Source organism: Lagopus leucura, unplaced genomic scaffold (genome assembly GCF_019238085.1).
Source record: "Lagopus leucura isolate 7727_CA_CO unplaced genomic scaffold, USGS_WTPT01 Super-Scaffold_702, whole genome shotgun sequence".
Lineage (NCBI taxonomy): Eukaryota > Metazoa > Chordata > Aves > Galliformes > Phasianidae > Lagopus > Lagopus leucura.
Window position 1 is genome coordinate 3640775 of NW_024962254.1, and position 257500 is coordinate 3898274.

General features: G+C 41.4%; 6 protein-coding genes and 2 long non-coding RNA genes across 17 annotated transcripts; 5 read left to right on the forward strand and 3 right to left on the reverse strand.

Moving 5' to 3' along the window:
* The first annotated feature begins 43007 nt into the window (after positions 1-43007).
* Positions 43008-106507, forward strand: PICALM (phosphatidylinositol binding clathrin assembly protein). 3 transcript variants are annotated; one of them, XM_042862468.1, is made up of 21 exons: positions 43009-43246; positions 69352-69494; positions 72042-72117; positions 73290-73392; positions 74925-75018; positions 75531-75642; positions 76878-76984; positions 78008-78049; positions 78743-78828; positions 80034-80157; positions 80490-80626; positions 83613-83713; positions 92874-92981; positions 93835-93966; positions 94052-94082; positions 95049-95148; positions 96494-96517; positions 98615-98674; positions 100610-100714; positions 104043-104145; positions 105077-106507. In XM_042862468.1, exons 1-20 carry the CDS (start codon positions 43117-43119, stop codon positions 104133-104135), a joined length of 1908 nt encoding a protein of 635 aa, XP_042718402.1. In that variant the 5' UTR covers positions 43009-43116; the 3' UTR covers positions 104136-104145; positions 105077-106507. The 3 variants fall into 3 exon arrangements, with proteins under 3 accessions (XP_042718403.1, XP_042718402.1, XP_042718404.1); XM_042862469.1 differs by lacking the exon at positions 96494-96517 and having other exon boundaries at positions 43008-43246; XM_042862470.1 differs by lacking the exon at positions 104043-104145 and having other exon boundaries at positions 43011-43246.
* Positions 106508-110783: 4276 nt separating this feature from the next.
* CCDC83 (coiled-coil domain containing 83) lies at positions 110784-129434 on the reverse strand. 4 transcript variants are annotated; one of them, XM_042862628.1, is made up of 11 exons: positions 129351-129434; positions 124180-124288; positions 122258-122342; positions 120623-120791; positions 119788-119955; positions 117436-117527; positions 116531-116599; positions 114236-114357; positions 113135-113220; positions 112049-112230; positions 110784-111428 (listed from the first exon to the last, which is right to left on the reverse strand). In XM_042862628.1, exons 2-11 carry the CDS (start codon positions 124254-124256, stop codon positions 111243-111245), a joined length of 1236 nt encoding a protein of 411 aa, XP_042718562.1. In that variant the 5' UTR covers positions 124257-124288; positions 129351-129434; the 3' UTR covers positions 110784-111242. The 4 variants fall into 4 exon arrangements, with proteins under 4 accessions (XP_042718562.1, XP_042718561.1, XP_042718559.1 ...); XM_042862627.1 differs by lacking the exon at positions 129351-129434 and adding an exon at positions 128033-128089; XM_042862625.1 differs by lacking the exon at positions 129351-129434 and adding an exon at positions 127993-128052.
* A 1956-nt stretch (positions 129435-131390) lies between these two features.
* On the forward strand, positions 131391-181296 carry SYTL2 (synaptotagmin like 2). Of its 4 annotated transcripts, none has more exons than XM_042862554.1 (20): positions 131391-131462; positions 141707-142151; positions 152444-152592; positions 155530-155668; positions 160660-160732; positions 161320-161419; positions 162361-163248; positions 164027-164098; positions 168417-168518; positions 169474-169527; positions 170729-170776; positions 172076-172170; positions 174766-174885; positions 175813-175982; positions 176353-176455; positions 176801-176971; positions 177500-177578; positions 178573-178672; positions 179383-179588; positions 180431-181296. In XM_042862554.1, the coding sequence occupies exons 2-20, from the start codon at positions 142051-142053 to the stop codon at positions 180574-180576; spliced, it is 2916 nt and encodes a 971-aa protein (XP_042718488.1). In that variant the 5' UTR covers positions 131391-131462; positions 141707-142050; the 3' UTR covers positions 180577-181296. The 4 variants fall into 4 exon arrangements, with proteins under 4 accessions (XP_042718488.1, XP_042718490.1, XP_042718489.1 ...); XM_042862555.1 differs by having other exon boundaries at positions 131398-131428; XM_042862556.1 differs by lacking the exon at positions 164027-164098.
* Positions 139911-162461, reverse strand: LOC122175131. Of its 2 annotated transcripts, XR_006177315.1 has the most exons (5): positions 162382-162461; positions 158081-158189; positions 157648-157731; positions 147893-147940; positions 139911-140081 (listed from the first exon to the last, which is right to left on the reverse strand). It is a non-coding gene; the product is annotated as an uncharacterized LOC122175131 (long non-coding RNA). The 2 variants fall into 2 exon arrangements; XR_006177316.1 differs by lacking the exons at positions 157648-157731; positions 158081-158189; positions 162382-162461 and adding an exon at positions 151620-151948.
* A 2257-nt stretch (positions 181297-183553) lies between the features above and the next one.
* On the forward strand, positions 183554-184771 carry CCDC89 (coiled-coil domain containing 89). Its single transcript, XM_042862560.1, has one exon. It carries the CDS (start codon positions 183633-183635, stop codon positions 184680-184682), a length of 1050 nt encoding a protein of 349 aa, XP_042718494.1. The 5' UTR covers positions 183554-183632; the 3' UTR covers positions 184683-184771.
* A 1758-nt stretch (positions 184772-186529) lies between these two features.
* On the forward strand, positions 186530-187759 carry CREBZF (CREB/ATF bZIP transcription factor). Its single transcript, XM_042862558.1, is given in 2 exon segments — positions 186530-186731; positions 186734-187759. Coding segments are annotated over 2 exon segments (1101 nt in total). The 3' UTR covers positions 187633-187759.
* A 3-nt stretch (positions 187760-187762) lies between these two features.
* Positions 187763-190938, forward strand: LOC122175130. Its single transcript, XR_006177314.1, has 2 exons — positions 187763-188106; positions 189976-190938. It is a non-coding gene; the product is annotated as an uncharacterized LOC122175130 (long non-coding RNA).
* A 2980-nt stretch (positions 190939-193918) lies between these two features.
* On the reverse strand, positions 193919-200821 carry TMEM126A (transmembrane protein 126A). The gene is made up of 5 exons (XM_042862561.1): positions 200742-200821; positions 199368-199492; positions 196102-196295; positions 194764-194878; positions 193919-194211 (listed from the first exon to the last, which is right to left on the reverse strand). Exons 2-5 carry the CDS (start codon positions 199481-199483, stop codon positions 194007-194009), a joined length of 630 nt encoding a protein of 209 aa, XP_042718495.1. The 5' UTR covers positions 199484-199492; positions 200742-200821; the 3' UTR covers positions 193919-194006.
* Positions 200822-257500: the final 56679 nt, after the last annotated feature.

Here is a 257500-nt window from a genome sequence, read left to right on the forward strand (position 1 = left end):
GCCACAGGGATCATTGACTTTCAACCCCCTGCTACATGCAGGGTCACCAACCACCAGAACAGGCTGCCCAGAGTCACATCCAGCCTGGCCTTGAGTGCCTCCAAGGATCATATAGAACAAGCATCCTATGGAACAAACTGCATAAAATACTGTTGCTTTCAAGAACAGTGGGTTAAGCCATGGCCCATATTTCTTTGTGCCACTTTTCCGTGTAAAGACTTCAAAGGTATGGAGATGATGAATTCAGTATGTCTCTGTGCTGGAATAGTACCAGACTCAGGTAATGCTGTCAGAATTGCTTTGTACCATTCCCTGCTCCCGTGATTTATTAGAATGTCAGCACAATCTAGTTGGCCTCTCCTCATTAATCTATTTAAACTTACTTCTAGAATGGAAAACGGGCCCATTCCACATGGAAATGATAGTGGTGGGAAGAGACTGAAAGCACACTGGTACATAGGATTAGAATTCCAAAAGTTCCTTACATATTTCTAAAAGGTTCTGAAAATAGATTTGTAATGGTGACAAATTCAAGATAGCATGCTTAGGCAGAACTATTCAACTGCACGAGAATGAGACAGAGAAGACACAAGTAAGGACCAGATGTCTGGAAGAGCTTGAGGAGATTACAGCAGATTTAAAGTCTTCCATAGCAGCTAAGGTCTCAACTATTTGTCCAGTTTCGGGCACTGCAGTTTCAGAACTGTATGATTCACTTTGAGAGTACCCAGAGAAGAACCAATAGGAACAGCAAGAAGGTTGAAACCATGACCTGCAATGGGGAAGCTGAAGGAATCAGAACTTCTTACCCTAAGCAACAGAAAACTGAGATGTGATAATAGGGCATGAAAGAAATGAAAGACCAATGAAAAGAAGATATATATATATATATATATATATTTTATGGGACAAGAGGCTTTAGCTCTTGTCCCATAAAAAATCAAAGATTTGATTTATATATAGAAAACTTATAAGAATAGCCTAGTGCATAAATAGCATACATGCTAACTGTTCCAAATTATGGTTTCATTCCTGTACTCACACTGCACACAGGTATCTAGGTTTATGCATGTAAAGCAGCTGCACAGCTGCGTGATGAATTTCAAGCTGAGCATGAAGTACTTCTTATCTTATCATCTCCCACCTGACATCATTTATTTGTCAATGTGCTGCACTTTGCTGCACATGTATATGTGTGATCTTGTGAGATACTTGTCTGAGATAGAGACAGCAGGATCACTGTCACAGGCTCCTGCCTAGCTTTGGACAACACATTTTTTCACTTCCATGTTTAAAGCTGAAGGAAATAATAGTGCTCACTTCCTTACTAATGAACTTTGGACTCTACTGAGGAATCTACTGAGGGTCTTTTAAGAGCTGCTTTATTATTTTAATTTTAAAAATAAAAGAAAAAAAAAAGAAAAAAGAAAAAAGAAAAAAGAAAAAAGAAAAAAGGAAAAAGAAAAAGCTCATATTTTTAGAGACTTGGAAAGGTTCTGACATAACGTGCTGAGAAAATTGCAGATCTAAGACTACTTTAAAAGCATGTTACTCAGCCTTCATTCACATTTAGCATCTGTTGTATCTCACTAAATGCTTCTTTCCATTTATCCTTCGCTTGGTACCAATGCATACTTTCTCCTGATTTGTAGTTCTTTTCTTATGTAGTACAATCTGAATTAGACACAAAGAATGCTGGATTGGAGGCCATCGTGTTAAGAAAAGAGAGAGATGGACCTCAAGGGGGGGATCAGCAGCAGTGGACATCAGATCATCTGGAGCTGCAGTATTCCAGCCAAACCATTGCCACAAGATGCTGACAAGGAAAGAGTATGAAAACATACCCAAAACATTTCCATAATGGAACTCAATAGCTGTTTCATTTATACTTTATCAATCTTTAAGACTAAGAGGAGTATCGCATCATTTACCTTGACCTGCTGCTTAACATGCACAAAGACAGCGTTTTTATGAGTTACTGCTAAGCCCAAAATCTCATGTTTATTGAAAGCATTTTCTTCAGAGGCATCCAGACCTGAGCTGAAGACTTGAAGAAATGGAAAACCTATCTGTGGCAGTCTGTTCCACCAGTTAATCACTGTCACAGTTGAACAATTCTGCCTTATTTCTCATGTGAGTTTTGCCTGGCTCCAGCTCTAAGCCATTTCTTGTTATGTCTATCTCTGCTAAGCTAAACTTAAAGAGACTTGTTATTTCTTCCCTATAAGAGTAAATGTTGTCAAGCCACCTAGCAGCCTGTCTCTCTTTTTTTCTTTACTTGTTTTCTTTTTATTTTTTCCTGAAGATGAAACATTCTTTTTCTTGAAGGCTACAAACAACCATGCATACTTTTGAGAAGTTGTGGCCACTGAAGTTCTCGCTGTGTGTACCCGTCACACCTCTTGCCTTGTCCTATCTCTGGAGCTTATTGTCTGCTGGTCTCCCAGCCCATTTCAGTCCCAAACAGTTTGGTTAGCTTCACCTCATTAAGAGTAAGTGTCTGTCATTGAATGGGGCAGCTCTGCTGGAAGATCTTGGCAGCGTTAACCGTTCTGTGATTCTGTCAGCATCACCACTAGGTGGGTGGAGGAGGCTGGGGAGAAGCAGCTAGCACAGCTGTGCACAGGAAAGGATGTCCATACCCAGCCCCTGGGTTCTGATCACAATTCTGTGACAATTTAAGTCAGATTGCCACAGCCTCCATCAGTCCATGACTATATAATCCCACCCTGTTCCTAGTGCCAACTCATACTCATGGCCCTCAATGACACAATCCGTGGCACCAAATCAGCAGAAACTTTTCACTCCCTTTTTTTTTTTTTTTTTCCTAAAGTAGTTTCCTGCCACTTTGATGCCTTGAAGCAAGCCAAGGGACTGGACAAGTTCCAGTGTCAGTGCAATGGAGGACATTGAAATCTGTGTTCATATTATAGATGTCATCCCCTGCAGCCACTTTTAATCTGTTATGAGTCACAGCCCTAAACATCTCTGAGCTCATAGCAAGAAGCCACAGCTGAACACTCTCCTCACAGCTCATCACAGAGCTAACCTCACCTTTAATCTGACCAGGTTACTTATAAAGTCAAGTTTCAGAACAATGTGGAGGCACGAAGGAGGTAGTAATAAGACTGTCCTTATCTTTTTCAGAGGAGTATTTCCTACATCTTGGACTACAAAACAGAGAGGAGAAATGGAGATCAATGTATTTTGGAGGTCCCTAAAGATACCAAGTGGAATGCAGCCACTTTGTTAAAGGCCTGAGCTGGAGGCCAGTTTTCTGGAGGTCCCAGTTAGCAACTTTCGCTCCAACAGCTGCATATTGGGATAAGGTATGAGCTTGCACAGAACAGTGCTGTTTTACTCTTGGCTCAACAATGAGATGATTAAGTCCTGGGAGAGCAGAAAAAGACTAATTTGTTTTGGTTTAAGATTTGAAACAACAGTGATCAGCTGATCTAGCCTTTGTTTTACTTTATGCAGGGAATGGCACTTCATGGTAAAAGAAGATATAAGAACATATAAAAGAGGTTTTCTCCAGCCTTGGTGATTCTGTCATTCTATATAAGTTCTTAGTGATACTCCCATTCACATACAGACTCCCACAGCAGCTAAACAGGCACTGGCTGTCAGGCTGCTGCTCACGATCATCTTCTCCTTATGCATGTTCATGTCATATGCACAGTGTTACTGATTCATAGCAAATTGCAAAGTAATGAATTCCTTACAAAAATCCTGTGACACATCCCACGGAAGGAGTAGTCTTTAAAGCTTTTGAGTAAAGAAGTGAATTGATATATCTCTGTGTTTTTTTTTTAATATAATTCCAGGAATTATTATGGAATTATTCCATATTCATAGAATCATAGAATCATAGAATCACTAAGGTTGGAAAAGACCTAAAAGATCACCCAGTCCAACCGTTCACCTATTCCCAATAGCTCCTACTAAACCATGTCCTTCAACACAACATCCAGTCTTTCCTTGAACACCCCCAGGGTCGGTGATTCCACCACCTCCCTGGGCAGTCCATTCCAGTGCCTGACCACCCTTTCTGAAAAGTAATACTTCCTCATGTCCAGCCTGAATCTCCCCTGCCGTAGCTTGAAACCATTCCCCCTGGTCCTATCACTAACGACACGAGAGAAGAGGCCGACCCCCAGCTCACTACAACCTCCCTTCAGGAAGTTATAGAGAGCAATAAGGTCTCCCCTGAGCCTCCTCTTCTCCAGGCTGAACATTCCCAGCTCCTTCAGCCTCTCCTCATATGGCCTGTGTTCCAGACCCCTCACCAGCTTTGTTGCCCTCCTTTGAACACGTTCCAGGGCCTCAATATCTTTCTTGCAGTGAGGGGCCCAAAACTGGACACAGTACTCGAGGTGCGACCTCACGAGTGCTGAATACAGGGGAACAATCACCTCTCTGCTCCTGCTTGCAACACTGTTTCTGATGCAAGCCAGGATGCCATTGGCCTTCTTGGCCACCTGGGCACACTGTCGGCTCATGTTCAGCCGAGCATCAATCAATACCCCCAGGTCCATTTCCTCTACGCAGTCCTCCAGCCAGAGGAAATGGATATTGTTGGAATAGCTTTAATCTTTAGATAGATACTGAAATATCCCCTCAACCTTTCTTCATAGGAGAGGTGCTCCAACCCTCTGATCATCTTCATTGCCCCTCACTTCAGCAGCTCTTCACCCTTCTTGTGCCAAGAGCCCCAAGCCTGGATGTAGTACTCCAGATGGGTACTCCAGATGCTGTCCAATGGCAGAGCAGAGGGACAATCCTCTCACTCTCCCTGCTGCCACCTTCTGTTGATACAGCCCAGGATTTTGCTGGCTTTCCAGGCTGCAGGCACACACTGCTGGCTCGTATCCAGCTTTTCATCCACCAGGACCCCCAAGTCTTTCTCTTTGGGGCTACTCTCAATGAGATCTTCTCTCAGTCTGTACACATATTTGGGATTTCTCCAACCCAAGTGCCACACCTTGTGCTCATTAGGTTTGCATGGGCCCTCTTTTCAACCTTTTGGATGGCATTCCTTCCTTCTGTTGTATCAGTGGCACCACTCAGTTTGGTGTCATCCACAAAACTGCTGAGAGTGCTCTTGATCCCACTGTCTGCATCACTGATAAATACTGTGAAGAGCACCAGACCCAAGACAGACCCCTGGGGGACACCACTTGTGACCCCATGGACATAGAGCCATTGACCACTGCTCTCTGGCTGTCCACTGGAGCTGTCACTCCATTATAGAAAGCAATCCTTGTTTCTAGATTAAGAATTTAGAGAAGGATTTTCAGTGCTAAAATGTGGTATTTTACAGGTTCACAGCAATTAAAGATATGCCTACCTTGAAACGCATGTACACATACTGTTGTTGGCTAGCAAAGCATTTCTGAAAACTCCCAGCTGTAATTACATATCATAGATGCGTCAAAGTGTTTGACACTATGCTGAATTGGGGCTTGAGTTGAAGATCATGGAGAAAAAAAAGGAAATTGAAAAAAAACCAGCAGTTTTGGCTTTGGAATCCTTTTTTTTTTTTTTTTTTTTTTTTTTTTTGAATTGGGAATGTACAGTTTCAGAGATGTCTGAGGACAGAAGTTTTACTACCCCCACTTTCCCACGTAATACCTACTCACTTGCATGATACACTTCAAGTGTCACTGTAGTGAGGGGGAGGATCTGAAGGGATCTTTTATGAAGAATTTGCAGACATCACATCATGATTAATCAAATCTTGCTGCCTTGTGCTGCTGGCACTAGAAGCCAAACAAGATGATTCGAAATAGATGTCTAAATTTTTCTGGCAACGAGGCATTATCTTTAATCAGGATACCCACCAACATGTTGGTGCTTGCATAGGAATGAGTCTGAATTGTGTTAGTCTGAATTAGTTAAATATTCTGTCCTGGTAATGGCCTGACCCCATAAAGCCAGGTGTATGAATGTTTGTGGTAAGTGGTTTCCTCCTAACTGTATAACTTGCAGTTTGGCTACATTAATGCCATGGAATCTGGGGGTTTATCTCTCTTCTGCACCAAAGTTTGGTCTCTATTCCTTTACGTTTGCATTTTTCACTCAAATTTTTCAGCACAGCTCATGTCTCACCCAGCACCCCATCGATCAGTGGAGGTTGTATAATGTTTATAATGTTTCCTTCCATGCCTTTCATGCTGACTGCTATTCCATTTCAGTGATTGTTTCCTTGTGAAAAGCACATGTATGGGAAGATCCCCGGTGTGCCTCTTCTGAGCATTCATTTTATGAACTTCATCACAGTCTCCCTTCATTGTCCTGTTTCTAAAATTAAGCCTCAGCATTTTTTCTTTAATATTCACACTTTTCCCATTCTTACCTGAGTTTTAATGCCCAACTTTCAAATTGTTTTCCTTCAGCTGCGTTCTGTTTTTGCATGCTGAGCATATTATTCCAGAATAAACCTTCAGAAAATCTCTGCAGTGTTTCCAGGTCTCTCCTTCCTTAAATAATACTGATTATCCTGCAGGTTTTGCCTCCCTGCTTCTCACTTCTTTCCCAGTTTGTGAACATTTATAAATAAATCCATTGACACCCCTGCAAACAAGGAATATAAGTAGCACCCAGGCGGCAGTTGTACAGATAATAATAGAAGTTGTTTTTCTTATTACGCAAGCAAGATTTTAGTTTGGGTAGAAAATGCTTTACTGCCGTCTGTTTTATGACGCTCTTCTTTCAGAGCAGTCATGACACGTAGAAAGAGCATTTGTTCTCTCATTTGATCATTCTCATCAGAAATGATCTTGGAACAGCATTCAAAGGCTCATTCAATTCCAGCTCCCTTGTTACCTGGCCCAGGCTGCCCAGAGGAGCTGTGGATGCCCCATCTCTGGAGGTGTTTGAGGCCAGGTTGGATGAGGCCCTGGGCAGCCTGAGCTAGCGGGATGTGTCCCTGCACATCCAAGGGATTGTAAGTAGAGGAGCTTTTAGGTCCTTTCCAACCTACACCACTCTAAAATTCCATGATTCTAGTCTACATTTCTTCACTTCCTATGTTATTGGTGAATTCAGAGTGCTGTAATACAAGGGTGATGCACAACTTTCCTTTTTAGATGTGAGAGAATCTGCCTTATTTTGATTGCCTTCCTAGTTTAGCTTTCCATTTTTAACAGTAGCCCAGCCAGAATCCCAGGCAGAAAAAACATGGCTTTGCTACTAGCTGCGTACATCAGCTGCCCACGTTCTTTCTGAACAGTAGGCACTTTCAGACTGTGACCTGATACTTCCCTCTGCATCCAGCTGGGACACTGGAAAGTGTTAGCACTCCCTAATGTTTTTTGCTGCCTCTCTTCCATGGATTCCTAACCTCTTGTTTCTGTCAGCTGAGTTTTAAACCCTTCTCAGGCAAAGCAACCTAAATTGTGAATTATTTAAACTCTCAAAGGTAAGTTGAAAATTTTTCATTCATTTGGGTTAGTAGCATTCCCACTGCTTCAGAGGAAGAAATCTATGGAGCTGGCATTTTAAAAGGGTAGAAAACATAGGAACTTAGGAGGTAGGGGGCTCAGGCAGAAGTGGTCACACCTTCCACCAACAGCTGGCTCTGCAGGAAGACATCTGTCTATAGGCTCTGTCTGGTGGATGCGCTGAAGTTAAAAGTAGTCTTACAGGACCTAAGAGCAGTGGCCTTTGGGTTATTATCAGCAACAGTTCAGCTGTGGGCCTTGTGGAAGGGAGGGATTTGGAGAAAATCCTCCGAAATTTCAGGGAAAGAGTTTGGGGGCTTTTAGCTCTTTGATGAGCTTCTCTTTTTGTTCTGAAATGGGAATGATCTAGAGGCTTCCTGCTGCTTTGCTGGTCAGGCACAATGACTCTCAGATCACAACTGAGGGGCTGTAGCTTGGGGAGAACATTCACAACCAAGCAAAAGAAATGCTTTCCAACTTTGCACATTACACAATAGAGCTCTCGTAGCCACAATATATCTCCTTGACCAGTACTTAAAGACGATTTCATGAAGAATTTGACTTGTAGATGCATTTCAAGGTAACCAATACTTAGAACTGGTAAGGCCAAAATAGTTTTCTGGAAAGAAAATGAAATGTTACACTCTGGATTTAAACTTTGCAATGGGCTTACCAATATGACTTTCACATTGAGTGCATTTTCCTCTTCTGAATCTTGTGGAAATGGCTATTGTCAGAAACAGAACAGTGCAAAAGATCAAGAACATCTCTATTGTATGGATTTTCAAGTATGGACCAGCACTTACTATGGGATGTTCTGCATTGTGCTTACCTGCACAATAAGGGAGTATTCAGGAGGATGCTTGACCTTTAATCTACACTTAAGGAAGAAGAAGGGAGTTAAGTGAAGCACCTATTGTTGATGTTCCTTCTTAGAGACCAACACTGAAGAGCCCAAACACAAAATAAGCATGAGTTCCCCTCCTCTTTCAGCACTAAATCACTGAATGATCTTTTACAAGCATGCTCTGTAGCTTTACTGGCATTTCACTGAAACTTACACCCTTTCAAAATTCTGCAGTGAGTATCCCCAGTTTTTAAGATGTTAAAATTTATTTTACAGTGCCATAACTTCCTTCCTTAGTCTTTGCTAATAGCCTCATCTCTTTCCCCCATACTCAGCAGTTTCCTAGCATTCTTTGTGAAGTAAACTGATGCTAAGAAATAGCCTCATTTCTCTGCATTGTCTTCTTTACTGTTTCCCTCATATCCTGACCACACTTTCAACAGGATCACAGGCACTTCTCCGCTGCATTTTCTGTATATCCTATGCAAAACATCATATGTATAGGCTGGAAAGCTAAGCAGATGCCAGGTGAAAGGTTGTCCTAATTCTCTTCTGTGAAATCATTCTGCACCCTGTTCCTGTGGGGCAGAATAGCACACAGCTGTGTAAAGGTGGAATCCTAACGTAGATGCTACAGATGAGCAATTAATATTCTTATTTCTCAGTTATATAATCTAAGATGGACTACAGAGCTGCACTCAAATGCATCTGGGATTCATTTTCCCTGTTGTCCAGTGTCTACAACAGAGGTGACTGTCTCAGCTAATCACCTTGGTGTCTGTGTGCCATCAGTGGAGGAGGCAGCACCATTCATTCCATCCTCTGTGTCTTGCTAAGAATGTAGTAAAGGTAAAGTAGAGTAAAGTAAAGTAATGTAGAAAATGCAATGCAATTCAGGACTGAATTGCTATTAATCTTACAGTAAACAGAACAGGATAACTTAACTCAGGGCTTAATACTACAATCTTCATTTCCTCTCAGACAACATTCATTTCCCATAAGAATAGGCTCTTGTTGAGTGGATCTGACTGAATAAGGTCTGAAATTTTCAAGTACAGTTCAAAAGATTTGCTCTTTGGACCAGTGCTGTATTACATAAGGGCGACTGATTTCAAGATACTGTGCAGACTCTGCATTGTATCAACATAGTGAGAAGGGAAGGAAAGGGACAGTGCCTGGAACTGAAATAAAGTCTTGTGCAGATGTTACCAGAACATTGGGATCAACAGATTTGAAGTAGCAATCACTGCAGTGAAATGACTGCTGTCAGATAAGTTCACTGCCTCTCTGAAAAGTTGCCTGTGTGGGTGGGAAAACACCCAGCTGAGGATAAGGTCCTCCTTTACAGAAGTAACGGTGGGTACAGCACAAGTTGTTGCTGCAGAGCACAAGGGAGGGTCAGAAAATCATCAAAGGATGGCTATTGCCATTCCAACAGCTATTCCCCTCCTTTTGCACGTTAAGAGCTGATATTCATGTATCTGGAGTCCTATTTTTTTATTTATTTTTTTTAATCAGAATAAAACATTCCTGATCACCTGCAAAAGCTTTTGGGAATCATTCCAACATGATCAACAGCAGTTCTCACCATCTAAAGAAGCTGAGCAGAGAGCAGAAAGCAGTTATCCACTGCAATGGGCTGCAGAAGACGAGGTCGAGCTGTGGATGCAGCCTACAAAAGGTTTGGCAGGACTGCTGGCTGCTTTCACCTCACTGAAGGTGGATGTTGCAAGGAATTTCGTTCTTGATGAAGCACCTGCAGTCCTTGCATCCATTTCTGTTCAGCCTCAGCCTACATCTGCCCACACAGATGGCTACCTTCCCCCTAGGAAGATGTTTAGCAGGGCTGTGCCTCTGAGCCACTTTGCTGATCACCTGGCTGCGCCTCTTGACCTTGCTCGTTTTCCATACGTTTGGGAAATACAAGCTTGGCGAATGTTTAGTCCCTGCCTTTCAAATTATTAATTACTGCTTTGTAGTGCTTTGATTCTCCCAGCTATGCTCAGCTAGATTTCGCTGCAGATAAAACAGAAACAAGACACCACACGAAACAAAGACCTGAAGAAACTCTGTAAATGACACCCTAGTTTCAAATGTGAGGAGGGATCTTTGAGGAAAGGATGGGAAGCTTAGAAGGATCTCTTCAAACTGGTATATTTATCTCAGAAGGCTATAATCACAGCTGTGACTGCTCTGCATGGGTTCTGTGCTAGGATGGTATTTGTTCACCACTCTGTAACATGAGTGGAGGTTTTCTTTCTGATCTGAAGTAATGCCCTGTGAGGTATTTAAAGGCCTATGCAATAACTTTATCTGCTTAAGTAGAAAATCATCCTTTCGTAAAAATAATCCTTAGATTCATGACGTAGCCTGACTGTGTTCTTTATAGACTAAATGTTGTCTATGCCAGGGCACAGCTATATGTCACATTTTTTCTGGTGAGTTTTGTTCATTTGGTTTTATTTATTTATTTGGTTTTGTTGTCATCCATATGGCATGAGATATGTTAGACTGTGCATTTTATACATATTCTATTTTTAATGTATTCAGGACATGAAGGCTTGGAAAATGTCTGATTTTTGAAGCTATACCAGTTATTCTAACAAAAGAGATTACCAGTAAACCTTATCTCACCAATACCTGCTTGAAGAGTAACCCATTCTGTCTGAAAAACAGATGGAAGAAACCTCTTACAGCCTGAAAGTTTTCTGCCTCCCTTGGGCACACTCTGAAAGGTGGTGACCTTTCTTTCCTAAAATGTGACCACTCTCTAACAGAAACAGAAAGAATTTTACAGAGAAGAACACGTGTTTGACACAGTCTTTTGGCTTCAGAACTTAACTGAAGTTTTTCAACTTGAAGCATGGAAGAATCAAAACCAGAAGAATGGAGAATGTGTAACAAAGGAGCACAGTGTAAATGTTTATGAAAAAAGACAGTGGGAATTTCTCAGCAAAGGTTTTTTTTTGTAAAAATTACTTATCCCTGAGTTTTCAACATTTGTTTATCTGGTTATTATTATTTACTCATTGTTCTGTGGTGGCTTGGGAGCAGTGCAAATAGCTTTCCACTCTAAATGTGGATCAAAAAGCAACAGGCTTATATGAAGAGTGAAGAAACGATGCAACTGCATTAGTTAGCATGACAGCAAGTATTGCCAAGTATTTGCTAGGCATCAGGGCCAAGACGAGCAAGGAGGAGGAATCTGAAGGAGAACAATGAGCTTGGCAGATAGATATTTAATGGGAACATTTTTTTTCTGAAAACATGGCAAATGGAGTATCAGACAGAAACAAGAACCACTCGCTCATTTTGGATGATAAGAAGAAATGGGAAATAAAAGCTTTGAAAATAAGTGAAGGTTATATATCTGAAATTTTATGACCACAGGAGGGGAAGATCATAAAAAATGAGGTATATGTGGCCAAACATATAATATATGGATTGTACGTGGAGTCATAAACAAGTATCATACTCATAACTGGTTTTCTTGTAGATAATCTCTACAGCTCGCTCATGAAAAAGACTTTAGGCTTGCCCAAAAATTTTGTGTGTGGAGATGCATAGGAAAGGCTTTACTTTATCTTTGAGGAATCTAAACTGTTGAGACAGTCTGCATTTAAATGAAGTCAAAAGAGGTCAAAAAAAGTCAAAACTGATATCCAGCATATGGGTCTGATTGACAGGCAAGATCGTTACACAGGGCAGAGTGACTGTGAAAGTGATGAGCAGGATTTGGTGGCCAAGGCTGAAAAGTCTCCTTTGGTTTGATGAAGTATAAACTCCCCACCCATCCAGAGAAGATGTCAAACAAGGCTGAGGTCAAACTGTATAGAGGGTATAGGATTCAGACATTGCTATTGCATATATGTTTATGTCTGAGTCAGCCACGCAAGATCCTTCATAGACAGTGACGGTCTATTCAGTCGATTTTAGGATGAAATCCATTGAATTCAAGTTAATGTCCAACATATTCCAGTTCTGAACAAAAAGGTCCCTAACTCTGGTCCCTGAAATGCTCGTTTCTCCCCACTGACTTCGAAAGACACGTGAGATGCCTACTTTAGCCATCGACACCTGTGCTATGGATGCCCACCATGAGGTGGGATTATTCCCAACCCTTGAGGCAGACCTGGGGTCAAGTGGAAGTCTGCAAGGTAGAGCTGGTAGAATAATATCCATGTGAGTGTGAGAGTTCCCAGAAATAAAGTGTAAAGAGAATGAAGTCTGTATGTTATGTCTGTATACACACATTGTGTGTGTGCATGTGCTATTCTAAATTGTTACTTTAAGAAAGAACAGAAAAGTCCCTACTCTGAATGGAGGCTTGCACTGCATTTCAAATTAGATGTACGAGCATAAGGAAAGCAACAGTGATTTCCCTGATGATTATAGCTGAACACTGTTCCAAGTACACTGTCTACATATCCAGCAAACTCTCTTGGACATGGACATTTCCTTTGGCTCTAAAGTACTGAAGTGCTAAGGCTACAAAAGTACCATATAAGTGCATGAAATGTTCAGGTTTTTTCCTTTGAAAAGAAAGCTTTCATCATTGTAAAGCTCAGACATTAACGTGTGTTTCTTTTGCTGCTGGTAAGGACAGGTGGCTATTCCGTGCTGATCTGCAAATAGAGCAGATCTGGTATGCAATTTTAAGTTGTCTCTCATTTCCCACTCAAATATCTCACAGCTGTGGGTGAAGGCTATTTGAAGATAAGCATGTTTTTAAAAACAGCAACTTTGATAGAGAAAGTCAAAGCTCAACATTTGTATTTGAATCTCACCAGTACAATAAGCTGAATTGTGCCTGGATTAATCCTCCAAGTGGATAAATAAGATCTGTGTGAATAATTGAAACAACAAATGGTGTGAGGGAAAAAATCTAAAGACTTTGGTTGTGTGGTAAATCACTGTATTGTGCCTATTTGCAGCAAAAGAATGAAAGAACTGTGACTTTCAACCCCTACAAATAAATAGAGTTTCAGGAGAAGGGGAGAAATAAATAAATAAATAAATAAACAGGATTTGTAGCCGCACTAATTCCTGTGGTTAGAAAATATTTGGATAATGATGGGAGATCATTAATAACAACCAGGAAACAGAGTGACAAACAACAAAAAATAGCAAACTCAAAGGCACTCAGCCCAGAGTTTTCCATCAGAGCCAGCTCAGAAAAAATAGGCACATTTCAAATAACCATTGTGGATGAGCTCGCTGCTGTGCTTCCACGGGCCGATGACTTTATGACTGCTTTAATTTCAGGGTGATGGAAACCCAGAGCAGCGCGCTGTTGACACAGACCCATTGTTTCAGAGCAGTGGATGCACAATTGGATTAACGGGACAGGTTCAGACTGATTCAGATCAGAATCTCAGATTGGAGTAAGCCAACTGGAGAAGATTATTTTATCCTAGAGGAGACCTTTAGCCCTGCCTAAGTCACATCCCGTCACAAGTCTCTTGAAATAGAAGAAGCCATGTATGTAAACATGATTTTTTTATATCCTGCTAGAACAGCAGATTCTCTTTTTGCTTATGTTTTAGTACCCACCTACAGATCTGGAAAAATCATAGGAATTTGTCCATACATCAAAAACTACCCAGAAGAGTTTTCTTTCCATGTTCTCACCAGTCATCTCTGCCCTAGTCTGAGGCTTGAAGACGGTTTTCAGTACAACATTATCATTTAATGATGCATTCTCCTGCATCACGGCCATTAGCAGACTGCAGAAGTACCCAAATGAGGTTCATGAACAGTTTGAATTAATCTAATTAATACTTTCAAACTTTATGGTAAACCTGCAGAACGCCAACATCAGAAACAAGAATGCTGATTCCTCCTGTGCATACTGGGGAAGCACTGGTTCCCTTTCAGAAAGGAAATCTAAATTCATCCTGAGCGTCATTTGGACGTCTGACTCAAAGGTTTAGTAGCATGTCTAGCCAAGCCACGGAATGCTTTCACATCTGGATGTGTCCCATTTGCTAAACAGCTTCAGTCTGCGAACAATTCCAAAATACACTGTGCTTTATTATTATAAAAGAATGTAATGTTATATAACCAAACGTGAAAGCACATATTGTGGAATATTTCAGAAAGAACAACATGTTAAAACTGCACTTTTAAAACAAGGTTTGAATTTAATGGAGAAAATGGCCTCAACTGGTCTGCATATGTCAATAGTTTACTTTACGTAATGGGCTGAGGGTAGAGCAGTCTGCCAGCAGAACTGCTTTTAAAATTAAAATCACACCGGTGGGACAGGAGCAGCTTTCTAACCTTCAGAGCAGGGGCGGACCTGAGCCACGGATGTCAGAGTTGGGTTATTCAAAAGTCTGAAGCACCAAGACCCTGGGATATTGCCTCGATAGCTCTCTGAAGCAGATGTAGAAGTTGTCCTCGGGTAACTGGGGCTGTGCCTCTTGCTATGGTGTGCTGCTTCCGTGTCATTTCCTTCTGATTTGAGGGCAGCCGAAATATTGGCCAAGGCCATTGCATACATAACATATACAACATATATAGCTGTTTGTGGAGGTAGAATGCAGTGGAGGCGAGGACTGCTAACTCAGACCTTTCTTAGACCTCTTGGAAAAACTGTTAATTTACCCATGACTCAGATTCTGCCTATAAAGCAGAGAAGCAGCTTTCCATCCTAGAACAGGGTTGTGAGAATTACTGAGAAATACATCTTTACTTGCAAAAGGCCCCACTTAGTACCATGGCATCGTGGTGGAAAAAGCTTTTAAAATTTTTCAAGCAGAAAGTAAAACAGAGAAGTCCCCACCATGCCCACTAACCCGTGCTCCTCAGTGCCACATCTCTGCAGTTTTTCCCTCCTCCAGGATTCCACCACCTCCCTGGGCAGCCTGTGCCAATGCATTACCACTCTTTTTGAGAAGAAATTTTTCCTAATATCCAATCTGAACCTCTCCTGAAATCATGGTTATTTCTGTGCAATTCTAGGCGTGGCTAGTGTTGTTCCTGGGATCACTGGAACTGGCTCTGTTTAATGCTGATGATCTGGACAAGGACATGAGTGTGCATCCTCAGTAAGTCTACAGATGAGACCAAGTTGGGGGAAGTGTCAACCTGCCTGCAGGTAGGAAGTCCCTACAGAGAGACCTATAGAGGTTTCATTGATGGTTTGAGAGTAGCTGGATTAAGTTCAATGAGACCAAGTGCCAGGTGCTGCATTTTGGTCACAATAACCCCAGGCAATGCTACAGGCTTGGGACAGAGTGTTTGGAAAGCTGTGGGGAGGAAAAGAATCTAGGGATGTTGGTTGAGATTTGTCTGAACATGAGCCAGCAGAGTGCCCAGATGGCCTAGAAGGCCAATGGCATCCTGACTGATATGAGAAACAGTGCAGCCAGCAGGAGGAAAGAAGTGATCATCCCCCTGCACTCCACTTTGGTGAGGCTGCACCTCAAGTGCTGTGTTCAGTTTTGGGGCCCTCAGCACGAGAAAGACTTTGAGGCCCTGGAGTGTGTCCAGAGAGAGAAGGGCAGTGAAGGTCTGGAGCACAAGTCTTACGGGGAGTGGCTGAGGGAACTGGGGTGGTTCAGTCTGGAGAAGAGGAGGCTCAGGGAAGACCTTATCTCTCTGTACAACAACCTGAAAGGAGGCTGTGGCGAGGTGGGGTCAGCCTCTTCTCCTGGGGAACAAATGATAGAATGAGAAGGAATGCCCTCAATTTGAGCCAGGGGAGGTTCAGGTTGAATATTAGAATATTAGAAAGAATTTCTTCTCAGAGTGGTGGAGTATTGGAACAGGATGCCCAGGGAGGTGGTGGAATTCCTGGAGGTGTTTAAGGGAAGAGTGTATGTAGTACTTATGGACATGGGTGACTTGGCAATAATTGTGGTAGGTGGACAATTGGACTAGATGATCTTAGAGGTCTTTTCCAACCTCAGTGATATACAATTCTATGACAGAAAGAGCCCTTATTCTCCATATGAAGAACAGACAACTCACAGTCCTTAGGATAACAATGCTCCCCATGTCTGCAACACTATTGATAAGAACACCAGCATGCCTAATATTGTGGGTAATATTAACCCTCCTAGATACACAACCTCTCTTAAATGCATTTATAAGTATGAACGTGATTCTTTTTTTTTGCAGACATCCCTCTCTAGTTGCATTGCAGTAACAGGCAGGATCAGTGGTGGGAAACACAGCAGCCTTTCCCATTTTGTGCTCCCAGGATTACACAAAGGAAGGGAAGTGAGGAATACGTCATCCCCCTCAAACTACACAGCAAATTCAGGAAGAAAGAAAAACATCTGAGTTGGAATGTGGCCATGTCTCAAAGGTTAACACCCTACTTCTGTGAAAAGTGCTATAGTCACAAGGGTAAAAAAAAAAATAAAATGGTTAAGTCTTCATGTTTCATTCAAAGGAACATATTCAGAGCAGCCAGGTCCTTTCTAGGCACACTAAAATGCAACCAGTAGGATACCTTTTTTGGTTAAGTCTTTACGAAAATGTGTGTCAGAATCCAGTGAGGAAATCAATGAATAATTCTTAGCCTATGGCTTAATTGTGAATCATTTGTTTGCATACTTCACTCTCCATTACTCATGTGGTGTGGTTGATTGCTTGGGACTTTGTTTTCACCGCAGAAAAGGTCTAGTCTTGACTTAGAATTTTCCTCCCCAGCTTCATTTTCACTGAGTTTACAGAGATAGGAACTGTCATGCCCTGTCTCCATTAGGATTTATACTGGGATAGCCAGCTGGAGAAAGATAGCTACTTTAATGGAAAAAAACACTGGGCTTGTGTTTGTTTTTTGTTTGCTGTGCAGCAAACAGGTCATTTTTGTCCAAGACATTGTTTCAGCTCCCTGATTGAATGACGGAAATTTTTAAAGGAGAACAATGAAATGCCATTCTTCTGAAAAAAAATCTGGTTGTCATCCAACTATTTGCAAATAATTCTGATCGCAGGAGGCAGAGTAAAGCAAACTCATTAAAGTACTTGTGAGTACATTCAGTGTTTGGTATTTTTTTGGTAGATTCTGCCTGTTGCCACTCCTGGGCATTGCTTTGTGCAGAGAGGGAAGGGCCACTTCCCACCAACATCACCAGTTTGTCACCTATTCCATCCCACCCAGTAAAGAAAGCCATGTGCTGTAGCAGTTCAGCTTTCCTCTATCTTATGCCCTATGAAGCTTTAACTAATTCTGATTAGATATCTAAGGGTAAGTAGGAGGCTCGGCTAAAAAATGTAAGTGCAAATTAAAAGCTCACTTTTTAAATGCCTTTCTTGGTTGTTTTTTTTTTAGGGTCTGCTTGTTAAGTGAGGTAGCATTCAGCACTGAGGTAGATATCAGAATCTCAGCCTTAGTCAGTTCTGCTTAATGCAATAACCTCTTGAATGAAATAGTTTATTTCCTGGAAAAGGGCTCAACAGAGAAATCAGACTGTGCTCTGGCATGGCACTTAAATTGGCTTCCAGAAAGCTCATGGTTATCTTCTGAAGCCTGCTGAGCCAAGAGTCTGTTCTTTATCACTGCTTCTTGGTCTGTTCTCTCCTTCTCATATCAGTTCTGCACAGCATTTTAAGCTGATGATTGGGTCTGCTTGGGAAACTGCTCTAATTTGGTTCAGGACATCACTTCTGTTCTTCTTGTAGCTTCATTTCATTGCCAAAGACAGTGTGGAGCTGCAGAAGCCCAGCTTATCATCTTCTGAAGACAATGTCTCAAGTTTTTAACCAGCTATTAGTAATCTCATGGATTGTTTTTTTCGTTCATCTTTCTCCTTCGATTGGTCCACTGAGTTACTCTTCCAAAATCAAAGAACTGAACTAGTCTTTTTCTAGTATAACTCACAATGAACGCCACGGAAAAATTCGTATTGACTTCAGTGCTCCGGGTTATGGTCCAGGAAGGCATTTTCATGTTGTGATATTCCTTACAGCTTAAGAAATAAACTCTTAGCTGTGGGAATGTAATTCGCAGTGCTGCTTGGTACTTACATTCTCCCTACAGTGAATAGTAGAAGTTTAAAGTAGGCACTTAAAAAAAATTAATTAACTTTTTCAGCTGCTACAAAGGGAGCTGTGTCTCATTGCTAGCAGTTTGCTACCATTATCACTGTTCCAAGACACTGTAGCATCTTAGCAGAGAAGCCAACACTCAGCAATGTAATAAGGAAATTATCTTCTCTCCCTGAGAGGTTGCCTTTCCAGATTAAGATTGGCCATAGGTGATAGAGGGCACATCAGAACTTCCATTGCTGCTGTCCGTGCAGTTCTTGTTTTTAATAGCACCCAAAAAGACACATTGTTCTGTGAATGTGAGTTTATCAGAAGGGCAACCTGGCTCTAAAAAAGAAAACAACTTTCACTATCAGTGTAATAGATCAGTTACAAAGCACTGTGTGGTGATTTTGTCCTGCCCTTGAGACACAGCCTCTCAGGTACACAGGTAAGGAGGCGGGTCATCGCCCTGCCCTTCTGTTTTCAGTTTGTTAGTTTGGAAGGTGCACAGAAAATGTGCAATATGAGATTTGTGACAGATATTCTCAGGCTGGATGTGGCTCTGGGCAGCCTGGTCTGGTGGTTGGCAACCCTGCCCATGGCAGGAGGGTTGAAACTAGATGCTCTTTGAGGTCCTTTTCAACCCAGGCCATTCTATGAGTCTGTGATTCCTATCTATGGAAACGGGACTGCAAACGTGAAACATTTCTTTGGCGTACTTCTGGTTCTCCCTGAACCCATTGCAGCTTGCAGCCTAGGAGGGATTCACAATGAGGTGAAAACTTAAATCGCTTCTTGCTAATCCTTTGGGCTGATCAGGGCCCTTTTCTCTCTTGGGCATGGGTGAAAAAATGTAATTTTCCAGGATGCTTAAAGCATCTCTATCTGAATATTTTCGCACGTACAGTCAAAATATCCAAAAGCATTAAAGCAGCGGCAGAAAATTCCAGAGGAATGTGAGCTATTTTAAATGACAGAATGTTACAGAGATTCCTTCTTGAAATGTCTGCAGCCCAACAGAGAAAAAAACACTTTCCGTGGTTTGATCTATCCTCTGGAGAACTCCACAACAGAAGCAAAAGTCTGTTTAACTCCAGAGTGAACTGAAGTAGGAAGAAGTTCATAGAAACAACTTTTTGTCTACAAAAAAAATAGACATTTTGTTTCTTGCCCAACAACAGGACAGCGAGTTAAGGGAATAAAGCAGCAGTAGTCACTGCCAGCATGGTGCCATCAAGTTGTGCCAGGGAAGATTCAGGTTGGATATTAGGAAATACTTCTCTAAAAGAGTAGCTGGGCACTGGACAGGCTGCCCAGGGAGGAGGTGGAGTCACCATCGTTGGAGGTGTTCCAGAGCCATGGAGATGTGGTACTGAGGGGTCATGGGTTAGTGTGCAATATTGGTGGTAGCTTGACAGTTGGACTAGAGGATCTTAGAGGTCATTCACAGCCTCAGTGATTCTATATTTCTATAACAAATGTGCTCCAACCCCAATCTGAACTGCTGACAGTTCCCAGCATCTTCCCAAGAAGTTTTTTGTGCAGTTGCTCAGCACCAAATCCCAAAACTGAAGCCTATGGAGAGGTCACAGGCACTGAGCAGGGAGCTTGAACTCCTCTCCCTTGCTTGCCAGCCACCAAATTGCTTTAAATGAGAACCTAAAAATACATCAAATGCTTCCTGATAAATATTTTTCCGGGTACACCATTGCTGTACTTGTCAAAGGGCTGTAGTGAGAATGAAATGTTCTACCAGCCTCTGTCCATTAAATGCCCAGCACATCACGGCTGCATCTGAGAGCCCGGGGTTTGAATGTCAGTAGCTGCAAAGCAGAGGAAACCCAGAGGACTTCGTAGCTTCAACAGGGATGTGGAAAAGCTTCCTGGTTTGCAAAAGTAGCAATAATAAAGCCTGTGAAAACTGGTAACTCCAGATTCACGCCTGGTGTTATGTGATCCTTCCTCCCTTTGAGTTACAGAGGATACCTTGTTCCACCTTCGGAAAACATCCGGCGCAGGGGAAGGAGAATGTTTGTTCTGTTCTTCTGAAGAAGTTTGAAGCAGAGCCCAGGCCGGGCCCCTGATGAAAGGCTTCGTGATGCCACACTCCCTTGAGGAGATTTTGAAGGAGTCCAATTTGCTGCAAGATACAAACGAAACTGTTTACTCAAACAGGTTTTTTCCCCTCCGTGTGTAATGCAATCTTCCAAGTCAGTGGATTCCTGCCGTACCGTTCTGCTAAGGCACACACTGCCTCGTTGTGCACATCCAGTTATAACATTATTACAAAAACTATCAAAGGCTCTGACAGCGTTGCAGGGCTGTTTGCAGTTCTGAATGGCCAGAATTGTCCCATGTGTTGGCCAAAGTTCTGGTCCTGAAGCACAGTGTTTCTCAGCTGCCAATCCAGGTCACCTGGATGTTTGTGAGGCTTATGTCATTCTTTGCGATGAATGCAGAAGACGTCAAAAGATGTTTGTCTCTTTGTCTGTCTCACATTTATTCTGGAAAAGAGATTGGAGAACTCACAAAATTCTTCCATAAATAACCAGAAAAAAAGGAGCTTTAATGAGACAAAGTGTTTTGTCCGCTGTTTAAAGCGTGGAACTGACATTTGTTTCTGTTGTTGCTATCCATTAGTTCCAATTTCTGACACGAACTCTGAAGAAAGCTGTATCTGCTTAAGATCCCATGCCTTAGATTTATGTAGCTGAAACTGCTGAAAAACTCGCTGCTAAAACAAAGAGGGGAAAAAGCTGATTTCCAGATTTTTATAAGATAAACATCAAACAAATTCCCGAGCAAATGAATCGCAATGCCTCTAAAAACACGTAAGTGAAACCATCCCAGATGCCTGGTTCTTATGTTGCAAAATCTACTTTCGTACACTGGAAATTTCCTCAAAACTGCACTCTTCATCTACTAACTGGCTGACTGGGGCCATCCTTTCCTAACGTTGTTAACAGTGATTCTTGTGAAGGGACTAAATAAGCAGCTGAAGGCCTAAAATTGCCTACCCAGAAGAAGTAACTCCACAGTTAGAATTGCTTAGTGTTACTGTGGTGTAAATGAGGTCTGAGACTTGCTTGGTATTGTCGTGGGTTGCTGGTTGGAATGGGTGATCTTTTCCAACCTCTGTGATTCTTTGATTCTCAGCCATGACAGTGACAAGGCCAGTGAAGATGGCAGCTTCTGCCCCTAAATTCAGGATGGAAATAAGACAAATGCAGCCTCACAAGGTTCCCTGTTGATCTGTTTTTTTGGCTTGTAGTTCTGGTCCCATTCCTCATCTCTGTACACTCTGTTGTGTTCATTAGATACCAAACCCACTACTTCAAAACAGTCAAAAGTTCTCCATGTTCTGCCATAAAGCCCACTCCTGTAAAGCTACTCTGGAGCAATCTTGCAACTACCACAGAGCTAGAAAGGCTTAGGAGCATTTGTATCAGTCAAGCTTCTTGTTTTGCTGAGAAGCAAATGAAGTGGATCAGATTGTTGCAGCTCCAACTCCAGCGGGTACAGCTGCCATTTGATCTTGGCACGCTCCTCTCCATCCACGCTGTGTGAAAGCGGTGACATCTTTATTTGTTTATTTGCAAAAGCCCTTGTAAACATTTCCACTGCTCCACCTGGGGGGTAATTTGGTGGTGTTCCAACAACTCAGGTTTTAATCCTTCTCTCACTGCCGCGCGTGAAGCTGAGGAAAGCTGTTCTCTCTTGTGGCATCTGGAGCAGGAGCAGCCCACATCTAGGATGCAGTTCTGGTGAAACTCGAGGAATTCCGATGCTCATGGAGCTGTGCAAAGAAATACATGGAGACAAAATCATGTGACCGTGACTGTTACATATTTACTACACATGACAGATTCTGACCCAGAATCCGCTGATTTTTAGACTAACAGGGGCAACACAGGTGTGCTTCCTATAAAACTCTCAGCCCTATCAGCATCTTGAGCCCAACTGGCATCCAGCAGAAAAGGAAGCAGCCTCAGGGAGACGTAAGAGCTGCTGCTTATTGCTCCAGCAGTGGAAATTTCAGTGTTGCGTTGAAAAGATTATTTGTAAAGAGCACAATATTGTCCAAGTGGATGCAAGAGTATCTCAGTAATAGTTCTATGCATTAAATAGGATGAGAGCGACTGAACAGATACCCTACGTAAACATGCTCTTGGCTTTGTGGTTCATCCACTGCGCTACTGAAAAAAGACGATTTGTGAAAATTCACTTCAAACATTTCATTAACCTTCCCAACTCTGACCCAGCAGGATGATACCTGCTGAGAAACTAATACTATACTTTACATAGCAAATATATGTATCTGTCCCAGTCATTTCTGGGCACGGAATAAACATACATGGATTTTCCAGCTGTACCAGCTGAGGAAATTAAAGACCCTCCTCAGTAAGTCACTTAGCATCTTGCTAATTTGCATAGCTCCTAGGGAAAGCTTTACGCAAAACGGTCCCTTCCCTTGACAAGAAGTTAGGGGCAGCAGATACGCATATGGGAAATACTTCTTATTCACCAGCACTAAATGCTTCCTACTCAAACTGGCAGCAGAGCATCTAATTCTATGGTGGTTTATTGAGGAGCTGGAAAGTTAGTGGGAGAGGGAAGATTCTACTTGTGCCTATCTAGGAAAAGAGGCTAAAGCCAGCACGGATAGCTCTCTGGTAGCACTCTCGTGTCTTACATCAAGTGGGTTCTCATACACTTGTTGAAATCCACATCCAAATAAAACAGGCGCCAGAGGAGCATTCAGGATCAACAAGGTTGATTCTCACAATACAAGCCAGTTTGCAGAGCAAATATTAACTTTGCCAAGATTGTCAAAAGGCCTTTGTTCATGATTTTGGTACTACCAGTTTACATCATGACAGCTCAGAAGCACTCATTTTCCCTGCTGAGGAGCGCAGCTTTCCCGAGATCAGGTAACTCTTTCTGAGGTATTTCTGGGAGGTCACTCAATATTAAGATGTTAGCACATTCAAATCATCAGTATTTTTTGAAAAACCTTACCCACAAGGGAATGGCCTTCTTAATAATGTTCCCTGTGGTCTGAGATAACCAGATTGGCTTTATTTCTCTAGCTAGCTCATAACACAGCCTCTTCTGAGAAAAGCAACGAAAACACAGTTCACTTGAACCTCTGCAAGTGGCCACACCGATAGAGAAGCAGAAAAATCATATTTTTCTCACCTCATGCAGCAAACTTCAACAAATAATGCTCAGATCTCATCTTTGAGTGCCCTAGGAAAAGCGACCTCACCATGTTGGCAGCCATCCAGACTGTGAATTTTGTGTCCAAAGCTGGGGGAAAAGGGCCATAGAGGCAAATGATTTTGCAGAAAGTTGGACACTAGAAGCAGTTTGGAGTATTTTTAACAGAAGCAAATATTTCACATAGTTCTCCTTTCAAAGGCCTGGATGTGGCTTTTGTTTAGTTTCTTTTGTACTTGGCTAGATCCCAGTTTATGATTGCAGAATATGATCTGCTTTCCTGTACCCATGGGCTCTTTAGTCAGTCTGTATGGGGCTCTGAGCAACCCGATGGAGCTGTAGCTGTCCTTGTTCACTGCACAGGAGTTGGACTTTCCAGAGTCCATTCCATTTCAATTGATTCTATGATTAGTCAGTAGAGAGGTTTCCAACAGTGATTGAAGGAGAATATAAAATGTAACAGCAGAATTCAGTGATTTTCAGTTGGGGGCTTTTGTTTGAATGGATGTTTAAATGGTGTTAAGTCTCGCCCACCACAAAGATGGGCCTTTGAAAGCCCTCCCTAAGAAATGGAGAAAGGAGAAGGAAAGTAAGAGAGGAGAAAAGGAGAAACTAAATGACTGCAGGCCATCAACTCATCACCACCATACCACTAAACTATGTCACACAATGCAGTATCTCCTCTTTTCCTGAAAACCTACAGTGACAATGACACCAACACCTCCCTGGGCAGCCTGAACCAATACCTCGCCTCTCTTCCTGAGAAGAAGTTTTTCCCAATATCCAACCTGAACCTTCCCTGCTGCAACCTCCAGCAATTACTTCCCATCCTATCTAGTCCTGGCCAAGTTTCCTCCAACTGTTAGCCCAGCCAAGTTCTGAAGGAGGTAAACGAGCAGGACCTGTTGTGGTCAATGTTGTAGGTACTTCATTGGAATGAGTGTGAATAAAAAAGTGAGGGCAAACATGCAGCCTTAGGAAGAGATTCTGGGGGAGCTGATAGAGGGAATACTGCCTGGCAAACTTGGCATCCATGTATGCTAGGCTTCATCTTGCAAAAAAAGCATGTATCAGGAAACAATTCGGATGCCTCTGTGAACATAGCTTTATCCACTACTTGAGGGAGAGCTTTTCCAGTTTATGCTCACAGTGGTCAAAGGGGTTAGATGGAATACACAATAGGGAAGGGGAAGGGAGGGGCCAGGCAAGGCAAGATCTCTGTCTCAGGCCATAGCATCTTGTCAGATTATTCCTCTGGATAGAGGAAGCGGAGGCACTGGGATGCTAGAATGACGACTGGATTCTCTTTGTGTGTGTTTTCTATGGAGAGTGGCACTGTTATCATTAGAGTTTTGGTTGCGCTGAGAAGTCAGTGGTCATGGTCACAAGACTGTCAGTGCTGTATACAACAGTAGGCCTTAGCCCTTGAGCCCACTGTTAATGTGGGAAAGAAGATAAGACAATAAACAGACAGAAAGACCTTGAAAGAAAATGGTAGGTCAAGGAGGGAACACCTATCTATCTTCTCAGAGACGTTTAGAAGACATCAATCACCTTGTTCTCTAAACCCCAAACAAAATTACAGAATGTCCTAGAGTTCAGAAGAATCACATATTTCTCTCTGCTCCCGTGGAATGACAGCTGTAGGTGAACTGAGTCTTAAACACATGATGGATAGAGGTATCTTCTTTCTTTTTTGGAAATCAGAGTCATTACTGAGAGAAACAGCTGGATGGAGGAAGGCTGGTTTGTGACATAAATTTAACTACAAGAACCACAGGTTTTTTGCTATGTGCCAGCTGTTTTGGAGACTCAGCTGAATAATTTTAAGTATTGGAGTTTCTTATCTAACACAGAATTCATAATTCCCTAGAGGAAGCCTATTCAGATCCCACGAGAAATGCCTTGTCCTTGGGGAAAGGGGCAGATACCTATCTATCACTGTGACATTCGCCTGAGAGGGTATATTCTTTCTATTAAGTTAGAGGCCCTGTTTTGGCCTCCTGTACTTAGATTACAGATCTTGTTCCGTGAGAGTCAGCATTCACAAATGCATTCCAAATTCTGCTTGATTTAATCAGCATAATTTTCTCTTTCTTAATGGATTGGCCTTTCCCTCTGGGAGCCAGGAACACTTCAGCTGCAGTGAGAGCAGGGAGGGCTCACAGCAAACCTTCTGTAGATCTGCTGTTCAAGGTGTTTGCTCCCCACTCCTTCACCAGGAGCTCCTCTTCTCAAGGTGCGCTTCAACCCAGTGAAGCTTACAAGAGATCCTCTCCCTTCTTATGGTCACCTCACTGCTTCTGTAAAAAGAGGCTCCTTATAAACTCTGTGTCATTTACTGACTGGCTCCTGTTTCTGCAGTGACCAGCAACAACCTTCACAAAGCAGTGTTATGCACTCAGACTGATGGAAAAATCATACTGTCACAAAACTCTCTCTTGGTTTCTTTCCCTTCCTCCAGGACCTCACAGAGACTTGTCCTCCAAAGGCTGCAGCAGAGCTGCTTCAACACCTGAAGCAACGGAAGGACCTTGTCCCAGATGTTCCCCCACATCCCAATTTCTCTCCCAGTTTGATAAATTTGGCTCATTCACAAGAAGAGAAACAAAGATGAGACTATCACTCTTTATCTCTGTGCCTTGGGTTGCCCACCAATTAAAAAAAAAGGCTAACCACAGGCATTTCACAGAATCATAGAATCATTAAGGTGGGAAAAGATCACTAAGATCATCTAGACAACCATCAGCCCACCCCCCCCATGCCCAATAACCATGTCCCTCAGTGCCATGTCTACACAGTTGTCGTACATCTCCAGGAACAGTGACTCTCCCCACTTCCCTGGGCAGCCTATTCCAATGCTTGACCACTCTTACAGAGAATAAATTGCTTCTAATATCCAACCCAACTTGCATTTGCACGCCTCTGAGGGGCGCTGCGTGAGATTGATTAGTTAATGTGTGTAAAGCATTCTGTAATGGCTTGGAATGTTATAATGGAAAGTTTGAGCAGAATAGGAAAAAGGGATCACCCTCAGAGGGAGTGTGATGCTGAGCCTTAATCTTCTGGTAAGAGCTGTTCTAAGAGCAGCAGGGCTGTGTTCTGAGCTCACTTCTAACACTGATAAAAATGTTATATTGAGGAAAACAGGAAAGTCACCAGCTGTGGAAAGTGCCATTCACATTGGAGTAAGGTTCTTCCTTTCCTCAGAAGGAAAATAAGTAGCTGTGGTGCAAGCAGTGCCTGGCTGACATGACTTTTGGGACGCAGGCAGGGAGCAGGAAACCTGCTATGCTGCTATTACACAGCACAAACAGTGCATCGGGTCTGCAGGCAGCTGTGAGTGAGTCTGTGGGACTATGCAAAGGGCATTAAAAGAGGCACTATCAGTGGCCCAGATCTTAAAACATCATGACTCAGGTTTCATTACCATGAAATTTGCTTAAATGCTCGACATTTCCTACAAGTAGCAGTTGTGGTGAGGGGTTCCCCCTGCCTTCTACCTTCAGGGTCCTGACTCGGTAAGTCCTTTATTTGCAAACCTGAACATTTAAAACCTTCTGAAGAAATACATGACAGTTGGATTTCTCACATAAGTAGCCAATGTCAGAAGCCAGGCTTTAATGCAAAGTACAAAGAATTATAAATATCAGTAGCAGAGCTACCAGTTTGCCAAAGTATCCCCTTTTCCTGGCAAAAGCTTTCTACTTGGGCTTTCTACAAGCCCAAGGGTTTGGGCTCTCTTCTGTCCCCTTCTCACAATGCACAGAAGGGGGCAGTTCAATGAAAGGACATCCCTTATTTGTGAAATCACCTCCACCTAGCAAGGATTAGCTGCTCAGGTCCAGAGCCAGTGCAGACTTGTATTGATCTGCTGAGCAAGAAGCTTCAGAAATAGGCATGGCTTCCATCTGTCCTCACATTTTTGTATCAACACACTGTTGCTCGATTGCTTTCCTGTTACAACAGCAATATTTCCAGCAGCCAGAAATAGACTGAGGATGTGAGGCACCCAATCAGTCTGAAAGCCAAAGAGCTTAATCTGTTCTGTAATTAGGTTTAAAAATACGTGGTCACATCTGGACAGCAAAGCAAGGTGTGTATTTTCCTCTCCTTCCCTCCTTTCCCTTGTGACAGGTATGGCTCTATGATGCACTGTCAGAGGGCTAAGGTCATGTTTGCTTTGATCTGATAACAAATTGTATAATAAGAACTGCTTGACGTTCAAGAGAAAACTTGCTTGCTTTAACCTGTGGTTTATCATCACAGGTGAAAACAAGGATCACCTCAGGAACAAGACAAGTGAAGGACATTTTGCAGGAGCCAAATTCCAGACAACTGGTCCAGTCTGCAGCAACAGCAAAAAGAAAACAAACAAAAACAACAGCTTTCCATATAGCTTCCAGCTACCTCTGGTACAGGACATTGTGAAGGCTGTGAGGTGATGTGGGCTTGAAACCCAGCAAGTCCTAGGGTACATTCTTACTTCTGCTACAGGCTTGCTTTGCAACTGCTTATTCGTTTCTGGAGAGGAAAGGAAGAGTTTGATCTTAGTTAAAATAAATTCCACAACGTATCACCTTAGGCAAGCTTCTGTATAAAGATAATGATGTTTACTCCTTAACTTTACGAGGGTATTGGGGCTGTTACTACAGCTGTAGCACTTTGACCGCGTAAATGCTGTGTTGTCATAATTTTCTCTCCTTCACTCCACTGTGTCTAAAGGAGGACTTTGAGATTTATTATTCTCAGCCATCCTTCATTCCTGGGTGTTGAAGACATCAAGAAATGGTGGTTGAACTAGCTGATCTTAGTGATATTTTCCAACCTTAACGATTCTGTGATTCTGCACTTGTATGAAATCATGCTCACCTGTTCCAAAAGTTTGTGGGTGAATATTAAATAAAATTCAGGCTTTGATGCCCCTTTGGTCCACGTTACTGCAACACTAGAAGAAAAGGCAACCGGGTGAGAGGCTGTGGCTCAAGGATGCATAATCCATTGCCTTTCTCTGGGTATCAGTGGACTCACAGAATCACGTGCTTGGAAAAGCTGCTCCTCTGAGACTGTTGATTTTCTCCATTTCAGGATCAATATTTTCAACAAACCGTGATTTCCTCCTTCAGGGACAGATTTCTACTGCAAATAAATATGGCTCATGTTCTGTCGCCTTTAGAATTGTAACCCACATTTTATTGCTTGGCATTAAAGTGCTATTTTCAACACTACTATCTTAACAAAGTCAGAGCTTGCATTTACTTTGTGAGTCGGATGCAAGTATAGGACTCCTATACATCCCCTTTGAATACTGCCAGAAATTCTGATAGATAAAACAGTCCCCCACTTAAAAGATTGCTTAAGAAGTCCGTGGTTTTTTTTTTTTTAAATGCTTCCACTCTTTCTATTTGAAAACCTCAAGAGTCTCAAATGAAATTCTGGCCTGAGCAGAGGTCCCATTGCCTTGCTTTGTCACACTGCAGAATTGAATTGTCATCATTTTTTAATTATTTTTTAAGAAAGGAGAGAAAAGCAGCGGAGCATTCTGCTTCCCATTTGTTAAATACATAAATGAGACAGTCAGCCACAAGGGATTGGGACGGGAGGAGGGCTGGAAGAGAAATCTCAGTGGAAATTCAGTAATCCCATTTCTCTTTTAAAATAGCCTCGCAATAGTTTCAAAAGATGTTATTTATAGAGCACCACATGTAATAAGAGTTTAGCAAGTAAGGCAGGCGGAAGGCTTCAGTCTCAAAGCATGGCTCACTATTCAGTGAGCAAACTACTGAAGGCTGCCTGCAGCGTTTTAGCATCCCTGAATTCCCACCCTTGCCTGCACGTTCTTACCCTCTCATCACCTCTGTGTTGGCAGATCCGACCGAAAAACTAACCCTGGTGGTATGTTTTGGTGAGATAAGTTCCTCGGTCTGATTCATCACCCAGAAGCACAAGGGCAGTGGCACGAGGCAGGGGTGGCTGTAGTGGGAGCAAGGAATGTCACGGTGTCTGCTTCAACTACTGGCAATGCTGACAGGCTGGTCCCGCTGATTTCTTCATCCCAGGGCAGGCTTCACTTGGACACAGTGAGTCATTCCTTTGCTAAATGGAACTATTCACAGCGAAGGGAGCCTAAGGTTGTCCCCAGTCTTCGTGATTCTTGTGGTAAACATGTTATCCATGAGAGAACCTCAGCATCCTTTTGGAAAGGTCAAGTTAGCTTGAACCCCTCCTTGCTGTGGTGGAAAAAAAGAACGAGAAGCAGATCCTCACAGCTCAGAAAAGCTGAGAGCAAACAGAACCTCTTGCCCATAACAACAACATTACTTCTTAGCCTACTCACTGATAGTTTTTTTCAAATCTGATTCATCAGTCGGGGTCTGGGATGGACAGGGTGCTATCACATATGTCATTAAAGACCCAACTCCCTGGCTCTGATCAAACGGCAAAGAGCTCAGCAGGAGTGGATTTGTGAACATGGCATCACACCAGGGTTCTGATGGGACTGTGTAGGATGGTGGAAGAAGGATGGATAAGATTTGACAAGCAGATAAGAGGACAGGGCTGCTCAGCCCGTGCTATGCCAAATGCATTGCATTATTTTTTTTCTTCTTTTTTTGCAGTCATATTCTTTGCTGTTCATTCAGGGAAAAGCAGCTTTTAGTGGAACTTACCTGAAAAAAAGCATGCATCTCAGGAGGAGAGCAGCAGAGCATAGATCAGGATTAGGAGAACAAGACAACTGAGGGGCAAACAGTTTTAGAAGGAAGGTTTTAGGTTGGAAGGCAAGCAGGGGAGAAGGAGGGAAAAGAAGGGCACAGGAAGCAAGAACGAGATGGAAGGACAGAGACAGACAAGACCTAAGGGCATTTTCACATCATAGTAGCTGGGTTGCCGTAAACAACAATATGAGTATTCTAGCTCAGCAATCCATCTCATTGTTACACCTTACCTGCTTAGCAGGCTGCTCGGTGTGCTCTGTAGGTGTAATTGTGTCGGCCTTGCAAAGTGAAACAAAAGCCTTCAGGATGGTGCAGAAGGTGAGGGAAGAGCAAAGAAATGCATTTAAACCTGATGAGAAGTAAAGAGCTGGCTGAGAGATGGATTTTATGGCTGGTCAACATTTATTATGGAGAACAGGTGAGAGTTTGTATGGCTCAAGACAGAAGCTTTTTTTCTGATTTTTTTAATGTATTGGCCACAAAGAGATCACAGTAAGAAGCTCACATGTTCCAACCAATGGAACATTTTAATTAAACAGAGGCTTGCTTCGGCATGATGCTGTGCAAGCTTCATTTCCAGTCATCAAAGCTTCTTCTGTTCCCGTGCTACAGCAAATGTCCTTGCAGTTTCTTGAGGCTGGGAGAAGTGTCAGCACAGTTCTAAGGCAGAGCATGTGACTCCTGAGACTTGAGTCCTGCATGAGATCAAAGTCGTGTTGAAAGCCCTATACTCATGGGAAATCCTTTTCATAATTAACATTTACATAACGACTCGTTTACTGGCCAAACACATGTTTACATTCTTCCACTCTGTTTCTTTAAGAGACAGTGCTGGCCAGAGGTTTTTCAGAGCACTGGAAATAGATCTGTGTTTTCAGCTACTCTCCATTTACCCATGAGATGTTTACTAAGTCTCTAAGGGGACAAATGCTCCTGCATATCCTTCTGTCTGCCAAAGAACCTGGATGCATTCTGCGTGTGTTGAGAGTATGTACTGGGGAGAGGTGATAGAGAACCTGTGGAGTGACAAGCCATCCTACCTCCTCTCACCAATGGGAGCAGAAAGGAACCTTTGAAGAAAGGTGCCTTGCAAATGTTTGTCACCTAAGGAGGCCGCAGCTCAGCAGGCTGAGTTGCAAACAGCACCAATAGCTCTGCCTTGAGGAAAGGCAGGATTTCTGCTTCCCATCTCACATCTTCAGGGCCTTTCCTGTCTTTGTGCCTCCCACTTCGGTGTTTCTTGTCTACAAAATGGGCTGCAGCAACCTTGACCCACTGAGTCTCAGATACATCTTGAAGACAGTGTCATGTCTATAAACACCCAAGTCTTAAAGTGTGGAAGCTAATACATGAGTATGATGTGGTCTAACTCGTTTCCGACTGCAGGTTCTCCCCAGCCTGGTTCACAGCCACGATCACTCAGGACAGCTACAACCTCATGGAAGATGATTTGGGGAATTATTCCCTAGAAGTGCTCGTGCTTTACTGCAGTTTCTGTCAGAGACAAAGCATCTGTGCAGAGAAAAGTCAGCCCTGTGAAATGATGAGCTGTCCTTTCGAGGAAATGAGATGATCTGGATTAGAGAAGCACTGAAAGATATTTCCCTGTGATGCAATCTGGAGAAGTTCTTCAGGTAACAGCTTCTTCTAAAACTCTGAAATGACACATCTGGGAATGAGGCAAATCTTTACCACTGTATTCTTGAAAAAAAAAGAAAAGAAAAAGTAGTAAGCATTTTCAAAGGCAGAAAAGATCAGTAAATAGTAAACTCCTTAGCTGGCTGTCTGAGCATTTTCCTCCGCTATAGAGGCCCATGTTCCTTCCAAACTGAGTTGAGCTGTCTGTGGAGAAGTGAATGACGAGAGTATCTGCCACGTGCACTAATTTCTTGCATAACCTTCATGACAGGAATTCAGATTGCAAGTTAAAGCTGTGAACCACAGGGAGGGTAACAGTGCTCCCTTCTAAAGGTGAATTTCTCTGTATTCAGACCCTACTGCTTCAGGGATAATCAATTTTACCTTTTTATGCCAGGACTGCTTTGAAGCCAGGATTTTCTTATTGGACTTATTTATTTTCAAGGATGTTCTTATTGGACTCTGGAGAATCCTTCATACATTTTCATGACTCTTGGTTGTATCTCCATTTCTAGACGTCAGTTTGAGAATGACACAAGTTGCAAAAGCTTTGCATCCCTCGGAACTCTACCCTTCAATTTGCAGAAGAAAGCAGTTGTTCAGTAAGACTGCAGTTCCATCATGCAAAGGCAGGGACTACATCTAGGCTAGACATTCTAAGCACTAATAAGTGTTTACTCAGTTGATATTTGTTCCTGTTTAATAAATAGTTTATCCTGTGTTAATATTATAAATCTAACCTCACGGAAACCCATCTGATGCAACTGGGTACACAGAAATTAAAAGCGGTGGTTTTTAAAATCTAAACATTTGTAATTGTTCATTCGAGTTGAAATACTTTGTGATTGCATTCTGCAATAGGAGATGGGATTCCCACAGCAACAGAGCTATTCACAGCAGCTGATGTTACTCTGTGTCAGTAAGAAGGCCCGGATTTGGCAAAAGTTGCTTACTGATCTCAATATATAAGTCATTTTCCTCCAGATTTTCATATCATGAAAATAACCACTTTCTCTTGATCTTGTTTCTTTCAGTAGCCCACAGCTTTGAAACTGTGCTGCTCTGTTCTGTTAAAATATGTGGACTAATCTTTGGTAAACCAACATATTTGATTGAGTCGACTATGTTCTAATAACGTTTTGGGTTAGCACAGTTAGTTCATCTGCCAAGTATTACATTTTTCCTTTCCCCACAAAATCAGGACAAACTGTACGTCTCCTGCTGCATCCGAAGCCGATTTGGCTAACTTTCAGCTATGCTAATTAAAGAATACAGCAGTCCTATTTTTAACTAATTTCAAAATACTACAGATACACTGCTGCCAACTGAACTTGTCTTAATGCAAAACTGGTAAATTGTGCAAAAAGTTTTGCGGTTTGTTTTCTGTCGATTCACTTTCACATCACTCCACGCACTCACACCCGGATTCTTACCATAATGCTAAGAGATGCCAAACAGTTACAAAGACCTATCACATCCAGCTTCAGGATAAGGCTTAAGAATATAGATTTGCATAAATTGCTGTAAACAGAATGCAGTGCAACAGAGGAGAAGGTAAATGAATAGCAACAGCAAAGCTTAAAAACCTTTTCTGGACAAAACAGTACAAGAACGATCTGTTATGATTTTTTTTTCCCTGATATTTCCACTTTATTTAATCATTTTTAAGTAATACTTACTAGAGTTTATTAGCATTGAGCACTACAGCCATCAGGCTTTGAAGTATTCCAGACCTTCAAATATGAGTGGTACAATGCTCCAAGTGTGAAATGGTTTTCTTAATTGGAAAATAAAAGAATCAGGATCCGGCAGGCACTAACTTTGCAGTACCAACTCCTTACCTCTCACCTACACAGTTTATTCTTACACTGCATTGGTATTGCTGGCCATGCTCTTAGCTTACAGGGACAAAACCTATTCTGTTTGAAGTCAGCAGGCATTTTGCCATAGATTCAATAGGAACAGAATCTGGCATCTGAAAACTTGACTGAGTGCGATGAAATAAGGATCTGCAAAGTCTTTGATTTGTGGTTTCACCTGCCTACATTGCTCTGTTTTCTTTACAGCTGTTCTTAGTTAAATGTTCTTTCAGGCATCTGATCTTTCAGGTCAACAAAACGTTGCATAAAACCACTTATTTTTCCCTATTTCCTCCAACTGGGTTATGTAATGCGAATCAGTTCGATGCATCTGATAATCATTTCTGCTCTTTATCTTTCGCTGTTCTTTCGGATTGCAAGGGCTGAAAACCACAGGTGCACAAAGTGCTCATCAGCATTGCTTTTGTAGCTCTTCCCAGGTCTCAGCTGCTGTTGCAATGCCTGAAGTCTTTAACAGTGAACAGGCTCTTGGAGAATGTTAAGAATGAGCACCGACACATGCAGGGTTAGTGTTCAACTTGTGTGTATCCCAGGGCAATCTCAGAGACTATAAGCCTTTCTTTTGGATCATTTATTCCTTCTTTATTCCTACAGTAGCAAGCACTGCCAATATGTCTGGCTTTCCAATGAAAAGGGACACTGTATGAAAAGACAAGGAAGGGCTGAACTGATTACCAGAAAAACACAGAAAAAGTGGTCCAAAGAAAAACTGGATAGATGGATTCATCTATGATGAGTTAAGATCCTCTGCCACTCCTTGCTCCTGCTTTCAGGTAAAAATAACCAGCAAAGATTCCCAAGATTTTGTGATCCACGGGAGCTGACTTTGCTGGCCTGCAGCCCATTGCCAGTGCAGAGATTCATATCACACAATTTCCAACACAGTAGGCATCTTCTGATCTGAAGTCACTTAAGTTTGTTGCCATATTCTCTCTTGGCCTTAAACTGATATGGATTTGCCAGTTGATTACCAAGGGAATTTTAGCCTTACTGGAGCCCCTCTCCCATTTCTGTGCTGTAAAGCTGGCAACTCACTTGTTCCCAGAATACCACCTTCTCTATTTTCTGGTACCTTGGACCCTTCTGCGAGCTGTAATATTAATATAAATAATAATAAATAAATAATATATAAATAAATAATATAAATATGCATATTCTCATATGCACAACATGAAGCAAAGCTATAAGTATGTGTTCCCTCATTTTTTCTTTCTCCATTGTAGCATTCTCCTGAGGCCCATGAGTTGGCAGAAAGGTGTGTGCCTTCATAGGATTGTGAAGGAAGTGCTGTGTCCCCACCATCAGCTGCGAAGGCTGATGGCATCCTGGCCTGCATCAGGTAAAGCGTGTCCCCATGTATGTGGGACTGGTGAGACTGCAGCTTGAGTGTTGTGTTCAGATTTGGGCCCTGCACTACAAAGAGGACGTGGAGTTTCTCAAGTATGTGTAGAGAAGAGCAGTGAAGCTGGTGAAGGAACTAGAAAACAAGAGCCACAAGGAGTGGCTTAGGGAACTTGGGCTGTTCAGTCTGGAGAAGAGAAGGCTGAGGGGACACCTCGTTGCTCTCTACAGCTTCCTGAAAGGAGGTTGCTCTGAAGGTCAGTTGGTCTTTTCTCTCAGATGACAAGGGATCGGATATGAGGAAAGGACCTCAAGTTATACCAGGACAGGTTCAAACTGGACTTCAGGAAGAATTTCTTCATGGAGAGGGTGGTCAGGCATAGTAAGGGGCTGCCCAGGGCAGTGGTGGAGACTTCATCCCTGTAGGTATTTAAGAGACAAGTGGACACAGCTCTAAGGGATACGGTGATGACTTCTCAGTAGGTCTGGTGGATGGTTGGTCTTGGTGAGCTTGAAGATCTTTTCCAACCTAAATGGTTCTATGATTCTATGTTTCTGTTATTCATTCACATCTGCCCTGCATCTGTCCCTGGCCTCAGTGAAGGAAACAAGCAGAACATATAATCCGATTACTTCTAGACAGGGGTCATGGCTGAAGCACGTTATCAAGGCAGACCTGCACTGCTGCTGCTCAGCAAGCATTGCTTTTTGGGACCTGAGAAATAAAACTAGGAAACGTAATATGACACAGAAGGCAAGAACAGTCACTCCTATATTACTTCTAATTCTTTGTTTCTCAGATCATGAAAAAGAAAGCAGTTTAAATACAAAGATATTTCTTCTTTTTTGCATTTCCTCCACTTCTCTGAATGAAAAGCACTTTCATTTATGTACGAATGTGTGCTGGAGTGACTTAGGACAAATCCTCTATTGATTTTATGATTCAGAATAGCTTATACACCATCAGGACATCGGGAGGCATTTAGTTAATGTCCTCCTCAGTACAGCAGTTTGATTTAATCAGCATGATGCCCGTCCACGTGTAAATGCAGTCACTGACCTCTGAAGCACAGAGCCAAACACTGATAGCCTCACTCACTACAGAGCAAGATTCCAATCTCACATCAAGACCAGGCAGTGCAACCTACCTCTGCAAGGCTTGACATCAACTCATTGGCATAAATGGTTTTATTCAGCTGAGGAAGAGAACCATGATTTACTTTTGCTGCACAGGTTTGGACCTGAGAATACATTCACACGTAGGTTTTCCTTTGGGTGAGAAGCCCCATTCAAGTCAGCATTGGCAGGACTGGACCCAGCTATTTACTCTGTATAGTTAGCATTGCCAGCATCAACATTTTTGTTTCAGCTCCACATCAAAATTCATGTGGGTGTAAAGCTTTCCCAGACATAGAGCACAAGCACATGAATCTCAACATTAATGAGGGAATCCATTAAGCTCTGCTGCACGTATATGTGTGCAAGAGTGTGAGCTTAAGTACTAATTATAGCTTGGCAGCAGGTTGAAGTGGCTGTTCAATTCATACCCTGTATTTTCGTCTGCTTATAACTTTTCTTAAAACCGTTCCTTTGGGGCTGAAGTGTGTTATGCTTGCTGTTGGCTCAGAGGTGGCTGAAGAAAATGATAGGAGCTGCTTCCGAGTTACATGAGCCTGAAAGGAATGCAGTTCCTCCTGCACTCACACTGCTGGCTGCATGCTTGTGAACTGTCAGGGGAGTGAAATGAATGACAGTGCCCTCTCTGAAGCTCCCAGAGAAGGATTCTTATCAAATGCTATCTCCTGCCAAGTCTCATGAACGCTGCCAGTCTGGAATGATGATGAGAAGAGCACTTGGCAGTAAGGCTCTAGCTTTCAACACGAAATTACAGGGAAGGGATGTCACTAGCTGGGGCCAGGCCACTTGTTTTTCTTGTATGAAAGACAGCCTCCGTAAATTTTTTGGAAGTGTATCGGTGCACTTATTACCATGTGCAAAACTTGTGCTCCCCTTGGAGCATCTGAGTGAGTTACTGTAAGACTGCCCTGCCAAGAAAGAAAGTGTAAAAAAAAGTCTTCAGAAAACAGCAGCAGGGGTGCATTAGGAATGCTTGCTGATGGGCAATGGGCTGCAGATACAGGGGACAGCATACCTCTCACTTTACAGAGGTGTCAGTGTTTAACAAGTCCACTGGAAAGTGTGAACAAAATGTAGGGCAGCTTGTTTCCTTTCTATCTCACACTCCAAAAGGCATTTGTTACATGCATTTGTCTTGCAGGTAGCAATTCTGGTTTTGCAGACATTTGCTTCTAGCATTAATGACAAGATTGCTTTTGCAGTGTGTTAAGTCTCAAGTCAGGGCAGGGAGACAAAGGTGCTATATAACACATAATGGAATTCACAACTATCATACTTGTTTTCCAGCTCTCTACTTAGATTATATGTCATAGGAGCTCCTACTTAAATAACCTACTCCTGAATGAACACAGTAAAATTACTTCTGATCACTCTTCTGCTATGATACAGCACCGACTGACTTTTCTCCCTTTCCACCTGCTTTTCTCATGTCATAATTATGTTAGCTTCTGGGCAGCTGCTTTATTCCTTAACAAAGTCAGCTTCCTTTGGGGGCATTGAATAGCAGGGTCATTGACTACCGGTTAACTGAAGCTGCGTGGGGAGGTGGCACAAGCCGCAGGGCTCAGAATAGCACTCATGAGGAAGGATGCTGGATATCATTCTTACATGGAGAAGTACAAATAGAGAAATGTGAGAGCAATGAAAGAAATGTTAAAGCTGGCACCATTTCCAGAAAGAGTAAAGTAAAGAGAAATTAAAAAAAAAAAAACAAAAAACCTTTTGCTTGGTGCATAGAGTCATAAAATCATAGAATCATTAAGGTTGGAAATAAAAACTAAGATCATCTGGTCCAGCCATCAACCCATCACTGCTTTACCACTGAGCCATGACGTCCCTAATCTTCAACTATGTACTTGAGGAAGCTGGCTTTGTCTGCAGGGACAAGAGCTCTGAACCAGATGTGAGGACAGTGAGGGCCTAGAAGAAAAGCAGGTGCTGTGGGAGGAACGCAAAGTAATGGGTAATTTCAGCAGGAACATTTTGGATAGGCTCAAGAACAGCGTTTAGGTAGAAGAAAGTGATGTATCTGAAGCAGGAATGAAATGAGCATGGAATAACAACCATTGGAACTGAAAGGAAGGGTCTGAGCACTTACAGTGTGAGGGACCGGAAACAATAAACAATTTCATATGAACTGATTATAAGAGAGGCAAAAATAAAAGCTGGTGGGCCATCACATCATGTGTGGGCAGGAGGAATGTTGAGGGTGTACACAAGCACATTTGGAGTAGTAGAAAGGGGTATCCATTTTGCAATACTCTAGGGGTCATGCTTCTCCCGAATGTAATCTGGCCACTTGGCAAACCCCTGCTGGCTCCACGATCATGTTGGCAGCATGAATGAGTAATGAGAACCACATACCTGGGCTACTCTATTTCATTACACCACTAACAAGTGTCACTTTAACCACAATCTTTCTACGTCACAGCTTCTTAAAAACATGTTTATCTTTCTCTCAGAGGGGTTACAAATGCAAGCTAACTATTGTCCATAAAATTCTTTCATGAGTTGCTATGGTGACACAAATTATATTGAATTTTCGTTATAGTCAGGCTGCAGTATTATTCTAAATGTCTTTCACAGAGAAAATGATGTTAAATAAATCTTTGCCAAACTCTTTGAGAATGGTGTTGAAGTTATTATGCTGCAGTTAAATGAGCAGTACTCTACTAGGTCAGGCAAAACCAGGATATTCAAAAGGGCATCAGTAACCTTAGGCTGTATTAATAAACCACCTCTGTTAGAGAAGGCAATGCGCCATCAGTGAGAGGTCTGCTTCTAGATGTGCAGCTGCTCTGGAGTTGCCCAGAGGTAAACCAGAGATGAACTATGACAGGCATACATCATGGCTAGCTACATTTGGGAAGCCAGAGAGTTGGTGTTTTCTGTTTCCTATTCTTTCCTATATATTCTGACTCAAACAGATGCTAAATTCCTGGACTGACATTCCCCTTTCCTTAAAAGTTGGGGAAGATACTATAATACTTAGCAGCAAATAAATCTACAGTGATCCCTGAAATGGGCCATAGGAAATGTCTTGATCCTGATGTGTTCTCAAACCATTTATAAAACACTGAAACACCATTTCCTATCGCATTCAGCTAGACTCACTGCCTCTGGATTTCCTCTGCATTGCCTCTGCACCCTGTCACTGTCACTCTTAACCACCCCCCTCAGCCTTTCCACCCCATTCTACTGAAATAGCTCCATTTCAATATTTTCTGGCTCCACAATTTTTATTCATCAGCCCTCTACACTTTCCAGATTACAGTTGCTGGTTTCTTTTGTTGCTGTTTCTAGGTACGCCTTTTTAGCCCTAGCAATGAGCCTGCTACACCCTAAAAGCATGTGCACAACTCTGTGCCTTTCCAGTTCTGTACCTCAGAAGGGTTGATTTCTAAGCGATCTGAAATTCAGCCAAAACACCTCCTTTAAACCTGAAGCTATGCCCTGTGAACAATGACTCCAAACCACAGCTTTCCTAATAGTTTGCTGAACATTTGCAAGAGCATGAAGTGTGGAGGAAGGCACGGATGCCAGCAGCACTGTGAGCATTAAAGCACACAGTTGGACTGCAGACATTACGGAGTAGAAGGCATAACACAGAGTAGAAACTGCACTGTTGCAAGAAAGCAATATACATAATAAATTACAGAGGTCACGCTGAGGCAAGATTTTCAGAATTGCAGAGTACACGCAGGGAGAATCAGCCCTGTCAGCTGGCCTGTCCTTTCAGCATAGCTGGATGCCAGTGACCGCTGACACTTTCAGGAGCTTGAGAATGCAAGATGCAGCATTTTTCAGGAGCTGAATCCATACTCTGGAACAACTCTTCACAAGAGAAAAGAATGTTGTTTAGGTTTGCCACTTGACTAAATATAGGACTCATATCTTTGGATTAGCTTCTTTCTTTCTCAAGCACGCCCAGACAAAAAACAAAAACAAATGAGATATAAACTAATCAAACTTGTTTTCTTCAGGTTGGAAAGGAAAAGAGATTAATATTTTGATTTCAATTTCCACATCTTTGGGAGGTGCTCAGATATTATCTAACACAGTGCTTCAAGGTCCTCACTGTAAAGGTACCAAATGTCTCCCAAGTAATTCAAAAGCAACAAACAATTACAAAAATAAGCCCTCCCAACAACTTCTCTCTTGTTTCTACTTAAGAACAAAAATGATGAGTAAAATTTTTAACTGAGTGGGGTTAAACTCTAAGATTTCTGTGTTTACAAAGGGAGATAGAAAAGTTTAACTTATTTTGGGTTTTCGAACCTTTAAAGCCAAGGTCACTTTTTGTCCCTTTAGGAATGAGACGTTTTGTCCAAATCTGGTCTCAGTAACTTGTACAGTCAAAAGCTTTCTCTCTTTGGATAGTTCCACTGTTCTTGGAGAAAGCAATGGGCATAATCAGAGAAGAACCGACGGAGCTTAAATTACACCAGCCAATTCCATGGACCTTTTCCAAATAGCAAGCAAGACTTCTTGAAGAAGGGTGTTGAAAACCTGGTCCTAGAAGAAGTTGGAATAAAAAAATACCAGCAGCATCAAAATAAATTCAGCTTGGAAAGCAAATGGTATCCTGCGCTCCATCAGAAGAAGTGTGGCCAGCAGGGACAGGGAGGTGATTGTCCCTCTCTACTCTGCTCTTGTGAGGCCACATCTGGAATACTGTGCCCAGGTCTGGAGCTCCCAGTACAAGAAAGACAGAGAGCTGTTGGAGAGGGTCCAGAGGGGAGCCACAAAGATGATCAGGGGACTGGAGCACCTCTACAAAGACAGGCTGAGGGAGCTGGGCTTGTTCAGCCTGGAGAAAAGAAGGCTGCGGGGTGACCTCATTGCAGCCTTTCAGTACCTAAAGGGAGCCTACAAACAGGAGGGGAGTCAACTCTTTGAAAGGGTTCATAACTGAAGGACGAGGGGAAATGGTTTGAAGTTGAGGGAAGGAAGATTTAGGTTGGATGTCAGGGGGAAATTCTTTACAGAGAGAGCGGTGAGGTGCTGGAACAGGCTGCTCAGAGAGGCTGTGGATGCCCCGTTCCTGGAGGTGTTCAATTCCAGGTTGGATGGGGCCCTGGGCAGCCTGGTCTGGTATTAAATGTGGGGGTTGGTGGCCCTGCGTGTGGAAGGGAGGTTGGAGATTCATGATCCTTGAGGTCCCTTCCAACCCAGGCCATTCTGTGATTCTGTGAATTTAAATCTCCAGTTTACAATATAATTTGGAAACAGTACAAAAAGGTGGTGTATTCACAGTGATGCTGCTGTATCAACAGCCCACAGCAGTCTTAGTGTTTTTGTGATGCGAAGTTTTATGCTAAAGCTGTCCTATCTCAGAGTCCACTGGCGTGGGTATTTGGAACTCGAAGAGCAGGTCAGGAGGAGCCAACAAATACAAATGTGGCATTATGAAGGAAGCAAGTTCTACATGTGCAAGCACTCCTTCCACAGACACAGCAATTACATTATTTGGGTCCAGCTTTCACCAGTTATCCTTCATCTGACACCGATTTTCAGCAAGCATTATGAAGAGATAATCCTACTCAGATATCCTGTCAGGCAGACCAAGCCGACCGTCGTTCGTATACCACTTCTGTTTAAATTGCCTAATAAATCCTTCAGTGGCTTCACGGATCAGGGACATTTCCAAGAAGAATCATCAGGAGGCACTTCTGGGAGAGGAAGGATATTTGCCTGATGGAATGCTGTGGTTTTGCTGCGTTACTCGTTGCTGTAGGAGCTGGGAAGAGAGGAGTGCCCTGTTGGAAGAAGTAAAGGGTGCTCGGGGTGTCTGTGATTGCAGCAGAACCAAACTCTGGTTGCTGCTCCTCACTGCCTGTCGTTCTCTTCAGGGTCACCCAGGCTGCCAGGTCCTGGGAGGTTCCTGAAGGAACGCTTGACTAACTTTTATGGAACGTGAAGCAACTTTGCACAAAATCCCATAAGTCAAGGGCAGAGCCGCTGGGTAAATCCGAGAGCCCTGAGAAGCATTAGCTGAGGGGTAAAACGGAGGAAGGCCGATCGGGAAAGACCTGAAAAACACACTGTAGTTTATTGACATATATTTATGATGGAAATTTGAGAGCTTTCAAATAAGACCGAGGAGGACGAATGCAGCAACCGCTCAGCTTCCAGCCTTCGGGAAGAGCTCTCCTTCACGTCTCCATTGGCCAAGGTACCACACAAGGAATTTCCAAGGCACTTTCCAAGCCGAGGAACACAAAAATTTCCTCACAACTCCCGAGGTTTTATTTTACAACCCTTTCAAGCGTCACCCTGCTGACCACAGAGCGGGTACCCACGCCGACCCAACCTCTGTTTCCCCAACGATATGACACAGAGCCGGGAGCCGTCCCCGCTTTCCTCCAGCTGCGCGGACCCTCCGGCTGAAAGCAGGCAGCCCTCAACGGCCCCTCAGCGGCCCCCGCCCGCCGCACCCGCGCTGAGGGCAGCCAGGCACCACGTGACCCCGCCCCTTCTCGCACCCGAGGAGCTCCGCACCGGGGCTCGTCCGCTGTAGGGAAGGGCGGGAGGGGAAAGAAGGGGGGGGGCGCGCACGGGGCGTGTCACGTGGGCGTGGCGCCAGGATCACGTGACGCTGGGCGGCCGGAAAGCTCCGAGGAGGAGCCGCGCTGCCGCCATTTTCCTGCGGCGCCCAGCGTGTGTCCCCTGTCCCCGGCCGAGCGGAAGGCGCAGGGGGAGGGGACGGCGGCTGGGGGAGGGGGGTGGGAGGAGGAGGAGGAGGAGGGGTCCCTGCTCGGGTGACAGGTCCGTCCCTGGGGGCGGAGCGGGGGCCGCCTGCGGCGCGGCGGGGCGAGGAATCCGTTCAGCTCCATCCTCCGGCGCAGTCCTCCCGTCCCGGCCCCCGAGGAAGGAGTGGCGCCGCGCTCCCTTCCAGCACCGCCATGTCCGGCCAGAGCCTCACCGACCGCATCACGGCGGCTCAGCACAGCGTGACCGGCTCGGCGGTCTCCAAAACCGTCTGCAAGGCCACGACGCACGAGGTCATGGGGCCCAAGAAGAAACACCTGGACTGTGAGTACACGAGGGGTGACGGCGCCGGGGCTCTGTCTGCGCTCCGAGCCGGGCTGCGGGGCCGCCTCCTCTCCCTCCGGCCTCGCGGGGACGTGGAGCGGCGGGGCTCCGTGCGCTCCGGCATAGGAGGGTGTGGTTGGGGGGTGGGGGTGGGTGGGAGCGGGGACGTGGCGACGGAGAGCTTGGGAGAGGCTGCTCGCCGTGCGTGTGCCCGGCAGGAGAGGCCTTCCCGTGGGTTTCTTCTTTATGCATAGGGCTCTGAGCAGTGTAAGCTTCTGAAGGACGGCGCTTGCCCCGTTCCTCTTCCTCGGAGGACCGAGGGCATTGAGCAGAGGAATGGGATGTTATTTCCTCGCTTATTGGTCTGGTTGGTCTCTTGCTAGAGCACCATTCTTGCATTCTATAGAATTGGAGCCTGTCTCCAAGTTGGTCACTTCTCTTATTTCTCTCCCAGGTAGTCTACTAGGGGAAAAAAAAAACCAACCAATACTTTCCCATCGTTTTGCTCCGTATAGTCTTCTGTGTGAAATGAGTGCTCAAGGGATTAATCTCTCTCTTATCCTTTCTAGTCTCCCTAGCAGGGGGAGATGGGCCTAAGAGGGCTTCTTTAGGTCTTCAGCACCTGAGTTCAGCACCCCATACAGCTTCTATTAAAACTAAATCCAAAGTGGGAAGTCTTGAAAGGTTTTCTCTGAGTTCTGTTCCACCCAGTTGATTACAGTGAGCTCAGAAGTTCATATTAGTGCATGTTCCATTAAGCTGTGAGGTCATAGGGCAAAGGATGCACTTCAGTTGGGTACTTGAGTGTATCACGTCCATTTACTGTAGACCTGTCCTCCTCCATCTGTAAAGAAAGATACTAGAGAGAAACCTGTGGATGTGCCTTCTGTGTAAGTGCTTTGTCCCTTCCTCCCACCCACGTATGTGAGAAGGCTGAGTCTTTGTGTATCTTGAATTTCTGCCTTGACTCCTCACTATGTCTAAATGACAAGACCAGATGATAGTAATAGTATACTGTAGTTACTACTTTTTTCCATCAAAACGTATCTGACTTGAAGCATAAAGAAACTCCTGGTTTATGAGTACCTGAGAGAGATACGGACCATTTTATAGAGTAGCCATGGAAAAGCTGCCTCTGTTTCTTGTTGCTATTCTCTCATCCATTTCATCTTTTGCTTCAAGACTGTGTTATAAATGACTATATGTGATTGGGTTCTTCTGTTCTTAGTTTGTTGTATTTTGTTTTGTGTCAGCTGGGGAGATCTGTGGGCTGTAGTTAACTTCAGTCCCAGGTAGAGAAAGCACCTTGTCGTACGTCAGTATGAAGCCATGATGGTACTGGATTTCTCACAACAGAAAGGGAGGCTTTATGGTAAAACCTTTAAGTTTATCTTGGAGTAGTAGAAAAAACATAGTTCCAGGACCATCCAACTGACCCATCAACTGCTCTTCAGAGTTGTGTGTGTTTATTCAAAGGTGGTGTTCTGAAAATGTTTGCAGGGGGATGTCCTAATCCAGACCTATAGAATACTGTTCTGGAGGGGTGCTTGTTATACTTAGAACACATCGGAAAGCAGTGTCTGGTGATTGCTGGATGAGAGGACTGCTTCCTTATTTCCTGTCTGCTCTGGATTGAGAACTTCCCAGTTCCTGCTTCTTTCTTGGATGATTCTGTTTTTCAGAGCGATGTGAACTTATTTTCGATTAGCTTTACTACTATCACTACTTTTCCAAACAGTAAAAATAGATCCTGAGAAGATCAAGTTTTGTGTTCTGCCTCTAATAAGTTTCTTGGGAATCTCTGGTCCTGCCATCAGGAAATGACACAGTTCCATATTTTGGAAGTCTTCTTTGTTCGTACTGTTTATGGTTGCATGGTTAAAAATAAATGCTTTTTTTTTTTTTTTTTTTTTTCAGAAGCTGTTATTCAAGCCCCACCTCTGGGTCATTTGCACATACTTCTTTAAAAAATAGTTTAATTCTTTTAACTGCTAAATAAATCCGAAATGCTGACCTCTCACTGTGAACAGCAGTATACCAGTCTCCCATGGGCAGCATCCCTCTGGAATATTTAAAAATATCTTAAACTTTCAAAGCTTGATTTGCTGAAGCCCGTCTCCAGACTTTAGACAAGTTAATGAGTTACGTTTTCTGAGACTCTCCTGGAGTTAAGCCTTACTTCTGTAGTGTTTTCTGTGGTTGTTGCATATTCTTCTTGATGTGGTATATGTGTTACTTATGCAGACTTCTAATTCTGTGGCTGTCCTATTTCTGAAACTTTCTTGTTTAAGCTTGAGCTGTCGTGAGCACGTTGAAGTAGCCCAGCCTTGCACTAACCCGTATAACTGGGAAAAATGTAAAACAAATGCCTGTATGTGTGAGCATTCCAACTCTAATTTATCTTGTTCTTGATTGCCTATGGAGTTCCAGAACTGAAGGGCTTCCTTTACTGTATTTCTGTGTTCCCTCAGTGACTGGGCCGTATTGGTCCTTTCCAGTTACAGATTTAGTTGCTTTTTTTTTTTTTTTTTTTTTTTGTTAGAGGGGGAAAGAGATTTTGGATTGACAATTGGACTTGGCCTATGATAGGTAACATCAATCATCTTGTGATCCACTGCTCGCACTCTGGATATGCTGCTGTTCTGGAGGTTCCATCTTGTAACTGGGATAAGAATTCTGTTTTGCCATCCAGGTGCTGCATTTGTAACTACGGATTAGTTGTTCCATAGTAATCAGGCTCAGTAGTCTTGAAACCTCCCAAAGTATAGTTCATTAACTTTATTTTATGGAAAACCTAGTTTAACTAGGACTTCGTCCCAGTTTTCACACCACTCTGATATCTCACAACTAGCTTGTGGGTTTCATTTGTATGCAAGATTTCATACAGCCCTTCCTTTCATGGCTAGTTATTGTCTGCTGTATTCAGTGCTGTACAGAGATAAGAACAAAATTGAGTGTAAATGGTGCTGGAAACCTTGTTGCTGAATTTTGCTTTAATTTTTATGGTTCTAAGGTTGGAGTAGGGGGAGCTGTATATGTATATATTTGTGGTGGGCAGTTAGTGTTAAGAAAGGCACTGGAATGGGCTGCCCAAGGAGGTGTTCAAGGGCTGTTTGAACGTTGTGTTGAGGGACATTGTTGAGTGAGAACTGTTGGTGACAGGTGGATGGTTGGACTGGGTGATCTTGTAGGCCTTTTCCAACCTTGGTGTTTCTGTGATTCTGTGAAAGTCACGAGATAATGCATGTAATAGCAACTAGGGTCCCCAGTGGCACAGAGAAATGTTTGTGTACCTGTGCAAGTTTGTGAGTGCATTAAAAAAGCAAAATGAAACAGCTTTGATGTGAAATATGGTTAGGGCTGGGTTTTTGAGTGTGTGTGGTGTAGTAGCCCTGTCTGCTTGTAGATAATAGTGCTCTTTAAAGGAGAATGTGGATGGATGGGTTGGAAGGAAGTTATGATACTGTAATTATTCTTTCTTAACAGGAAATCTCTCAATAGTTATGCCAGAGTGTAGCTTCCTTTACTTTGTTTTTATCAAATAAAAATATTTATTTATTGTGAAGAAACTCAGTTTTTTGAGGAAGACAGTAAACTGACACTGCCCTCTGTTATGTAGATGTTACTGAGAAACTACATAAGTGAAAGTAAGTTGAATTAAATTTGTTGGGAACTTATTTCCCAAGTCCTTCACTCAGCTGTTTTGGCTTTTCTTGCAGACTAGAACAGCAACAACGTCCAGCTCAAGTCTTGCTTTATGCTTCTGCTCTCAGGTGACAGTCAGCAGAGGGGATCTTGTAGCACTGAAGGAGGACAATAATCGCTGCTTTTTCTCTGTACCTCACTGGAAATCTGCAGTAAAGCTGTGAAAATCAGTGCTTTCAGTGATCACCTGCCTTTGAATACTGAGTGGTGCAGTGTGTTAACTCCTGGGTTGTTAAAACACTGTGGTGTTCTGCAGTAGCAGTAGGTTATCCATGTTCTCTTTATGGCACTTAAAACTTTACCAGAGCTAACTTTTTTTTTTTTTTTTTTTGTTAGGACTTCCTGATGTTTCTCATGGCTTTGCTTCTCATTTTATATCTGACTGAAATTTCTGGAGGCAGTCCATGGCTATTCTTGCTTGGAACGGTTATGTGTAACCATAATTACTCCAAATGCAGATAATTACATCATTACAGCTTTCTTTTGAAGTATTTCTTTCTCTCTAAGTCCTTCTGTGACTCCTTCAGGATTTGTTCCTTAGTGAGCTTTCCCCAGCTTCTTACTAGAATTCCTTTACAGTATTTGTTTATGCCTTTTAGTAGAGCACAAGAACTATCACACTCCTCTGGAGTGCCAGAGGGCTGATTTTTCTACCACAGCTGCTCATTTGCAGAGAGAATAGCCATTTAGTTCTGCAGCTGTTGTTTCACTTTACTTAGCCTGAAGCAGTATTCTACTTCAGATGAAGTAAGAGGCAGGAGCTATGGAGGAGAGGCTGGAGAACACCTGCAGTCAGCTTACTGTGAATCTTCATACTGCCATGGTTTTGCATTGGCTGAAGTTACTCAGGTGTCATGTAAGTTTGGGCTGTTGCTCTAACTATACTTTTTAATGGTGCAGACATCTCTCACATCTTCTAAACAAGATGCTCAAAAAAGACATCCTGCATTTCAGACTGTGACCTAATGATCTATTTCAGTCTTGCTTGTATTCTTAAGATCAGTTTTCAGTCCCTAGATGTGGAAGTTTTAAGCTGTTCTTAGTGGCGAGAAGTTTACAAAGTAACATTACTTTGCATAGTGATACTTTAAAACAAACGAACAAACAAACAAAGAACCATGGAGTACAAGCTTGCTTTTTGTTGGTTTCCTTTTTTTTTCCTGTACACTGCCTGTTGTAAAGCATATGATCACTAAACTACTAAGTAAATGCTGTGAAAGTTAACTTATGAAATGCTAGAGATCTTGCTCTCCCTGAAAAATACCACACCTTTTCCACAACACAGACATGTTTTGCATGGAGAAGTTCAGTATTTTTTAACAGTCTCCTGAAGTTTATCAATATCTTGAAGGTATTTTCACTTTTTAATGCTGAAACATCAGTTACTTTTCCAAAAATAGCCCAGTTGCTGCAGATAGGATGTGTGCACTCTTACTTCTGTAAACCTTGTTGATCCTAAATCATTATAGAAGAAAAGAGGTGAGTGTTGTGAATGACTTGGTTGTAGTCTTGTTGTAAGACAGTCACTAAGCATTCATGTATAAAGCAATAGTCTCGAGTGCGCGTTTGTTCTTCTGTGTCAGCAAACTCTTTTGCTCCAGCAGTGAGAACTTTTCACAAGTTCTTTGACAGAACCTCATCTTGTCTAGAAACCTATTTATGTCCATCAGTATGGGAGTTTAACTTTCTAGGTTTCCTGCAGGTTGATGTATTAACCTCAGAAGTAGCTGTAATGTGGAGCTGAACATTATCTTGCAAAGGTTCCGGTAGGGGAGACTTTGTTGCTGATTGTCTGCACTGGATTAGAAGTTAAACAAGAACTGACCAGCCAAAAACCACTGCTAAACAGAAATGGAAGAAACTGATGTTGATATCAAGTTGTTCTGATATTTTTCTTGCTGTTCAAGAAGTTATGTCCGTTGTGAAAAATGATTCTGACCAGGCAGGGTATGGACTTTTCTTACCTGTTGCACACTTCTTAGCTCAAAGGAGGTAGAAATACGTGTGTTGTGTCTCAGCAATCACCCTTGGCTTCACATTTCAGCTTAATCAGTTAGATGGCAGTTTGTAAACCTCCAAAGGCTGTCTGTATATTCACTATGAACTTTGGGTATTCTTAAGGCTGTTAGTGGCAAATCCAGGTTCTGAGCATTTTGTGACAAATCGGGTATTGAGATTTGAGAAATCAGGGAACTAAGCTGTATTTAACTGTCTGTGAAAATAACTTTGTTAAGTTAAGCGTTTCATAATGACTTAACAAATGGGTCGGATTTTCAGATTGTGGCTAAACATCCCTATGCTGTTTTTCTAAAGGAGCTTTATTAAGGTAATACTTATCTGGATCATTTGAATGTTAAAAATGAGCAAATTAGGCTTTTTTTCCTGTTTTTCTTTGGAACAAATGTAGTAAAATGACAAGATCTACACCAGAAGTTGATGTGGAATGTCAGTTCTTAGCATGAGTCGCATGTAAATGTACTGGAGAGAAGTGGCACAAAGGTCTTGTGGTTTTATTTTAATTCATGTGATGACGTACATGTAGTGTCTGGGCATGTATTGATGTATATATAACATAATAGACAAATATGGCTCTTAGGCTCATTCTCAGCTCTGTAATGTAATTTCTTTGAGATCTGTCAATTTCCTAAGGAGAAGCTCTCCACATGAAGCCCTTTTTCTCCTTCCGCTGATTCTCTTGATAAGGCACTTCTGAAATCTTCGTGTAACGTTCCTTATTACCTCTGAAGCAAGCAGTCCTTCAGTTACTGTGTCTGTGTGCCGTGGCAGCAGTGCCATTCTGGAAGCAGCAGTTCTTCTGCTTATGTAGGAAGTGATACGTTTGTGCTGGTTCCAACCCTGCTCTGCTATTTCACATATTTACTCTAAATATGGTACTTGCAGTAGCATGTAACTTGGCCACTGCAGTTCCCTACTGTATACTGTGCCATCAACAAAGCATCTCTACAGTTTGTAACCTTTGTCACTTTTAATACTTAAGCATTTGTTCTTCAAATTGTTGATATTTGTTCAATTGTTAATAGCTGTTTCCTTCCCAAATTTTTTAATATATATTTTTTTTCAAATTAGTGGCTTTTATAGCTGTATTTAATCCAGTTTGAAGAATGATACATACTTCATTAGCATCCTCACAACGTTTCTGGGTGTCTGTGATCTGATTATTCTGGTACTTTCTGCCAAATCAGAAGATCAGGTGGCTATCAAACAGGGGAAATAGCTGTCTGTGTTCTCTGACATTAAGGGCTGCCTGTGACTTGCTTAGCTCTTGGCAGTGTTTGAATTCTTCTGGGATGGATAATGAGGAGCTGTAATGTGATATGACAGTTTCTGTACCTGTCTCATGCTTTTCAGGTGCGTGCTTTCTGTGTTGGGTTTACTTCTGTTATATAGAGCGCTTCTCCCCCCTGTTTATACTTAAGTTCAGAAATCCCTTCAGCATTTCACTTAAATTTGTTTCTAGTTGTGCTTGGTTTATTTGGCTGATAAATAGGTCGATATTTAATTGGAAATTGGGTCACACATGAGTTTGAATTTGATTCTATCCCCTTTACCTCCTCCCTAGCCTGCACTGCTGTGATAATTGCAGCCTTCACTGCAACCTATTTCAAACTTTGAATTTTTCTGATCCTCGTCTATGTATTCCTGACCTGACCTCATTTTTGATGTAAAATGGTAAAACTTGCTTAGCTATTCTCAGTATGGTGGCTTAAACACTGTGACAGTGGTGTCAGTTGATTGATTGTCCATTTTTCTATTTGCCAGAAACCATTGGTATTAATAATTTAGCAGACAGTGTTATGATAAGCTTAAAAAAATCTTGCTTTAAAAAATGATAAACTATATACTTATGGTACACAGCAACTATATACAGATGTGGTTTTCAAATGAAGCTAACTTTGCATAAAGCAATTCTTGTTTGATCTGGCTTTTCTAAATATTCTTTCTGTGCTCTTTTTCTCTCAACAAGTTTTACTGGTCAGAAATAAAAAGATAGGTGAGGATTCCAGTATGACTTGGAATCAGTTGTGATGGTTCGTGTGGCTTTGCTCTCATTGATACGGAGAAGTTCTGATTAGCAGGTTTAGTCAAATTACAGTGCCTGCATTTGTTGTCCTTCATTACAATTGACTGCCACCAGTCTGTTAAGCTCAGTTGGAGTTATTCTCCTCTAAGTGCATTTCAGTCAGATATTGAAACAGCACTGTAGAACGAAGTCTAGAGCATCAAAAGTATAGGAGGTGGACTTTGATCATAGGAATGAGCCAATGAATGCCAAATATGAACACTTGCATGACTGGGCTGTAGTAATTTCTAACAAGGCAATGAAGTGCGTCGTGAGCTGCTGCCTTTTGGTTAGCTGTCTGATGGAAAAGCTCAAGATACACAAATGCTAGCTGTAAACTGTTTGAAATGCAGGAACTGACACGCTGTGCTATGCTTTGGGGAAAAAATGGTGCTCTGGGGGCAGACTTCTTTTATAAATCTTTGATAGTTAATAGGGAATGAGATGAAACTTCTTTTTGGATGTGTTGAGCTGGAATGCTTTGCCACAGACAGTAGCATCATTAAGCCTATCAAATGTAATCAAGGCTAACGCTGTTTCCTGGCAGATTACTTTGCATTAAAAATATGGAATATGTGAAGTTTATTTCCGTGCTTAATTTGGCATGTAAGCAGATAGAAATCCAGGGAAGCTTTTGCGTTAGTTCTCACATGCCAGGGGACAGCACGGTTAATTGAACGTGTGATGTTGGGAATTGCATTGCTATGAGTTGGAAGCATTGTTTTTAAAAACTTTTTTGCCTACACGGAGTTATTTTACAAGGAGACTTTATTCAGATTAAATTATTTGTAAGAAAAACAGAATACTTTTGTGAAGATGCTTTTGTCCTTCAAAAAAATAAATGTTAACGAGGAGCCTTTGTAGATAGGAATTTGTTCATCCTCTTGGTATGTAGCAGGGTGGACACAAGACATTCTAACACCTAGTTGTACTGTAGCTGCATGTTCTTTTTAGCTCTCTGAGGTTCCAGCTAATGAATGACTTGACTTTGAAACATTGGAATAACTAGCTAGATCTTGCAGTTAGAGCTTTTCTTTAGAAAACAGTTCTGTTTTAAAGATAGAATCAGGCTGAAGCAGTCTTTCCTTTTACTGATGACCACTTTTACTTTGGTTGTGGTTTATTTTAGAGGCTGTTCATGGCAGGGACATGTCTTCGTGCATGTTAAATACAGAAATTTCCGTCTGGAAGCAGTGGGATGAGGGAGAATTTACATTTTACTACTTCTATCACTGGTCTAGTTTCAAACTGAAAAGGTTTTAAGCTCCATGTTTGCTGTAAAACTGTGAAACTTGGTAACTGCATCACTGCTAATGAAGTGCTCATCAGGAAGGTCTCTAAATCTGGGAGTGAGCAGAAGAGCTGCTTTGGATTTATGAAGCCCAAACACAACATTACTGTTACAGGGTGGGAACCCATTTGTAAGGTCCATGGCTTTAGCTGTTGACGATCAGCAGAGCTTCATTTGCAGCACCAGAAAAGCACGACTTCTCTTCCACACTCTGTGCTTGGTGAAGGCTGTTTCTGTTCCACCCTGACTGTAAAGGATAATTCTGATCTGTTAGCAGTTGCTAACAATGCTATTTGAACATGCATTGAAGATGCACTAGGATGAGCCAAGATGAGTTTCGTTTGCTCAGGGAGCTCCAAATACCTCGTGGGAAATATTATTCTAAATTGAAGAAGGAAGTGAAAGCTAAATTAGGCAGACATTTCTAACACTTCTGTGGAAAGTATGGAGGATTTTAGCTGTTGCTGTACTTGGCTGCCTCTTCTTACATGAGCTGAGTACACAAGTTTCAGCTGAAACAGTTTTATGATTACATGTGTGTTTCGACTGGGGGAAGATACAATTTTTTAAATTTTCCTGTTGAGCTCCTGTACTCCATTTATCTGATCTATCCACAGTTCATATCAGAAAGCAGTCTGTATTGTCCAGAAACGAAGGCATGAATGCGCCTGTCAATGAGAAAGCTCATTTAACGAGTTCACCTTTATATGCAAAACAAAGGAAATACTGTGGAACGGGTGGAGCTTGTGTTAAAGTGGCAGCAAGAAATATTCCAGTTTGAAGTATCTTGAATTTTAGTATTTATTAGAATTTAGCACAAGTCACCAAATAGGAGCAGCTTTGCATTTTGTTTTGGTGTCTTTGTCATGTTCGTGTTGAAGATCAGTTCCTTTTGGAGTAGCTATTCAGATGGAACCTCTTGTTTTCCAGCTTGGATCCTTCCTCTTTGCATCCTTCAGATATTCATGGACATTGTAAGACCTGCCTGAGCCTCCTTTTCTCCAGGCTGGGCAGTCCCAGTGCTCTGTCTTCACTGGAGTTGTTCTCCAGGTCCTTGGTGATCTTGGAGGCCCTCCATTCAACTCTGTCCAGTCTGCATGTAGTGGGGAGCCCGGAACTCCAGTTGCAGCCTCATGATTGCTGAGTAAAGCAGAACCATCACCTCTTCTGACCCTGCTGGAGATACTTTGCCTAATGCAGCCAAGAATACCATTAGCTGCCTTCACAGCATGGCTGCACAGCTCTGCTGGCTCGTGTTCAGCTTGGTGTCTTATCAGGACCCAAAGGTTTTTCTTGCAGGCTGGCTTTCCAGCTGGGTTCCCTTAGCATGTGCTGGTGCCTGAGGCTGTTCCTACCCAGGTAAGGAACTCTGTACTTCTTAGTGAGCTTCATGAGATTTTTGCCATCCAGCCTCTCCGTTGTCTTTTGTGGTGCTCTGTTGGGCCAACCACTCCCACCAGTTCTGTTGGTGTGTATTCTAGCTTGGTGTGTAATTTTCAGTGATAATAGATATTTGATTATTAGCAGTTATCCATGTTGAAATAAAATCATTTTTCAGGAATCCTTGTTTGCCTTTAAGAAAAAGGCTAATGTGCTATGATCAGCAAATAATCAAAATGTCTTTGCTCCTCAGCCATTAGCTGAGATTTGGTAACTAAAAGCTCTGCAGCAAGCTTTGAGCAAGTGTTTCTTGTCAGTGAGAGAGAAGTCTTATGGTAAAATACTGAGGGTTATTAGCTTGAATTTGATGAGCTGCTTTTACAGAAATTTCAGGAAAAAAAGATAGATTCCTTAAGAGAACTCCCTTATGAAATACATGCTGTGCTGTATTATTCTTTGTTAGTAGTTTGATTGTCTTGACTTTTCTCCACTTTTTCCCCTCTGTACACTTACATTAGACTGCTTTTTATATGATGTCTTACAAGTGCTTAACTCAGAGCTACAGTTGCCATGAAGAACCCTCAAGCTCTGTTCAGTCAGCTAAAGCAGCAAGCAGCCATCTGATTTTAACCACTTGTAGGTATGTGAGAAGTCATGCTGGTCATAGAGCACAGAACAGGTATGGAACACAGCAGTATTTTTCACATACAGTATGTCGCTGTTTACTTCTTAACAGTTGTCCTGCTAAATGTCAGTATTTCTGCAATGACTTCTCTGAGTAGATCTTCATAAGCCTGTGGCCACATAAAACTCCTTAAAGATACAAACAACTGCTTTTGAAGCTCTCAAGCTTGATTTTTGTAGTGCATACAGAACACCTCGGTATCTGCAGGGTAAGTTCATTTGCCTTTTGTTCTCTCAGTAATATGGGTTAAAAACATGGTTGAACTGATATTCTGCAGGGACAAAAGGACAAAAGTCATGTATGGTGTTAGCAGCGTTGGAATCTTTTGATGGTGCATCTTATTTGGTGCAACAAACTGATATGAACTCTTGACAAATGCAGATGTTTCCACAAAACCATGTCTGAAGGATTTTTTTCTCTTAGTAATTAACTGGGCAACCGTTTATTGCAGGGGAAGCTGTGGAGGGTGGCAAGTGCCAAGACAGACATCCTACTATGCATTTAAATATTTTTACAATTACAATGTACTGCTTTAATTACATTGCTTTTATTTTGCTATGTAATTACTGGTTTGCTGAGGACATCAGTATACTCCTGCTTTGTGTTCTGCAGGCAATGTGCAGCCGGGGAGGTTGCATACTGGAGGATGTGTTCTGGCATGAGTGCTTTTGAGAAACAGGGAAAGCTGGAGGTCTTTGAAATTCGAGAAGGTCATAGTCTGACCAAAATGCTTTGCTCTGTGGGGGTGGATATATGTATGCATCTTTATCTGCAGCTTCAGCACCGATGGAGGTAGGCAAATTCAGGGGTAGGCCTCCTTTTGCTCAAATGTGTTTCCTTACAGCTCTCAAAAGCATTTAGGTGAAGTGTTGTATTCTTGTTCTGAATTAGGTTTGTAGAAAAGGAAATCCTGCTTCCAAAGTCTGTTTTCAAAAATGGGAGGAGACAAGCATATCTTATGCAGCTTTGCAGAAGCCTCAGGTTGGATGGCTTCATTTCTCATCTTGGCTATTGTCTATTAAACTAACTAAAAGATGCAGCTCCTCCTTACAAAAAAGAGAAAAAGGGATCGATGTGTGATTCCTGCTTAAATAATGACTTGGAAGAATTTTGTGGCTTAAAAACTTGTTCAGTGAGACTTGTAAGATGCACTTGCATGTGTACACCGTTTGCTTGGGATAGCTTCCTGCTTTCAGTGGGAGATTAGTGTTGAAGCTGTACAGTTTTCAGAGTAATTACTTTGGAAGAAAATAGCAGCACTCCATCTTGTACAATTAACCATGCTTGCATCCAACCATGATGTGTAACCATCCATACTATTCCTGATATACTGTGTGCTGAAATACTTCAATATCAAATATGATGGCTGTAGTTCACAATCAAAGCTTGCCCATCCCAAAGATCTCTTCAGACTGCAGGCCTAATGTGTTCTCAGCCAGCACCGCTCAGAGCACTAACTGTAGCTGAAGAAGTGGATGCATCCTCAAGTCTTCAAAGTGCTGTGCTCTGGAAATACTTAATGTTGAACAAATAACTGTTTGTGATTTTGATTCATTGAAATGATCACATGTTCAGCGAAAAAGGAGTATTTTCTTCCTCCTTGGTTTTAAATGCTCAGTGCAAATGTTCTGTTTATGCAGCCGCTGTCATGTGAGTTGGCAAATGCAGGCAGTTTTCATCTTGTAATCAAGAATCACCTTTAGAGAATGTTCTGTAGGCTCATTATTAGCATTTTTTAAAGATAAGATCAAGGCTCTGCATTTGGAGATGCTTCCAATGGGGATAATATACCAGTGTTTGGTATGGGAAGCAAACAGTTGTTTTGGACTAATTTGGGGATAAAGTATGTTTTAAAAAGTACAAGATTAATGTGGAGCAGAAGTGTTTTAGCAGGTCTTGGACATTTCTCTGCATGTGGGTTCTCAGGAAGTAGTTGAGCTGTATTTTTTAAAGTGAGAACTTGAGGCTTCATCCTTATAGAGAGTAATGCAGTACTGGTGAGACTTTCAGTGTCTGCAGTGGTAACGAACACTGCAGCAGGAGAAAAACTTGGTTGTCAGAGAAAGCGTTATTGAAGTGTTATTTGGGGGGAGTGGGGCTAAGGGGGGATCTTACCTAAGCAAGCAGATCTTAGACATTCATTTACTTCTTATGAGCTTCATAATTCACACACAAAAATGATACACTAAGAAATCTGCAATTAAAACAAAACAGCAAAAAAAAAAAAACCCTAGTGGAAATGTAGCTTACTCTGTCAAACCAGTTTTTTTTTTTCTTTTTTTTTGTCTTCAGAAAAACGTGGAATGCAAATGGTTTTTCATTTAAACCTTTAACTTTGCTAATATGCTGCATTCACTCCGGAGATCCATATCCAAAGCTGTGTTGGGGGGTACTTTAGTATGCTAGTCGAAATCAGATTGGCAGGAGCTGGTAAACATCTTCTGAAATTAAATTTTTCATTCTGGCTCAAGTAATCTCTTAAATCTTTGGCAGCTCTCCCTGTGAAAATGTGAATACTTAAGGACGGCAGACAAAAATGAATTGTAAGGAGAGGAAAGGACTGGAAAATTAATCGTTAGGAAGCTGACTATCTTGTAGATACTTTTATATTGACTTTCACTTAGATTGCTGGTTCTCCCTCATGACAAAAATTGATCTTGATGGGGGCAGGTTAAAAGAATTTCCTGGCATTTTTTCTGCATGATTATCTCAGAAACAAAATAGTGCAGAGAACTGCTTTGAAATACAGGGTTTTGCCATCAAATTGGAAGATAGCTAGAGTGGAATATGTCCTTCCCAGGTTTGTACTGGTAATTTTTTGTTAATAACTGGTGTGTTGGAACATAGCATGTGCTGGCATTGTTTGAAGCTGCTCTTCAGGGCAAGATTAGAAGACAAAGTTAAATTGACAAACTGGGGCAGTTCTCCATGGAAGAGCTGCTTTCTAAATGGGTAAAGATGATGTTAAAGCTGAGTATGAAATAAGGAATATCTGGCAGTGCAAGAGCACTACAAGAATTTTTGGCTTATTTTCAGTGTAAAACACTGGTGTTAGGCTGCAGTAAAGGTGGGGTATCCTTCTGTATTTATACAGAGGAATGAATGTAGCAGGGGACAGCATCTTCCTTTCTCCTTGGTGCAGGGGAGTTTTTGTTGGTGTGCTGCGTTTGTGGGTGGGGAGGGGAAAGTGGAACTGAGGAGAATCCAGAAGAGATCAGCTGGAAAGATGACTGGAAGAGTGTAGGGAGCACTGAAAGAAAAAGGTTTATTAAGAAAACGGGTGACAGAAAATAGTGTTGGTGGAAGGACTGGTGCCCTTCCCTGTTTCCTCTTATTCTTCTCCCTTTTGCATGCAATCATCTTTTCTGTAGGCACTCCTGGCAATTTTCATCTTCTGTATGCATCTTCTCTTTTTGGAGAGTGAGAAAAAACATGTGGAGTGTTTTTTCCCCTACTCGGGGTAGCTTTTTCTGTTTTTGGAGAAATTAATATCATTCAAAGAGGAGTATGTCGTAGAAAAGAAATTTTTACAATAAAGATAATGAAGCAATGGAACAGTTGCCTGAAGAACTGATGGGTGTCCCATCCCTGGAGCCTTTCAGAGTCAGTCTAGGTGGGGCTCTGAGCAACATGATCAAGCTGTAGGTGTCCCTGTTCATTGCAGGGGACTTGGAGTGGTTGATCTTTAAGGGTCCCTTCCAACTCAAATGATTTTGTGGCAAGTGATGGAATGAGCTCACCCTGTCTCAAGTCAGTGAGCTGCCTCACAAACACATGTCCTAAAAATGAGCATCCATCAAGTTGCATGGGGGGAGATTCAGGTTGGATGTTAAGGAAATTTCCTCTCCTAAGGAGTGGCAGCCAAGGGGGTTGGTGGAGTCACCATTCCTGGTGTTGTTCACAAAACATTTAGATGTTGTACTAAGGGACATGGCTTGGGGAAGTATTGGTGGTAGTTTGGACTGGGTGATCTTGGAGGTCTTTTCCAACCTTGGTGATTCTGTGATCCTGTTTCTGAGGTGAAATGGGGGGGATTGCATGTTAAGTGAGGTTCTTTCTAAACCTTACTCTTTCCTTTGGTTTGATGGGGGTTGAGGATTGAGCCCAGGTTAGGGGTGACTTTTTATAATTAAAAAAAAAAAGGGGGGTGTGTGAAATATTACAGGGAGGGAGTCATAGAGGTAGTGTCATTTAAGGCTCACTGTTCCTCCGTTGGTTTTCCTAACCTGTTCTTCCCAAGTTGTGTTGTGCTCACCACCACTCTGAAAAAGGCCCTTCACTTACCTGAAGTATAAATCGAGAATCAAGATCTAAGTAAGTTAAACTGTGGTTTGTATTCAACTTACAGAGTAAAAATATTGTGAGAATGGAAGGAATTAGCTCGTAGCAGTAGCTATCTAGTCAAATCTGTTCAACTGTGAGCTTGATAGCCTTTTCCTTTTGTAAAAAAGAAAAAAAAAAAGGTAGAAGTGAATTCATAGTGCTGATCAAAACTTGTTACTGATGCTGGTACACAAGTAGCTGCCTTTGACAAACTTGTGTTCAAGGGATCCATCCGTGGGTTTAACCAAGGCTCTGGTTAGATGAGTGGTGATCACTTGCTAGCTGTGGGATTGGAGCAGGTGACCTTCAGAGGTACTGCCCAACCTGAATTAATTTAAAATTCTGTGATCCGATTTACGTGCAACTTATTTTCTTTACTGTGCTATGATGGTCTGGCAATTCAGGTGGTTTTCCTGCTGGAGCATCTCCTCTTGTCTGAAAGCATAAGGTGCTGATGCTTGCAGGATAAGCAAAACTTCTTGAAATTGTTACTTCTTCCTGGGAGAAATGCATCTGCTTGGAGCAGCGTAGAGGAATCAGGGTGTTGGTGCATTCAGGTTTTAAACTTCAAGTTGTTTGAGCCTTCATGAATAGTAATTGTTTCTGAATTAATGAGATAAATGTAGCTGCAATGAGGGAATTGTTCGTGCATGTGGCTGTGCTGTTGAGTTGGGATTTAGAAAACATTTAGTGTTAACCTTAATAGTGTGATGAAGGTATTCAGTACATTGGAGGGTAGGTACTGATAAGGGGTGCAGTGATCTGTTGTGTCTTCAGAAACTGTCTGCAAACATAACTTAGATCTGTGATTTTCTGCAGTGTTTCTAAGTGTGGGGAACTTTGAATGTTTACCATTAGAAATGTTGGATCAAAATGAGAATTTGGTACGTCCTCATACATGAGAATTAAGAAAACGAATAAAAACGCAACACAACAGCAAATAAAAACCTGTTCCCTGTTTTTCCAATTGCTTCATGAGCTGTTTCCTATATTTTAGCTTTTTTTCCCCCCATAATTTCACTTACGGGTGCTTTGTTTTTGGTTTAAACTCATCTTGCTCAGAGAAGTCCCTGTTGAGCTGAACCCTTTTGAGCTACTCTATTTTCACACAAGGTATCTTGATCAGTTTTTACAGTGCTCAAATTTGGGAAGTGAGGATTTGTCAAGGAGTTGCCATAGGAGTAAATCTAGACTGTGAAACATCCTGCAGCAGTAATGCTGAGTTCATGGGATTACTGACAGAAAAAGTTTCCAAGGACTGTAGTTAGAAATCACTGTTTTAGCTATGGGAGAGAATACTTCAGCCATACTTGAACTGAAAGGAATAAAAAGACAAGATGCAGCTTGATGAAGTGAAATTAGAAATTGCTGGCTGTAAAGCAGGTTATACTACATGATGTTAAACCTGCCTTCAGCTTCTTTTATTCTGCCTATCTACTGTGAATGAGATTAATCTCATTCCTTGTGAAATGTGGAGAGCCCTGAACAAAGTCGTTCTTCTCAGGTTTCTGTAACTCTTCCAGCAATAGTTTCCTGAGTTGGTGTATCTAATGCCTAGAAAAAACGTTATATGCAGAGGAGGAATTGCCAGCTGCAGTTCTTACTGTTGTGAGAAACATGCAGTGTACATTTCCTTATCTCCCAGTTGAGGGGAGTTGGATGAAGCCTCTGGGAAATGTGTTGTAGAAGACTTCATCTAGTAAAGCAGTTGGGTGCACGTAGGTTTCTTCCTATTCTAAGTTAACGTTAAGCTCAGATAAAATACTGTTTGTGGCATATTTTGCTTTAAATGCAAAGGCAGATATTTTCTGGTAATGGTGAAGATAACGGAATATTCTTTCAGCTCTTGGATGTATGCAGGTTATGTAATATCCTTCTGGCAGATAAAAATCTCACTGGCTCAGACTAAGACCCAACATCATTCTATCTTGATCAGTTAAGTACGTCATTTGGACTTTTTGTTTTTATAAAGGCTTCATCTACAGTTACCAAATGTTTCTTTTTGAAGAAGAAATCAAGAAATTGTCAGTACTGCGTGCTTGTATTAATTCCCACTCAATTATTTTTGATTGTTTTTAGACAAATTGGATTTCCAGTGAAAAGTACTTGTATCCAGGAACTCTAATCGTATTTCCTGTAATAAAATAACATCTATAGAAGAGTTGGGAAATTAAGTAGAAATTTATCGTATGTACACAAAGTCAGAGTTTAACACTTAAATTGGAATGCGTAGAATCAGGTTTGAATGTGGCAGAGTAGGTATCAGCTAACATCTGTATTTTGGTCTTATCATAGGATTTTGGATTTCCTCTGTCTTGTGTAAATGTCCAAAATCCTTTCATGGCACAATTCAATCCTCTGATGCTCAAGTGCTGAAGAATAGTGTGTGTTAAATGCTGTTGAAATGTTTTCTAAGTGCTTTGTGTGAATTTTCCTGCTGGCACTGGTATGCGTTTATCAGTGGAGCCTTTTTGAGTTCTTTGTTCATTTTGTGTCTTAATTTTTGGAAAATACTGTCTTGCAACTTCATAAACTGAGAATTAATATTAAGAGATATGGAAATATGTCAGAACTGGGGGGGGATGGTGTTCATAATCTAGAATAGAGGTTTTTGTCAGCAGGTGCTGGATAAAGTAGTTCTGGACTTGTATGTTACCCTTCATACAAAGTATTCAGGTTAAAAAGTATCTTTTAGGTCAGGAAATGACAACCACTGACTTATGGAAAGCCTTGCTGCTGCTACAGTCTGTGACTAAATTCAGTTTCTATTTCATTCCAGATCTGCTGCCAAATGCTACATTGTTATAAATGGAGCGGTTGGTTGGTTTTTACTCTGCTAGGAGGAGGATGTGATAGCGGGATTTAAAATTGACGTTGGTACAGAGATCCTGTTGGCTGCTCAGAGGTGACCTATGGAGTGTTAATCCTAAGCACAGAAAAATTGTTTAGAATTAGTGAAAGTAAATTGAATTTTAGAGCACCATTAGCACTTCAGCTGTGTTCTTAATACAATCAAAGGAAATGCTCTTTCTTTTGTCCAGTGACAAACTTCCTAGCAGTGTAAATCCAATCGTTTCAGATTAAAGACCAGTTAGAGGCAGAGTTGCTGACTTCTAATGTTCTGATTTCTTTTGCAAAGTTCATAGAAAGTTGGCACAATTAGCTGCTGCAGTGTTGTGTGGTGTCTTATGGGAAGGAATTGCATCTGCTAAACTTTCATCCAGCCCTTGGTAACACGCTAGCTCTGAAAGCATTTAATAGATGTTTGTATGGAACATTGCTGACCAAATGATGGAACTTTTCAAATCTCTTTTTCTGTTTCTGAGATGAAATATTTGCTTAGAGTGAAAAGTATTACTGTAAGAAGATGAGACTTTAACACAGGAGCAAGGATTATAGCTTGGGAGTTAGAAGAACGAAGATCAAGACAGGTAGTGAAAGCAATTGAACGCATGTCCTGTGAGCACCATCAGTTTGTGCTCTGCTGTTTCAACTGTTGGGCTAAGTAAAAATGCCAGATTTTTTCCCTACTGTGTATCACATTCACAGCTGTGATACAACAGAACTGTTTTAGCTTTGAATGTTTTGTCTTGAATGAATGCTCAGGATGAGAGGTAATGACTTTAAGTTATGCCAGGGGAGGTTCAGGTTGGATATTAAGAAAAATTCTCAGAAAGAATGGGAAAGTATTGGCACAGGCTGCCTATGGAGATGCTGGAGTCTCTGTTGGTAGAGGTGCTGAAGGAACATGGAGTATGGCGCTGAAGGATGTGGTTAGTGGGCATGGTAGGGATTAGTTGATGGTTGGACTTGATGATCTTGGAATCACTGAGATTGGAAAAGATGATTCTATCTCATGGAGAGAGCACTCAGAGTGCAAGGGGGAAGTCTTTAATTCATAGCCTTTGCAATCTTAAGTTCAGAGCTTAACTAAGATCCATTTGTACAGCTGGAGGTGAAAGGGGAAAAGGACTGATCATAAACAAGTGGACACTCATGCAGAGAATTATTTTCGTATCAGCATTGTCCCGTAGTCCATCATTAATGATTAGCCACAAATAGAATGTCAGCCAGCAGTGTGTTATCTCTGCAGAGTCAGAAAGCCAAGCCACACACTGAATGGGTTGTGCTCTATTGGATTTCTGATATAACTTTATAAGAAGTGAGTTGAAGGTGAAATGATTCTTTTTTTTTTTTTTTTTTTAAAGGCATATATGGCTTCACCATGTGTTTTGGCTTTGGGTATAAATTTACGAGTTAGGTAAACCTGAACTGAAGCACAGCTGGCTTGTTCTTTGGATCTATCAATGTGTATTCAAATTCTAATTGCCTTTCCTGCTGGTAAGACAAGTTGCAGTGTTGAGGCCAATGAAAACTTCCTGACACCTTCATATTTTGCTGCATAATGCCACTTTTCTATTCCTGGTGTACTGCAACTTCTGCTAGTTTCCATTTTAGAATATATATATGTAACTCTTTTGGAAGTGTAGGGAATTAAGAATTCTTAGTGCAGGTTTTAATGTGTAATAGCATGCTTGTTCACTGTAGTGTTTCCCTTGTTTGGTCACTGAGTTTCTCTGCAGTAAAGAAGCATGTGAAGTCTGGAAAGTATGTAGTCTGTTCAGAATGACCTTTAAACTTTGACAATGCCCTTGTTGTGAAGTACAGGTATGTAGTGTGTACATCTGCTTGGAGGTAATGACTCCAGTGAGGTATTTGACTACCAGGGTGGTGCTTAAACTATCAATAAATCAGAAAACAGGACTTAGCTGTGTAAGTGTGTCTATAGAAGATCACAAAATAGATGAGAAAAAATGAGAGTCTTGTGTTGGGCCTGAAGAAAGTAGATGCATATATGAATATATAAGCACAGGTGCTAATGGGGCATACACCATCACCTGTGTCGTTCCTGTGTTGCTTTTTTGGTAGCTGGAGAGGAATGAGGTGTTTCATGTAATGTAGGTATCCTTGCCTGTCTTTAATCATGCTTTGTACTCCTTGTGGATGGTAGTTTCTGGAGTTAAAACACACAGAAAGGCATTTTTTTTTTATCGTTAAGGTGCCCATTGCTATACTTTATGTTGCAATTGTGATGCTGTGTTTGTGACCCCGGTTTCTGTGACGGGTGGCTGACAGACACAGCCTGAACTACAGTGAGCTGCATTGAGGAACACTGAGATCTCACAGCAGTGGTACCTGCAGTGGGGAGGAAAGAAAATGCAACTGCCAAGCATTGCTGCTTTTACATACGGAATGGATTCTGTGGGGAAAATTAGATCCTTTGAACGGGAACAATGGTCAGCTGAGCTGCTTGTTCTGTGGAACTCTTTCAGAGCTGTATTTTGTAGCAGGCTTTTGAAAAATAAATGTGTTGGGCTCGTTCCTCCAATGCAAACCACTTGAATACCTAGCAGGACCTGTTACCTGTATTTTTTCCTAATTGTGGTCTGAACGTGAGCTGCTTTCCAGGACTGCAGTACCTGTTTCCTATATGTTTTCCAGTAATCTTCATAAAACTGCACTGTCTACATTACTCATTAAGATCAAAATGCTCTCACTCTGAAATATTTTGGTCCTACTTCAGATGAAATTTAGGCAATCTGGAAAAATACTGCTGTATTTTCCCTTTTGTTAACAGTGGAATAATGAGCTCCTTCACTGCAATCTGGAAATGCCGTTGCTCATTTTGATGTTGCTTACAAAGTGACTTCCCCATAAAGTGTTAAAAATGCTGCTTTGGAGCAGTTTGGGCTGGATGAGTTTGGTTGCTGTGTTTGGACCAGAGTAGACATTGGTTTTCCAGTTGTCTTAGCAAACATGAATTCCTATTCAATGAACCACAGATGTGAGTTGGCAAGTAACTATTGATCAAAGTAATAGGGGACTTGCAAGCTTCTTTGTGTTTGACCAAAGCTTATTTTAGGGACTGAATGAATTTTATCTGTCTTAGGATATGTAAGTGTAGATTCTGCCTTGTTTCATAGGATGCAATTTACCTTCTTCTCCCACTTAGTCTTTTCTTAACTGAAGAATGCAGTTAAAACTCTTGGCACTGTGTGCATACTAATGTTGATTGATCAGTATTTCAATTAGCTGCATATGGGATGGCTATGGTAAGATACAAAACAAACAAAAAAAAAAGCAAAGCACATTGGAGAATATAACTATGTGCTTACTCCACATAGCATTTTTGGTGTAATAACAGATGAAAAAGCAGTGGTTACAAAAATAGGAATTTGTCACGGTTGCTTGACCTACTTTGAAGGGCTCAGTTTCTGGTCTGGAAGATCCAATTCTTGGAAATATTTCCAGGTTGGTATTTTAGGTAGAAATGTTAAAAATGAGAATAAAAATATGAGAATAAAAAATGTACATCTTTGTGTACGCACAGTGGTTGAGTTTGTAATTTTGACTTGCATTCAGTCTACTCAACGGGTTTCTGCAGATGATGGTCTGAGCTAGCAAAATCTGTTTTCAAGGCAAATTTTAATTGATAAATTAATGGAGGTAAGATTCCCCAAATAAATTCATACGGATGGGTTCTCTGTGTGAGAAAACCAAAGAGTTAGTTATAATTCTGTCTTGGGGGGGATGCCTAGGGCAGGATGGGGTTCTGCATCAGGTCAGATCACAAGCGCGTGCTGTAATCACGCCTGTTCTCTGGGATAATGAGTTGCTGATGCCTTTGCTGCTGTATTGCCAAGCCTGACTGCCTTGGCTTTGCTGTTGGTTGGGAACCCTGTGATTGCATAAAGGGTTTTGCTAATCCACATCTACACACCTGGTGAAAGTGCTGTATGAAACCAACCTGTAGGAGCTGTTGTGTGTGCAGGTAGCTTCTTGTTTCTTGTGTGTGAATCTTCAGCCTTGTACTTTTCATCTCTATGCTTCTCTGACCTGATACCTATCAATTGTGTAATATTGTAGGGGAAAAAAAACAGTGAATCATTTGGTTCTGTCCTGTAATGAAGCATGAACAGTTGTAAAGTTTGTAGATATCTTGGTTCAGAGAGCACATAACTTCTTTCTCTCTCCTGGAGTAACCTATGATATGATGCTGCATGCTTTGTGCTAGGCAACTTCAGCAGATTTAAGTAATAGGATTGCTTAGGTGCAGGTGTAATGGCACATCTTTTAGTGCTGCTAGAAAGTTTGTAATCCAGACACGATTCCCTGCCAAGATTTCCTTTTTAGAGGGGAAAGGCATAAAATCTAAAAAACTGAATTAGCTTAAGTAATCTAGCAGTGAAGATTTTAGTTAATGTAACAGAAAAAAGATTGAATATCTTACATTTAAAAGACTGGAACTGTTTTATAGGAAAGTTGTGTGATTTCAAAATCTTTGCTGAAACTTGGCACTTGAATTAATATGGATAGGTGAAATGGAATTCTTCAAACTGTATCACCTTACAGATCTAAGGCCTCGTAACCTTTAGAAATTTGCATTCATGTTGGACTGTAGTTTTGTAAGTCACTTCTGTGTGTCCGTTTTCTCATTCTCTTTCCATACACAGGGCATTAAGTCATTAATTGGTTTAGGTAGTGAGGGACCTCAGAGTCTGCTGATCTGACCCTTCTTGACCAGGGTACCCAGGAAAAGATCTGCTTCCTTATGGATTCCAGTGCCTGACCACTTTCATTTAAGATCCTTTTTCCTATGAGAATTCCCCTCACTGTACTGTCTGCTGCTTGTCGTGCTCCTGCTGTTAAAAACCACACAAAAATGTCCAAGTGAAGGTAATGTTTGTACTCCCTCCTACCTCCCTTTGTCTTCTCTTCTGCTGATGGAATAAGCCCACATCCTTCAACTCTGACTGTCCTGCTGAACTTTGGGCTGTCTCCACCTCCACCCATGGATATGGCTGTACATTAGTTGCTGTTTAAAGTTTTCCTCAATGCGAGTGTCCCACCCAGCACCAAGCTTAAGGTAAAGTTCCTGTTGCTTACTGCTGCTTTCTTTGAAGCTTTGGAAGTGCCTTATCCCTAAGTAGTGCAGGTTTTATTGTATAGTATTGCTCGTACCACACCCAGTAACTAGCAGCATGAGCTAGTAGTGGGTAGGGGTGTGAAATCAGGTTGTATCAAGTGTACGGTGTTGAAAATCACCGTGTTTGTGCCTCTCCGTTATTGATGGGATGAGGTGAAGAACAACACCGTATGTGAGGCTGCTCCTGCAAAGCCGGCCCAGCAGTGTGGAGTGCAGGCTGCTGTATTCCCTTCTGCTATATTGTGCTGTGCTTCTTAAGCCATGGTTAGCATAAAAATGCCTGCTCTAATTGAGGCCTAACTGTACAAGTATTTCTGTACCAAATCAGTGTTACTCATGCAAATACTTTCAAAGAAGCTTTTAGACTTGTTTCGGGAGAGTTACATCAATGATAAAGGCACTTGAGGGTATCAGGATGTACCAGACTGCTAAGCATCTGTGCTGATGGAAAAAGCATCTTCCACATAAAACCTTCCATACATCTGTTCAACCTGCCTTTTGTACAGAAAGAAGCTTTTTATTTTGCTGGACTAATTTTGCAGTAATACGAGTTTTGTACCAACTCTTCCCCTTGTTTGCATTTGCAAATTTATTTCCTTCCACTCAAGGCTAGACTTGTCTGTTTACCCCTGTTCTTGCCCATTTTCTCCCAGTTGGCTGCTATTTCTCCTTCCTAATGTGCCTTCCCCTCTTCCCCCACTCACCAAGTTCATTCACATGCTTTTCACATAAGCATTCATCAGTGCTGTGAGGGATGGTTTTCAGCAGCTGTCACAAAGGCTGTTTTCTTTTACACACAGCGACAGATATCAAGACATGATTTGAAAGCTGTTTTCTTTAAAAACACTTCTACCAGTGTAAAATGTCTTCTAGAACAGATGTAATTGTTTAGCAGTTCAAGGTAATGGGTTTAAATGATACCTCATTATGATTGACTATGTGGCAAATGTTGTGTTTAGGAGTTCTCACTTTCTAACTTGCATTGCACTCTTAGGCTGTGGTGTGTGACTTGATGTACTGTGATGCATACCTTTACACTTAATGTGTATTCCTGTTTGATAGCCTTGCACAGAACTTCTTACATTATTCGTTAGGTGTCAGGAATCAAGAAGCTTCAGGGCTTGGTTTTAATGGCCAGCTCAGAACATACCTATTGCTGAGCAATATCCTCACCTTGTCTTAACACCTAAAGTCATCATCCAGTAATAGATAACCATACCTTAAAAGTGAGGTCATGAATGCCTGTAGTCATCAGTTTTACTTGTAGATCAAGGAATGGCTAATCACTCCATCTCACATTTTTGAATGTGGAAATCATTTCCTGCTTGCTTCCTTTAATTATTAAACTTGTAAATACCAGCGTTTTCAGTTCTGACTCTACTAGTTCGGAGTTTACAGTAGGCGTATGTTACCTGCTGCTTGTGTCTGAAGAGAGTCCTGCCTGACTTCAGTCACTCATAAGAGTTCATTCGTAGCAGAATAGAAAACTTCTGTCTTCAAAGATTAAATGTTTGCATTTGGAATTAACTGGAATCATAGGATCTGCTTAAAATCCTAGTAGATGACAGATAGGGCTCTAGTCTTGATCCATATTGAAGTATGGCCATTGGTAAGGCTTTGAGTCTGAGGGAAAATAACTGCTTTATATGAAAATTTATACAATTTTCACTGTAATGACAGTGAAATGTCATCTGTCTTCTGTTGAAGGAAGTAAAAACTTAGTATTTAGTGCTACCAAGCCGTGTTGTATCACAGTTGAATGTAAATAGTTGCTTCTGCTTTAGTTTCTGTAGCATTGTGATCTGAAGTCTTCACTTCCTTCATCAGCATTTGAAACCAAGTTAATGGATTTTTCCTTAGTATTTGCTACATAATAAGCTGGGCTGCTCCTGATGACACATTTTTGGCTCTACCAGATCTAAGAGATGAAAAGGATTACTTATTTAAACAACCATCTCAGGATTCAGTAGATCTTGTTTGCCAGAAATTCATGCAGAACAAAAAACTGGATAGCTTTGTTTCAGCTACCCAGCCTTGGTTGTTTTGCTTTGCTTCTAGCCGTGTTTCTAGTTGCAGCCAATTTAGTTTTAGGTAAATGAATCTGTCAGCCTCTGCACTGTAGCTAGAGGCTCATTCTTAATCTTTTGCTCTGCTGCTCTTTTGGAGGTGTTGATTGCGTTGTATCAAGGCTGAGTGATCTTTCAGTTTTAGTCACGTTGAACCACTGGCTGGAGGGGTTCATTGGTCCATTGAAAAGCCAGAAATGGGAGGTTTCATGTGTTATGATTAATTCCAGTCTTCCAGCAAGACTTCATTAAATAGTAACAAGTAAGAACTCTATTGCTCTTTAAAGAGTTAGATAACTTGAAGCTGGGAGTTATTAGTCAGAGGTAGCATAGATTATTCTGGTGCTTCTGTTCCAGGACCTTGTAAGGCAACTGCAGAAACAATTAAGGACCTGAGATCTTGGCAGTGAGAAGAGTCATATTTGTGTTAATGAGGTTCTAGTTGACTGCTTTTCAGATATTTTTTTTCTTGGAAAGACATTCAGTTTTCATAGAAAATATTACTTTATGAAGTTAACACGGTGTTTTTTGTATTTCACTGATTTTCTTTCTTATAACTTACAGAATTTTTTATTATTGCATTGCAGATTTAATCCAGTGCACAAATGAGATGAATGTGAACATCCCACAGCTGGCAGACAGTTTGTTTGAAAGAACTACCAACAGTAGCTGGGTGGTGGTCTTCAAATCTCTCATCACAACCCATCATCTAATGGTGTATGGAAATGAGGTAATGCAGAAAATATTATGTCTGAGAATGGTTAAAGCACTTTGTTTCCATAAATGTCAGCTAAATCCTTTCAGTAATTATTTATTGTCTGGAAGAGGAGCTATGAGATGTGGTTTAGTGCTTGTGGTAGCAATGATAATGGGAGGATGGTTGAACTGGTTGATTTTGAATGGTTGATTTTGTAGGTCCTTTCCAACCTTGTGATCCTATGATTATTTTTGCCAAAAATTGCATGAACATGGGCAGAGTATTATGTTTTTCTACTTCAAAGTTCGTAGTGCTTGAATCAAAACTGTGTGTTGAGAGCTGGAGGTACCTTTTCCTTGGCAGTGTTGTTTTAATTACTGAAAATTCAAGGTAACTGATTGTGACCATCACCACTCAGCCTTCTGCAGCAAAGGCAGAATGCGTGCCTGTGGCTTTGAGTGTGGACAGACCAGTAACATTGCATACTGTAGCACAATTAAATGAGTAAAACACCAATTCAAAACAAAAAGCAATAAGCTTGTTTTGCTTCACAATTTGAGTTCTTGTGGGGCCTTACTTCTCACAATGCCAAGCACGGCGGCTGCTTGGATTTCCCACATCTCAAAAAAATAACTTATCAGGCTTTATGAGAAACACTGTAAGCATTGGTTGGTATTGCAAACAGTATAGCATAGTGTATATGAAGTTGGGAATTAAGGGGTAGCTTTAAGAATTTACAAGCACTACTTTGTAGTGAAGACCAAATAATATTCTGCTCTGCTCTTGAGGCCCCATCTGGAGTACAGTGTGCAGGTCTGGAGCCCCCAGTATAAGAAAGACAGAACAGTTGGAGAGGGTCCAGAGGAGGGCCGCAAAGATGATCAGGGGGCTGGAGCAGCTCCCCTACAAAGACAGGCTGAGGGAGCTGGAGAAAAGAAGGCTGTGGGGTGACCTCATTGCAGCCTTTCAGTACCCCAAGGGAGCCTACAAACAGGAGGGGAATCAACTCTTTGAAAGGGTTGATAACTGCAGGATGACGGGAAATGGTTTTAAGTTGAGGGAGGGAAGATTTAGGTTGGATGTCAGGGGGAAGTTCTTTACTGTGAGAGAGGTGCTGGAACAGCTGCCCAGAGAGGTTGTGGATGCCCCGTCCCTGGAGGTATTCAAGGTTGGATGGGGCCCTGGACGGCCTGCTCTGGTATTAAATGTGGAGGTTGGTGGCCCTGTGTGTGGCAGGGGGGTTGGAGATTCATGATCCTTGAGGTCCCTTCCAACCCTGGCCATTCTGTGGTTCTGTAAAGTACTTAGATACATGTATGTATGCCCACTCAGAGGTTTCTCTTGCAGATTGGCTGCAGAGTTTCTGGTCTTGGTGAAATGCACTGAATCTGTCCTTTGAAGCTAAGTTAGCCACAAGAGGGCAAACTTCTCATGTTGACATTAAGCATCATTGCTGGGCTAATTGGCTCTTTCCAAAATAATCTCTGACATTCTCCTCTGTTTGCTTTTGGAGTCTAAAGTTTCATGCTGATGCCAATACAATTCACAGTAAGTTAAGGTGCCATTGTCTGAAGTACTTGCCATGTGAAAAATAAAACTGCCAAATAAACTTTGATTGCCAAACGTATTGCAAAAGTAACGATGCTGAGTGCTTCTTGAAAAGAAACTTTGCAGCTAGAAATAGCACTTGGACAGTAAATATGGAAATTAAGTTTCATGATTGGGGATGAAAGTCCAGTGGAGAGTTAAAGATATCTAGAAGATCATAAAGAATCCACAAAGTGCTCTATAAGAAACTGGGAAGCATTTGATCTTCCACCTTTCATTTATGTCCTTTGTCAGAGTACCGAGTGCGTTAGTCTTCTCTAGTCTTTTTTCTGTTTATGCTAATGAAAATAATTTAGGACACACTATATTAATCAGAATTATTTTTCTTCTGTCAAAATGTTATCGTGAATGGTCGTCTGGTTTATATTTGTAGCCATGCTCTAGAGAGTGCTTCATAAGACAAAATAATTTTTCCTACTGACTTAAATCTGCTGCCAGCAACCTGAAAGGTCTTTTAAAAGATGTCACATCATTCATTTTATGAAACAGTTCAGAACTACGTTGAACTAATTTGAGGTATGCTAAGCATGGTGCTGTGATGTTAATGCTTTGTATGGATTCTTACGTTTATTTAATGCTTAGTCCATAAGCAGGTGGACGTATGTCACCTGATTTTGATGCTTAAGCTAAGTAGTATTTAACCATGTGCTGAGTGAAATTACATGATATTGAAATAAACTTTCAAAAAGGAAACTGGTGAAATAATTGTGGGCATGTTAATATATTTGGTGGGGAATTTTTTTTTTTTTTTTTTGTTTTTTTAGAAGCTTCTGATACATCATTCTGGCTTAAATGAAGTCTTTCAGGCTTAGTATTACAGTTAACTGAGTTTTTGTGATAGTTTGCATACTTGAAATAAATGGTAAAGCCTGAAGGCTGAATTTCATGCATTGCACCATGAAGCTTCTGTTATTACCTCAGTTCCAACCTGGGGTCTGTGTGGTAAAATTTCCAATTGTTCTTTTCATTCAGCGCTTTATCCAGTATCTGGCGTCCAGAAACACGTTGTTTAATTTGAGCAACTTCCTAGACAAAAGTGGATTGCAAGGTAAGGTATCGTTTTTGTTAAGCAGCAGCAGTGCAGTAGTGTGCTGGCAAATACAACTCAGTAATTTTGATGGAACTTGGCCCTGGAGAAGTAATTATTGTGTGTTTTAGCTCAGACTGCTTTTCTTAATTTAGAGTGCTGCTATATAGAAGTTATGTGCTGGAGGAATTTGCTTTGGAAATCTTTTCTAAAAAAGACTTCCTTAGTTGCACAAATCCAAGATGGTATTCCTGATTTCTGAAAACAGTTCTCTGTTTGAAGGGCATATTGTGATCATTAAATCTCAATGTGTTGCAGTTGCATGCAGTGTATGAGTGAGGTACGCAAACAAAACAAATGTATTTCAAAATTGTTCACAGTGTCCTACTCATCTTTGAGACTAATTCTGTAGGTAATAAGGTTTTACTTCATTCAGTTCTACTACAGTTCAGTGCAGTTCTGATGATGCATGTCATTGCCTGTCTATTTTTCTTCCTCCTGCATTGCTTTTTGTACAGCTTGTTACAATTTTTCTATGGGTGTTCTAAAACAGGTGTACTGGGTGGTTGCCTGGGGACAGCAGCCTTTTCAGTGGCAGCCCAAGGTCTGCTAAATTGAATAATTTTATTGATTTACATGCTGAATACAATGACATGCACTGCTGTTGGTAACATAGGCAAGCTAACCATATAAATCCAGGCAAAAATAGAATGATGCTGCCTTTGGTGTCCTGCACTTTGAGAGTAAGTGAATTGAGGGAACTGGGCTTGTTTAGCTTGGAGAAGAGGCGGCTCTGGGGAGACCTTGTTGTGGTCTTGCAGTTACTTGAAGAGAGAGTATAAGCCTAACGGGGGGGGGGAATGGCTGTTTACATGGGTGTATAGTGATAGAACAAGGGGGAATGGTTTTAAGCTGAGACAGGGGAGGTTTAGGTTAGATATTAGGAGGCAGCTTTTCAATCAGAGGGTGGTGATGCACTGGAACAGGCTGCCCAAGGAGGCTATGGATGCCCCATCCCTGGAGGCATTCAAGGCCAGGCTGGATGTGGCTCTGCGCAGCCTGGTGTAGGGGCTGGTGACCCTGCCTATGGCATTGGGGTTGAAACTAGATGATCATTGTGGTTCTTTTCAACCCAGGCCATTTATGACTGATAAGCAATAGGCTTCTGAAACATCTTTTTAACTGTTTTTTAGGCTATGACATGTCAACATTTATCAGGCGGTATAGCAGGTACCTGAATGAAAAGGCAGTTTCCTACAGACAGGTGGCTTTTGACTTCACAAAAGTAAAAAGAGGGTAAGAACTGATCTTATTTTTTACTTACCTTGAGGTTTTTTTTGTTATCCTTTTGTAATTGAAGTGGGAAACATCAGTTTTGGTTACATGTCAGTGCTGTGTGCTTAGGAAGATATTAGCGAAGTTATCTAGCAGCATCTGGTTTTCTCACTTATGTGTGTCCCAGGACACACAAAAGAGCAGAATATTTTACTTGGTCAGTACTGAGTGCCATGAAGAGAAACTAGTCTCTTGAGACCAGGTACACATTTTGTGTAAAATCACAGTGCAGAGCACCAGTAACCAGGTAACATGTGTGCTGCTGATTGGGAAATGTCCTTCATCACAAGTGCCAGAGAAAGTGTACTGGTGATGGCTGAAAATCTTTCTATCCTTGTTCATTCTCTGTGCACAGTGGCTTTTAAAGTTTAAAACTGTAATGATAATCCCCATATTCCTGTTAATCTTTTTGCGTTCAGCAGTGATGGAAGTCCCAATGACACAAAACTTAGTCTTTCCCACACACCAAGTCTGTGTGTGGCCTGGTGGCTACAGGTGCAGTAGATGCGCTAGATACAGCAGAGATGCACAGTTCATTTGGAATCAGTTTTTAAGCCTACAGCAGTGTGTGCCTGAGGGTTCTTCCAGGAACAGCACAAACTGCTTTGGGGCAGCAGTCTGTTGGTCCACACCTCAGCTTTTGTCAGGGCTCTGCACACGTGCCCTGTCACACGAGGCTTATTGCCGTTGCTGTTGGCTGTCAGGAGGGAGAATACTGCTGGAGGACAAAGCTGAAAACAGCCAGCTCCCTGCTGCCTTCCAGCTTGGAGAGCAGCCATGGCCTTTTCTGTGCAGATGCACTGGAGACTTGCACTTCCAGGAAACATTTGGTTTGCTCTATGCATGCAGATGAACTATAAGGCTGCCTGGTTTGTCTTACAGCAGTTGTTTGTTGTCACTGAGGTGCTTTAATCTCTTCCTTGGTTGCTGCTTTTTAAAATATTTTTAATAGTCTTTCAATGCATTTTTTAAATGCCTAGCAAAATAAGTCTAGTCTGGTCAATTAATAAATGACCAGATATTGATAGTTTGCCATTAAAAGCAAGTCTCTTGTAGTCTTCGTAATTCTTTTGGAAAAGCTTGAAATCACAGTATCTTGTTTTTCTTTCTCTTTGCTTTCAGTTGAAAATGATCTAGGCTGACATGAAATAATAACCAAGTGATTAGAAAAAGCATAGATAAAAACAAACTTCAGAAAAAAACCTTTCATTGTATTTGCTGTTTTTTTTTACTGGATGTATCATAACTGAGATTTCTTAAATACCACTTTCATTCCCTCAGAGTAATTTGTCTTGGAGTCATGTTTTGTCCAAAAACTGTGGCTCTTGTAACACTGCAGTTATTGTATTGTCTAGACAGCATTCTTAAACATCAAATACCTGCTTTGTATGACCACTCAAATTTAAGCATTTTCACTGACCTGCTTTATTTTCTGTATTTCTCAGTAATTGCCTGCAAAATCCTCTTGAACTCTCTTTTGTTTTGCTCAACAGGGCTGATGGAGTAATGAGAACAATGAGCACAGAAAAACTCCTAAAAACTGTACCAATTATACAGAACCAAATGGATGCACTTCTTGACTTCAATGTAAGTTTAGCAATGTGTAGAACAGATGCAATATGTTTGATTTGTAAAAAAGGAAATGCTGTAAAATGTGCTAAGGTTCAAGGTCTTGAACTTGCCTCAGTGTTCTTCTTGTGCGTCTGTGTTTCGTGTAGAGCCTGAAAAGCAAAATGCATTTTGTTCATAGATCTCAAGAAAGCAGGAAAAAAATGATGCTCAGTGCAAGAAAATCCTTTGTCTTAAATAAGTGTTATTAATCACATGCATTATGTAATGCTTGTTTGTACATGTGAAGGTCGATTATTTCTTCTGTGTCTTTTTCACTACATTAGTTAACATTAATATTAGTTAACAAAAGCAGTTGCCAAAAGGATGGAGCTTTTCTGCTGAGAAATGCTTTGTTGATTTACTCTTCTGCTTATCTTCTATTACTGGCCGATGAGAGCATGATTTTGGATAGAGTACTCAAGTTCAACTCTAAGTTTTCCAATGAGGGATTGATTCAGTCAAATTAACTTTTTTTCTGATCTTCCTAGGTCAATAGCAATGAACTTACAAATGGTGTAATTAATGCTGCCTTCATGCTTCTCTTCAAAGATGCCATTAGACTGTTTGCGGCATATAACGAAGGGATTATTAACCTCCTGGGTAAATAAAACTGCTTTCTGCAATGCCTAATTTTGGGGAGGGAGCTCAGCAAACCATTGCAAATATCTGCTCTTTTTAAAAGAAATTGAAATAACATTATTGTAAAATACTGAAATACTACATATTTCCCCAAGTCAATGTGTTATATACAGGGATCAGTAAGTTTCTGAAAGCAAAGTCAATTTGAGATATTTTTTTTGCAAGGCTGCTTTCTTTGTCTCATTCTGATTGGCAAAAACGATCAATGACTTTTCTTGAAGAAACATGATCCTATTTTGTTTGTTTCTAAATGCAGTAGGTTATCATCAGTTACAAACTTGCAGTCACAGTATTACTGATTGCTTGGCTTTTGAAGCTTTAGCATTGGTTGTTTGTAATGATCTGTTGGCTTATGTTTCTGGAGAGCGTCATGTATTTAGGGGGAATTGATTTCCCACTTCAAATTCTTCCAGTTGCATGCACTGGAGATACAAGGGAGCCTGTCTAGGAATAATTCAGTTCACTATAGTGTGCTCGCTTGCTTGTTGTTGAATTCCGTGACTGAATCTAACTATCTGATTGCTGTCACACTGCTTGCAGAATGGGAAGTAAAACCCAGAATTAGCCAATGAAGGGTAGTCAAACTTCCAGTCTTGAGTCACAGACTGGTTCTTTTCTCTTAGTAATAAGAACTTGCATACAGTTGCTTTCATTCATGTTTTGACTGAAGCTCAATATAGAAACAAGCCTGAAAGCACTATTTCAGGAAGGCAGGGTGGAACCCTCCACTTCCAGCACCAGTATTTTGCAATCTGTTGCATGCCACTGTTGTAGACAGTGCTATAAAAAAAAAGGCATCAGTCTTACAGAAAATACCAACATCTTGCCTGATAGCTGGCTGCTGGTATAAAGTAGACTTGTGATTGTCATACCACAAAATTGCCTCTTTTTTCCCACAAGAAAGGGAACCTATTCTTAGACCTGACTATCCTCTTCAGGGTACTTATGAATGTGGGAGATCTAGTACCTGCCAGGTAAGGTGGAACTGCATGCTGATGATCATTAGTTCATGTTCAGTGGAGCTTTTGTCATTTGGTGTGAGTTAGGCATAGCGACTTCTGCAGTTAACATGGCAAAACGAATCTGCAGGCATTTTGTGTTTGCCTCATTTTGTATGCTTCTACTTTGAAATATGCACAGGAACACTGCAGGCTGTGTGATTCCTTATTTAATGTGTGTGCTCTTCCTGCTTTTAGAAAAGTACTTTGATATGAAAAAGAACCAGTGCAAAGAAGGCCTTGATATATACAAGAAGTTCCTCACTAGAATGACACGGATTTCAGAGTTCCTCAAAGTTGCAGAGGTAAACCACGTTCAGCCAAACTCTACCCTCTGTTTGACAGAGCTGAATTTTTCATAAACCAAATATTGCTTCCTTTCAGCTGAATTTCATTCCTGTCATCTGTCTTTGTCCTTGTGATTAGATCATTTGAGGACTGTGTTGGAAAACCTGGCTGCAAAGGACTTGTAGATTTGCACATTCCTCTTAAGTAAAAGATAAAACAGGATTTTAAAATGTCCTTCATTTCTTAATGTTGGTAGTAGTCTTTAATCTATTACTTTCTATATACTCTAGTTTGCAATCCATGATTCTGTTGAGTTTTAAATAAGTTTAACAAATAAGAAACAGTGATGAGTAAGTGTGTTTCAGTTATCTCTTGTAGTTATTTAACTCATAGACCGAAAAATCAGTTACCTTGTAAAATTTTTTTTTTATGTCATCTGCTGCATTCTGAAGTGTTGTTGAATTAAGAAATCTCTCATTTCTGATGTACTTCTGCTGTTGCTTTTCTTTACTGTTCCTAATTTTTCAGGAGGTAAGCTGCAAAGCTTTACATTTGTCCTTTCAGTTGGTAAGAGTATGAATCTGCTACTGTAAGAGTTTGTACATCCTGCTGCAGACTGTTGTTTGATGTACACTTTAGAAGGACAGCAATAGCTTTTAAGGAAAGCTTCTTCTAATAGCTTTGAAGGTGCTCTATTTTAGCAATTACATCTCTGTATCAGTAGATCTGAGAACTTACCCTGTAATTCATGGGACAGGCAAGGTCTCCAGCCTTACAATTCCGGAATACTCGATTCTCATTCAGCTTTGTTTCCAGGTTGTGTGTAAAAAGTCTCCAATGCACATACTTTGAATGTGTGTACATTAAGCAAAAGACCATCCTAATTACAACCAACAGTTACAGAATTCAGTTTATCGAGGTTTAAACTGTGTATGGAGTTAGGCTTTTTATTTGACTGCATTTTAATGTTCTTTGCTTTTTGAGCATCACTGCCTTCACTAAATGCAAACAGGTTCTAAAGCTTATTTGTTTTATTACAGCAAGTTGGAATTGACAGAGGAGACATACCAGATCTTTCCCAGGTAGATAAACCTATCATGTATTGTCATTACATGTCAGTTTTGATATTGCATAATCAGAAAGACTTGGCATTATAGCATTCACTTACGCTTTCCTCTGTATGTTGTCACCAAGTTATTTCAGAGTTTGATTAAATCCAACTCCTGTCAGAGCCTGGCTTTCATTTCCAATGATGCTATTGTAAAATGTTAGGGGCCACTTATTTCATACTCTAATTGAGTTTTGTGACAGTGTAATTTCCATCGTGCTTGAAAACACAATTTGTCTTTGTAAGTTCACATAATGAAGCTTTTACATGATGTTATAAAGGTACGGTTTTTACCAAGCTTCCTTTGGCTGCAAGCCTATAGAAATCATTTCTGAAGGTTTGCAGAACGTGCACAAAGAGAAGGACTTCAGGTACAATTTCCTTAGTCTCTAGAAATACTGGCTACTTCTGATGTTTGCTGTTTCCTAGCTGTTAATTTTAACGTCTCTTGACATATTTCAGTATTTGTGAGTCATTTTACACAGAGCAAAGCAGTGATGAGACAACCTCAGGTTATATTTAAAGTAATTAAGTATCTATTGGATGCCAAGATGTGACATAAGTATTTAGAGTTGTACTAGTCCTTACAACTGTATTCTCTGGAAGTCTTAACTACTGACATGCTTTACCTTAGGGTTTTTTTTTCCTGTCTTTTCCCTTTTCATAGGCACCAAGTAGCCTTCTGGATGCTTTGGAGCAACACTTAGCTTCTCTAGAAGGAAAGAAAATCAAAGATTCTACAGCTGCAAGCAGGTGCTTATGTTCTTATCCTTTACAATTAAAGAAAAAATTGAAGCCAATGTTAAATTCATTATTTTGAGATTAGATTATAAAAATAAAGTTTGCGTAGGTTTTGTTGAAGTGAAGGTTGCATTTGTAACAATAGAAGAGGGAGTTACATGTCTTGCTGAGTACTTCAGGCAATTTCCTCCAGATCAACAGAAATAGAATCTGAAGAGCTGCAAAGGTTTGCTGTAGAATCCCTCATTCAGTAGTTCAGCTTCTCACATCTAATCTTGAACTTCTGAAGAGAAGCAGTTTTTTTAATTTACTGCCCATAAATCTTCATTTTCTGTTAATAATTAGACTTCTGCAAGATAAGCAGCATTTATCTGTCAGTGTCCTTAGACTCTTCCATCTCAATTGTAATCCTTTGTCAGAAGCAAGAAAATGTTTCCAGAAGTCCTTAAATTAAAAATGGTTGCTTAAAGTAATTGGAGATTAAGGCATTCACTGGTTTGCAAATGCTTGCTAAAACACCAGTACAATCTAGAGAAATCCTCTAGGCAAATAACTTCATTATGTTCAAATAAAAGCAGCTTAGTACTGGGGGATGAAGGGGGAAGTCATGCTAAATTAGATAGCATTTCTTTATTGCATGCCCAGACAATAACACAGCCATATTTTACATGTTCTTTTGCACTGGTTTGCTGGCATTGGTGAGGTTACTGTATTTTAGAAGTGAAGTATTTGAATTAGTCTTTTTTGCACATTCTTAAGCTTGGTGATAGACGCCTTTCTCTGTGATATATTGGTTGCACTGACAGTTCTTTTAACTAAATCTATTAAGTTGGTCAACAGTTTGAATTTGGGTCTATGTTGTCAGAAATCCTTGTGAATCAGCACAATGCATGTTTACTCTTCTCCTGTTAGCCTAAAATAAAAACTTCAGGCATCAATTTCTGTGATGGAGTTCGAAGGGGAAAATTAAGAGATTGAAACCCAAAGCTCAGCATACAAGAGTGAATGGTATCTCTTCGTGGTATTTTTGTTCTGCGCTTCATGTAGCACATCTGAGGAAAGCTTATTGCTTTGTGTTGTGTGGTGACATAACCAGTCCTTCAAAGAATTCAAAAGGAGACTGAGCAGGAGGGTGGATGCAGGCAAAGTGTTCTTCACATGTTGCTATCACGTGTCACCTATTAACAGCCTGATTTACTCTCATCCAATTACTTTAGGGCTACCACCCTTTCCAATGCAGTTTCTTCCCTTGCAAGCACTGGCCTGTCTCTCACGAAAGTTGATGAAAGGGAAAAACAAGCTGCATTAGAGGAAGAACAGGCTCGCTTGAAAGCTTTAAAGGTAGGCATCAGAAATTTTTAACTCAGAACACTTTTTCTGTGCTCTTATTGATAGTTTTATTAAGGCTCTTGTAGGAGCAGAGCAAAAAGCCAGAGTTATACAGAGTATGTGCTATTGTCAAAGTGCTGGAGGTGAAATCATATGTACATACGCCGTGCAACTTGTGAAGGGTTTGTGGTGGCAGTGTCTCCAGTAATTACCTTGTTTAACAAACATACTTTACCGTGGGAAATAATTAAAAATAAATATTTAACTTTTGTTTTACTTGCTTCCAAACTGATATACACAAATGTTGTTTCTGGATTTCTTATGCCAGCTCACTTTTCCAACAGGAGCAACGTCTAAAAGAACTGGCAAAGAAACCTCATACCTCTTTAACAACCGCAGCTTCTCCTGTGTCAACTGCAGCAGGAAGCATAATGACTACACCAGCCATTGATATTTTTTCTACTCCTAGCTCTTCAAACAGGTATGTTTCAATACTGTTGCTTCACTGTGAGTTGGGGTGCAACCGGAATATTTCAATTTCTGCAGAGGGTACATTGGAGGAGGTTGTTTGGGTGTGGAGTTCATTAGGAATGTGAAAAGAAATTATCTGTGTGAGGTGGGTAGGAAAATACCCTATTGCTGTTGGGGGGGGGAAAAAAGCAGTGTAGTGTGTCTTCATCTTCTGTTTGCAGAATGGTTTCTGATGAACTGCTTACAGGCCTTGTAGCTGTTGATAGGCTAGCCAGGCAGCTGGGACTGGAAAAATGCACATGCCGTGCCCCTGAAGAACCTTACAGGCTCATTCATGAGAAGTCGAATTTTCAGTAGGGAGGTCTTAATAATTCATGTAAGGTCAAATTCTGTATGGGAAGGTCTTAATAATGCAGAACTCAGTGTTGCGTTTCTAGGTATTTAAAAGTTGAGTGGTAAGAAATATTCTGGTAGACTTTCAGTTGAAGGAGAGCCTGAAAACAGGGTTGGAAGGAAAAGAAGCAGGTTCTGCAGTATTGAGTTGTATCTGGAACATTTGTCTGCAGGAACTTGCAGGGACAGTGTAAGAGTACGTACTGCGCACTGATCCTGACTGTTGACTAGCAGGAACAGCACGCATAAAGGTGTGAGCTCCATTCTATAAATACTTGTCAAATGAGATGGTAGCAGAGAGCACAGCGCTTCCGTGAGTTCAAGAGAAGGAAATGGCTCTCCAGAGGTGTATTTTGTTTTGGATTTGATCATAGAATCACAAAATGTCTTGGATTGAAAGGAGTCTTAAGACTATCCAGCTCCAATCCTGTGCTGCTGTGGACAGGGTTGCCACCCAGCAGAACCCCATCTCCCCTGGCCTTGAACACCTCCAGCATATCCAGTTTCTTCTTTGGGCAACTTGTACCAATGCCACGCCACCCTCTCTATGAAATTTTTTTTCCTAATCTAATCTGTCTCCCCTATTTTTGTTTGAAGTCATTCCCCTTGTCCTGTCATTATGGGACCACTTAAATAGGCAGTTTCCTTCCTGTTCTTAAGCTCCCTTCAAGTACTGGAAGGCCACAAGGAGGCTTTCCTGGAGCATTCTCTTCTTCAGCATGGACAAACCCAGGTCCCTCAGCCTTTCTCTATGAGAGAGGTGCTCCAGCCCTCTGCTATTTTTGTGGCCGTCTGGACTTTCTCCAGCAGCTCCTCATCTTTCTTGCACTGGCAGCCCTAGATCTGGATGCAGTACTTCAGGTGGGTCCTCATGAGAGTGGAGCAGGGAGGCCAGTCACCTCCCTCATCCTTCTGGCCACCCTTCTTTTGATGCAGCCCAGCAGGTTGGCCTTTGGGACTGCAAGCGCACACTGCTGACTCATGGATCGTAATCCTAAAGGGAGGTTGCTTATTTCCTAAAGGAAATCATGCAAGAATCCACTTATCATCTTTCACTTCTTGCTGTTGTTTAAAAGTAGTCAGTACTTGTACAGCCATCTTTCCCCACTAGAAAACTACTGTAGGAAGTTACTTTACATCTTTAATGAAGAAAATAGCTGAATCATGTGTAAGGAGTTAGAGAATCTGTCAGTGTTGATAATTGAAAAGCTGCTTTGAAATTTGTTTAAATAGTTTAGAGACTGAAATATCTGAAGTAGCAGTATGCACTGAACTACAAACTTTGAATGCCTGATCTTCCTTCTTACAAGGTCTGAAACAAAAACATCTGATTAAGGCTTCTTCAAATGGCTAGAAATGCTTCATGCTGAAGACAAGAGCATTTTCTTTTGAAGAACAAATGCTAGTTTGTCTTTGTTTAAATTCAGTTGCTGGCAGTATTACTGCAATGAGCAAAGAACAGATTGTACAGCAGAAGCTGTACACGAAGTGGATTTGTTGGATTGCAAGTTCAGTTGCTTGCTACTGGATGGAATGCCTCTGATTAATCCTTATTGTTAACTTGAGCAATCTTTACTTGAAAATTGTTTTGACTCTTCATATTACAAAGCTGTGCTGAGCAGAGCTGCTTCTTAATAGGGGCAGTGGTAGCAAAATATGATTTCTTGATCTCTACTGGAATGAAATAATAAACTGAATCACACAATCAGTTGAGTCAGCAAGAGGATAGGCAGAAATCTGGGGTGTCTCTTCTAGTCTTTAATCTCTGTTCCAGTCTGTTTTCAAACAATCCTTGGATGCCCTGATGCTTCAGCATCTGTCCATAGCCATATGTGCCAGTCCTGGTTTATTTATCACTGTGCTGGGAAGTTCTTGGAGAACACCAATGCTTCAGTTTTGTTTATTTAACAAGAGAAATCTGGGGTATGAAAAGGACTCTTTGCTAAATGTTTTATCATCCCTGTTACTCTTGAAGTCATTGCAACAGCTGTATTTAAGACTTCACTCTTAATCTTCATATGTTCTTGGATCTCAGTTTAGTTGTGAGTAGACCAGTAGGTACGTGTGAACTAGCTTTACTTTGCAGGGCTGATGTTGCTACAGCAGTTGGCCAAGTGTTTCAAGTGTGCAATGTCTTGTTTTCCCCAGAGGTCTTTAATATCTCACAAGTGTAAGCCAGTTTTTCATTTCTGAGCAGCTGATAGTGGACAGGTCTTGTTATGTTTAGATGTAACACTTTGTTGTAACCCATTAAAGTGAGTTCCACAGTGCATGGAGCTTCATGAGGTTCCTCTAAAAGCTGCTGCAGATCATTTGATCTTGAGATGTTTTAGCCCTGTTAGACTATGGGGAAGATGGGAAAGCTGGTCATAATTTAGACATCTTGATTCAGTCATTTGGTGTAACACAGCTTTCTGTATTTACCCTTTCTTGTAAAACATAATGTGCAATTCAGCAAATTTCATTATTTTGGTTTAGTTGCATCAACTTTTATAACTTCTAGTTGGTTACAAAGCTTTCTTTATTGTTGACAGCTGCTAGCATTTGCCTTGCTTTGAGAACCGTGATGCAGTTCAAACGCTTGTATTGATTTGTCTTTGTAGCACTTCAAAGCTGCCAAATGATCTGCTTGATTTGCAGCCAACTTTTCATCCTTCTGTACATCCTATATCTGCTGCTCCACAAGTAGGAAGTACCTGGGGAGGTAAGAATTTTGACTTGAAGTTTTCAGTTACTGTGCCTGTATTGCTGTGAAATGTGTGCCCAGACAGTGAGCTGTTTGTTCCACAAAAACTTGTGAAGAGAATTTGCAGAGACAAGTTAAGAATGGGTTAGAAGAATAGAGAACAAGTCAGATCTGAGTACAGATTACGATATAGAAGCATGTGGTTATTACAAACAATCTTGATTTGAGATGTGCCTTTAGTCATTGACCAGCAGAGTCATCCTCATAACTGCTGCCTTCAGGGACCGTGTAGCAAGCTACAGAAAATTAGCTGTGAGAATCCTTTTGTGTGAAGATGTCTGTCAGATACTGAACTCCACTGCATACTAATGCTGAATGTGGAATTTCTCAAGTCACTATTTCATGTAGACTGAAGTTAAATCAATTTTGCAAAATTTCCAGTTATAATAGGTAAGAATTTGGATGAGACCTGAAAAGAAGCAATTGAAACAAACGTGTTTGGAAAGCATGGCAGTCCAGATCCAGGTTTCAAAACCAAAACAAGCACCTCTGAAATACAGCAGGGAATTTGTATTTAACTACAAAAAGAAAGATATGATGAATGAGCTGTTAGATGGTCTTACTGATATGAGCACACCCTTAAATCTAGAAGGCAAGGCAAGTCTCAGAAGTCATGATGCTATTGTAAATTAGTTAGAGCACTTGCCATTCATCTCTTTTCTGCTTTGCAGAGTCCCAGCATACTTTTGGTACAGGTAACAGGTACTGGTTGCTCGCACTGTTGGTTATACTGAATGAAAGTTTAAAAACCTTGCATAAAGCTTTCTTCTTCATAAATGGTGCTTAGTGTCAAATTTTATTGTCTTATCTGGAAATAGTTGCATAATAACTGCTTAATGTTGCTGAAAAATGGCAGTTGCTGCTTCAGAAAGCTTCATAAGCATTGGAATAATACTCTTCTGCAGTTTCACTTTCCTTTATGAGCTTTTCTTAAGTCTTCCCAGTTACCTAAGTGAAGTTTGTGACACGCAGTGTATGTTTTCTTCTTTCCTGTTTACTTCTGGTGTGTACTTGGTGTCCTGTGTATCTTCTCCTACTGGTTTGTAGGGAAATAATTCTGGTTGATGGAAACGATAGTAATGTATGCAGTACCTTCCAGGGAAAAGAAAAAATTGACTTGTCCTTCCATTTTGCTGAGCAGAGCATCTTTGGAGAAAGGTGCAATGGGGAACACATCAAGTTACGCATACAGATTTTGATGCCTGTTAGGCTTAGAGTTCAGACACTGTGAAAATGTTTTGGCTCATCTTGTTTGCTTTCGGGAATATCTTCTGCTTCAGCTTGTTCTATTTATCTGATTATCTCATGGGTGAGAGATGGAAGGGGAGGTTGTCGTCCTCATGATGGTCATATCACAACCAAGTGGTGTTAAGTTTTACCACTTTTTTGTATTAAGAACCTGAAATTGAGCCTGGAGGTCCTTGTTTGTTCAGTGTTTTGTTATTTCTGGTAAGAGTCTTCTGTAATAATCGTTGGTGTATCTGCTTCCTCATGACGTTTCTAAATACTTCTAAGATTAACTCCTTTAACTGAAGATTTCAGGCTGTCTGCTGAAGCTGTAAGTTAAAATTCTGGGATCACCATTTCCTTATTAATTTTCATTAAAAAAACAAATCTGTGGAGCTTTGCAGACACGAACACTCACTTCACGTAAGTGAGGTAGATAAGAAGTGCTTTCCACATTTTACAGATGAAGAAATCTGAGCAGTTAACTGACTTGCATGGAGTCATGTGGCAAATCAGTGGCAGAGCCAAGAATGGAACCTGAGCTGTTTCCAGTCCTGTGCTCTAACCACTGCACAGCATCGCTCCCCTAGGTAATTTTATGAGATGATGATGTTTGTATTTGGTGTATTCAGGGACTTTGAGAAGAGTATCGAATCAGGTACAAATTGACTTGCAGTGAACAAGAATGACAAGAATGACACACCCAGGAGGGGAGTAAACTCTTCAAAAGGGCTGACAACAGCAGGACTAGGGGAAATGGATCCAAGTTGAAGGAGGGAAGATTTAGGTTGGATGTTAGGGGGAAGTTCTTTACTAGGAGAGTGGTTAGGCCCTGGAACGGGCTGCCCAGGGAGGTTGTGGATGCCCCGTCCTTGGACGTGTTTAAGGCCAGGTTGGACGGGGTCCTGGGCAACCTGATCTGAATGTGTATGTTTGGTGGCCCTGCTAGGCAGGGGGCTTGGAACTACATGATCCTTGGGGTCCCTTCCAACCCGGGTGATTCTGTGATTCTGTGACTGCTGATGAGATTTACTCAGCATCCTTTAGGTATGTGATAAAAGGATAAACTGTGTGATGAACCCAATTTATTTGGGTTGCTGCCTTTCACTGCTATCTGGCAAAAACCCTAATGAGGTTAGAAATTCCTAGAATGTGAGTTCTGTTATTGCATGTTTTTGGTTTCTTTTCTCTAAACTGTAAGGGATGCCACAGAAAAATGTTAGTCATTCCTCTCTCTCAGGTAAGTTGCTATGAGCTGGATGGATGGAAGGTAGAAGTCTGCAAAATTCCAATAACTTTCTTGAATGCACCTGAGTTACTAATGCCTGAAGATCACCTGAAGGTGCAGTGATTCCACGGTCACAAGCAGACACCGTGTGTATTCAGAGATGAAACAGGGCTTTAGAAACAGTTCAGTGTTGCTGTCAGGAGAGACAGCAATTGAATTTTCAATTTTTTTTTTTTAATGATGTGAATTATCCAAACCAATTAATTATCAGTTATCTCTGTCACAGGCATTGGCAGATTTTCAGATGTAAACATGCTGGTTTAGAACTGGGGTGAGACAGGCCAGCAAAAAGAGTTAGAGAGAAGATGACATTTCTGAGAGAATTCTGCTCAAGTTTTATTCAATTTCTTTACTAGTCAAAACACAAAGCAACATGCATCTGTTGACATTTGGGAACAGAGGGTGGTAATTAATACTTACCCTGCTTTGTACAAGTTTAAATAATTCCAGTAGACAGTAGTTTCATACAAGAATAGTAATGTGGAAAACAAACAAAAAAGGCTAAGAAGAATAAAGGAAGCCTTTATAAGAGCTGTTACTGAGATGGTTTGAGGACCATCCCAGCTGTTTGATCTGCTGTTTGCCAGTGATCAGAACTTGAGAAGCAGAGCAGATGTACCAGTGTGGAAAAAATCAGTTTATCCTACCTGATTGTTGTTTTTTTTCTTCCAATTGTAAGAAGAACCAATAGAATGAGAGGAATGTGAAGCAGCAACAGCAAGCAAGCAGGAGTTGATTAAAGGATAGTGCTGTGTTTTATTGTCAGATCAGTTTGTTCTGTGCATTCTGAAGTGGCATTCATAGTAGACAGAGGATACATACCTGCAGCAGGGACTCATTTCAGGTGCCTGGCTGTTTGACATGTCCACAACATGTTAGGTGGTAATGTTATTGCCTAAGGCATACAAAAGCTAGTAGGTTTTTGTATTGCTGCTGTTTATTACAAATGGAACATTAATTAGGGTGCTTATTCTCTACTCACTGTTGGTTACTCTGTTTTTTGTAACTGTATAATTAAAAAAAATAGTAATAATGCCTGGTAAAGTACTTGTGATGTAGCCAGGCAGTCTGTGGAAGAAACTGAATGTTGCTGAAAAAGGTTTCAGGCTTGCAGAAAATGAAAATACAAATGCATTTAGTCTGTGAAGTATAATGCATTTATGATTTTAAAACTTCACTTTCTTTAGGATTTGCATATGACTGGCAGCTACATGTTATCAAACTGTATAGGATTTATAGCTAAGAATCAGGAGATCAGATTCAGGCAGAGGCAGTCTGAAACTTCTGTCTATGTCTCAGTAGTATTTACTAGTTGTGGATGATCAGTAAACCAACCTGGTTTAAAAGCTAAGTGCCAAGACCATGAGGCACTCAGATCTCTTACAAGCATTACTGACGTTTCTGCATATGGTTTTGTCTAGAACAGTAAGTGTGGTTCTAGGCAGTGTGATAAAATGGGGCTGGAGAATAGGGGAGACCTCATCGCTCTCCACAACTCTCAGAAAGGAGGTGGGCTTGGCCTTTATCTAATGGTAGGGTGAGAGGTAGCTGCCTTGAGTTGTGTGGGGAGGGCTCAGCTTGGATATTAGGAAAAGTTTATTCTCAGAACTGGCTGCTTGAGGTGATGGGTTCACTGCAGGTGTTGAACCGTGCGCGTGTGGCACTGAGGGACGCAGGTCGGTGGGCATGGTGCTGATGGCTCCGCAGTTGGACTGGGTGATCTTAGTGCTCTGTTCCAACATTAATGGTTCTATGAAGCAGAGCAGTTCTCTTCATGGCCAACGACATGTCCACAAGTTTCATAGTAAGGACTTTGCTTCTGTGCCTCGATATATTTCCAGCTCTTGAGAATTTCATGGTGCTGAGAAACACAAAAAGCGTCAAGTTCCAAGATCAGTAGATGGAAAAGAGAAAGTTAGCACTTTGTTCTGGGATTGCAGCTGGTGGTTTTCTTTGCATACTTTTTTAAGGTCATTTGTAGACTGGATTGTAGACCTGCATTGAGAGTCTGGTGTTGTGCTATGGTAGGAGGCAGTCACTGCTTCAGTAAGCTTGTTGCAAGTATTGGGGGATATGACTGAGTAGAGCAAAAACTGCTTGTATTTAAAGATAAGTAGCATACTAATTTTCTGTATTACACTTAATATAGAGGAAGCATGTTGTGTAAAACCAAGGTAGTAATAATTCTTTTTAAGAACAAAAGGGTAGCTAATACACTTTTCCATGGGCAGAGAATGTATGGATAGTTCTGGTCAACTTAAAAATTAAATAGCCAGTTCGTCCCAAATTTAGAGGCTTTGGGATAAAACAATACTACTTGGACTCTTCTAACTCTTCTTACTCTTCTATACCTAGGAAGTAACATACAACTAAACCCATCTCCCTTTTCTTTCTCTTGCTTTCTGGAATTGGACAGATCCTTTTTCCGCTACTGTTGATAATGTTGATGATGCCATTCCAAACCTAAATCCTTTCCTTACAAAAACTAACGATGCTGCTCATCTGTCTGTGTCTTCTGATGTTTCTACTTTCACCAGTAGGACACCCACACATGAAATGTTTGTTGGTAAAGTACCGTTTTAAATTAATTACCTATTTCCGAACATTTTGTTATTTTGGTTTCTAAAACGTATTTGGGGGCTTCTGAGAAACCAAAAAGAGTAGCAGATGTTTTTTGTGGTACGTTAGAATTTGATTTAGTAGTTGTGTCTTAAAAATAGTGTTAATATCCTTCCTTTATATTAACTGTGGTGGTATTCTTGCTGATGATGGAACTCAGTTACAGTTAAAGCACTTGTTTGAGTTTGTTTCAATACAGGCTCTTATGCTTGGGAGTTTTAAGGTAAAATACTGTGTGTGTCTGAGAATTAATTTTCTGTTCCTCAGATTGAAGCGTTCTTTTTGAACGCTGGAGCTCACTGTGATTTTCTATGCAGGGGATTTGTTTTCTGCAATTTTGCTAACATGCAAAACTGATAAAGCCACAGACGCTTTGATGTGTCTTCTGTTCATCTCAGGCAATTAACTAAGAACTCACCACTTAAAAAACATTAAAACTTAGTTTGGAGGTGATTCAACGTGCTGTCATACCAGAAATCCCTGTCACGTGTCTGTTGGTGCAAGTACCTCGGAGTTGGATTGCTTGTCAGTATTTTAGCTTTCTGGGAATAAAAAAAAATCAGTTAATGATGTGTCAGTTCTGTTCTTAGACTGCTTGGTTTGAAGACAGTCTCAGTGCACCAACAAGGCTTTCTTTCTCAGGTTGAACCTCACTAGGACTTATCTCAGAAGAATCCAGACTTTCTTATAAGAAAGATATTTGATAGCTCTGTTTCTTAACAAGGAGAAGACCAGGGATCTCTTTGGAGATGCCACCAGTATTCTGATGAGTTTCCAAGCTTGTCTTGTCTTAGTGGGGAGAGGAGAAGCAAGAGTCTCCAGAGCAGAACTCCTGTTGTGAGACCTCTCTGGAATTCCCACTGATGTTCAGTTGGTTGAGGCAGTAGTTTACAAATACTCCGAGCTGTAACTGTGGTGTAATGACTCGGTTTGTTTCTAATTGCTTTTCCCCCTGCTTCTAAGAAACTGGTATGGCTGCAGGCAAATGCAGAGTGACCGTTTGAAATGAAGCTTGGCAGTGGAGTTACCGTTCAATCAGAGCAGCTTCCTGGCTGTGGTTTGTTCTGCAGCCCTACAGAAAGCTGTGGCAGTGCAGGGCTGTGGTGCACAGCTGGGTGGGTTTGTGGGGCGTTCTTCATTCACAGCCCAGCCCTGACCTGCTGAGGACGGACGGCGTTGTTACACTGCCTTCCCCTTCAGCATCTCACTCTGCGAAGTTCTGTCTATAGGCAGTGTGTGACTTCCTGACATACTGACCTATGAAAGTAGATGCAGCTCTAGCAGTAGCACAAACTAAGTGCTGTGATAATGTGAACACGGATTTAAAATAACTCTTTCTGATTCTTTAGATCATTACAATCCATTCACTGAACTAAATCCCTTTGTGGCAACCAAATATGAATCCACTGTTGGGCTGTATCGTTATTCTTCAGGTATAAGAAAAATGCCTTCAAGTTTTTACACTTTTTTTTTCCAAAGGGTGTAAAACATGGCATTTACTGGGAAAAAAAAGAAAGAAAAAAATGTTTATCCTAACTTAGCTGTAATGTTGAAAGTGTTTTTTTCCCTTTAGAGTTATAGATGATACAAACTCGTTTCTTGTATGTCTTACCTGTATTAATTTTGTTCTGTTGTTTCTATGTTGTTAGAGTATATGTGGATTTATAGACTGACCTGAAATTAAATATTTGAATAGCAAATAGAGTGTATCTTGGTTCTCTTTCTGTAACTCTCCCTCTTCTCCTTTCCTGGCTTTCTCTCTTTTGTGTGACATGCCTTATCAGACTCTTTTTGTGGTCCTCAAGCTTTCCCTAGTGCTTCTCATTTCCGCAGTGAGCCTTCTTCTGTAGCTGGTCTCTTTGGAGGTAGGTAACAGGATGGAGCCTCACCTCAAACACTCAAGTTTGAATGTGTCGTGTGCCTGGAATTATTAGGTCTGTTATTGGCTACAGAAGTGCCTTACTACATTGGCTCAACTTTGATTTCTGTAGCAGTGCTTATGCTAGATGTGCTGTCACAGGTAGCTCATCTTTTTCTGGTTTGTGCTTAAACAAGGCTTTAGTCTGAGAAATGAGTATCTCCCCATTTCAGGATTCCTTCTGTACGTGTTGCTGCATTAATCACCTTCACTGCTTGTGAGACAGGGGTTGGGATGTTCTGAGGACAGAGGTTCACAACAGAACACGCAGATGGTATCCTCTGCATTACATGTGTCTAATTTGTGCAGCGAGGTGATGTCTGCACAGTAACTTGTATTGCTGCTGTTTCTGTGGCGCCTTGCCAGCAGTTGGGTGGGCTGCTGGCTGTGACAGATGATAGCCTAAACCAGGAGGAGGAGGGGATGTTAACGCTGCTATGCGAGACTTAGCAACAGCTTCAATTTGTGTTTTGTGGAAAAGCTAATTGTTAAACACTATGAAGTGATGTTTTATTTAAAAACACTAAAAACAACCGGCTGGAATCATACCAGGAGAACGATTTGATCTTTTCACTGAGCCCAACTCACAAAGTACCAAGCAATGTTTTGTCTTCTGGTTTGTCTCACTTCCTATTGCTCGAAACACCTGAGAATATGAGAGTGGGAACGTTATCTCACTTGTGCCACTGAAGCCCATGTTTTAAAGAACAACGAGTTACAATGTCAGACTTGTTGGTATGGGCACGATTTGCAGGACATCCTATCAAAAGAATTCTGATATGCAGTTCAGAGTCTCTGAAATGGCCTGCTACAACCTGCTGCTGTACTTGTCACAAAGATACTCATTTTGTTTTGTTGTTTATTCACTTCCCTAACTTTTCCCACATTACTGCTTCCCTCATGTCCTTGTATGCTGTTCCAAGTTCTTATTTGATTTGTGCTTAATGGAAAAAATGTATTTTCTTGGTGGATGCTTTTGACTTGAAAGTTTTGTCTTCCTTTAAGACCAATAGGAAAGGTGACCCAAATCAGCTCTGTGAAGTTTGAGTACAAGGATTGCGCCATCAATCATTAAGTGTTAGGTGAAGTCTCACTTATTTTAGGAGAACATGAAGACTGAAATGAGCTGTGTCAGCATGCTGAAAGTGATCTAACTATTGGGCAGCTCACTGAGGGGTTTTATTATTGAAGTGTGCAACCCTTTCTTCTGTTTTTACATATCATTAGAATTTGTTCAAAACCAGAAGCTAATTTGCAACACTTCAAGCATTCTTTTTTTTTTTCTTACATAGGAATAATTTCTATAATTGCATGACTTGAGATGTAGATGCATACATCTGCACAGACTTGTGTGTGGTGCTCTGTATGTAACACCAGAAGACATGAGCTTTCATATCTGAGCCATCAACTTTATTTAGTATTGCTTAAAACTGTGCTCTGCAATGCAGTAAGTTCTCAGTGTGGAGAGGAAAAAAAACATCTGGAGAACACTTAACAAAGATCATATTTGCTTTATAGGTGCACAGCAGGAAACAAGTGAAATAATTTGTGCTCAAAAACTACTGTTAAAATTTTAGTATTAGGGATGTGTTATTGAAAGCATGACAGTCAGGTGTGTTGGGGTAGTGTGGATCGTGCTCTAGTTGTATCTGAGAGCAGCTCAGTAGTGGAGAGGTGGAGGCAAGTAATTTTGAAACAGATTCTGCATCTAACCAGCTGCATTTCCTGCAAAAACACAATGATTTTTCCTTAAATAATTGTAAGCAGTTAGTTAAAGACAGGGATGGTACGAATAGTGCCAGAGATTTAGCAGTGGGGGAGGATCTTCCATAGTCTGCTGGCATTCTTTTGAGACAGAAGCTTTTTTCTTGGGAGGAGTTCAAGTTCCAGCTCTTTTCCTATGAAAATTCTCCATGTTGGAGTGTAATGTGATCACTTGAGGTCTTCCTAATCATTCTTTATCACTGAAATAATCTGTGTGTTTGTTGTCTTTTCCATAAAGAAGGCAAATTAATGAGGAAAACTTCACACAAGTATTCAACTGCTTTATTTTTTTTTCCATGCAGGGTTCACTCCGTCGCCTGTTTCTCAACCACAGCCATCAGCTGGCCTTAATGTTGACTTTGAGTCTGTGTTTGGAAACAAGTCTTCTAATGTTGTCCTAGATTCTGGTGGTAAGACTTCTACCAAAATAGGTGACACGTCCTCGTAATCTGTATTTAATCATATGACAGTGTTCCAGTTGACAAAAGAAAGCAGGCTTTAAAGGATCAATAACAGCATTCTTCTAGCTTTTTCTTACTGTGTAAGGAAAGGCTACTTCATTATTTCTGTATGTATCCTGAAGAAACATTTAATTCCTTAAATCTTTTCTGCATTGAAACTTCACACTGTGAACAGCATTATTTAAGTGTTGTCAACTGTGTACTGCAGCAATAAGTGGAGTTAAAGTTGCTTCTTAATTTTATTCAGCGGTGCAAAACATTATCAACACACTCAGTTGCCTGTGCATTGCTTTTTGATGCAGAGATTCACTTCAGGAAATGATCATATAAGGGTGAACCATCAAAAATACGGTATTAATTTGGATTGTAATCAGACTGAGAACCCTTCTATTCTTCTGAGAATTTGGGAAGTAAATATTCCGGCCTTCTGACATTTAACTCTTCCAATATTGGATTGGCTTTGGCCAAACCAGTGAAGTGCTAAAAGCAAACACTTTTTGATACAACTGAAATCGTTTAGATACATTTAATTTTGTTTTTTTTTTTTTCATGTTTTGTGGTGGTTGTGAATCTGTTTTATATAAAATAGGTGTCACATGGGTTAAATCAGTAGAACAAAGCCTCCTTTTTCTGTAGTCTCTCTTTTATCCAAAGGCATAGTGCTTTTATCTTGTGTTCGTTGTAGTGCTGCTACTAGGTTAAGCTGTTTCACCCTTTGTGTTGAGCTAGCTGTCTGCTGAACTGAATATCACAAAGTTCATGGGAAGCCTATGATTCAAATCAGTTTGTTTATCATTTCAAGGCTTTGATGAATTAGGTGGTCTACTAAAACCAACAGTGGCCTCCCAGAACCAGAGTCTTCCAGTTGCCAAAGTACCACCTAACAAATTAGTGTCAGATGATCTGGATTCATCTTTAGCCAATCTCGTAGGCAGTAAGTATTGAACAACTTACATAAATACTTATTTAATTCTTAAGTGAATAAAATCTCAGTAGTGTCTTTTTCTACTTTGTGACAGATTTGGGCATTGGAAATGGAACTACTAAAAAGTGAGTATGCCTAATCATAAGTGGAGCTTTTCCTCTTGGTAGTAAAATCTTACGAAAGCACAGGTTCCAACTTGCCCAGAGCGTCATCTGCCCTTCAGAGCATGTTTGGGGTGGTGCTTTGATTCTGATTCTCATCACATGGGATGTAACAAATTAAGAGATGCTTGAAAGGCTATAGGTTGAGGAGTAACAGCAGTGGCAAGATGCCATCCTTTGTCTGAGTTCTTTCAGGTTGTCTGTATTTTTGGGAAATGAGTTCAGATTATTTCTTTAGGTTGTAGTGATCATATCACGCATTCTAAATACTTCTTGTGATCCTAGTGCATGCAGAACTACAGTATGTGAGACCACAAACCTCAGGCTTCTGCTTGACCTTTAGAGAAGTGAATTTTGAAGCAGGGCCTGTTCTAGAAAAGCAGGCATCTGTTCTAGCAGTGAAGTTGAGAATGTGATCAGCAAATTTCATGCTCACTGGGGCGGCCTATTGCCAACTCTGCAGTCACTCTAGCAGAAGTCTAGTGTGTAGTTGTTCATCACTAAACTATTTTGACTTCAGTAAAGTAAGCTAGGCTAAGCCATACCAGGGAATCTGAGCTTGAATCAAGCTAAGGTGGCTTTCCCTGGACATAGAATCATAGAATGGCCTGGGTTGAAAAGGACCACAGTGATCATCCAGTTCCAACCCCCCTGCTGTGTGCAGGGTCACCAAGCACCAGGCCAGGCTGCCCAGAGCCACATCCAGCCTGGCCTTGAATGCCTCCAGGGATGGGGCATCCACAGCCTCCTTGGGCAACCTGTTCCAGTGTGTCACCACCCTCTGGGTGTTACCTTACCCTCAGACCTTTCTTCAACTCACTTGCTGAATGAGCGTTGCTAAATGAAAGTTTCAAAGAGGAAACATTGTTCACATTTTGTAAAAGCAAATCGATTATTTTTCTAACAATTCTTTTACAAATGTATTTGAAGTGATGTAAATTGGACTCAACCAAGTGAAAAGAAACTAACAGGTGGTTCCAACTGGCAACCCAAGATTGCACCTACAACTGCATGGAACGCTCCGACGCTGGTAAGCAAACAGTCATTTTAAAATAGTGAGTGCAAACTGACAAATTTGGAAGTGACAGCTGCAGGAAAGAGACAGTAGAAAATTGAAATAGGGATCAGTTTGAGACGTGTGCTGCTTGGATTTGTTTTTCTCAGCTGTGCAGTTCTAGTAAATTAGTTTGCTGTGAGATATGCAAGTTTAACATAAACTTTGGTGTTCCTTGAGCAGTGTGTCATGGCAGGATAGCTGGCTTCATGTTTCAGTGAATTAACATGAAGCCATGCACTGATGTGTTGGGGATACTTGGTAGTCTAGTTAAGAACAAGTCTGACAACTGTGTTCTTCAGGTGTGTTGATGTGCCAAGTGTGTTTACTATTACAACACTTAGCCTGCTCTGGGGGTGAGAATGGGCTGAGATTAATCTTCAGGTACTTCTCATTTGTGGTGCCCACTGTAGCATGTAGTATTGGCTAGAATTTTGGGTAGCATGTCAGGTGAGGGTTCTTAACTAATGTGTCCAAAATAATAGAAGATATATATGGGTAATTCTTGTGTGGTAATGGACCACTTTTGCATGTGGATCCTGCTCACCCTTTCACCAGTGACTTGGAGAACTGTACACTGCCAGAGCAGGTAACAAAAAGTCCCAGAGGATTTATTGCATCTGACTCCAACTGGGGGAGGTTGAATCCACAGTGCAATAACCAAACATTATGGGTTAGGAAAGAGAGTGTCTCTGGATCCACCACTTCACCCCAGTGGTGACCAGTGTTACCAGCTCAGTCACAGAGAGAAATGTTTGTGGGCCTTACTGCAAGGTGTGTAGGTATTGAAGAAAGTGATTTCTCACTTCCTTTAGTGATTGATGGTTTGAGTTTATCTGTGTGCTTTAATCTGTTGAATAACTCATGTCTTGTATATGCATCTTCTTGTGATAAGTCATTATATTTAACAACTTTTATTCTTAGTTGCTGAGACACTTTTCTTCCTGTGAAACTGTTCTGTGAACATAAAAACCCAGAAACAAATAATCTAGAAGAAAATTTGCCTTCCTGTGCTGGTCTATTTATTGTGGAGTTACTGCTGCTTGCTAAATAAATATGCTTTTGAAAAGAAGACTTCCTTGTCTTTGGAAAAAGGCATATACCAAATAAATGGACTATGCAGAGCAATTAAGAACATGCTAAGGGCAGTATCACGGATGTACGCTGTCTCAGTAAATGACTTGAATTACAAGAATGCGTTGGGGTGGACATGTAATGTATCTGTGAACTAAAATGCTATCTGTGTATATTCCATTGTGTAAGTATTTGCTTCTAATCCAGTGTTATTGCATTATGTAATTGTTCTCCCTGGGAAATACAGAATGGCATGCATTTTCCACAATACGTAAGTGAAACAACCCACAGCCTTTTTGCAATCAACTGGCATGCTGATATTAACCACTGCTGTTGCAGAATCTCATAACCTTCTTGCTATTTACACATTTCTCATTTTAAAATCTTTGGTGTGCCAAAAATTGAGCTTTTCCTAGCATACACAAACTTCATAGGTGTTCTGCAGGCTCTTGATTCGAATGATGGCATGGGAAATACCAAGATTATTTTTCCTTGCTTTAAACTGTACCGTTTGCTGCCAGAGAGCTGGGGTGTGTGTCTGTGCTGCCTTCAATGCACTTGGTGAATTTTGAATGAAGATAAGATGTTTGTGTTTGAATAATTGCATGAAACCTCACGGGCTTCTGTTACACTTGGCACTTTATCCACATTTGTGGTAGATCTTGAGTGTTTTTCAGAGGGGAGAGACCAATATGTAATTAATGCTCACGTTAAGAAGGAAGAGCCGTGCTGACAGTTCAATGGGCAAGCAATATCCAATGCTTGCTGTCTGAGCAGCGCAGAATCTTTCATTTCAAAGAGTTGATGCAAGCAGTGGTATTGGTCTTTCCCTGAGTTCTGTTTTTGTTGCAGGTGTCAGGTTCATTACTGGAGCAGTCAAAAAGAATCTATGTAGCCAATATGTTTAAGTAACATTGAAAGAACAGCCAGAGTACACTGAGAAAAGAAGAATGCCCTTCAGAGCAGCCGTTCTGGCCGTGTGGATATATGCAGTCTACATATTCCTGACAGGGAAACGTGTCCTGATGGCAATTGAAATGCCCATGGCACTGGCTACCATGTATGAAAAAGGCAGCTGATACCTTTGAACTCAGCTCAGAATCAGCACTGCTGATGTCCTGTGCTTCACGTTACAATTCGTCTGTTCAAATTCATTTAATTTATTTTAATTGTGAGCGTGTCACCGCTTCCCTTTTTTCTGTGTTAATAACCTCCTGTGCATGCTGGGAGGTGTACATTGTCTGCCTTGTTCTGAGTACTAATCCCCATGGCAATGAAAAATCAGACTTTTCCCTAAGAGAAAAGGAGATGGTATGGAAAAGGCAGCAAGTTAGCTGAATGCTAATAAACACAATTTATAGCATGGAAGAAACTGTTTTTGTCCTTAGGGAATTGATACTCATTTCAAAAGTGGCTGATGAAGCTGTGAAACAAAGACAGTGGTTTTGTGTAATGAAGAAGTGTCTTCCATTGTACTTTAGACTGCCTAAGAGTTCTCAGCTGTTTTTTTTATGTGTATGGTGCCAGGCTGTTTATACAAATGCAGCTCAGTCCTAGGTTTCCTCTGACAGCGTTCTGCCTCTAACTTCATAGGAGTTACTTTGGGGTGAGGATAGTGTAAATGTGCCTGTAAGGTGCTAGGGGGATTCCTAACCTGTTCAAATTGAGTGCACTGAGCGGATGAGGGAGAGACAGCGTGAGTTACAGTCCATGTGTTGTAAGTAGATGTAAATTGTTTTGAGGGCTCTGTCTGCCTTTGCATTAGTAAATGATCCTACTGTAAGTTCAGAATTATCTTATCTAGGCTTAATTTGAGACTGAACAAGAGATGAGAAAAGTTGAGTTTCTATTCCAATTAACAGATGTTAGAGTTGTGCTTATACTGAAGCATGGTAGGGAGATCCCCATAGCATGTAGATCTGACTAAAGAGAGGAGGATTCCTATAATGTCTACAAAACCAATGGTAATTTGGCCTTTCAGTCTTCAAAAATTCTCTTTTAAGACTCTTGTGTACCACAGCTTCTCATTTTGAAATACGCTTAATGGAATTCTAAGAAATCTGCTTAATGAATATTCCTTCTACAATCTCTCTGTATCATGTAATGTTCTTTAAACAGAAAGTCAAGAGGATGCCAGTATTCAAACAGGTTAAAACCAGATATGTGATTATAAATTCATCATGATGATCTAGAAGCTTAGAAGCCTAGATATTTCATCTCAAACAATTTGGGTCCATTTTAACACAAAGGCTGCAATTTCTAATAAGTTCACACACATCTTTGCTATCTTCATAATAAGCAAAGTGCAGCAGCTTTACCTGTATGCAGCCAATCCCTGCTCTCAGCTCACCTCTGTTCTTCCTGCTAGGCACCGCCTGTGATGGCGTATCCTGCCACAACGCCGACAGGGATGATGGGCTATGGGATGGTGAGTAGCACTTCTGTAACTCCACATTCAGGTGCTGTGTATGGTTTGATCACTCACTGGGTAATAGTGATTTTCTTTTTTCTGAACTACTTCACCAAAGACTGAATTTTACCTCCTGGTGAAGCCACACCTTGTGTTCAGTTCTGGGCCTCTCACTGCAAGAAAGACATTGAGGCCCTGTAGGGTGTGCAGAGAAGGGCGATGGAGCTGTGAGGGGTCTGGAGCACAAGTCTTATGGGGGAATGGCTGGGGGAACTGGGGCTGTTCCTCTGGAGAAGAGGAAGCTCTCAGGAGGACTTATTGCTCTGTACAGCTCCCTGAAAGGAGGCTGGGTTGAGGTGGGGTTGGCCTCTGCTCCCAGGTAACAGTGGTAGGATGGAAGGAATGGCCTTCAGTCACGTGTAGTGGTGTTGCTTGAGAACTGCATCTCTTGCTGGCACACCAGTTGCAGAAGTTCTTTGATACAGAGCTGGCCTTGGTGCTTGTTGCTCTGAACGATGGTTCAAAGTTTTGTTCTTGGCTCAAACCTGAAAATATTTCTGAAATGTGTTTTAACTGCCTCTGTTCTTCATGAGTACAGTTGTATAGCACAGCTTTGAGTGAATGAAATGGAATTTTCCTGAAACACCTTGATCTTTATAATAAAAATTGGTTTAATGGTGTAATCAAATTAGATTCATAACGTGTATTTAATAAACGAACAACAAAAATGGCACATCTTGTTCTGTGCACACTCATTTGTGCTTAAAGTACCTGGATGCCGATTGGAATCTGATCGATGTAACTTAACACTGTGATACTGGCAGCGGCTTCCTGGTGACTTTGATTCAGCACTTAGGGAAGGTAGCATCTTCAGAAAGCAATCTTGTGTAAAGCAGCATTGATTGTGGTGTTGAAAGGCTGATAGGAAATGTAAACTAGAATTAATAGTAGCTGTGGTTCTGTTGCTATGGGTTGCTGTTACTTGTTGGACGTGCAGCGTGAGCAGATGGATGAGGTGGGTCATCAGGGCGATGTTTGGCTTTATAACATCCTGGAAGTCCTGGCTTTATAGCATCCTGGCTGTTTCATACTTTCCTAGGATCCCTAGCAGTAAGTGTTGACCTGTAGCTCTTAATGTGGCCATTTCTAAGCAGAGATCTAGGAGCCCTTTTTTGTCAGTGAGGGGATCCTTGACTGGCAGTTCTGTTGGTACAGCTGCTGACCTCAGCATTCCCTGGCTACTTTTTTCCTGTGTCTTCATTGCACCAGCAATTACTCTGAATCTTTGTTAGGGTATTTTTCAGAGGGTCAGTTTTTCCTGAACGGGTTTGCCCTGTGGATGCCTTCCTAGTTAGAGTGATGGGTGGAGTACTAATATTTGTCAAGGAAAAGTGACTTGGATGGGATGAGTTCAATAGCACCGGTACTGGATATTCATGCAAAGCTGAGAGGAATGCCAGAAGCAACAGCAGTGGAGATAAGAGTCCAAGCAAAATAAAACTTTAAGACCATTGGTGTATGTTAAATTGTTAATTGAGCTCAGCCAGCACTGTAGAACACTTCAGGCTTGGATTAACATTAATTTTATGCGTAGTTTTCAGTTTCTTGAGGTTCTTGGTACTTCGGGAGGCACAGACAAGCTCTGCTGTCAGACCTCGGTGTTAGTGGCAAGATGACCAGCACTAAAGCTTGTTTTTAAATGAGTGTTCCAGTGTTTTTCATCTTTGCTACAAGGGATGAAATGAGCTCAGTTCTTACTGTGACTGTTCCTTAAGCGTGCACTGATGTTCCTTTCTAGTAAGCTCTACTTGTAGAACACCACAGAAATGTTTTGACTGCATATATCAAATAGGGCCAAGGCCTTTCATGCGTCGCTGTTTTCCTTTCTGTCCTTAAGAACTTGAAATGTTTTAATGCTAGATGTGATTTAATGTTGTGTGGATTGTTTTCTAGCCATCACAGATGGGAGGTATACCAGTAATGACACAGCCAACGTTAATATACAGCCAGCCTGTTATGAGACCACCAAATCCTTTTGGCCCTGTACCAGGAGCACAGGTGTGTATGCTCAAAAATTGTTACTGGGGAGAAACTACAGCTGGATCCGTTGCTCTGAAGGTGTTTCAGTAACTCCTTGTATTGGGAAATGCATTGCACAAGCACGCTGGTTCATGTAAGGATCGCTTCCTGGCTTCTGAAATCCAGGTTGATGGCATAAAGTTTGTTATACAAAAGCAAAGATGGAATCTCAGAACCATAGATAATGTCTGAAACTGTTGTTCCCCTGGGGGTTGTGACTGGGGGTTTCCTTCATTTAGTGTTGTCAGGATATCCAGTAGATGTACAAAAAATGGTGAGGAAAACAAACTTTGAACACTTCCATGCTCTTTTCAGAAAATAGTTGATATTGGGAATGTGAGGTAGTTATAGTGTAGCTGAAGGTGCATCCAAGTTTAGCTGGCTGATTGGGACTCCAGCATTAATGCTGCACGTTCGTTCTTGCCAGTCAAACGTTTCTTAAAGTTCATGCTGTCCTTCATGATGCTATTTAAGTGATATGACAGTATTTTGATCTGACTATGAAGAGCTCTCTTTGTAGGTGGCTCTTTAAAAGCATGTATTTATTACTTCCGTACTTTAGGTGCAGTGGATGTACTTGTGTATCGGTGTAAGTGTACAGGTGTGTGTGTGTTCTGGGGGCTGTTTAGTGTGGAGGAAAAAGAATTCAGCAGTAGGTTGGAAAAGAGCCTCCAGCCTTCTTCCAGTTGTTCTTCCAGCTGTTGTCTGATCCTTAACAGGAGTTCTATGCTCATTTTAGGTCTTTGTGGATATATATATATATATAGGTAGATATACATTTCAAAGGTTTTATCTGAAAGAGACATTTGCACCTTCCCTGTAACTTCAGGCAAGTGAACGTAGGTAACTCTTATATGGGGTGTTATACTGTCATGTGGAAAGGATGAGCTTGGCACTTTGATAGAGAGCAAGTCAAATAAATACAGATAATCTTCCTCAATTCTGAAAGCATCAATGAGGAAATACTCCTTTAAAAAAATGTGCCTGCTTAATTCAGTTATAAACAAGTAGATGTGAATTGCTATGTTGAGCCTTCCTGCTTCATTTGACATTGCAGGGTTGGTCTAGGTTGAATCTCAGCTGGCTGTCATAACAGGAAGAAGAGAAATTAATCACAAGTGAGGTGTGTAGAGCTGTATTTATTGTGCTGTAGTCTGAGAACACTTGGTTCCTGCAAGGATTAATTTGACTGGAAACACGTCCTTTGAATCAGCACTTACTGTGTGTTTAGGAAGGATTTTCCCTGAGATTTGCAGGCATTGAATGCAACTTCAGGAGTGAAACTCTTTACCTTTGGTGGAAGCAGTGAGAGTTGATGGCTGCTGGAGGTGAGACTTGGGGCCTGATCCAGCAGTGTGTGTTGTGCTTCAAGTGACACAAACTCTTAAGTGGGAAAGATGGCTGCATTCAGTTCTAGACCTGTTGGCGCTAGAAAGAAATGGGTGACCTGTGCTTTAGCATTGAACTCCTCTCCTTAAAATCTGCCATGGTATGTCCTGGTTTTCCAGCATATTTATAAGCAGTAGAGATGGATGCAATGTAGGTGGATGTGGGTTTGTATGCATTACACTGCTTTTGGGTTTCCATTTTCATACTTAGAGGAGTCTCGTTACAAGTATTTGTCTGAAGTTGGCTGGGGCATCCAGGGAGTACCACGGTCGAGCTTTTTTCCCCTAGTATTTAGTGTGAACAGGCTTCCTGAAATTCTGTCTCTCTTTCTGGTTACTTGCTGATGTTGCTAATGGCAGAGCATCAAATCTACCAATCTTCCACACTGCTTTCAAACTGGGATGTTACGTTGGACTTGAATTGGAAAATCTCCAGTTAGTACCAATTCAACAGGATTTTTTAATACACGATGTCCTCTTCATGGTCAAATAATATGAAGAATGTGTCACAAAGTCAAGTTGCAGTGGGCATGCCTTCAAGTTATGGCTCTGTTTGGCTTAGTAGTCTGATTCAAATCCTGGAGAGTGGTGGGGTGTGAGCTACAGCTTCCCAAGGGGAAGAACTGGGTTTGAGAGGAGAGCTGCTGACATCCTGAAACTGCTTCTCAAGCACTTCCATTCTGTCTCATGGCTCTTCCATAATGTGTTTATGGGGACTGGACCAGAGTGCCTCACTTTTAGCAGGGCTTCAGGAGGGACATGAAGATTTCAATCCCAATAGCATTAATCCTGAAAGAACTCCTCCACCCTGTATGCTTTCCAAGACATTGTGGAAAAAAATCAACTTGCAATATTTACACTCTGGGCAGAACTGCAATCCATTCCATAAGTGTGTTCCCTGTCACACATAGGTGGGCAGATGTTCATTTCCAAAGGAAATATGCCTTCCACGGGGTGGTTTTGCAGTGGGTATCATGTGCAGGTACGCACAGGTTGTTTGCAGCTCAGCTACGAGTCAGCTGTTGAAATGGTAGGGTCAGAGGTGGAGAAGGCTGACTCTCTGTAACTGCAAAAACATGCAAGTTCTGCCGGTGGAGGGCAAACGTAACTTAAAGCACAATTTATAACTGGGAAAGCATAACAAAAAGGACAAAAGGCTTCAAGTAATGAGAAAGCAGATATTCTTACAGGTTGGGGGTTATTAGCCTCTTCCAGCAGCAGCTGCTGAAAAGCCAATACCTGTGCTTGTAAATTATGTACTTACATGGCTGAATTTGGAGGTGGTGCTTTAAATGCATGGCTCTGTGACTTCATTTTGTAGTGGTTTCAGGTTCCAGTTCTCACATAAAGGATGGCAATTGACAAACTCTCACTGTTATCTCTGCCACCAGAACGTACCCTCTGTTCTCCTTCCAGCCCTTGTATTAAGAACAATCCGTTCGCTGCTGTCCTTCTTAGGAACATTGCATTTTGAGGGGAGAGGTGCTGAGAGCTCTTTCTCCTGCTGGAAGACTCCTGGAGAGCTGCCGTGCTCCAGCCAGGCCCGCAGCCTTCTCTGCCTGCCAGTTCACAGCTCTACCAGTAAAGCAGAGAGAGCTAACGTATCCCACAGTGTCAGGCTTAATGTTTTGAGTCTTTTGAAGAGAACTGCTGTGAAAGTGCAAGTCTGTTGGCTTATTTGGTAACTGGCACTTGAAGTTCCCTTTCCGGAGGGGCGCATCCAGCTTTTTCCTGCATTACACCAACCACAGAAGAGGCTTTCTGTTTTCCATATGACCAAACTCCTTGTTTTAATAGTTGATTTCTGCCAAGTTTGCCTCAACCTCCCCTTGTCCTTTCATTACACGTTCAGCTTTCATATTCTGTCATTGAGACCTTTTTTCTTTTTCTTACCCTGTCTCTGTCGTCTTTCCTACTAGCTGTCTGCAGCATCCAGCCCTTCCAGTCAGAGTCCTCACAGAGCCTCAGGAAAGGACCCCTTTGCAGAGCTCTCTCTCCAGGATTTCTTGTAGAACAACTTAGGTATTGTCCGTTATTCTGGGGAGGTGCTGGTTTTGTGATGTACAACGAAGATGGAAGTTCTAATCAGTTTTATTTTCTTAAAAACACTTAGAGATATATTAATAAAAACCAGTCATGTTGAATTGGAAGCACTGTGGAAGTGACTTGGGAACTTGGTGCACTTGACAGTTTAAAGACCTGATCAAGTCAAGCAGTGTTTTGCTTCAGTTTGGAAATAGTTTGCTAGCTCCTCTCTGCAGTGCAAGAGCCAGGGCGCACAGGGCTTTGTGTTGCAGCTAGGGAGAACGAACTGGTTCCACCTGGTGTGTTTCATTTCATCAGGAACATGTTTGTTATTCACTGCTAGCAGCAAACACCCCCTGCTCCCAGCAGCCTGCTCGTGCACTTCACCAGGTGCCCAGCAGTGCAGAACGAGGTGCTTGGCTTGTGTGTGCGGGGCTTCAATTCTGGTGCAGCTACTCAATGGCATTTTTCTTCTGCTCCTATTTGTATTGGGTGGGTGGGAGTAAAACGGTGAGTGAGAACGTGGATCATTCTAGAAGACACAAAGAGAAGGCCTTTGTCGTACAGTGTTCTGCTTTTCTGTGGGTGCTTCCTCTGGATCCAGCTGGAACGTGGCCTTGGGCTCCCCATGCAGCCACGCTGATCTGTGTCACTGTGCTGCTGCTGGCAATATTGCATGGAGTTGTTTGGTTGGACCAAATGGCTTAATGGAAGCAGATGTTAACGGGCTGCTGTTGGTGGAAAAAAAGAAACATCCCAATGGCTTTTTTGTTTTGTTTTGTGAACTTCTTATTTCTGTTCAAAACTTCAGACCTGTGGGGATCTTGGGCGTTTGAAGAATTGAAATGTTTGAAGAAAGCACGATTTATAGTGAAATCCTACTTCTGGTTGTGCTGGATGTTAACATGAGGGTTTTTAATCTTTCCAGATTCAGTTTATGTAACTTTTAGCTGGAAGAGAAAAGAACGTTTCCAAATAGATGTGCTCACCAGTAAGCCCCCACTTCCAGGAAAAACAAACAACTTCAGTCTGTCAAGCTCTCCTCTTCCACTGAACGACGCAGTGAAATGAAGACCAATGAAGGAACCTGGGACAACTCCATAGGAAAGCATCAGCATCCAAGGCAAAGCCGAGGCTTGCCACGAGTCGAGGCTGAGATCCTGGTTTTGTCCTGGTGACCAACAGGTCGATCCTTGCAGCTTCTGATAATACCCGTAATCATAACGTACAAAGAGAAGCCTGTATTCTGGAAATTGAATTGGCGTTTGGAAGTGCAGCGCGGGGCGGAGACGAGTCCTTTACCGTAACGCGAAACAAGACTGTGGGGAGGGAGGGTCCAGTCCTAACTCTAATTCTGCAGTTACCTTTTCTTCAGTCCTCACAAACGTAGGCACAGCAGTAATGGAAATTAACTTTTTTAAGAAATTATATATTCAGTTTGCAGTAGACATTCCTTATGTATTATTGTTTGTATTTATTTATGATTATCAATTTAACATTAATATTGTATCAAAAAAACTCCTTATGAAAATGAGTATGGATGTATACAGTATGTCTGATTTTTATCCACAAAGAATGAATCTGATTCAGAATGCTTTTCAGCTGACATACAGAGCACTAAATATTTTAAAGGTCTGAATCTAATGAGTTCTCAGCATATATGGGAATTAGGGAGGAGCTGTAAAATGCATTAATCCTTATAGTCAATTCTGTGCCTAGGATTTTGCAAGGGAACAGTTAACTGACTAGAAGAAGCACTACATTTTTAATTCAGCATTAGTGCGTTGGGAAGGAACTTTCTTGCTTTGTGCTTGGCATGTCATTATTTTTACATTTGACATTATAAGGCCTTTCCAAAATGAATGTGAGGAATTGCTTTCACTTTAAGACTTTCCTTCTCTGTAAAAATTGAGGTGTTGCGTGTCGGGGTGGGGGGAAGCCTTTTCGTTTAGAGAGTGCCATGTTTCTGCCACACACCTTTTCAAAGCAAAAAGGGGAAGCAGCCTCCTGACAGACATGGAGTTAAAATTTAGTTAATGAAGAATTTAAGTAGCGCTGTTGATCGGTGCTTTGTGTAAATACATCATAACTTCTGGGTAGAGAGGGGCCTTCAGAAGGATAGTCAGTGATATGAAAGCAATTCTGTACATGAGTTAAGCATACTTGCTGCATTGTCTCTGCAGATTCTATTTTTGTTTAAAATATTAAAATGTACGTTAGCAAAAATGGGTGGATTTTCAAATAAAATGCAGCTTCCACAGAATTTTGTTACGGTATGAACGTCTGAGGTGCTTTTCTTTTGCTGCTTGAAAATGTGCACTGATAATTGCATTGTTTACTTAATAAAATACCAAATGTATTTGATATGTGCATACTGTATTGCAGGAGGAGGATGACAGTGGTTCTCATCTGCTCTGTTGGGTCTGTTGACTGAGGTAGATCTGCTTTCATAGTTCTTGGGTCTCTGATCCCTCTGGAGATCCCGTGTGGGGCTGTGGACCCGTGGTTGGAAATGATGCTGGTTTTGCTCTGCTGTGGGGATGATGTCCTGCTAACCTTTCCTGGTGACTCATAGTGGCTGTTAGTGAGCACAGATGCTGTCCAGGTTGCACCTTCCTGATGGAGGCTTTGCTACTAAATGTTGCTTACAGTTCACTCTTCAGGAACAACTAAACTGGAGTGACAGATCTGATTGTTTTTCCCATTTAACTTGGCCGAGATGAATGTTTGCTTTCAGTGTTGCTGGAGTTACTGCAGGCTTTGTCCCGATGCCTCTTGAACACTGACAGGCACGGGGCATCCACCACCTCTGAACAGCCTGCTGCAGGGTTTGGCACTCTCACCCCTTTTGGTCACATGCAGTAAATTGATGCTGGCAGTACCTCAGGAAACTTCTACTTGTACGTGACTGTGACATCAGCTGCTCTATTCAAAGCAGTCTGGGCTTCTAGCTGCCAAACAGCACCTCAGCAAGGAGCAGCTGGTGAAAACCTGCATCTCCTGTTGAATGAGAAGTACGTGTCTTCAGAGCTGGTCGAAATGTTAGAGAGATGTAAATGAATTGCGGTTTGAAGGCCGTGATGTGATTGAGATCAAGATTGTGGCAGAAAAAAATGAGAACGAGGTGCAAAAGCACTGTGAGAGATGGTAAATGCTGATGGGACGGGAGGCTGACAAGATAATGTGATGGGTAGTGGGGAAATGTGCTGACTGCAGAAGAATCAATGTTAATAAGATCATATGTAAATAAGAGCTTTCTCCTTGGTCTGCTGGCACTCTTCTGACTTGACCTTTGTAGCTTTTGCATGCTGCAGGGGGAGAGCAGAAACAGCCCTGACATCTTCCACTGAACTTGCCAAGCGAGGGAATGCTGTGAATTCCTGATGAAACATCTGATGTTGTCTTGTGTAAAAGCTGAGTTAGAAGGGAATGTGTGATGTCCTGGCTTGGGCAGGAGTGAGGGGAGAGCCCCATACAGCTGTTCTGAAGCTGTACTGTACTGCCAACCCTCCCTGCCTGAGAAAACGCTCCATTCATTTCACCTGGGGGAGGTGACTTACTCAAGGTAACAAATCAGGCTATGACTTAGATAACACATTTCTTGTTTTTCTTGCTGCTTTGTTGACGAAATTTCCTGAAGCTAAGATTGGGAAGCCTTGGAACAGCCAGACAACTTCCTTAGAAGTTGTGGAAGCTGATAATGCCAATGAAAATGTGTTGAATGCAAGCATATATTTGTAGTTCTGTGGTTGTAGTGTATGAGAACAGAGGTTTTATCTTTATGGTGTAGATCTCTGCTTCATTCACAGAGTGTCTGCTGGATTTCCCCATGCCAGCTACAGCAATTGCTCCAGTATTGCTTTTGCCAAAAAGCATGATTGGATACAATTGCAGCTGCTGGCTGCCCTGCAGTCATTAGAAGTGAAGAAAAGGTGAGCACCCTGCCGAATCCCAGCTTCCCAGGGCTCAGGGGAGCTGCTTTGTGGGTCAGCTGTAGGAACACTTGCTGGTCTCCTGCAGCATGTGCTGTCCCAGAACGCAGTGCCTGACATACACTGCAGAGCACGAGCTCTGGAACACGGAGTTACAAAGAAACATCTGTACTTGCACAGTGGATTCAAAACCCAAAGGAAAGTCTTCTTCAAAGGACCACTCAGCACTGAACCATCAGAGGCTTATGATGCTAATGCCATTAGTTGCTCTTGCCTGTCACTGTAGTGTAACTTTTCAGTCCGTTAGCTTCTGCCTTGACCTTATTCTGGCAAGCTCCTTTTAGCCCACAGAAGCAGTGTGTGCAAAGCCCTTTCTCCCAGAAAGCAGACAAATGAGAAGAGTGCTGCAGAGCAAGTCCTCTGCCCTCTTTTCTCAATATGTGCAGGTCTGCACCTGCAGAGAGATCACTGTTACATAACCTCGCTGCATCAAAGGCTGCAAGCCTCCCAACAACCCAGGGGAGAGCTCTTGCTTACACAGCCAGGCTACAGAGCTGTGTAATCCAGTTGCTTTCCCCTGTAGGGAAGTTGCTCAGAGAGGGTTCAACCCAGCATGAACACTGGTAAGCAGTATACAGCACTGTGTTTTGCTTTTTTAGGCAGGTAGTGGATTTAGCTCCAGCTCATTTACCACATGCTCATGTGCAGCTTGGGCTGTGCCTGTGTTTCTTTGACTTAACTTTGAATTTCCAGTGAACACTTGAAAGGTTTTTCCTGTTAAAACTACACTGTGTTTTTAGTTGTGTGCCAGCTAAAAACAAGTCCAGCTGAACAGAGGCTTTGCTTTTGTTACCACTGTGGGGCACGTGGATGCTTTTCTGCATCTTGTAGCCCAGTGAGCATCCTACGCTTGTCTTGGGCAGCAGAACCACAGTAAAACAAAAACTATCTGAATGATGGGAATTTAAAGGTGATCACACTGCCAAAGGATACTGATCTCTGCTGGCCCATGGTTCACCAAGTGTTGATCAACTCTCCCAGGTCCATTTCTCAGCACAGCTTTCCAGCCATTCTGCCCTAAACCTGTAGCATTGCCTGGGATTGCTGTGGTCAAAGTGTAGCACTTGGTCTTACTGAACTTCATCCCATTGGCCTCAGCCCAGTGATCCAGCCTGCCCAGGTCCGTCTGTAGGCCCTTCTTATACCCAGGCAGATCAACATTTCATCCCAGCTCGGTGTCATCTGCAAACCTACCCAGGATACGCTCAATTCCCTCATCAAGGTCCTCAATAAAGAAGAGGACAGGCCTCAGCACTGACACCTGGGGTTCACCAGCTGGCTGTAACTCTGTTCACCGTTGGGGCCCAGCCCTTCAGGCAGTTCTTTACCCAGCAAAGAGCACAGCAGCCCAAGCCCTGGGGTTGCCACCTTCTCCAGCAGAATACTGTGTGACACAGAGTCAAAGGCTTTGCTGAAGTCTGGGTAGACAATGTTGACACCTTTTCCTCATCTGCCAGTTGAATCACCTGATCCCAGAAGGCGATCAGGGTGGGCAGGTCCTGCCTGCACCCTTGCATGCACCCATGCTGGCTGGGCCTCATCCCCTGGCTGTCCTGACCTGCTGTATGATCTCACTCAATGATCTGTAAATGCTCTTTTGCTAAAAGCCGAGCTGTTTCCTATGGAAAAGCCTCACAGGCTTTAAATGCAAAGCCTATAGAAATCAAGGGAATGTGAGACACTTCACTGAAGATGCTTGCATCTGGCTTTGCAGGCTGCTTGTGGTTTATGCCCTAATTAACATGTTTCAGATTTCTTTTTAGCTCCCTCTCACCCACACAGGCACTTACGGTTAAAACCTAAGCAGTGATTTCAAGATGCAAAGTTATTTTTCCTGAGGTACAACTTGATGTTGTCTTGCACAGTGCAGTGGATTATGGACAGAAGCACAGAGGTGAGCCCTGCATTAATGTAAATGCCCTCTGGGGAGCGGTGGGAAGAAGGCAAGGCCTTTCTTTAACAGCAAAGCTGTTCAACATAAGCCATATTCTAATTCCGTGACGGAATGAAAAGCCAGACTAACCACTGAGCAGAACTAATCTCTCTTTCAAGTAAGCTGTCTCCTACAGCTTGCACTTCAATCAAAGAAAACCTCTGCAGCCAAAGGGAGCCTTCTGTTGGGCTGGAAACATGAGCACCTTGCAAGCATGGATCCACGTTCTCTGGCTACATGAATATTAGGGGTCACCTCAGTCTTTGCAGTAACTTGGTTACAGCAGAGGCGTCCAAACTCATCTACGTGTTCACTCTGCAACCCGAGGGAGATTCAGCCTGAGATGAATGAAGGCTCCTGTGTTTCTGTGCTTCTTTGAGAGCCAGGTTTCTGAGGAGCTGGTAGTCAGTTCCAAGCACCTTCGGCTCAAGGAGACACCTGCTGGGTGTAAAGGAAAGGATGAAAAATGGTTGCACTGAAGCACGGGATTAAAGTGAGGCACTGCAATGCTGTTTGCCCTGTGGGGAAGTCAGTGCATCGTGTCCAGGACACACAGAACAGGGAAAAATTCAGTGAATCAGTGTGCCAAGATACATTTAACAAACACCAGGCACACAACAAAGATGAACGCTTGCACAATGAACTTGGCTAATTAAAAGAAAATGATTTTATGCTGTTTTTCAAAATTTTTTAATTAATTGTCAATAATTGTAAGATGGTTAAGTAGAATTTTTGATACAGACAGATAAAATGATTCAAACATTCCATTTCTAACAATATTTGAATTGTGCTTGGCTAACCTGGATTCTCATTTAGCAAAGTATTATACGTCCTATATTTGATGGCAATCTGCATTCAGTGTCTGCTCAGGGTGCATCCCACATTTGACAGGCTGCAAGCAGGGGCCACGAAAGCTAAGTAGTAACTCAGATCATTTCTTAGCTACGCCTGCAGCTGCTTGGATTGAGAAGCCCAGGGCATGCACAGGACTCTCCTCTGTATCTAAGGAAAGCAGCTCTCCACGTGCCTCGAATTAAACTTCAATATGTAGATGATTCAGGCTTTCAAAAATAGTTCCACAAAGTGCATTCATTCCTTGAAGGACAGAGCAAATCTTTAATGAATCAAGAATGTTACATTTCTGTGTTAACAACCCAGCTTGTTTTTTTTTAACCAAGCTCTTCTTCAGATAAGGCCTTGATCATCTGAGGTGTGATGTGCCTGTCAGATCCACCAATGTAGTCACCTTCTGGGGGGCTCTTGCTTGGTGTTTCTTCTGGCTCTTTATGAATAGGCATGGCTCTTCCAACCACACAGATTGGTTTTGATACCAGAGGACCCAATTTTAAGTATTCCTTAAGAAGAAAGAATATTATTATTTTGCAATTACATTATATTTAGAAGAGACAGTTTTTCAGATAAGTAGCATGTTTCCTATGAAAATCAACTGTCAAGGCGTTGTCCTGGGGTCGTTGTGTTCAGTAATTTCAGTGTTGATGGATGAAGCTACAAGGCAGTTAACCTTAGGAGATTGCAGCCCTGCTGCCCAGTTTTCCTGCAGGTTTTCAACAATAACTTTCTCTGCAGACCAAACTGTGCTCCCACACTTAGTTCTGTAAGAAGGGTTAAACTAATCCAACAGCTCGTTACTGCCAGAGGCAAGAGGTCCGAATCCAGCTGTGTGCTTCCACCACATTTATTCTGGCTCTGGTCTTCTCCAGACCTCTGAGTCAGTGTGGTTGAGTAACACAACAGAAAATACTCGAGGAGATAAAAAAAAATAGGCTTTTCTACTGGGTTAGTGAGTGAATCAGCTGTAGAAAAGGCTGATGTGCACCAGAATTGCCCAGATGCAGGAACAGGACCACAGAGCCAAGGTCAGAGAGAAGGAAGAAGGAACCCTGCAGTGGCAGAAGCCAGTGCTCCACCCTGAAATACACTGTGGCAGTAAAGACTCAAATACTTGAACTCATACCTGGAAATCTCTTTCAACTTCAAACAAGCTATTAAGAATGGGAGTCAATGACATTTCCTGCAGCTCTTCATCACGGTCCCGTGATTTCTCAATCTCTGTTTCACACTGAATCTTTGGAAAGGACTTCTTTTTCTGACAGGAGACTGTGTATCTCCCGAGGCTTTCCTCTCCATCAGTCTTTGCTTTTTTGAAGACAAAAATGATGTGTGTAGCTGTTAAAACTTCATGAAGATCACAATTAGTTGTCAGTAGCAGCACTGCTTATAATCTTTAATGTGGCTTGACAGTGTGATGTAATAAACAGCTATAGCCACAAATACTTAGAAAATAGGAAATACAGCAGAAATAGTTACTTCTCTGTATGCATCTCCATATGTTCCTGATGCACAGCTATTCTTACAATTTCCCTTCATAGCTCAGATTTGCAGCTGACCAACTCTCAGGATGACAGTTCTTGACACGGAATGACAAATGACATGTAGGTCTGTGACAGTGACATGATCCCAGCTCCTCCACCAAGTACTGTGAGCATACAGCACAGGTAGCAGCACTGAGCCTGTCACAGCAAACAGGCATCTAATCCACACCTACCAGCCAGCTCCGAGCCCGATACATCTTACCAAGATTTGAAGGTCAGGCTGAGCTCTGTGCAGCTTCACCTGCTCTTGCTAGGGAATAGTTTCCAATAACTCCATGAGCTGAATGAGTGCAAGGTGCATGTGGGCATCACGTGAAAGCAGTGTGTCCTCCCCAGGACGAGATACGATAATGAAGTTACGACGATATGGATCAGTAAAGAGCTGATTAAGATATGAACCACATCTTTGTAAAAGATGGCTGATTCCATTAGCCAAGCTCCTGGCTAGCTCTATGAGTAATGACATTCAACAGTCTAAACACTGATTTCAGTTTTAGAACTATGTTACCGATTGTGTTGTCTCTTCCTAATCCAAGCTACATTTTATCATTACTGTGGTGGATTCATTTAAGTGGGAAATTACAGGCAGTTTGGAGAAGCCATAAGAAATAAGCTTTTAAATGTCCAGTGACTTATCAGTTCTTATAAGCTGCTGGCATGTGTGTTACCTGAATACTCTCTATGCTCTACTGCTTTACTTTCATCCTGGAGAGATTCATCTTGCAAGCCAGCTGCCTGAGTAAGAAATAAACGCCTATGAAAGTAAAAGGGGAAAAAAAAAAAAGTGAAACGCACATTAGAAGTCTGAATTCTCTCTAAATCCCTTGGTGCAGTGCCTTGGGGTGAGAGGACAGTGCCCTTTCTGATCAAGCACAAATGCAGAACAGCGCAATGGCTTAAAAATGCAATGGAGGCAGCCAGGTAGCTTAGCAGCTAATGCTACTCATTGTTTGTTCTCAGTGCTTTAGCTTCAGCTGTGTCCATGAGACTAAAAGAAAACAAATGTTACAGTCTCCAGTCAGTCCAAGACTGGAACCGCAGCTGGCAGCTCCTTCTTAAAAGCAGTTCAGAGTTGAGAGGAGAGAAAAATGTTCACTTCTGACTTAAGACGTCGAACTTTTTTGTGCAGTAGGACTGAAATTCCTGAGCTGGGAGTAGAAAATGAAGAGGGGCCATTCCTGTTATCACACTGTGCTTTGCATACCATTAGCAAGGACATTTTGAGGGTAAGTTCATTGCTCCGTAGGGAACAAGGTCAGTGGTTTAAGTATAAAGGAAAGTAATACTACAGACACATCTGTAGAGAAACTCACTCCAAGGCTTCTTCCTTACTGCTGCCCAGTGCTTCTTGCAATCTGTTTCACTTTGCAAGATTGCAAAGCCTCACATACTTGCATATTAATCCTTTAACATTTTACCAGCAATAAAAGAAAAAGCCATCACTTGCACTTGGTCTGAGAACCCGGTCAGAGACAGTGACAACAGAAAGAAACTATTTCAAGCCCTAACTGTACCTCCATTAGGAGAAAGTAATAACCTACAAAGACCCAGCCATAGTCAAATATTTCAGCTTCTTCCCTGAATTTTGGTATTTAGAAGGTTACAAGTTCACTGTTATCCTTTAGAGATGCAAGTCCCACACACAGTCAAATCCAGGTACCACACAACTAGAAAAACTACATTGCTTTCATTGCTGGAAAGCCCAAATAGAGGTAGGCCTTGTTTTTAAAAAGTGATAATGACTTCTGAGTCTGAAGGCATCATTTTACCTGGGTACTCTCAGGTTCTGAATTTTGTTATCCATCAGTTTTCTCACTAAACTGATATTTTCTTCTTCCAGGAGCTGAACAGAGGCTTTCAGATCTCTCACTTCCTTTCGGTACAGTTTAACCTTTAGACAATTAAATAATAGTAAATAAAAACAAAACAATGAAAGGTAATTTCAGGTAGTTACTAGGAAAGCTTTCCAGTCAGGGTACAGACTGTCTCAGCAGCACATGCTTAGGAAGAAAGCAGCTGTGTCAGCAACACTGTGCACTGGGTGCGGACCCATTTTCAGGCAAAAGAAAGGTCTCTGGTTCTTCTACATCCGAACCCTTTGCAGACACACATGTGGGCAATGCAACCCTGCTAGCAGAACCTTCTCATGTGGCCAAATTTTTCTGGGAGAAACAAACTTTGGATTTGTCTCTTTTTTTCAATTTCACAACAGAACTCGGAGAGAGAAAAGCATTCTTTGCAGAGGGAAATTCAGGCCCTTGCTCAGCAAGTATTCCTTTCCCAATTCCCATTCACACATAAAACTTTCTCACCCAGAATTAGTGATGCTTTCTGTCCAGGTTAGCCACTGTATGGACTAAACCCCAGGTGCTACTTCCTTTTGTTTAATCATCATTCCATGCTGCAATGAAGTTACATTAACTGCAGAATACCAGCTGTTCAGTTCCCACAATTTCTCGCAATTTACCTGAAGTCCAAGCAACTTCTTTCCTCCTTCACTGGGAAGCAAAGTGTTTAATGGGGTGGATACCTTCTCCAAAGCCACGCATGCACATGTATAAAAGCAGGATTTAGTAACCTGAATACTTCTTTTCTCACCTAGGCCTAATTCACACCGCTATAATCATCCAAATTTGCAGTGAAAAGCCACTTCCCATTTCTTCTAGCAATTAAAAAAGGTGAAACTGGCAGGACATTAAGCAGTAGCAGGATGTGGCTTGGCACAACGAGGTGATACAGCTTTGTGTCAGCTTGGTGCAACATACTAATGATGGAAAAATGTGACCGTGTTCTCCAAGTTCATTCCCCTTTAGAGGCAGCTATGCTATGTGTGTGTTGGTAACTCTCTTTTCAGTTCAGGAAAAAAAAAAAGACGCCGCCTTTTTAAATTGTGAACACTGACAAAACTGAAATTTTTGTTTTAAATCCCCAAAAGAAAATACTGAAAGGGTCTGCCACCTACATACAGCCATCAGCCTTCAAGAAAACATTTGATTTGTATAGGGAAAGCAAAAGAATGAGTGAATTCCAAGGATTGGAAAAGCAACTGGCAAACATTCTGTTTGCCACAATAATTCAGAGCAGTAACTCATGGAAAACCAAGAACAAAAGAAAATAATTCATAACACAGAAAACTCCTGTTTGAGAGGGAAGAAACCCACAGCCCTCAAGACTGAGCAGAGAGCCTGCCAGGACAGGAGAACACTCTGAAGTGGACCTCTGCTGTTACACTGCCTAATATTGTGTAAAATTTGTGAGACAGAGAAAAGGGAATGGAATTCTCCAGCAGTACATGCTCAGTCAGTGGTGGAACATAAATTCAAGCTCCCGTTTGCTTATACAGATTAAAACATTCATTCCCTTCTGCTGACAACTACCTCATTGCCACAAAGACTGTGGCTTGGACACCCTCCTTGGAAAGCTAAAGGTGTGAGCTCAGAGCTTGTTAATTCGAAGAAGGAAGCCCGTGTCCTTGCATATTGGCCAGTGCCTTAAGCCAGCAGGTAAAAAGGAGAACCCCTGCCAGATTTGTTGATTTGGTACTGAAAAAGAATAAGTTCACTCATTAAGTTCCAAACAAGTTTTTCTCCACTCTAAATAAACTGTGAGTTGCAAAAATGGGAAAGGGCATTTCCTCCCTCCAATCTCTTGCTTTGGTTTTGACCGCAGTGAGGAATCTGCACTGGAACAAACACAATCAAACTTTCACCGCGGAAAAATCAGTGTCATGAATTTGGCTTACAAAAAGATTTTCCTTGACAATAAAAGTTACATATATCTAATATGTAGCTCTAAATTGCCATGAAAGAACAGTATAAAAGTACCAAGTAATAAACTATAGCTATGTGCAATTTGCATCTTCCTCTCCTCAGGGTCCTCAGCTCCAGGGTTTCTTTATTACCTCCCATTTAGAGCTGCCTGAAGGCCCTTTTTCCAAAGTGTTTTTTTTTCCGTGCTCTAAAAGTGCTCAGAGTATTTGTGTCCCTGGACACAATTACCATTGTACGCCTCTGTATTTCAAACCTGAGCTGCTCTGATAGACTGAAAACAAGTGATCCTCTTACCTCTTCCTTTAGCCACTCATTCTCTTCAATTTCTCTGCAGCTGCTTTTGTCTAAGTATCTTACAGCGTTCTGAGAAAACACAATTTAATATCATCTCCTCTGAAGGCAGGACTTTGACAGCGCTGTACAGTAAAAAGAACCTTCTGCTGTTCAGCAGGAAATAATTAAGAAACATCATCACAACAGGCTGTAACATCCCCTGAGGGATTACAAGCAGATTTAGCCCACAAGGCCAGCTGTTTCTTCTCCATCATCCAGCCCTGTTTACATGACAAGCAATTTACTAATATTTTATAGTTTTCTATATTTGAATTAGGAGAATTTCTTTTTTCTCCATCAATTTCTGCCCAGTTCCCACTACTGCTCAAGACTTCCTGTTTTCAAGCTGTCAAACCTTTGGCTGTTACAACAAGACAAGTAAAATAACAGCTGAGACAGCACTAATCTGACAAGTGACATAAACGTGTAGAGATCTGTGCTAACGAGCCACTGGTACGACTGAATTATTGATGTCAGTAAGAGGAAAGAAACAACAGGGAGGGCTGGTGCTGCTGTACCTCACCACAAGCACACAGGACTGGCTTCTCACACTGCATGTTTTTTGGTGTCTCTGCAAGCAGAAGCAATGTGTTCATGAACAAGTAATACCTGTGCCTCGTGCTCTGGTTTCCCATACCTGCTCTTGTAAGATGCCCTCAGAGCTGCTCGTTGTTTGATGTAAATATGGTACACGGGTGTGACAACAAGCAATGCCATATGCAGTAAGAGCACTAACAGGTCATTTTGCTCTCAATTTGTCAGAAAAGTTCCACATCTTAATTCCAATTGAAATAATAACTTATGCAGAGTGCATAAATTAGAACTATAACACATTTAGCATTTTGGGAAAAAAAAGGAAGGAATACCTCTGGGGCCTGTTCCTTATTTTTCTTCATGTACATCTCAACCAGAGTAGCATTCTCTTCTTTCACTGCTTTCAGAGCATTTCTGTAATATTCTTCAAAGCAAGAAAGAAAACCAGAAATCATAACCTGACAACAATGTTGTTCCTAAACAGGAACTTATCAGCCAACACACGTGTTGAATCCCATACTGTGGAGCAGCTGACTTGTCCATAGAAGACATCCTTCCAAATCCAAAGAGCAGTATTAAGCACAAAGCTAGAAAGCTGAAGTAGCTTGCACTTCTCTGTTGGCAACAGCAGCAGCTCCTAAACCGAGTAATTCTCTAGTAAGATATTTTTAATCTTAATGTTAAATTTTCTCTCTCGATAGCAGAGCTCCTGGAATGACCCACAGGACATCTTGAGAAAACTTAGTTTTTACATATAGAAGCACAGCAGGTCATCTCACACACTTGGATTAGTGCAGCATTTTTTTTCAGTTACCATCCTCCAGAGCCTAATAAATCTTCTGACCTACCCATGTCTTCCAGGGGGTTCTAATTTGACAAAAGAAAAAAAAAAAGGGAATGTAGCAATTGCCTCAAATATTTGCTCTCATCATTACTTGTGCTCCTTATTTAGAATGTCTTACACTGAATGGAATTTGTTTGACTCTGAGTTCTAGATACCTCCTGTTTAATTATTTGGTCCTTCCCTTCAGTTGTTTTTGTGCTATTCTAAATAGCCCCCTGCTGCTTTGTTTTTTCTGCTTGTGGAAGAATTAATGAGATTGCAGCAAATTTGTTTGAAGAAAGGCATTTCACCTTTGTTCCAGAAGCTTAAAATTCTGCCTAGCTCTGTGCTTGTGTTGCAGACACTCCACTTACTGCTGACTTGGCTTTCAGTGTGTCTGGACATGGACCCATTGTGAAACCAAAAGCAGTCAAATAGGAAAGGTGCATTAGTTGTGCATTAGTTCCTAATTTAACACTGTGGAAGCTGTCTGCTGTAATCAATCCACCACCTGGACTTGGCAGGAAGAACTAGAAGTACTTACATGCAATATTTGAATCACCTTTTCATTGTTTCAGACATGTGAACAATCTGAGATGCTTTGGGACAGTAAGAGGAGGAATTGCTCAGACACACTCACTCCTTCTGTGGAGCCTATTTCCCCCATGCCTCACTGTAAGATTTTTTCCTCCAGACCTCATGTAAGTGTAAGGCTTTCTTTTGCTTCCTCTGCCCTCCAGTAATTCTCTTTACAATGCCATCTCCAGACCACATGAATGATGCCAGTGTCAGGCCCTGCAGAGGTAACTACAGAGGCAGAAAGCACTCTACCTATATTTATACCCTAAGCCTGCTACAGATTTGAGAATTGAACAAGCCCGATTTGCTGCAGCATCACAGTGGATGCTTGCTAGCTGTATTTTTTGTAGGCTAGGAAACAGTACTCCCCATCAAACACATATTTGATTTTTGGAAGCTGAGTAAAACAGTATGCTAACATTCATTACAGCATCATTTTTCTGTATGCTAATTAGGCAACTGCTATACGTATCTCTGTCACAGTCCCTCAATAAATATTTCTGTTCAGTCAGGAGTTTTTGGCTCTATATCCTGTGATATGCAGGAGGCCAGACTGAATGTTCCTATGGGTTCATTTTGGCATTCTATATAAGAGCCTATTCTCTTTTTCATTTCATATATCAGCAGCTGTACAGCAAAGTTTTCATTTGACTGAGAAGAGGGAAAACACACAAAAAATATCAGCCTCTCCTTGAATACAAACCTTGATCTCTGAGAAGCTATTTGGCAATGCAGAAAACATAATGCAGATCTTAATCGTGGTAAAATATGTCTCAAGAGACAAAAAGATAGCAGGCTGGCTCTTGTCCCCAGTAGCTGATGCCTGGTAATGGTTGGCACAGAATATACAGACTGTTAGAGTGTCACTGCCTGTTACTAGCAGCTGTTGGCTGTGGCCATGCATACTGAGAGGGTCATAAAGGAAGAAAATCAGGACATCCTTCTCCTGTTAGCAGCATGGGTTACACACCAGCAAAATATTTAAATGATTTTAAAATAGAGCAGTAATAAAAAAATCTAACGGCTTTATAAAGCACTCAGCACTAGAATATACAAGCTCTTAAATAATTGCACTGTTGTGTCAATATTGAAACAGTTGCCAGGATTTGTGTATGTCTGCTGGCAGTTTGGCCTCAGCATGAGATTAGCAAATGGAGGCACAGCTCAAACCACTGCCCGTACAGCTCCCTCCAGTCCTGAATTTCAATCATAATCTAATTAGTTCATGCAAGTAATACACAAAGAATTTAGAAGGTTTTCATTACACTAGGTGTAAACTGACCTGAAGACCTCTCAAAGTCATTTTTGACTTCCTTGATGTCTCTTTTCAGATTCTTAATCTTGTTGGCATCCATCCTACTTCCTACATTTTTGTAGTCCAACCAATAATCCCTCTCACTCTGCCTTACTGAAAGTCGTTGGTCAGTTTCTTCTGTTTGGAAGAGCAGGTCTATAAAAATAAGAACAGTGGAAGACAAGTTCATCACCAGTTTCTTGAGCTGATATTCTGTAATTCTTTTGACTTCATTGATTTCTTTAATGAAGGCACTTTCACTGGGACTGGGAAATAGGGGGGAGATTCTTCTACATTACAGCTCTTTATAACATGATGGTCTCACATAGCACCAAGGGCCAGCATCACTGCTGAAAAAACACTGATCCTCTTCTGCCAAGGAGACAACAATTCTCACTGAAGTATAACTGAAGACACATCTGACTTCACTCCCACTGAGAATCACAGGGATGGCAACCACATCTTTCAGCAACCACAAGCAGTCCTTCTTGCTGCCATCAATATTCATTTTTCAGTCTTCCAGTGGAGCCAGTGCAAAGGGCTTTCATGAATTTCAATTTAATGGAAAATATGAAGTGTCTGTGCTTGCACAGTAACACACCTCACAAGAAGTCTAACATACTAGGTTTGTTTCTACAAAAGACTCACTCCCATTGATTCTTAATTCAGGTTAATGAGCAGATTTTCTTACAAGTCCTTCACAATTGAATTTTAGGGAGGAAAGGTTAAAAGCTATTTATTAACAGAATCTATTTAAAATGCAAAATCTGTGTAATTCCGATAGTGTAAACTGCAAACCACTCTTCCACAACTCATAATTTACCTTTTAGAATTTGCTCTTTGTCCTTGGCATATTGCCATTTGTCTTTCAGTGATTCTTCCACATCATCCCTAGTTACAACCTCCTTTGCATCTTTTTCTTGCTCCTTTTCCTCTATTCTTCTTAGTATACGCCTGATGTGTGCCTGCTGTTCCTCCTTCAGGTTGTCATTCTACAGGAGTTGGAAAGACGTATGTAGAAATGTTTTCAAATTTGCTTTCAAAGTTACCAGGTAAAGCAGTGAAGAAATGTTGGACCTGTACCAGTGCAGGATGGACTGCAAGAGCGCTCAGCAAAAATGTATTCTTCTTGTTTGTCAAGTACAGAGGGGAGAATCTGCAAGTTTCAGAAGTTTCTCTGATTTGAAGATGTCTACCCCAAGGAAATGAGAAACAAATGGCTGCCTGAATATACTTGGTGCTGCACATGAATAGTCCTCCATTGCCTAGAAAGAAAGCTTTTTGTGGATCAATTTAATAACAGTTTATATGCATGAGTTAATTACTTCAATATTCTTAATGAGAATTTAATGCCTTCGTGTAGAAACATCATCAGACAATCGAGTTACTTGCATGTAATCACAAGAGTCTTATCTGAGCTAGAGTTGGAGTCCTACATGCAGATTCCACAACTGTGATTACATCCTCTTGACCATGACCCTGTCAAGAGACACTAAAAGTATTTGAAATTGTTGACTGTATATTTTCTCCCAAAGGACAGCATAAAGGAGCAAACAATCGTAACAGCCAAACCAATTACAATGCAGTAGAGAGTCTCAAACATTCCCCACTTCTGAAAGGATTAACTCTGAACCAGTCAAAAGCAGTAAGATGGGAGCCCAAAGAGCTCAATAAATAGCACTTCAAGCATGCCCTGAAGTGTCTTGTACAGTCTAAAGTTTGAAGAAGTCCTTGAGAGACCATGAACTAGCTGCAAGTTGAGTGAATAACCACAGGAGCCTACAAATGTCTGCAGAGAAAAGAGCTAAATCCACTCCCACTGATAGTGAAGGATTCGTGTTACACAAGAAATATACAACCCAGGTTTCAAGACTGAAAGGAACACCAAGGAAAACGAAATAGGTATTTTAAAAGTCAGTGGGAATAGCAGGCATTGGAAGAACAGAGAACGTTTGTGTCAATGTTTCACTGCTATGGGAAGTTTAAGGACTTTTGAGAGATTTCAATTCCTTTCGTGTGGTGAATGTAGATATACCTACCTTCAGAGCTCGCTGCTCTCAGTTCTCAGATGCCATATTGGACTGCTGTGTCTAAGCGTCACTCAGGATAAATACTTAGTGAATTAATGAGGATCTCACTTGCACTGAAAATCACCTTCATTGAACTCACTTTAATTTATTCCTGTGTCCAAATTGGCATCTCTACTCCTGCAGCTCTTTTTTTTTTTTTTTTTTTGCATGGTTGCATTTAGGACAGCTATGCTTTATAACTCCTGAGCATATAAAGAGATTCATTAACTTCACTTTCATTGACTGCAAGAGATTCGCTGCAATGGCTTCTTGTAGCAAATGTAATATTTAGATTTAAAAAATAAAACTGAATGTGTGAGTTAAAATACCATGTGTGAAATGTGTCAGGAGAAAAAAATGTGATAAGAAAAAGATGTATGGTCACTTACTCTTTCATTGTATTCTTTGTTCTTTTTTTCCACTTGTTTCAAATCAAACAAAACCTTATCAATTGCTGCTTCTTTTCTTTCAATTCTGAAGAGAAAGAGTAAAGAAAGAAATCCTTACAAAAAGAGGAGAGAAGGGAATGTTAAGCTAGATTAGACACAAACTCCACTTACACGTATTTCTTTTGTATCACACTGATTCAATAATTCAGGTAAATACTGATGTCTGCTCACTGCACAGAAAACAAAAGATTTCCCACATGGATGTGGACCTTCACATCAGTCTGGATCTCTTGCTCATTCTGAGAAAGGGACTCCCTGGCTAAAATGTTCCTTTGGCTACTCCAGTGGCTACCAGATAGGAAGAAGTTCTTCTCCTTTTGGGCTGTGGATTAGCTGACCTTTTTGCAAAGATTGCTTTTAAGACAAGACAGTTTCTGCTCCAGAAATATTTTTTACTCACCACTCACTGTAGAAGAAGCCTAGGCAGTTCTTTCAGAGGTAGGCCAGATAAATCTCAAACTATCATATTAATACGTTTTTTTAAAAGAAGATGACTTTTTTTTTTTTTTTTCCTAAGTTTGGATCACACAGGAATTGAGAAATGTACATTGGAGATGTGTAGATTTATATGCTCTTCTTGTGTAGATTTATATGCTCTTCTGTCAGAGTGCTCCACAGTATTCTCAAGTTTTCCAGTAGGCACAAAGATATGAGACTTGATGGTCTCATAATGTATTACTTATTAGACAAAGGTGACAGCTTGGCTCCGTGCTGTGGCCTCCTAAATAACAAACTCACTACGAACAGCAGTCATCCTTCAGTGTGCAAATGAAGCTGGAAAGAAAGCTAAATACACACGATGTGGTGGCAAAGTCACAAAGAGGAATGTGAAAGAAATACACTTGTATTATTACACTGCTTTCCACAATAAAGTGGCACAGACAAATTATAAATTTCAGAGACAGTGAAGGAATAAGAGAGAGAAAGAGAACAAAAGAGGAGAGGGAGGAAAGAAACAGGATGAAAACTTTCTTCCTCTTTTCCTCTACTACTGCTTTAGAAGCTAAAGATGGTGTGCCTGCACAGCACACATTTCAGTGGAAGACTTCAGATTGTTGTTGAGTTGTTTGCTTTGATGTCCAAATATGCACAACAACAAATTTATCAGAAACCTATTTTTCCCTTCAGTCTACTACTATACTGTGCTTATTTCTTAGCAAAATAGATTTATTTGTTTTCTTTCTGGATAGTATTTATTTGTGATACAGCTCTGCTAACCTTGGTCTGTTTCACTATGGAAATCTGCACTCTGTTATTTGTAAATTCAAATGGAAAATTCCACATCAACCCTGTAAACTCCTGCAGGTGTCACCACAACAGCAGCATATGGTTGTTCTTTGCTTTGCCCAACCTCTGCTACTCTTTAAGGCCAGAATTTTTAACTGAGAAACTATTGGATGTAGGTTATATCACTTTCCTTTGTGTTCCACTCTCAGCTGCACTAACAGAACCAACTGGAGCTCGAGGTTCTGGCTGTTTACCTCTGTGAACACCGGGGAATTCTGGAAATTACAATCAAATGTGATCTTGTGATCTCAGAGCAAGCAGATCAAATATCTGCTATTAGCAGACAAAAAAGTTTTTACTGTCTAATAAAACTAATTGTCCTAAGTTACAACCTAATGACATAAACTTTTTTCTGGCAGTCAGAGAAGATTTTGTAGAGGTACAGTTTAAAAAGTGTGTATTTCTAAAATAGCCTTGAAAGCTCAAAACAAGAGCACAAAAGAATGGTGTGCAATCACAACCCTCCATATGGTTTGGTTCAGGCTCTGAATTGGATACTTTGCTGTCTGCTTTATTCACTCATATACTCACTCATCTACTCTAGGTGAGTGAAAAGATAAATATATTAAACTCACTGAAATTCTAGCAGGGCTTCCAGGAAAGCTGATTCTTCTGCACTTTGCTCTTCTTGTTTCACCTTCTTCTCTTCCATGCTTTTTGATGTACTTCTGCTGGATATTAGATCTAAAAAGGAGAGGGCAAAGCAGAAAGGAAGAACAAAATGAGGAATGAATAATCCTCAAATCATGATACATTCACCAGACTTTGTCACTTATAACAAGTTTGTAACAGCTCTGATACAAATGAGGTGCTCTACTGACAGCAGTAACCCATGGCAGGACTCAGGGCCACGTTCTGACACCCTGAAGTGTTGTCCTGAATAAATATATGTCTGTGAGCAGGGCCCTCTATCACTAGTTACTTCTTGCATCCATTACTGTGGGTTGCTTTACATTTTTTGCAAATCAAACAAGCAGTTGTTCTTCTTACAGTCCTTTGTTTGTTTGTCAGGCTTGTTTTATTATCAAGTTCGCTTGTTAATATGCATCTCTTTCCTTCTCCTTCTGTTCTCCTAGCACTATGAATATTTGCCATTCACTGCAACTCTGATATCAGTTTTCATTGTCAAAGCTGGAACAAAACCACTCTCTGAAGGGCTATCTGTGTCAGCAGTATTCCCCGGGCATGTTGACACAGCTACCAGCCTCAGAATTCAACTGACAACAGTTCTGTAATGAAACTGGTAGCATATATTATTTAAAATAAAATAGTCACAAAAAAATAGCACTTATGAAGGAAGATTGCTCACTTTTGGTAGCCACATCATCAAATGTCAAATACTTTAAATATCAAAGGAAGTTTTAAACTTGGTGATTAAAAACACAGTACACAACCTGTTTCCATCTTCAGCTTGTTTTTCTGTTCAACTTCTGAACGCCCATTTATCACTCTAATAGCTAAGTTTGCAACAAAGCAGTTCTGTGACTAAACGTGCAGCAGGCTGGGTGCTCTTCCTGTTAAAACGAGGACAGTAAAGGGGGGCAACAAATAATGGAAAGCAACATAGTAACCAAATTGACCAAAATTCAAGGGAATGGAACCCAACTATTGACACATGCGCTCTAATCCACACACTGGCAGATGCCTTCTTGATCTTTCACCCTACCCTGAAGCAAGGCAATGTCAACTTTCTGTAACCAAAATTACTTTTTACCCTGGATGAGCGCATGATGCCTGGTGATGAAACAAGTGAATGTGCTGAGAACAGCCACTCTGCTGCAGAAAGGCAGGTAAAAAAATGCTCACTCTGCAAGGTGAGAGGAAGCATAGCCACACCTTGGTCAACCTTGGAGCTCCTTAGAGCTTGGAATATCTTCATGTTTTATCCAGAAATTTACCCCCAGTCTATTGGAAAACTAGTTGTACAGATCCTGTCTGCTCTGCTGCTGAAAACATGGACTCTTGGAGTCAATTGCCTAAAGCTGTCAATCAAAGTCTTTGCAACAGTCAAATACTGAAGTCACAAACAGAGCCAATTCCACTCACAGAAATGTGGAAAATTCTAACCCCTGCCAGCTGCACCTTGAAACTCCTAAAGAGTTCCAGGTCAGTTTTAACGGTTGCTACAGGTGAGTAAAATGTTTCTGTTGTTAAGTCTCATTACAATCATGCCTGTGTGACAGCATCACCGTGACTGCTGTAAAACTTATTAACATTATCCATCCAATAAAAAATCCTGCTCTAAGTGAGCAGCTGCTCGAGTCTGATGCCTTATAATTCTGTAATACTCACGTGTAATCTTTACAGATACTAATTCACATCAAGCTTCCATTTACTTAATACAATACTTTCTATGAAAGCTTTAAAAATTGTGAACACTCTGAGTGTTAAGGAGACCAAGTGAATTAAGGAAAAAAATGGCAATGAGACAGAGTGAGGTACTTCACTCCAGATCAAATCCACAAGTACAGGATCTATTTTTACATACAAAAAAGAACCTGCCATCCTCTCCAGTGCAGAATTAACTGAGTGGTATTGATTCCACTTCCAGCACTCAGTTTGCTGGTTTTCCTCAGAAACTGAAGATCGCTGTAGCAGTTTTTAACTTCTTTTTTGTAATTGATCTCTGTTTAAAATGATCTCTTCTACTAAACGGATAATCAATTTTCCTCCTTAAATTTGGATACAAACTGAAACATTTTAAGCAGCAGTATTTTCCGAGGGCTCGTTTTTTGAAACTCAAGTCTCAGGTGAGATCTAATGATATATTTGTGAACTTCCTCCTGTGCAGGGTGCAGCAAACAAGCCTCCAAGCTGTACAGTAAGGTAAACAGCATACTGCAATGACAGATTTCCTCTGTTTTGCAAACAAGAGAAAACACACACAGAAGAGATAAGGAAACATATTTAGGGATTGAGAACATATTAAACCTGCAGGAAACCATTTGCAGAGGATAAAATCTATTTTTCTCCTCTCAAACAAGTTAATCATAAGGCTGAACTCCTAACAGAATCCCACTATCATTACCAATGCATTTTCAATTAATGACTAATACTGCCACTTTATTCTTAGAATCAAGCAACTCCCATATATTCCAGCCCAGGCACTGTGACTTCCAGATACTGCAGTGATCACCTATATGGTAGCCCTACCAGTGACACAGACTTATCATAGAATCATTTGAGATAGAAGGGACCTGTAAAGGTCATCAGGTTCAACTTCCCTGCAATGAACAGCTCAATAAGGTTGCCCAGAGCCCCACACAGTCTGCCCTTGATTGCATCCAAGGATGGGGCAATCAATTAACTGGGTAACCTGTTTCAGTACCTCACCACCCTACTGCAAAAAACTTTTTCCTTATACCCAGTCTAGATCTCCTCTCTTTTAGTTTGAAACTATTTCCCCTTGTCCTGCTACAACAGACTCTTCTGAAGAGCGTACCCACTTCCTTCTTATAGCCCCCCTTCAGATACTGAAAGGCCACTCTCAGGTCTCCCCAGAGCATTCTCTTCTCCAGGCTCAACAACCCCAGCTCTCTCAGCCTACACCTGTAGGGGATGCGTTCCATCCCTTGGATTTTTTTTCTTTTTGCTTTACCAGCAGTCTCCATGAACAATTATCACTGTCATACCCTCTCCAATCTCCAAACCACACAAACAATTCCTTGTGCTCTCAGTCCCTTACTGTGTTCTGTGTGCACTCCCTGCCAGCCCCTGCATCACCAGGCATCCTAATGGAGGCCTGAGCCAACTTGCCCCCAGTAACCAGACTGCACTGCCTGCCATACACATACAGATTCATAGAAACATTAAGGTTGAAAAAGACCTCTAAGATCGTCTAGACAAACTGTAGCCCCCCCATGCCGACTAAACCATGTCCTCAAAGCCACATCTACAAAGTTCTTTAATGCCTGCAGGCTTTAATGCACTGCAGGACAGCGACTCCACCAACTCCCTGGGCATCCTGTGCCAATGCATTATCACTCTTTCTGTGATGAATTTTTTCCTAATAACCAACCTGGACCTCTCCTGGCACAACTTGAGGCTATTCCCCCTCAATCAATTTCTGTTACCTGGGAACAGAGGCCGACCCTCCCCCCCCCCAGCTTCCATTCAGGGACTCGTAGAGAGCCTCCTCTTCTCCAGACTGAACAATCCCAGTTCCAGTTGCCCCTCATAAGATCTGTGCTCCAAAGTGCCCCTCCACACCGTCCCCCAACGCCTCTGATCACCCGCTGCCCAACCATACCCCCAGCGCCCTGCTTAGTGCCCCCCTACACTGCCACCACCCACACCCAAATCCACATCACCAACTCCAAGGCCTAAACGACCCCCCCTCCACCCCGGCCCGGGCACCCAGCCGCCACCCTTGTCTCGGCAGCACCCACACAACGCTGTTGCCCCTCGCCCCGCCGCTCCCGGCCCTACGAGCTCTGTCAGCGCCCAGGCCGCTCCCAGGGCCGCGCCGCCTCCAGGGCAACCGGAGCTCCCTGCCCGCTGTGCGCTTCGAGGGACAATGGCGCCTCCTGGCGGCGCCTCGCGGAGCTGCGCCGGGGGGAAAGAAATTCTTCCGAATAGAGCACCATATACATGCAATTTACCCATACTATTCCTTTCCTTTTACAGTTTACACTTAAAGCATACATTTTATTGTTATATTTGAAAGGAATTTTAAAAGGACTTTCTAAAGATTTTGGAAGACTTAGTGTTTAAAGATGTGAAGAAAGGCCATCTGCTGAGAAGCTGACGGAAGCTTTGCCCTCCTCATGAGACAAGAATGAGCAACGAGGTCAAAGGCAGTCCTTACACACATGTATGCAGAATAGAAAGCCCCTCATTCAAGAGCACAGTTAGAAATGGGGTTTGATAGAAGGTAGGACTGTGCTCAGCAGTGCGGGGCATGGGCAGCCAAACACAACCACCAGCCCTGTTTCCACTTGATCATTCACTTTTATCCTCTTATCCCTTTGTTTTGTCACACTTATTCCTTTCCAAACCACTTTTCTCTCATTTTCCCTTAACTCTGTCTCCTGAATATCCCATTCTAAGTCTTGTGTAATCTGAATCTTCATGGTTTAGTAGCTTAGTGGTAGTAATGGTGATGAAAGGACAGTTGGACTAGATGATCTCATAGGTCCTTTCCAACCTTGTGATTCTATGATTTTATGAAAATCATCTCTTAGATATAAAGAGAAAAGTGTTTCACCACATAGCCTCACTGTGCAGAAGGACTTATTTGAAAAAAACAACAGACTTTGGGGCCCAGGAGATGACGGCAGAGTACAAAGTGAGGGCTGTCCACACAATCATTGAATGGCTTAGGTTGGAAGGGACCTTAAAGATCATCGAGCTGCAAGCCCCTGCTATGGACAGGGTTGCAACTCACCTCATCAGGCTGCCCAGGGTTCCATCCAACTTTGAACCTGCCAGTACCACACCATTTACCTGTGGATTTTTGTTTGTTTTCTAAAGATGCCATAACACTTTGTTACACTGCAATCAAAAACACACTTATGTCTTCTCACTGTGCTGAGAGCTTTATAATTCTGAGGCTATATAGGGAAGCAGGGTTGGCAGGACCTGTCATTCCAGCACTACTTTTTATCTTCTTGGTGCTACCTTGAGAGTGCTCAGGCTCAATTTATGTGAAAAACAGCCACGCTTACACAAAAATCAGTCTTCAGATCAACTACAACAGTGCAGAGCAATTGTGGGCACAGGCTGTATGCTGGTTACAGGCTCTTACCATCTTAGGTTACTGAGGAATCAGTCTGAGGGTCCTTTCACATCATTCAGGTATTTTCAATTTGCTCTTTACTGCAGACTGGTGACTGGGCTGAGCTAGGACAGCCCTTGCATCCATAATGCCATGGGTTTCCCCTGAATCTCCTTCAAGAACAAATCACTGAACTAGCTGTGAGAAGGAGAGAAGAAATATGTTAACAGACACAGCACAAACCCCATACGTAGTTTTGCTGCTCCATAATCACAGCCAGTGGTCCTAACGATGCTGGGGCCCACTGACACCTGGAGCTTCCCAGCAGCAAGTAGCTGCTTTTCCCTAAGCCCTGGTTCAAAACTCCTTAATTAAAGAGGAAATTGTTTTGGGCGATGGGTGTAAGACCCATCAGTTCCGGCTCCATCCGGCAGGGGCCAGGCGTCACACGGCTGTCTGCTCTGGAAAGGCTCAGGCTCACCACTGCCTTCTTTTTTTCCACTTTGGGACTGCTGTGAGAGGGGGAAAAAAAAGAGATATCAAACACAATAGAAAAATACATTCCATGTGTCAAGAGTGTCAAAAGGGTCCCCATTTCTAATTAATGCACCAAGGTACATTAGCAGAAGGGCAGCCTGGATTTGAATACATACAGATTAGAACACTGCATTAAGCTGAATAAACAGGATGTATGGATAAGAGGCACTTGAATGAAAATTATTACAGGGAGTAACTGAGTTTTGTGCTTTAACAAGGCCTCCACTTCACTTGGATGCATGTTAATTGAAATGAAGCCCTATTAAAATCCAGAACTTCAGCAGATAATGCATACAAAGCATTCTCTATTCTCTCTATTCCAGAGACCTCCAGCTTCACAGAATAGTTTGAATTAGAAGGGATGTATAAAAGTAACCCAGTGCACCTCCCTTGCAATGCACAGGGACACATACAGCTGTCAGGTGTGCAGAACCCATCCAGGCTGACCTGCAGTGTCCCCAGGGACGGGGCACCACCACCTCGCTGGGCAACCTGCCCCAGTGCTGCTGAGGGAGAGGCACTGCTGGAACGCAAATGGCAGAATGTGTATTTTGTGCCACTGATTCAACAGAAAAGCACCCACGGCAGCACCCTGGACAAACAGATGACTGAATCCTCTATTATCACTACTTGTATTATCAGTACTCGCAGGGGTGGCCATCAGGGACAGGGAGATGATTGTCCCTCTCTACTCTGCTCTTGTGAGGTCCCATCTGGTGTACTGTGTGCAGGTCTGGAGCCCCCAGTAAGAAAGACGGAACTGTTGGAGAGGGTCCAGAGGAGAGCCACGAAGATGCTCTGGGAGCTGGAGCACCTCCCCTATGAAGACAGGCTGAGGGAGCTGGGCTTGTTCAGCCTGGAGAGAAGAAGGCTGCAGGGTGACCTCATTGCAGCCTTTCAGTACCTGAAGGGAGCCTACAAACAGGAGGGGAGTCAACTCTTTGAAAGGGTTGATAACTGCAGGACAAGGGGAAATGGTTTTAAGTTGAGGGAGGGAAGATTTAGGTTGGATGTCAGGGGGAAGTTCTTTACTCAGAGAGTGGTGAGGTGCTGGAACAGCTGCCCAGAGAGGTTGTGGATGCCCCGTCCCTGGAGGTGTTCAAGGCCAGGATGGATGGGGCCCTGGGCAGCCTGGGCTGATGTTAAATGTGGAGGTTGCTGGCCCTGCGTGTGGCAGGGGGTTGGAGATTCATAATCCTTGAGGTCCCTTTCAACCCTGGCCATTCTGTGAAACAGGAGTATCTTCACACTTCTTAAATTACATCTCACCAGGTAAAGTGAAACAAGGATCGTTTTCCCTCACGTCACACCTGCGGACTTCACTTGCGATACCCACTCACAGCTGCAGAGCCTGCGCGCCATTTCAAACCTGCCCCACACAACTTCTCCCCGTCCCGCACAGCGCAGCGCCCGCCGTGCCCTCAGCAGCCTTCCCGATGCCCGAGGCGGGCAGGGCGAGCCCAAGGAGCCGCCCAGCTCTGCGGGACGTGGCGCCGCCATTGGCGCGGGTCGGAGCCGCCTCCAGCCGCCACCTCCCTCTCCTCAGACGGGCGGCTGCCGAATGGGATGAGGTAGCTCGGGCTTGCTGCTGATCGGAGGGATGGGGTAAGCCGCGGAGATGGCGGTGGGGTCCAGGAGGGTGTCCCGCTGAGGGGAGCCCCTTGAGGGGTGCGCCGGGTGCTGTGCCTGACTGTCACGCCTCACCTGAGCCTGGCTTCTGCAGAACGATGCTTTAATAACAGGCGGCCTTTTTCGTTTAAACAGGGCTGTCAGATCTCGGCTGTGAGATGCTAAATAGGAAGCACTTTAATTTTGAAGCATGAACGGTGTCTTGTTCTGTCTCTAAAGTGACTTTGTGGAATGGGACTTGGTCCTAAAATCCAGTGAGCTTGGTTGTGTGTGTGTGCGTTGAGGGATCTGCTGTATGTGGTTGTCACTGCAGGATAAAGGTCACTTAAATTTGGGGCCAGGCTGTTGAACAGCCCTGCAAGTACTGCTGAGCGCTCTGTGGGGGCTCAAAGCTGGAAAGTTGTGGCTGCACAGTGCCATGGAGCTGATGCCCGGTGTTTAACACTGACGGCTGCAGTGCATGGAAGTGCCTTTCATCAGAGATACTGGAATAGAAGTGAGAGTTTTATGATATTCATTAATTACTATCTCTTTTGCTTAGTGTTTTATGCACCCTGCTGCCTCCCCAGAAGAAAAGGGTGTGATCTCATCTGCTTCTGCCACAGTTTTGGGAAGGAAGACTTACCCTGGCCTTGCCAACATCTTAGTTATTTTGCAGGATTATTCTTGTTCCATCAGACTTATCTCCTCTTTGTTCTGCAGGTTTATTCAGCTTTCATCACACATCTTTCTTGTCTGTTATACATGTTTTGCTCTTATCTTGCAAATTTTACTATTTGTATGTTTTCCTGTGCATAGCTTGGTCAAGTGTACCACGAGCTTCCTTCCATTTGCAGTTTTACATATTTATGCATAGCTATGTTATAAAATACTACTAGTAATATTACAGTATTACGAAATGCATATATATGTTGTTACAAATACCATATTTTAGTGTGCTTACACCCAGGTTTAAAGCAAGGTAATGCTAAGGCATCTTGGTCTACTTTTACCTTATGGGTGCAGCAGACCTCTGCTTTGGCTGCATCCTTGAGTTTTCCAAACCTATCTCATACAAAGGAAACCTCCTCCCAGCATCTCCTGTAGCCCAAACGAACGTAGTATCAGTTTCACTGTCAGGCTTTTAAAAATCTGTGAAACAGGTCATCATGTTCTTGTTTAATCTCCTTTTCCTTCAGTCCAAGTACCGCTGGACTGCTGTGCAACTAGGAATGCAGGGCTCACTGGGTGAGAAGGAGAGTCAGGAGAGAAAGTTTGGTCCGGAATGTGGTAGCCTGACTGCGAGGAAGTAGACCTGGGTTTCTTGTTTCTGCTCGCAAGGTTGCATCATATCTTTAATGAACTTTTAGTTGGATGGGCAGTTTAATCCTTGGTGGCACAGTCTCAGGGAGAGTTAAAAGTGAAGAAAATGAAACCTTCATAGACTGGCATATATTTGGTAAATGAGGACATGTGTGTTTGAATCCTCTTGGATTAAATGGTTCTGGGGTTCTGGTTTCCCTCTCTTCTTGAGGGTGTGCCATGGCCACTGGGCTGTGCCTTGCATTGCTATCTTCATAAAGAATGAGCCACTCCTGCAAAACTAAATACCTTTGTTAGGCACAGGTATTATACTCTGAAATCTAGCCTCACAAACTAAACTCCTTATTTTGCTCACTGTATCTGAAAAACAATTTCAATCACAACCTCCCTCTCCTTCTTTCCCATCCCTGTGCTTTTCAGCAGGATTTGTATGTCAAATCCAATTCACACAGGACAACTTGACATGGCACCTCATCAGTGCAACTGCAGACTGCTGCAGAAGCTGTTCCCTGCTTCTCACCTCTCACATAGAGCAATTGGATTTAGCTCTCATTGGGCCCTCTTAGGTTTCTTTGTATCACAGTGCTGACTCTGCCTGGAACCATCTACCTTGCTCTGTTTGGTTCTGGCTATCAGCATTTGGGAAAAGACTGTTTTGCACGCAGCTGTTTGCACGGCTGGGCTGGGCCAACTCGTGAGTGAAGTTTTCATGGCTGATGGACTTCCTGTTATTATTGCAATTTAAGATCACTATTAAGGAGGACTGGCATTGCTGCTTGCTGGCTTCAGATTTAGCCAGAATAACTGTGGTAGCAGATGGAGTATTTATGTTATACAGATTTCCAGTGCATAACAGTATTTTTAACTAGGTGATAAATATTTCCCTCTTAATAGGGAGCTATAGCAAACTTCTTTCAATGTGTTTGTTAACAATAGTAATTGTGAGGGTTAATACTATATGCTCTTTAAGATTCCTTGCAACCCAAACCATTCTATGATTCTACAAAAACTTCACTGCAAAACTTAATTCTGGTAATTCTGACTGCATTTTATTTGCAGAGTGTAGGCTAACATTTCTATAACCATTTTCATTTTTACCTCACCCATCTCCAGACTGACTTTTCTCCCTTCTCTCTACTTATGTATCGTTTCCATGACTGCAGGAGTCCCGAAGAACATTCCTTTCTCACTGGCACCTGACTTCTGCTGGCAGTTGGATGCTGTGTAAAAGCCTGCTTTCAGATAGGTGTGTGCCTCTGTTACTGCAGCAAGGACCTCATTAACTGACACAAGCTTTCCTATGAGCTTTCAGATTACATCAATTATTAGCTGGGTAATTTTAAGCTAAGAAATGTGCATGAGTGAGTGTCGGAGGTTTGTGGTTAGTCTGTCATCTCATGAGAAAGGACAGCCAAAGGGCTTGGTTTGTTTGCTGGCTATTTGTGTACAGCAAATTAAACGAAACCATAGTCACAGTTAAATTGGTGCCTGAAAAGTAGGGGGCCTGCAATGTCAAATTAAAAAGAGTGGTTTAGATAAGTAAGGGTTGGTTCTGAGGCAAGGATGATGTGAAATGCTCCCCACCCGATTTGTGCTCAAACTGTCCCACGAAACTATACTGTGTAGCATCTTGCAGAGGAAATGTGCTGTTGCCAGTGACTTGAGCAGCAGTTCTCTGATGCGTAGAAGAGGCAGCCTGTCTGCCCGAAGGTTCCTAGTTTTACAAACACTGCGGGGGAAGAGCAGTGTGTCAGTAATGGTTGCTGTCCTTGCTCAATTAAGAGCTCCACAGTTGATTAACTCAAATGAGGAGTGAGAGTAGGAAAGGAGTCTTGCAGAGATGTGACAGGTCCTCTTGTTTAGAAAGCCTTCTGCATTAGCAACATTCTGGACTGCACAGTGACTACAGAAACTGCAGTTTGGTGTTCTTTGTTTTCATATATAAAAGATTATTCAAACAACAAGTAGGAAATGTGTCACTTCCCAGTAGCCATTTGATGGGAAATACTTGTTAATTTGCTGTACTGCTTTGCTTACTCCCAGTCTTCAGTGGTACTTTTTCCAGACCAGAGTCCTCAATGGAAATGCCCACATCTGTGCTAATTAATACAGGAGAGCAAGGAGGCAGGGTAGAGGTAGGGTAGGTCTGCCATGGTCTCCAATATCTAAAGTTCTAACTCCTCTGTATTGGGAACCACTTTGATTTGCCTAAGGCTAAAACTTACTAAAAAACAAGAATACATTTTACAGCAGTTTTTTTTTTTTTTTAATCACTTTTTTTTTTTTTAAACCATCCATATCAATGGGATTAATGTAGAAAACACATCCTAGGATTTGAATCTGTAGTTATAGTGGTGAAAAATTCCAAAGGAATTAGCCATCAAATACAGAAGTGTGTCAGGTCAGAAGATAACTTCATGCAACAGTTTGCCTCCAACCTCTATTAAATAATGCAGTTTTATTCAAACCTTTTTTCAGGCAAGACATAACAACACTCTGTTGAGCAGCATCGTTGGTGGGTCTAATGCCAGTGACTGCATAAAGAATGAGGCAGTGATGATGGGAGCTTGTGTCTTGTTAGCCTCCCTATTCTCTTTTTGGAGGGAGTCTGTTCCCTCTGTAAAGGGAGATGAGAATCACTGGTTACAATAAACAATGCTCTGCCTTCAGAGATCCAGAAGATTGAGCCATTTTCACTGTGATATTGAAATATCCCTTGCCCTGAGAACGTATTATTTGTTTTGCAATCACTGGCAAAGAGAATTATCAGCTAGAAGAATGTAGTTCTTGCATATGAATAATTATTCAATCAAACAGTATGCTGGTGCATATGTAGGAGTATGATATGCAAGGAAGAACAACCAGAATCAGAGCCTCACAATTTATGAAATGTATGCATTATTGTTCTTAACTTGCTGAAATTTCTGTAATTTTAAAGCTGCTTAGTAGAGAACTCAAGATCTTGTGCGTAGTTTTGTACTTCAGACAGTTAAGAATAAATGATTTGGCATCTACAGTCAACCTGATGAACAACAGTCAGTGGAAAAGCATCATTTAGATGTGTTTCCATTAGTTTCCTCTTTAATTTATGAACCTGTTATTCCTGAGACCACATCTTTTGAAACCACTGTCCTACTGACTGTGTGCCATAGCAGGTATAGAGAGACACATTCCTAGGCACTGCTGCCAGTATCCAATGAAAGTCCTATGAAAGAAATGGCAAGCAGCCATACGTTATTAGAGGGATTAGGCTACAGCCAAAGCAAATTGTTCTTTCCTCTTCCAATTTTCAGTTGTTAACTCTTTTCTACTTGCTGTTAACATTCTTGCTCTCTTGTTCAGAGTGCATTTTGTGTAAACCAGAATGTTTGCCTGTCTGATATCAGCAAGGCTGTCAGTAAGACTGTTTTCAGATTGCAGCTACTCTGCAGGTAAAAAACAACAGGAATCTCCTTGGTTCTGGTAAGCAAGGGTAAGGTGGGAGCAGGGTTTGTTCTCTCGTTTTCCTGTTGTGGCTGCCTTGAGCAGTTGTACTGTAATTGCAGATAAGTAGGTTCTTTTCTTTATCTGCATGTTAGTGAACATTGCACAGGAGAGCATGTGGATATAAAATAAAGCATTTATGTGTTTGTACGAGCAACTTTAGTATTGCCCTATTAGATATTCCCTACTTCTGCAAAGGTTCCAACACCAGCTTCCACTTTGCGACCAGCTAGATAAAATGTGCCTCCCACTGGCTAAAAACTCGTGTTGTTGGCAAATACTGCTCTTCAGTTTAGTCTCTGGGACTGCTGGAACTGTGATATGCTGTGTACATCTAGCTGGTATCATTTTGAAAAGGCTTTGATAACACCTCGAGAAAGAGCGGCTGGATTGGCTACAGATATGCATATCTTACTGGAAGATCTCTTTCCTTTTGTCCTGTCAAGAATTACATTGACAACAAGTCACCTTGAGTGTGTTTAAGCTCAGGCCTTAAAACTGCAGGCACCCATGTTTCAGATTCTTAACTAAGAACTTAAGTTCCTCTTGAGAGTTAATTGGTTTTCTTTCTCCGTTACCCAAACTTAACTCTGCAGTCCTCTGAACTTCTGTGCAAATACACTCATGACCATCTTAAACTATTTGTGCTCCTGCCAACACTGGCATTTAGTTTAATTAGCTGTTCTTCCTCCAAGAGATTTGCCTCATGTGTTTCGAGAAATTCTATTTTCTAAGCCTAATTTATTTTATTTTTTGCGAAATACTGTCACTGCCTGATGTGACCTTTTAATGGGAGCCAGTCCTGCAAACTTCTCCTTGCTCCTTGTGTTCCAAAATAAAGGATTTCCTGCAAATGAGTGCTGGGGACAAACTTAGTTGCCTTTTGTCTGAGAATGAGTTTCCCTGCAGGTGCAAGTTGCTACATTGCGCAGTTTATCTTTCTTCCTCAACTTCCCATTGCCTCATTTCTGGGTTTCCAACTCATCCTAGCTGCTAGCGCTGATATGTCAAAGCATATGTACCTTCATACCATACGTATGGTATGGAGGTACATACAGATGCAGGCTGTTGGTAGCCAGGCTGTAAGGGTAGCTGTTCTGCTGGAGGAGTTGGCCCAAATAGGGTTGCAGAAGCAGACCAAGTTATTGGATGGGCTGTCACCTGCTTTTTCCTGTGAGAAGGCGTTGGCTGTAGACAGATTCTCTCAAGTGAAACTTCAGCAGCTTAGGCCTAGTGCACAAGGAGTACAGAAGGCACTTTTGAAATGTAGATCTGAGACATGCTGAGGTTGCAGCGTGTAAAAGGAAGCTCTGCTGATTTGACTGGACCAACTGACCGGGGTTTTCCTGCTTGGTTTCTGATCATGTAGATGAATTTAATATCAGTCATAACAAACCACTCCAACATCTTCCTTACCTCTCCCTCATTACATCCCATATATATGCACTGAGTGCAAATGTAAAACCTAAGCTATGACTGTGGTCCTTCTTAATATGGTATAATGTTTGCAGTGCAGTATTTGAATTCAGATTCTTTTCCAACGTGGGAGAAAGTAGGGGAGAAATAAAGGTCTGTGCAGGGCCAACAAAGCAGCCTTGCTGTTACAACATGTTCCAGACAAATGCAAAGCCTCCCTGGAAGGCATGGAGACATTCAACTGCCTAAGGAGGTTTTGAGAAACTTTATAAGGCACCATTTTTGGATGACTGCCTGACCTAAAGCACTTGGCACATGTGAGCAACTTAAGAGTTGAGGGTGGCGAGAAGTACAGTGCATCTCAGCCCTTATTTTTATTTTTTATTTCCAAGACATAGAATCTTTCATGCATGAATTACAGAAAGCATAATTTCAGATTCCTGTTTATTGCAGGGAGTAGAAACCTTTTATGGAAGGAAAGATTTTTGATGGGGCTTCATTTGAATTTTAGGGGAAAAAAAAATAAAAATGATGCCTCATATCCCAAGTGTCACAAGTATTAGTCTACAATATAAGATGACAGGCTTTTCTCCAGAGATCATCGGTCTGGTGGTTCTATCAATTTCCATTTAATCAGTCTGTTGTGAATCTTTCTGTTTTATTTGAAACTTAGGTCTGAATGCTCTCTTGCCAAACATGAATGTTGAGGCCTCTCTATTCTTTCTGGCACGTACAGGACATTTAAGAAAAAGTACGTGAAGAATGAAAGAAGAAGGAAAAAGAAAGTGGAAGGATTAAGCTTGGAGTGGTGGTGTGTGATTCAAACTGGACAAAAGCATTGATTTATTTTTAATTTTTGAAATCTGGCTGTAGATCTCCAACAAATGCTATTCCCTAAGCCAACATTTTGTACCATCAGTGCTTACGATCTCCTGCAGAAAGCCAGCCTTGCCATAGCTTGTGTTAGCAGGTCTCCCGAGGCTGGCAGTGTACATCACACACACACACACAGGTTTTCAGCCTTGTTTATGCAGAGGCTAACATCTGTTTTGCCTTCAGTTTGTCTCTGGCATGGTTCCAGTGACTGAAGACTTGTGATCACAGTACACACTTCAGCATATGGATGATACACATTAAAGGAAGAAAAATTATTGTTAGGTCATTTTTCTTTAACTGCTTATCCAGTGAGATTAGGAGCCAGTTTTTCAGGTACCCAGTCATGCTTTAAATGATCCATTACGTTGTTATATTTGTGAAGAAACCTAAAAGGTCAGCTGCACTACTTATGCCTAGGCAAGTGAGCAAAAAAGTGGCAGTGCAAATTTAGTTGCAGAATCTGCTCTACAGAATGATGGTATCTGGGAAGTTCAGTCCCACCCTGCCTTGCCTTGAGCTCCCCTGGGTCTGTTCAGTGGGTGTTGCCCAACTGTTTCTTTTAGATTTTTGAATTAAACTGTTAAACAACATAACCCTCCATCAGCCTCCTTTAAAGATACTGTTCCTACAATAGATTCCTTACAGACATGATTGGCCAGACATAAGAAATATAAAATATCCACTTTTCATTGCAGTTATGTTGCATGAATCATGGAGAACCTGAATGTGGCAGCCAAACATAACCACATGCAGAAGGCTGTTGCCTTCTGTAGAGGGACTGAGATGAGCATTAACCTGGCTGCAGCTGCCTTCCACATCTGTAAGATGTGCTGTTTTTAGAGGTGATGCTTCCTTGAGTAGTGCTAATATCTTGTTTTCCTCTCATGGTTGAATTGCTTACAACTTCTGGGACCAGAGGAGCAAGCACAAGGATTACCTGCATGATTTTAATGTTCAGTGTACAGTGCAAGAAAGCTACAAGGCTGCGCCAGTAGCTATCCTTTTTTAATAGGAGATCTGTTCAGTAACAGCTTCTCTGCTGCCTCTCATCAGATTTGTCACTTCAGATGCTTCTGAGGCTTCCACTGAATTCAAGTTGTTCTGTTTTTGTTTTTTTTCCCCCTCTGGTTTCATTGTATCAATGAAACAGTCACTCTGAAACACTCAGAGACCCTGACATAGACACAGCTGACAAACATGCGCAAGAACTTCTTTACAGTGAGGTGACGGAGCACTGGAACAGGCTGCCCAGGGAGGTGGTGGAGTCTCCTTCTCTGGAGATGTTCAAGACCTGCCTGGATGCCTACCTGTGCGACCTTCTGTAGGGAACCTGCTTTGGCAGGGGGGTTGGACTCGATGATCTCTGGAGGTCCCTTCCAACCCCTACAATTCTGTGATTCTGTGATTCCTCCTCCAACCGTATTCTTCTGAGCTTTTTCAGGAAGAGGCTTTTGCCTTTTGTGGTTGGAATTATCTTGTAAGTGATTAGTCATCTGCTTTTCCAGAGGGTACCATGGCCTATGAAACAGAGACAAAACAGTTTTTAAAACTACTACTTAAAGATTCAATTTGGTTTGGATAAAGCAGTGAGATTCATGTTACTGCAGCATTCAAGATGTTTCTGTAGCCATTAGTTTGCTTTCATTACATATGTTCTGTAGCGCAGTGATTAAGCCTACATGGGATCATATTCCTGACATAATTATATGCTATTACTGGTAAAATATTGTGAGTAAAAGTTGAATTCCTATCTTGTAAACTAAATTGGATTGCAGCCTGTGGAAACTATAGATACTCTGAACTTCCTTCCTATGCTGTGGGCTGATATAAAGGAAGGGAGAATTATTCAAACTTCAGTATGCTTCTGGAAACAGTTCCTTCCTGACTTGAGCTCAAGTCAGAAGAATAGAGGTATTTTGACTCCATCCAGCAGCTAATAACTGCTGCTTAAAGGTTTTAATGTAAGAACCTGGCTTTGCAAACATGGTACTTGATCCTTCAGTGCTGTTTGTTTTGGGTGGGTCAAAAGTCTGTTGTAGAATTCCCATTTGGAAATCTAAAGAAATAATCTCTTAAAACTGTTTTTTTGTTGTTGTTGTTGTTCTGAGTCAATAATAAGAAATGTTTATGAGCGATAAACATTTTTCTCACAGGCAAGATAAAATCCTTCAGAAAGAGGCACTGCAGTAATTGGAGAACATGCTCCTGAAGTCTTGAACTGGAGCATACAAATTGTTCTGCGTTCCCAGCCTCCTCCCATCTCGCTGCTGCAACACGTTGTGCTTGGCAGCCTTCTGATTACTTCCTTAGGGCTCTTCCTCCAGGGCTTGTGATGACTGCTGCCCTTCTGTTCTCCTGGAAGGAGAAAGGCCTCTTTGAAGACCTGGAGCAGGAAGACAGGTGTGGAGGGCAAGGCTCACGATTTGCTGGGAGTGGAGTAGGGTCCAAAAGTTCAATGGATAGTTCTGCTTTGGTTGGTTGGTGCCAAAAACAAGTGGCCTAGAAATGTGCTAATGCTATCATCATAAACCAGCATGGCAAGCTCCTGAGTTTTAGCTTAAATGTTAGCTGGTTGTTGGTGGTGGGTTGTTATTTTATTTTTGTTTTTCTTTGTTACTTTTTCCCACTCAGCCTCTACACTCTGAATCAGGACTGCAAGCAGCAGTGAATTTTTCCTCAGAGATATGTGGCTCTTTCTGATCTGTGTATGATAACAATAGGCACAGGTTTTATGTGCCCTTGTACACAATGTCTGTGCTTGTGACTACATGCTTCTTTTACTTTAAATGGATATATGCTAGTGTTCTTGACTGTATTTTCTTCTCCTTCCTTCTCTTGCCCAAATTATTCTGCTGACTTTATGAGCAACTTAAAATGCATTTATTTTTAAATTGTCATTTAAATGACGCTTGGTTCTGTGTTGCAGGGTGTGAGTCACTATATTCAAAAGCAGTGTATTTTCCTGACCATCTTGTTCAAGAGGCCTGTAAAACAGGTTTGACTTGAAGTGACCACTTCGTAAAGTGGTTTAATCACACTGAAAAACTTGTTTATTTTAATTAAAAAAAAAAAAAAAAAAGCCTATGTGATCTACTTCTCTGATAGCTAATGTTATAGCTTGTTCTTCCTTGTCTCTTTTTTAGGGAATGTTTTGGTTGCTCTTAAACACCGGATGTACTGGGTCAATGAACTGTTACTCCAAGAAGCAGAGCTGAGAGGACAAGCTGAGAAAACATCATTGCAATGGCAAGCAGCAATGCAGCTCCTTCCCCAAAATCTCTAATCTAAGGAAACATGCACTTACTCAACTGCAACAAAGCAATCTTGGTGGTTTTTTAAATCCGTGATAGTGACGTGGTCCAGCTTTCTCAGTGCCTGCTAAAAAAGACTTCTTTTATACCTTTAAGAGAGACCATAAGTCTGTCTTCCTCAGCAGGATTTAAGATCTTTCTGGACACTTCAGCCCTGCCCATACACACACGACAAGATGATTGACCTAAGCTTCCTAACAGAGGAGGAACAAGAGGCAATAATGAAGGTGCTGCAACGGGACGCAGAGCTTAAAAAAGCTGAAGAAGAGAGAGTCAGGTAAAAGAACATGGCACCCTGGGTTGGCCTGGGAAGACCTACACAACTGGCATACTGGCTTATATGGAGCATAGGAGTAGGAAAAAATAGTTGTGGTAGAGTGTGTGTGATTCAGAGACTTCTACTCTAGACTAGATTTAGTGTAGTTCCTGGGTGAAATGCCCCTAACACGCAAATGGTTCATTACTCTCCAGAAAGCTAATTGTTGATTGGGATGTTTATAACTCTGTATGGGCCAAGAACACTTGGTGTGCATCTGAACAGAATTTCTAGGTTGGTTTCCTTGGAAAGGAAAGGACTGCATGGGACCCTGGGTAGCCTGGTCTGGTATTAAATGTGGAGGTTGGTGGCCCTGCCTGTGGCAGGGGGGTTGGAGATTCATGATCCTTGAGGTCCCTTCCAACCCTGGCCACTCTGTGAAAGAACTTAATTTGCCTACGTATCAACACTGAAACTGAACCGATGTATAATAAGCAGGAGTATTTGCTTCAAAAAATGCACAAGTGCCTCAAATAAACTAAAAAATCAATGTAGATGCAGTCAGCAACACGTCTGAGTGAGGAATTTACACCTCAAATACATGGAGCATTGGTGCTATAGTCCACAGGAGGTGCCAACATTATGCTCCCTTGCGAAAAGAAGTCCTTGCAAGCCTACGGCTAACGTAGAAAACTGCTCCGTGTTTTCTTTGTGGTGTCACAGATGGAGCAATGGGTTGTTTGGAATGTTGTACTGTGGAATGTTTTGTGTGCTGGGAGGTTTCCCTATGGCTACCATTAGGGTAATCGCCGTGAATAAGGGATGTAAGTACTGAAAACAGCATTGCCTACATTACTTGACTTTGAGAAAGTCATTTACACCAGTACAAATAGCAGTGCAGTAGTGGTTTCAGCTAATGCAGACAGCTAACTGCTCAACAGTGGGAATTTTTTTTTTTTTCAGTCAGACTCAGTAACCAAAATGAGAAGAGGCCCAATAGCAAAAGAAGTGTTAGATGCTGAAATGTCCAAGTGCTGTAATGCAAACTGATGTTCATAGCACTTTGCTGAGGCTGGAGTTTTTCCTCATTGATTGAGGGAAAAGAACGAAAACAAACAAAACCCAAACGTCTGGGGAAAGGAATCTTCCTGGGAAAAACAAATCCAAAAAGCCACTCTTAGTAGTGGTCTGAAAAAATGCTGTCAACAAGTATTTTTGTCTGTATAACTTTGCTTTTGCCGTTTGTAATTGTAGCTCAAGAGGGTGTGGTGGAAAATGCAAAGGACTGCAGGTTGAAGCAGCCTGTAATCAGCTTGTTCCTACAATAGAGTATCTCTTCTGGTTTCTGAATATTATAACTTCTGGAAGCTTACATCTGAAACTGATTTTTGGGCATCGATGTGGCACATGGAGCTTACTTTTTAATCCAGAGGGTGTTCTAGTATATAAAATATATAGATCTCCAGCCAAGTAGATGGAGTATTTTGAATTCTGCAGCATTCCTGCATGCCTGGAAGATTCCAGGAGCTGGGATGGAATGTCATTATGCAAATATCATACCATGACAAAGAGTAGTTTGTAGGTATGCATAATGGAAGTCTTTTAATATGGTCTTTTTCCCTCTAGAAAGAAATTCTGAGGTTTGAAGGGTGTTACAATTTGTTCCCTCTGTGGTGTCTGTTTGCTGCCTTTCTGGAGTGCTGACAAGCTGGTAACATGACAGAATCCTCTTTAAGCACCTTGTTAGTGGAATTTTACAGATCACCTGATGGAGTCCCTTCTCTGCTCACAGCCCCTGCTACTGTGTGTAGTAAAGCTGTGTCAATTAGACTTGTCCAACTAAGCATCCTCTTTAGGCTGTCTGCTTTAAATCCTGCTTTGTTGAGCGCGTAATGGATCCATCCTCCATCCTGCAGCTCCTTTTGTGTTGGTCTGAATCAAGCCAATAGTTTCAGGAACAGCATGATTTTGGGAATAGCATGCCTGCTTCCTCTCTGAGATCTCTTCTGAAGAAAAGAGAACATTGATGTTTTCTTCTCATGTGCAAAAGTCACTTTTTATACAGGCAGGTAGAGACAGGACAAGGGGAAATGGCTTTAAACTGGAAGAGGGTGGATTTTGACTAGATATGAGGAAGAAATTCCTGAAGTGAGGGTGGTGAGACACTGGAACAGGTTGTCGAGAGAGGTTGTGAATGCCTCTTCCCTGGAAGCATTCAAGGCCAGGCTGGATGAGCCTGTGAGTAACCTAGTCTAGAGGGAGATGTCCCTGACTATAGCAGGGGGTTGAAATTCAGTGATCTTAAAGGTCCCTTCCAACCCAAACCATTCTGTGATCCTGTGAAATGGGTCATGAAGAAATCTGTTTACAAAAGGGTGTGATCTAGCAAAATCATTGGACAATTTATCCTCTTTCTTTCCCTTAGGACAAGAAGATATCTCTCTTTGCTCCATTACCCCAAGAGTAGATGCTAGCCCCTGAATGGCACTGTTGCTGAGGAAGGCAGAAATGGCATAAAACAGAAAAGCTGAATGATGGTTCATTTATTTATTGTCAGTGTTCTTATTCCTAACCAGGAATTTCTGTTCCAGCTGAGTTTGGGTATTGAACAAATGAACGTACCAAGCACATAACTGGATTTCCTGGTGGTAGCTTCAGCCCAGCCCCTAATGAATTCTCCTTATAGCTGTGTAGTTTGGAGCTCTGACTGAAGACAGTAACGTGGAACAGAAATATGTCTGCCTGTGAAGTTTTGAACTGTGGTCGAGTGACTCTTCTGTGGCAGGATGGTGGGCCTCTGGCACCAGCGTGTCTGCGGCAGAAAGTTGTTGTGGCTGCCTTTGGGACACAGTCCTGCACAGCAGCTCTCAGCCCTTCCCTTCTCAGCAGAACTTCTGGGAATGCTGCTGTGGGCTGTGCTTGGATCATTTGCTCCTTGTGTAAACAGAAGGAGACTCGTGATAGGGAAATGTTGGTGTGGAATTGTTTGTGTGCTGGATGGTGACAGCTGTGTGCCAAACCCTTTTAATACACACATTGGCGTGGCACTGGGTATCACTGAGGCAGCTTCAGGGGCCTAATTTGTGTGTTACATGCACTAATTTTTCTCATAACCATCAGTGGGTGTGGGTGGCTGTGGAACCCTTGTGCAAATAGGATTTTGATTCTGTTCTGCTTTAACAGACATTCATTCAGTCACTTTGCAAGAAGTGTTCCTTATATTGTGGACAGTCTGGAGGAAGAGTTCTTTTTCATTTACTTATGCCTATTAGAGGATGGATTTTCTGTTAGATATAAGAATTCTGAAAGCATGCTTAACAGAGGCAAAGATGTTTTGAACGTGGGTATCATTTCATGTTTAAAGGGCTGACTGAAGACTGAGGAGTCCAGAAATGCTGTCTTACAGCTGCTGTCAAAGCTCATCTTTTGTTTCCTGAAAAGAATTACATGATTTTCCTGCTCTGTCACTCGAGAACATCTTCCAAATATTCCAGAAGAATATCTGAGGGTTCTTTTTAATGCTAAGTCTTTGCAAAAATGTCCACCTCACCACTTTTTTTTCCCTCTCTCTTTTTTTTTTTTCCTTATAACTTTCTTTACATGTATATTTGGAACTATTTCATATTTCATAGAAGTTTGCATATCTGTAAATTACTGGAAAAATAACATGTGGAAGAGGTGTGAGGTGTGCGGCTTACTGCTTACTCTACAGCACAATGTATCTACGTCCTCTCCATTTTGTTCTGATCAGTAAACAGACTGACACTTGGTATACTTGATTGAGGTTTCTTAGCCCATCATCCTTTTGATGCATAGTGAAATTCTTGGAAAGCTTGCTTGGATTCTGGATGAACACTGTCACCTATAAGTACCTCCAATTTCTCTAAGTTTGGACCCAAGGAACGGCTAGCAAAGAAGGGTAGATGGAATTTAATTGGTGTGGTAGAAGAACCGGCTTAGGGAAAGTAGTGGGCACTAATAGGGATCTTTAACCTCTGAACAAAGCGTTCCCTCCACAAGAATGAGTTTCCAACAGTACAAAAATTCTTAATCCCACTGCACTTTGTGCTTATGCCTGGACCTGTGTAGGTTTACTGTGTGCCAAACTAAAGTCTTTGTCTTCAGAGTGGATAGTCTTGTTACTGTGTCTGTTAGTCTTGTTCTGGTCTGAAATCTTAAAATGCAACCTATTCTTTAACACAGCATCAATTTCAATGATGTAGGTTCCTCTGCTCATTTACAGTAGCTGTGTGTACCCTGTGGTCTGTCATTTGATCGGGGCTGCTTTTATGCTTTATAGATCTGTTTTTAGAGCCTGTAATGTGGGTTTTGGGCAGATCCTCTGAGAGAATGTGCGTAGAGTATCACTTTCTACCAGTCTCTCCTCTTGAGTTTGAATCATCTTGTACTGTTGTCTCAGGCTGACTAGTACCAACAATGCACTGTCACAGGTTAGCTGCTCCTTCGTTGTGAAGAGTGAGGTTTTTCCTCTATGGCCTTATTTGGGCTGTGTATGAAAAGGGAGAAGAGGCTATTTGGAGCTTCTGTGCAAACCCTTGAAACAAACAAGCAAGCCAAAGAGTGGAATGTTATAACAAATGAAAGAAGTGGAAGCTAACAGGATCTGTGAAGGCTGGCAGACCAGTCTTGCTACGGCTGAATAAAGTTACGTAAACTAAGAAATGCCCAAGCAAATTGACATTCTGTACATCTGCCTGGGGAGTATCTAATTACATGATTTATAACATGTAATGTGTTACATGTAACATGAAGCTTATTTTTAGCTTGACAGTGTGACCCTTCCAACCCAAGCCATTCTATGATTCTGTGATTTTATGCTCTTGCCTATGCAGAATATCCATATCCAGAGAGACCCCACAGGCAAGAATTAAAGGTGTTGCTGATGAGATACCATGATGACAGGGATGGGGAAAGGTTGTATAAGCAAACAGGTTTGCTTTATTCTTTTTACTACAGCCCTCGACCAGCATAAAATTATATTGCACCTGTTACTTAAACCAATCACACAGTAATGGATTTTTGAAACTTGTGTATAGCCAGTATGCACAAAGTAAAAAAAACCAAACATGCCTACTCAGGTCTGTCCATTATAAATGTTTTGGGTGTAGTTCTCAAACAAATGCCAGGGCAGACTTTTTTCCTGCACCTTATTGAGGCATGAGCAGACTGAAGTGGCACACTCGTGCAGAATGCAGTGTTTGCACAATTTTCCTTTTGACTTGTAAATGTTTTATGGCTGTTTTGCACTCTTACAGAAGAAGAAGAAAAAAGACTCACGGGTCTGACATGTAAAGTGCCTTAATGCCTTATCTAATATCCTTTCATTCCTGTTCTTGCCTAAATGGACTTACAAAAAGCATAAAAACATATTCTTTGACTGATCCAGAGCTCAAATCCTTTTTTTTTTTTTTTTTTTTTTTTTAATTTTAATTTTATTTTTTTTAGCTGTGATCAGAGCAAATAGAAATGAGGACAAATTCCTGAGAAATCTCTCTTTCTCCTCCCCTCACGTGATATTTCCCTTGCAGGAGGAAGGCTTTTGAAGTGATCTTATCGATAAGTTGGTAGTATCAGGCTCTAAAAAGTGTTTGTTTTGCCACAATCAGTGGGTGCTTTTTTCACATCTTCAGAACAGAGTGCACGAGACACTAACAATAATCAATAACATAGCTAAATAATAATTAAAACTAATAAAATCTTTCTTTGAGCCAAACACAAACTCTGATTTAAATGCTACCTACCTGGTCACAAGAAGTCTCCAACTCTCCTTCCAAAAAGCTCAGTTTAAGCTGTTGATTGAGGAATAAGGCAATAAAAAGTTATTAAGATGTCAGTTGTCCCTTCTTGCAAATTCTAGAATGCTTTGTAATTTAGGCTATGAGTAAGAGGATAAGGGGAAGGAACAAAGAATGCTGAGAAGGTCTAGCTGTACAGTATTAGATACAGGTATACATTACGAGGTATATATATATACACACAAAATAAAAAAAGAAACTGAAGTCATCATCACTTTGCTTTAGGATGCAGTGAGCTCTCACACCAGCCTACAAAGTGGAAAGATAAACTATTGTGATTTGCTGATAGAAAGGTTGACGTGGACTGATTATATCAGAGCAGATTTCCTGCCTTGAAGGGGAGGTTTAGCCCACTGTCAGATGTTTCAGAGATAGAGACAAAAAACACATTTTATAGGTGATGTCTACACATCACCTTCGTACTTTGCAACTTTGACTGCCTGCAGAGTGCCTGAGAGTTGCTTTGCATGCAAGTTCAAGGTAATTCTGCATGTACTTAATACTCAGATTGGGGGGAAAATCTGTCTTTCCATCAAGGATATTTCATCTAGACCTAGCAGAAAAAGCCTATTAAGTGATGGGAGAAATCCAACCTCACTTTTAAAAAAGGAGTTTAGGATGAATTCTTTTAGACTTATGTACCTTCACTTTCTCCATTTTAAAGTTACTATAGAAGAGACAGGCACTAGCTTTAGTATAACTTCAGGATTTCTCACTGAAAACTGCAACACAAGGTAACTGGCATTTTAAAAGACCACTGAGGGACTTCAGAACAAACACGTATGTAGTGGAAAGTCATTACTGCATTTTTTCCTCATTGCAAATTTGGCAAACTGAGTCTGCAATCGTAATCTGGATGCCAACTTGTTTTTTGATCACCAAGAGAAAAATAAGGTAATGACAACTCGGTTAGTCTTTCTGTTGAGTGGGAAGCTGGCTTAAAATCAACTGTTTTAGTTCTGCTTTTAGTTCAGCTGTGGTGCTGGAAGTAAATGTAGCAGTGGAAAACCACAGCTGCAGACTGACATCTGCACAATTCCTTTCTAGGTAAACCACAACCTAAATCTAATAAATAGCAATGAAATGGACCCCCACAGGACAATCAGTTTGATGTTTATTTTTTAAAATGCAGAAGTTTGCTCATAGCATAGCTTGAGAACTCGAGCAACATCGTGGAAAGAGTAATTTGTAATCTCAGTAGCGCGTTTTCGCAACAGGTCTATGATGTGTCGGTGAACACAACTTCTCAGAAACTTCTTCCTGCCAAGAGCTAAAGCTGCATGTTCTGATAATGCAAATCTGCCTCCTTATTTGTGGTAGATGAATAGATCTGATGTTTGTTGCTCTTAGTTTCTCAAGAGACTGGACTGATGATGAGAGGAGGACTAAGTCAATCTAACAAAAGTCAAGTCCTTAAGCTATCAACTTGAGAAGACAAAACAAAGGAAGTAAATTCATAAGCTAGTTGTGATGAACTCCTATCAGCTTTTTAAGAATACAAGCTCCGTACACTGGACACACAATTTATGAAGAAGGTACTGAGACCATGCTTATATTTGGAAGGCCTCTTGAGTTTGTGGAATTGAAGTATGCTGACCCCCATAGGTAGCAAGCTGATGCTCCCTTCCAACCAAACTAACATGGCATTGGCCACAGGTGACAAGTAATTAGAAGCTAACAAGCACATTCCTTGTGCAAACCAGCTACTTCTGTAGCTCTGTTGAGCTAACTTGTGAAGGTATCCTACTGCACCCTAGTTTCCGTGGCTGAATGCAAAGGAGAAAAGAGTGAGCAATGCCTGGGATAGAAAGGCTTAATCAGAGGGAAAGTACACTGAATGCTTCTCCTGTGACTCAGTATCTTCCCACTTGAGAACCTCCCTTGGCATGTGTTGTCAGACTGCCCTGAAGCACCAACTGGGGTCAGAGCTCTGCTGGCTTGCAGGCTAAGCAAACAGCTGAAAAGCCAGTTCCTAACGTGAAGGAGCATATGACTTGAGAAAGCAAATAATACATGGGAAAGAAGGTGAAAGGGAAAAGCGTTCATCTGTATGATAGCTCTTGCATACCCTATTTCTGCTGCTCCTGCTGTCTTTGTTCATTAATGGGCTGAGCAATGAGGAGCTGGCTCATAACTGGGAGTGTGTTTGCTTGACGACAGAGGGAAGCTACAGCTGTGTTCCTGCTCCAGCATGGAAGATCTGCAGCTGATGGGAAGTAGGTATTTTGGCTCTGAGAAGCACAGAGTTGTAAGCAAGAGGGAGGGCCAAATTTTAAATTGTCTAGTAATGCTATGGACAGCTGAATCTTGGCATTCAAAAGGCCAGTGATGACCTTGGCTCCTGGCAACCTCAGCTGTATGTAGCTGATTCAAGATGAGAAGCAGTCTTACACCTGCTCAGGAGGAACTATATAAACCTTATAATTTCCTGCCATACTAATATGAAGGAGGAGTAGAGCGATAGGTGAGGATGGTCTGTTTTAACATGAGGGTTGGAATTGGCTCATGGTATCCTTTTTCTATTGTGAATGATTATTCTTTGCAGTCAAATCTGCAACCTCTAATAAAAGGGCTGTGATTGTAGCTGCGTGACTGGGCAAGAAGATTCTCCTAACTCATGAGCAGTATAAAATTGGCATTGACCTTGGCTGTTGGGCCAAGATCTAAGATGTCACCGTCCTATAGCAGTGTGTAACATCTTTAGCCTTAATGTCTCTGAGTAATGTGTAGACTGCTTTGCTTTCTCTGGAGAAAAGGAGGCTGAGGAAGACCTTATTGCTGTCTTTCAATATCTGAAAGGTGTTTACAGTGAGTGCAGGGTTGGTCTTTTCTCACTGGTGACAGGTGACAGGATGAGGGGAAATGGCCTCAAGTTGCACAGTGGTAAGTTTAGGTTGGATATCAGGAAAAGCTTCTTTACAGAAAGGGTTGTTAAGCCCTGGAGTAGGCTCCCCAGGGAGGTGGTAGAGTCACCATCCCTGGATGTGTTTTAAAACCGCTTGGATGTTGTGCTCAGGGACATAATTTAGCAGAGGGCTGTTAGAGTTAGGGTAGTATGGTTAGGTCATGATACTAAGACTCATACTAGACTTGATGATCTTTAAGGTCTTTTCGAACCTGAGTGATTCTATGATTCTTTGATTCTCCCTTTGGCTGTGTTTTCAGGTTGTTTACAGAAGAATCATGAATGGAGAAAGTAGATTAATTCTGATGTTATTTTTTTCTTTTAAGTACTTTCTAAATCTGTGTGGTAACTTTCCTGGTCTGCAGTTAGTCTCCATGCCATGTGAAAGGCGTGTGCTTAGTGTGTTATATGCCTAAGAAGGAAAGAAAACAATCTCAAATTGTTCACAACTCCTTATTCTGCTAAGGCATGACTCATGTAAGCAGGGTAACACTGCTGCTTTTCTCTGTAAGGATGGCATTCTTTGCATTTGCATAAGAATTTATTGAAAAATGGTAGCGTGTGTCCAGTATAGTTTTAGAGAGTGTGTATAGAGGTAGTACCACATGAACAGCATTCAAAGGCATCTTCAGAGCCTCAGAACAGCCCTGGACTTGATTTTGGCACAGATTTCCTGTGCTGCCCTGATAGCTTATCTCAGCCTTAACTTTGGGAAAACCGGCCTTTGGAGGCATGAAGTCAAGGTCTGCCATTACTGGGCATACATACTTGGCTTGCAAGATGATCAGAGCAAGACATCTTTTTGAAGCTATTTCTACTGATCCTCCGAGGGTAACAAGGATAAAGGCCATCTGCCTTAATAAAATAAGGGAAGTAACAGGTTAGAAGATGGAAATAGCAAGCTGAGACAGCTTCTTCTGACTCACTACAGCTCTAAGCACTTCCAGAGTAAAACACTCTGGAAAAACAAAAAAAAAACATCCAGGCTGTAAGAAATGTCAGCATTCAGAGGACAATAAAGCAAATTACAGAGTAGAAAAGAAGGTACACACTTAGTGTAGCCATAAGAGCATTTGGTTTCATGTCTGCAAAGAAGCTGTATCTTGCTTGTCTTTATAGTTCAGATAAGTGTTCAAGTAGTTTCTGAAGTTAAATTTGTGTAAGAATAACACTCTGTGTTGCATCTATATATTGTATATATTGCAGTGAAGTCTGCCTTTGTGGCAGATCACTGAGCATCCGTTACCAATGCATTCAGGCTTTCCCTTTTCTTTGTGCTTTGAGGCATAATACACAATAAATGCTGTGGTTATATCTGAAGAATTTGATTATTATGCAGTTTGATTTCTACAACAGGTGTTTTGCTGTGTCTGTTAAACAACAGAAAGATAAAGCAGCAGAAAAAAATAGTAGCTTTTATTTCTTAGTACTTTCTGCCACATTCTTTGCTGTACCTCTTGTCTTGCATTCAGCGTTTGTGGGAACCTGTATATTTACACCACATTTAGCATTTTACTTCACTTACTTTTATTCTGCCCATTGCAAGTAAAGTGTGAATGTCTCTCATTTATTTATTTATTTATTTCCCTCAGGCACTTACCAGAAAAAGTCAAAGATGATGTTCAGCTGAAGAATATGAGTGGGCAATGGTTTTATGAAGCAAAGTCAAAAAGGCATAGAGATAAGATCCACGGAGCAGATATTATTAGAACTTCCATGAGAAGGAAGCCTGCTACTCTTGGTAAGTATTTAGCTCATGTTTTGTTTTGGAAAGGCTGGTATGGAGGCAATACTCTTACAGCAATGTCAGAAGTTAAGTAGGTGAAATGCAAGAAGAGTATGTTAGTCTTATGAACAGGAAATTATTCATAGGAAGGTTTTTATATGTAATTTAGAGTGTTGGTTTCCCTCTCTCTAAGAAGAGCCTGGCTTTGTTGTCTTTACACCCTCCCTTCAGGTATTTATAGATGTTGATAAGGTTTCCCCAAGCCATCTCTTTTCTAGGCTTAAAATGTCCCAGCTTTCTCAGTCTTTCCCAAGAGGAGGGATGTTCCAGTCCCTTAGTCATCTTCCTGGCTCCTACTGGAGTAGGACACAGTATGGACACTGTCTGTGTTAAGTGCTATCAGGAGGGACTGCGCTCTGCATTCCTGAACTGCATTCTTATTTCTTTTTTTGAGGCCCTATAAGTAAATCCACAACATATAAAGTATCAAACTGAAGGTATTTCCTCTTCAGTACAACTTTTCTAGATTTCATGTGCTCTGTTGGAGATTTCTGAGACTTAATATTGTATTTTTAAAACTCTATTGGAGAGGAAAAAAAAAAAAGTGGGCATATAATATATTTAATATTAAAAGTAAATTTAGTGTATTGTTTGGAGAGAAGCAAAACAAAAAGGAGAACATGAGAGCTGCTGTACTGGACTACATCAAAAGCTCATCTCCCCAGCATCTGGGTGCCAGGTAACATGCACAGATCCTATGAACAGGACCAGACTGCAAACCATTTGCACCTAACCATTTTTGAATTAAAGGACGAATTCCTGGTTTTTGGCTGTCTGTTTGTGTTTGTTTTCCTATTGATTTGTTCATTAAATTCCGTAAGACTTTAAGGCTGTTGCTTTTAACTTTTACTATGCTTTGTCTCGAGGTTTTCCATATAACAGGTGAGCACTTCCTTTTCTGGTTTTGAGCTGATTGCCTTGAACATTATCTCCCGGAAAGAAAGAGACAGATCCATATTAATAGAAGCATATGTGAAATAGTATGCAAGATTTTATAGACCTGTTATAAATCTCTCCAGCATCTGGTTCTCTTATCTAAAGATACTGGTATATTTTTGTTATTCTTTGTACAGGAAGTGATTTATTTCTCAGAGGCCCATGTCCCCTCTTAACCTCCCATAGTTCTAAATCCTTTCGTCTTAAAAGGCAAGAGTTATGCACTAAACTGCACTGAAATTTGTAATCTTCATTCCTTTTTTAAGCTCTGTTAAGGGATTTTTGTGTGTGCATGTGTGTGTGTGTGTGTGTGTGTGCTAGTGAAGCAAGTGAGATGCTTATCATTGTTGGGGTAGATTACTGCTGCTGCATTCTATAATTTTTTAAACAACAATTTAGCATAATTTTCTTGTGATGAATTCCACTACATTACACCTTCTCAAATCTTATGCTCCCATAGATAAGTTTGGATAATGGCAGTTTAGTCATCTTTTGATTACTGTGGGGCAGGTTCTGGATTTTTGACTTAATAAGAAAAGGCCTGAAACAGAATGAAAAACAGGTGATTAGTGAGGAGTGTTCTTTGGTTTTGGACTTCTGAAGGTTATGAAAATCAGCTGTAAAGCTCTAGCTGCAGTATATAATAACTTACTTACAGGTTAAAGTACTTCAAGACATATCTTGAAGGAAACTTCAATTCAAAAATTATTTCCAATCTAATTACTTGAACAAAGGGGCATGCTGCTGCATTAAAAATTATGTGCAATTCCTTAGCTTCAGTGACTCATTTCTTATCAAGATAATTCTTGCTTGCGTGTATGGACAACAAGAATGAAAATCTTGCTTTTTTTTTTTTTTGCATACAAATTTCTGAACTGTTGCAGAAGCACAGAAGACATTAGAGGAAATAATGTAATATTATATAGCACTCTCCAACTTTCCTGTAGGCTCCCTTTAGGTACTGTGGAAGGCCACTATAAGATCTCCCTGGCATCTTCTCTTCTCTGAGCTGAACAAGCCCAGCTCCTTCTACCTGTCTCCGTAGGAGAGATGTTGCAGCCCTTTGATCATTCTTGTGGCCTCCTCTGGACCTGCTCCACATCCTTCTTGTGCTGGGAGCCCAAGAGCTTAACACAGCACCACAGATGGAGGAGTCTCATGAGAGTGGAGTAGAAGGGGAGAATCACCTCCCTGATCTGCTGACTGTGCTGTTTTGACATAGCTCAGGATGAGGCTGGCCTTCTGGGCTGCAAGTGCACATTGCCAGATCATGTTGAGCTTTTTATCCAAGTCCTTTTCCTCAAGATTGCTCTCAACCCATCCTTCACTCAGCCTGTGTTTGTGCTTAGCATTGCCCTGATGTAGATGGAGGACCTTGCACTTGTCCTTGTTGAACTTCATGAGGCTTGCATGGCTCCATCTGTCAAGGTCCCTCTGGACAGCATCCCTTTCCTCTATAGTGTCAGCTGTACAACTCAGCCCAGTGCTGCCCTCAAACTTTCTGAGGATGCTCTGAATAATACTGTCCACACTGCCAGTGAAAATAATAAATACAGAACTGAAGGACGCCACTTACTGCTGGTTTCCACCTGAGCAGTGAGCTACTTGCATCTTTTCATATGCCCATTCAACCAGTTCCTTATCCAGTGATGTCTCTTGCTATTCCTCTGTCTGCCAATGCCGTCACTTTGTCATAGAAAACTCTATGTAGGATTTCTTTAATTTGTAAAGCAGGTACTTTTGGAGTAGTAATGTTAATTCATTAGAAAAATATGTGAAGCAGTATTAAAATATAGTTATATTCTTTAGAAGGCACCAGATCTAATTCTGTATCTCATTCAAGTGCAGTGGGCTTTTGAAATAGCTGTAGGACTGAATGTAAATACTTCTGTTTACTTCTTGTGAAATTTTGTATGAACACATGGGAGTTAACAGTATCCCTCTTTCATGCCTTAGCTGAAGTGAGTCAGAGCAAATCAAACAAAGCAAAGGACAGCTGGGTGAGCAATGTTAACAAAGAAGTCTTTGCACCGCCAGAACTACATGGCATTGTGGAACGTCAAGAAGAAGAAGAAGAACTGAAATCTAGTTCAAGGTAAGCTCTCTGCTCAGTCACAGTTAACAGAAATATGTCAAAGTATGTCAGAACTGGTTAAACATGTGAGTTGTAAGTGCCTTTCGAGTATTCTCTTGTTTCAGAGATCATCAAATATTTCCCTGGAATGGCCCAAGGAATCAATTCATAAGAGGGGCTGACAGTTCATAGTTATGCACTGTTACTTGCTCTGTATTTGAATGCAGCTATGTTTGGTTTACATCTACAAGGAGAAAAATGCCAGCTGTGTGTGGGATGGTCCCACAGTCATATTCATGCCACCATTCTGTTTGGCTCCCAGAAGTGAGACCAGGACTTTGTGGTTTGAATAGCAGGCCATGATCTGTAAAGTCCCCTTGTAATATGGGGTCAATAACTGCCTCTCTTCATTCGATTGCTCAATGAGACAAGGCTATTGTTTCAGTCGGAGTTTTAAACTCGGATCATATAAAAATTGGAGATTGGGAAATTGTTTTAGGATAGATTTTCCATGTTTTCAGTGCATTTGAGACCCCTCAGGCTTTTTTTAAGAAGACCAAGCATACTTCACGTGGGAAAGAATCAGAAAGTCTGGATATCTGAGGAAAAAAAGATGTGATTCTATCAAGAAAAAGAAATCAATACGGAAGTTAAAGGCTTTGATTAAGAGCTGATGTTAACAGTCAGCTTGGGCATGACTGAATGGCTACACTTGTTGCAAGATGAAAAGTGGTTGTTTTTTTTTAACTAAGGAGGATTTTTTTTGTATTCTCTCTAGTTCAAGTTTGTAAATTTCAAACAAAGCATCTTGGTTTGAAACGTCCTGAATTGACTTCTGACAGAACTATCTTTTTCTCTAAAATACCTACGTTAGCAACTCATTTGCTGTGTTGAAAAGCTTTCAGAAAGGCTGCAGTTGAAAAGAATTGCTGCGGTGACAGCAAGTGGCAATTAATGTATGTCAACAGCCAGATTCTCAAAATCACTGAGGAAACAAGATCTAGGTTATAACAAACATATCTATTGTTTATGCTTTCAGTCAACAGAGTGAGGTAAAAACTGGAACTGCTTATAGGGTGACTTTTATTTCTGGTTGCACCACTGCTTCTGTGAACTTTCATCTTCTTGTCTGTCTTCTGTGTCCCTCTCTGTACATCATCTATTTTTCCTTTGCAGCAAGGCTTTCTCCTACTATGCACTTGTACAATATCCAGTAGCAGTTCCCTCTTTCACTTTCCTGGTCTGCAAAATGGGTACAAACATTCACGATGAACAATACGAAAGATTGATGTAAGTCTTAACAACTCTGGCTTGCTTTATTGTTCTTTCTTAGCCTTTACCTTTTGCTATCAGTGAACTCGGAGATGTGTCTGTCCTATCCACGCCTGATACTGTACTGAAACTCAAAGTTTATCTAAAAACTTCCCTAAAAATGAAGTTGTACAATAATAATGATTAAGTTTCCTTTGCATAAGAAAGAGCTTAGCTCCCCTCCCAAGTTGGCTGATAACATTGAAAGTGTTCATTTTTACTGAATGTAGGTATTTTTTTGGTTGGCTTTTATCTTCTAGAGATTTTAGGATTATTTCTTAATGGACAGCAGAAGACATGCTGCTGTTTAATGCATCCGTTACAGTACTTTGATTGCTGCCTTTCACATAAGGGAAAGGAGATGATCCTTTAAAGTACAGCTGTATGCTGTTCTCACCATTACAGCTCCACAGATCTTTTGACTGATCTAAGAGTAATAAACTTAATAAACTTCTAGGGCAGTGTCTTTAAAAAATATCTAGCATAGTGAGGTTTAAGAGCATGTAGGCTATGTGCTTGGAATGTGAGCAGCGTGATTGTGATCTTTAACTTGAAGAGATTTGATGATTTATTTCGGGTTGCACCCATGTGAAAAATGATAATTATTATCCAGAACTCTCTCCTGCCCTTTGCTCCAAATTGTTCCAGCCATTTGCCTGTACACTTTCGTTATGAGTGCTTGTACTCACCAGTAGCTGAAGATATTCCCTATAAAGCAAGCTCTCACAGTCCAGGATTCATGATACCGTTGGAAGCAGACCTTAGGAAGGAATCTGTAACACACGGGCTGGCCACTTAGTAGTTTGCTTTGCATAAATATTTGATTAGATATCTCAGATTATTGGTTACTAAAATGTGAAATGCTGAAGCAAGCAATTGTAGCAAGATCAAGTGCAATTCATTGCTTCTGATTTTGGTCAGGCTTATTTCACTGTAACTGAAGTTAATCTACACAGTATCACAGGTGGGAAAGTGCAGAAGGTGCCACAAGTTTCTAAAATACTCCTTTCTGTTATCTTGATGCTGGACTGATATGATATGGCTGCATGCCTTCCTGTAATGGCAGCAGCTAATAATTGAAACTCAGGGAGAGGAACAATTTTGGGAAATCAGTGGTCCTACCTGCTGGTGTGGCAAGAAGGGACATTTGATTCAGTCTTTAAGATATCACAGCCACTGGGAATTAATTTCTGTTGTTTCATCCTCTTCCAATGCAGCAGTCTCAAGATGGCTGGAAATCAGAGGAGGAAATCAAATATCGTTCTGGTTCTTGGTATTCCATAAAGTGAGTTAGTGGTGTCCAAATGCTGCATTGAATTCAGGCACTTGGGCTTTTAATACATTTTTAAGTGCTATTAAGAGTAAGTTTGTAGGACTTCTGTTTTTTAGAGTTTGTTTGTTTGTTTCCCCTGTCCCCTTTCTTCCCCTAAGAGTGGGCTTCAGATCATCACTGACTTGTAGACTTTGCTTAAGCTAAACAACTGCTAACCTCAGATTTGGGACCAGACCTATGTTATTCTGGATCCTGTTAGTGAACCAAAGCATTTCTAACTGAATGTGGAGGAAGTTAGCTGAGTTCTGGTAGTTCTGTGAGCACAGAGGGTGAAGTAGAGTCCTGGGGCCAACTCGATTGCTGTTCTGTCAGAATGCTGCTATGTTAGCTGCAACAGAAATCAGTCCACAACTATTTTGTTAAAATTAGCATGATAATCTTCATTTCCACCCTAAATATCAAAATCCCCTAATAAAGCTATGACATCCCACCTTTTTTGGGGGGAGGGCAGGGGGAGAGGTGCATTGTATCCCATATTGCTGTTCTTCCCTACCAGAGGCCAATTGTGTGAAGTGCCTCTGAAGGGATATCCTTGCACAGAATGAGTTTTGATGGTGTGACTCAGACTGTCAATATTACCTCCATTCAGTGATACCATCTGTCCATATGCTGATTATTGAACAAAGGAAGTGTTAAAGGAACTTAATCTTTCAAATTATGATTTGTAGGTTTACTTGTTCCCTCAATCAGAAAACATTGAATAGGTGACAAGTTCCTGTCTGGTCCCACCAATGTCTACATGGAGTTTGGATCTGCAGTGTTTTTCAGCACTGGTTTGCTGAATTGCACTGTTTCAGGTCTGTAGACTGGCAGTATTTATTAATGTGGCTTCATGAACAGTCTTAGAGTAGCCTTGCAAATGCAGCATATCTGGAAATAGTTTGTTCACCTTTCCCATCTGTATGTGCATAAACTCCTCTGTTCAGACCTTGTGCTGAGACGCGCAGTTACAGAATCTTGATTTTTTTGTTGTTGTTGTTTACTTCCTCCTATTTTCCCCAGCCTTACACTTTATAGCAGCATGTTCAGTACATAATGCCAAAATAACACTTCATTATTCTTTGGTAAGTGTGAAGTACCATTGCATTAAACTGCTGTGGAATGTGTGTGTGTTCAGTAATTTCAGTAATCATGTTAAAAATTATCTCCCTGCATGTAAGAAAGCAAACAAACAAACAAAAAAAGAAACACCAAAAAAAGAGACAAAAAAAGGTCTCCTAAAAAAAACCCCCGAAAAAACAAAAACCACCAAAACCCCATAACTTGAAGGATGATGAGCAGGAGGGGGACCGACTTCTTACATGGTCTAATAGCTATTGGACAAGGGGAAATGGCTTTAAACTAAAAGAGGGGAAATTTAGGTTAGCTGTTAGGAAAAAATTCCATACTCAGAGGGTGGTAAGGCCCTGGCACTGCTGCCCAGAGAAGCTGTGCGTACCCCATCCCTGCAGGTGCCCAAGGCCAAGTTGGATGGGCCCTGAGCAGCTTGAGCTGGTGACTGGCAACCAGCCCATGGCAAGGGAGTTGGAACAAGGAGACCTTTAAGGTCCCTTCCAACCCAAGCCATTCTATGAACTTGTAAAACGGAAGGCAGAAGAACATCTTAAGTTTTCTTTACATCTAGAGTACATAAAAACAGTGTCCTTGTTTAAAATAAGGAAAGGGTTGAATCATGTTTGTCCTGTTGAGTAGCAGATGGTCAAGATGAGGCATAAAGTATGGGAGCGCACAGGTGCTCGTAAAAACAAGAACCCAAACTCCACCTCAGGAAAACAAAGATTCTTTATATATGTCATCTCAGAACTTTATTTTCTAAGCTAAGGATACAAACTAAAGTGGAATGATATTTTTGAAAATAAATTAAAATTTTCATCAAGATTGAGCTCTTTGAGAGCTATGCTTTTTTTTTTTTTACTGTAGTGGTGTGGGAGTTACCCTGATTTTTTTTTTTCTTGGACACTACAAAACTCTATTTTGATGAGATTTAACACTTCCCTCTATTTCAGTTTCGGTCCTAAAAGTAAACATATGGGACAAGGATGGATGTGGTAATACTGATGTTTGGAGAGTGGCTACATTTACATAAAGCTTGCTCAGGAAATTCTAGAAGGTACCAAAAATGTAATTTTTGTACTGCCAAGGAGAAGTTGCATTGAATTCTTTAACAGGGAAAGAAATTTTTGCAAGGAGATAACTGTTGCTGCTCTTCTTGCTATGAAAAGAAGTTTTGCTTCTGAGAGTGATGAGAATACTAAATAGCAAAACTATGTGCTAAGAAGTTTTATTTCAGTATGTACAACTGAATATCAGCTTTTTGAAAAAGTTTAAAGTGATGCCTGTTTGCTGAAGTTATGTTGTTTCTTTGCAGTTCTAACCCAGTGACCTCTTTGTTAGAAAATCCAGATAGAAGATCTGTGAAGGCAGCAGCATCAACAATAAAAGTAAGACCGTATTGAACGTAGAGAATGTTATCTTTTACATCTTGTGTGTTTCTTTGCTTGAATGATAATGATAATTTGAGATTTGAGGAAGAAAAATAATGAGCTGGAAAAAAAAAAGAGTGCTTTTTGTTTGGGGGGAGATGATGGAAACTGCTAAAATTTCACTCCTAAAGTGCTGCTACAGCTATAATCAGTGTATGCCTGTGCTTGACACTGTTTCCAACTTTGTCAGGCACTGAAAATAAGTCTTGCTCTCTTCCAATATCTCTAAAGTACAGAAATAGATTTACTTTTTTATTTTTACCTTGCAAGAATTTGGAATTTTCAGCTGTCTTTAAGTGGTGTCTTATCTCTGCTTTGGTAATTTCAGAAAGAACAGGATTAGGCTGTTGCTGGCATTTCTTATAGTTCTGTGGTTCAGATTTATTAGATGTCTTGCTACGTATCCAATTTAAGAAGCGTGCTTTTAGACACTGCTGACAGAGCAGTGAGGCAGAGGAAATCACTGAACTTTCATTTATTCTGCCAAGACTGTACTGACACAGTAACTTGACTCCAATTATAATGTTCATGTCTTTTTTTTTTAGCAAAGGAGAAATCCATTTAATTCCACATTATCAAGTGATAACTTGAACAGCGGAGAATCAGAAAGCAGACAAGCCATTCTACCTCAGCTATCAAATAAGGGTAAATATTAATATGACTGTGAATTTCTTAGTGGTGGATATGGAAATTAATTTTACTTCCATTGCTTCTTATTGTAGGATAAAACAGGTTTTCATACCTTAGCTATTCTTCTTAATTTATCAGCTAGTTCATTTCAAACATCATGTAAAACATGAGTATACTCAGGAAATAAATGTTTCACACATTCCTTTTGCAAGTGTTCTTGTCCTGAATCACTGGTAGAGAACACAGCAATCCCATATTCAAGGAAATTTCTATCGTTATGACCTTTCAGTTACTGCTGCTATTAGCTCAAAGAAGAGTCAAACCTCTTTTTTTCTTGTGTTTCCTCAGTCCAACATATTTTAGAATTTCACATTTCCTGTAGAATTCTCTGCAAGCAAGTGGATAAGTGATGATTTATCACAATTCAGGCATCTGAAATTGTAATTAACAGGCTCATACACATCAATTACTCTTATGTATCTAATATGAAGCTTGCTAATAGAGAAGTGAAATGTGCACAAACAGAATTCAAAAAATCTTCATATCCCTACTGGGAAGCCATTCTTGCTTTTTAACTTTTCTATGTGAAATTCAAAATACTTTCTTCTGTAGACTGCTGTTTAACTTCTGCACCTGAAAATACGCTTGCATATTAAAAATCTGCCCCTTCCCTGTAAAGTTTAATCCTTGCATGAACTATGCTGATCAAAAATTTGATGTGCTCCCTATCTTTGAAATTATCATTTTTTTCCATTCTAAGAGTGTTAATTAGCTAGAAGATTTTCACCTGTTAAGGTTTCCTGTTATATACAAATAAAATCAACATTTACATTGAATTTTCTTCTGTGTTTTGCTGCAAGTATTTTTAATTGATGTAATCATTCTAGATCTGCACTGCATCATACCACTCTGTTTAGTTGAATTTTGTGTAAATTCATTATTTCTTCTCTGCACAGATATTGAAGAAATTTTGTTACCTTCAGAGGAGAGCCAGTCGAAAGCAAACTTACTAAATGATGGAATGGCGACATCTAAGAAACCTTCTGAAGAACCTGCTGAGGAATCACAGAAAGGACCAGTTGAGCATCCCGTCCCCAAAGCTAGAAAATTAGTTCACAAAGTAACCAATCCTGTGCCACAGGGAGAAGACTTTTTTCCCAAACCAGCAAAACGGACCCAGGGGGTTAACGGCACTGGTGCACTGCCCAGGGGCATTCTGAAGCGCAGTTCAAGTTCCAGTTCCACTGACTCAGAAGCTCGGGCTAATCACATGTTCGATGTTCAGAGTAAGAACAGTATTCCTACCATATCTATTTTAGAAGGGGAAGCTGACAGGAATTCTCTTGTGGAAGAAGCAGAAGATTCCATGCAAATTTCACTGGAAAAATTAAAACAAGTGAGGTTCTCTTCTAGCATAGGAAAAGAAGAACCTTTGCAAAGCCCACGGCTACATCATGGAAGAGAAACACGAGAGTCTGATTTGTTAAAATCCGGTGAAGTGAAGACTAGTGAAAATGATGCTAATAGATCAGATTCTTGTAAGAATAAACAAACTTACACTGGAAAGCCTCTGGAAACCTATTCATCATCTCTCCAAGTGAGAACAATAGATAGTTTACAAGAAGATACGTCGGCATCCAGTCCTAATGGCACTAATGAGTCAGTCTCCCTTGTTAATCAAACACTGCAGACAAAGACCATTACTCCTAAGAAACTTGAAACTCCAGAGAAGGCCTCCACCAATATTCTGCCAAAGAACAAAAATGAACAGAATGTTGACCAAACATGTGAAAATAACTCCAAGTCTTTGAGCCATGAATCAAAGTCTCTCAAAAACTTTACTGGTAAGAGACTGATAGGAATAAGGAAGAGAATGCAATAGCACACAACCCATATATGTTGAAGTTCAAATTGCTAGTACCTAAAACTTAACAACTAAGAAACACAATATATAGCAAAAACACCCTGCTATATTTTGTAGAATTTCTAGGTCTAAATCTAATTCTCTAACGTGTTAAAATTTTTTAGAGTATCTTCTGTTGGCATTCTTAATAGATTGCTATCAGATGCCATCCAGAGCCTGGATGGTCAGGCATCTTTATTTGGATGATGAAGGTGACGTAATGGCGCTTGGGTAAACTTCCTCTATTAAAATTTGGTAGATGTGTCTGGGTGGGAACTGAAGAATTCCTGCTGTCCCGCTGTTGACTGTTTTTGGTAGTAAACCAATTGTAGCTTGAGGAACACAAATATGCAACTTCTCCTTCTCCACTAAAACCTTCCCCTTCATTAGAGCCATTTCCTTTAGAATATGGATAACCAATCTTGCATGCTACCACTGCCAAAATAATATGACTAATCTTCCAACAGGAAAAATCCTTTTCCAGTAGGAATTTTTTATCGCTGCATGTGGTATGACTCTTTCAAAAACACACGGAGAGAGCTCTTTCATCTGCTAAAAGTTTAAATAAACAAGCAAAAAATCCTAAAACCAAAGAAAATGAAACAAACACCAAAACACCCCTGCCCAATAAGCAAAACAAAAAAATGAGGTTTTGAAGATTTAAAAATTTTTGGAGTCTTGTCTAATTCCTATCTCTGATAAGCTTGTTTATGTTCTAGATGAACATCTGCTTTCTGCTGAGACAAAAACACAAGAACTGTCAGATATAAATTCTGCAGGTCTTCAACAAGGTAAGCCTGATCTTGTTGAGGAACGAGATGCTAAAACCGCTTTCAAGCCTGACAAGCATGGTGCTGAAATTGTGGAAGTGGCTGATGACTCTGTATCAGAAGTCTTAGATTGGTTTGAAAGAAGTTCTCGTACTGAAGATAGGAAAACTGAATCAGCCAGATCCCAAGGTGGGGAACTCAAAGAAGTGAACTTTACAACCAGAACAGTTCTTCCCACAGAGCACAGTGGAACTAGTGTGGATAGAAAAATGCAGGTTAGAGAAGAGTTACTGTATGGAAAGAATAAACAACTGAATGCTATTTCACCCACCACATTTATTTCAGAAGACATACAACTGATAAAAGAGAGGAGGAAACCTAAGCACGGTAAAGAGAATGAGGATCAAAATGAGAAATCCCTCAGTGAGCTTGACTACACAGGAATTGAAGCGAAAGAATCTGATGAAGAAATCAAGCAACAAAATAAAATAAATGTCTTGAAACGTCATGAACACGTGTTACCAGCTCAGAAATGTGTATTGGAAAAGGCAATAAGAGCAAAAAGAAGAATTAGGGAAATTAGAGCATTTTGGGAAAGGCAGGAAACTATCCCCAGTCATGGAGAGAAAGAAGTTGGTATCCGTATTAATACATCAGGTGGTGGTGCAATAGAAGGTCTCAAAGAAAGCGACAAAATAAAACCAACTGCACTATACTTACCTTATGGATTAGATGATCAGAGCAAGAGTACATTAAGTGCTGAATTAAGATGTGCAATCCAGGCTTCAAAAAACGGACATCAAAACTCTTCTGAGTTTGGATCAGGCCATGCTGTTAAAAAAACAGAAAGACCACTTCCATATGAGGGTAAAGTTAATGAACATACAAAATTGACAAGAGACAGTGTCTTGCAGTCAGGAGTTGGTGTCACTTCAGCTTCCCCAAAAATCAAAGATAATGATGGGAAAGAAGCATTTAAAGGAAAAGTTGCTGCTTTTTCCCAACAGAAGTCCAGTTTTCAGGCTTTGTCTTTTGAAGAGAAGAGTAATGAGATATCCAAGAATCAAATTTCAAGTCCTTCACAGTTTCAGAGTCTGAGAAACTTTTGGGATACTAGAGTTAAGTTACAAAATAGCATTGATAGGGAAGATGTTTCTTCTCCAAATAATGCTATTCGTAATAATACTTTTATAACCTATGGCAGAAATGCAGAGAAAGGTAAGGGCAGAGATAATGTGAGCAAACAAGAGTTAAGCCAACATCAAACACAAGCATCTGAGGAAGAAAAAACAGGGAAATTAGATTCTGTGGCATGCAAACCGCCTGTGGGATTTCTTACTTTTAGAGGTTTGAATGTGACACCCACAGAAGGTAAAGACACTGTCCAGCTGGTCAAAAAGCCAATCATTTCTCAACCCCATGAAAATACAGGTCTTCAAAGGCAAGAAGTTAAAGAACACATAGATAAAAATATTGTTTCGTCAAAAGAACATCCTCCCAGACGTTCTCAGAGGTACTCTGAGCAAAACCTTCCCAGAGAAATCATTGCATATCAACCTTCTGAATTAGGTGTAGGGATGAAAATGATTGATACTGTGAATAATACAGCACAAACTAATTGTAGTGTAGATTCAACATGCCACCAAGATACTGGTCTGTCTGAAGATATCATCGAGACAACAGAAAAGTCTCTTGCCCCCTCCAAGGTCAATGGCTTGAGCCTAGAAAACCTGGTAAGGGAAGTCTCTGAAACTCCATCTCCTAACCCAAGACATGCAGACAGTGCAGGACAGAGGACTGCTGAAATGCAAGCTAAAAACACCAAGTATGAACAAGATGAAGAGTCACTGCAAGAAATCAGTGAGACTGTTGAGAAGTCTGTTGCTCCCTCCAAGGTCAGCAGCTTGAGTTCTTCTCTAGAGAAGCTGCTGAAGGAGGCTTCTGAAACACCGCCTCCTAAACCAAGACGTGTGGATGTGGCAGTACAGAGGACTGCTGAGATGGAAGTTAAAAACACTGCCTGTCAGCATGATGGAGAATCACTTCAAGAAATCATTGAGACTATAGAGAAATCTAATGCCCCTACTAAGGTCAGTGGCTTAAGTTCAGTTCTAGAAAAGCTGCTAAAGGAGGCCTCTGAAACACCACCTCCTAAACCAAGGCGTACAGTACTGAGGACTGCTGAAATGCAAGCTAAAAACACAAAGTATCAGCAAGACAAAGAGTCACTGCAAGAAATCAGTGAGACCGTACAGAAGTCTGTTGTTCCTTCCAAGCTCAGTAGATTGAGTTCTTCTCTAGAGAAGCTGCTGAAGGAGGCTTCTGAAACACCACCTCCTAAACCAAGACGTGTGGACATGACAGTGCAGAGGACTGCTGAGATGGAAGTTAAAAACACTGCCTGTCAGCACGATGGAGAAACACTGCGAGAGATCAGTGAGACCATTGAAAAGTCTATTGCCCCCTGTAGGGACAATGGCTTGAGTTCTTCTCTAGAAAAGCTGCTGAAGGAGGCTTCTGAAACACCACCTCCTAAACCAAGGCGTATGGATGGCACAGTGCAGAGGACAGCTGATATGCAAGTGGGAAACATGTCCTGTCATCACAGTGGTGAGTTGCTGCAGGAAACATCTGCACTGTCTGAGGCTAAAAGTAAAGCATTGGATGTTAATTTCCAGAAGGTACTGAGAGATGTCTGTGAAACACCAGCTTCTATGCTGGAAAATATGGATAAGAAAATGCAAAGTAAAATACCAACTAGTCAAAGTATGTGTATGGCACGTCAAGAAGAAGGAGATCACCCTCAAGAAATACAAGAAACGATAGAAAAAACTACTGTTTCAAATAGTGAAAAATTCAAAGAATTCAGTAGCTCATTGGAAAAACTTCTTCAAGAAGCATCTGAAGCTTCATCTCCAATATCCAAAGCATTAAGTACACATGAGAAGTTTGGGAATAGGGTGTTTCCACCACAAACAAAGACTCTAGTTGTGACAGTGTCACAGCCTTATGATAATGCTGTATGTAGCTGTCATAAACAGAAGACAGCTATCAAGAGTGGAGTTCCAGAACAAAATGTAAAAGCTTCTGTAGATGATCTCGTAACTCCTGAAGTGTCTGAGCTCCTTAAAATAGATGAGGCTACTATTAAAAAAGAACAGAGAAACACACCTGCAATAGATCTTCCTTCCTTGCAAGGAGAGACCAATACAGTGATCAAGCCATTCAAGATAAATGAAGTGGGAAGGAAAGGTGAGAGCACATTCTTGGATGCTTCTGAAGATAATTCACAATTAAAAGAACTGTTGAAATTGAGAAGAACAAGCACACCTCTTAAAGATGAGAGCAGTTCTCCTCAGCTGGAAGGAGCTCAGTTCAGCCTGGCCTTTCAGCGTGAAGATAATGATGAAGAAAATGGTGACAGCTTGAATTTTGGATCCCAGCTTTCAGATGAAAACTCTGATTATTATTCTGGAACCGGAAGTTCGACTCGTGAGCCATTTCTTTTCTAAAATTCATGGTGCTGGGTTCTTAAGCATAACTACAGTTTTTCTGGTAGTCCACTTGAAGTATATTATCTAAAAGTCTATGTGATACCTATTTCTTATTTGAATGCTTACGATATTTGCTTTGGAAGGATGAGAAGAACTAATTAAGTCCTTTAATTGGAGATCGTTTGACAAACGTAGTATGTTTGGGTAAGCCTTTGTGATCATAGGAATTCAGCAGCATGAGTCAATCACATCAGTCTTCATGCTCTTACCCTTTCACTCCTCCCCTATGACATTTCTTTCAAATTAATAACACTGTAACACTCAGATTCTGGTATTTCTTCTAAATACCCTGGATTAAAAGAGGAAATAAAATCAGTGCCTGACTGAGATCGTTCTTTAGTTTGGCCAGCTTGTCTTTGAAGGTAAAAACTGATGGAGTGGCTGAATATTAAGACAATGCCAGTACTTTATGCTGTTTAGCTTAGCATTGCATTGCTGCCCGTTACACAAGGAAACAAGCGTATAAATGAAGCAAACTATTTAGCAGAACTTGCATTACTTTAAGTTGGCAGCTCTAGTGTGATAGTTTAACCTTTTTATTCTGCTCCTGAGAGACTGGAAATGCTCTGCTTACTTACAGAGTCTGAGAAATTTTGAAGGTTCTAGAACATGCCATGTTTGGATTTATTTAGTATTTTCAGTGCATGCTCAATGTCTTTGCTGAAGGTCAAAACAGATTCCCAGAAGAAACTGGTGGTTGGCTTTTTTTTTTTTTTTTTTTTTAAGTGACTTGTTTAAAAGGCATGTCTGTGTGTGCAGTGTTCATGTGTTTTGTCTCATAACAGGTTCAGAAGAAGAGTTAAATCCTGTTTTGATGGCTTTGAAAAGGAGTGCAGATAGGAAAATGCCTTCCAAAAGTCTAGAGGACATTCCATCAGCTACCTCAAGTGAGCACAAAGCTTGTGTGTGTCTTCCATGACCTCTAGTTTGGCTTGAGCATGCTTATGCTGTTTTTCCGTACAACTTTGCCAAGCAGTATTTTTATCTTTTTTTGTTTGTCAGTAAGCAGTGTGAAGTTTGCATTGTAAAACTGATTTTTTTTTTCTCATATGGTTTAGTTTTCAGTTCTTAGTTTTTCTTTTGAAACACTGCTCTGTGAAGCAGACATCTTCCAAAAAATGCACCATGTTACACACGTTTTCTTCGATGGTTAGAAAGTTTTCAGTAGTGAAAATATTAACAACCACCCAAACCAGTAATGAGCTGCAACTGCAGTTCTGTCCTGGCTGCTTGCTTGGCTCAAACAAGTAGTCAGTGGAAGCATGAAAAAATTGTCTTAGTTTAGTAGGTTCACCTGTTCTAGCAGTTAATAAAACCAGGCTCATTTTAAGAGAATGGAATGAGACAAGACTGAACTTAGGAATCATTCCTGGGGTCTCTCTGTAGCCTCCTAAAACTATTATTATTGTTTACTGTTGTAATTTGTTTCTGCATTCACCCTGCTCCTTGGTGTTTTTATGTTTATTTCATGTCTAATGGGGAAGATGTGAACTGAAGGGTGGAGGTGTAGATTTTGAAAGATGTTGGCTGTTGTTGGCAAATTAATCTTTTAACTCTATTTATGCTGTTGCTCACTTCTAACTAGTTCCAGGATGTAGGTATGCACTAACACTGTTGTAAAAGCACGTGTGATAGAAACTGTGTCAAGATGGTACTGCTTCTTGGATGCAGAACTGAAGTAAGCGTTCCAAGTAGAAAACATCTCTTGAATTAACCATTCCTGTGGCCCTGCTGTTTTTTCTCTTTTATTTTTCTCTGTAAATTTGTGATTTCTACTACAATCCATTTCACTGTAATGAACAGCAAGCATTCTAACCACATGTTACCTTTTTTCCTGCACAGATAAAGGAAAAATAAATATTCCAAAGGAAGAATTAGCTCTTAGTGCTGAAGATGGTAAATATCTTGTGTGTCTGCATGGAAGTTTGTTTTCCAGTATTCTCTGCTAGTGAAAGTTTTTTGAAGCCAAGAATTGTACTATTCTTTGAAATTAGACTAACTTCAGCATGACTTAAAAGCTTTTGTAGAATTTTCTTCTTTTATTCTTGAGTCCTAGACTCAGGTTACATCATGTGATACATGTACAAACTTTGTGTCGTCTATCAGTCTTATTTTGGCCTTTGGTCATTCAGCCTTGAAACAGTTTCTGTACTCATTTAGAGCTTTGAACACTAGCTTAGCTGAAAAACTGGGTCTAATTCCATATTGGATTTGTTCATCTGTCACATTATAGCATGCAAAATGACTTAAAAAAAAAAAAAGACAAAAAGAAAGCCCTTCACAATACATTCATCGAAAATACATTCATCTTTGCTGTCTCAATCCACCAAAGTAGAATTAGTTTAAGCAAAATATGACACTGGATTGGCTACTGCAGATAACATTGACCTATAAATGCATTACAGATGCCTTACTGTTAATTTTTTGTATGTTCCTTTAGAAATTTCAAATCTAAGCAAAACAAAAGCAAACCTGCTCCAAGATCATGTCAAAATGAACATGCTGGAGAACCATTAAATAACACTGAATATGCTGGAATGTAACACAATTCTTTCTTACCCACTGCATTGTGGTTTTAAAAATAGCTGTGTAAAGCTGCATTTTTGTTAACTTCAAAGCATTTTGAATGTTAGTGGTCTGTAACAGAATAGAATGTATGCAATGTCCAGTATGTTAACAAGTCTTAAAAACTCTGTGCTTAAGTACATAATGCTGCCTTCAGACGGAAAGCCTTACTGAAAGCACATTATATCTTCAATATGTAGGCACTTATCTGGAAAGGGTGGCTTTTTTTAGTTAAATGTGTTGTTAAATACCATGAGTGAAGTTTTGAGAAAATGATTAACCCAGCCAAACTAATAACTGTACAGATACAGGTAGAGCAAATTCTCTTCAAAATAATATTTTGTTTTGCTAAGCTTACACATTCATGTTCCTTCTATAGGGATTTAGCTCCTATAAAGAATGATGCAAAGCTTAAACATTCGTGAGGATCTAGAAAAGTAAAGGCTTGTCACACACAAAATATGTTGATGTTATTTATAAAACTGTAAAGCTGTTTGTGCCACTATTGACTTGTCAATACTGCACTGAGCAGGTCTGAAACCTGATCAGCATCAAGTGAGGAATGAAAATGGAGCCGGAAGTGAGTAATAGGATTCTTCAAACTGACAATGGAGAAGTTTCTCCACTGATATTTAAACTAACATATTAAAGATCTTTTTTTTATCATTTAACAACTAACAAGTTGCACATCTGGACTAGAATATGGCTGAATAAAGTAACTGCATCTAACTGCATACTGATAATAATTGATATCTTAACCACTGTTTGAGCTTCATCATCAAATGCTTTGGAAGAAGCTTAACTCTTTAGAAACAATCCCAGCATGTGTGTGGTGTTAAAATGTGTACAACAGGTACATGCATGGCTTTGTAGCTGGCTGTCCATTGCCAAAAAATTCTGTCATGGGATATTCAGTATTAGTATATTTCACCATGTGTATTTAGTGTAAAGACCTGTAATGTAGAGCTTTAGTGTATCATTAAATATGTGTTTAGAGCATGAAAAATTCTAAGAGTGGAGAACTTACAGTGAAATTAGATCTCTGAAAGGCTAGTTTGTGCAAAGAAATAAATGAAGAGCACAGAAGTGAATTTCAGTAAAGGTGTAGCAAAGTTTGAGCATGGAACTGGCTCCTCTGGGGAGTGGTAACAGTACCAAGGCTACCAGAGTTCAAGCAGCATTTGGGCAGTGCTTTCAGACACAGGGTTTGAATTTTTGGTGGTCCTGCGTGGAGCCAGGAGTTGGACTTAGTGATCCATGTGGTTCCCTTCCAACGCAGGATATTCTAGGATTCTATGAAAATTAAATAGATTGGCAGTAAGAAACTGCATCATTGAGATATACTTTTAGAATTAACTAGGAATACTCCACGCTTGAGACCTTGTTCAAATGTAAACATTTCTCGATTCACCCAAACATATTTTGCCATTAATTGGACTGAGAAATAAAAAAAATACATAGTTTGGTATGTAGACCAACTTCTTACCAAAAACATTCTGATGACTCTGATGTCAACAATGGCAAGGTTGGTGCATGAGAACACTTATTCTTATTCTAAAAAGAAAATCTGGAAGGTAAATAGATCATATTTTATCAGAATGAACTTTCAGCACTCAGAATTATCCATTGTCAAGCAACACAAACATTTTGTCTTCTGACAGACAAAGTTTTGTGGCCAGAGTTACAGATGTCAATCTAGATCCTTCCTAATGGTAGCAGCTCTGAGTTCTAGAAGAAAGTTTACAACTTAGATGTAAGGTTTTCTGTGCATGTGCATGTATTTCATCTGAGGTTGGTTGTTTTTAACCATGCCCTGCTATGGAATCTCACTCTTTTGATGTCCGAGCTTTTTTTTGAAACTTGAATTGCTGCTCTTTAGTCTCCACAGTGCCTTCACAGCCTGATAAGCCGTTTTCCAACCCTGAAAATGTCAAAGGACTGAGCAAGTCAGTACCATCATTCCTACAGGAGGAGGTATGTTACATCTCTTGAAGAACTGTAATTAAAAATTTTGATCGCTGTGGCATTATGCATTTGCCAAATAGTGTTTCCCAGGTTCTGCCAAGCCAGTTTACTACTTGCTCATAGCATGTAACTGTTTGCAGTATAACAATCAGGATGATCACAAGCAACCTGTAGCTTATTAACCTTTCAGACACTTCAATAACTTTTATTCCTGCTGTACAGCTCTACATAAAGAGTATGTTCTATCTAGGAGATTGAAGCATAGTGAATGTTAGCTGTTATTCCCAAAGGCAATTTCTAATCTTAAAATAACAGGTCTTCTACCTTCAGAACATGCATACATTAACGTATTTGTTTTGTTCAGAGCCTAAAATGTTTGAATGAGTCTGTAAGACTATACGTAATGGCATCTTCTGGTGACTTTTCTCAGAGGTGCAGTAGTTTGGGATGGAGGTTCTGGTACTAGGCTCTCTAAATCAAAGCTCAGTATTTCCAGCAATGTCTTCGTAAATCATTTAAATTATTATTTAATGTAATTAACTCAGTATGATTTGTAAAAGTATGGCATGGGCCATGGAATAAACTCTGAGGGCATGTTCATAGCTCCTAAAATGACACCAAAGTTTGAAAAAGATAAGCTATTGGAACCTGGCCTGTGCCTTCCCAAACAGTGAGCAGAGAAAGGTGTTGAGACTGTATATAAACCAAACACCAGTCTCCAAACATAAATGTCTAAAAGAGGTAGCTCTGTAGATAACAAAATAGAATCATAGAATTTTAGAATCTCCAAGGTTGGAAAAGACCTCCAAGATCATCTAGTTCAACCATCCACTTACCAACCATATTTCCCCACTAACCCATGTCCCTTAGTACAACATAGTTCAACTTAGTTCAACTCTTTGAAAGGGCAGATAACAGCAGGACAAGGGGAAATGGTTTTAAGTTGAAGGAGGGAAGATTTAGGTTGGATGCTGGGGGAAGTTCTTTACAGAAAGTGTGGTGAGGTGCTGGAACACCTCAGCTGCCCAGAGAGGCTGTGGATGCCCCATCCCTGGAGGTGTGCAAGGCCAGGTTGGATGGGGCCCTGGGCAGCCTGGTCTGGTATTAAATGTGGAGGTTGCTGGCCCTGCATATGGCAGGGGGTTGGAGATTCATGATCCTTGAGGTCCCTTCCAATCCTGGCCATTCTGTGATTCTGTGGTAGCATCTAAACATTTCTTGAACACCCCCAGAGATGGTGATTCCACCAGCTCCCTGGGCAGCCCGTTCCAGTGCCTGACTACTCTATCGGAGAAGAAATTTTTCCTACTCTCAAACCTGAACCTCCCCTAGCACAACTTGAAGCCATTCTCTCTCATCCAATTGCTACTTACAGGGGAGAAGAGGCCAATCCCCACCTCACCATAGCCTCCTTTCAGGGAGTTGCAGAGAGTTATAAGGTCTCCCCTGAGCCTCCTCTTCTCCAAGTTAAGCAAATTCAGCTGCTCTCCTAAGACTTGTGCTCCAGACCCCTCACAGCTCTGTTGCCCTTCCCTGGTCATGCTCCACAGCCTCAGTTTCTTTCTTGTAGCGATGGGCCCAAAACTGAACACAGTACTCAAGATGCAGCCTGGCCCCACCAGAGCTGAGCACAGAGGGACAATCCCCAATCACCTCCCTTTGTCCTGCTGGCTGCATTCTTTCTGATACAAGCCAACATGCCATTGGCCTTGGCCACCTGGGCACACTGCTGGCTCACGTTCAGCCAAGTGTTGACCAACACCCTCAGGTCCATTTCTTTCACAGAGTCTTCAGCCACTCTGCCTCAAGCTTGTAGTGTTGCCTGGAGTTGTGGCCAAACTCAACTTATCTCTGCAGATATTCTTAATGTGTGTAGAAATTGTTGTTAGTTTGCATTTGTTAGTAGAACATCAATGACAGTGATTCATCTGCATAAATGAAGGGGGGCAGCCTTGCGCACTGTTGACAAATGGAACGCATCAGGGAGATAATGCTTTTTATAGCAAATTGCATAGGAAAGCTTATGTGGAAAGAAGCATCAAGTCTGTCCAGTGATGGCATGGAGATGTCATGAGTGGGTTGTAAGCATAGTGCCTGATGATGACCAAGTAACCCAAAACTGCAGTTTCTTGGTCTAAAAGCAGTTCCTTGCCTGCTGTCTTGCAAAATAAGCATTTTTTCAAAAGCCAATCACTTCATCCAGTGCTGTTTTACTGTGCGTGTTACTTTGCAACTAACTTTGCCTTGAAGGAATGGGAGAATTGATGGCATTCTCTGTATAGCAGAAAGGGACTGGTGAAAGACCTGAGCGCTATCGCTTGCATAAGTTTATGCACAGCATAGTGAAGTAGAGAAGTTGAGTTTAATTGGCCCAAAAAATTAACTTTGTACTTTCCATTGCTATTTGAGATTTAAGAACAACCTAAAAAAACAGTTGCATTATTGCTTTAAAAATGTTTTAGCTTTCTGTTAGAAAATTTAAATTCTAGCTTTCTTTGAGTCCCAATTTGTGTTATTAAAATCGTTTCTTTTTTTTTTTTTTTTAAATGTTCCTTGTAACAACAAAGAACCTACACAGACCTTCTTTCTGTGATGTTTTTGTAGAGTGATGAAAGAGAGACAGATACAGCATCAGAAAGCAGTTATTCCTTTGGCAGAATCAAGAAGAGTCCCAGCTCTCTAACCAATCTTAGCGGTTCTTCTGGCATGGCCTCCTTATCCTCTGTATGTACACAAAAGCCTTGTTTTAGTGACACTTTATTTTTGCTAATCTCTTCAGAATTGTTTTGGCTTCCTTCTTTCTCTTCTATTTCTTTCCCTGGCATCTCTCTCCTTCCTTCCCTCTCCCTGCTCTTTCTGTTATGTGAACCTTTGCTTGGAATTGCCTTTAAAAATAGATAAAGATTATTTTTATTTTTTTGTTTTCTAGCAGTATGCTGGAACTTGCTTGGTCCCATTCTACAGCATACTCTATGAACTCTACACAAAGAGGCTTTTACATTAACAGATTAAAGTTGTAGCAAAAGTGGGGAATAATTTATATAGAATAAACAGAAATGGATTAAAGGGTAAAGGAGAAAATAAGTGAAAGAAGGACAGTATTGCTGTGTGGGGTGAACTAGATAATCAATTCTAAGAAAATTAAAAAAAAAAAACAAACATATATTCTTCTCTTTCTACCTGTCCAGGGTTTAATTTTCAAATATGTTTTCTTTTGGCGCCTAATTCAGGCACATAAAGATTCTGTCGATTTCTTTGTTGGTGTTTTCAGAAGGTAGGTTGCCTTAAAGCTTTAGGCTCTGCCTTCTGCAAAGATAAGCTGAAGGGATACACACATAATATCTCACACAATCTGCAATGTAGAGCATCCTACCACATTTTTATTCTTCCTCAATGCAATAAGTAAGTTTTGCTGTTGTTATTGTAGAAAACTTGGCCTGACACCTTTTAAGATTCACAAATAACATTCTTCCTTTTGCTAACCTGCTCACTAAGGAACTTGTATAATATGTCTACTATATTTCGTAACTACATCTGGAGGGTCATAGTTAATTTCTTTATTGTTCTGAATCCTGAAGGTAACTTCTGCTCTCTTGAAGTATTTGGTAAAAATGCAAAGCTAGAAATTTTTTTTCCTTGTGTGTGATACAGGTGAGTGGAAGCTTAATGAGTGTCTATAGTGGAGACTTCGGCAGTGTCGATGTGAAGGGGAACATTCAGTTTGCTATTGATTACGTAGAACAACTGAACGAACTCCACATTTTCATTTGCCAATGTAAAGACCTGGCAGTTGCAGATGTCAAGAGACAGCGGTCAGACCCGTAAGTAAAAACAGAATATCTTCTTCCTAGTGTAATTTTTACTTTTAATGTGCAGATGAGAACTGTATTTTCTTTCCAACAGATCTGTATGATTGAGTAAACAACCAAATAAGTGGAGGCCATAACATGCTTTACATGTTTTTCTACTCTGAACTGGATCTAGAATTGCTGTATAAATTTACATACATTAATGTGGGAACGTCAAACTTCTAAGAATGTGAAATTCTATTTTAAATTTTAACTTCCAAGATTAAGGGGAACTTAGTTAAGTGGATTTCTTTTACTTTGAAAGTAAATACTTGTGTATTTTGGAATAGGAAGTTGGAAGGGGTGTTTTCTTGCCTCCATTACCAATCTGTTTACATTTTAGGTATGTGAAGACCTACTTGCTTCCAGAGAAATATAAGCTGGGCAAACGGAAGACCTCAGTGAAAAAGAAAACTTTTAATCCAGTCTTCAATGAAATACTGCGGGTATACAACAAACGCAGATTAGGCACGAAGTATAAGAAATTCTAACTTTCCAGATTCAGATGCTCTCAAAAGAGATATTTGTGTTAAGATGAATCGCTCCGCAGGTGTACCTATGTTTATCCATCCATTGATAGTTTATAATATTCTCTAGATTGAGAACACTGACTGTTGTGAAATACTTGCAAACAAACTCAAGCTACTTAGGAACTTAAGATTTGAAATATTAAAATATGAGGAGAGTTTTGTCTTGAAATGAAGTGAGCAGTTATGTATGTTATAAACTCAGACACATTTTTCTCTAACTGTGTCATTTTTGTTTTCCCCTTCATTTCTCCCTTCTGACAGTACAAAATTGAGAAAGATCTCCTAAAGAACCAAAGCCTTAATATCTCTGTCTGGCACAATGATACCTTTGGGAGGAATAGCTTCCTTGGTGAAGTGGAGCTGGATTTAGGAACTTGGGACTGGAATGATAAATCCAACAAGCAGATCAACTGGTTTCCACTCAAGCCTAGGGTATGTTATTAAGGATGGGTTAGCTGTTTTATATTTTCTACTGTATGTGAAAGACCAAATCATTTTTTATTTAGGCCTGATCTGTGTCTTCTGTGTTTTTTTCAATGTGAAGAAGTGAGGTGAGTATGAAGAAGTAACACATACTTATGCCTTTTTGCAAGATAACTGCTGCTGAGGCTGATTTCCAGATAACTATTCCTACAGAAGTGAGTTTATGAAGTATAATTTCTGTTGCACAAAGAACGAGTTTCTTATATACCACTTCTAAGTACACAACAATGGAAAAGAAGTGCTCTGAAGGGCTTTTGATCTCTCCTGGGTCTTGTCCATCATTGTAGTAGTAGAACTATGTATCTGAGGCACTGTCAAATAGCTCAGCTTGCCCTAAATCTGTGGTGTGCTCTAAACTGAGGGAAGACTGAAGAAGAAAACAGGACAAAAAATTATCATGTACGAGTCAATCTTGTTACTGTGCGAAGTTTTGTGTGTGTGAACAGTAGTGTTAAGATGTTTTTTCTTGAATTTCAGACTTCAGCGATGGCTTTTGAACTAGAAAACAGAGGGGAGATGAAACTAGCCCTCCAGTATGTTCCACAACCTGTTGGAGGTATGCATTGCTTCTTGGAGTTTGCCAGGGATTTGGAGTTCTAGCTGGGGGCAAGGGGTGGGTTGGGTGGTGTCCTGCTTACAGCAGTATTCTATATAATAGCATCCTGTGGCAAGCTGTCTGATGCTTAAGCACAGTGCTGGGTGCACTTTCTGTGTGTTGTGCTTCTAGCAGACTCAGCTATTTCATGTGAGTTCTGGTTCTGGGAGACGTGATCTTCCAATTCTAGGTGAGGGGGTGAGGGGAAGGAGCTCTCAGCTTTTCCAGGAGGCCAGCTGTGAAGGCCTGCCCATAAAGACTAGCACTGACTCTCTCCCTCTTCCCCTTTATTCCTGTATAGAAAATGGTGTAGTGAGCAGGACCAGGGAAGTCATCCTGCTCCTGGCACTGGTGAGGCCTCACCTCAAGTACTGCGTTCAGTTTTGGGCACCTCAGTACAGTAGGGACATGGACCTGCTCCAGCACTTCCAAGGACAACAAGGCTTGTGAAGGGCTTGGAGAATGGGCCATATGAGGAGAGACTGAAGGAACTGGGGCTGTTTAGCCTGGGGAAAAGGAGGCTGAGGGGAGACCTTATTCTCTTCCAATATCTGAAAGGTGCTTACAGGGTGGGGTTGGTCTCTTCTCTGTTGTAGAATTAGATGTACAGTTCAGTTAATCTAGTCTGTACTTATGGTTTTTTTTACTCTCTAACAGTTTTGGAGATTATGAAATCATCAGACAGTTGCTGTGATTTGTTACACAAACAATTACAATGCATTATGTTCATGGAAGTAGCTGTATGATCTTTTAGGTTGTTCTTGCCTGTCAATTTATAACTGGCTGGCCTGACATTGAAGCTAGGTCAGGTCTTCAATCCAGCCAGCCAATTGATAAGAATGAAATATATTAAGAGCACAGAGGAGTTTATTTGAAAGTATAAGCAATGGTAAAGGCTACACTAGGTACCTACAAAGATTAATCAGAGCCAGGATTTCTTATTGTCATTTTAAAGGAAAGAAGATTCCGTCCACTGGTGAGGTCCACATCTGGGTGAAGGAATGCCGTGATCTTCCTCTTCTGAGGGGCAACAGACTCAACTCTTTTATTAAGTGGTAAGAAGTGGTTGAAGTCATCAAAAATGGTGGCACAATAATGCCACTGTTATTTCTAATCTTACCTTCAATTTTCTATGTTTAAATCAAACCCAAAACTACAACTACTTAATTACTTTCTGATTTTTCTTTACTGTAATGCAAATTGTCCTGCAGGTCTTGTAACTTCAAGATGCAAGTATTTACTACCAAGTAAGATGTACTGGGAAAACTTTCTTAGTAGCCACCACCCTTTCATTTCAAATGCTTAGCTTGTTGGTGGAAGGGCTACTTAGATTTAAGTGAAGCTTTGTGTCTGGTACAAGTTGTATTTAAACCAAGCAGGTTTGTGCAAGAGTATGCTTCAGTTTACTGAAGGGGAGAAGACAGAAGTGAGAGGCACAGCTGTACTTCTTCCTCTCTACAAACTGATTTAAAATGTAAAGAGGACAGCGAGATGGTTGGGAACTCTGGGAAATCAGCGAGAATCCAGCAAACAAACTCACTTGTGCCTCTTCCCTTCTGTCCTCTGAAGTACGAGAGTCTTCTTGGAAGGGTCTGAGAACACGACCTTTGAATTTTTCTCCAAGATGCTGAGCCATTTTATCTTCAGCTGCTTTGCAACATGCAAAGGAGTGTTAATCAGTAGTTTTTGTTTATGGAATACATTTAATGCCAGTTACACCGTTAACTTGCAGTGCAAACTGACAGTGTTTTTTTTCTGTCTGAAGTACAATTCTTCCAGATACCAGCAGAAAAAGTCGCCAGAAAACAAGAACGGTGTCAAAAACTACAAACCCAGTATTCAACCATACCATGGTCTATGATGGCTTTAGACCAGAAGATTTGAAAGAAGCCTGCGTAGAACTCACAGTCTGGGATCACAACAAACTTGTCAACCATTTTCTGGGAGGTCTCAGGATAGGCCTTGGAACAGGTACTAGAAATGAAGAGATTAATCCTTAATTTACAGAATTGTCTTTCCTTTCTATCCTTTCCCTTTCCATCTCTTTTAAAACAATAAAAAATAACAGCTTTCCAGCCATTTATTTACTTAAAAGTTTCATTCAGTGAGTTATCTGTTCTTTGTCAGGGATCCTGCCTTGTCACTTGGCCCTAATACAACTTCCATTTACAATTTAGAACAAGTGTAGTAGAAATAAACCTTTGTCCTTACATCATACCTGGTATGAAATACAAGAATATGCTATTTCTGCACCCAGAATCTTGACGACATACCACAAACTTCTGCAAAAACTAGATAGGTGTAGAATCAGTATTGGGTGGAGATAAAAGGATAGATTGGGAATGTTTGATAAGATTTGAACATTTTGGATGTGGAAACTTATAAATGCAAAGATGTTTATTTGCAGAAAGGCAGTGTGAGATACGCAGATAGAACTGCATGTTTTTCCCAGTTATATATATATATGTATATATATATGTCCCTTTCTATCCGAGGAGGGACGATGCATTTACAGTCTTTCAAAGCAAAAGCAAGAAAAAATGAATTCTCAGATGGTTCAGCAGAATAACTTAAAACACAAGTGAGGTCAGTAAACATCAAACTTAGTCTTAACAAGTGGAGAAAGGTAACGCAGTTTGTGTGCAGAATCGTCACTAATTGCATTTGATGGAATTGTTCAACCATAAAAGTTGAGTCAGATCTCGAAAGCACCACCTGAGGAGGTGAAACTGCTTGAGAAGACAGGCAAATCTGATTGTCAGCTCTCAACTTTGCATAATATTAAGTGATTAATGTGTCTGACGTTTTTCTAGGCAAAAGTTATGGAACTACAGTGGACTGGATGGATTCTACTTCAGACGAATCTGCCCTGTGGGAGAAGATGATAAAGTCGCCCAACACATGGGTGGAAGATACACTACCTCTCAGGATGCTTATGGTTGCAAAACTGACAAAATAAGGGCTTTCTGATTGCTAGCAGCAAAAAGAATTCTTGGGAATGGAATCAAAAGGTGTGGTGGTGAAGCTTGGAAGAGGAGCACAGTAGCTCCTTTTATAGTCTGTGTTCTGTGGCTGTTCTGTTTCTCTGCTATCAAGTGTCACTTCATATTTCAAGTTACACTTCTGCCTGCAGATCTATGCAAATTTAAAGGGCTAGTTCTTCTTCACTGAAAATATACTCAAGTAAGAATGCACCTAGCAATTGAGAGGTAGAGGAGTCTGTGATACCTGAATGCTTGTGTTGCCTAATTTAAGTGTTGCTTATTCCTTAAATCTAAATTGCTGGCCAAAAAAACAAAAGGAAAAGCAAGTAAACTTGGCACTTCCTGGATTGTTTGTGAAGTGTTTTAACTCATTAGCAACAGGTGGCATTTTGTTCATGCTTCTCAGCATCCCTCTACAGCTGAATCCTCATTATGCTACATTGGATCTCTCCAGCAAGGACTGTGCAGAATGCTTTTTTTTAAATAAGTCCCTTTACCTGTGGTTGTACTTTTATATGGTATAAAGTTGCTTCTATAACGGAAGAAGCACTACATGAAGTGGACCTGTTGACATCTTATTCTGCAAGGTGCAGAGGACTCTTAATTCCAGTTTACTAGGAAAAACTAAGTTTATAAAGTTTGCTTATACATTTGTTCATCACCTTGCTAATAAATCAACATTACTTTTAAATATTGAAGGCACTGGAGTCAAACTTGTTCATTCAAATGCTACTCTAAAGGATCTTGCCAGTTTTAATGATGATTAAAGTATTGGGTATTTATTTTGTAAAGTGTACTCATTATCTGTACCTGCATCTGTTAGCTTGTTTTGCCAAAATCATTTCTCTGTTCTTCAGCGCCACCGTTAGGAGAACGCTGGGATTATGGCTGGTCCTGGTTTAAAGAGCTCTGCAGCACATGAAATGGGACAGGGATTTGTCACTTGTGGAAACGCATGCCACTAAGGGAAGATAAATGCATAAAACACAAAGGGTATTACTTAAAATAATAATAATAATAAAAGCAGCCTTAAATGGAATTAAATCTAAATAAGGAATTTGTTTATTAAAACTCAATGCTTTGTTAGCTAGTCAATATGAATATGCAATATAATGAAATAAATATAATAAATGCATGTTTATTTGCAGTAGCTGCAAGTATCCAGAGGCTGGAAAAATCCTGCATCTAAGATTAGGGAGGAAAAAAATGGCTCTTCGCAGCTTCAAATCAGTTGCTTAATTTAATCATGAAAATGTAAATGCTCAGATTCTTTGGTTATTTGTTGTATGCCATGAATGGGGGGGAAAAAAAAAGGTGCTTTTCAACCTGCTGGGAAACAGCCATTCTGGGCAGCCTGGAGATTGCAAAAAGAGCAATGAGTCTCCATCCCTTACTGCCTCAGCTGCTTTGGACGAGGTAAGTAGCTGGTACAGACTGCACTTTGCTTTTCCAGAATCACCACCCAGTCAGGGGAGGCCAACTAAGAACACAAAAGCAAAGCAACTGCTGTACCACTTAAGTACAGATATGTTGTTCTGAGGCGTAGTATGCACACTGGCTCATGAAAGAACAATCATTGATGTCTGAGAGAAACCTCTATTTGTAATCACTAACTACAGGATTTCATTTTCACCTTAAAAAGTTGCTGAAAATATGACCAACAATTTAACAGGTATATAAGTTTTTTGTTGTTTTGTTTCCTGAGAAGCCTAGACACATTGCTGTGCCAAAATAGCTAGGGGAGCTCAGCTCATAGATGGGGTCTTGAGGCTTTAGATTCGTAGGCAAGTGCTGTGTAATCTCCTGTGTTCTATACTGTACAACATTTCAGTAGTTAAAAACTTAATTGCTATCAAAATAAAAGTTCTGTCCATATGTATATATGGACTCCACAAAAACAGAAGCTTTTTTTTTTTTAATGCCCTTGGAAGCGCCAGCAGCATTTGTTTGCTAAGAACTACTCCCAGCTACTTCCACGGCTTCTGGAAGGCAGGATTCTGGAGTGACCCATTCAGACCTGCATTGCCATGGACACAAGCCCCATGCTAGGAGTGTCAACAAACAGGCGAAGGAAGGAAAACACCTGGCAACAGAAAAGATTTGTCCTCCTACACCCCTCTCTCTGTTTTTTTTCCACTGGATAGCCTCAGCCTTTTGGTCTTTCCCTGTTATGGCTGAATGTTTTGGCAGGAACCAAAGCAGCAGCAGTGGAAGGTGAGTACCCAGAAGCAGCATCCCTGTGTCACAGCTTGGCACCTGTCCAGACTTGGCAGGCTTGGGTTCATTTTTTGCTGGATGTTCTTCTTTATCCTTCCTTTACTTCTCTCTCTAAGGAGTTTTCCCTATGCCTAAACTTTACCTCCAGCCAAGGCACAGAAGGTCTCAGAGCCTGATTATCAGCAGGCTATGTCATGCTGTGTCACTGAAGGTCTGCATCTGAAAGTTGTACTTCAGTTTTAAACAAACATTTTGTACATCTGGGTAGCACTCCAGATGATTAGGCACTAATAATGGTGGTGCTGTAACACAAACACCTTCAGATGAGAAACCAGACTCAGCAAATCAGCACCAACACTCAAATAAGGAGCCTTCTCTCCAGGCGCTGCCTTTATTACTGTGCATTCACTAGTTATTGCCACGGAGTAGATATGTTGGTTTTTTTTTTTTAATTCATGAATCTCTAAGCACAGTGTAAGGCTATTATTATTTTTAATGAATAATATACTATCAAAACCGTAAAAATCAATTTGAGGATTGAACTGATTCTCTATGCTCTACTTAGATTTATAATTTGTAAATACCAAGCCTACGGTTCTTTGCTTTTGCATCATGGAGTCTGGTATCCTTCTCTTCAGTCTGCTTGTCTTTGAACTGGGGTCTGCAGAGGCAGAGAGGGCTGCAGGGCTGCTCTTGGTTTTAGGATTCCCTGTCCACCAGCTTAGAGCAGTTCTGGGAACGCTTCAAACCTGCTGAATGTCACTAAGAGAAGTGGTGTCTGAAGTGTTTTGTCTTTGTGTGTGACAGTGTCTCCATGGCCCAAGAGGATGGAGAGGCAGTGATGGCCAACCACAGAAGTGATGAGGAGATGGGCAAAGATGCAGAAGATCTGACAGAAGGCATGCAGACACCCTGCGGGAGCCCTGAGGAGAAGAGAGAAAAGGCTCTGCTACGGGCACGCCTGGAAGAGCAGCACCACCTTATCTGTATCCTGAAGAAAAAAACAGATGATGCACGCAAACGCTACAGGAGCCTGGAGCAGCTTAACGTGGAACTGGAGAAACTGAGGCTAGAGGATGCTGTGAAACTAAAAACCCAAACCCAGCGGATTCAGTACTTGGAGAATTTGGCCAATAACCTCGAAAAAACCATCTACTCCAAGGACGAGCACAAGAAACAGAACGCACAGCTGAAGGAGGAAAACCAGCACATGCAGAAGGAGAACGAAACCGTCCTCAGCCAAGCAGCGAAGGACAGGGAGGCTGAAATGCTCCAGCTTGCTGCCCAGGCCAGAGAGCTCTCACAGCAGCTGGATGCTCTGCATGACAAATGTGCTTGTGAGAGATCCAGGGCCCAGCAGCTAGAAAAGGAGCTCCTGGAAGCGCAGAGCCAGCAAGCAAATGCCTGTATCTTGCAGGTTGACTCGTTAAGACAACAGCTGCAGCGCCTACAGGAGGAGCACCAACAACTGGTGGAACAGCTAGAGCATGGAGAAAGCCAGCAGAAGGCTCATGATGCCGAGCTGCAGGCCAAGCTGGAGAGGGCAAATGAGGAGAAAGAGCAGCTGCTGAACCTGGCCAGAGAAAGGGGCAAAGCTCTGCAAGAAAAGCAACAGGAAATTCTGCAACTGGGGAGGAAGCTGGAGATGGCAGAAAGAGCCAAATGGAGAGCAGAGAGGAACACTGTTAAAGAAGTGGCAGCAAACTATGATCTGAAGGTCCAAGAGCTCCAGCAAGAGCTGAAAAACAGCCAGCAGGCTTACAGCGAGCTCTCACTGCAGTTTGATGCTTACAAAAAGCACAGTATGGATTTACTGTCCAAAGAAAAAGCACTGAATGTCAAACTTCGTCACTTTAAGGCATAAAACGTCAGCATTCTGCTCCGTTCTTAGCAGGTACCACTTCACTGATTTCTGTTCTTGTTCGTGCAGCCATCTTCTAGCAGATCTCTGTAATGTACTTACAAGCTTAAATCCTTCTGCAAGAACTGGTCTGGAGCCTTTAATTCTTTTTTGTTACAGTTTTTCGTAAGAGCTCTATGCCATTAAATCTGAGCAGGAGTTGTCATACTAGCCAAACCATGTCAGATCTGTAACGTGAAAGATTAGGGGGGAAAACTTCAAATGTGAATTTGATTTTATTTGGTCCTAGATTTTTTTTTCCCCAGAGACTTTTTTTTTTTTTTTATCAGAAGCACTCGTAGTCTCTTAACATTTGATTGTCCCTTGAAGTTCAAGAGATGGGGAATGCCTTAGAGGCATCTTCGGAGATCCAAGAGTGGAATCCAATCTTGCAATGTCTGTGGCATGAACAGTAACAATTCAGAAACTCACTGGGTCCAAACAGTAAAATCACTGAAACAATACCTGAGGCTCAAGCAAGATATTACACGTAGTTGTTCTACAGCTGCCTACAGTTATCTAATGCCAGTGTTGTTTATATCCCTGTTCAACTCAAAGTAAGAGATTCTTTGGGTGATTTCAGTTGTTTTCAAAGTAGGTTGAAGGTTTAAGTGGTACAAAACCTGAGGGCACAGGTCTGGCAATTTCTGGCCAAAACCTTTCTGTTTCTAGTCAGCACCGTGGGACAGTGAGGTTCACCATCCTCTCCTGCCTCTCCCAGCTGAGGAGGTGGTTTTTGGCTGCTGAGTTTCAGCTCCTGAAGCCTCCAACACTCACCCCACAATATGCCAAATGGCATCCTGCAGCTGGGCTGCAGGCAGCTGCCAGGATTGCTCTCCAAGTTCTCATAACGTGAACATGTCTTAGAGACTGACTTCTTACGCAGTCTGATGCACTGGGGCACATTAATAAGAGCGTGGCTGAGGAAGGCGGTCCTGCACCTGTGTTCTGCCCTGGAGAGGCTACAGCTGTGTCCAGTTCATAGAATCACAGAATCATAGAATGGCCTGGGTTGAAAAGGACCACAATGATCATCAGTTTTCAACCCCCTGCTATGTGCAGGGTCGCCAACCACAAGACCAGGCTGCCCAGAGCCACATCCAGCCTGGCCTTGAATGCCTCCAGGGATGGGGCATCCAAAGCTTCCTTGGGCAACCCGTTCCAGTTCTGGGTTCCCCAGTTCAAACAAGATGGGGAACTACTGGAGAGAATGCAGTGGGTTGGGCACAGAGATGATCAGGGCCTGGAGCATCTCTGCATGAGGGAAGGCTGAGATGGGAGGCTGTTCAGCCTGGGGAAGACTGAGAGGAGATTTTATTAATGCTTACAAATACCTAATGGAAAGATGGAGCCAGGTTCTTTTCACTGTGCTCATTGACACAACAAGGGGCATAAAGTGGGAAAGTTCCCATGAGGAAAAACTTCTTTACTTTGAGTATGGCAGAGCACTGGAACAGGCTGCCAGAGGTGGGGAGTCTGCTTCTCTGGGGGTGTTCGACATCCACCTGGACGCCTGGACCTGCTGCAGGGAGCGGGCTTTAGCGTGGGTCTGGGCTCCATGTTCCCAGAGCTCCCTTCCAACCCCACAATTCTGTGACAGTGACAGGACAAGGGGGAACGGTTTAAAATCAAATGAGAGATTTAGATTTAGGTTAGGAAGAAATTCTTTACTCTGAGGGCGGTGAGGCCCCTGGTGCTGCTCATAGAGCTGTGGTGCCCCATCCCTGGAGGTGCTCGAGGCCAGGTCGGATGGGCTCTGCGCAGGCTGAGCTGGTGTGGGGCACCCAGCCCGTTGCAGCGATGAGGAGCGGATGTGCTTTAAGGTCCTTCCCAACGCAGCCATTCAGGCACCGTTAAACTCCCTCACACACGCGCTTTTCCCGCGCGCGGCCGCAGCCCTCAGCCATTCCTCCTCTCCTCCCCCCCCCCCCATCCCCTCACGCCCGCTGCTTCCCGACATGCACCGCGGCATCGCCGCTCCGCGCCGCTCTTCCCGGGCCCCGCGGCCGCCGCCTTCTCCCCCCCTCCTCCCTCCGCCGCCGCCGCCGCCATGCGGCACAGCCTCACCCAACTGCTGGCGGCTTCCTCGGGCGGAGCGAGCCCTTCGGGAGCCGCGTGGCCTCTCGCCGGCGCTGGGCAGGCCCCGAGAGGGCGGGATGGCGGCGGGGAAGGGGATCCGGGAGCGGCGAGGCCCAAACAACAGCAACAGGAAAAGGAGGCGGTCGAAGGCCCGCCCGAGGTGTGGGAACAAGAGGACTGGTTCCCCGGGCTGGAGCTGGGAGACCTGCTGGAGGCGGCCAGGCCGGAATGGGACGCGGGAGCGGAGCCGAGCGGCTGTTTCTGCGGAGAAGCGGGGCGGGGCCGCAGGCGGCGGAGCGGCGGGGCCGGCAGCAGGCTGAAGGCGGCGGCGGCGGCGCGGCTGAACCGGCTGAAGAAGAAGCAGTACGTGCTGGGGCTGGAGAGCCGCCTGCAGGGCCTGGCCGCCGAGAACCGGCAGCTGCGGGACCGCAACCGCGGCCTCAACCGCCGCCTGCGGGAGTTGGAGCGGGAGAGCGGCTACCTGCGGGCCGTGCTGGCCAACCAGAGCGCGCTGGGGCAGCTCCTGAGCCGCTTGGCCGGGACGCGGGCCGGCGGGCTGCGCCTGGGCACCAGCCTCTTCAGGGACGGCCGCCGCCAGCACCAACAACAGCAGCAGCACCAACAGCAGCCCAGCCGGGCCGGCGGCGACAGCGGTGACCACGACTACGCGCTGCCCAACGCGCGGCCGCCCGGCCCCGAACAGCCGCCGGGCGCGGAGCCCGAGGAGCGTTGGGCGGCTCCCGGCGGGATCTGCTTGCACGTGGAGCGGGATCAGGTGTCGGTGGAGTTCTGCTCCATCTGCGCTCGGCGAGCGGCCGCCTCCTTCAAAACGTAGGGTCTGCTACCCGCCGCAAGTGCCTCCTCGCGGAGAAGGGGAAGCTGTCGCCTTCGGGTGACGGAATTCCGAACGACGGGTGAGCGCCTCGACCGAAGGCCGCGTCGAGCCGGCGGCGGTGCGAGCCGGGCGCGGTGGTGACGCGGAGCTGCGGGCGGGGAACGGACGGCGCCGACCTGAGGCTGGACGGCGTGCGGCTGTCGGTAGAGATAACGTTGACCCAGCCGGGTTTGTGTCAGCCCGTTTATCCCAGCTGAAAACGCTCGCTTAGAAAACCGAAACCTTCATTAAGACGTCGTCGTCGGACGGCAAGTAGTAACGATTGGAAAAAGAAAGCATGCGTATAAAATTGTGCTGCTTCTTGGTTATACGTTACTATTAAAACCTCTCTGACAGTTTCTCTTTTAGGTGCTTGCCCTGCCAGGCTCCGTTGTGTAGGGGTTAAAGAGCAGTCGTTTCCCACCTCGCAACCTGGTAAGGATCAATATATTCCCATAATGCGGTGTCAGACAGCTTGCTTTGCTTGTGCCGGTCTCGTTCATGCGGTGACTGGTCCAGGAGATGGTATCTCTGGTCCCTGCCTTGCTGTGATGTTTCTGATTCCTAACTCAGTTGTGGAAAACACCATTCTGAGTAGCTGCTTTCTGTTCTAAATCAACATGCGCGTAGTAGCCGGTCAGTGAGCTGCGTTTTGAATTAAAAGTAAATGCTTTCTGCCATTTGAAATAGGAATTTTCTGTTGAACCACGAGCTGGTGAGCAGCAAAAGGGAAAATATGCTAATGATACAACATTTATAGTCTTTTATCACAGTGGAAGTCCCAAAAGAACAAGTAAATTGCTTTTAAATGAAAAATGTGATCTATGGCTTAAAATGCAGTCCAGTGTTAAGGATGCATGGTCCCTTTAGGATTGTCCTTTCCTGCCTTTCTTGAATTCATGATGCAGAGCTTTTCCTATTGGAACAGAAGCCAAACGCTGCTTACATCTGTTCAGTGGAACCTTAATGTAGAGAAATCACTTTCTATATAGAACTCCCGTGAGAACTGTGGTTGGCATCATGCGGGTTTGCAAATAACTGAGTACCTCTCACAAGTAATCTCTGTGCCTGTGCACACTGAAATTCCTTTGTTGTTTCAGAGTAGCTTTAAATTTTAAAGAAACTGCACGTATATGCATGTGCTTAATTTTACAGTAGAGATCATAGAATCATAAAATTGCTCAGGTTGGAAAAGACCTTAGAGGTCATTGTATCCAACCACAACCTAACCATACTACCCTTAACAACCCGCCACTAAATCACATCCCTGAGCACCACATCCAAAAGGTTTTTAAACACATCCAGGGATGGTGACTACCACCTCACTAGGGAGCCTATTCCAGTGCTTATCAACCATTTCTGTGAAGAAGCTTTTCCTGATATCCAGCCTAAACTTACCCCGGAGCAACTTGAGACCATTTCCCCTGTCCTGTCACCAGTGAGAAGAGACCAACCCTGCTCTTGCTGCAATCACCTTTCAGATATTGGAAGAGAGCATTAAGGGCTTCCCTCAGCCTCCTTTTCCCCAGGCTAAACAGCCCCAGTTCCTTTGGTCTCTCCTCATATGGCACATTCTCCAAGCCCTCCACAAGCCTTGTTGCCCTTCTTTGGACCTGCTCCAGCACCTCAATGCTCTTTCTGTACTGAGGTGCCCAAAACTGAACACAGTACTCGAGGTGAGGCCTCACCAGTGCCGAGTACAGAGGCAGTATGACATCCCTGGTCCTGCTCACGACACCATTCCTGATCAGGATGCCATAGATGTTAGTTTAGCTTACTCTTACAGTACCCAGAAATCCATAACTTCATTCAGTTCAGCAGAGTATGGAGATGAGCGTATATGTGACTAATTAATTGAGAAATTCTTCCTGATTAACTGAGATAGGAGGAAAAATGTTGATGAACAGCAGCATGTGTTCTCTGGTAGTAGCATTTCTCCCACACAGAATGAGCAGGTAGTTGTGTCATAATGTTGAGGTGGTTTTTCTGTACGTCAGCTGGGGGAAGAAGGATTGTGAGAATGATAATACATGTAAAGTGAGGTTTCACAAAGAATAGATTTAAATCAGTCCCATGTATTAACTTCTTTAAGAAAATATTCTGAGTGTTTTGGAAATCTTGTTTTTTACAGCCTTAAATCTGGTATTTAAGGCTAAGCAGAAGGGTTTTCTCCCAGCAATTGGAACTGTTGGCACTACACCTCATCAAGTGCTCCTCAGTACGAAGATGATTTTTCTTTGTGAAACGTCACTGTGTGATGAAGTATACGTGTATTTAGCATCCTTGTTTTTCTTTATGCTAAAGTGGATTCAGCTGTGTTGGGGCAGAAGAGACGGGACCAGCTGCTGGCCACATTTCCTGCTTTATTTTAAAAGGTAGTATAAGAAATGAGAATAAAGAGGTAACAGGGCTTTTGCTGTCTTTGTTTAAACAAACGAAAAAAGGTTGAATGCTGGGATTCATTATCTGTCATCCGAGATGTTTTTTAGAAGACAGTATCCTATCAAGCAGTGTTTTCAGAATTCCATCTGTTCAGGATGCACTGCCAGCACAAGAGAGACTTAAGACGTGCATTACTGCGGTGGCATTGGCAGGACTGTTCCGAGGTTCAGTCTTTAGCTGTGTGCTCTGCTGCAGGTGGTGGGTTATGCCAGGACCTTCTCTAGATGTGTGCTGACTGATACACAGAATGGAAATTAGTGAGTTAGATTGAGCCTAGGTTGAATCTGCCTGGCTCAGGCTTCACAACCACGCTTCAGTTTGAATTTTAGTGTGTGCATGAGAAGGGAAACACAAATGCAGCAAGTGTGGGATGTTACAGTGGCATTGCTACAGTCGCTTCAGTGCAGTTTAAGTTAAATAAGCATTGTTTCATTTTGCATCACTGCAACGCGGTAGGAGTCAGAGATCTCTGTTATGAAGCTGCACGTCACTCGAGCCATGAAACCACCTGAGCTGTGTCTGATGTTGTGGTACACACAGTGACATAGACCTGTGCAAGAACAAGGTCAAGTCCCAGAAAGTAAGTGGCTGCAGGCATATCTAGTGCCTACTGAACCATATTTAAACCAAGTAGAGGGGAGGAGGTTATTTGAAACTAACCAACTGTACCATCTGTATGGTGTACTAATTTTTGAAGTGGAAGCCTTGAAATGACTTAAACTTAATACTTGAAAATATATTGTAAATGTTTCTTTGTAATGACGTGCCATCCAGATGAGAATACTGTATCATAATAAAGTCAGACCTGTTGATCTTGGGCTCAAATGTTCATCTTTTTCTTCTTGCTGGTACCTTGCTTTAATTGAGTGCTTCATTACACGAAATGGGAATCAGGGAAATTCTGCTGCGTGGGTGAGCTGATGGAACACAAGATTAAATGGATCAGTGCATCCTGAAGGAAGGTTCTTGCTCACCTGTCTTTCAAGTTAGTTTGGGGTAAAGAAGAAATAAAGAAGAAACAAAGGCATTATTCCTTGAACCGAAGATAGGACTGTTCTTCAGCAATAACTACATTTTGTATTTCACAGCTGTTTCCCTTAATTAGTGTGAATATGTCTAATTAATAAGCCACAGAGGAGTGGAGTTTTTACATTCCCTGGGCTGCTGTCTCCCTCTTTGCTATCCTTACTAGGTTCTGAAGTTTGATAAATAGTCAACAACGTGCTCTTAGCCATGATGTTCCATCACACTGTTGTTTCTGTGTTCAGCACTAGGGTGAGTGTATGAAGTGTTACAGGGTTCTGAAGGGGCAGCATTTGTAAAGCTCCAGAGTGAGCCACGTGCTGCTGTGGACTTTGATTTCTATTATTCTTAAATGCATTATTTGTAAAGAGCACATTAAAGAAATGTGCTGGCTTTCAGCGCTGAACTGCCCAACTATACTAAATTTTCCAGTATTTCTTCACCCCAAGGTCACCTGGAGCTTATTTAGAGCGCAGTAAGAAGCAATTTCATTCTCAGTTCTCTTTTACAGACAGCACATTAACTTTTCTTCTGTTTTCTGAAGAGCTTAACAGCATCAGGAGGAACATCTACCTAACAACTGCCCACAGAACCTCTGTTCTCAAAAGCTAGCAAAGAGTTTCCCTGTGAGAATCAACAAGATTCTGTTTGTAGCATTCTATGTGTAAATGTTTCAAGGATTTGTTAGCTGTTGGGGATACTCAAATGGGTTGTGTTTAAAGAACGCCCTGTGTAAAACTGCACCTTGGCAGTGGTGGAGCCTGTGTTTTTTCATCCAACTGCTGTAGGATATAGAGAGCTGGAGAAATAACACTGCCTCTGCTCAATGGCAGGAAGGTGCCAGGAGCAGGACTTGATGCGGGGGGATGTGGAGTAGATGTAACATTGAGATTTGCCATCTGAAATGAAAAACGTACAAGATAAACACTAGAAAAGTACTAATTTTATCTTCATTTTTCTCTATAGCCAGTCCCTTGGTGTCCTTTTGGTAGAGTTCAGACTTAAACCCATCACAAGTCTATCAGTACAGGCTATTTATCAGGCATGTGATGTGTAGTCTGACTGCCTCCTTGCAGCTATGAAGGTAGCAGAAGGCATACAGATCAGACCCCAAGGAGTGTTGTTTTCCGTTTGTTGTACAGAATGCTCTCTACCTTCCGTCCTAAAATAAGAGTAGAGAACAGTTTGTCCTCACTGAACCCTTTAAAAACACAGCATGCATTTTGATTAGTTGGAGAATAATTACCACTTGAATTGACAGCAAAATAAAAACAGTGCATGGAATGGAAGGAGGTTTTGAATATCACCCATAGTGTGAGGGTCTGCCTTCCCTGTCAGCCAGATCTATGTAAACACTCAAGTAACCACCTCTGAACCATTCATTTTCTTAAAGACACCACTGCAAAGTAATAGCTTAAAATATCATTGTTCTTTTTTTTTGTCACAGGTAAGTGGTTCAGTGAGTTAAAGTCTGATGATACAACTCTTGGAAATACCATCGTTCACTGCCTAGTAAAATATTTGTGAGAATCACTAAAGTGGAGGATGATGAAGGTAAGGCTGGCCAAAATGTCCCCTTAGATGCAGGTCAGTGTGAGAACATAGGAATACTTCAGGCTAAGCAAAACTAAACCAACTTTGTGTAACAGCTGTTGCAGCTGCAGTGTCATTTTGTGCTTTGCCTGTACAAATAAGGCCACTGCTCCTGGTTACAGAGAAATAATGGCATGGTAGCGAGACTTTCTCACTATGATTCCTACTATGATTGTCCTGCTATAACAAGGAAACTAAACTAAACATGAAACTAAAATACAACCTTCATCAGTGTCCAACTTGGAATTTTTTAAGAAAGCCAGTTAGGGCTGAATTCTTAATATATAAATTACTGTTTGCATCTCTGGGGATAGTAGAATTTAAATAAAATGCATGTAGCTGCTGCTCAGTAACGATGTAGGTTTTACAAAGAAGACCATGCAGCACACTGAGATGATTGCTTCTGTAGAAAATCCTATTGTCTTTACTCAAAAAGATGTTAACACTGCTCCCAATGCAGACTCTTTGAAGAGCACTGCTTGCTGCTGGTCTCCAGCTGGAAATCAAGCCTCTAGAACATAGAGCTGTCAGGGTGAATACAGGCCTGACTCACAAAGAAAGCACTCTGAACCACTAACTTCTAACTAGAGGATGCTGAGGTACCACAGCAACAGCCCTTTGAGGCCTCTCAATGTAGTTCATTGCTTCAGGAGAAGACCAATTTAAAGGCAAACTGGTTGGAGGACAGTTTGTTCCAGATAGGCTTTTTTTGGTCCCAGTGTCAATGCATGTGCTGGGAATGCTCTGACATGAGCATCACTCCTGCCTGCTCTGTGATCGTGGTGCTCCCTGCAGCTTATAGCTGTACCCAGGTAACAGCCCAAACAAAATCTGTGACAGGAATTCTACTTCAGTGAAGTTCAGGGAGGAAAGTACTCAGATTTTCAGGAATCTCAAGGAAAAAAAAAAATTGCATGATTTGTTTTTAAATATCAGTGTTATCTGCATTATTGTAATATTATTAATTTTTTTTAATAAACTTACTTGCACATCTGTAAAATGCAGAATCACCACCAGCCAAACCGTAAGCACGCAATAAAAAAAATTACTTATTTTTCCCCATTTCCGAAGAAAACCACTTATTTTTATGGAGATGTTATCAAGGTATATATTCTGTGCCAGGCATGATGAAGAACTTAACTTACACTCAAGTTCAGGGTTGAAAAGAATGTCAGCACACAGTCTTAACTTGTTTTCTATTAGAAGAAGGACAGCAAGCACCAACTTCTTTGTTTATTACAATTTCTTATCCATGGAAACTGGAAAGTTGTTCAACTTCAGGCTTGTAACTCTTCAGGATCCCTGCCGGGCTTCATCTGCTCCAGTACTTTGACATACACTCCGTGATGTTTAGTGGCAAGAAAAGCTCCAGTCAGAACCTGTATAAGCACACCCAATCTCATCTTTCTAAAGACAGGCTGAGAAACTGAGAGCCAGAAGCGCAGTAAGTTCTCTTTCCCTGGCAAGGGAGATGAAGAGTACCTAAAAAAATCATAAACAGTGGTAAGAACTTATTTTACTTTCCTCCATCCAATTTAAGCATCGGTATTTACAGTCAATAAGAATACTTTGGGTAGATATTATTCTCTCCCTCCTCTCCTAAGTTCACCTGGTGGTACTGAAGTGCTGAGTTCTCCCTGTGGTTAAATGCTGTACAATCACACCTGCCAGGGAGTTTGGGTACTGAGCACTTCAGAAACATTCAGCTACTCAGCCAAACACCACTTTGAGGTGTGGGAAGCCTCAATTTAAAATGCCCACATGTATCACGCATAGCGTGCAAGGTTCCAAGCTAAACTCAAATGTTTTACAGTACTCTGGTTCAGTTTTGTAGATCTTTTTTTCCTGTTTGGAGGGTTGTGAGCATACCTCTTAGCAGCTTTTCCCTGTAATTAGATGACTGGTACAAATCACCTTTCACGCAGTAAAAGCCTCCAGGAGGATACTGCGTGCACAGACTAAAAATTCACACAGTTTAAACTGAGAGCTGGAAATATAACCAAATGTAACTCACTGCAGATTGATAAGACATACCTGGCTGCAAGGCTTCCGTTCACAGGGATAGCCATGAAAATAGGGTAGAGACCACCCACAACAGCACCTATTAATCCTCCTCTGACCATGGCACAGACTTGGCAGTCCAGCTCACCTGCAGGACAAACAAAGCATTTCACTGTCAATATCCACATAGCTCTATCATATTGTAAGCTGCACGCAACACAGAAACGGGCACTGTGCAGAAATGGCCAAGCTGTAAAGGCATTGATTTTAATTTTTATTTTTTTTCCCTTTTTTAAAAGCCCTCCTGTTGCTCCTCCTCTCGTTCCAGCTGTGATGGATAAACAACAGTGGGCACTAAGCACCAATAGCACTGCTCTGGCACTCCCCCTGCTCAGGACAGAGGGAGAAAATATGATGGAAAGAATGCTCTCAGAGTGATAAGGACAGGGAGTTCATTCATCATGTACCATCACAGGCACAACAGTCTCAGCATAAGGGAGATGAATGTAGCAGTGAGCAGTAAGGCAACAAACTAAGAGCACTGAGAGCCAAAAGCAAACTAAACATGATCCACAGGCAGCAGCTTCTGCCTGGGGCTGCTCCTCTGGGGGCTCTCCGTAGGCTGTGCCTCCTTCAAGCTTATCCACTGCTGCACCATGGGCTCTTCCATGGCTGCACGAGGAGATCTGCTCTGCATGGTGCCCATGGGCTGCAGGGAACAGCCTGCTCTACCAGCAGCCTCTCCCAGGCTGCAGGGAACACCTTTTCCATGCCTGAAAAACCTCTACACTGACTTTTGGGGCTGCAGGGCTGCTTCTCTCCTATTTCTCACTCCTGTCTCCCAGCTGCTGTTGCACAGATTTCTCCTCCCTTCAATCTACTCTCCCAGAGGTGCACACAGTGTTGCTCATAGCTCAGCTCTGCCCAGCAGGGGGTCCCTGTGGGAGCTGCTCTGACACAGGGGCATTGCTGGGCTCTGCCACTCCTGCAGCCCCCATTAACAAAACCTTGCCACATAAGCCCAGCACACTAACCTGCAGAGAATTTATCACTCTAAAATTGACCTTTTAATGAAATGGTACAGATAGTGAAAACCAAACTGCTTTGTTGGAGTTCAAATGCCAATTTCACATGACAGTAAAGTACTAAAAATCAGGGAGGTCTAACAGGAAAGAATTATGTACAAGTGAAAATACACATACCTCTCTCCCCCACTCACAACTTGAACAGCTCACTGCTGCCCAACATACTGCATCATGTTTTTGAAACCCTGCTTTACCAATCAAGGCTTTCAAGATTTGCAGAGAGGAACAGCTCATCCAGTGTTCAGCGTGCACAGGAAGCAAAGGCTTTTTGATAACAACAAATTACCTGAAAATAGAGGGCCACGCAGAAAAGCATCATAAACTGCCACTGTTGAAATAAATGGAATAACAGCCATTGGCAAAGCAGATATTATGGCAGCCTTTCTGACATTTAAGATCTTCCTGAAGTAATTATTTGCTGTTAAGCCACATAAGCTTGCATTTCCTGCAAGGAAGTATGATCCATGATTACAAAGGTTCCTGTAAAAAAATAATAAAAGAAGTCTATTTAGACAATGAGAAACATGAAATTGCTTTATCCAGTGCTACAGCTCATTTCTGAGTACTCTACAATAACAAGTCCAACATGCTACTTTTACAGAACCGGAGCTACTATTTTCCCCATCATGGCAGAGGGACTGGATTCTGCTATCATGTTTTTAACATACAGCTCAGAGCAGTGACTGATGGTGAAATGTATAATGTGGTGAGAGACAATCTTCATTTAATAGCTTGACAAACACTTCCTGCTGCATTCATCACAGCAGGTAGTGAAAGGGAGGAATGGAAACGTGCCAGTTTTACAGTCTGCAATTCATCCCACTTGCAGAGGGAAGTTGTGCATTCCTTATCAGTACGCCTGTCACAGTCAGTTGATCAGTGAAAATAATGCTCTGTTTGGGTTTCCACAAACCTAAACATTCCAAGAGTAACAGTTATTGCTAGGCAAAGCAATTCATGGAAAGGCACCTCAGTTCTGAGGCTATGCCAATAATGTTATGTTAAAAGTGTATTTTTAAGTGTGCCATAAATTGCATATAATGCTGAAAGCCACAAAGATAATCAAATGCTTCACCAATCACATTATGTATGCTAGGGCAAATGTCATACCTATCTGCAAAGTTACCAGATGTAACAATCTCTAAAGATTTAGCAGCTAATATGTTATTTTAAAAATGCACCTACTTAAAACTCTTCCACATTAAAATGGTCCAGAGGAGGGCCACTAAGATGATCAGAGGGCTGGAGCACCTCTCCTGTAAAGAAAGGTTGAGGGAAACTGGGCTTATTTAGCTTGGAGAAGGCTCCAGGGAGACCTTATTGTGGCCTTCCAATACTTGAAGGGAGTGTGCATATCTATCTATATAAACAGGAGGGGGAACACCTGTTTATGAGGGTGGATAGTGATAGGACAGGGGGAATGGTCTTAAACTGAGACAGGGAAGGTTTAGGTTAGATATTAGGGGGAAGTTCTTCACTCAGAGGGTGGTGAGGCACTGGAACAGTTTGAACAATTAGGCTGTGGATGCCCCATCCCTGGAGGCATTGAAGGCCAGGCTGGATGTGACTCTGGGCTGCCTGGTCTGGTGGTTGGTAACCCTGCACACAGCAGGGGGTTGGAACTGGATGAGCATTGTGGTCCTTTTCAACCCAGGCCATTCTATGATTCTATGACTAATGCTTAGAGTAACACTGAGCACTCATAAACCATATAAAACATTAGCAGATTTAAGTGCTGATTCTGCAAAGCTTTAACAACAAAAGCATCTGACAGTCAATGGCTCTGATTATTTCCATTTTGAACAGAACAGTACTTTCATTCCTGGTACATATCAGATTTTCAAACATGGACATATGCTATTCCCAATTCAGTTATGATGTTACACAGCACAGGAACCTACCTGGTCAAATATTGCTCCTGCTCTTATTTAGGAGTCACAGTGCATTTGTTTGTTTGCTTTAAGAGATGGACATATTTGCTTTCCAAATCACCATTCTCACAGTTCTGGATATCATTTAAGGACTGTCTGCAGAGCACAGCTTCTGGAAACCAGCCATTTTATTGCTCCATTTACAATCACAGGTAGTGAAATGCACGTGTGCATATGCATACGTGCAGAGCACTGAGATTAAAATTTATCAGTGTATTTGAAAATCCAATTAGAGCATAACAGCATAACAGGAGGAGCAGAATCTCATCAGTCTTACTGATGTACAGAATAGCTGCCCAGCACAAAAGGAAAGAAAGGGAGGACTGAAAAGTTTTTTCTGTACAGTTCAATATCAGCTCTCTGTTGTTAAAAACACAATCTGTGGTGAATATGAACTATCAGTTTGACCACAGCACACTTCCAGCTGTCAGTGATCCACCCAGTAGGGTATGCAAACTTCAAGGCCTGCTAAAGCAGCTTCAAATGAGGATAGAGGCCCCCACAACAGAACTGTGCCAGGGGAGGGTCAGGCTGGGTGTTAGAATAAGGCCCTACACCAGAGGGCACTGGGCATGGAACAGGCTGCCCAGGGCAGTGGACACAGCTCTGAGCTGTTGGAGCTCAAGGAGCATTTAGACAATGTGCTCAGGCATAGAGTTTGGGTTTTGAGTGGTCCTGTGTGGAACCAGGGCTTGGACTCAATGTGCCCCCTGTAACTTGAGATATCCTGCAATTGTTATGACAGCTATTTCCTTCCAAGGCCAGCAATCTCTAGGTACTGCATTGTCTATCAAGAATTACTTGCCTTCCACTTCTCAGTTCAGGGGAAGGAGACGTGTTTTAAGTTGTGTACAAGCACAGCAAATCCCACACAGAGCTACAACACTGTAATATGAGGGATAAAGCCTTGGTGTTAGCTTCTCTCACCTGGGTGAGGAGACTCTCTGCTACTAGCTGTAGCTTGCTCAGCCAGCAATTTAGTCCTATTAGTTTAAAAATAATAATAATTAAAAAAGCTGTTTGTTACTTTGAATTATTCAGACAAGATCTATGCAAGATACCTATATGTCAACCTGCTCAGGTCCAATCTGACTTTGCAATGAAATACATTATAAAACACCGGTGTCCGTGAAGCCCAGAGGCTATTCAGCTATTTGTGTGCTGCATAGTGCCCCTGCTGATGAGCCTGGCATATGGCTCTGGTCGATTTGTAAGCACCACCTGGCTTCCTCAGCCTCACCTTCCTGAAACAGGGAGCAGCACAGAATGAAATGCAGAAAGCAGCAGTGTGGTGCTCACTCCATTCTGGCCTTAGGCCAGCATTTCAGTTTCCTAGAAAATGCATGGCTGCATGAAGGCTCAGAGTCAGTCGGGGCTAATCAACCATCTCAGAACCTTAAGCACTGGGGAGCTCATGCCAGAAACCAACTGAGCAGGACCACTGAGACATAACCATATTTGAGGAATACAAAACAAGTTTTCTCGATAAGAAGAAGCTTCTCTGCAATTCAGTATTTTTGTAACTGTGAGGAGGTTTGCAATACAAAAGAAAGAGGAGAGAGAACAGTCTCCAAAAGACTTTAAACGTTTGATACAGTTCATTCATTTCAGCAGCACTTACTGATCTGATTTAGGAAGCTCATTCAACAACTTGTGTATGATTTCCACCCGCTTCACTCTTTCCAAATATAGTCTCCGCTGTGGAGAATCTAGTTCAAGAAATTCTCTTCCTGTCATTTTGAAGTCCTGAATCATAAGGAACAAAGGAATGTAATCAAAGTTACACACCCCCAGTATGCACCAAACGAACATTTGCATTCCTTTGCACTATGCAATCAGAAATGCATTTCCTATTTTTTGTGACAGCTATCAGATATAAAACATGCAATCCAGCTCCAGAAGTCTATGATATTTTCGACTGCATGAACCCTACTTGAGCTGCTTTTTTAGCAGGGGGTGTTGCAGATGGGGTTTGATGATGGTTTTGAGCCAACTTAAGTGCTCACTCTGATCACTCCCCAGACACCAGCTCCACAGCATCTTGCTGAACTCACACAGATGGAAACCACCTGGAGGCAATGAGGGATGATAGGGAATGGCCTTAAATTGCACCAGAGGAGGTTGAGCTTGGATATTAGGAGAAGTTTCTTCTCAGAAAGAGTGGTGAGGCATTGGAAAAGACTGCTCAGAGAGGGGATGGAGTCACCACCCCTGGAGGTGTTCAGGAAACATGGAGATGTGGCACTGAGGGATGTAGTTACTGGGCATAGTGGGGATGGGTTGGATATATACATATAACCATATTGTGTAAAGATTTAAAGTAATCATAATGATATCTACTCCCTGCTTTTACATGCCATCACTAATGGTTTTTTTTTTTTATTGGTGCTCCTAGTCAGAGACACCACATATCAAGTCAGAAAGCATGAAGTTTTTCATTAGGCATAGTATAGTAACTGAAAAGCTTTTTTAAGGTATTTTTCTGCAATGGATGGAGAATTACCCAAACTGAAGTTGTCCAGTTGCAAGTGGCTTAAGTTTATTGTCTAATTTGAAACGTATTTCAACTACAAGACTGTATCTTATCAACGATTATAAATACCTACAGCACAGGAGTCAAGGCACGGGGCCAAGCTCTATTCAGCTGTGCCCAGCAAAAGGACAAAGAGCAACGGGTACAAACTGGAACACAGGAAGTTCCATATGAAGGTGGAATATGAACAGGCTGCCCAGAGAGGGTCAGGGCTAGGGTTTGTGTGGTAAACGGCACACGTGAAAGGAAACACTGCGTCACCGGCCAGTCAGGGCCCCCAAGCAGCGCCGCACCGCCCGCTTCCCTCCATGGACTCCCAGCAGCCCACCCCCCCTACTGCCTTCCTCTCTCCACACCTTGGGTGTCCTCAAATCCCCAGGGCTTGACACTCAGCCGCAGGGTCTCAAAACTACCACCAAAACCCCACGACCACGCGTTGTCCCAGCCGCCCGCCCGACTCACCGCGCCGCCAGGCCCCGTCCTCACACCGCAGGCCCTCCCACCTCCACTACCCCCCCTATGGCCGCCACCATCTTGCCCGCGATCACGTGAGCGGCGGCTTCAAGACGCCGTCTCTGATTGGGCGTCCCCCGGGCGGCGCAGCACGGCGGCATCCGATTGGCTGCTTTGTGTGGCGGGCGGGGGGTCAGCGGCCGGCCCGGCGCGCGTTGCTAGGGGTGGCGGATGGCGGCGGCGATTCCTCCATGGAGACGGAGCTGAACGGGACCCGGCAGCCGGCGGCCCGGACGCGGGGACTCCCCCTAGCGGAGCGCGGAGCCTTCCATGGGGGAGGTCCAGTTCTCGGGGTAACCCGCTGACGCCCCTACCCTCACCCGGCCCCTTGGCCTCAGGCCCCTCGCCCTCTTCCCGACCTCTCCTCAGCCCCCGCCCGCTCCCCTTCGCCTTCCTCCTCCGCTTCGTGCTGCGTTGCCCGTCCGACCCCGCCTGCATCCCTCCTCCATCCCCTCAGCCCTGTCCCCCTGCGATCTGAGGGAAATTGTCTTCTCCCCTATCCATCCCAGCCTTCACCGCTCCAAAAAGCACCAGGCAGCCCCTTTCAGAGCTGGAGAAGCGAGGGGTTGGGAAGGCGGGACGGGCGGATATCTGGTGATGCTCATCCCCCTTCACGCGTTCAGTTTCCATCTCCTAAAGGAGAAGATCCGAAGCCAAAGCCCTGTGCGTGCGTCCCGGCTCCCTGTGTGGGAAAGGAGAGCTCTCAGAGCCTGCCCACCTTTTCCATAGCTTTTTCCTAAGGAGATAGATGAGAAAAATCTATTCCTGTTCTGTGTCTCTCTTTTTGTTTTTCCAGAAAAAGGGGGGAGAGAAAGAGAGAGAGAGGCTCGCGTCCATGCCAACCAGCTGCGCTTCTGAGTGGGAAACTCTGGACTGATCTAATGGCTGGCTCTTTCTTTCAGTGATCCTTCATTATCTCTGAAAATGAACCTTTTGTGAAGCTCTTCTCCTCATTCTCATTATCCCTCTTTGACGAGGCGGCTGCTGCGAGAAGGAAGAAATGGCACAAAGTAAATGACTCCGGTACAAAGCGATCGGCTTTGCCAGAGTGCCCAGTGAGCAGCACTGTCACTTTAATAATTCCAGGTCGAGGGATTGCTTTCCTCCTTTTCAATCCTCTCTTTTAATACATGGGAGGATCAGAGGGACGTTAAAGACCGTAAGGCTGGGTGGCTTGCAGATAATAAAAATGAAAGTGACTGGCCGGTGATTTCTATTGGGTAAGAGGGTGATATTGGAAGGCTGTTGTCTGGTGAGGAAAAAGGGACCTTTTCAGTCTGCTGTGTGATCGATGCATAGCTAGCAAAATCCGTTCAAGAAGTGAAAGAAGTTTAAAGAGTCGCTTTGGATTGCTTTTTGTCTTGCTCCTTATTTGGATTATTTGGGAGTTTTTGTCCTGCAAATAACATGTTCTTGAACATGTACAGGTGGAGCATTAAGACAGCTGCCTAGAGATGGACTGTGCCTTAATTGTATTACTTAAAATCTTTTAATTTTCAAACTTTGCTGCCGGAAGAGGAGTTGCAATAGGGTTTTTGTATTGTCAAGGAGCATTTTCTCTTGTATTTTTATAGAGTCAAATATATTTTAAAGAAATTGAAAGCATCTCTTAAACATCTGAAAAGCTTTTTTTCCCCCTTTTTTTCTTATTTTTGGGAAACATCGGAAATCCAATACAAGAAAAAACAGCAAGTATTGCTGGAAATGAAGACTGAAGTTGCATTTCCTAACTGAACTGTAAAAGTGTTTTGCACTAGATAGCCAGTTCCTGATCTCGCAGTGCTCCATCGTTAATACCTGTAAATAAGTGCTTGCAACCAGATTCAGAAGTAGGAAGAAGAATGCCAGTCAAGAAGAAAGGTGGGCTATGAAGCTTCCTATCTCATTTTGCATCTCCATTATGTTAGGTTGTTGATTTCTGCTACTTATAGTTTGAAATTAAAAGAGCTTTGCTGGGGGATTGAAATTGTTTCTCTTCAGCGCTGAAAATGGGAGGAAAATCTGTGCGCTTTGCAGCAGGAATGTTTAAATGGCAAAGTTTTAAATGTGTGCTGTCAAATTTGGCCTTAAGTTTTTATTTTGTGAATATCGGCCCTCAGAGATCTTGAACAGGCACCAAGGGGAGAGCTTGGTGTTTGTTGTTGTGAGGAGCCTCTCTTACAAACATGACTACTTTTCAGATCATGGCTTTAATCTGTTCTCTATTCTTTATGTGTTTGGCGGGTTAAAGATCAGCCATCAGTAGCAGGGTAAGCAAATAACTAAACAAAATTTCAGTGCTATTTTTAAATAAAAGTTCCAGTGTTGTGTTTTGAAGAAGATTTGAATGTGTTTTTTTTTTTTTTTCTTTAATTAATTTTGGTTTGCATTTCTTAATCCATTATACAAGTGATGTATCTATGATTGTAGTATGTTGCAAAGTCTGTAATCAGAGCAAGTATAAAGCAGCTTTGGAAAATGTGCTTTCCAGTGTTCAGACAAGAACTGGGGCAAATTCATATTCTGAAAGCACTTGTGGACCTTGGGTTGTGTTTGGCTCCCTGCAAACGTGGTACCTGTTTGAAGTTTCAGAAGGTGCCAGTAGGATAAATGACAAGTGAGCCTTTCCTATGCAGCCCAGCTCTCCAGCTGTCCTTGGAGTTGATACGTCCCTGGGTTTAACTCAAAACTGGGGGGGGGGAGGAACAAAAAGTGAACATTTGACAGCAGGAAAGGGGATGTAATTAATGTGATTTCTCATTATTTTCCCTCTAGATAATACACCCTCAGTGTCAGTTATGAGTTAACATTTACCGTGTAAATAGTAATAAAAGCACATGATTGCTGGCAGTGTTTTCAAACTAATAACAATGAATGAGATGTTGTGATTCTGTTTTAATAGATGACAGTGCAGAAACAAATTTTCAAACCTGAACAAATTTTTCAAACCTGAATGGATCATCATCAATTCATGGAATTACTTAGAATTGTATGTAGTAATGATGGGAATGTATGTGGAGGAGTATCATTCTTAATTCATACTGCTGTGCTGCAGGCACATCACCCTAACGTACTGTGAGGGCTTGCCTGCTATACATGTTCACAGATGGAGAAGTATGACTGCCTTCTTGGTTATTATGTTGACTTTGAAACAGATGATTGACACTGAGGATATCTCTGTGCCTGATGTTTTGCTGCATTTCAGTTTCAGAATAGTTGCTGCAGGATTCTGGGGGGTGAAATCATAGGGGCTCCATTATGCAGGAGATTAGATTGGTAATCTAATCTGGCCTTAAAAATCAGTGCATTTCTTGTTTGTTTCTAGACAAGTCTGTTTCAGTCTGAATGGACATCAAGGCTTTAATTTCCCCTTCTGTCACAGAATCACAGGATGGCTTGTGTTAGAAGGGACCTCAAAGACCATCTGGTTCCAATCCCCTGCCCAGTGAGAATACATGCTTTGACAGCTTCTAAATACAATCTCAAGAGACAGAAACGGCCACTGAAAGACTTTGTATTATTATATAGACTCATAGAATGATAGAATGGCCTGGGTTGAAAAGGACCACAATGCTCATCCAGTTCCAACCCCCTGCTATGTGCAGGGTCACCAGCCACCAGACCAGGCTGCCCTGAGCCACATCCAGCCTGGCCTTGAATGCCTCCAGGGATGGGGCATCCACAGCCTCCTTGGGCAACCTGTTCCAGTGTGTCACCACCCTCTGGATGAAAAACTTCCTCCTAAAATCTAACATAAACCTTCCCTGTCTTAGTTTAAAACCATTCCCCCTTGTCCTGTCACTATTGGCATACTGAAGTTGCCAGTGTGAATGTATCTGAGTATTACAAATGTATTTAAGCATGCAGGATTACAAATGTTAGTGAATCGGCAGCTTTACTGTTAGCTTGTGTGACATAATTTATGGCATTTTTGGCAAAAATTAAGCCTAAGTCCATGCAATAGAGTTCCTAAATGTAATTAAATCTTTCTGAACACTTTATACATACTATCAAAAAAAAAACAAAAAACAACCAAAAACCAAACAAAAAACCCAACTATCTGCTTTTGTTACAAGTAATCCATACTATTCCTATGGCCAAAGGAGATTGAGTGTGTTTTCCCTGTTTTCTGTTCCCATTTGGACCTTATGTCCAACTTGTTTCCACCTTCTGCTGATGATTTATTTTCCCTTTCTGGTCGTAAGTATTTGGGAGTTCACGTCTTCTGTCTCCCTCTCCCATGCCATCTGTAGACATCTCAATGGGACACTGAGTGCTTCTAGGCTGTGCAAAATCATGCACTGCAATAGCAGCAATAGAATAGAGGGACCATCCCTCTGCATTTCAGAACTTCTTTAGGTGCTACTATTTTGAATTTGATCAAAATATTCTCCTAAAATTGGTAGTCCTGGCCTGTTTAGGCAGGAAAAATCATTTAATTGTAACAAAATTTATAATTTAGAGGAAGCACTGATTTCTTATGTACATGGAGAAAAGGACTTGCTGCTGATTCTGATCGTGTTTATGTCAATTTGTGATTGCCCTTGTCTGACGAGCTGGAGTGACATGATTTTCTCTTCTCAGCTTACTCTGGAGGGAAACAGGGCTTTCACAGATAAACTAGTGTATGTTTAAATGCAACTGTTCATTAAATACTTAAGGAATTTCGTGAGGAAAGCTTTGCTTCAAAATGAAGTAGTACTGACACCCAGAAGAATCTTGTTAAGCCAGGATAGCTTCTCAAACAGTTTTTACATTTCTCCTCCTCCTCCCTCCCAGAGTTTCTTAGCCCTTTTGATTTTTGATAACCCTAAGGCACTGTATTTAGACTTGCAAGTGCATGAGTGTTGGTTTCATGCACAAAATACGGAAATATGGTAAAATGTTACTGCAACTCCTTCACATCTTTCACAGTGACAGAAAGAGCAAAGTAGATCCATGCTCCTCTATGAAGGTGAGACCAGATTCCAGTCTTGAACCCTGCTTGCAATTGACATGGATGTGGCAGAGACCCCAGCATAGATTCATTAAGGTTGGAAAACACTTTTAAAATCACCGAGTCCAACCATCAACCCATCCCCACCATGGCCACAAACCATGTCCTGCAGTGCTATCAGAGGAGAATTTTTTTCCTAACATCCAAGCTGAACCTCCCCTGGCTCAAATTAAGGCCATTACCTCTCCTCCTATCGCTGTTACCCGGGAGAAGAGGCCAGCCCCCACCTCACCACCACCTCCTGTCAGACATTTAAGGTCTCCCCCGAGCCTCCTCTTCTCTGAACTAAACCTCTAGATGCTTGGCTGCACATAGAAAGGCATTCTGGTTCTTTTTGGCCTATGATAATTTATATTTCATCATACCTCTTGTATAAGGAAATGCTTTCAAGGACGTATTAAGGCAACCAACAGGAAGAATTAAAAAGCATTGATCTGATCCTCAGTGGACTACAGCTGCCATTTAGGAGAATCTGATAGATGTGCTTTAGGAAATGCTGAATATACAGTGATAATGCTAATTTTACATGTCTGGTCTGTTGAAGAGGTCTAAAAACAACTGAGCAGGAATTCTTAAAGCAAAATATATTATGGGCCAGGAAATTTAGCTTCTGTTAATGTACTGAAGTTCTTTGTGCACTATGTTTCTTTTTAAATAACAACATTTTAATTTAAAATTGTAACTTTGGGTGCTCAGAAGTGTTAGTGGACACAGTTGCAGTCTCCTTACAGCCTACTAAGCAGGAAACCCAGTGATATTGAAGTAGGGGATTTTTGTTTCCCTTTTCCTTCTAGTAAGTATTACAGGCTGTTTGTCATTTCAGCTGCTGAATAAATGTTCTCAAATAAGTACATGGCTAAAAAGCCACCTTTTTCATCTTAGTTATCACAGTGAATTGATGGGAAGCAGTGCAAAGATGAAGGCTAGCTTTACAGGCTGGGGAAAGAACAGTTTTCCAAGAGTGGGACATGTAGCAGAAAATTGCTCTCTAAGGTTTGTAGAGGGAGCACAGGGTAGCCACACTGACCCATGTGGCTCAGTGAGATGATGCTCAGCCTCTCCTTTAAATTTTAGTGGGAGGAAAAAAAATCTCATTTTCTGAGGTCCTCAAGACCTCTGACGTGTGTTCTGTGAGTGCTATAAATTAACAGCATTCATTATTTTTACGGTGAAAAGTGATATAAATTCTTGTACTGTTAGTCACTAGAATTGGAAGCGACCATACTGTTGATAGAAACAAGAGGCAGCTGTGCATCCTCTCCTCAGTTCCTGTTAAATGCATATTGCATTCAGTGGAAGCAATGTTGTCTTGCATGATAAGCACATTTTTTTTCCTTCTCAGCCTCCCTTCTTTCCTTCTGAATTTGTTCCAGATGGCAAAGTTAGATGGGAGAGGGTGACCATGGGGGGAAAAAGCTGAATTTGTACCTGGTTGCCAAATATGATATAAGGGAATTCATCCCAGAAATAACCAGGGCTGCCTTGGAAGCTATTGGAGAGGGTCCAGAGGAGAGCCACAAAGATGATCAGAGGGCTGGAGCACCTCCCCTATGAAGACAGGCTGAGGGAGCTGGGCTTGTTCAGCCTGGAGAAGTCTGCAGGTCATTGCAGCCTTTCAGTACCTAAAGGGAGCCTACAAATAAGAGGGGAGTCAACTCTTTGAAAGGGTTGATAACAGCAGGACAAGGGGAAATGGTTTTAAGTTGAGGGAGGGAAGATTTAGGTTGGATGTCAGGGGGAAGTTCTTTACTCAGAGAGTGGTGAGGTGCTGGAACAGCTGCCCAGAGAGGTTGTGGATGCCCCATCCCTGGAGGTGTTCAAGGTTGGATGGGGCCCTGGGCAGCCTGGTCTGGTATTAAATCAGGGTTGGTGGCCCTGAGTGTGGCAGGGGGGTTGGAGATTCATGATCCTTGAGGTCCCTTCCAACCCAAGCCATTCTATGATTCTGTGACCTGAGGGGTGACAACAGTACTAACCAACATCACTGCAGCATCCTGGAGCAATTCCAGTCTCCTTCCAGCTGATTTCTTGGTGTTGTGCACTACACTTCTGCACTTGCAGATGGATGCATGCTAAGCTGTGCTTTAAAAAAAAAAGTAAAAATCCCACCACAAGTAACCCAAAGAGATTTACAGATGTAATTGCCAAACGTTCTGAACATAGTTTGCTGTTGTTGCCCAGAGGGGATGTGTTTTGTTCATCAGCTCAGAGTCTCTACTCATACAAACGTTCTGGGTAAATGTGAGCTCATACTGTGTGTTTTAGTAATAAATAAAAGCACAATGTCATTCCATTCTGTTCCACTTTATGTCAGTGTTACTGGATTAGATCTGAATTTTCTTAATTCCACATTGTTTTCTTTCATGTGAAACAATAATTCTGTTGTATGAGTTTGGAAGTCCTTTATTCAGGAACAGACTCCTTTCTGTTTGCTTTCTGCCTCATTCCAGTTCTCACATTTATGTTAATTTTGATTTTGAATGTTCTTTTAAAGCGAAAACTTACACAGCAGCTGCATGGTGTAACTCCTGGTTTTCACTCTTACAACTATACATCAAGTTCCACTAGTCTTGTGTATGACATATAACTGCATTGTAAGCTCTGCAAGCAGGGCTCTTGAATTTTATTTTCTGTGTCTGTTAAACTTTGTGAAGGTGCCTTTGTTTTACTGCACAAATAAGAGGATTTCATTGGGTGTTACATCATTTTGGGGTGTGTGGCTTCGTTTTCATTCTGTCTTCCTATTTACATCACTGATTTTTACACTTAGATTCGAACACTGCAACACTTGAAAGGCAGACATGAGAAGCTCAGGTGAAGCTAATTACACTTGTTGGGTTTTTCTAATTCTAGAACAGTTTCAGGGCTCCAGAACCTGTTCATTTTAGAAGCTGAGACATTAACAGTCTGTGTAGCCCACAAACAGGCCCCACATTACCTTCAATGTAGCTAGGAAAAAAAGAGCTCACTTGGAAATGGGACTGGCCCAAATGGAGTCAGCAGCTGATAACAGCAGCTAAACCCTTCAGCTGCCCTATCAGCTGCTGAACCCTTCTGCAGTCCCTAAAAAGAAGTGACCTAGTAGACACCAGGTCCCAGAATGAGCCAACAGTGAGGAATAAGTGGACTCTTCCTTGTTATAAAGATAAAATGGTGATACAGAAAACAAACAGATTATGCACTAATTATTAAATTCTGGAGAGTTGATTGTAGTTTTACAGGAGGAGGTGAGTAAGGGAAGGGTGTCTGTGGGGTTGCAGGGTAAGCTATTCCCATCTGCTCAGATGGAGCTTGGGGCACTAGGAATGCAGCTCTGGTTGCAAGGTGCTTTTCCTTCAGCAGAAGTGCTGGAGAAAAATCTGGTTTTAAGGTGAGCCAGTCCCTACCTGATCTTTATATAGTTATCCTGTTCCTTATGTACATTTAGTCAAGTTTAAAGGACTATATTTAAAACTTAAAAAAAAAATGTGAAAGTAGTGGTTAAACAGAACAGATGTATGGTTATGTGTTGTAAAACCAAGTGTGAAGATACTCAGACAGCAAGCTTTCATTGCAGCTAATCAGCACTGAAAACTGAATTTGTTCTTCAGACCCATAAAGTCTGATTCTTAACGAACGTGCTAAAAAAACAACAACAACAAAAGGATCTCAAGCATTCTTTTATTGCATTTATGTTCATGCTGTGTTTCATAAATCTGACAGTCCTGTTCAGCTTCGTCCACCACTCTGTGTTCTGTGGCACTTCTCGGTCTTCAGTCAGGGTTTAGAAACTGTGCTTTAAGAGAAGTTTAATTCCAGAAGAGAGAATAAAAGGCTTTGGAAATGTAAACTATGTACCAAATTTGCAAGGACTGGAACTGGTTAGCCTGGAAAGGAGAATAAGCAGGGGAAGGATGTGACAAGTCACACTGCATAGAACAGGCTACAAAGGGAGCGATGGTTTGTTTTCTACATTGGCATCTGGAGGACAAGAAGTAAGTTGTCCTAAATTATAATAAAAAAGATGGAAATTATATAGCAAAAAATAAAAATAAATAAATATATAAGTATCAATTGCATCGTTAAGTGCTGAAATTAGCTGCTGTGGACATTGCAGGAGGTTAGCAGTGAAGTTAGGTCCTGCCCAGCAGGGAGGTAGATAGAAAAGCCCTAATGGGGCTCCTCCAGGCTCTACGTATCTGCAATTTCCATTTCTCAGAGCATCCGGCTGACAGATCGCAGTGTAACTCCTGCCCTTCTCAGCAATCTCACTTGCAGAGCGTTTAGCCCTGTTCCTTGCATCATTTTCACAAATCAATATTCTGGGAGAAGAGGCTGCTGTGCAGTTTCTGCCATCTGATTGCTGCCTTTTGCTCTGACTGTTTGGTACACGGAGAGCTGCAGGAAACACAACTGCATGTTAACACAGCTTGGTGCAGAGCTCCTGACCTCCTTCGAGTCCAATCTCGCTTGGTGTTTGGATGTTTTAGCATAGCTGTGTGTGCAGTGTTGCTCTGTTCTGTGCTGTTGTACTTGCACAGCAATTCTTGCTAAAAATCTGAGCCGTATCTTGGCTGCTAAAAGCATCAAGGTCTGAAATGGTACCTCTTCACAACTAACCTGCTCCTAGATTTATGTTTTGCAGGAAGACAGAGAATTCACCAAGGCTAAGGTTAATTTCAGAAGGTTATGCTTCTTTATACATTTAATGGAGAGTGATTGGTTTCTCAGTAGGGTGACTCAGAGCAAAAACTTAACTTTACATCTCATTCCTTGAGAGAGAGTCTCTCTGCTGACTCACATTTAATCTTCATAGCCCTGTGGCAGCTGCCCCGGCTGCTTCCTAGAAGCTGAAACCACTGCAATAAGCCTGCCTGGTAATGACTCGAGTAATTAACCCCCCTTTTTCTGTCCCCCTGGTTCCCTTAGTAGGACAGTAGATGGGTTTACTTGCCACGCACACTCCCAAGGACTGTTATTTTTAACCCCTTTACTTGTTTGTTGGGAGTGCTCAGCACATTGGTGATAGTATATTTCTCAGATACATCATATCTTATGTTTCCTTGAGGTTGCATAACCCATATGGTGAGGATTTATTAAAGCTCTGTTGCAGCTATGGAGGGCCGGAGCTGCTGAGGGATTTCTAGTTTGTACAGAGCCATCTATTCCCCATCCACTGTCCCTCTGTGCAATCTGGTAGATTTTTTTGTGCATCTCGTTTGTGTAGGTATATGTATTAATATAATTATTGCCATTTCTATACTATTTCTCGAGGCTTTTGCAGCATTATAACCTGCAATTTGAATTTGAAAATGCAGTCTCCTGTAGGAGTTCTGAAGCCCAGGCCTGTGCACAGAGCATGGTGTTCTAATAGGATTCATTCCTTTGTGCTTGCTGTTGTGTGTGGAAATGAAGAAAGGTAAATGAGTGGCTGATGGCTGAGGCTTGGATCAGACCCAGGGATATCTGGAACTTAAAAGAAAATATTGCATGCCCTCTCTTTGATCTATGAGAACTCATTTCAAAATTTTGAGGTCTCCAGAGCACAGGATCAAATTGAGATCTCAAAATGACAGAGGTAAGGGCATGGTGTTTGCTCAGACCTCTTGGCTGTTCTGCTCATCTAAAGAAGGGTTTGGATTCCTAAGTAGAAGTAGTTTTGGAGACCGTTTTCATTTAAAGTTATTGAAGTTCACTGTGAATATTTCCTTGCACTCCTCAGTGCTCTGATTACATTTCTCACTTCTATTTTGGCTGCTGCCTTTTTCCTCCCCCATTTTTCATGCCTTTTCCAGCTTTACTGCCCTACATTTTCCCAATTCTGATTCCCCAAAAACTGGAAAGAGTCTCTTGAAATATGCGGGCATGTTTTTTGTTTTTTTAAAGTCACCTATGCTAAGGTGACTTTGCAAATCAGAAGTAATTAAAATCCCCTTTTGGAAAGGTAGTGGAAACAATTAAAAATGAAAAATTGAAGTAAAAAATCCCTTTATTTTATCAACTCAGCTCGACTTCAACAGCTCTCACTGAGGAAATAATAATAATGTTTAATTATTTTAAGTCAACACTGTTTACTCCCAAAATCTTGTAGTTCATAGAGTCACAAAGTCACTGAATATTGCCAGGTGGTGGAGACCCAGGAGGAGGCCAACTACTGACTGCATGCAAGGCTGGCCAAAATTCAACTCTTTGAAAGCCTAGTTAATAGCAGGACAAAGGGAAATGGTTTTACGTTGAGGGAGGGAAGATTTAGGTTGGATGTCAGGGGGAAGTTCTTTACTCAGAGAATGGTGAGGTGCTGGAGCCCAGAGAGGCTGTGGAAGCCCCGTCCCTGGACGTGTTCAAGGCCAGGTTGGATGGGGCCCTGGGCAGCCTGGGCTGGTATTAAATGTGGAGGTTGGTGACCCTGCGTGTGGCAGGGGGTTGGAGATTCATGATCCTTGAGGTCCCTTCCAACCCAAGCCATTCTATGGTTCAACCCATGTTTGATGCTAATAAGGGCAAATAAATGCAAATGTGATACTAAACTTATTGAGAAACTATTTGAGGTTCTGAGCAAATCTGGTGCTCTCTGGGTGTCAGTGGTCACTTGACACTGCCTTGTGATGCAGAGTGTTTTTTCCATCTGACTGCAATCTCTTGCATGTAGAAGGCTGAATTTTCCAGTCCCTAATAAGTTTGGCATCGTTTTTGCTCTTACTTTCTCTCAATTTTTTTAAACTGTCTTGTTTCATAGCAGGAATTAGAAGCAGCAGCAGCTCCCAGGAGGTTTGCGGGTATTCAAAGCACTGCAGTTTTTCTAAAATAATGATTGGTATTGGCTAGTATGCTGTTGTTATGGTTTTGTGGCGGCCAGGAGGACATGTAGGAGATTGAAAATAGGAGCATGACAACATTTCTTTGAATTCTGGGTGGATTCTGTCTTCTCTTTTTTAGGTCATCACTGTTCAGCATACGCTGGTTTGTGTTTTGAGAGTGGAGCTTCTCAACAGCTGGTTCTGAATCAGTTTTCTCTTTCTCGTGTAGCTTCAATTAATCATGTTAATCAAATATTTTCTGATTTAATTAGTGAAATTCATAGTTATTCCTGAATTAGCTTCAAAAAGAACTGGGGCTGTTCAGTCTGGGAGACCTGAGAGCAGCTTTTCTGTATCTGAAGAGGTAAAAGACTGTAAAAAAGAATGGGACAGACTGTATAAGGGTGTGTGGTGGTAGGACAAGAGGAAAAGGTTTGAAACTAAAAGAGAGAAGATTCAGACTGGACATAAGGAAGAGGGTTACTACAGTAAGGGTGGTGGTGAGGAACTGGAACATGTTGCACAGAGGGGTGGTGGATGCCCCATTCCCAGAGTCACTCAAGGTCAGGTTGGATGGGGCTCTGAGCACCTGATGGAGCTGTGGGTGCCCCTGTTCATTGCAGGGGAGCTGCTTCAGAGGAGGGGCAGGTGGGGGTCAGGGAAAGGTTCTGCCCCACAGGGTGATGGGCATGGAACAACTGCCCATGGCAGTGGACACGGCCCCAAGCTGTCAGAGCTCAGGGAGCATCTGGACACCACTGTCAGACATTGGGTTTGTATTTAGGGTGGTCCTGTGCTGAGCTTGGGGTTCAACTCGATGGCCTTTGTGGGTCCCTCTCAACTGAGGGTGCTCCGTAATTCTGTGCCAGGCATTTCTAAACACACCGTAGAGCTTGTTCCTTTGTGGTGCTGCAGCTGTGGGGTTGGTCATACCAATATAAAGTACTTATATAATAATGATTCTGATTTCACAGCATTTGTGTGCTTTTTTTGCTGAGCAGCTGTATGAGTGTCCTCACAAACACACTGGCAATGTACCTGCATCATGCAAGCACGTAACTCAGTACTGGTGTACAAAATTCCATTAAGATTTCCAGTCCCCTATACACTAATTTATCCAAAAGTGGAGTGCCCACCTGTTACATTTTCAGTGAACAAACTGAAACTCAATTTTTTCAGTATCTCCTTGCCTGTATGGACTTTCAGTGGTTCTAAAATCAAGCTGTAAATAGCAAGAACATGGCAAAGATCCTGAATCAAACCAGAAGATAAAGGAAATGTCTAATTCCAGGTAGTAATTAGCATTGTATGTGGCATGCAGATCTCAGATATGGACCCTGAGGCATAACTAAGGTAGAATTGATTTTTACATCACTATATCAAAGTAAATGATAAAGAAAATTAATTACGGAATTTCCTTTCTTGCTTTTAATTTTTGTAACTGTGACATTCAGTCTTTCACGTTAGCTTACAGTTTAAGAGCGGTGCTTTAAGAAACAATTTTCAGTTGGTGAGAAGTTCATCTCCTGATGCATAATACACCTTGCTCTATACCTGTTTCCATGTAAGGCTTCATTTCTTGTTGGCAATATCCTTGGAAAACTTCTCTGTACATTACGCTGAAGCTACACTTCATTCATGTATTTACTTGGGTTGCATTGGGTTGAATGTGCAAGTCCAGAAGACAGGATAGGTCACACTGTTCTGAGTTCAGTGAAAAGTATGATGTCATTGAGGTTTTCGAAGCAAAGGTAGCTGAGCTTGTATGTAGAATTAATTCTGGGACATCCCAACCATACACCCCTTGGACCAGAACTTTGTTTTGGGGCCATGCTTTTGATTTGGATAGTGCCTGACCAGTAGGTTGGTCTGGTTTGGCAGATTGTTAAAAAGCAGTTTTGCTTTCTGCTCCTTGCATTGGCTCTGCTTATGAATGGTTTTGTGTGTTACTTCCTCCACCCCAAAAGCTCCAGCCTGGCAAGGACTGTTTGCAGTGCAGCACCCTGAGGAGAAAGCAGTTGTGCACAAAGGCTTTTTCTAGCCTAGGGAGAATTGATCTCCTTTGTGTGTTGTAATCAGTAGGAAAAACAATTTTTGAGGATGATTCATGGAGGGATCCAAGCCCAGATATTCTGAACTGGCCTTTAAAAGAGCTGATTTTTCTCTGTACATTGTATGTAGGCCCTAAGCTCAATGGCTGCCTTAGGTCAAAGCCAGGCAGTTGCCAAACCCTTTCTTCCCTCGTGACAGCTCTTTGAAGAAGTGGTCGCTCCAGGTGGGATTGCAGCAGAGATCTTGAGCTCCTTGCAGTCGGAGTGTCTACACTGCTATAGAATGTTCCCTTATCAGACGTATGGGATGCGTGCATATTATTTATATACAACCATAATTAAATATATGTATTTAATTCCCATTGCTTTTTCTTCATTTTGTTTTTCTCTGATAAAATGCTTGTGGTCAGACAGATTTCTATGAGGTGAAAGAAATTACATATTCCTAGACATTAATCATTCATTAAATATTTCCCCTTTTCCAACTGGAGAATGATACCAGCTCACAGAATAGAAGTTATGTCTCTTTCCATACTGTAAACTCATTCAATTATCACACCACAAGGCCCACACTACAAGGATCCCATTCAAGATCCTTGGCAAAGACAATCAATTTTTATGCACAGAAAAAGAAGTTTGCTTTCAGATACTTAGAAAAAAAAACCACAATTGATAAAAGCAATCTATTTTATGATAAGAAATTTATACTCAGGCAGTCATTTCATTTCTTTAACTGCTTGGGAATCTTACTGCACACTTGGTAGCAATAGAATTACAAAAGTGTGTGCAAACATCTCAGTGTCACTTACGTATGTGGACATTTCTGCTTAGGATGAGTGAAGGAAAGGTGAAGACTAATTCTAAGTCTTATTTGTAGTACTTTATTGTATATATAAAATAATGATGTTTGGATTTCATACAATTTTGTGACACTCATGCTCTTGGCAAATGGCTATACAAAAACAGTAGCAGCAAGAAGAGAGCTCTGTTTTCCTGGGCTCCTACAGAAGGCAGGATTGCTACACTGGAGCCAACACATGAATGCAAGTCTGCTATCAAAGTCTCATTTAACCAAAGAGGTAGACAGCAATTATATGTATTGAGGGAACAAAAATAGCCCTCTTGGACACCTGCCTTTCAGATACGCATTTGCTATTCAGAGAACAAAGAAACTGAATGCTTCAGATGCCAAGTGAAGATTTTCGTGTCTTCTCTGAATATGTTTTATGGCCAGTTTTCCTGAACAAATATCCATAATGGTTATTGCCTATAATTATGTAGCTTCTGCAACTTGCAATTTGGTTCAAAACCCATAACTTCCAGCTGGTTTTGGGTAAATGAAAGTTAAACACTTGTAGACGTTATTCAAAAGATATGCAGTAATCTCCCTGTTTTAGTGTTGGGTTATTCTCTCCATTTTGCTTATGTTATAATGCTCATCGCATGCACCTCATGCAAAACTATATGATGTTAATATTCCTTACATGTGTGAACAATGCCTTTAGAAATGGTGTCACTATCTGGGTGTTTAGATACTTCCCTGAGTGAATAAAAACTGTTTTTGTACTTGTTCACTTTCAGACACTGACCGAGCTCTAGTGCTGCTGGAAGAATACTGTAAAAAACTGAGGAAGCCAGAAGAGCAACAACTGAAAAAAGCCATCAGGAAGGTGATGGGCATCTTTAAGAGCAGCTTGTTTCAGGCACTTCTAGGTAGGTACTAATATTTGATGCTACATATGCGCTCTTGTAGGACAGACCTAGGTCAGACATAGTAACTTCCTTCTTATCATACACTATTTAATTTGTCTTTATAAGGCAACGTTGAGATGAGATGATCCCCACCCAGAGAGGTGCTCTGTGAAGAAACTCACTGTCCTGATATTTCAAAAGTATCACCATATTAGTTGTAAAGGAATGTGCAACAAAAAATTGACGCAAGATAGGGTGTTGAATGGTTATTCCTAAACCTCGACACTTCCCTTTGTTTAAAGGAAATTATTGAAAAGGGTATAGCAGAATTGTTCATGCTAACTTGAATGTGTAGATGCATCTCCACACAGGTAAATGGATACAGTTCCATAGATTTTGCTGGTGCAGAATGTCATCTAAAATCTTTGTGTCTTTTGCATTATGTTTTTACGAGAAGTGTCAGCTAGAGAAGCTCAGAAATTAGTGAAGAAAATTGCTCAAGGACACAGTGAAGCTTTGACTGAATGTTCCCATCCATGACATTGTTCAAATAGACAAGTTTGGTGTATCACTCAGTTTTGTTCCATTTACTTGAGAGTCACAGAATCACAGAATAGCCAGGGTTGGAAGGGACCTCAAGGATCATGAATCTCCAACCCCCTGCCCCATGCAAGGTCACTTACCTCCCCATTCAATACCAGACCAGGCTGCCCAGGGCCCCATCCAACCTGGCCTTGAACACCTCCAGGAACGGGGCATCCACAACCTCTCTGGGCAGCTGTTCCAGCACCTCACCACTCTCATAGTGCAGAACTTAAGAGTCCCTCTTTCACCTTGTAGATGACAACTTATGTTCAAATGGAGCACTTGGTGTGTTGGAGATTTATATAAAATAACTTCCTTGAGTTACAATATATAAAGTAATGCTTTCATGGTCATGGACTTGCCCGTGTGGCTGTAGCCCCTATTGTCCTATCTCCATGAGTTCATGCTGCCAGTCCTGGCATGTGGTGAAAATAGCTGTGTCATCCTTGCTCTGCCTCTCTCTTCCCTGTTACTCACATTGCACTGTCTCCTCAGTTTTTCATTTCTTCACAGAAATGTGTAACTTTTGCACAGATTTAGTGGAAGGGAGCATTTCTTAGCACAAATTACAGCCGTTGAACCACGTATATCTTCAAGTTTTGGTTGTTTGAATCCAGAGTACCACCTGTGCATGTTGCAGAGCTACAAAGTGCAGCAGTTAGGGAAAAAATTGGTTATACACCATGAAATTAGAAGCACATCAATATCATGCTACATCTGTGAAGATGAAGGAGGTCTGGGAAGAATTACATTAAGGTTGAATATAAAGACCAAACAAAATATTTTTATTGCCATTGTAACTAATTGAGGAATACAGTGGTATGGAAGTGAGACACAATTTTAATTGTAGGCCCTTGGATGTCTTTTCCTTGTCCTCCAATGCTTGTTTGTATAAAAGAGATTTGAGAATTGCAAAACATGTTCAACATTTCTCATAATTACATTTGGTTTGCTATTTGGTTGGTCTAGATTATGGAATAACATGAAAGAGTGACCTCTCAATATTTTAAGTGTGAACGATGACCATTATTACACAATCAGTAACGATGTTGTTGCATAATCCTTCTTTAAAAAAACCCACAACATTTCCATTACATCTATTTTAACTTCCTGTCAGTTTCTTCTGTTCATCTCTGAATGTGACAATACAAAGATACACTGAAAGCAAATCTCTTGGTCTCATTTTAATTTCTCTGTAAGTAAAATACATTTGCTTTTATATTTACAGAATGTCTTGACAGCGTCAATTTTTGAGTTTCTAATCATAATTAGATATAATTTTCAGAATTTGATTTTTCAACACTTTCCAAAATTTGATCTCGTCTATATAATGGTCAAATGTCTGATTTTACTGGGAATTCATTTTGATTATTTAGGCTGTAATAGTTACCAAAAAATCCCACATTATTATTTTACAGAAATTTTATCTTGGATGCATAAGATTAACTTGAATGCCCAATCCTACCAGCCATGAAGTCAGTATTATTTCAAGTTCTAAATTCAATTCTTGTAGCTCTTGCGGCTTCAGCAGAATTTGATTCCTTTACAAACAAATTCAGCTACTGTAACCATCCCTGCCCTTTACACCTGAGTTCAAATCTGGTTTGTGTCCGAAATTCTTTAAAAATCTGTAGCATATCTTCGACTATTACAGGAACCAATAAAGAGGAACAAATAGAGCTAAAGGTACTTTTCAATTCTGAGCACCTATGTTGGTGTGTTGTCTGCTTCCTTTTGTTCTGAGATTTATGCCCGTGTGATTTGATTCTACCAGCCATGTTTGAGCTTGGGCTCTTGTTGTGCATCTGATTTATTTATTTTTTTTTTTTTGAGTAACACGAGAAAAGTAAGGACTCAATATTTTCTGAACACATTCTGCACATGGATGAAGTGACAGCAAAGATGGAAGTAAAATGTCCGTAAGTGTTTTACAAAAGGATTATTGATGGACTGTCCTTTTGCATTTTAATTTGGGTTCAAAGCATCTCCTTCTCCCTTAAGGCTGTCCTTGTTGCTGGACTTCTTGTTAGCATCGCTGTGTGGAGTTACAGCTGAATTCGTTGCCAAGAGGCACATTTTCAAAGCAACATGTGCAGCTGCAGTCTCTGGAGCCCTGTTATACTCAAGTGGCCCCAACACAATTCTTTGAAAATACAGTCAATCCAAATTGTTTTTACCAAAAAGACTGTACTAATCCTTCTGTGCGTGGCAAGAAGAGGAGTTAAAGTACTGTGGCTACTCTGAGCTCATAAGGATTTTGGCTTTTTAGCTACAAAGCGTCGGATTCACGGGATCCTCTCAAGTTGTAGCATGTTTTGCTGTGATGGGAACATTTATTTTTTCAGAAGTAACCCTCTAAGGAAAAGGAAATGAAACCTGCAGAAATCCAAATGTTTCATTTGTTAGGATTGTCTCTTAATGGGGCATCTTGAAGCCCCAAGAGATAAGAGAGAGGAAAACCGGGGAAGAGAGTAATAACGAACATCTGGACGTGTCAAAAGTACAAAAGGTTTTTTTTCAGTTCTGTTCTTTATGAAGAAAACCTGGTTTACTGTAATGCATTTCTAAAATCCTCTGCTATATGTATGCCTAGTCTTCATTTCATTAAGAAAAGTGCATCATTTGATAGCTTAGAGGGCTGTTCTGTGAAATGGGAATGGATGAAAGAGGGTTATGTCAGAGTTGGGTTTTTGGGGGCTTGGTTTGTTTTGTTGTGTTTTGTGGGTTTTTTTGTTTGTTTTTTGTTTTTTGTTTTTTTTTTTCTGGATACATCCCTACAAAACATCATTTTGTTTCTAGCAGGAATTAAAGTGCCACAAATAGCTGTAATCATCTTAGGCAGTATTAGGTACAATCTAATCTCGATAGGTTTTTCTAAAATTCGGATAAACCCAATCTGTAGAGGGTGACGTATTTCCTGAGGACTTTTAAACCAAGTCTTAGTGTTTGTTTGGTTTTTTTTCTCATGCTTGCATAACTTTGCCAGAATTTTAAATTGGCAAATTTTCAAATGCAATCTACATCATCCTTTTTTTTTTTTTTTTTTTTTTAGTAGTATTTTTACATTTCTGCAAATTAATATGAATGTTATAAAACTGCCTGTGTTAGAAGTTCCTGTAGTAAACACTACTGAAAGGATTACATAATTCACTGATCATCTGTGACACAGCCTGTATTTAGGGACTTAGGATATAATTTCATAGTTTTAGTAAGTTGGTTTTTTTAGACTCTTTATCCATGCAGCTCACCTTTAAATAAGCCTTGTTATAATGATCTGTATTAAAAGAGACATTTTTTGTGTATATTTAGTGGCAGTATAGCTTAGAAGTCATTGGTATCCAGACTTCCATGAATCTGCATCTTGTGATCCTCTGCATTACAAACAAGATATATATAGGGGGACATAAAATATAGATATATTACTTTTAAGAGATCCTAAGCAAGTGCCAGTTTGTTTTAATTATTTCAGGATGTTTTAAACTAGTAAGATACGTATCAATTAAAAATTACAATAGCCACTGATGAAGACAAACATTAGGACAGAGAAGAAGACAGAGCGTGGTTTCTAATGCCTTTGCTTTACTTAGATTGACTTCAGTATTGAAGAAGCTGTGTGTTGGCTGGAACTCACTTAGGACATTTACTGAAGCTGTCTTCTCTGTAGGTTACCCATTAAGTGCCCTCTCTAGGGAAGCATTAAGACAACCCATTCTGTTGACTGGGATAACTCTTTTCATGCTTAATGTAAAAACTCTACCAGTCTTTCTCAATCTGCAGAAAGAACCATTTCTCAGCACTTAGCGGTGTTTAGGGACATACAAGGTGTTACATGAACTGTTATACCGGGAGAGCATCTGGTCCTACCTGCCAAGCTTGCTCTCAGTAGATATTGTTACCCTGCTTATGTGTTCAGCATGTTTAGATACTTACACTGCTCTTGAATGTAAGGTCACTGATCCCATATGTCATTGTTCTTGGGACTTAATCCCAGCAAGCTGGTTTGGGGTCATGTCAAGCCATATCACCTCGTGTAATGACTCTGAATTCATAAGGAGTTAATCCAGCCCAGCCAAACCTGCATCTGGCTCAGGGACATCAGGCAATTCTCTTTCCAAGGGCCTGAATCCAGCATTCACTAAGGCAGTAGAAAAACTCCCACTGACTTTGCCTGCCTTGGATCACGCTTTGGAGCGTTTCCTCCAGAGATTTATATTCAGACCTTTCCTGATTGAGAAATAAAGATTCTTCTGTAGCTGTATCTAAAAATAATGTAACCCTCTCAGACTATTACAAACATTGAGGAACACAAAATCGTGCACAAACCCTTCACTCTGTCACATTTGAGAAGCACTCAAATGACATCTTTGACAATGGGGAAGCCTGTTATTACTCCTCACAGAGTCCTACTTTTCCCAAACTGGCATCTTTCTTTGTTGCAGCATGAATTAGAACAGAACAGAAATTTAAATTCAAGAGCAGCTTTTGTTTTGCCTGAAGACAGCTGCAGCTGCTTTTATTCTTGAAATCCAGTTCTCTTAGTAAGCAAATTTCTTCTCTCTCTCTGAAGAGCTAAAGGTAGCAGCACTAGATCTTCAGGTTGATTTGAAGCCTTATGATCTTTTTCTTATGAGCTGGGGATGACCTCAGCCAGCTGATGGGACCAACTGTTGTGGTTCTCCAGCAAAAAATCTGGTAACACGTGTGAATTATTTATTCCAAAAAATGGCAGATCTAATGTACCCAGTTTCCTATGTGTTCTGTCCCAATGCTATTTCTCATCCCATAGCAGTGAAATTTCCTCTATGGAAGTATCTTCATTTCTTTCCTGGTTCTCCCCACCCTTGCTGAGTCTTCTGTGGAGTTGAGGCTTCACTTCCACCAAATGGCAGTGGCACTGAGAAGAGAGTTTGAAGTCAGTATGTGAGAACTGGCAGACAGACATCACGTTGCTTTGGGGAAATCAGACTAAAGATATCCAGAGATCAGAGTTTTACTTGAGGTCTGAAATGTTGTTCATAGAATCATTAAGGTTGGAAAGACCATTAAGATTGTCTAGTCTGGCCATTAGCCCAGGCCTGTGACAGTTCTAGACCATGTCACTCACTGCGACATCTACCGTTCGCCTGAACAGGGTTGGTGACTCCATCACCTCCCTGGTCAGCCTGTGCCAACAACTTTCCACTCTTTCTGAGAAGAAATTTTCCCTAAAATCGAACCTGAAGCTTTACAAGTTGTGAAGAAGGAGCTGATACTCGAGGAGGATGCTGCATGGTTTCTCCTTGGCTTCCTTTGCCACAAAGGTTGGGCCTGTTGATTTTTCAAGGTCCCTTCTGACCTGAGTTGTTCTACGATTCTATAAATATTTACATATTTATAGAATGTTTTAATTTTTTTATTTTTTTTGTTTTTCGCTGTGGGACTTGCAGGGTGTTACTGATAGAGATGGGGAGAAGCCAGAGCCAAGGCACGGTGCTTGCTGTTCTTGCTAGCCAACATAGAGATAAGAATAGCTGAGAGAGAATCTTCCCCAACAACAAGTCCTTAATACTGAAGTAATTGTGTGTGAATATGCATTTGGGAAGATGTGGGAATTCTGTATGGATACCTCAAATCGATTTTTTGATTGACGGACTCTAAGCATTAAAAGATTGTGAATTACTGTGCAAGACCTGAACTCAAAGGTGAAGTTCTGATACCTCTTGTGGGAATCTTGACTGGAATCTCATCCCTGCTGCTGACTTTTTCTTTAAAGAACTGAACGAAAACTTTGGATTTAAATGCTGATGTACTCCAAAAAATTCAGCATCCCTACCCAAGTCTGTATTTTGACTCTCAGCCTATCTGTGTCCAGAAAGAAACTGATTACAGCATTGATACAACCTAGGTAATACATAATCACTTGTAATCCTAATGCAGCCCTCTGCTCATGTTTTGCTGCCTTTTAACCAAAGAATGATAGCATTTACGTCTCAGCCAAGGAATTCAGGAGCTTTGTGGACTTTTATCATTTGAAATGCAAAACCATTTGTAAGATGAGTCTTTAATATGAGCAATGTGGTAATTACTGAGCTTGTTAGTTTTCAATATCCGGCAAGAAATAAAAGCTGTTTTTGTTCCTGTAGTGCTTTTTTACATTTTTTCTATTTCTAAATGTGTCCTGGCTATATGGATTGCATGTGTACTTAGAATTAATAAAATGCAGCTGCAGCAGCTGTTGCTGCATGGCTGCTGTCCCAGTGTGGAGCTTGTCTTTTTCTTTGCATTAAGTAGGAATTGCCATTTACTATTGGTTTGTGGCGTGAACGAGAGACAAATTATTAAGAGATGCATTTAGATAATCTGGTTTTATTGTGAATAATTTATTCTTTCTTTCAAGCTGTAGGAATATGAAGGGATAATGAGAGAGACGATTTTTCTTGCGTTAAATAAAGAGTGGATTTTTATCTTACTAATGTAGTTCGTTCATCTACTAATAAAATGGAAGGCAATAATCTGGAGCAGGCTGTTCCATCTGTAATCCTGGTGTTTACTTTTGTCAGTAGAGCTCCTCTCTAATGTTTTGGTCTCTGGAGTAATTTAAGGCTAGACTATGGTGTCGTTTTTATTAGTTTTTATTATATACAACTTTTTAAGAAGCTGCAAGGTAATTTTAGAATCATAGAGACATTTTAGCCTTGAAGAGTGGTGTACCTCACTTAGTCATTAAAGTTGTCTTAAGTAAGCCAAGTTTGTTGCCCAGTGCCAGTGCTGCGACTTACGGAATTCCAAGACTGGTTTTCCTGACCTTGTCTGTGAGGAGCTTCCAATGTCATGGAAGTCAATGAAAAGCTCTCATTTAAGTGAATTAAGGTATTTAAGTGCAGTTGAGATGAGGCACTGAGTAGTAAGATGCATTAACTTAGTATAAGTTTGCATACATATATTCTTATATATACATACATAAAGGTAGATACATACATAAAGTAAGATGTATGTATATACATATATAGAGACACATACTACACACATATGCAGTAACTGATACCTGTGGATATCGTATCTCTCTGAAACTTCTACTCCAGATTGCTCAGGTATGATTCCATACTTTGGGGATTTGGGGAATATTAAAATGTGTTTTGACAAGAAGTACTGCAAAGTGTGTTCTTCATTCCCATTGGTGGGAGGTGGATGGTTGGATTAGATGATCTCAGAGGTCTTTTCCAACCTTAATGATTCTATGAAAGATAGCATCTGTTATCCTGGTTCAGTCTCTCTGTATACAGTGTGATACTTTTTTTTTTTTTCCACTCTTATTTTTTTCCTTCAAAAGTTCAGCTTTGTTTACTGCACAGACAAGGTAGTGCTCAGCTTTTGAGCCAGCATTTAATTCATTGCTTTCACATCATTATTTGCTGTCCTGTATGGATGATGGTACTGAAACCCTGAGAAAAAGAAAGAAAACATTTACTTATCTTAGAAGCATGAGTGGAGATGTTCAGTATGTTTATACAATGCTTCATGCATTTGGCCCCAGCTCCACCTGAAAGGAGTATCATTATTCCAGCCATACTGTTCTGGTGTCTCAGTTTGGGCACTTTAAATAGGGTGGTTGTTATGGAAAAAACATAGAATGTGTGACTTCCCTATCATCACCTAGACACTGCAACAGTCAGAGGTAGAATCTAATTCTCCAGGGTAGCATTTAATGCTCTTAAGCAAAAGAACCTTCAAGAAATCTTCTTATCCTTCTCAGCCTTTCAGACCCTGTGACAAACGGTGCTAAGGATGATCAGACAGAATCCCCAAGGCGGGGCTATTTGGTATATTGAATGGGTATATTGAATTTATATCGTGGTCTGAGAACAAACGGAAAAACAGGATGAGATCAGATGCTTAAATTTTGTTTGTAACACTTTCTTACTTTGGAGAGTTACCTACACAACCATATCAGTGTTTGAAGCTACTTCACGTTCTAATTTCCTAGACTTTAAGATTGTAAATACTTCATAGATTCCATCATGGGTTTATCAATAACACAAACCTGCTTTATGGAGTTATTTTCACTCTCTGCTGTTGAACTGTTAAAACTGCTACTTCATACTCACTCTTCTTTAACCTCTATCTAAAACACAAGACTGCTCTGTTTTTATTTTTATTCTCCTCATTGATTCATACCCAACCAGCCTTCAGAGGATTTATTTTCTAATGAGTTTTGGTATGGTAGACTGTGATTCTCATGTCTGCTTTGGCTTTTTTTTTCCTTGTAAGCAAATTGTGTTTTAAATTTTGTGAACACAATTTTGAGAGAAATGAATACACTTGGAAAAAAGCAGATTTTCTCACTTTAGAAAATAGTCAAAACCTTTATCTAAAGTTTAGAGTGACATCTTGTGGTAACACTGATTTCAAATGTACATATCTGTTGGTATTATTTTGTCCACGGAAAGTTTTTTCCTTTCAAAATGTTACTTAACAGAAACTGTAATAACTTTTGAGTATCACCAGACCTCCTGTGAGATCAGAGAAAACATAGTTGAAAGGTGTAAGGGATCTTACATGTATGCTTTTCAATAATGTTTATCCCATGAATAATCCCATGAGTTCCCAGTGACATGAACTACAATTGAAGATTTTTTATACTGCTCTTCTGACTTTTTGGAATTGCTCAAAAAAGTTTCAACTAAAACACACAGAGGAGAGTAACATCTTTTAGCAACATCTCTTTGTGTTAGTTCAGTAGCTATCCAAGTAGCAACGTCCTCCTAATACCGATCTTTCTAATTCCAAGGCAATAGGAAATGTGTACAAGAGCAAATACTGATAAAGATAAGCAAGCCTTTACTGCTGGATTAGAAAATTTGCTTAGTTTTAGGCAAACATAAATATTCCAGGAAATTAGCATGGAGAATTTGCTAATGGAGAAACAAAATCCATTTTAAGATCTGTTCTGCAGACCGATGTATCAGGTGCTGTAAATCACATAATTACAGTATTGTAGGGGTTGGAAGGTATCTCTGGGAATCACTGAGCTCAACCTCATGTTAAAGCAAGTTTCCTACAGCAGGTTACTCCAGAAAGTGTCCAGGAGGGTTTTGAATATCTCCAGAGAAGGCTGCTCTTTGGGCAGCCTGTTCCAGTGCTCTGTCACCATCACAGTAAAGGGTCCTCATGTTTGTATAGAACTTCCTGTGTTCCATTTTGTGCCCATTACCCCTCGTTCTATCACTGGGCACCACCAAAATGGCCTGGTCCCATCCTCTTGACATCCAACCTTTAGATAGTTGTAAGTGTCTATAAGATCCCCTTCAGTCTTCTCCAGGCTGAACAGTCCCCGGTCTCTAAGCTTTTTGGGCACCTCAGTATAGAAAGAGCATTGAGGTGCTGGAGCAGGTCCAAAGAGGGGCCAAAAGGCTTGTGAAGGGCTTGGAGAATGGGCCATATGAGGAGAGAATGAAGGAACTGGGACTGTTTAGCCTGGGGAATAGGAGGCTGAGGGGAGACCTTATTGCTCTCTTTCAATATCAGAAAGGTGCTTACAGTGAGAGCAGGGTTGGTCTCTTCTCACTGGTGACAGGACGAGGGGAAATGGCCTCAAGTTGCACAGTGGTAAGTTTAGGTTGTATATCAGGAAAAACTTCTTTACAAAAAGGGTTGTTAAGCCCTGGAATAGGCTCCCCAGGAAGGTGGTTGAGTCACCATGCCTGGATGTGTTTAAAACTGTTTGGTAGTGGTGGCCAAGGGACATGATTTATCAGGGGGTTGTTAGAGTTAGGATAGTATGGTTAGGTTGTAATTGGACTTGATGATCTTTAAGATCTATTCCAACCTGACCAATTCTATGATTCTATGATCATCTTTGTGGCCCTCAGCTGGACTCTTTCCAGCAGAGTCCTGTCATTCTTGAACAGAGGAGCCCAGATCTAGACACAATACTCCAGATGTGGCCTCACCATAACAGAGGCTAAGGATCACCTCCCTCGACTTGTTGGCCACACTCTTTCACACATTCCAGGTACCATTGTCCTTCTTGGCCACAAGGACACACTGCTGGCTCACGGACAATCTGTTGTACACCAGAGCACCCAGATCCTTCCCTGAAAACTCCTCTCCAGCAGCTTAGCCCCTAACCTGATACTGATGCATGTGGTTATTACTCCCCAGGTTTAGGATTCTGCACTTGCCCTTGTTGAACCTCATCACGCTCCTCCGTTCCCACCTCTCCAGTCTGTCCAGTTCTTGTTGAATGGCAGCACAGCCTTCTGGTGTGTCAGCTACTCCTCCCAGCTTTGTGTCATTAGCAAACTTGCTGTGGGTGGACTCTACCCCCTCATCCAGGTAATTGATGAAGATGTTGAACAAGAGTGGACATAGTACTGATCACTGGGGAACACCACTACTTACAGGACTCCAACTAGGCTCTGTGCTGCTGTTCACAACCCTCTGAGCTCTGCCAGTCAGCCAGTTCTCAATACATCTCACTACCAGCTCATCCATCCCTCACTCCCTAAGCTTCTTCTTGGCCTTTCATTAATGTAAAGTGGAAAACCCCTTTACTACATTGCACATATCTAATAACGTGGTCCCAGTTCTGCCATCAAAGGCTGTGAGTATGGGAGGCTTGCTTCAGAAGAGGATTCTGTGTTTGTGTAGTTCAGTGTTTTTGGAGGCATTTTGATCACAGGAGACTGCCAGTGCTGGGCAAAGGATTCATATGATGTGCTGGCTAAATTAAAGATTTTTAGCTTTATGGTAAAGCAGACAAGGAACATTAGGCCTAGGAAGTTCAAACCTATGACCATCTGGTGACCTAATTTATTAATTTGATGGAAAAATAAAGGCACAGTGTTTTCAATTAAGATGAATGTTTGGTTTGCCAGCCAGAATTGTTTCTGATTAATAACTAAGCACAAGTTAAGCTGTTAATATAATCCTGATACTGAAATTGGAAGCACTGATATAGATTTGGTGTAAAACTAAGCAAATAATCTGGACAGCCTGTCGGAATAGACCAGCTGGTAAATTCCTAAAATATAGTTTGCTAAGATCTTAGAGAAATTGTATGTGAAGTAGACAAAGTGCATAAAGGACATACTTATTAGAATGATTCTCTGGAGATATTGGGCAAAAATACCTATTGCATTTCCTTATCTATTCCAAAAAAGAGCATTGAAAGAGTGAAGAAATTTGAAGGTAAACTTAGCTACTAAAGTTATGTTTATCTTGTTTGAATGCCATCTCTTTTTATCACAAAAACATGTGATTTGTATTGTTTCATGATAAAGGAAAGTTGTGTCCTCTTTCTGATTTCTGCTGCATAGACAGCAATGTTCCTACCATAGTTTTTGAGTGGCAGCTTGGTGAATTTTGCCCTGTTACTAATCTGAATCATCTCTAATAGTTTTTATCTGTCAAAATGAGAACTTCTGCTTCATGCTGCAACAGTTAGGTATTAAGTAGAGGATGACCAGTAAGACTGTAAAGAGTTCTTCCCAAAATGCAGGCTGTGATGGACAAGCTATGTTTTTTCCCAAAGTGATGCCTCCCAGGCTGTGAACACCAACTGGAGTTCAAGAGGCATTTGAACATTGCTCTCAGATGTATGATTTGGTTTTAGGGTGGTTTTGAGTCATGTGTATGGCTATCTGCCTATCCACCTTTGATATATAACCACCAAGAGAAACGGGACAGAAACCCTGAGCTAGATGGTGATCGTTGCTCCTGAGTGCAGTACCCTATACTGTGTGAGATGTCTTGAGAAAAAGGTATCAACAGTTTGACAGTGTTTGGCTGAGAGGAAGGAAGAGCTTATTTATTGAATCCTCTGGACTTGAACCAGACATTTGTGGAATCACACAATCACAGACTGGTTTGGGTTAGAAGGGACCTTAAAGCCCATCCACTTACAACCCTCTGCTGTGGGCTGGTTGCTTCCCACCAGATCAAGCTTCTCAGAGCCACATCCAGCCTGGTCTTGAGCACCTCTAAGATCTTGAGCACCTCCAAGGGGCACCCACAGCTCCTCTGGACAGCTGTGCCAGGGCCTCACCACCCTCCAAGTAAAGAATTTCTTCTTTATATCTTATCTAGAACTACTCTCTTTTAGCATAACGTCATTACCCCATTCATATCCTCGTTCAGCAATACAAAGCCAAAATCTTATATTGCTGTGATCACTTAAGTCCCCTCACTCATTTTGTCAGAATAAAAGCAAGATTCTGCCAATTCTGGCCTGGATTTTGTTCTCAAATTGCTCTCTGCAGCTCAGAGGTGACAAGCTGGCTGCAAAATCCTCCTGTCTTATTAAAAGCCATAGCAAATTTAAATTTAAAGGAGAAGTGGCTGAAGGAGAACTAAGTCTTCCACAAAGTTTGGGGGCTGTTGCTTTAAGTAATCACTTTCTACCTTTCTAAATCCCTCTTGGGTTTCTTTTGGATTAACTTTTCCTTACTTCTTCTCTAAACCCCTTGTTTAATATTCATGTGTGTTGTTAAACAGCTGCTGCATCCCAGTCAAAAACGAAAAGAGGGAATGCATTCCAGCAGCAAATGGAGATTCTTAAATATATCCCTTTCCTACTTCAAAGCAGCAGTATGAGAGTTAATTAATATTTATCAAATGCAGTGAAATCCTTGGATAAGAGGTACTGTTGTTGTGCATAGCATTATTTGTTTATTTAAAGCTCTTTTTCCTGGCCATTTTGACCAGTTATTAAATGCAAGTGAGGGGAATCACAAAGAACTTCTTATAGCACTGTCTTGATTTCTCTTGTCATCTTTGAATAATCAGGGCAGGCTTTCCAAAAGTATAATAGCTGCAGGTGTAGGTGCTCTACTTAACCTGAGAAAAACACCCTTCACCTAATTAGTTGCATGCATTGCATTTTGCAATAGTTGACAGTATGAAAAAGTGGGATTACCACAATGCAATATGGAGAAACTGTTAGATTTTATTACATTTTATGTTCAGTATTAAATTATTATTAGAAAGTTTACATCTTTTGCTTGTCATGTAATCATAGCAAGATGTTAATGAATGGGAACTCCAGCTGCTTTTCTGTTTGGAATGTAATTAGATGAGGAATTAAAAGGTCCTTTTATACTGCTCATTTTTTCCCCATAACACGGAATATATCAACCATTCTAAAATATAGAATACGTTCTATTAGGTCAATGTGAGAGATGTAGAAGATCTCCAGAGGAGTGCCTCTCTATCTTCGCAGCCCAAAGATACTTCTATCCCCATTTCATCAAAAAGAGGCTTTAGGTGTCTTTGTGGATCATGGTCCCTAACCCAGAATCTGGCTATATTTCAGTGCCTCCATTTTTACCACTAAGTAACTTCTAGTACATGTGTTTGGAAAAAATGAGACAACTAATGTCCATGCCTAAACAGCACAGCAGCCCCTAGGAAGTTCTATGTGTCTGTCATGTCCTTTAGCATTGCTGGGACTTTCTGTTTACAGATTGCTAAACCCAGCTGGTCTGAACAAAGGCTTTAGTGACTGACTGAAGATCTCACAGGAGCTTTTGACTGAAAGAAGCGCAACTGAGGAATCCAAACCTTACATCATATCATGACATCACCCAGTACTAGGCTGTCAGGCTCAAGTGAAAATGGAAAGCTTTGTCTGAGTTCATTCTCTTGAAGAGATTCAGAGGCAGTTATGGTCTTATTCTTTTCAAGTTTTGCTATCTACACTGTGATGAGTGGGATAGGATGTTTACCTAGAGCAGGACTAGGAAAGAGAAAATGGAGGCTGGCAATTAGAAATTGGAAGATAAGAAATTAGGTGAAAAGGATAAGCTGTTATTAGTGTAGAAATCTTTAATAAATATGTAGTCCTGTATTTTTACACTGTTATAAATTGCTCTTTTTACAAACCTGGTGATTATTCTCGTACAGTTTGGACAAATGTACATCTGTCTATGAGTGGAGCTGCCACCTGTGTGACTTTTTATTGTCAGTCTTGCTTTGGGTGATACTTATAATATGAAATGTGAGTGTGATTGAATAAAACAACTTCATGGACTCTGAGACAACAGAATAAATAGACAGCAACACAATATTTTAATGGGAATACAAAATAAAAAACTGATACGCTACTAAAAGTCTACAGAACTTGCTGCCATCCTAATCATCTTTGAGTGAGATGATTTTAATTACATATTCTCTGAGCTAGCCTATGAGCAAAGCTCAGATGACTCGTACCAGTTGCATATTATTCACAGACTGAAAGATTCAGTCAGAAAAAATTCACAGCTACTCTACTCCAAGCCTGTAGCGTTGCCTGTGGTCGTTGCGGCTAAAGTGCAGGACTTGGCACTTGGTCTTGTTGAACTTTATCCCATTGGCCTCAGCCAATGTCCAGCCTTCCCAGATGCCTCTGTAGGGTCTTCCTACCCCCAGGCAGATGAGCACTTCCTCCCAGCTTGGTGTCACCTGCAAACTTACTGGGGGTGCACTCAATCCCCATGTCCAGCTCATCAACAAAGATATTGAACAAGACAGGCCTCAATTCTGACCCCTAGGAACACCACTTGTGATCAGTCACCAGCTGGATGTGACATTTACCACCACTCTCTGGGCCTAGCCATCCAGCCTTTTCTTTGCCCAGCAAAGAATCTACCTTTCAAATCCAGTTGTGCAATTGATTTTTTGCACAAATTTCAATACCGTTCACTTAAGGTGTCTGAATCAGTGACATACCAAGCATCAAGCCAAGAAAACCTGCCCTGTCTGTGGTGTGAAGCTTGTGTATCAGTAAAAAGGACAAGTCCTCTCAAAAGGTTTGCCAGTGATCCTGGGGATTAAGTAAAGTGTCTTGGAGCTAACATAAGAATGCGAATTGATACTCCATCCAAATTAAACCGTATGCATCTTTAACTGATGACTTGTCTGGAGCTATAACAACTGTTAGAGTAACCTAAAAAGAGGACTGAAAATATTTGTTAAAAACATCCAGTACTTTAATTGGATAAACTCACTGTCAGGGCTCTGAGGTAGGTAAGGAACAAGGGCTGTCTGTTTAGCTTTGCTGTGTGTTTTGGTTATTGTGTGAGACTTGGCTTGGCACTAACTGTCAAACACCAATTTCCCATTGGGGTGCATTTCTGTTATGTCACTCATGACCTTTTCTTTAAAGATTGCTTCTTCCTTTTAGAATTTCACTTGAAGGAGAAAGTCAGTAGGACCAGTTAGTAAAAATAAAAAAAGATTGTGAATTAAGTAACTTCACTACATTTCACCTTTGCTCTTTGCAGCTAAAGCAGAAAGATGGAATTTGTGCCTCTTTAGGGGAACTCCTTTCACTTATTACTCTCCAGCCCCAGGATGACACCAGACTGCTAAACTACCAGAGTGCTGTTGGTTTGCTTGCCTCCAAAATGCGAGCTTCCCTGGTGTAGCATTAGGAGAACTTGTGAAAATAGCCCCGGTAACAAGGCCATGCAGCTAGAAAGCTGCTGGATTTCTCTCTTTGTACGTTTCTTGCAGGTTGGCTTTACTCAAGAGAGGTCCAAGAAGTGAATTTCAGAGACCTTTTTTTGAAAGCCAAATTTGTGTTCAAGCTTGTAGCTTTGTATACTGACTATCATGTGATGAGGAGGCATGGCACTGCAGAAATAAGGATGGAGTTGTGAGGCATGATGTAGTAATAGTGCTGCGATGATGAGGCATGCTATGCCAGATACATTTTGTATTTAAATGAGGAATTGGCATTAAATCAAGACAACCCTAAGGCAGTGGCAAACATCTGGGTACACAAAAGGCCCACTCCTGAACTTCTGATAAACAGTGTGGGTGGTAAAGGGGTTAGAGATGAAGGCAGAGGGACAGTAGGACTCAAAGGAATAAGCCCATTTTCAAACTGGATTGTAAATTAAAGACTTATATTTAAATAACTTGCATTATGCGTTGTGTTGTGTGGTCACATCAAGTGTGTGAGAAAATTTGTGTTTGAAAGCGCTCTCATCCAACAACAATTTTAAGGATGAAGAAATACAAGAACTGCCAAAGCTTCTGATTTGGAAATCATATTCTGCAAGCTTTGCACTTAAATAAATTTGACACGAAAATTTCTGGAAGAACTTTTCTTTGAAACAGGATTTTTACGATCATAGAAGGCTAATACATGCTGTGCCCTGCCAGAGGATGGAAGATACGGATATTTCTGCATAGAAATATTTTATTCACAATTCTCTAATGCATTTTTTAGGATTGTCACTCACTCAAATTGTCAGCTTTCTCCAGCTTCTGTGCCAGTTCTCATCATTTCATTGAAAAATAATAGTACAAAATTAGTCATGATGAAAAGGAAAATCACAGAATCACAGAATCACAGAATCACCCGGGTTGGAAGGGACCTCAAGGATCATGTAGTTCCAACCCCCCTGCCTAGCAGGGCCACCAAACATACACATTCAGATCAGGTTGCCCAGGACCCCGTCCAACCTGGTCTTAAATACGTCCAAGGACGGGGCATCCACAACCTCCCTGGGCAGCCCGTTCCAGGGCCTAACCACTCTCCTTGTAAAGAACTTCCCCCTAACATCCAACCTAAATCTTCCCTCCTTCAACTTGGATCCATTTCCCCTAGTCCTGCTGTTGTCAGCCCTTTTGAAGAGTTTACTCCCCTCCTGGGTGTAGGTTCCCTTCAGGTATTGATAGGCTGCACTGAGGTCACCCCGCAGCCTTCTCTTCTCCAGGCTGAACAAGCCCAACTCCCTCAGCCTGTCCTCATAGGGGAGGTGCTCCAGCCCCCTGATCATCTTAGTTGCCCTCCTCTGGACCCTTTCCAAAATCTCAATGTCTTTCTTGTACTGAGGGCTCCACACCTGGACACAGTACTCCAGATGGGCCTCACAAGAGCCGAGTAGAGAGGGACAATCACCTCCCTGTCCCTGCTGGCCACCCCTCTCCTGATGGAGCCCAGGATCCCATTTGCCTTTCGAGCTGCCAGAGCGCACTGCTGGCTCATATTCAGTCTCTCGTCCATCAGGACCCCCAGGTCCTTCTCTGCCGAGCTGCTCTCAAGGACCACTCCTCCCAGCCTGTACAGGTGCCTGGGGTTCTTCCGGCCCAAATGCAAAACCTTGCACTTTGCCATGTTGAACCTCATCAGGTTCACCCGAGCCCAGCCCTCCAGCCTGTCGAGGTCCCTCTGAATGGCATCCCTTCCTTCCACCGTATCAACCGCACCACTCAGCTTGGTGTCGTCAGCAAACTTGCTGAGGGTGCACTCAGTTCCCTCATCGATGTCATTAATAAAGATGTTAAAGAGCACCGGTCCCAAGACAGACCCTTGGGGGACACCACTTGTTACCGGCCTCCACCTGGACATAGAGCCATTGACCACCACCCTCTGTCTGCGGCCTTTCAACCAATTGCTTATCCATCGGGTCGTCCACCCATCAAATCCACTTCCCTCCAATTTGGAGATGAGGATGTGGTGGGGGACCATGTCAAAGGCCTTGCTCAGGTCCAGGTAAATGACATTGGTCGCCTTCCCTTCGTCCACCAATGCCGTCACTCCATCATAGAAGGCCACAAGATTAGTTAGGCATGACCTTCCTTTGGTGAAGCCGTGCTGGCTGTCTCGGATCACATGCTCGTTCTTTATGTGACCGAGCATGTTGTCCAGGAGGATCTGTTCCATGATCTTCCCAGGCACGGAGGTGAGACTCACCGGCCTGTAGTTCCCCGGGTCCTCCCTGCTCCCCTTCTTGTATATGGGAGTGACGTGACCCTTCCTCCAGTCATCCGGGACCTCACCTGACAGCCACGACTTCTCAAATATGATGGAGAGCGGCTCGGCAACCACCTCAGCCAGCTCCTTCAGGACCCTGGGATGCACGCCATCTGGCCCCATAGACTTGTATTCATTCAGTCTAAGGAGGCACTCTCGGACTCGCTCTGCCCTTACAGTGGGGAGGGATTTACCTCCTTGGTCCCCACATAGAGGTTTGGTGATGCAGGGTTCAGGGACGTGAAAAAGACTAGAATCCTGGCCACCAGTGAAGACCGAGGTGAAGAACTCATTCAGCACCTCAGCTTTCTCTTCATCTGTTGAAGCCAGTTCTCCTTTTAAATTTACCAAAGTAGGTACGCCCGTTTTGGCCTGTCTCTTCTGGGCAATGTACCTGTAGAAGGTTTTCTTATTGTTTTTCACGTCCCTTGCCAAGTTCAGTTCTGCCTGCGCCTTGGCTTCCCTGATCCCACGTCTGCAAGTCCGGACGGCATCCCTGTACTCTTCCCAGGTGACACAGCCTTGTTTCCAGAGCTTGTACACCCCTTTCTTCGCCCTCAGTTCTCTCAGCAGGTCCTTGCTGAGCCATGCCGGTTTCCTACCTCGCCTGCCCACTTTCTTATTCAGAGGAATGGAGACCTCTTGTGCTTCCAGGAGGGCATCTTTGAAGAGCCGCCAGCTCTCCTCAACATCCTTGTCTTTGAGGGCAGTGTGCCAGGGGATCTTGGCCAGCAATCCATTGAGTAGCTTGAAGTCTGCTCTTCTGAAGTTCAGTGTCCTGGTCCTGCTCTTTGCCAGGCCCACATCGCTTGAGATCACAAACTCAACCAGGGTGTGGTCGCTGGAGCCCAGGCAGCCTCCAACCTTGACGCCTTTGATGATCTCCTCGGCGTTGGTGAGCAGCAGGTCCAGCAACGCTTCACCTCTGGTCGGTCTATCTATGCCAGAACCTCTTCCTTTTGCTGCAGAAGAGCCTTGGAAAATATTGCAATTTTTCTTCATTGCTTCCCCTGAAAATCTCTTGACATGAGAGACACAGCAGTCATCTATCTCAGACCCATTGCTCATTATGTGTTGATACAGTACCTCTACTGTCAAACTAGTACTGTGTCACAAGCAATTACATTTTTTCCCAAACCAGATACAATTAGAGAAATTTTGGGCAAAAAGCAAGATCTCAGGGAGGCTTTCACTAATCAATAGGTTTAGAATAATTCTTGGCTAAAACACAGTATTTTGCTTTGAAGTACAATTTTCTTAGTGCACTAAAAATTGAAGAGATGTGTAGATTGGTACCAATTATGGGTTATATACTTATTGGCTCTTAGCATTGCCATGAGTCCAAAACCCTGGACTCATGGTCTGTGGACTATGGACTGTGCTGGTGATTGCACAATTGAGGATGATGAAGGATATCTGGTCATTTTGAAATAAATAATGGTCTTGTAAGATAGAGTCCCATAAAATTGTGCCAATTTCATGTAGAATCATAGAATGTTTTGAGATGGAAGAGACCATTAAAGGTCTAGTCCAATTCTTCTGCAATGAACAAGGACATCTACCCCTCCCTCCATCAGGTACTCAGAGCCCTGCCCAGCCTGACCTCGACTGTCTCCAGGAATCGGGTATCCATCACATCTCTGGGCAACCCGTTCCAGTGCCTCATCACCCTTATTGTAAAAAACTTCTTTTTTATATCCAATCTAAATCTCTCCTCTTTTAGTTGGAAACATTTGCCCTTGTCCTATTACAACACACCCTGCTAAAGAGTCTAACTCCCTCTTTCTTATAGCTGCCCTATAGATACATAAAGGCAGCTCTCAGGTCTCCCTGGCTGCAGCCTTCTCATCTCCAGGCTCAACAACCCCAGCTCACTCAGCTATCAAAGTCCTTACTGAAGTCCAGAGAGGTGACATCAGTGGCTCTTCCCTTGTCCACTGAAGCAGTTATGCCATCAAAAAAAGAAACAGGGTTGGTCAGACAGGATCTGCCCTTGGTGAAGCCATGCTGGTTATCACATATTGCCATATATGTAATCACAGGTACAAGCAATATACACAAGTGCTAGGACTGAACAGATGGCTCACAAACTGTAGAATCATAGAATCATAGAATTGCTCAGGTTGGAAAAGAACTTCAAGATCATCAAGTCCAACCACAATCTAACCGTACTACCCTAATTAACAACCCTCTGCTAAATCATGTCCCTGAGCACCACATCCAGTTTTTAAACACATTCTGGGATGGTGACTCAACCACCTCCCTGGGGAGCCTATTCCAGTGCTTCACAACCCTTTCAGAAAAGGACTTTTTCCTGATATCCAACCTAAATCTTCCTTTATCTAACCTAAGCCTCCCCTAAGTAGAAGAAGAATTCAGAAGAAGCCTCAGTCAACAAATTGTCAGTAGTTTGCTTCAAGTATGATTGCATGATAGTGTCACTGCAAAGCAAGCAGGAGTGTAAATTAACAACAAGTAACTGTCCATGTGCCCACTGTCCAACAAACCACTCTTGGAGATTATACTGATGGCTGAACTGTATTTGGAAATGTTGTTATTAGTGTATTAAAACAGAAATGGGAATGTCTCCATGCAATCGTCTACACTGTAAAATTTCTGGAGTGGTTTTGGACAAACTTTTGGCTCTTCTGACTTGCATTCTCCAAAAAAATTCATCATCCAAACATCCCCATAAGTCGGTGGATGTGACTGCTCTGTTCTAAAGGTTCAGAAAGTTTTAGAAAATGAATCCAAGCTCAGTACCAAAAGATGGTCCCAAGCATGTTTCATTTACATGGCATAGCTTGTGTGTTGATGGTGTTACAAGAGATCTCATAACAGGGTATGTATTTTCAGAATGCACCTTCATGCACTTATTCAGAAGTTGCAAATTGTCCTCACTGATGTCATTTGAGTTTATAATTGTTAAAAAATCTAAATTCTGATACAGAATTTAACATTAGTGGATCCAAGTGGATCCAAGCGGCCACTGGCTTGTTAACCCTATGGACTTAGATTGTGTCATTTGTGAAGAATGTGAAATGAGGCTCATGTACTCTCAGTACTGTAGGAAAACCAAAGTACTCGGAGAGATAAAATTAATCTTTTAAAAGTAATGGGGTGTGGTGAGCAGAATGTTCATAGTCTAACCATAGACTAACCATGAACTTTGATGTGAATATTGGACACATTCACCAATGTTAAACACGTTCACCATGAGCATTCTCTCTGGATTTCTCTGGTTTCCTTTGCTGATCCTAGGCACACCTCTTATTTACTCTTTTCAGATGAGAGGAGATGATAGTGAATGGCATATCTTTAGAAATAAAACCTGATCTTAACTAAAACTTCTTCTATAGCTCCCTTGGGATATTGTAAAAATCCTAATTTTGTCTAAAAATCACATTTTTTTCTGATTGCTTTATCTCCAATTCATTGATCCAGGAACACAAATATTTTCAGTAGAGATTTTCAACACGCCATGCAAAAGTTTACCATTTAAATATGCAGCATTTTGCAGATAATGTTAGTGTTCTATAGCATTCTGTTGATCTTTCCCTTGCTCATTTGCTGTGTTGGGAACAAACATGAAAACTGGCTTTTTCACAGCACCTGCACCCTTAGAAAACTTGAACTATTTTAAGGAATGAACAACATCCCACCCCAGACAGCAGTAAAAGTCCACTTTGTCACAGCAGTATCACAGTGATGAATGTTCAAGGGCAAAGCTTTGATTAATGACAGCTGCAGTTTGGATTTCACTGACGGTGATTTTATACCTCCTTCCAGACAGCTGCACACTTATGGCAAGTATCTAACTAGACATATTTATTATGCTAGTTTAGTTAAATGCTCATATAAATTAAGCATATGCATACGTGCATAATTTGCATAGGCAGCACATATTGTGTTGTATGAATTAGGCTTCTAAGAGAATGTCCATAATGCAGCTGAGATATTCCCAGTTTGTTAAATTAAGGAGGTCTGTGCTTAGCCTTCATAGAAGGGAAATCCTAGCCTGAAAAGGGTCTTGGTGGTGAAAGAAAGGGGCAGTTTTCTTCTATTCAGGAACACAATGCATCATTAATACAGATTAGCTGCCCAGTGTTCTCATGTGCCCTTTCAAAATGCGGAACACAGGCTTTGGTAAAACAAGATCCCGTGGGTAGAACATTCTTATACAGCTGCTGTGTCCCAGTTCCTCACCTCTTCTTTCTTAGATCAGTGACCAATGGGAATTATCTTTAGATGACCACTGTCATGTTAGTATATGTTAATGTACGCTTTACATTCACTACAATACTTAGCTAAGATTATTGCTAAATTGCATTAGAATACAGCTTAAATCTTCTTTGCCTTATTTTCATAAATTACTTTTGTTCTACTTGACATTTTGGGTCAGTGTGGAAAATCGTAAGGCAAGTATGCAGTCTCTAAGTAAGCTTTTTGTTATTAAATATTCCCATTTAAAAAATCAAATTCTGCATATGAGAAATGATCAGTATGATCTGTAGCACAAATCCTGGCTATTTTGTTGCACAATGATTATGATAACTTTAAGTTGGGCAGCAAGGTGTTCTATCCATCTTTCTCCACTTCATGCCCAGTCATCTCCAAAACACAGGTTTAATAATTAATAATTTCTATTATTCTCCTTTGCCCATCTCTTTAACTGTTGGCATTTTGATGGGACAAAGGGAAATGATTTCTAACTGAAAAAGAGGAGATTTAGATTGGATGTAAGGAAGAATTTTTTTACAGTGAAGGCGGTGAAGCACTGGCACAGGTTGCCTGGACATGTGATGGATGCCCCATCCCTGGAGATACTCAAGATCAGGCTGGATGGGGCTCTGAGCACCTGATGGAGCTGTGGGTGTCCCTGTTCATTGCAGGGGAGCTGGACTAGATGGCCTTTAATGGTCCCTTCCAATTCAAACAATCATATGATTCTACAATTCTATTTTTAAAACTACCCATACAGAAAACATCCTCTGTTTTATACATATGACAGAATGTGATGTATTATGGTTGGTTATATAGCTCAGGGCAGATACTACACAGGCTCCATGTCTTTGCTGTGCTCTTTCCCTTGACCAATCAGGGTTTCCAGCCCTGCTCTGCACAGCCACAATTGTCTCCTCTTTGCTCCAGGAGGTAATCTTGATGCTACCTGCAGCACAAATACTGACTTCTCACATAGGTATTACTGGCAAGTAAAGGAAGAAAGAGAAAGCACTAAGGTATGTGGCTCAAAACCTCATTTCTTGCTCAGGGGCTGGAGTTGTGGGGTAGAACAATCCTACCAGGTCTTGCTAGAGTCACGCAACTGCAGCCAAAGAGTTTTGTGAGCCAGGCAAAGTCCCCTGCTCCGCCATCCTCAACCAATTCAGATATATCAGTGTCATTTCTCCCTTTTTCCTTTTTATAATATTAAATGCATTCACTTCATGAGCTGAGAACTCAAAATTTGTGGTAGTGCCTAAAATGAAAGCTTGTGGAGGAATATTTTCTTCCCTATTTTTTTATTTTTATTTTTATTTTTGCTTTTATCCTCTGTGTACATTATACTGTGCTCTTCAGGACAAGCAGCTATTGCAGCTGATGCACTTTTGGGGGTTACTCTTGAAGGGAAAATTTATAGCACAGGAATTTATTTTGACTTTCTCAATGAGATATGGGAACAGTGGGTAAGGCTTGTCACCAGGTGGCACCATTAAGCTAAGTTATATTCCAGCTAGTGCATGCAATGAGGTCTGTATTCAAAAGGACTTTAAAAGAAAGATTGCTCTCTTCACCTTGCTTCAGATCCTAATTCAATACACGAGACAGGTAGAGCAAATTCTTCTGTCCAATGGCACATTTCGAATTATTCCAGTGTTATAATCTGATATATTTTCCACACTTTGTGTGTGGTGAATAAACAGCACTGTTATATTACTCCACACAACACCTTCCTGCTGACGTATTTTGCAACCTGCTTCCCCACATGATGCATAAAAATGCAACGTTTTCCCCTTTAATTTTAGTTATCCTCAACGGAGCTGGGAGATTCACACATGGAATCGTGTGTCCAAGTGTTTTCATTTTTCGGGTATATCCTATGAATGCAAGCAATAAGAAATCAGTTTTTTTGCTTAGTAGTGAGTGACACCATACACTGAGCAATAAGCTGAGCACATTGGAGCACAGGTGCTGCTTCCCGTTTCTACTTGCTATTCAGCAGCGGTGGTGGTGGCCCCTCTGTGTCAGAAATGCGGCAGCCTGATTTTTGGCATGCGTGGGATGGTACAGCTGTCCTCTGAAGCAGAGAACAAAAGTCTTCCAGTGAAAGGCACTTAGACAGCTTGAGTCAAAAAGTGGAGAGGACCAGACTCCTCTCTAACTAGTATTGGTATATTGTATCAAACTGTAGTGTAGCAGTGTCATATTTTCCAACAAATCCTGGTGTGTGTTGTGTTGGAAAGGACTTCAAAGATCATCTTGCTCCAACCCCCTTGCTATGGACAATGCTGACACTAGATCAGTCACTAGATTGGGCTGCCCAGGGCCCCATCCAACCTGGTTTTGAGCACCTCCGTGGATAGGGCACCCACAGCCTCCCTGGGCAACTTGTTCCAGTACCTCACCACCCTCTGAGTGAAGGATTTCCCCCTAACATGTAGTCTAGATCTCCCTTCTTTTAGTTTAAAACTGTTCCCCCTTATCCTATCAATATCTATCTGTGTAAAAAGTTGATTTCCCTCCTGTTGATAAGTTCAACAACAAACACTGCTATTAACCCAATGAGAGGATTCCAGGGTGACTCTTGGGAAACAGCAAATTCTTGTTCTTCTTTTGAGCAGGTATTAAAGAAATACAAACCAGCATCTAGTTCCTTCTCAATGTGCTGGAATATTCAGTCAGCAGTGATGCTATTAGCCACCTTTGGGATTCTTGTAAGCATGCTTGCAGCCTTTAGTTCCTACTTAGATAATGAAAGGGAGAAAGAAAACAGATTTATACTTAAAAAAGTCTTCATTAACTTTTTTTTTTTTTAATTTAATATAAAAACTATTTAATGAGTACTGCTCATGTACATTGTGAATCGTAAGGTCAAATTAGTCCAGTAGACTAATTATGTTCAAATGTATTCTCTGATTTCTTGGCAATTTCTGGAGTCTTGCTAGATAAGATTGTATTCTACTAAATTGCAAATGCTGTAATTTAAGCCATAAATTTTGCATGTATTTTCTTGTCTTTGCTTGCTTCTCTGGTCAGCTGTGAAAGTCAATGATTTTGCAGTCTTTGTGTCAGCCTCAAGTTGTGTGTATCTGAGTCCTTGGAGATGCTCAAAATGTGGCTGGGAATGGCCCTCTTGTTAACCCCACTTGAACTGGTTGGAGTAGAGGGTCCTTTGAGGTCCTCTCCAATCTCAATTACTCGATGATTATGTCATTCTCTATCAGAAAAAAAAAAAAAAAAAAGGTCTTGGCAGACAGAAGTTATGAATTTCTCGAGATAAGCCTGTGAAACTCCCAGTGTGGAAACTGCAGAATTGCTCTCAGGTAGTCTCCTTGCTCATAAAGATAAGGGCAGTATTCAGAGTATTTGGAAAGAACAATTGGTTCTATAGAGATTTGTGCGACCATGCAGTTTTTTACTGACATCTGCTCATTAAAACACAATTGATAATGTAAATGCATATTTATCTTCATTTCTTAATGAAGTAGAAAATGTGCATTCTTATATAGCGAATACAAAATGGAAAGGTTATGTGATGCAGTATCTTAAGGAAAGAAGTGCCACTGAGTATTTTGCAAAAATATTGCCAGATATAAAAAATCCCGTGTGCACATATATATATCTTTCTTATTTACAGTGTGGTGGCTCAATGGGCATTTTGAATAGCAGCAATAATGGTTTTATTATAGTGAAGTTGTAAGGGTGAAGCTGAGGCAGGTTTTGTAAGTGAGAACAAGATCAGGCAAGTCTTTTATGGGAGTTAGGGAGTGCATTGCCTAAAACAATCCCTCTTGTATTGATTTATGTAAAAAAGGCACTCACAGACTGCAACATCATCAAATGCACCTTTGGTCCAAATAATGCTATATTGTTTTTCACCATCTAAAGGATCCAAATGATGTATCAGGTAACAGAAATATAACTCCTGAGTCATGGTAGTGTATTTACGCTTTTCCAATTTCTCTCGCTTAAATGGAGACATGGACAGGGTAACACAAGGGAAATGGATCTGATGTGTAGATAAAAATATTTATATTAGATGTAGCCTTTGGCACTAAATTCATTGGCACCAAAACTGGTTGTAATGCTGGAACCCATTTCTTTTCACCATGATATTTTTTTTTTTTTTCCATTTAATTGGGTGTGGTTTTCTTGTTTCTGTTTTTCATTTCTTGCAGTCAGTAGCAGGTCACTGATTTTGTATGGGGCATTGTCTGGAATTCCAGGAAGTACTCAAATATCTTCTTGCTGGTGATGCTGCAGGCAGCTGCCTCTGCTTACAGCTGATTGTGGTTTTCTTCCCTGCAGATCTTCACTGAAACTGGAATTCTTGCACAAGCCCTGGTACGTTAGCAAAAGAAACATCAACTCTGAAAGCACAAGTGTTTTCCCATTTTAAGACGAGACAAAGCAGCGAATTAAGCAGAATACAAATTTTTGCTTGTTTTCTCATAAAAACAGAGCTCGTGAATCTTACTGGCAGGGCATATGCTGATCTATTTCCGCTTCCTTTTTCATACCATTCATGTATTTTTATATGGCAGACCAATTTTAACTATTTTACACACAAAAAAAAGCACTCTGAAGTCTCTTGAAAGAGTACTGCCATTGGCCTCATTTTACAGATAGAGTCATAGAACAATTTGGCTTGAAATGGACCTTAAGACCCCTCCAATTCCAACTTCCTGCCATGGGCTGGTTGCCCCCCACCAGCTCAGGCTGCCCAGGATCCAGCCAACCTGGTCTTGAGCACCTCCAGGGATGGGGCACCACAGCGCTCTGGGCAGCACCAGGGTGTCACTGCCCTGTGAATAAATAATTCCTTCCTAATATCTAATCTAAATCTCCTCTCTTTTAGTTTAAAAGTTTTCTCTTGTCCTATCACCATGGCACCTGACAAAGCATGCTTCCCAAGCTCCCCTGTGTGCCCCTTTAAGTACTGGAAGGTCACAATCAGGTCTTCCCGTAGCCTCCTTTTCTCCAAGCTGAACAAACCCAGCTCCCTCATCTGTTCTTCATAGGAGAGGTGCTTCAGCCCTCATCTTAGTGGCCCTCCTCTGGTCTTGATCCAACAGCTCCGCATCCTTCCTGTGCTAGGGGCACCAGAACTGGACACAATACTCCAGATGGGGCCTCAAAAGGGCAGAATAGAGGTGGAAAATCTCCTCCCTCTCCCTGCTACCACCCTCTGTTGATGCAGCCCAGGATGATGTTGGCCTTCCAGGCTGCAAGCGCACTTTGCTGGCTCATATCCATCTTGACCATCAGGACCTCCTCCACAGGGCTGCTCTCAATCCATATCAAACAACTAGGCCTTTCTGGCCCATACTGTCTGTTTTTTTCTCTTCTCCTTCATCCATCTTCTCATGGTCATTCCGTTGGGTGACATCAATTAACCTTCCCAACAGTATTCCCTGATCTACTGGTTGGCAACCCCGTCCATGGCAGGGTGTTGGAGCTCAGTGATCTTCAAGGCACTTTTCCAACCTAAGTCATTCTGTGACTGTATGATTCTATTGCTCAGTATTTCAGTCTGACTTCTGTCTGTATCAATGTGCCAACCAGGGAAGCTTTTTATATGCACTTTTATTTCATACTGTATGCTAGAGAGCAGCATGTTGGAAGGTTGTTGTAAAACCGAATGAAAGGGAGCCCTGAAAAGATTTTAGATTTTTTCAAACTCATGGGAATACATAAAGGGATTTTATATATTGCTGAGCTAAGCAGTAGCTGGCAAATAGTTTCCTGTTTGAGGGAATGGAGATATATGTACCTACTTTCTTTCAGTGTGCATTACTCACTGAGCTACATAGGGAATAGCACAAGTTTTCCATTCTGCCTCAGTTTTGAAATTGCAATTTTTGGTAATCTCTTTTAAGCTATGTTAATTTACCCAACTTCACTGACTTTGATCCACTACTCCACACTATTTCCAGATAAGATAAAATGTGAATGCTTCTCATTATGTTTGTTTGCAAAATTGGTGATACTGATGTACAGTATGCATTTTGCTGTGAATTTATCTGCTTTATTTTACCTGCTTCACATCAGAAATAGCTAAGAACATTCTGGAAGAGCAAACTCCTTAAATTTACTCTGGTGTCTCTGTGACTCCAGTGCCCTTGCATCATCAGCTTGCTCTGATTCTTAATTTATTAAGAGCCAGAGCAAATTATAAAAGTATACTGATCACCCAACTGCCCATGATAGCAAATTTCCATGGTGGTAGCTAAAGGAGCTTACAATAAACACAAGCAATGACAGACAGTCCAGCAGAGGTGAGCTCTGAAGATGTAGAAGGGGGTGGGCACAGTGATCTTTGACTAATTCAAGTAAATCTGTGCATATAAATATCTCAAAGATTTCTGTTATCCTCAAGGAAATTGACCGCTGTTTTTGAGTGCTGGGAAATGAAATTCCAAGCCATGTATGACTCTACAGCACTGTTTTCCATGTGATTACAGAGCCATGCACTGAGATAAAAGCAGCAAAGCAAAGTTGGTCTCCATTCCTCGCTGTTTCCTGAACCCCTGAAAGCTGTGCCCTGGCCTCCTGTCCATGGCCCTCCTGTACTATCTGATGTCATTCTGACCAAGATAAATGTTCTCCCATCCTTCAACTGTTAGCTTGTGAGGCGGAATAGCCATCTATTTGTTTGTTGAGTCAGTTTCTTTACAGCCAGAGGTTGTTTTCTTACCTCTCAGTCAGGATGCCTGCTTCTCATCTGGTCTCTACTCCATCTGATTTGTTTTACTTGTAGCTTTACCATGAATTAAAACCTCCCTGGGTTTAGTTCCGAATCACTTGAATGCACAAATCTTTCTGGGGGTAGTTCACAGGGAAGGCCAACACCATAATTGAAAATTAATTAAATGGGCACAGGTGTCTTGCTGTGTGTGAGCAGGAATGAGGGGAAGGTAAGCGTTTCTAATGGAATAGGTTCTTCTCCATATTGGATTCATTAGCATAATCATAACTGTGATGGTTTGCTTGCCATGCAGATAGCAAGTGAATGATTCCATAGAAACATGGTAACAATGATCAGCTCTGTACACCTAAGTTTTCTGTGCAGTGTATTTATTTCATTGCTTTCTTTCTCAGACTACTCTTCCCCCAGTACATCGGTACTCAAGACATTTTATTCAGCCAATTTGGTCAACACAAACATATAAATGACAGATTTTTCTATGTGATTGATTGATTCTAATATTCAAAAGTCTTATTAAAGGAAATATGTCACGTACACATCTCTGATTTTAAACATGTCTTTAGCTGAGACACTCGTGATACTTCATGGAAAACCTAGAAGATGAACTTAAATAAACAAAGTAGATAAATCCTAAGAGGAAGTACTGCTCTTCTTTTCACTCTTGTCTACTTCTGGACATTGGCTATATTAGTATTTAAGTAAGAGTAAAAGACAGGAGATCAGGAAGAAAATCAAAGACATCCCAAATCCACTCTTACATTAACAGAATACTCTGAAAGGACGATCATGCCAATAGCTGCATCTGTGCTTTTTGCGAGATAGTGATTAAAAAAAAAGCAAAAGAAATCTCTTCATTTTCAAGATAGCTTCACAAAGAAAGCAACCAGACACGGAACCATCTCCCACACTTCACTGCCAGCGGCTGTTGCATTGCGATGTCCTTGGATGCCCAAAAGATTAGGCAGTATGACCCACCTGGCCCAAGTAACAGGGACCAAAGGCATTTCTCCGTCTACAAAGTTAAGCTCCTGGTAAGTGGCTCCTTTTACTAAGTCACACAATATTTTCATAATGAGTAATATTAGAGCCTTTTTCTTTTCTTTTTTCTTTTTTGTAATTACACTGAAGTACAATGTTTATATCTGCCAATTGTTATGAACCTGGTAAATACAGGAAAGGTTGTAACATGACATAAGTAAGGTACACTGATGAAGACTATGTATCATGAGAAGTTGATATTCCTTTCTTTTCTTTTTCAGCTCTATGAAAATGAAGAAGAAAAACTGAATGTTTTGCTCTGCACAAATTAATAGGGACCTCTGGCTCTTGAGGGGACAAAATTGTGGATGAGTCCTCTCATGTGGCAATGCATTGAGCAACAAAAAAGGTATCATTTTACAATTACTTTGTGTTCTCATTATGAACAGAGAGTATACACAATAAGAACTTTACATCCAGATTTTATTTTCATAAATCAGAACTCTGATAAAACAAATAAACAAATAAACATCAACAAAAGCAACAAAAGAAAACAACACCAAAGAACAGGTTTAATTTTGGAGTGATGATCTCAATTTTTTTACCAATCTGGTATTTTTTTCTACAGCATTTTTATTCATTTAATAAAATGGTAGTCTTTGTACTGCAAAAACATTTTGCTTCTCTCCTGAGGGAAAACCACCTCTTCTCCCAATTACTGAATCTCAGTTACAGTTTGTTTGCAGCAGAAAGTTAGAAATTAGATGGAAGTTTCAGCATCTCAGTGGTCAGTCAAGACCAGAATGGGTAGGGAATAAGGTCGTGTTCTGACAGCTGAAAAGGCAGCTAATTGTCAGTCTCAGCATGTGAAATATCAACTCAAAAGCCTGAAACCAAACAAGGATTTTGCACTTCACTGGAGTGAAATTTGTGTTCATGCTTTGGTCTGGTTCCACAGACATTATAGGCAAGTCTAGATTTGTAGTGGCACATAGTCAAAATCTCTTGGCCAGCTGGATGCCACATGCCTTTCTTGAATTCAGAGTATTATTACACTGGATCATTAAACTAATTTAATGCTCATTATACCTGAAGAAAGTGTTTGCCTCTATTGGTGATATGTCTTTTTCTGTTTTTCTTAAAGCAGAATTAATAACTGCCAAGTCTTATCTCCCATTAAGAAAAAGCTTTTTCTTTTGCAGTGAAAAACTGTCATCCTTCATACATTGTCACCAACGTTGAAGGTTAAATTTGATTGCATTTTGATTCCAAATTACTAAGGGTATTTCATATCACAGAATCATAGAATGGCCTGGGTTGAAAAGGACCATAATGATCATCTAGTGTCAATCCCCTGCAGGCTGCCAACCACCAGACTGAAAGGTTTCCTCTAGAGACCAGAGGAGATAGAATAGTCTCTGTTGGACTTTTGTTGCTGAGTTCTCACAGTATTTCTATTCTTTACAGTCAGGGAACTGTGGTCCATGAAGTGCCTGTGCTGATATTTATGTGAAAGCTTTTAGCAGGGTACAGCAGCTGCTTTTTAAGTTCTTCTACATCCTTTCTGAAGTGTAAACCTGTTATTTTTTTGTGTGTGTATCTCTGTGTGGGCACGTTTGTACCTTTGTAACTGACTCAGTTAAATTTCAGTTCAAACTGAGTTGATATAAGTGGACATGGAGCATTCACCTTTTAGATAGCTTCTGATAATCTTGCTTACTATTAGATGTGGAATTTTGTCACTTTGAAGGATTTCATTGCTCTGTGCAGAGGAATTAGCCTGTGCAAGAAAGGGTTTGAATTCTCAGTAGTAAAAAAAGAGGCATGTGTGTAGTGGGAAGAACAACATTCAGAAGATCTCGGGTATGGCGAGAAAGTTGTGGAAGGCTGAGATGAATCTGAAGATAGGACTGGGATGTGTGGATATTGGATAAGATGTGTGGTGCAAAGAAGATCTAGGGACGCTCTTACAAAGCTGATGTAGGTCTCTTCTGGTTTAGTTGTGCTCTATAGTGTCTTCTTACATGTCAGGCAGCTTTTGTGCTACCATATCATGATAAGATACTTGTTTCCTTCCTGAAGCACTTATACCTTGGGAAAAGAATAAAACTGGTCACTTAAGACCAAGTGGATTGTGTAGAAATAAATATTGCTACATACATAAGTGAAGAAATAATGAACAATCTTACTTTTCTTACCCATAATTAAATCAGAAAGGTCCCTGTCTCCCCTTGCAAACTTGCTCTAAATGGTTTCTTGATGCATACCTTTTAAGGAATTATTTTCTCTATGCTTGTCCTACATTTCAGGTTGCATGCATCAAAGTGAACCTACCCTTGGCAAAATGCATTAGCCTAACAGTTGTTCTTTTGCAAGTCTCTCAAAGAACCTAGGTGGGTTTAATATTTATCCTCAAAATATGTACTTCTTTTCCCTTCATAGAATCATAGAACCATAAAATGGTTTGGGTTGGAAGGAGCCTTTCAGACCATCTAGTTTCAACCCCCTCTGCTATAGACAGGGACACCTCCCACTAGACTAAGTTGCTCAGAGCCCCATCCAGCCTGGCCTTGAGTGCCTCCAGGGAATGGACAATATTCATACCTAATATATCTTCAGTTATTTAGCAAAGAATAAGGTTTCCTAATCATGTTAGACCAAGTACCATCTCCTGAAGTGCAGTAACTCTTCAATTTAATGAAGATTGCCTTCTCTTTGATTCAGCATCTCTATCCATGGAAGTTCATGTTTTGTACTTGATTATGTTGTATTTTAAAACTGTGCAGCATGATAAAAAATATGCTTAGTATAAACATCTAAATTGCACAGAGCATGTGGTTACTGAGAACAGCTGGGATAGTAATTGACCAGCGTAGGTGGAATCACAAGCATTACTAAGTTGCTTCTTCTGTAATAGCAATAACAGGCAGGGGTAGGATTGGATTTATGATGAAATGCTTCTGTCAGAGTCTTAGTGAAGGGTATCAAGAAGTAGAGAATAAAGAGGACGAACTTAGAAAACAAATCATGGTGAAAAGGTAGAGGAAATGACCTGAAGGAACTGAATTCAAAATAAGATAACTGAGGAGAGGAAAATATGCAGTTCCAAGAAAGGAAAGGGAAAGGGAAAGGGAAGAGAAAGGGGAAAAGGAAATGGAAAGAAAAGGGAAATGGAAAGGGAAAGGGAAAGAAAGGGAAGTAGAAGATTATAAAGAATAAAGGAGAAAAAAGGTGACAAGGTTAAAACTTGAAGAAGACAGTCAAAGAAAAGAAAAGGAGATCTATAAGTGGAAGGAGGGCATGAGGATGAATGTACAGAAGATCTCAATTTAGATAATTAAAATTATACAGATTTTTTCCCATTTTGGTCCGAAATGAAGCAGAAATTAACAAAGTGAACCTTGAGAGTGAAGAGAAACTCTATGTGTGTGCATGCATACATGTCCTCTTTTATATATCTGAAGACATATTTGTATGCTTAAATGGTCTAACTACCGTTGAATGGAATTAATAATGGTGGACAGTGAAGACAAAGATGATCTTCCTACCACAATATGAGATTTACTGGTGACTGATGGATTTTGAAGTCACAATTATTTAGTGGTCATTCCAGAATTTGGAAGTCTGCAGTGACTTCTGAGATAGTTGTCTGAAAAACATTTTATCATATGTGGAAAGAAATAACCTCTTTAAAGCTGTGAATTCTCTAACCTCCTCCATCCTCACGCTGAGCTGAGTCCTGTCACAGAAGTGTGTATTCCTCTCCATTGGGTAAAAATTTTATCCAAGCCACTAACTCAGTGATAGACTGCTACACTGTAGAACTCTTTCCTTAAGGGGACATGAGTCTTGTTTGAAAGACATACCATAAATACAAATTCTATTTAACCAGTTGCACAAGAATATGCAGCTTTTTCATTACAACAGTTACTTATTGACAATGTTAAAAGGAAATATTATCTTCTTCTACTATGAGGTGCTGTTCTTGACTTCCCTCCTGCCTTTCTTTTAGCATGGAAGACCTATTAGAGATTTCCAGCTCAATTTAAAGGAGAACTGCTACAGGAAAATTGCTGGAGATGTCTAGAATAATATTATTCCCTTGGTGGGTAATTCTGGGAGATATTAGATATGCCCATCTGCTTGATTGCAGCTGCTTTCAAAGCCAGTGATGCAAGTCCCATAAGCCCCTAAATTAAGAAGGAGTGCTTCTTGCTCAGGGGAAGAAAAAATATTAAAAATACAGGAATATTATAATGGCTAGTTATCTTGGGGATCTCCATAGCTTTGTATGCTTGAATGATAATTTGCCTTAGGTATTGCCAGAAGCTGACTAAGACATTTGAGTTTCCCCAAAGAGTCTGAATGAGAAATGTCTCCTGGGAATCTGACATCCTGAGGCAGTCTTTGAGGGGATTGGCCTCTTCTGCCAGGTAACCAGTGAGCATATGAGAGCTAAAGGCCTTATGTTGTGCCAGGGGAGGTTCAGGTTGTATATTTGGAAAAGTTTCTTCTCAGAAAGAGTGGTGAGGCATTGGCACAGGCTGCCCATGCAGTTGGTGGAGTCACCGTCCCTGAAGGTGTTCAAGAAGTGTGGAGATGTGGCACTGAGGGACGTGGTGTGTGGGCATGGTGGGGATGGATCGATGTTCAGACTGGATGATTTTAGTGGTCTTTTCCAATCTTAATGATTCTATAATTCTACTGTGACTGAGCTGCTGGATTTCTAGGAAGGTCAGTGACAGAAAGAAAAAGGTGCAGGGGTACAGATTAATTCCGCAAACACTAGAATAGGCAAAAGTATGAATTATGCATTACGTGTTCTTATTATTTCTGCTACAGAGCCTAACGTTCAACTCATCAGCAACAAATGTGTTAACTAGGTAGAAAACCAAAGGAAAGCCAAAGCTCTGCATTTGCTTGTGATGAGTTCTGTTTGTAAATCCTGCTATTCTGTACTTTTACTTACCTATAATGCATTACTTCAGCGATGTTACTCTTTGTGGTAGATAAAATACATTCTGGAGATAAGCAGTTTAAAAAACATCTACAAACATCAGCAGGAGGAATCTGAATGTAGCTCCCTCACAAGATTTCTCCAAGCCAGTGATATTATTTATCATTCATACTGAGTAATTCTAGCATTCACAGTCAAGGGAATGAACCAGGATATCCCCTTCTCCTTCATTAACATCAATATCATACAGAATTGGATAACTGCTTTAAGTTTGTAGATTCTTGCTTACACATTTCCCTATTTGTCATAGTGGACTTTGCCACAAACCTTCAGAGAAGAAAATCCTTGAAATGCATGCCTCAGTTTCCCTAATTGCAAAATAGAAACTGTGATACATGTCCACCACAGGCAGCATTCTGAGGGTTGGCCACTTACCTGTCTGAACTTTTTATCGATATTGACATTTTAGAGAACGTTTTTTGTGCTATAAGGTTACTTTTTGGAGAAGCCATTGTGTGAGACAGTGATAGCTTATGCTGCTGGAGATTCTAGGGACCTATGAAAAAGTATTGTAGAAATGAAGTACTGAATTGGAAAAACCCATTTTGTGAACAAGTGAATAACTTCAGAACTGTTTCTCAGTTTGAAGCAATAAAAAAAGCATGAGCATTCAAAAGAATAATTTCCAAGGTGTTTACATGATTTTTTTTTATATTCATGAGGACAAAATAAAATGTTTTGTGTAATAATTGTGAAATCATTCTGTTCTATTTGATATGTTTTATATAAATGTATGGAAAAGATAAAAAAAATTGCAGTGTATTCAGGAATCCTTCAAGGAAGACAAGGGAAGAGAAAGCAGACAGGATTCTGAACAAGTTTGTGTGTCTTGAAATGTACCTGGAAATCTAGAATCATAGATGCGTAGAATCATAGAATGGTTTGGGTTGGAAGGGACCCTTAAGATCATGTAGTTCCAACTCCCCTGCTATAGGCAGGGACACCTCCCACTAGACCAGGTTACTCACAGCCTCATCCAATGTGACCTTGAACACCTCCAGAGAGGGGCCATCCATTGCTTCTCTGGGCAACCTGTTCCAGTGTCTCACCACCCTCACAGTGAAGAATGTCTCCTTTATATCCAGTCTAAATCTACCCTCTTCCAGTTTATAGACATTGCCCCTCATCCTATTATTGCACGCCCTCGTAAAAAGTCCCTCCCCAGCTTTCCTGTAGGCCTCCTTGAGGTACAGGCAGGCTGCTATAGGTAGCCCCAGAGCCTTCTCTTCTCCAGGCTGACAACCCCCAGCTCTCTCAGCTTGTCCTCATATGGGAGGTTCTCCAACATCTTTCTTACGTTGCGGGCCCCAGAACTGAATGCAGTATCCAGGTGGGGTCTCACAAGAGCCAAACACAGGGAAAGAATCACCTCTCTCAGTCCTTCTACAGAATTTGAAAAATTGGAGAACAAAATCTAAAAGATAGCCAATTCTGTTTTGAATCACACGGCAAAATTTCAATGACGTTTTCACTACAGTATGCATATTTTCACAATACTGCAGTTTGAATTTCATCTGTTTTATCAGTCCTATTACAAACTGCACATCCACTCAGGTTTCAAGCTAGTTGTTAGCATTTATTGCCTTTGTTGTTGTTGTTGTTTTTAGTTGATTATATGTTTTCCCTGATCCAATCATAGTTAAATGTACTGTTTGGGTTTAGAGAATGGGTGGCATGTATGGAGGCAGAATTCTGGAGGAATTCTTCTTCACTGCTAACTAAGCAGGCAGTTCTTCTTGGATTGGAATCCCTCAACCCAAATCCTGCAGTTTCTCATATGCTTTTTTGACTGTCTATGTTGGTAACTTGATTTGATCATAAGCTCCCACTGAACTTACACCTTGGATCTCTGCTTACTTCCTGTGGACACAACCATCACTGAGACATGTGACTCACTTATAAACAGAAAAAAGCTGCCAGCTGAAGCCCACGATTTCTGTAAAGGCTTTCTGTAACTTTGGTTAAGCATAACCTTGATAGTTTTGGGTGGCATCTACTTGATATGGTTGAAATGGCTCATATGACTCTATTGGGGGAGTCATCTCAAAGTCAACCCTACAGGTGAATATAGCTGGGAGATTTCATCTCTGCCTTTCTGTGCATGCCTGGGCCATGGATATATACTTATTTTCAGTGCAAGCATCTTTGAGCTGATGTTTTCACTCTCTGTAGCTGGAAATAGGGGAACAAATTCTTTGCTCCTGTTACAGCGATATGAATGTAGAGCAATTTAACCAACCACACTATTTCTTATTATAAATAACTCTGCAATCTGCATTAGAGTTATTTTGTAGTTATGACTCATTCACATGCACTACACTCTTCTCAGCAAATACTCAACATCTTGAAGGATCAGAGCTTTCCTGACTTCTTTTCCTTTTGTGTATGTATGTCGTAGAATCATCATAGAATGGTTTGAGTTGGAAGGAACCTATGAAGATCAACTAGCCCAACTCCTCTGCAGCAAACATGGACATCTACAGTTCAATCAAGTTGCTTAGTGCCCCATCCAGCCTGACCTGTCTCCAAGGATGGGATGTCCATCACCTCTCTGAGCAACCTATTTCAGTGCTTCACTACCCTTATTCAATCTGTTTGTTGCTGTAAGCTCCATAGATGAGATCTTGACTTGATCTCGACATTTTTTTTTTTTTTTTTTTTTTTTTTTTGGTCATTTAGAGGACAGTAAAAATCCGAAAATGCTTTCCTTATGTTATTAGGGATAATTAAACACCTGATTACAGAAATTCTGCTCACACATGCACAAACCATAGAAAGAGGCAAAGCTCCTTCCAGTTGCCGTATTTTGTTCTGCTATTGAATTTTGCTTTCTGTGATCACTTTTTCTTCCCTTCACCCATCCCTCATCTTTAGTAGACTTATACTACAATTCTGAATGTATCCTTCTGTACATCATAAGTCAAAGCAGTACAAGTAGCTGAGTGGCCATGTTCTCACTCTTCAAATGTCCTTCAGTAATATTGTGCTTGCCTTCTGCTTGTGCTATTCACTGCATTCACAGCAAAATGAAAGAACTACAATGGAGCCTGTGATTGTGCCAGCATCTTCCTCGAGAGAACTTGTAACTCAGTGATAAAATTTGTGTGCATTGATATAATTTACCCCTTCATTTTCTTCTGAAAGCAATTGAAAACACTATTTAACCACTATTTAAAATATCAGTATTTCCTATACCTACCACGCAATAGCAACTTGAACTGCTATAGTTTTCCCCTGTATCCAGTATTTACAGTATGTTGAGTAAAGATGCTACTATTTAGCAAATGTTTGCTTTTGAACACTTCCTACCTTATCTGCCCTGATCCAGTGCTGATCGTCACTGCCTACCGGTGCCTTATTTTGGGTTGCATTGAATGGATTTTCCCTTTTGTACCTTGTAATTGGGAATGTTTTTCATTTCACACCCTTGTCAGAGCATATGGTTTTGCCCCCGAACCTGTTAAAATCCAGACACTGTGTTGAGTCAACAGCTTTCAAAGTTGCAATCAGGTTAACCAAACAGAAGCTTGGTGACAAAGATTTCCAGCCACATCGTTTACATCTGGGATGGTTTATTCTTTCTGATGCAGTCTTTCATGAGTGCTAATGATTCTCGAGTTAGTAGCAAAAATATTAGTAGGCACATTGAAGCTTTCTGCAATTGTGTGTTATTTCAAGGCGTCCTTCAAGGTCACATTTTAACATAAGATTTATATGTCCCAGCATCTTCTAGTAAAGCACTGGAACAGGTTGCTCACAGAGGAGATGCAGCAGACAAAGATAGGGAAGGCTGTTTGCTTATGGAACTCTGGAGTGAGCCAACAGCAAAGATGAGAGCTCAGAAATTGTTATAAGACCTCCAGCTTGCCCATCAAAAGTCTACGGAAAGCAGATGATAGCATTCCCATATTAAATATTCTGGAATAGCTTCAGTAACTTGGGTGAGGTGGAGAGATGAATTCTGTGTGAAGTTCACTTTAGGCCAAACAAATGGATCAGCTTTTTGTACTTCATCTCACTTGAAAAGAGTCATCTCTGATTGCGAAGTGCTCTCTCAGGGAGCTGCTTACTCGTTAATCAGCTAAAAAGGATCTCATCACTCCTGGAGCATCTGGAAGTAGTGATGATGTGACTATACAGCCTAGTTCAGACTGGATTCCATGAAGGATCCCAGATAGATCAGGTCAACTATGAACTTGGTCAGTTATAAGCTGAACTACCTGATTCTTTATACCTGTCTGAAAAAAAAACATGTAAGCCAGCTTTGCACATTTGCTGATGCTTTGCTCTTCCTTTTTTTTGTTGTGGTGAAGAACTTTGGTGCAAAATAGGAGTTTTAGGCCAGATGAATAAAAATGCAGAGGTCCCTAGGTGCCACTGATTTCAGTTCAACTCAAATGGATGTGTGAACCAAAGTCTTGACATCTTACATACTTGTAGCTTCCAGGCGCCTTTGCTTTGTAAGAAATTATGGTGTATGTGTTGATTCACAGCAACCTCATGGAACTTGGTGCAGACTGACAAAAGTGTTTAGGTGCTTGAATCTGCAGGAGAGCACTTACTAGGATTTATAAAATATCTTTGCACATACTGACTGCTGGTGGAAGTTGAATTCCTAAAGTTTACAAATGCTTTGGTAAATCCCACTAGCCACATCACTTCCATATTTATGTGACTTTGAAAACGTGGCCCTAGGATTTTTTGTGTAGTAGGGGTTATAAATCTCTTCATACTGAGATTTCCACATGTTTCTATTATAGCAAATAGCATGGAGCCCTCCACTTTGTTCCAAGCAGCTATCAGACCCAGTTCTGCCTTGTGGTTTGGATCATCACTTACATCAGTACAAAGCAGGCCAGATTTAGCTATTTAAAATGCCTAACAAAGAAAATCAGCTCTAAATGTGGTTTAATTCGCCAGTTAAGGTAAGTTAACTGGCTGATTTGTGTTTTTGGAAGTTCAAAAGGGCTGCTGGAACATTGTCTGCTCTAATCATGTGGGTACAAAGCAGGCGAAAAATGCTGCTTCTGGGACAAGTAGGTGAGAGTATTGATTTAACAGTTTTTGCCACTCACTGCATGGGACAACCAGTCAGAGGTCTGGCTGGGTAATAACAGTGAAGGTGGAATAATTCTCTTTGATTAAAAGTGGTGCCACTGGTCAGAAGAATTTCCTAAGCAACAAAAGCAATTCTCTTAAGCATTCTAATGGAGTTGGAAGAATATTCCTAGGGAAACTCATCCCATGTTTTCATTTATCATACATTCTCCCTAGATTTCCTGCGTGGGGGTGATCAGTCTTCTGAAGGTGGTTCTGAAGCCAGGCTCTGTTTAATCCTTTTTTCAGCAACTGCTGTGCTATTAGCAACTGTGGCAAACATTTCTTCTCATGGATTTTCATTGTTATCAAATCCTTGCAGAATTACAGCTTTGCATATATTCACAGAATCACAGAATTGAAGGGATTTGTAGGGACCTCTAGAGATCATCAAGTCCAGCTCCCTTCTAAAGCAGGTTCCTTTGAGTAGGTTGTACAGAAAAGCATCCAGGAAGGTTTCAAATATCTCCAGAGAAGAAACCAACCTCTCTGGGCGGCCTGTTCTAGTGCTCTGTCACCCTCACAGTAACAAAGATTTTCTGATATTCATATGGAACTTCCTGTGTTCCATTTTGTGCATGTTGCTCTTTGTCCTACTGCTGGGCACTGCTGAATAGAGCCTGGCCCCATCCCTTGACACCCACCTTTTAGACATTTATAAGCATTGATGGGATCCCCTATCAATCTTTCCATTAAATTACTTTCACAAATTTTTAGAGTAGAGTAGAGTAGAGTAGAGTAGAGTAGAGTAGAGTAGAATGGAATGGAATGGAATGGAATGGAATGGAATGGAATGGAATAGAATAGAATAGAATAGAATAGAATAGAATAGAATAGAATAGAATAGAATAGAATAGAATAGAATAGAATAGAATAGAATAGAAT

Coding starts and splice junctions, on each gene's coding strand:
- CCDC83 (XM_042862624.1), bottom strand. Junction 112,231..113,134: donor AGAGCATAGAGAGTATTCAG/GTAACACACATG, acceptor TCTTCAAAAAAG/CAAAGACTGATGGAGAGGAA. Junction 111,429..112,048: donor AAGTTGAAAGAGATTTCCAG/GTATGAGTTCAA, acceptor TTTCTTCTTAAG/GAATACTTAAAATTGGGTCC.
- CCDC89 (XM_042862560.1), top strand. CDS start 183,633: ATGGCCCAAGAGGATGGAGAGGCAGTGATGGCCAACCACAGAAGTGAT.
- SYTL2 (XM_042862554.1), top strand. CDS start 142,051: ATGATTGACCTAAGCTTCCTAACAGAGGAGGAACAAGAGGCAATAATG. Junction 164,099..168,416: donor TTCTGCAGGTCTTCAACAAG/GTAAGCCTGATC, acceptor GTCTCATAACAG/GTTCAGAAGAAGAGTTAAAT. Junction 169,528..170,728: donor AGCTCTTAGTGCTGAAGATG/GTAAATATCTTG, acceptor TGCACTGAGCAG/GTCTGAAACCTGATCAGCAT.
- PICALM (XM_042862468.1), top strand. CDS start 43,117: ATGTCCGGCCAGAGCCTCACCGACCGCATCACGGCGGCTCAGCACAGC. Junction 75,019..75,530: donor ATGCACTTCTTGACTTCAAT/GTAAGTTTAGCA, acceptor TGATCTTCCTAG/GTCAATAGCAATGAACTTAC. Junction 78,050..78,742: donor ACATACCAGATCTTTCCCAG/GTAGATAAACCT, acceptor CCCTTTTCATAG/GCACCAAGTAGCCTTCTGGA.
- TMEM126A (XM_042862561.1), bottom strand. CDS start 199,483: ATGACAGGAAGAGAATTTCTTGAACTAGATTCTCCACAGCGGAGACTA. Junction 196,296..199,367: donor GAGCTTCCTAAATCAGATCA/GTAAGTGCTGCT, acceptor ATTTTTTTACAG/GAACCTTTGTAATCATGGAT. Junction 194,879..196,101: donor GCGTGGCCCTCTATTTTCAG/GTAATTTGTTGT, acceptor TTTGTCCTGCAG/GTGAGCTGGACTGCCAAGTC.